Consider the following 249,152-nt stretch of genomic DNA (forward strand, 5'->3'; position numbering starts at 1 on the left):
ATGCACTGATGGTTTTCAGACCAGGGACTCGGTAACCACCTTGTTACAACCTGGAGATTCACACTTGTGAGCAGCTTTGTCAAGCAAGAAGAAGGACTTGGGGTGGGGTTTTACAGGCTTTATGGGAGGTGTCAGGCTGCATTCAGCACATAGCATTTAGACTTAGGTTTGTCAAGCATGAGTCCCGAGGAGATGTGGGCACGTTATTGATGATTAGCAATCATTATTTGGTGACATTTTTCTGTTGGGTAGGAGGAGCAGTTAAGCAGTGTGTCCTAGAGTTAGGAGTAAGAGCCTTGGGGACTTGGAGAGGGCTACAGTGAACAGTTTATAGTCCTTCAGTGTCCTTTACAGTGCTCGGAATAGTGACTGGGAGAATTTGGACACAGGCACATCATGAAGCAGGTTCATGAAGATGGACATGACCTTGGAAACAAATCACTGCATGTGGTGGTGGAGGCCTCTGTCACAACTGAGGTGAAACTGAAGACCTGTGTGTGTTGCTGTGTGGTGCTGCTGTCCCTGTGAAAATCTTCCTAATAGGGAGGCTGTTTGCAGAGAGGTGGTGTGCACTGGGGATAGTGGAGCTGGAGGCCCTGGTGGCGATGCAGACGTCAGGTGTGTATAGTTCATGATTGGGATACAGCAGATGGAGTGCCTGCTGGAGGGGCCCAAAGAGATGCCATTGGACAGGTGCAGCTTAGAGGAATCACTCTCATCAAGGGCCTGAGAGCTGTGTACCTTTGTGAAAGTCCCTCCACCTCTCTAACTTGCAGGCTCCTCCTTTCACAAACTGCAGTAATAATAATTACTAGGTGTCACTAGGTAGATTGGGTAGATAAATGGGGTCATTCACAGGAAAGCCATCAATGTTGGTTCCCAGTAAAATATACTCTTGTCCCTCAGCATGGGGTGTAGGGTATGAGTACGACTCTTGGGTGGAGCATCACAGGGTATCAGGATGGGCAAGGTGTTCTTTAAATGAGTCCCCAAAGACTGAAAGATTGAGTTCAACATTAAGTAAAGACGGCTGAGGACTTATAGCCAAGAAGTAGAGTGAAGGAGTCAGTGGATGGAAAATTACCAACAGAAAACAGGGTAACGGGTGTTCTTGCTAAACCGACTTAATAAGAATCTTGCTATTCAGATCAGATATAAAGGGTAGGAAATGGGTGTTTGATCAGATATCAATGGGGGAGTTATTCTTACTAAACTGGCTTTTCAGGTTTGATAAAACTGGGCTAAACAGGCTTGTCCTCCAAACAATATAGGTTCATTTCTCATCTGGTTGTTTTTGTTCATTATGGACCAGCTGAGAGGAAATCAAGGTGGCAGTGTAGGAGGGCATGGAGCTCACGTTCCCCCACGAACACATCAAAAATACATTTACTTTGGAACAATCCTCACTGTAAACTGGCAGAAGGACTCCTGTTCAACCAAGGCTGTAAGAAACATATACATGTAATTGGGCAGGAAGGGAAGAAAAGCAATGTGGTCAGGAGTTGTGGGACTCAGAGAGGAAGGGCGATCACTTGGGCAGTGAGCTCCCTGGGGAGTGAGTGGCTTGAAGTACAGACTAGGTGTTCCAGTCCTCGTGTCTATGTTGTGGAGACAAGCCTTCTTGACGGGGTGGAGGACCACTGGGACAGACAGAAAGGCTGGAGGAGCCTGGACTTTGCTTGGGAGGAGTGAGCAAGCAAATGCCTGTCCCTGCGGCCAGGCAGAGAGAGGTATGCATCAGCAGATTTTTGCAGGTTTCTTGTGACCAGGATCTTAGCACACCCAAGTCAGAGTGGAGCAAATGCTCTGGCCTCACTAACTCCATGCCAGAGCACGGGACTGCATGTGTGGCCGCCAAGACCTGGGAAAAGAGTCGACGTTTGGAAGCAGAGGCAACCTGGTCCCAGTGCAGAGTCAGAGTGGGGCTTTGGTAGCCATTCTTGGCACTTACTCCCCAGGTATATCAGAAGCAGCCCAGTCTTCTGATGGCAGCTGGCTGGCCACAGCTCACCCACCCCACCATACATGCACAGAAACCACAGGGGCCTGCCTCCTCCCTATGGAGTGGTGCTGCAACACAGAGGGAGTGAGGGAGAGTGGAGATACTGATCAGCTGTGAGAGAGCAAGAGATCTTGTTTCCAATGCAGGGCAGAGATAGGCCTCTAGCAGCTGTTGAGTTCACCATGATCACCTCATCATGGTCCCCAGTCCAGTTAACCCTGTCCAAGCCAAGAAAATGCTCCAGCCCACTGCATGCCACAGTGCAGCACTGGATCTGGGGCAGCCACAACTGGGGAAAAGACCCTAGGTTGCATCTGAGCATAGCCACAGAGGCCTACACAGGCAGCATACCAGACCCCTGTATGCACGAAAATCCCACTTGCTTCAACACTCCCTTCCTGTGGCTAAAGTCCCAGTGTGGGGAGAAGGAAGGATACACAATTAATGGGAACAGAGCCAGCCCCAGCCCGACCCTCATGGCTTCTGGTCCTGCAACTTGAGATCAGGTCTCGCACCCGGTGCTGGCTGTAGTCCCTCAATCTCCAGTCTCAGCCCTTACTGTGGTGATAGCTGCCATCACGCTCTGAGGAAAGACGTGACTTGCACCCACATCAAATCCAGCCGTCCCACCAAAAGCATTGGGTATACCCACTCTGCATAGTCATAGTCCCTCAGAAGGACACCCCTTCAAGACCCCAAAGGGAAACGGTATCACCTAAGTTTATAGAGGTAGAGAAAGTTAAATAAAATGAAAATTGCTAATGAAATACTCTCAATTGAGAGAAAGAGAAAACCCCTGAAAGAATAAACAATGAAACAGAAATAACTGTTACAATGTAAATAATTCAAAACACTGGTAATAAAAATATTAACTGAACTAGGAAAAATAATTGAGCTAAACACTGGATATTTTAACAGAGAACTAGAAAACAAAAGGAGACCCAATGAAAAATAAATACTTCAAGGGAGTTCTCTGGTGGCCTAGTTGTTAGTATTCTGGGCTTTCACTGCTGTGGCCCGGGATCAATCCCTGTTTGGGGAACTGAGATCCAACAAGCTGCGTGGAGTGGCTAAAAAAAAATGTTCAATGGCTCAGATAAAAAGCACGCTAGCAGGAATGAACAGCAGAGGAAGAGAGACAGAGAATGCATAAGTGGTCTGGAAGATAGAATAATGGAAATCACAGAATCAGGAAAGCAGGCAGAAAAACTATGTTTTTTAAATGAAAGGAATGTACAAGATCTCTAGGATAACGTTGTGTTCCAATATTCGAATTATAGGGGTTCCAGAAGGAAAAGAGAGGGAGCATGGGAACAAAAATATTTTTCAAGACATTATGGCTGAAAATTTCCTTTACCTGAAGAAGGAAACTGGTATTAAGGTACAGGAAGTATTGATACACAGGATCCCAAACAAGATGAACCCAGACCCACACCAAGACATATCATAAGAAAATGGCAAAAGTTGAAGATAGAGTTCTCAATGCATCAAGAGAAAAAGAAAGAGTCATAAACTAGGGAATCCTAATAATGCTATCAGCTGGTTTCTCTGCAGACATTTTGCAGGCCAGAAGGGAATGGCAGGATATATTCAAAGTGCTGAAAGGGAGAAAGCTGCAACCTAGGATACTCTACCCAGCAAGATTATCATTTAGAAAAGAAGGAGAGATAAAGAACTTCCCAGATCAGCAAAACCCAAAAGAATTAATCAATACTAATCCTACCATAATAGAAATGTTGAAGAGTCTTCTCTAAATGGAAAATAAATAATAATCTTCAGGAAAGGGAAAATCCCACTAGGGAAGGCAAATATATAGTAAAGAATGAAGATCGTTTAAATAAGCTGGTAAGTAGATTTTTAAAAAATGTAGACGGAAGTAGAACTACACACAACAGGATAAGCACAAAGATGTAAAATATGACATCAAAAACACAACTACAGTAATTATTGTGATTTTTTTGTGGGGGCCCTGTAACATGACTTGTGGGATCTCAGTTCCCTGAACAGGGATGGAACACTGCCACGGCAATGAAAGCGCTGAATCCTAACTACAAGACGAGCAGGGATCTCTCCAGAAATCAACTACAATAAGAAAAACGGGAAAAGAACAAATATGTGGAGTCTAAATAACATGCTACTAAACAAATGGGTCAGTGAAGAGATCAAATGGGAAAGCAGCAAATATCTTAAGACAAATGTAAACTGAAGCACAACACTCCAAAATTTATGGGATGAAGCAAAAGCAATTCTAGGAGGGAAGTCTATAGCAATGCAGGCCTCAAGGAACAAGAGACAACTCAAATAAATAGCCTAACCTACTATCTATGAGAATTAGAAAAAGAAGAAAGACAAAGGTTCCCTTCCCCCTTAAGAAGACTGGAGCCCCTAAACTACTACCTATGAGAATTAGAAAAAGAACAACAAACCTTCCCCGCTCCCTTAAGAAGATAGGAGTCCCTTTCCCGCCCTAGAAGTCATTTTCCAGTGCTTCCGTGGTGCAGCTTGGCTTTTTCCCGGCGATTCAGGTGCGGGGTGACATTCCCTGAGTCCTTGGCACTACATTACCCAGAAGAATTTGCGCTAAGGCAGCGACGTTCATCCAATGAAAATCCAGGAAGGGGGCATTTCCGGGAGGGCGAACCTCCGGGAGAAGAACTTCCGGCGTCCTCGTGGCGCCCATTTTGATCGTGGAGCTAGTCGGAAGGTCGGAGTGTGCGGTGATGGGAGCGAGGTGACGGGCCAAGAAGACGCAGGAGGAGGCTTTGTACACACTGCAAAGGGACGGCCTGAGTGTTGGGGACACCGCCGCCTGCGGGGTGCATCGATACAAAGTCCGACAGGACCCCTCGACTGTCGCCACTCCTCTCCTCTCAGGAGCTCCGATGGCGGCGGCTGCGCTGACGGACCCGGCTCAGGTAAATGCTGCGGGCTCCGGGTTCTCCCCTGCCCGTTTACCCACCCAAATACGAAACTCCTGAGTGAGAGGCGTCTGGTCCAGGAGAGTGAGGCCTGCAGGGGTGGTGTCCCTATTTCTGACCACCGTTGTAATGTGGTCTGAGTGAGGCTTGGAGATACAACTGAAGCAGGAATATTCGGGAACCCGGAGTCCATCTTGTTTCTGCGAGGAACGCAGTTTGAGGCCAGGCTGCACCTGGAGTGGTAGATGAGTGGTTGTGTTTCTCTTCTTAGGGCCCTGGGAGCGGTGGAGAGTTTTGAATAAAGGAAGGGCACAATCTGAGCTAGGCTTTTAAAAATAATCCAAAGTGTTCAACGGAAAGCAGAGTGTAGGGGAATGATGAGGACACTGAGGCAGAGGGAAGTTGTGGCTTTTTTCACGGTCACAACTGGTAAGTAGGAGCAATGAGGATGGAGGCACAGAGGAGAGGTTAGTGATTCAGCCAGAGTTTACCTGGCTCTTGTATTGGGCACAGGTCCAGGGAAAGTGTGAGCCCCTGAAGCACTGCTTACGTCACTTTCTCCATCGCCTTCCTTTTCCCACAGATTCCATGGGCTGGAGAAGCACTTTGGGCAAATGGCGGTTGTCCCAGTCCCTCACTTGTTCTCACCCCCCACGCACACATTCTGTGTATTTGAAGTGTCTTAGGGTTCTTCACCTGCCATTCTCCCAGCACTTTGGTTTGGAGACCCTAGAGAACCCCATGCTTGGTTTTCTGAGTGCAGGCCAGCTTTTGTGGAGGGGGTTCTAGTTTCCCACCACTGATGAAATGAGGTGTGGAAGGTTACTCCTGGAACAGGTACCAGTATGTGGCAGTGATTTTTTTTTTTTTTTCTTTTTGCGGTACGCGGGCCTCTCACTGTTGTGGCCTCTCCCATTGCGGAGCAACAGGCTCCGGACGCGCAGGCTCAGCGGCCATGGCTTACGGGCGCAGCCGCTCGGGGGCATGTGGGATCTTCCCGGACCGGGGCACGAACCCGTGTCCCCTGCATCGGCAGGCGGACTCTCAACCACTGCGCCACCAGGGAAGCCCGGCAGTGTTTTTTTAATGTTATTTTTGGCCCCACCACACGGCATGCGGGATCCTTAGTTCTCCCACCAGGGATTGAACCTGTGCCCCCTGAAGTGGAAACTCGTAGCCTTAACCACTGGACCACGAGGGAAGTCCCTGTGGCAGTGTTTTGAGGTGAGGCTGAGCTTGTTTAGGTAAGTGCAGGTCTCCTTTTTTCTGATGGAAATAAACAGGGAAGAACTGGAGTTAGACTTGAAATGACTGCCTGTGTATTCTGGAGGCAATGGGAGTTTCAGATCAAAGGAGAGAGGTTCTCTTCCCCAGGTCTTGAGAGGCTCCATCTGGTTGGGCGGTAGGGGAAATGTGTGGGATGATGGACTGTGGATTTTCAGGAATGAGACTGTTCATGGTTATATTTGTCCCTGTTATACCAGGGCAGTGTGACCTTTGAGGATGTGGCCGTGTACTTCTCCTGCGAGGAATGGTGTCTTCTTGATGAGGTTCAGATACACCTGTACCTTGATGTCATGCTGGAGAACTTTGCCCTTGTCTGCATGCTGGGTAAGGCCCTCACACCCATCTCAATCCTCTGAGATAGGCTCTGCCTTTCTCCTTTTCCCCAAGGGTAGTTCTGTCCTTCTCACATCTGGACCATGGGCACTGCTTTCTTCTTAAAGTTATGTGCTGCAGTTACAATGGCTAGGCAGAGTTCATCCCTACTCCTTAGTGCCATGAAACTTGTAGCCCCAAAGTCTTGCAGGTGACCATTCAGGTTCATCAGTGTTGCAGTCCGCTTTAGAGATCCCTCCTTGCTTGCCCTCTCCTGGGCTAAGTGAGTGTACGGATCCATACTACCCAAAGTTTGCTCCATTTCTGCACCCGACAGTATTTATTTATTTATCTGTCTGTCTATCTATCTATCTATTTATTTATGGTTACATTGGGTCTTCATTGCATGTGGGCTTTCTCTAGTTGAGCCGAGTGAGAGCTACTCTTCTTTGTGGTGCATGGGCTTCTCATTGCAGTGGCTTCTCATCGCAGAGCATGGGTTCTAGGCCTGTGAGCTTCAGTAGTTGTAGCGTGCAGGCTCTATAGCACAGGATCAGTAGTTGCGGTGCATGGGCTTAGTTGCTCCACGGCATGTGGGATCTTCCCGGTGCAGGGATCGAACCCATGTTCCCTGCATTGGCAGGCAGGTTCTTAACCACTGCACCACAGGGAAGTCCTTAAAATATTAAATAAGGAACTACAGTATGATCCAGCAATTTCACCTCTGTGTGTTTATCCAAAGGGTGTGAAATCATATCAAAAAGATATCTGGGGACTTCCATGGTGGCACAGTGGTTAAGAATCCACCTGCCAATGCAGGGGACACAGGTTCGAGCCCTGGTCTGGGAAGATCCCACATGCTGTGGAGCAACTAAGCCCGTGTGTCACAACTACTGAGCCTGTGCTCTAGAGCCCGTGCTCTGCAACAAGAGAAGCCACTGCAATGAGAAGCCCATGCACCACAACAAAGAGTAGCCCCTGCTCGTCACAACCAGAGAAAGCCCACGTGCAGCAACAAAGACCCAAAGCAGCCAAAAATAAATTTATTTAAAAAAAACAACAAGATATCTGTACTCCCTGTTTTTTGCAGCATTATTTACACTATCCGAGACATGAAAAGAACCTAAGTGTCCATTGATGGATGAATGGGTAACAAATGTGCTGTATGTGGAACACTATTCAATATTGTTCAACCATTAAAAAAGAAAGAAATCCTACCATCTTTAATAACATGGATGGACCTTGAGGGCATTATGCTAAGTGAAATAAGTCTTAGTTCAGGGAAAGACAAATACAGTTGTTTGCCAGTTTCCAGAGAAGTTTTGCATTTGTGGATTCATTCAACTACTGATCACGTGGTTCTGTGTTTATTTAATTAAACATAACCATGTGTAAGTGGACCCATGCAGTTCTTACCCATGTTGTTCAAGAGTCAGTTGTACTCCATAATTACACATACATGGGGAATATTTTCCTTTTTGCTGCGACGAGTCTTAGTTGCGGCATGCAGGATCTTCATCGAGGCATGTGGGACCTTTCATTGGGATGCTCAGGCTCTTCATTGTGGTGCGAGCTTCTCTCTAGTTGTGGTGTGCAGGTTTTTCTCTTCTCTAGATGTGGTGCGCAGGCTCCAGGGTTTGTGGGGTCTATAGTTGTGGCACGCAGTCTCTAGTTGAGGCGCATGAGCTCAGTAGTTGTGGCGTGTGTGCTTAGTTTTCCCGCAGAATGTCAGATCTTAGTTTCCCGACCAGGGAATTGAACCTGCATCTCCTGCATTGGAAGGTGCATTCTTTACCACTGGACAACTGGGGAAGTCCCTGGAATCTTTAAAGAAAAAAAAAAAAACACACACACACACCCCAAACTCAGAGACAGCACAGAAATTAGTGGTTGCCGGAGTAGGGGATGGGTGAACAGGGTTAGATGAAATGCGTGAATGGTGTCAGAAGCTACAGACTTCTAGTTGTAACGTGAATAAGTCCTGGGGATGTAATGCATAGCTTAGTGATTATAGTTAATTATACTGTATGCTGTATTTCAAATTTGCCAAGAGAGTAAATCCTAAAAGTTCTCATCAGAGGAAAAAAATTGTATTGTGGTGTTAACTAAACTTATTGTAATCATTGCACAACATATACACAAATCAAATTATGTTGTACAGCTTAAACAAATACAATGTTTCACATCAATTATATGTCAGTGAAACTTTTAAAATTCTACAGTGCTCTTCCTTTCTCTGAAACCCAAATTTCTGATCTTTATTATTTTCCATCTCTCTAAAGAACTTTTTAAAAATGAATTCCCATGATTTTTGTGCATCTAAGAACATGTTTATTTCACCATCACTGTTGAAGAGTAATTTTATTGCATTCTGAATTCTAGGCTGACATTGGCCACCCCCCAACCCCACCCCCACCAAGCTTTAAATGTTTCACTCCTTTCTCTTGTTTGCATGATTTCTGAAAATTCAGATGTTATTCTTTTTGTTGCTTCCCCATGACTAAAGTGTTTATTCCTCTGGTTTCTTTTGGGATTTTTTTTTCTTCTGTATTTGAATGTGATATGCTTAGGTGTAGTTTTGTTGTTGTTGTTTTTTAAAATAAATTTATTTATTTATTTACTTATGGCTGTGTTGGGTCTTCATTTCTGTGTGCAGGCTCCCTCTAGTTGCGGTGAGCGGGGGCTACTCTTCATTGCGGTGTGCGGGCTTCTCATTGTCATGGCTTCTCTTGTGGAGCGTGGGCTGTAGGTTCACAGGCTTCAGTAGTTGTGACATGTGGGTTCAGTAGTTGTGGCTTGTGGGCTCTAGAGTGCAGGCTCAGTAGTTGTGGTACACAGGCTTAGTTGCTCCACAGCATGTGGGATCTTCCTGGACCAGGGCTTGAACCTGTGTCCCCTGCATAGGCAGGTGGGTTCTTAATCACTGTGCCACTAGGGAAGCCCCAGCTTAGGTGTAGTTTTTTGGCATTAAACCTGCTTGATGTTCTCTGAGCTTCCTGGATCTGTGGGTTGGTGTCTGACATTAATTTGGTGGAAATTCTCCATGATTATTGCTTCAAATATTTTTTCTATTCCTTATTCCTTTTTTCTTTTGATGTTTCTATATATGTATGTTAAAGCATTTGCAGATGTTATACAGTTTTTAGATATTCTTTTTTTTTAGTCCTTTTTCTCTTTGTTTTTCAGTTTTAGAAGTTTCTACTGCAGGAACCTCAAGCTGAGAGATTCTTTCCTGAGTTGTGTCCAGTCTTAATAAGCCCATCCTATTCATTCTTCATTCCTCTTCTCTTCTTTTTGATCTCTAGCATTTCCTTTTGGTTCTTTATTAGAATTTTCATCTCTGCTTTCATTGCCTTTCTTGTCTTGTATGCTGTCTGCTTTATCCATTAGCAGGCATTAATTAGCGTATTAATCATAATTGTTTTACATTACCAATTTGATCATTCCAACGGCCCTGTGATATCCCTCCCTCCCTCCCTCCCTCCTTTCTTCCTCTCCTCCCCTCCCCTCCCTTCCCTTCCCAGCATGCAAGATCTTAGTTCCATTACCAGGGATCGAACCAGTGCCCCCTACAGTGGAACTGTGGAGACTTAACCACTGGATCCCTAGAGAAGTCCCTCCCTGTGATATCTGATTCTAGTTTTGAAGCTTCCTTTGCCTTTTCAAAATTTGTTTTTAGGCCTTTTAGTTGGTCCTGTAATTTTTTTCTTTGTAACTGGCATGATGTATTCCCTAAAAGGAACCATTGTAGATAGACCTTTATTGGTGTGTTGGTAAGATGTGGAGAGCGGAAGCATGCATGTTGCTGTTAGCATTCATATTATATTTAATTTTCAATCTTTTAATGAGCCTGTGTGTCTGGATCCTGAACTTCACAACTTCTTTTCAATTTAATTTTCCCTCCCTTAGTTGGGACAGGATGGGTATTGGGGGCTGTAGTTGGGTATTTCCTCTTTCCCAGGTAAGTTAGGCTCTGATAAAATGACAGTAGGTTTGGCTCTGGCTAAGTAGTTTCTACTGAGGGCAGACTTTGTTAAAAACAGAATGTTCTGGCTATTTTGTTTTTCTAATCTTCATTTCTCTTTTCAGAAGGCTTTGTTTAGTTTGTTTTGTAGTTCCTCAAGTTGTAAAGGTACGTTGTTGATTGATGATATTTCTTTGTTTATATGTAAGCATTTATAGATGTAAATTTTCTCCTTAGTACTGCTTTTGTGGCATCTTATAAGTTTTAGTATGTTATATTATTGTTTTCTTTAGTCTCTTAAGTATTTTCTAGTTTCCTGTGTGAGTTTTTTTTCATGGACCTATTGGTTGTTTCAAAGCATGTTGTTTAATTTCCAGAAATTTGTGGATATTTGTTTTCCATATGTGATTGATCTCTATCTTCAATCTGTTTCAGTTGGAGAGGACAGTTTGTATGATCTTTATCTAATTTAAACTATTGTTCCTCTCTATTGCTGAGAGCAGAGCATTGAAGTGTCCCCATACTATAGTAGAACTGTTTCTCTTTTCAGTTCTGTCAGGTTTTGCTTTATATCTTTTGATTGTCTATTATGAGGTGTGTAAATATATATACTTATTTTAATTTTTTTATTTATGTTTGGCTGCGTTGGGTCTTTTTTTTGTGTTTTTTTTTTGCGGTATGCAGGCCTCTCACTGTTGTGGCCTCTCCCATTGTGGAGCACAGGCTCCAGACATGCAGGCTTAGCGGCCATGGTTCATGGGCCCAGCTGCTCCACAGCATGTGGAATCTTCCCGGACCGGGGCATGTACCCATGTCCCCTGCATCGGCAGGTGGACTCTCAACCATTGTGCCACCAGGGAAGCCCTTTTAAAAAATTTATTTATTTTATGTATTTATTTTTGGCTGTGTTGGGTCTTCATTGCGGCATGCAGGCTTTTCATTGTAGTGGCTTATCATTGCAGAGCACAGGCTCTAGACGTGTGGGCTTGAGTAGTTATGGCACGTGGGCTCAGTAGTTGTGATACATGCACTTAGTTGCTCCACGGCATGTGGGATCTTCCCAGACAAGGGATTGAACCTATGTCCCCTACATTGGCAGGCAGATTCCCAACCACTGCACCACCAGGGAAGTCCCTAGACTTCTTTATTGTTTGATATGAATAATAGCCACCCCTGTGTTCTTTTGGTTACTATTTGCATGAAATATCTTTTTCTAACCTTTCATTTTCAATTTAATTGACTTTTGTCAACAGCATACAGTTGGATCATTTTAAAAAATCTGTCAGTCTGTCTTTTGCTTTGAGTGTTTAATCCATTTACATTTAGAGCAATTACTGATAAGAGGTATTTTTTGTCATTTTGCTCTTTGTTTTCTGTATGCCTTAGAGCTTGTTGTTCCTTAATTTTTGATATTTTCTCTTTTTGTATTAAATTTGTTTAGTGATATGTTTTAATTGTCTTTTCATTTCCTTTGTGTACATTATATGATTATTTGTAGTTACCATGGGGATTACATTTTATATCCTAAACCTACCAGCATACTAATTTTAATTTACACCAGCTTACCATCAATAACATTACAAAAACATTTCTGCTTCTGTAGTGCTCTGTCCCCACTATTTTCTAGTATTGATTTTACAAAATTACATACTTGTATGTGGTGTGTTTAAGCTGAGACTATGGTTTCTTTAAATGCATTATTCTCTGCAATCAGGTAGAAAACGAAAAAGTGCTGTTATAAACTTACAATCACAGTAGCTTTTATAATTTTCTATGAACTTACCTTTATCAGAGACCATCATTTCTTCAAATAACTTTGAATTACCGTTTAGTGTTTTTTTCATTTCCACCTGAAAGAATTCATTTAGCATTTGCTGCAAGACAAGTCTAGTGTTAAAGAACTTCTTTAGCTTTTGTTTACATTGGAATATGTTAATTTTCCTTAGTTTTTGAAGGATGTTTCCCTGATGTAGGGTTATTGGTTGACACGTTATTTTCCTTCAACAATTTAAATATATCAACCCACTGCTTTCTGGCCAGATTTCTGATTAGAAATGTGCTGATAACCTTCTTGGGGATCCCTTGTCTGGAATGAGTCACTTCTCTCGCTGATTTCAAGATTCTTTGTCTCTGCATTTCAACAGTTTTATTATAATGTGCTGCAGTATGGCTCTCACAGTCTATTCTGCTTGGAGTTTATTTAGATTTGGGGATGTTCCTATTCATATCAATCCATAAGTGTGCTATGTTTTTCTGTTCTGAATCCCTCTAGTGTTTTGTTTTCTTTTCACTTCAGCAATTGTACTTTTCAGTTCCCAAATTTCCTTTTTTGCAATACTTATACTTTCTTTCTCTTTATTGTTATTCCTACTTTGTTCAGGCAACACTTTTTTTCTGTACACCTGTTTCTTTTTAGGAATTGTACTTTGCAGTTTCCAAATTTCCATTTTTACAATACTTATACTTTCTATCTCTTTACTGTTATTCCTACTTTGTTCAGGCAACACTTTTTTTTCTGTACACTTGGTTTTTTTTTTTTTTTTTTTAGTTATTTGAACATCCTTTAGTCAGTTTTTAAGTCTTTCTAGTTAGTTCGCCATCTATTTTTTGTGTACCTGTTTATAAGTTACAGTTGCGGTTGATTTGTTATTTTCCTTTGCATCATACGTTCCTGTTTCTTCGTATGTCTTGTGAGTTTTTGTCATTGAAAACTGAGCATTTGTGTCTTATAATATTGTAATGCTGGAGATCCTGTATTCACTTTAACAAGTGTTTGCTGGTATGGGCTTCTCTTTGTTTTTGATGTTTTCAGGTGATTCTTTCCTGGACATCAACATGAGCTGTAAACTTAAGGGGTTTTCACTGTGCATTTCTTGGGGGTGCACTATGACTTTTGAAGTTCCTCTATATAAGTGGCTGATTTTGAATGTCTTAGTCCTTAAATATCTCACTCTCCAAAAGTGAAAAACCAGAAAAATGAAGAGTGGGAAAAGAGACACTGGCCCTTAAAATCAGGTGGGGTGACGGATTCATAACACCTTGTACTCCATCCACTGTTGTTCAGGTTGGGAGTGGATTCCTAACACCTATTACTCCATCCAGTGTTTTTCAGGTAGGGAGATGGATTCCTAACCCATCCCCTGTTTTACAGGTGGGGAGAAAAACACCTAACATTTTGTTTACATTTTGTTTCCTAGCATTTTGTACTCCATCCACTGTACATCCTTCCCTCTGGCTCCACTGACATTTCTGTTTGTAGTATTTAAATATCATTCCTTTGTCTGTTGTGTGCTTAGTTCCTCTGGGTTCGTATTTGCCACTCACCCATCCTGACATTCCATTAGGCCTTGTGTCATATGTGTCCCATGTAGTTGTTCAACTGGGGATGGAGAGTCCTTGGGGCTTCATGGGATGGACATGACTCTGGTCTCAGCAAAAAGAGCTCACAGGTAGTCTGGCCAAGATGAATGGCAGCTGGCAGAGGGCTTGATATCAGGTCTGTGTTTTAAGTCATATCAGGAACATACCTTGTGTGATTAGTGTTTTAGCCCCATTGCCAGTGGCCCCAAATCACTTCTTTTGTCTTTTCTCCATTCTTGGTACTCTGCCAACTTGTCATTTCTACGACTACTCATTTTTATTCTGACTGCAGCCTGGGATTTATTCCCTACCACCTCTCTAAGCCACTTCTCTCATGTAGTCTTCACATTGTTTTCTCTATAGTACTTTATGACATTGTGCAGGTATATTTGAGTGGCATTAGGCAGGTATACTTTAATGTTCCATGAATACCAGCTACTGTTTCAGTAAGATTTTCTGGTGCATGGGCTTATACTTGTGCACAGTATCACAGATCAGCAGCAGATGTGGTCCTAGTGAAAGCCGTTGACAGAAGAGTGAACTGTAGAACATGCCTTTCACCCTTGGACCACATCCAGTCCTTGTGTCCTGTGCTTGGTGAGGCTGCATCAATTCTGTGACCTTAAGTCCCAATAATGCAGAACAGCTGCATCCTCAATTTGACCCCAACTCCATTTACTGAACACAGTCCCATGGATTGGTTCTTTCATGTGTCAGACATACAGTTGTGATGGTGTCACCCCCATCCAACATCAACATGAATTTCACCATCACGTCTTTGTTTTCAGGTTCTTGGCGTGGAGTCGATGAAGAGACACCTTCTGAAGAGAACATATGTGTGGAGGGAGTATCACAGATTAGGACCCCCAGGGCAGGTTCATCTCCTGAGAAGGCCCAGCCCTGTAAGATGTGCGTCCCAGTCTTGAGAGACATTTTGCACTTGGCTGAAGAGCAGGGAGCAAATAGGGGCCAGAAAGCATACACATGTGGGGCATGTGGGAAACAGTTCTATTTCACTGCAAACCTTCAACAGCACCGGAAGCAGCACATTAGAGAGAAACCCTTCCGATGTGATGTGAGGAGACTTGCATTTCTGAAGAGCTTCACAGTCTACGCATCAGGGAATCTCTCTGTGTACAGTGAAATTGGGAAGAAATTAGCAGCCAACATGGGACTTCAGCAACAGGCCACTAATATCAGGAAGGAACAAAACAACAGTCATGAGTGTGAAGCTGTTTTTCACAGTGGAACAATTCATCGGAGCTGGGGAGAAGGCAGAAAATCCTCCAGCCACACAGATATGTATGAGAGAGTCATCACTAGTGAAGCGTTTTGTGAGTGCAGCAAATGTGGGAAAGCCTGCACCCAAAGTTGTAATCTTATGCAGCACCAGAGAGTTCACACTGGAGAAAAGCCTTATGAGTGCAGCGAATGTGGAAAATCCTTTAGCCGAAGCCACCACCTCAGTGTGCATAGGAAGATCCACACCGGAGAGAAGCCTTATGCATGCAAGAAATGTGCTAAATCTTTTCTCCAAAGGTCCAGCTTCATTCAACATCTGAGAGTTCACACTGGAGAAAAGCATTATGAATGCAGTGAATGTGGAAAATCTTTTAGCAAAAAGTCCAATTTCCTTCAACATAAGAGAGTTCATACTGGAGAAAGGCCTTATGAGTGCAGTGAATGTGGGAAATCCTTTATCCATAGATGTCAACTTTTTATACACCAGAGAGTTCACACAGGAGAAAGGCCTTATGAGTGCAGTGAATGTGGGAAATCCTTTATTCATAGATGTCAACTTCTTATACACCAGAGAGTTCACACAGGAGAAAGGCCTTATGAGTGCAATGAATGTGGGAAATCTTTTACAGTTAGGTCTGTCCTGCAAAATCATCAGAGAATTCATACTGGAGAGAGGCCTTATGAGTGCAGCCAATGTGAGAAATCCTTTATCCATAGATGTCAACTTCTTATACACCAGAGAGTTCACACAGGAGAAAGACCTTATGAGTGCAGTGAATGTGGGAAATCTTTTACAGCTAGGTCTGCCCTCCAAAATCATCAGAGAATTCATACTGGAGAGAGGCCTTATGAGTGCAGCCAATGTGGGAAATCCTTTATCCATAGATGTCAACTTCTTATACACCAGAGAGTTCACACAGGGGAAAGGCCTTATGAGTGCAGCCAATGTGGGAAATCTTTTACAGCTAGGTCTGGCCTCCAAAATCATCAGAGAATTCATACTGGAGAAAGACCTTATGAATGCAGCCAATGTGGGAAATCCTTTATTCATAGATGTCAACTTCTTATACACCAGAGAGTTCACACTGGAGAAAGGCCTTATGAGTGCAATGAATGCGGGAAATCTTTTACAGCTAGGTCTGCCCTCCAAAATCATCAGAGAGTTCACACAGGAGAAAGGCCTTACGAGTGCAGTGAATGTGGAAAATCCTTTATTCATAGATGTCACCTTCTTATACACCAGAGAGTTCACACAGGAGAAAGGCCTTATGAGTGCAGTGAATGTGGGAAATCCTTTATTCATAGATGTCAACTTCTTATACACCAGAGAGTTCACACAGGAGAAAGGCCTTATGAGTGCAGCCAATGTGGGAAATCTTTTACAGCTAGGTCTGGCCTCCAAAATCATCAGAGAATTCATACTGGAGAAAGGCCTTATGAGTGCAGCCAATGTGGAAAATCCTTTATCCATAGATGTCAACTTCTTATACACCAGAGAGTTCACACAGGAGAAAGGCCTTATGTGTGCAGTGAATGTGGGAAATCTTTTATTCATAGATGTCAACTTCTTATACACCAGAGAGTTCACACAGGAGAAAGGCCTTATGTGTGCAGTGAATGTGGGAAGTCCTTTATTCATAGATGTCAACTTCTTATACACCAGAGAGTTCACACAGGAGAAAGGCCTTATGAGTGCAGCCAATGTGGGAAATCGTTTACTGCTAGGTCTGGCCTCCGAAATCATCAGAGAGTTCATACTGGAGAAAGACCTTATGAGTGCAGTGAATGTGGGAAATTGTTTATTGTTATTTCTGGCCTTATTAAACATCAGAGAGTTCACACAGGAGAAAGGCCTTATGAGTGTAATGAATGTGGGAAATCTTTCACTGCGAGAGCTGGCCTCCAAAATCATCAGAGAATTCACACGGGAGAAAGGCCTTATGAGTGTAAGGAATGTGGGAAATCTTTTACTGCGAGATCTGGCCTCCAAAATCATCAGAGAGTTCACACAGGAGAAAGGCCTTATGAGTGTATGGAATGTAGGAAATCTTTTACTTCTAGGTCTGGCCTCCGAAATCATCAGAGTGTTCATACTGGAGAAAGGCCTTATGAGTGCAGTGAATGTGGAAAATCTTTTAGCCAAAGACAAATCCTCAGTACCCATAGGAAAATCCATACTGGAGAAAGGCCTCATGAGTGCAAAGAATGTGGTAAATCTTTTATCCAAAAGTGCAGCTTAATTCATCATCAGAGAGTTCACCGTGGAGAAAACGCCCTATGAATGCAGCTGATAAGGATGCCACTGGGGTTTGGAGGAGTTTGACATGGTAACAGAATGGGAGGAACAGGTGCAGTCATCGTGCAACAGATGGACAATTTCTAGAGCAGAAACTCAGGGTGAGAGAAGGGGTGTGATCTGCTTGTGAACTCCCAGCAATGGACAGGGATTTAGGATACAGTGCTAGGTTGACTGGTTCAGGCCATGAGGAGTCTGGTCACAGCACTCCTCTTTCACTCCCTACCCTGCTTTGGGGACTCAAAGAACACTTTGTCCATTCGGACACCCTCTTGTCACCCCCACACAGACACAAAGAGGCCTGCTTAGGACACCCCCTCCTCCCCACATGTGACTTGACAGGACTGTCGTTTCACTGGGAACAAATATTGATGGCTTTCCTATGAATGATCCAACTTATGTACCCAATAATGATCTGGTCCTGCTAACTCCATACCACAGGTTTTCAGTGGATGTGGGGCAGCCAAATTCGAGGAACAGACTCTACCTTGGGATGTGGATGTGACCCAGTCCCAGGAGAGAGAAGACTAATCAATATAGAATGCCACATTAACAGAAGGAAGGATGAAAAATAACATGATCATCTCAGTAGACAGAGAAGAAGCATTTGACAAAATTCAGCATCCATTCATGATGAAAACCCATACAGGTGGGTATAGAGGGAACATATCTCAATAAAGGCCATTTATGACAAACCCACAGCAAACATCATACTGGTGGAAAGCTGAAAGGCTTTTTCCTAAATTCAGGAAGAAGAGAAGGATGCCCACTCCCAAAACTTCTATCTCACATAGTATTGGAAGTCCTAGCCCCAGCAATCAGACAAGCAAAAGCATCCAAATTGGAAGGTAAGAGGTAAAACAGTATTTTCAGATAACATGATACTTTATATAGAAAACCCTAGTGTCCACCTCAAAACTTTTAGAACTAATTAAAGAATTCAGTAAAGCTATAGGATATAGTACAAATATACAGACATCTGTTGCATTTCTATACACTAATAATGAACTATCAGAAAAAGTAAAAAAATAAAATTGCTTCAGATTGCATCAGAAAGAATAAAATATCTAGTAGCAAATTAACTGAGGGCTTGAAAGACATATATTCAATAAACTATAAAACATTGATGAAGATTGAAGATAAAGAAGTGGAAAGATATCCTGTGCTCTTGCATTGGAAGAATTAAGATTGTTACAATGACAATACTATGCAAAGCAATCGTGAAATGGACAGAAGACATAATGGAGTTAGAAAAACTATCCGAAGTGATGCAAATGAAGAACACACGTGTATTGTCATATGTGTTCAGTGTCTCAAGAAATATAGCAGCAATCTTGTGAGTAAGGCATATTCTAGTAAATGGGATATATTCATGTCCAAGACATAAAAAGGAGTCAGTTCTTATGGAAGCAATATTGTAGTTGATGGAAACTGCACCTAGGTAATTAGATTTCATGGAATATTAGAATGAGATGTTCCTATAAAAGGGAGAAAAAGAGCAAGTTACAGTTGAGGAAAAACGGGGGTTTGGGATGGGTTGAAAGAGTAAATAGAGTGTCCAGAGTAGGACTTTAGTGAAGGTGGACAGTTGTGGAAATACTGTGTTAAGGACAGCTTGCTTTCCTCTTTTCCAATTTTTACATGTTCATTTTCTTTACTGTATTAGAGAGGACCTCTGGCATATTAGGGAATACCAGTGTAAGGCAGTGAACTGCCATCCTACTGATCTCAAGCATCCTATTTTTGTCCTTTATATCTAGTCTTTTCAGTCCAGAACCATATAAAGTCGCACAAATTACATTTATTTCTCACCTCTCTTTAATGTCCATTCTGACACAATCTCTCTGATTTCCTTCAAGTTGTTTTCCCTTGGTATCTTTTATACAATACATGACAATTTGTAAAATTTCCCTCACTTGGTATACAGTAAGATATCCTTATAAATAGATTCAGATTATGTGGTTTATTGTTTTTATTGTTGCTGTTTTGCTCCCATCCAAGATAATACAAAAGTGCTGCCTTGTCCTTTTCAGTGTACCATATCAGGAAACAAGATGTCTGTTTTCCCAGTATTGGCAGTGTTTCCTTTGATCACTTCTTTATGGTGATATGCTTTGGATTTTATTCCTATTACTCTGGGAGGCTGAAGAAGGGGTGTAGCAAGACACTGTGATCATCTATTTGTTTCTAAATCTCTCTGGCTTCTGTGTGGAGAGTGAACTTAGGAGGGAAGAACTGATGTAGGAGAGAGGACAGAATCCTTTGTGTAGTTGGGAGCCCTTTGATGATGGACCAGCCCAGGATGGTGGCATTGGAGATGGTGAGGACAGGATGACCTGGGACACATTAGGAGGCAGAGTTGGCAGGAGGTGTGCATAATTGAGATGATGGGGTGAGTCCCAGAGAATGATTTTTTTCCCTTCAGTCCTCAAGAGCGAGCCATTGCATTTGTGGGCCCGAGAGGCTTACCTTGTTTTCTTAGATTTCTGAATCAGCTGTCAGCTATGTTGAGTAACTGCAGCCACAGTTTCCAATACCTGGGACATAAAATAGGCAGGACTGCTCCCTGACAGTTATTTGGGTAGATGAGTTTTGTGTGGTCTTGCTTTCCTTGGGCCTGCCAGGGTTAGATGAGGCTGGATAGGAAGACTTGTGTGGTGGTGGTGTCTATCTGTAATATCTGTAGCTGTATGTGTTTGAGCCTGCCAGGGAACATTAGCTATTCTTTGAATAGAAATTCAAAACTTGCCCTCGAACTTCACTTGATGAAAATTAAATCCCTTGTTAAGGAAGTTTAGGGTCATCCAAAAGTACTGACAGCTACTTTGAATATTTATTTCAAGCCATTTAATGTAATTGTTGATATATTTGGGTTGAAATATATCCTTTTATTTTGTGTATTTCTTACCTTGCCCTTTGTTCTTTATCTTGGCCTTTAAAAAATTTTTAACCCTCTATTTATTAGTTATTTGTAATTCAATTTTCTTTACTTCTAGCTTTGAAAATGTATACCTTTATTCTATTTATTGTTTAAGCCCCAAATCACTTATTTAACACATTAGAGCATAAAGTTATAAATACATTTTTTTCTTCATTCTGTGTATTATAAGGGGTTTAAAACATTAATTTTTCCCATAGGAATATATGTTTTTCAAGGTATGCATAGGGATTCTGTCATTCTAAATCTGTAAGGAAATATTACTCATGCTTTACACAATTGGTGACATGTATGTCAATCAACACATGCATTTCTCTCTTCAGTTATCATTCCTTTTGTCATCACTGATCTTTCAACTGGAATTACAATCCATTGTTCATTGTCCTTGAATAGAACTTTTTTTTGAATAGAACTTTTAATGTTCATTTTTCCAGGTTAATTGTGCATTAATTTTCTCATTTCAAATCGTTTTGTTTCATCCACTCTTGAAGGACATATTTGCTGTACATAGAAATCTTGGTTGGCAATTTTCTCTTCAGTGGTGGGGGGAGGTCATATTGACCTTTCTACTTCTGTGGTTTTCTTAATCTTCTTGAGCTACAGAAGATATTCTGTATGCTAAGGTGTGCTATTTTGATGTACTTTACTCTGAACCTATCAAGATCAAAAGGAAATAGGGAATGACTCCCCTTCCCTGCCCCACCTCCTTAGTAGCACAGCAGGCCCCCCTATGGGTTTATTCTTACAGGAAATGCAGAAACACAACCAGTTCCCTTGTAAGGGGTTCTAACCTTCTGCGCTCTAGTCCAAGTGATTTTCATCTGTCCCATTCTGTAATTGTTGATTGTTGGTCTCCAGCAGCTATTTACCTTCATGGATTTCACCACTTCTGGGGGTTGCTTTTCCAGACACCCTGAATTGGGAAGACGCTGGGGGTTCTGGGGTTACTGAGTTCATGCCAGTTTTTGCTGGGGTTTCTCAGAAGGACTCAGGCCCAGGAGTGCAGGGTGGAGGGTCCTATGGGCGCCCCACAAGGGCTGGTTCACTCGTGTCTCTTCCTGCTCCCGTGTACCAGAGGGAACACTTTGAGGCCTTTTCCTCTGCGGACCCATGTGCACCAAGTCCAGGGGCGCCACGTGTGATCTGAGGTGACCTATCAGAGGAGTCAGTGATAAATGAAGAGAGCTATGTGGTCTTCAGGGTGGGAGATAGGGGAACCAGACTCCCAGATGAGGGCAGGGTGACCTGGGGACACGGGGAAAACCTGGAGATGATGGCACCGCACAAAGGTGGGACATACGAAAGATCCCTGGGCTAGGACTCCTCCCTGGTCCCATAGGCTGTGTCCCCCATGCTCCCTCAGGGTTAGCCCAAGACACAAAATCCAGAATGTTTGTCCAAAGGCTGAGTCCTTCTTTTTCATTACTGTGGCCTGGCTCCCTCACACATGTGCACCCCTGAGTGGTGGTGACCAATCCCCCTCCTCCTGGCTGAATCCTACTTCAGGGCCCAGAGGCCACGTGCGCTTTGATGAGGAAGAAATAAAAGAAGATTTGTGGCCCCTGGGCCCACACTCGAGGGTCTTGGTCCACTCCAGGATGCCCCTGCCCTAAGAGGTCCCGATGCGGGGTTTCAGCCTCGGAGCCATCACTTCCACACTCCCACCTGGACAGCCTTAAGACAGTCTCCCAGGACAGGAAGCATCCTTGACACTGGCCTCAAGACACCCGCCCCCCACCACCAACAATCCCCACTCAGTCAGCCACAGGAACTGATCTTTTTCCTGAGGCTGAGGAGGTAGAAATGCGGCCTGACCAGCAGAGATGGACCCCTGGGTATCTGCATACAGTTTCTATGCCTTGAAGGAGGGACCCTGCAGGAAATGAGGGGCCTTTGGTTGCTCAGAGCCAGACTCTGGTGTATACAGACAAGAGACAATAATGCAGGCCCTGGAGGAAGGGGGCCGTTTTTAAGTAGACAAGTGATCGTCCTAAAGTGCTGTCAGGTGCAAGATGTATTGCTAAATGAGTGAGAAACACCAGTGTTTTAATGGATATTGGATCTAAGTCATCCAAAGCAAGGTCCTGGAGAGACACCCCATCTTGGTAGGCAGGCAGCGAGCAGGATGTTTCAGCAGTTTTAGCTTCTGGAAAAGGAGGTTACCAGCTTTAGCGGGAATTGACATCGTGCTGGCTCATTGGTTATCACGGAAAGCAGCAGAGGAGCATGCTCCTCACATCCCCTCTGATAACACTATCAAAGTGGAGAGCCTCTGATCTAAAGATTAATCACTAGCTGAGGCCTGGGCAGGTACCCAGGTGTTTGCTGATTAGGCTTTATGTTTAAGATGGAAGGTCAGCCATGTGAGTAGGGTGCAGGTGAATCAGACTGCTGGACCAGGGGATGTACAGAGCAAGAGGACAGCCATGGTGGGTGGCCTGATCCATCTCTTGCTGAGCTGTGCACAGTCATTGACTATGCAGACAGGAGAGCCATTTCTGACGTGACCAGAACCAGCGCTCTTCCTCTTGTCCAGATGCTTCAGGGCTGCCCAATATCTCCTTTTCCATATTCCTGGTCAGGGTCCTGTCTTATTTTTCTCTTGTCCCTTGCCAAAGTTTACAAGATGACTAACGCTTCAGACCGCATGTGTTTCAAGAGCAATAGGATAATGTTTATTTGCTTCCTGTTACCAGTGGATGTCAACTTGTGTTGGTTTCGTGGAGTCTGAGATAACATCCAAACACTTCAGCAATCAGTAGCATTATAGAGCCTTAAATGCTCAACACTCACCGGAAAGTTTCCCCACCCCCGTAAGAAGAATGGAGCCCCCTACCCCCCACCCCCCGCCCTCATAAGAAGAATGGAGCCCCCTCCCTCCACCCCGCACCCCACCCCCGCCCTAGAAGTCGTTTCCTAGCGCTCCTCGGGGGCTGCTTGGCTGTTTTCAAAGTGATTCAGGTGTGGGGCCCCGTGCTTCCTTGAGGCCTTTGCACTACATTATCCAGGATAACTTGTTTTAAGGCAGCAACGTTGATCCAATGAAAATCCAGAAAGGGTGCATTTCCGGGAGAGGGCCGTCTTCCTGGCGGACATTTTGATTGCTGTGGAGTCTGAGGAGCTCGTCAGAAAGTCGAGGTGTGTGGTGTTGGGGGTCAGTTGATGGGGCAAGAAGGCATAGAAGGAGGTCTTGTGCGCACTGTACAGGGGCGGGTCTCGGGGCCGGGGAGACGGCGGTCTGCGTGCAGTATCCACGCCGAGTCCGACCTGGTCACTGGGCTGTGGGCCCCTCCTCTTGGGGACTCGGTGGCGGCGGCCGTGCTGAGGGACCCGGCTAAGGTAAACGCTGAGTGCTCCGGGTTCTCCCCTGCCCGTTTCTCCACCCAAATACGAACGGCCGGCGTGAGAGACGCCTGTTTACGTCTGGTTCAAGACAGTGAGGCTTTCAGGTGTCGTGTCCCTATTTCTGGCCACCAGTGTAATGTGGTCTGGGTGAGCCTTGTAGACGCAACTAAAGGAGGAGCATTCGGAACTTGGAGTCCATCCTGTTTCTGGGAGGAAAAAAGTTTGAGACCAGGCTGCACCTGGAGTGGTAGGTGAGAGTTGTATCTTTCTCTTTGGGACCATGGAGCGGTGGAGAGTTGGTTTTTTATAAATGAATGAATGAATTCATTCGTTTACTCATTCATTTATTTATTTATTCATTGATTGATTGATTGCTGCGTTGGGTCTTCGTTGCTGCGCGGAGGCCTTCTCTAGTTGCGGCGAGCCGGGGCTACTCTTCCTTGCGGTGCGTGGGCTTCTCATTGCGGTGGCTTCTCTTGTTGAGGAGCCACGGGCTCTAGGCACGTGGGCTTCAGTAGTTGTGGCTCGTGGGCTCTAGAGCACAGGCTCAGTGGTTGTGGCGCACGGGTTTCGTTGCTCCGCGACATGTGGGATCTTCCCGGACCAGGGATTGAAGGGTATCCCCTGCATTGGCAGGCGGGTTCTCAACCGCTGCACCACGAGAGAAGTCCCTATGGAAATTTTTGAGCATAGGAAGGACATGATTTGAGTTAGGGTTTTAAAAATACTCCAAAGCCTGCTCAATGGAAGAACATAATGTAGGGGGGTGATGAGGACAGTGAGGCAGAGGGAAGTTGTGGCTTTTCCAAGGTCCCAACTGGTAAGCGGTATCACTGTGGACTGAGGCACAGAGGAGAGGTTTGCTAGTCAGCCTGAGGTTATCTCGTTCTGGTACCGCCAGGGGGCCAGGGAAGGCCTGTGCCCCTGGAGCACAGCCCTGGTCACTTTTCCTCCATCGCTTGCCTTTCCCCACAGATTCCAAGGGCCAGAGAAGCACCTTCGTTAAATAGAGGTTGTCGCAGCCCCTCACATGTTGTGACCCCACGCACACATTCTCTGTATTTGAGAAGGGTCTTGGGGTTCTTCGCTAGTCATTCTCCCAGCCCTTTGGTTTGGGAACCCAGGAGAACCCCATGTTCAGGGTCCTGAGGGGAGGCCAGTTTCTATGGAGGGGGTCCCATTCCCCACCTTAAATGGAAGGAGTTGTGTAAGGTTAATCCTGGATTCGATACCAGTTGTGGAAGTGCGTCAAGATGAGGCTGAGTTGGTTTAGGTAAGTGCAGGTCTCCTTTTTTTTTCTAGTGGAAATAACACAGAAGAGCAGGTTTTCTGCTTTAAATGTCTGCCTGTATATTTTGGAGGCAATGGGAGCTTCAGATTAGAGGAGGGAGGTTTTCCTCTCAAGGTCCCAAGAGTCTCCATCTGGTCGGACAGTAGGGGAAATGTGTGGGAAGATGGATTGTGGGTTTTCAGGAGTGAGACTGTTCATGGTTTTATTTGTCCCTGTTTACCAGGGCAGTGTGACCTTTGAGGATGTGGCCGTGTACTTCTCCTGGGAGGAATGATGTCTTTTTAACGAGGTTCAGATACACCTGTACCTTGACGTCATGCTGGAGAACTTTGCACTTGTCAGCGTGCTGGGCAAGGCTCTCACACCCACCTCCTTCCTCTGACCTAGGCTCTGCTTTTGTTTTTTTACCTAAGGACAGCTCTGTTTCTCACATCTGGACCCTGGGCACACCTTGTTAAATTCCTTGGTTATGTGCTGTGGTTACTACAGCTAGGTTAGTGCCTCCCTACTCCTTAGTGCCTGGACACCTGTAGCCCCAAAGTCTTGCAGGTCATGCTTCAGGGTCAGTAGTGTTGCAGTCAGCCTGGTAGCTCTCTCCTTGCTTGCCCTCTCTGACCAGGCGAATGTCAAAATCCATGGTACCGAAGTTTTACTTCATTCCTGAACCGGACATTTATTTGTGCCTGACTGTACAACTGTCACTGACTCGGTCACTTCTGAAACAGACCATGAACATTTTTCCAAGTTTCCAATTTCTCTGTATTCACACCAGCATATGTTATTTTGTTTTTTTCATAATAGCCATCCTAATGGATGTGAACTTGTATATCTTTTTCATTTCGATTGCATTTCCATAGTGGTGTGCTTATTGGTGTGTTTATTGGTATATCTTTAGAATAATTCAGGTCCTTTTTCCTTTTTTTTTTTTTTTTTTGTGGTACGCGGGCCTCTCTCCCGTTGCGGAGCACAGGCTCCGGACGCGCAGGCTCAGCGGCCATGGCTTACGGGCCCAGCCGCTCCGCTGCATGTGGGATCTTCCCGGACTGGGGCACGAACCCGTGTCCCCTGCATCGGCAGGCGGACTCTCAACCACTGCTCCACCAGGGAAGCCCCCTTTTTCCATTTTTTAATCAAGTTGGTTCTTTGGCTGTTGTTGAGTTCAAGGCATTATCCATATATTCTGGATATTAATCCCTTGTTGTATACCTGATTTTGAACTATTTTCTCTCATTCTGTGGTTGCTTTTTTACTGTGTTCATAGTGTCCTTTGATGTACAAAAGTTTATCTCTTTTTCCGTTCCCCCCCCAGCTTTATTGAGGTATAATTGATACATAATGTTGTGTAACTTAAAGATATCCAACAAAAATTGTTCATTTTTATTAGGTGCAGTTTTTGTATTTTTTCTTTTGTCGCTTGTGCCTTTGTTGTCATAGTCAGGAAATCATAACTGAATCGAACATTTTGAAGCTTTTCCCCTTTGCTTTTTCTATGAATTTTACAGTTTTAGCTCTTATATTTGATATATATATATTTAAAATTTATCATTTATTCATTTGGTTGCACTGGGTCTTATTTATGGCAGCTGGGCTCCTTACTTGTGGCTTGAGGGCTCCTTAGTTGCAGCTCACAAACTTTTAGTTGTGGCACGCATGTGGGATCTAGTTCCTCGACCAGGGATTGAACCCAGGCCCCCTGCATTGGGAGTGCGGAGTGTTAACCACTGCACCACCAGAGAAGTCCCAAGACTTCTGATATATTTTGAGTGAATTTTTCTATGTGATATTAGGTGAGTTCCCAACTTCATTCTTGTGTATGTGGGTATCCAGTTTTCCCAGCACCATTTATTGAAAAGGCTGCCCTTATTGAATACTAATGGTCGTTTGGTCAAAAGTTATTTGATCATAAATATGAGGGTTTACTTTTAGGCTACTCCCTGTTCTATTCCATTGCTGTGTATATATGTATTTATGCCAGTAGCATAGTATTTTGCTTACTGTAGCTTTGTAGTAACGTTTGAAATCAGGTGGTGTGAGTCCTTCAACTTTGTTCTTTTTCATAATTGCTTTGGCTATATGGAATCCCTTGAGAGTCCATTTGAATTTTTGGAAGAGTTTTTCTATTTTTTGAATATGTCATTGGGAATTTAGTAGGTATTGTATTGACTCAGGAATCCCCCAAGCAAGTGTTAAAATTGATGCGTCTATACTGACACATTATTATCACTCAAAATTTGAAGTTTACATTAGAGTTGACTCTTGGTATTGTACATTCTATGGGCTTTGATAAATGTTTAATGATTCTCATTCCCCATTATAGAGTGGTTTCAATGGTTTTCAGTGTTTCAATCCTTTGTGCTCCACCTGTTCATCCTTTCTTCCCCTGTACTCCTTGGTAAGAACTGATTTTTTTTTTAACTGTCTCTATATGTTTTCCCTTTTCTAGAGTGTCATATAATTAGAGTCATACATTATGCAGCCTTTTCATCTTGGTTTCCTTCACTTAGTAACATGCATTTAAGTTTTCTGTTTTTCTTTTCTTTTTAACCCCCGCCACGTGCCTTACAGGATTTTAGTTCCAGAACCCGGGCCATGGCAGTGAAGGTGCCGAGTGCTAACCTCTGGATCGTGAAGGAACTCCCTTGCATGTCTTTTCATGACTTGATAGCTCATTTCATTTCAGCTCTAAATAATGTTCCCGGTATCTTGATATATCTTGATTGTCCATTTGTCTGCTGAAGGAATTCTTGACTACTTCTAAGTTTTGGCAGTTATGAATACAGCTACTGTGAATATCTGTGTGAAGGTTTTTGTGTAGATGTAAGTTTTCAACTCCTTTTTTATAATACGAAGGAGTAGAATTTCTATATGATGTGTAAGAGTTTAGTTTTGTAGAAAACTGCCAAACTCTCTTTCAAAGTGGGCTGTACCATTAAGCATTTCAATGGGCAATGAATGAAATTCCTGTTCCTCCACACCCTGGGCAGCATTTGTGTCAGTGTTTGGATTTGGGCCATTCTTTTTTTTTTTAATAAATCTATTTCATTTATTTTATTTTTGGCTGCATTGGGTCTTTGTTGCTGCACGCAGGATTTCTCTAGTTGTGGTGAGTGGGGGCTACTCTTTGTTGCAGTGCATGGGCTTCTCATTGTGGTGGCTTCTCTTGTTATGGTGCAAAGGCTCTAGGCGGACGGGCCTCAGTAGTTGTGACACGTGGGCCCAGTAGTTGTGGCTCACGGGCTTAGTTGCTCTGAGGCATGTGGAATCTTCCCAGACTGGGGCTCAAACCCGTTTCCCCTGCATTGGCAGGCAGATTCTTAACCCCTGTGTCACCAGGGAAGCCCAACTTGGGCCATTCTTATAGGTATGTAATGGTATCTCTTGAGTTTAATTTGCATTTCTTTGCCTCTTTGTATACGCTGAATTGTCATAGGTACATTTTCTTTTAATGAGGCTTGTCTATTAAGGTGTTTGGCTCATTCTGTATTTGAGTTTTTGTTTACTTGCTGAGTTTTAGTTTTTTTGTATTTAATATTTACATCTATGATCCATTTTGAGATAATTTTTTTGTGAAGGGTGTAAGGTTTCTGTTTAGATTTTTTCTTTTTTTGAATATATGATGTTCAGTTGTTCCAGTACTGTTTTTTTTTTTTTTTAACATCTTTATTGGGGTATAATTGCTTTACAATGGTGTGTTAGTTTCTGCTTTATAACAAAGTGAATCAGTCATACATATACATATGTTCCCATATCTCTTCCCTCTTGCATCTCCCTCAGTACTGTTTATTAAAAAGACTTCCTTTTTCTCCATTGTATTTCCTTTGTTCATCTGTTAAAGTATATTTAACAGATGAGTATATTTCAAATATTTGAGTATATTTCTATGGGTATATTTCTGGATTCTCAATACTGTTCATTGATCAGTTTTTCTATGCCTTCAACAATAGCAAACAGGCTTGAGTACTGTACATACGAAGTCTGGAAGTTGAGCAGTGTCAGTCTGCAAGCTTTGTTCTTCTGCAGTATCCTGTTGGCTATATTCGGACTTTTGCCTCTCTATATGAACTTTAGGATTTGTGTATTTATATCCACAAAATAACTCACTGGGATTTTGATTTTGATTGCATTGAATCTATAGATGAGTTTCATAAGAACTGACATCTTGAGAATAGTGAGTCTTCCTATTTTAGAATGTCAAATATTTTTCCATTTATTTAGTCCTTTGAATTTGTTCATCAGAGTTTTATAGTTTCCCTCACGTAGATCTTGTACATGTCTTGGTAGAGTTATAACTAAATATTTCTTTCCTTTCTCTCTCTCTCTCTGTCTCTCTCTCTCTCTCTTTTTCTTTTTTAGTGCTATTGTACATGATAATGTGTTTTTAATTTCAAACTCACTTGTTCATTTCTGGTTTATAGGAAAGTGATTGACTTTTGTATATTAACCTTGTGTCCTGAAACCTTGGTATAATTGCTTTTTGGTTCCATGATTTTGTTTGTTTGGTCTATTTTTCAGGATTTTTACATAGCTGATCATATCATCTGAGAATGAAGACAGTTTTATTCCTTCCTTCCCAAGCAATATATCTTCTCTATAACCTTGTCATCTCATTGCATTAGTTATGACTTCCAAAATAAAGGCAAAAAGGAGTGGTAAGAGGGAACATTTTTGCCTTGTTTTTCATCTTAGTAAGAAAGCCTGTTGGTGTTCACTAGTAAGTATGATGATAGTTATAGGATTTTATTTGGATTAACAAGTTGAAGTTTTCCTCTTTTTAGTTAACTAGATGTTGGAGATTTTTATCATGAATGGTTATGGGATATTGTCAGATCCTTTTTCTCTATCTATTGATGAGATCATGTGCTGTTTTTTAACCTGTCGAGGACGTGGATGATATTAATTTTCAAATGTGAAGCCCCGCTTGTATACCTTGCATCAGTCCCACTTGGTCATGGTGTATGATTCTTTCTGTATAGTTTTTCCATAAATTTCCTAATATTTTGTGAGGATTGTTGCATCTGTGTTCATGAGAGGTATTGGTTTACAGTTTTCTTGTAATGTCTTTGGTTTGGTATTAAGAGAATAATACTGGGCTCTTAGAATGATTTAGGAAGTATTCCCTCTGTTTCTGTCTTCTAAAAGAGATTGTAGGGAATTGTATAATATCTTCCTTAAATGTTCATCAGAATTGACCAGTGAACCAATTTGAGCCAGTTGCATTCTGTTTTGGAAGGTTATTATTTATTGATTCAATTTCTTAAATACATTTAGACCTATTCAGATTTTCTATTTTTTCCTGTGTGGGTTTTGGTAGACTGCATCTTTCAGGCAATTGATCCATTTCATCTAATTATCAAATTTATGGTTTTGTTTGTTGTCATATATTTTATTGTTGTCCTCTTAATGTCCATGGTATCTGTAGTGATGTTTCTTCTTTCATTTTGATGTTAGTAATTTGTGTTCTCTCTCCTCATTTCCTTCAGTAGCAATAATAGAATGTTTTTGATTTTATTGGTCATTTTAAAGAACCAGCTTTTCTTGGCTTTGTTGATTTCTCTCTGTTGGTTTTAATTATTTCTTTCTTTCTTCCTCTGGATTTAATTTTCTCCTAGTTTTGTAAGGTGGAAGCACAGGTGATTGATTTAAAATTTTTCTTTTTTGTTAATATAAGCATTCAATGCTATAAATTTTCCTATAAACACTGCTTTCATTTCATCCACGTATTTTGAAAAGTGGTATGTTTATTTCTTTCAAAATACTTAAAAATTTATCTTGAGATTTCTTCTTTGATCCATGTATTATTTGTAAGTGTATTCTTTAATTTCTCAGCATTTTGGAATTTTTCCAACTATCTTTCTGTTACTGGTTTCTAGTGTAATTCTGTTGTGGTCTGAGAGCAGATGTATGATTTCTGTTCTTTTTTACAATACTTATTTATTTATTTTTATTTTTGACTGCATTGGGTCTTAGTTGCTGCACACGTAATTCTCTCCAGTTGTGGTGTGCGAGTTTTCTCTCTCTAGTTGTGGTGCGTGAGCTCCAGGACACACGGGCTCTGTAGTTTGCGGCCCTCAAGCTCTCTAGTTGAGGGTGTCGGCTCAGTAGTTGCAGCTCATGGGCCCAGTTACCTTGCGGCATGTGGGATCTTAGTACCCCGACCATGGATCGAACCCACGTCCTTTGCATTGGAAGGCAGATTCTAAACCACAGGACCACCAGGGAAGTCTCAATGATTTCTGTTCTTAAGTTAAATTTGTTAAGGTGTGTCTTTTGGCCCCAGATGTGGTCTATCTGGTGAATGTTCTATGTCAGCTTGAGAAGACTGTCTCTTCTGCTGTTGTTGGATGGAGTAGCCTAGTAGTCTGTAGGTATCATTTTATCCAGTGCATTGATGATGGTGTTCCTGAGTTCAACAAATCCTTATGAATTTTCAGTTTGCTGGATCTGTTCATTTCTGGTAGAGGGATGATAAATGAAGTCTCCAACTATTATAACAGATTCATCTCTTTCTACTTGTAGTTCTGCTTTGCATCATATTTTGACATTCTGGTTTTAGGTACAGATATGTTAAGGATTGTTGTGGATTCTGGTGAATTGACGTCTTTATCCCTGATAACTTTGCTTCCTTTAAATCTGCTCTGAGATTAATATAGTTACTACCACTTTTTTTTTTTTTTTTTTTTTTGGTGGTACACGGGTCTCTCACTGTTGTGGCCTCTCCCGTTGTGGAGCACAGACTCCGGACGTGCAGGCTCAGCGGCCATGACTCATGGGCCCAGCCGCTCCGCGGCATGTGGGATCCTCCTGGACCGGGGCACGAACCCGTGTCCCCTGCATCGGCAGGAGGACTCTCAACAACTGTGCCACCAGGGAAACCCCTATTATTTGTTTTAGTAGTACATAAACCTACCTGTGTTGTATAAAAATTTATAATGGAGTGCACTGTTGCTATTGTTGTTTTGAACAAACTGGTATCTGTTAGATCTGTGTAGACATTTTTGTAAAGACGACATGCAAATTGTGAAGATACTTGAAAAGATGCTGACTATCACTAATTTTCAGGGAAGTGCACGTCAAAACCACAATAAGATACCACCTCACACCTGTTTTAATGTCTGTTATCAGAAAGAGAAGAAATAAGTGTTGGTGAATATGTGAAGAATAGTGACCCCTTTTGCACTGTTCTTGGGAATGTACATTGTTGCAACCACTATGGAAAAGAGTATGGAGAATCTTTAAAAAATTAAAGAAGGAACTACATTATGATCTAGCAATTCCACCTCTGTGTACTTCTCCAAAGGGAGTAAAATCATTATGTCAGAAAGATATCTGGACTCTGTGTTTACTGCAACATTATTTATAATATCCAGGACATGGAAACAAGCTAAGTGTCCATTGGCGGATGAATGGCTACCCAAAATGTGGTTTGTATGGAATACTATTCAATATTTTCAACCATAAAAAAGAAGGAAATCCTGCCGTTTGCAACAGCATGGATGGAGCTTCAGCAAATTATGCTAAGTGAAATAAGTCAGACAGGGAAAGACAAATACTGTTGTCCCTCCGTTTCTGCTGAGGGTTTGTTCCAGGAGCCGCTGAATATACTGAAATCTGCGGATTCTAAAGTCCCATAGTCAGGCCTCTGATTCTGAAGTTTTGCATTTTCAGATTCATCCAGCTACAGATCATTTACTGCTGTGTGTATTTATTGAAAAATGTGAGTGGACCCTCACAGTTCTAACCCATTTTGTTCAAGGTTCAACTGTACTACATGATTACACTTAAATGTGGAATCTTTAAAACAAACAAACAAAAAGCCAAACTCAGATACAGACAACAGATTAGTGGTTGCCATAGTGGGGGAAGAGGAGGGGGTGGATAAAATGGGTGTAGTGTGTCAGAAGTGAGAGACTTCTATTTATAATAAGATGAATAAGTCCTGGTGATTTAAGCACAGCATAGTGACTCTAGTTAGCAATACTGTGTTGTATATTTGAAGTTCGATAAGAGAGTAGACCTTAAAAATTCTCATCAGAAAAATTGTAACTATGTTCACTAATTGTAGTAATCATTGCACAATGTATACACATGTCAAACTCCTTATACAGCTTAAACAAATACAGTGTTCCATGTCAATTGTATGAAAATGAAATTCTTTAAATTCTCTGATGTTCTCCCATTCTCTATGAAACCCAAATTTCAGATCTATATCTTTTTTCATCTCTGTGTAAAACTTCTTTTTATAAATTCCCACTTTTTTTGTGTCACAGGAAGTCTTTATTTGAACATAAGTTTTGAAGGGTAATTTTGCTGGATACTGAATTCTAGGTTGGTAATGTGTGTGTGTCATCTTCACTCCACCCCTGCATTTCAAATGTTTCACTCAATTCCCTTATTGTCTGGGTGAGTTCTGAGGAGAATTCAAATGTAATTCTTTTTTTGCTCTTCTGTGGTTAAGGGGTTTATTCCTCTGGCTCTTTCAGGATTTTTTTCTGCATTTGAATGTGATATGCCAAGGTGTAGGGGTTTTTTTGTTTAGTTTATTGGTTTTTGTTTTTTTGTTTTTTTTGCATTAAACCTGCTTGTTGTTTTCTGAGCTTCCTGGATCTGTGGGTTAGTGTCTGACATTAATTTGATACAAATTCTCTACCATTATTTCTTCAAATATTTCTTCTGTTCTTTTGTCTCTCATTGTGATGTTTCCGTGTGTGTGTGTGTGTGTATTTTTAAAAAATTTTTATTTATGTGGCTGTGCTGGGTCTTAGTTGCTAGGTGCGGGATCTTTAGTTGGGGTATGTGGGATCTAGTTCCCTGAATAGAGCTCTAACTGAGGCCCCTGTTTTGGGAGCACAGAATCTTATCCACTGAACCACAAGGGAGGTCTCTCCATATGTATATGTTAAACCTTTTGTAGTTGTCCCACAGTTCTTGGATATTGTGTTTAATTTTTTTTTTTTTTTTTAGTCCTTTCTCTTTTTTATTTTTTCCCAAAGTTGGAAGTTTCTCCTAAAAGAACATCAAGGTCAGAGATTCTTTCCTCAGCTGTGTCTTATCTTTCTTTATCCATTCACATATAATCTGTAAGCATCTATGGGTTTAAAGTGGGTTTCTTGGAGACAAAATATAATTGAGTCATGTTTTTAGATCTACTCTGGTAATCTTTCTTTGAACTGGTGCACTGAGACTATTGATGTTTAATTTATTGATATAGTGGAATAAGTATCTAATGTATTTGTTACCATTTCCTATTCATTGTCTTTGTTCCTGTTTTAATCTTCCACTCTTCTTTTTATGATTCTAATCGAGCATTTTGTATGATTTCATTCTCTCTGCTTTGTTAGCATATCAGTTGTACTTCTTATTTTTTTTTTTTATGTAGTTGCCCTGGCATTTACAATATGTTTTTACAGCTAATCAAAGTCCACTTTCGAATAACACTGTATGGCTTGACAGGTAATTTGAGTATCTTCTAATTTTAAAAAATCCTCATTACTTTCCTCCATTGTATCATTGTTGTCATTCATTTCACTTTTACAGAAAAATACATACTGTGTGTGTGTATAAAAACGCACAATGGAGTACACTGTTGCTAGTGTTATTTTGAACAGTGTTATCTGTTAGATTTGAATAGGCTTTTTCCATAGAAGACATGCAAAAGGCAAACAGATACATGAAAAGATGCTCAATATAACTAATGGTTGGAGAAATGCAAATTAGAACCACAATGAGCTACCACCTCACACCTGTTATCATGTCTGTTATGAAAAAGACAAGAAATAAGTGTTGGTGAGGATGTGGAAAAAAGGGACCCTTTGTACACTGTTGGTGGGAATGTACATTGTTGCAGGCACTATGGAAAAGAGCATGGAGAATCCTTACAAAATTAAATAAGGAACTACAATATGGTCTGGCAGTTCCACCAGTGTGTGTTTATCCAAGGGGGCTGAAGTCATAATCTCAAAAAGATATTTGTACCCCATGTTTATTGCTGCATTATTTACAATATCCAAGAGGTGGAAACAACCTAAGTGTCCACTGATGGATGAATGGATAACAAACATGTATATATGGAATACAATTCAATATTATTCAACCGTAAAATAAGGAAATCTTATCATTTGCAACAACATGGTTGGACTTTGAGGGCATTCTGCTAAGTGAAATAAGTCAGACAGGGGGAGACAAAGTTGTCCCTCCATTTCTGCAGAGTATTGATTCCAGGAGTCTCTGCACATCCTGAAATTTGTGGATGCTGAAGTCCCATAGTCATCCCTCTGATTCTGAAGTTTCACATTTGTGAATTCAACCACAGATCATGTAATGCTGTGTATTTATTGAAAAGTATCCATATGTGAGTGGACCCATGCAGTTCTAACCCATGTTGTTCAAGGGTCAGCTATACTACCTGATTACACTTACATGTGGAGTCTTTAAAAGCAAACAAAACAAAACAAAATACCCCACCAAACTCAGATACAAATAACAGATTAGTTGTGGCCAGAGCTGAGAAAGTAGATTGGATGAAATAGTTGAAGGGTGCCTTGGATGAAATAGGTGAAGGGTGCCAGAAGCTACAGAGTTTTATTTATAAGATGAATAAGTTATAAGGTTATAAGTTTATATATGGATAAGTTATAGTATGAATAAATCTTTTGCAGTTGTTCCAGAGTTTTTGGGTATTCTGTTTTTTTGTTTTTGTTTCTGTTTAATGGAAGTATACTTGATTTACAGTGTTGTGTTAAGTTCTGCTGTACATCAAAGTGATTCATTTATACATACATTATTATTTATGTATTATTTACACCATGGTTTATTATAGGATATTAATTATAAATCCCTGTGCTTATACAGTTGACCTTGTTGTCTATCCATTCTATATATAATTGTTTGCATCTGCTAGTCCCAAACTCCCACTCCTACTCCCCCACAACTCTCCCCCTCCCCATTGGCAACCACATGTCTGTTCTCTGTGTCTGTGAGTCTGTTTCTGTTTTGTAGATAAGTTCATATGTGTCATATTTTAGATTCCACATATAGGTGATATCACATGGTATTCGTCTTTCTCTTTTTGACTTCAACTAGAGTATGATAATCTCTAGTTTCACCTATGTGGCTGCAAATGGGATTATTATTTTTTTTAATGGCTGAGTAGTATTCCATTGTATATATGTACCAGATCGTCTTTATCCATTCATCTCTTGGTGGACATTTAGGCTGTTTCTTTGTCTTGGATATTGTGAATAGTGCTGCTATGAACATAGAGGTGCATGTATCTTATTTTTTTAAATCTTTAAAATTTTTATTGGTTGATGTTTAATTCTGATGTCAGGTGACTAATTTAGTCGATTATCTTTTTTTTGAATTTTATTTTTTTTTATACATATATATACTAATATGTATAAAATGGATAACTAATAAGAACCTGCATGTATCTTTTTGAATTATAGTTTTTTCTGGATATATGCCCCAGAGTGGGATTGCTGGATCATATGGCAACACTATGTTTAGCTTTTTGAGGAACATCCATACTGTTTTCCATAGTGGCTGCACCAGCTCACATTCCCACCAACAGTACAGGAAGTTTCCCTTTTCTGCACATCCTCTCCAGCATATTATTTGTAGACCTTTTTTTTTTTTTTTTTTTTTTTTGCGATACACGGGCCTCTCACTGTTGTGGTCTCTCCCATTGCGGAGCACAGGCTCCAGACGCACAGGCTCAGTGGCCATGGCTCACGGGCCCAGCCGCTCCGCAGCATGTGGGATCTTCCTGGACTGGGGCACGAGCCCGTGTCCCCTGCATCAGCAGGTGGACTCTCAACCACTGCGCCACCAGGGCAGCCCCCCATGTAGACTTTAATGATGGCCATTCTGTGCTGTTGTGAGGTGGTACCTCATTGTAGTTTTGATTTGCATTTCTTTTTCTTTCCTTCCTTCCCTCCCTCCCTCTTTCTTTCTGTTTCCTTTTTTTTCTTTCTCTTTTTCTTCCTTTCTTCCTCCCTTTCTTCCTTCTTTTAGTCCTTTTTCCCTTTGTTTTCCAGTTTTGAAAGTTTCTACTACGAGAACATCAAGCTCAGAGATCTTTCCTCAGCTCTGTCCAGTCTATGAATAAGCCCATCACAGTCATTCTTCATTTCTGTTCTGGTGTTTTTGATCTCTGGCATTTCTTTTTGGTTCTTTCTTAGAATCTCCATCTCTCTGCTTACATTGCCCTTCTGGTCTTGTATGCTGTCTGCTTTATCCACTAGCAGATATTAATTAGGATGTTAATTGTGATTCTTATATATTCCCAATATGATCATTCCAACATCACTGTGTTATCTAATTCTGGTTCTGAAGCTTTCTTTGTCTCTTCAAACTTTGTTTTTTGGTGCACTGCAAATGTTCAGTAGAATCCAGGGTTGCAAAATAGTTACCTCAGTTATATTGTGCCCGTACAATTGTTGTTTAGGTGAGGAGATGGATTCCTAACACTTGGTTCTCCATCTGCTGTACATCCTTCTCTCTGGCTGTACTGGAGGTTCTTTTTGGAACACTTAAATATCATTTCTTTGTCTGCTGTGTGATGAATTCCTCTGGGCCAGTGTTGGCCACTCACCTGTCCTTACTTTCCATTAGGACTTGCATCATTTGCATCCCATGTAGTTTTTCAGCTGGGGGTGAAGAGTGCTTGATGCTTCATGGGATGGACATGACTCTGGTCTCAGCTTAAAGAGTTAAGAGGTAGCCTGGATAAGATGAATGGCAGCTAGAAGAGGGCTTGACATCAAGTCTCTGTTCAAGTCATATGAGGAACGTTATCTTGTGTGACTAGTGTTTTAGTGCCATTGCCGGTGGCACCAAATCACTTCTCTACTCCTTCCTCCTTTCTTGACACTTTGCCAATTTGTTATTTCTATTACTCCCATTTTCAGTCTGATGCTAAGCTAGAATCTATTCCCTACCACCTCTCTAAACCACTTACCTCGTGTGATCATAATACTGTTTTCCCTATAGTACTTACAGACATTGTTATGTTCTCAAATACGCAGGTATCCTTTAATATTTCTTGGACACCAGCTATCTGTTCCAGTCAGATTTTCTGGGGGCTGGACATACACTTCTGCACAGTATTGCAGGTCACCAGGAGATGTGGGCCTGGTAAAAGCAACTGACAGAGGAGTGAATTGTAGAACTCCCTTTTTGTCTTGGGCCTCAGCCAGTCCTTGTGCTCTGTACTTGGTGAGAGCAGCTGCTTCCTCAGTGTGACCCCAACTTCATTTCCTGAACACGATCCCTTGGACTGTTTCCTTCACGTGTCAGACATACAGTTGTGACGGTGTCAGCACCACCAGTGGAGTCAACAAGAACTTCACCATCAATTCTTTGTTTTCAGGTTCTTGGTGTGGAGTCAAGAATGAATAGAACATATCTGAATAGAACATATCTGAGGATGGAGTGTTAACAGATGAGGACTCCCAGGGCAGGTTCATCTCCTGAGAAGGCCCAGCCCTGTAAGATGTGTGTCCCAGTCTTGAGAAACATTTTTCACTTTGCTGAAGAGCAAGTAATAAATAGGGGCCAGAAAGCATACACATGTGGGGCATGTGGGAAATAATTCTATTTCACTGCAAACCTTCAACAGCACCAGAGGCAGCACATTAGAGAGAAACCTTCTGATGTGATGTGGGGGGAACTTCGTTTTTGAAGAGCTGCACAGTCTATGCAACAGGGAATCTCTCTACCTACATGGAGATTGGGAAGGACTTCATAGCCAACATGGGATTTCAGCAAGAGGCCACTAATACCAGGAAGCAACAAAACAACATTAAGGAGTGTGAAGCTGTTTTTCCAGTGAAAAAGGTCATCACAGCTGGGGAAAAGGCAAGAAAGCCTCCAGCCAGACAGAAATACTTGTTGAGGATGAGAGAGTCCTCACTATTGAAGGGTTTTGTGAGTTCAGCAAATGTGGGACAGCCTGCACCCAAAGGACTAACCTTATTCAACACCAGAAATTTCACACTGGAGAAAAGCCTTATGTGTGCAGTGAATGTGGGAAATCTTTTATCTAAAGGTGCCTCTCATTCTACATCAGAGAGTTCACACTGGCAAAAAGGGCCGTATGAATGCAATGATTCAGGAAAATCTTTTATCTGCCAGTATGGTTTCCTTACACATCAAAGAGTTTACACTAGAAAAAGGCCTTATGAGTGCAGTGAATATGGGAAATTCCTTTAGTTGAAGCTATGACCTCAGTAACCATAGGAAAATCTACACTGGAGAAATGCCTGGTAAGTCCAAAGAACGTGGAGAATCTTTTAGCTGAAGTTCAACCTCATTTATCATCAGCATTCCCACTGAAGAAAGGCCTTATAAATGCAGCAAATATGGGAAATTGTTTAGCTGAAACTTCAGCCTCATGCAATGCCAGAGAGTTTACAGTAATGAGAGGCCATAGAAATGTCGTGAGTATGGGAAATCCTTCAAGCATAACTCGAGGTGCTTAGCTCATCAGAAAGTCCACACTTGGTAAAGGCCTATGAGTGTGCTGAGTTTGGGAAATCCAGCCTCATTCAACAATAGGAAGTTCATACTGGAGATAAGCCTTTTAAGTGCAAAGAATGTGAAAATCTTTTAGCCGGAAGTTCACCCTCATTCAGGACTGAAGAGTTCACAGTGGAGAAAGACCTTATGAGTATGTGGGAAATCTTTTATTTGAAGCTTCAGCTTCATCCAACACCAGTGTGTTTACACTAGGGAAAGGACTGAGATGTACAGGGATGCGCAATTTCTTTAATAGAATTACACTGGAAGAGAATCCCTGTGATGGGGATGTCTACTTGAATTGCCTCTCATATACCTGGAGGTGTGTCTACGGTGGGGAGATTCCTCATACATCCCAGGTATATGGGGAGCTGTAAGGATCTGAGTTGCACTTTCTAACGTGCCCGTGTCTCTTAGCAGATTTATATTGGTGCCAGTTTCTGTGGCTACAGCGATTTCACCTCTGCCACCTGGCATGTCTAAACAGTGTGCGTTCGTCCTCACCCCATCATGTTTAGGGAAGCCGATCTCTGCCCCCTCACCATTTGTTGGAGGAAAGCGTCAGTAGTCTTAGCTGTTCTGGGATCCTTATTCCCTTCTCTCTGATGATGTTAGGCGGGACCTGACCCAGATTTGGCCGAGATACCGCAATTTCAGTTCTGTTCGTGGCTTGCTGAGAAAGACTGCCTTTTCAGGTAAATGTTTCATGTGATACTTCCAGCCTCCAAGTCACCAACCTGAGAATTTTCTGTCTCACAGTGCCTTGGGGTTTGCAGTAAAATAGTGTTCAAGCTGCCTTTGATCTTTGTGTTTTATTCACTGTGTGAGGTGGTTTCAAAATAGAATTTGGCTCTGCCAGTGTTAAGGGATGAACAGCTTTTAGGGGAATTCCATACTTTTTCTCAGAGGTGAGATAATGATGGAAGAATATAGCTGTCTTTCCAGTTTTGGCCTAGATCCAAAAGCTGCTCTCTTGGGCCACATTTTTGCCCAAGGCTTCCTAGGAAGGACTGTAGGATTTTGTGTTTCTACTTCTGGGCTGGATGCCAGGATTATTTTGTGGGCTCAGAAAACATTTTGAGGAGGTGGGAAGATGTTGTGACTATCAGTGCTTCTGGGAGCAAAATGAATCGCTTTTCTTGTTCACATAATGCCCATTACTGCTGCTGGGAATCCCTACCCCAAATACTGCAAAGGAGGCATGTATCCTGATACCCAGAATTCAGTAGGCTAGTGTCACTGTAAAAGTACAGAGGTAAGGGGGGGCAATCATTGGTACAGAAACACTTGATTAATAGAGAGTGGAGACTGCAGCCACATAGATGGTATGTGTCACTTATAAAACTGTATCCACAAATGTTCCAGTGATCGTGACTGTAGGATCAACGTGCACAGAAGCTATTAGGACCTCTAGGCATGTTCATCTTTTTTATTTATTGTCAGAGAAGTTTTTGTGTATTCCTGTAGCTTCTGTGGGATGTTCACCTCAAGGCCATTGATGCACAAGGAAGAAAACAGGCTTAGATAAAAGGGAGATCACTTAACCCAGTCGTGTGGATTTGGGATGCAGCCATCATTCCTGGTGACTGAGATGGAAAAGAAATTCATTGCTCACCAATATTTGCTGCTACTGAGGCAAGTCTTCCCCTCTTTAGTTTATCAGGAATGAGAGTCAATACAGTGTTGCCCAACCTGATTTTATGAAGACAGTGGAGGTCTCAATGTTATTTTGAACGTTGTAAAGCTTTTGTCAATATAGGTGATGTGTAATGAACTGCAGTTGTTTAAAGTGTAAAATTATTTTAGACATACATATGAACCCATGAAATCATCATCGTGGTAATGAATATATCTGTCACCCCTAATTTACCTCATGTCCTTTGGAAACCTCTCCTTCCCACCCTCAGCCCTCTAGGCAACTATTAGTTTGCCTTTATTTATAATAGACTAATCTGTATTTCTAAAATTTTATTTGAATTAATTAATAAAATGTTTTCTTATTTTCTGAGTTCGTTCATTGTATATAATTATTTTGAGATTTCTTTAGTGATGCTTATGAGCAGTTCTTTCTTTTTTTTCCTGAGTAGTACCTTTTCTGTGGATAACCATTTGTTTATCCATTCACCAATTTATGGGTATTTGGGTTATTTCCAGCTTTTTGGCTATTGCAAATGATGCTGCTATGAACATTTGTGTTTAATTCTTTATATGTGTATATGTTTCACTTTTTTTGAGCCAATAACTCAAAGTATCCGGAGTCACAGGATAGATGAAGGCTTACTTGTGACTGCTAGACAGTGGTCTAAAATGGTTGTTCGATTTTGCATACCTATTAGGAATGTATGAAAGTTTCAGTTCTTCCCTATTGTTACCAGTACTTATTATGGTCAGTCTTTTGAAATTACCCTTTTAATAACTGTGCAATAGTTTTAATTTCATTTCCTTAAGGATTCATGATGTTGAGCATTTTTTCATGAAAAAAATTTTTCATTCTCACACCATGACCAATTTCAAAGTGTCAGTGTGGCATCACTGAACATGGAGTTGGATAAAGTTGCCAGTAGCCCACCATTATACTATTTTTAAACTTTATTTATTTAATTTTTCGCTGTGTTGCGTCTTCGTTGCTGCGCATGGGTTTTCTGTAGTTGCGGAGAGCAGGGGTTACTCTTTGTTGCCGTGCACAGGCTTCTCATTGTGGTGGCTTCTCTTGTTGCAGAGTACGGGCTCTAGGCACACGGGCTTCAGTAGTTGTGGCTCGTGGGCTCTAGAGCGCAGGCTTAGTAGTTGTGGCCCGCAGGCTTAGTTGCTCCGTGGTATGTGGGATCTTCCTGGACCAGAGCTCGAACCCGTATCCCATACATTGGCAGGCGGATTCTTAACCACTGCACCACCAGGGAAGTCCCTTGAATATTTGATTTTAAAACAATTTAGTGGAAGTGTAATTGACAACATATAAACTGCACATATTTAAAGTGTACATTTGATATTTGATACATACTTACACTCTGAAACCAAAAATTTCCTCCTGCCTTTAAAAATTCATCTTTATTAACATAAAATGATAATAAAAGGACATTCTACCATTTTTAATGACTATTTTCAAATAAATACAAAAAATGGAAAAAAAACTATGAAGCCTTGTTAATCCTTCCCCCAATACTCCATCTTTATTTATTATATCTTTATCTCTGGTTTTTAAACTTTATTTATTTATTTTATTTTTGGCTGTGTTGGATCTTCGTTGCTGCCCACGGGCTTTCTCTAGTTGCAGTGAGCGGGGGTTACTCTTCATTATGGTGCGTGGGCTTCTCATTGCGTTGGCTTCTCTTGTTGTGGAGCATGAGCTCTAGGTGCACGGGCTTCAGTAGTTGTGGTGTGTGGGCTCAGTAATTGTGGCTCACAGGCTCTAGAGCTCAGGCTCAATAGTTGTGGCACACAGGCTTAGTTGCTCTGCAGCATGTGGGATCTTCCCGGACCAGGGCTCGAATCCGTGTCCCCTGCATTGGCAGGCGGATTCTTTTTTTTTTTTTTTTTTTGCGGTACGCGAGGCTCTCACTGTTGTGGCCTCTCCCGTTGTGGAGCACAGGCTCCGGACGCGCAGGCTCAGCGGCCATGGCTCACGGGCCCAGCCGCTCCGCGGCATGTGGGATCTTCCCAGACCGGGGCGTGAACCCGTGTCCCCTGCATCGGCAGGCGGACTCCCAACCACTGCGCCACCAGGGAAGCCCGGCAGGCGGATTCTTAACCACTGCACCACCGGGGAAGCATCTTTATTTTTTACTAATGATTATTTCGTTATTTCATTAGTTCATTTTTCATTTGTCTCCATGCAGAGTGATTATTTTATTTTTTGTTGTTGGTTTTTTGTTTTTGTTTTGGCCTCACCAAGGGGCATTTGGGATCTTAGTTCCCTGCCCAGGGATTGAACCCCTGCCCCCTGCAGTGGAAGCGCAGAGTCTTAATCACTGGACTACCAGGGAAGTCCCTTATTTTTAATCCTAGACATCATGTGATTACCTCTTCATAGTGCATTTCTAAAATGTAAGGCATCTTTCATAACTTCAATAACATCCACAGAAAATTAAAAATATTTTCAAATACAACCCCCCAGGTGATATTTTGCATATATCCTATTTCCTGTAAATTTTGTTTAGTGGTTAAAGATGAAAGCTATAGCAATATGCACTGACCATTTGATCGGGATTTTACCTTCATTGAGGTTTACCAGAAGTGATAGTAGATTGTTATAATTGATAGGGAAGGATGCCAATATTTTTAAAGGTGTACATTCTTCTCAGTATTTGACATTTATTATCATTTCATTGATAAGCAAGAGATGTTATTTTATGTCATAATCCCAAAGTGTTTTCTGGTACTGGTTCGGTGTGAATTTAGTCTTGATTTGCTTGCACAGACATGGGCATCTTGATTATGATATTGGATGCACATTATGTCTGGGCATTCTTTATTTAAAAATACTTTTTTAACCATTAAAAAAAATTGAAGTGTAGTTAATTTACAATGTTATGTTAGGTTCTGGTATACAGCAAAGTGATTCAGTTATATATGTGTATGTGTGTGTTGTGTGTATTCTTTTTCAGATTCTTTTACATTATAGGCTTTTACAAGGTATTAAATATAGTTCCTGTACTGTACAGTAAGTTTTTTTTTTTTTTTAGATTCCACATATACGTGATATGATGTGATCATTGTTTTTCTGGTGGTTAAGACTTCACCTTCCAATGCAGAGTGTGCAGGTTTGATCCCTGGCTGGGGACCTAAGATCCACATGCCTCACGGCCAAAAAACCAAAACATAAAACAGAAAGAATACTGTAAGAAAGTTAAAAAAGACTTTAGAAATGGTCCACATTAAAAATATATATGATAATCTCTAGGTCCATCCATGTTGCTATATGGACTTTTTTCTTTTGGTTGCACTATGCAGCTTGCAGATCCTAGTTCCCTGACAAGGGATCAAACCCAGGCCATGGCAGTGAAAGCATGGAGTCCCAACCACCAGACTGCCAGGGAAGTCCCTGCATGGGCAGTCTTTACATGAGATTCCATAGGTACTGAATCTTTACTTGTTTGATGGCATTGGTTGGTAATATTTTGTTTAATCTCATTTGAAACAAGATTTCACCCATGGTAGTATGGAGACGTGTGGCCTATAGGCAGTATCATGGAGGCTGACTTTGGTGGAAGAGGAGTTATTAGTGGCAATAGAGATAGGAAGTGTACTGGTCTCAGTGTTGATATCTATCATTGTGGTTGGTGGGAGTGATCAAGCCAAATAGCCAACAACATGGTTCCCATTGATCCTAATCTGACGCTTGTGTGGTTCCCTGTGGTGTGCATGAAGAGAGTGTAGCTTACCATGGATTTGTTAGTCCACCAATGGATGTGTAGTCCACACAGGGTTGGAATTTCTCGAATAAGGAAGGGGTACAGCAACAGAGTAAGGATTAAAGTAGGGGGTCATCCGGAGACCAGTAGTAGGGCATTTGTTTGTCCCTTGAGTATCACCCAAATTGTGTCACTTGTTCTGGGGGAGATTAGTTCCACTTTTTTTTATATATAAATTTATTTATTTATTTATTTATTTTTGGCTGTGTTGGGTCGTCGTTTCTGTGCGAGGGATTTCTCTAGCTGTGGCAAGCAGGGGCCACTCTTCATCGCGGTACGCGGGCTTCTCACTGTCACGGCCTATCTTGCTGCGGAGCACAGGCTCCGGACGCGCAGGCTCAGTGGCCATGGCTCACGGGCCCAGCCGCTCCGCGGCATGTGGCATCTTCCTGGACCGGGGCACGAACCCGTGTCCCCTGCATCGGCAGACGGACTCTCAACCACTGCGCCACCAGGGAAGCCCTAGTTCCACTTCTTGATGTTGAAGTCAGGTCCGGGTTGTTCCACAATGCCTTTAGTGGAGCAAAGTACATGGTTGGCAGATTAGGTTGCCTCTTCAGAGAGTAGTGGTGGGGTTTTTTGGCTTGCACTGGATGATAAGTGAACACAGGATGAGGATGGTCCCAGAGCTAGTGTTGCACTTAAGGTCCACACTGGGATCCAGGGAGAAGCGACTGGGCTCTGGATTCTCTATGAGGGAAACGTGAAAGTACGAGGTGGATGTTCCCTTGCTGGGGGTAGCAATATCAGGGCTCTCGTGTCCGGGGAAACTGGAAACTGCATTTTATGGCATGGGTGTGTGTATCAGCAAAGGTCCCCATGGCTCAATTGGTGGTCTCCTCATTTCCCATGCATTTAAATATAGTATAATTATGTGATAGGTGTCTGGATTTAATGTAGTGACAATTATGGACAGTATTCTTGACCAACTGGGGGATTGTCTTCCAAGTTCTCTCAGCAGCCCTGTTTTAAATGCCCATTATATCATTCTGTGATACCAGCTACTGTACAATGATAGGGTAACTGAAGAACACAGGAGTATTTTTTTATTCAGGTGTAATAGACATATAGAAGTGTATTAGTTTCAGGTGTAACATAATGATTTGATATTTGTATATGTTTATTTCAAAATGATCACCACACTAAGTCTAGTTAATATCTGTCACCATACATAGTTACAAAATTCTTTTTCTGTGATAACTTTTCAAAATTCTCTTAGAAACTTTCAAATATTCAATACAGTATTAACTACAGTAACCATGCTGTACGTTATATCCCCGTGACTTATTTATAAGTGGAAATTTGTGCATTTTGATCCGTTTTACCCACCCTCCACCTCCTGCCAGTGGCAATCACCGATCTATTCTCTGTATCTCTGAGTTTGGTTCTTATTTTTGATGTTTTTGTTTCTTTAGATTCTGCATATAAGTGAGATTATATGATATTTTTCTTTCTCTATCTGACTTATTTCACTTATCATAATACTCTCAAGGTCCATTTGTGTTGCCCGAAATGGCAAGATTTCCTTCTTTTTTGATGGCTGAATAATATTCTGTTGTGTATGTGTCTCTGTGTTTGTGTATGTATCACATTAAAAAAAAACATTTATTTACTTAGTTGTTTATTTGGCTGCATTGGGTCTTAGTTGCGGCACGCGGGATCTTCGTTGCGGCCCACGGGCTTCTCTCTAGTTTTGGTACAGGGGATCTAGAGTGCTCGGGCTTTGCCGTGCACGGGCTTTATTGCCCCACGGCATGTGGGATCTTACTTCCCTGACCAGGTATTGCACCTGCATCCCTGCATTGGAAGCATGGAGTCTTAACCACTGGACCACAGGTAAGTCCCATGTATCACATTTTCTTTATCCATTCATCCACCAGTGGACACTTAGGCTTTTTCCATGTCTTGGCTACTGTAAGTAATGCTGCACTGAACATGGAGGTTCATATATCTTTTTTCATTTTTTTCCCCAAATAAATACCCAGAAATGGAATTGCTAGATCGTATGGTAGTTCTATTAATTTTTAGGCGGAACTCCATATTGTTTTCCAATTTACATTCCCACCAACAGTGCACAAGTGTTCCCTTTATCCACATTCTCACCAACGCTTATTTGTTTTATTGATAATGGGCATTCTAAGAGGTGTTAGGTGATAAATCATTGTGGCTTTTATTTGCATTTTCCTGATGATTAGTTGTGTCGAGTATCTTTTCATGTTCCTCTTGGCCATTTTTATGTCTTCTTTGTAAAAATGTCTATTCAGATCCTCTGTCCATTTTTTAATTGGATTGTTTGACTTTTTTACAAATAGTTGTTATATGAGTTCTTTATATATTTTATTCTTTTTTATGCAATTGTAAATGGGATTGTTAGATTAAATTTTCTCTTTCTGATAGTGTATAGAAATGCAACTGTTTTTTGCATATTGATTTTGTATACTGCAAGTTTACTGAACTTGTTTATTAGTTCCAACAGGCTTTTTGGTGTTTAGTCTTTAGGGTTTTCTATGTATATAATATGTCGTCTGCAAATAGTGACAGTTTTACTTCTTCCTTTACCATTTTGATGCCTTTATTTCTTTGTCTTGCCTACCTGTACTGGCTGGGACTCTCAGTACTATGTTGAATAAAAGTTGTGAGAGTAGGCATTCTTGTCTTGTTCCTGCTCTTGGAGGAAAAGCTTTCAGCAATGCTTTTTTAATAACCAGTGTTGTGTTTTCCTTGTGGTGACGCGGTAGCCTATATCTAACTGTATAACTCGTGGAAGTTCTCAAAGGGTATAAAAGCTGTTTTGTTATCTCCTCAGTAATATTATCAGAGGTTAGTACCTTGCATGGGTAGGCCAGGAGGAGACCAAAATAGGAATCTCCAATTGTTAAGGCATGTTCAATGGCTACTTGTGCTGTAGGAAGAGTACCCATGAAGTCTTTTTGCAGCGTTTGGTGTCCTGTCCACTCTGTGAATTTATCCTCCCATATAGTGGGCCTAGTGTCTAGTTTTCTGGTATGTTACAGTCTCTAATGGCTTTATGTAAATCATACTCTGTGGATCAATTCCTGTATTAACAGTCTATTTCCATAATCCCTATAATGCCCCATTGCTCTGATCTCGCATGTGCTCATAGATAGAAGAAACATGGTGGTTTGTCCTGAAATTCTGTGGCTCTCCTCTACCAAAAGGCTTACCTGCTTTGGTGGTTTATTTAGTTTGCCAGCTTTAGCCTTGTATTGTGCCTCCTGCATGTCTTGGTCTGTGTGAGCTGACATGTGTTGCACCAGGATTAGCAGAGGGGGAGCCACTGTGGTGATTTCTCCCACCCCATTTCGCCTTGTATTTTCCTGCCCTAATTTTGCCAAAGTCTCAAACAAATAGTCCACTATCCACTGACTAGGAGTCAGTAAAAATATGAATGTTAGGGAAATTTTATCCAGAGCATGTGGTACCAGTAGGAGAATTACATGCACTCTGCTTATTCGACACTGTGGTCTATTCCCCACGTGGAAATCGGAGTGAGTGAATAGTGGGAATAGACTGCATTGTATGAATTCCTTACACCCTGTGCTTGCTCCATTGATAAAGGAAGACCATTGCCTTTCTTATTTTGAGAGCACTAATGTTCATCCTCTGGTCCCCACTGAAAAAGAGGTAGAGTCATTACTGGAGGTTTTGGCAAGTTACTGTCTGGTGGAGGGTATGTTGCTACTTCCTCTTTGAGTGCCTCATGCAGCAGGGCCTGTTTTAGCTTGGTATATACATTTTAGTTTTTATTTTATTTTATTTTAATTTATCTATGGATGTCTGTATGGCTAAGTTGGGTCTTCATTGCTACACATGGGCTTTCTCTAGTTGCGTTGAGCGGGGGCTTCTCTTGTTGCGGAGCACAGGCTCTAGGCGCCCGGGCTTCAGTAGTTGTAGCATGCAGACTCAGTAATTGTGACTCGCGGGCTCTAGAGTGCAGGCTCAGTAGTTGTGGTGCACGGGCTTAGTTGCTCTAGGTATGTGGCATCTTCCCGGACCAGGGCTCAAACCCGTGTCCCCTGCATTGGCAGGAGGATTCTTAACCACTGCGCCACCAAGTAAGTTCCCCCAAAACATTTTTTTTAAGTTACTTAAAGTCTTACTATGTTCTATGGATAGGCCACATACATATTACATAATGAGCCTTATATGTTTTATCATAAATATGCCTTTGAATTTTAGGACTTTTTAAATTACATTTTAAGTGAAGTGAGCTTTCAGTTCTTATTAAAAGTAAAAACTATAACACATGATCAACCCATATACAACAAGTTTTCATCTCTGAACCTCCAAGCTTGTATTGTTTATGCATCTCTATATCACTCATCTTATATGGGTTTGGGGTTCATTCTAATACGGATTTTTAAAGCAAGTTAATACATATACATGTGTGTATTCATATTCATTCAGAATCCTAAGAAAATTGTAGCATACTATGCATTCTCTTTCCCATCTCCTCTTCTCCTCCGGAGATAACGTCATACACATGTCTAGAGAGGTTCTTCATTCAGTTTTACAAATGTTGATATTCTGTTGTGTGAATGGTGCATTATTTATTTAAACATCTTCTTTTAGTTGTATGTTTGTTTCCAACATGGGATTCTAATTACTAGGCTTTGAATCCATAAACACATATTAATGCCCATTTAAAATGAGAAGGTGGGGGACTTCCCTGGTGGTTCAGTGGTTAAGAATCCACCTGTCAATGCAGGGGACACAGGTTCGAGCCCTGGTCCGGGAAGTTCTCACGTGCCAGGGAGCAACTAAGCCTGTGCTCCACAACTACTGAGGCTGCACTCTAGAGCCCGCCAGCCACAACTACTGAGCCCACATGCTGCAACTACTAAAGCTCATGTGCCTACAGCCCATGCTCAGGAACAAGAGAAGCCACCAGAATGAGAAGCCCGTACACCGCAATGAAGAGTAGACCCCACTCGCCGCAACTAGAGAAAGCCCGCAGGCAACAACTAAGACCCAATGCAGCCAAAAATAAAAATAAACAGATATTTTTTTAAAAGATGGAGTTGGGTGGAGCCTGTGGATACCGGAACCCGGATGTGCGGTTGCCTGGAAACTACAAGTTTTCCGCTTGAATATATTCGCCCCTGCTTTATGGGCTTATGTCTGCCCATATTAACTACATTCCCACCTTCCCTTGTAAGATTACATTATGTATGGAAATGAAATGAGCCTTAAGGCTTAAAATTGCCTCCTTGGAATTCTCAATGGGAGGACAGAGACAATATGAAGATTTGAGAGCTGCTGCTGAACATACATAAAATTTTTATGTAGGTGCTCCTACAATTTGCTGATTTGCCATAGTAAAAGCACATTATGTGAAAGACAGGATGTAAACATGAACATTTTAACGGGGGTTAGTTGTGTCTGGTGGGGCAAGGAGAGTGCCAGTTACACTATTCACTTGTATTTAAATGTCTTCACGCGGTAGTGTTGTTCTGTGTTTGAAATGAAATTAACTATGATCACCTCTGCATGGACAGAGCAGAGGAATGTCTCACATTATTTACTGGATGTGAACTTTTGAAGACAGGGATCTCACCTCCGTCACTCCCTGCTCTTTCCTCTGCAGGGCTGACAAGTATAGAGCCCACAGGAACAGATTTCAGTTTCTTGCATTTCAGACTGCAATTTCAAATTGCACAGTCAGGGTTCACACTTCCCCAAATTTATCAAAAGAAAAATGTTTTAAAGGTTTAGATCATTTGAATCAGGATCTCAGCATTGTTACCTACATTGCATTTACCTATTTTGTCTTTTAGGCCTCTTTTAATTTTTCTCTCTCTTTCTTACTTTTTTTTTTGTTTTCTTTTTTGAAGAAGAAAATGGATCATTTGTTTAGGATCATTTCCACCAGTATATTAGCTAATTGCAACTTTTTTTGTGGGGGGGGGCCACACAGCCCGGTTTGTGGGATCTTAATTTCCCAACCAGGGATCAACCCGAGTCCATGGCAGTGAAAGCCCAAGTCTTAACCATTGGACCACGAGGGAATTCCGTAACTACTGCTTTTTGATGTTGCCTAACGCATTCTCTCAAATTGCCAACAAATGCAGAATTAACTCTAGAGGATAATCTAAATCAGGTTCAGCTTTTTGTCAATTGATACTTCAGAGGTAGTGCAGTGTCTTTTTCATTGCCTACAACTGGGTGCCATTATGACATGTACATAGCTCTTTCTGTGATGTGACGATTGATCAGTCCATGTGCTTCCCCAATACCAGTTTCCCACCAACCTGTTTGCTGGTTTCAGTTGTTACTGATGATCATTCTGTAGGTCTATTATTAGAGGAAGCAAAATGTTGATATCTTATTTCTAGTTGTGAATTTTCACTTAGAATTCTGTAAAGAAGACCTTTTCCCTATTCTCTATTTGGTTACCCTAAAGTAGTCTGTACTGGAAAAGCAGGAGAAATGATTCTTATTTTCCCTTTATTTTTCAGATTCCAGAATAACTAGTCAATTCCTTAAACAATGTAGCTTTCTATCAATTAGGAGAATGTGGATATTAAAATACTTGCTGTGTTTAAATCTTGTTCAGGTGCTTTTCTTTGATGTTTATTGGAGAATGGGATTCTATTCAAGTTGAATCTTGGGGCATCCTCATCCTAAAGTGACCCCAGTTCTCTGATAGTTTCCTTGTGTCCTGGTTTGAATAGATGTTCTTTTTTTTTTTTGCGGTACGCGGGCCTCTCACTGTTGTGGCCTCTCCCGTTGCGGAGCACAGGTTCCGGACGCGCAGGCTCAGCGGCCATGGCTCACGGGCTCAGCCGCTCCGCGGCATGTGGGATCCTCCAGGACCGGGGCACGAATACGTGTCTCCTGTATCCGCAGGCGGACTCTCAACCACTGCACTACAAGGGAAGCCCTAGATGTTCTATCTTGAACATTTCCTGCTTCAGATCTGGAATTGGCAATTTTTAAAAATACACTATATTCTTTGAGTGAGAAATTGCATTTGAATAACACACCTGAGTAATTGGGATGGTAATTACTCCAGAGAGGACCATCATATGTAGATGTGTTTAATGGAAAGAGGTAAAATAAATATACATGGCTTAAATCAAATACAGATCAAGTTAATATTTATTCTTCTAAGCAAATTTAAAGTTATACAGTGTTTACTTTAATTCTTTTCAATTTCTTTTTTCCCCTTTTGATCAAAGCCCCAGTTTCCACTGTGTACTGTACTTACTTATTAATACCAAAATATTAATATCAATATTTTATGTAAAATAAAATTACACATAAAATGTTAAGATCTTTATAGGTATTTTCAATGCATGTATTTCAGTAGAAATATACAATCAAAATTTATATTTTAAAATATACTTGAAATATTACAATTTTGTATGGATAAACTACAGATTTATTATATGGTCAATTTTATATGTTTTGTCATAATTTTGTCATTGAATTTGATTGTTTTAATTTCATTTTGGTATATTTTTTGATAATTATATATAAAATATTTTTGTCCAAAATTCAAAACTATAACTTAGGTAAATTTGCATATGTCTAGATTCTATTCCTGTTCCTCCATACTGTTTTGTCTCTGCCCCATCACTCTTTTAAGATTCTAGTTAATTCTTAAATATTTTAAAATATTAAAATATGTATTTAAAATGCAGTCGTATATATGTGCATGTGTGTTTATTTACATTTATATTCTTATTCCTTCATAATCATAAGAATAATTGTAGAATACTGTACACTCTACCTGAGGAAGTAAATTTTTTTTTAATAAATTTATTTATTTTATTTATTTATTTTTGGCTGTGTTGAGTCTTCGTTGCTTTGCGCAGGCTTTCTCTAGTTGCGGTGAGCAGGGCTGCTCTTTGTTGCAGTGTGCGGGCTTCTCACTGCAGTGGCTTCTCTTGTTGCAGAGCATGGGCTCTAAGCACACGGGCTTCAGTAGTTGTGGCACACGGGCTCAGTAGTTGTGACTCAAGGGCTCTAGAGCGCAGGCTCAGTAGCTGTGGCACACGGGCTTAGTTGCTCTGCGGCATGTGGGATCTTCCTGGACCAGGGCTTGAACCCGTCTCCCCTGCATTGGCAGGAAGATTCTTTACCACTGCGCCACCAGGGAAGTCCCAGAAGTAAAATTTATACTTTAAGACAGGACAAGAAAAATTACACATAAAATTCTCTTTGTGTTTTTTTGAGCCTCCTCCGTCCCTCCCTAATGTGCAGTGTGCATCTGCATTACACATTAACCAGAGCTCCTCAAGGTGGAAGTGCCTGCTCAATCGTAATGATCAATTTTTTCCTTTCTTCTGCAGTGTTACTTCTTAAAATGGTGTTCATTCCCAGCTCTCTAGGGGGTCATGGTGACTTGCTGTTTGCTTTGTATGTGCTTACCTGGACTTTGTATCCTTGGTGGACTTTATGTAAAATATATGTCATTTTGATGTACAATCCTTTCTCTCAAAAATGTATATGACTGTGCCTTCAACTTCTAACAGGCAGAGCAGTTCTCAGACCTTTCTGAGAATCTGCTTTCCAGCTTATAATCTTCAGTTTGGCTTGAATAAAATTCTCTTTTTTTCTTTTTAACTTGATAGTTAATTGAATTTTTTGGATATAACTCACCTCCATTTTTTCCCTTAAGAATATATCCTGGGGATTTCTCTGGCGGTCCAGTGACTCTGCGCCTCCACTGCAGGGGTCACAGGTTTAATCTCTAGTCAGGGAACTAAGATCCTGCATGCTGCGTGGCCAAAAAAAAAAAAAGAAAACAAAAGATATTTCCTGAAGGTAACATCACGCATGGGCATGGTAAGGAGGACCTTCATTCAAATTATGCCTGTAGAGAAAGATAGTATGTGAATGGTGCATGATTTATTCAAACAACAGCCTTTATGTAAAAAAAAATCAATTTAGATGAATTTCATAAGGATTCCAGTTGATTTTTCATATAGATTCCAACTGATTTTTTAAAATTAATTAATTTTATTTTTGGCTGCATTGAGTCTTCGTTGTTGCATGTGGGTTTTCTCTAGTTGTGTTGAGCGGGGGCTCCTCTTCATTGTGGTGCATGGGCTTCTCTTTGTGGTGGCTTCTCTTGTTGCAGAGCACAGGCTCTAGGCATGTGGGCTTCAGTAGTTGTGGCACACGGGCTCAGTAGTTGTGGCTCACAGGCTCTAGGGCACAGGCTCAGTAGTTGTGGTGCATGGGTTTAGTTGCTCCATGGCATGAGGGATCTTCCTGGACCAGGGCTCAAACCTGTGTCCCCTGCTTTGGCAGGCGGATTCTCAACCACTGTGCCACCAGGGAAGCCCCCAACTGATTTTTTACAGTTGCATTATCAATTAAATGGAGGAATGATATCCTACACAACAATTCACATGTAGCTGGGGCAATTGGACATTCATAGGAAAAAAAAAAACAACCGACCTCAACCTAAGCCTCAAACAATATACAAAAATTAACTCAAAATAAATCACAGGTTTAAATCTAAATTGTAAAACAATTTAAAGAAATTTAAAAGAAAACATTTAAATTCCTAAAAATAAAATAATAATAAAGTAATTAAAAAAATTTTTTTAAAGAAAACATAAAAAAATCTTTCTCACCTACGACTAAGCAGAGATCTTAGACATGGCAACTGAAGTAAAATCTATGGGAAAAAAAAAGTTAAACTTCCTCAAATTTAAAAACTTTTTCTCTATTGAAGAACTGTGAAGAGGGTGAAAAGGCAAGCTACAGAGTAGGAGAAAATATTTGCAAACAGAATACTCAGCAAGAGCCTTGTTCTTAGAATATATAAAGAGCTCTTAAAATTCAACAGCAGTCCAACAGGAAAATAAACAAAAGACAGAACCTGAAGAAGAGTAACAGATGACAAATAAGCACATAAAATGATATTCAATATTATAGGCATTAGGGAATGCAAATTAAAACCAGAATCAGATACATATATCAGAATGGCTAAAATGAGAAAAAATAGTGATGACGCTAAATGCTGGTGAACATGAGAAAGTGAAAGTTTTATACCTTTCTTGTGAGAATATAAAATGATGCAGCCACTGTGGAAATAGTTTGGAAGTTTTTTACAATAGTAAAAATGCACTGCCCCTATGACGCAGCAATTGCATTCCTAAGTATTTGTCCCAGAGAAGTGAAAACATAATAATACAAAATCTGCACACTGTACAAATGGCAGCTTTATTTGTGATAGTCCCAAACTGGCAATAACTCAGTTATCCTTCACCAAGAGAATAGTTAAATGAATAATGATATAGCCATAGCATGGAATACTACACAGCAGTAACATGGGATGACTGTTGATACATGCAATGACTTGGCACAGATCATAAGTCCATTACACTGAATTTAAAAAACCAAGCTTAAAAGGTCACAAACTATAAAATTCCATTTGTATAACATGTATAACACAACCAAATTATAGAGGTGGAAAACAGATTTGTGGTGGCCTGGGACTGGGAATGTGGGGGTGGCAGCGGGGGGAATAGGTAAGGTGAGGCTATAATTGTAGCACAAAGGAAACTTGTGGTGACAGGAAAGTTCTGCATCTTGAATTTGGTGGTATTGCATAGAACTATACACAGGTACACATACACACAAGTACGTATAAAACTGGTGTAATCTGAAAAAAACCTGGTTATTTTGCAGGTTTTTTGCAACATCCTTGATATTTTGTTTTTGTTTTTGTTTTTTTGTTTTTTTTTTTTTTGCGGTACGGGCCTCTCACTGTTGTGGTCTCTCCCGTTGCGGAGCACAGGATCCAGACGCGCAGGCTCAGCGGCCAAGGTTCACAGGCCCAGCCGCTCCGCGACATGTGGGATCTTCCCGGACCAGGGCACAAACCCGTGTCCCCTGCATTGACAGGCGGACTCTCAACCACTGCGCCACCAGGGAAGCCCCATCCTTGATATTTTAGTACATCTTTGTAAACTGTTACCATTGCAGAAAACAGCACAAAAGTACATGGGACATCCCTGTACATTTTTTTTTTTTTTGCAATTTCATATGAACCTACAATTATTTAAAATTTAAAAATAAAAATCATATGTGTGTGTGTATATGTACATATATGTGGATATACACACATACACATACAGGATGATGGAGAAGCAAATGTGATGTATCCAAATAACATATTGTCACTTGGCAATGAAAAGAGATGAACTCAGGAGTTCCCTGGTGGTCCAGTTGTTAGGACTCCACACTTTCCCTGCCGAGGGCCCAGGTTCAGTCCCTGGTTGGGGAACTAAGATCCCGCAAGTGGCATGGTGCGGTCAAATAAATAAATAAAATGTTTAAAAAAAGAGAGAGAGAGAGATGGACCCATGATTTACATTGATATGGATGGATTTCAAAACTGCTGAGAGAAAGGAGCCTTACCAACAAGAGTACATACAAAATAATTCCATTTATATAGAGTTCTGTAATAAGTAACCTAATATTTGGTGGAAAAATAAATTCAAACCATTGTTTTCTTTAGGACTGGGGGTGAGGGCTGACTGGGAAGGAGCATGAGAGGACTCCCTAGGTGATGGTAATGTTCTATATAACTCGGTAAATATCCATTTACAATTAGAGGATTTCACTGTATCTATATTTTATATCAAAAGGATGGACTGTTAGGAATTCCCTGGCAGTCCAGTGGTTAAGAGTCTGGGCTTCCGCTACTGGGGGCCTGGGTTCGATCCCTGGTTGGGGAACTAAGATCCTGCAAGCCGCACAGCAAAGCCAAAATAAATAAATAAATAAACTAAACAAATATTGAACTCCGTGATTAGCATGCTGAATTATTTAAGGGAAGTGTACAGATGTGCGTAATTTACTTTGAATGTATAAAAAAATAAGATGGATTTATGGGTGGATAGAGCCAGGTGCTAAGTTTACAGTTAGCTGTCCCTTATGAAATTTATTCTATTTTGCTGTTTATTTGAAACCTTCACAATAAAATAAGGGAAAAAATCAATTGCAGATGGATTGCATATAGATTACAGAGGGATTTATCTTTAAATGGAAAAAACACTCAATGGATATAATTCATATGAACAAAACCTCTTTGAATTTCTCAATTACATTTAAGGGTTTAAAAAGTGTTCTGAGATCAAAAGTTTTGAGAACTTCTAGCCTAGAAAAATATTTGTTTATATGCATTATAATACGTAGACAAAAACATGTATAGTATCATTGTTGTACCTGTCCCAAACTGGAAGCAACCCAAAGGCTCAGCAGCGGGAGAATGGCTAGATAATTTATGACAATAGAATTCTTAACAGCAGTGAAAATGAGTAAGACAGAGAACATGCAGTGACGTGGATGAGTCTTACAGAGATTTATTGTGTGAAAGAAGTTAGACCAAACAGATTCCATAAGATATGATTGCATTTATACAAAGGTATAATACAGGAAATTTTCGACTATATGTCGAAGAACTATACACTACAGGGAACACTATCAGGAAAAACCATTAAATGATGTCCTAAAAAATAGATGATTGGGGCCTCTCTTGTGTCTCTGGAAGCCACTTAAGAGGCAGATAGGGTTGAGGGACATCCCCTCCCGCCACTCTGAGAAAATAGAAGAGTTTACTGGAAGTATTTCAATCCAAAAGCTGCCATTGTGTGAGGGATCCTTTCTGAGAAAATAACTAAAAGTCTGGCTGAAGCAACTTGATGAAGAATCAAGTTTGTTGGTCTACCTTTGTGCCCAGTGAAAATCATGTTGTATATTATGGACAATTGTGCAAATCTGAATCTCTCTTTAATGCAGGGGAGAAAGAGTTCATGCATTTTACTGTTGTCCATTCCATACGTAACTAAACATAAATTTAAGTTCATTAGTTTTAAATATTATTTGTCAGGCTTAATCGAATTTCCGTTTTGCTTCACAGTCTATAAACTCCCAGGGTCATCGCAGCATGTGTAACAGCAGCATCTCCTACAGTGCCATACCTTACTGAGGATTCTCAAAAAAGTGATTCTGAGAGTTGTGACCCCTATACCATGAGGAAGAGCTTTGATTACACCCTGAAAACCTGGTACTGTGTCTTGGAATCTAACAGGATAAAAAAGAGCAAACTATAGGGCACCTCACTAATCTCCAAATACCAGGTAAGTTTTGTGTGATTTTCCAAATTGACAGGAACTACATCTGAGAGGGTTTTTTTAAAAAATATATTTATTTATTTGGTTGCATTGGGTCTTAGTTGTGGCAGGTGGGCTCCTTAGTTGTGGCATGTGCACTTATAGTTGTGGCATGCATGGGGGATCTAGATCCCTGACCAGGGATTGAAACTGGGCCCCCTGCATTGGGAGTGTGGAGTCGTACCCACTGTGCCACCAGGGAAGTCCCTTTTTTTTTTAATGTGGACCATTTTTAAAGTCGTTACTGAATTTGTTACAATATTGCTTCTGTTTTGGTTTTTTGGCCCCGAGGCATGTGGGATCCTAGCTCCCTGACCAGGAATCTAACCCACAGACCACTCAGGATGTCCCCATCTGAGAGTTTTTAAGATCTCTTTTGAGCAGATCTTGTTGCTGCTAGAAAATATAAAATGAACAAGGAAAGGATATAGAAGTAAGGAGTAGCAAGGACTGAGTAAGAAGGGGGTCTGAGCAAAGTCAGTATTTACTGTTACTTTGAGGTGGTTTCGCCTGGGAGGGGATCCCATCAAGGTAGGGTAGGAATCGTTTCCTCTAGGGGTGCGTCATGTTCCCATGTAAACTGAGATTAATCAGAGCGGGATCAAGCCCTAGACCACAATTTTCACTTTATAGTTATGAATTGGAGTAGAAAATGACCCAATGTTTGCAGTCAGCAAATGTCATCTGGCAACCTTGGTTTACGAACTGGAAAGCATTTGGATTGGTTTGACATGAAAAGTACTCACCCCTCTCCCAAACCTAAGTCCTGTGAGATTTGAAGTAATGGGAGAATTAAGGATTCTTCTTTGTCTACTGTGTATTCACAGGCAAAAAGAATATTAGAGATAAACAACCAGGACCTACTGTATAGCACAGGAAACTATATACTCAATATTTTGTAATAACCTATAAGAAAAAGGAATTTAAAAAAAAGATACATATTAACATGTATGTGTAACTGAATCACTTTGCTACACACCTGAAACTAACACAACACTGTAAATCAACTATTCTTCAATTTTTAAAAAAAGAATATTAGGGAATATATGAATTTCTATTAAAAAAATGGAAAAGGTAAACCCAAAATAGTGTGAGCAAGCTTTATAGTGGAAAAATTTGGTGCACAATTGTATATACATGTGTGTGTATATACATTCTCAAGAAATGAAATATATTGCCTCTGCATTCAATCTGATACAATAGGATGTTTTGTTTGAAATACAAAGAGGAATTCCAGCCTCACACAGTTAATTGTGAATATCCCATGAAGTCTTTGGAAGACTCCCCTATATATCCACAGGAGAATAAAACTGAGTAAAGAAACTTAAAAAGAAAAATGAAATGTAATTCCAGTGGTAATATAGAAAAGCCAAAAAAAAAAAAAAATAGTGCCATAAAATCCCTGAGTATCTTACGTAAAATAAAATCTTAAATTGAAATACTTTTTTAAAAAATTTTTTGGTGGGGGAGGCCCACACTGCATGGGCATGTGGGATCTTAGTTCCCTGACAAGGGATACTATCTCTGTTTTTATTTATTTAGGCTGCGTTGGGTCTTCGTTGCTGCGTGCAGGCTTTCTCTAGGTGCGGTGGGGCAGGGGGGCGTGCTATTCTTTGTTGCGGTGCGCGGACTTCTCATTACAGTGGCTTCTCTTTTTGCGGAGCATGGGCCCTAGGCACATGGGCTTCAGTAGTTGTGGCTGGCAGGCTTAGTTGTTCCGTGGCATGTGGGATCTTCCCAGACCAGGGCTCAAACCTGTGTCCCCTGCAATGGCAGGCAGATTCTTATCCACTGTGCCACCAGGGAAGTTTTATACTATTTCTAAATATCCTCAGCCATTTCTGAAGGACGTGGTAAAACTACGTTCACGGTCTTTGTATAACTATTTACCTATAGGTCCCGATTTGGCTAAATCTAATAGGGCAGTTTCTGTTTTTTGTTGTTGTTTTTTTATAATTCCATTTTTAATACATTACCTTAATCAAAACTGCCTCAGGGGCTTCCCTAGTGGAGCAGTGGTTGAGAATCTGCCTGCCAATGCAGGGGACATGGGTTCGAGCCCTGGTCTGGGAAGATCCCACATGCTGCAGAGCAACTAGGCCCATGAGCCACAACTACTGAGCCTGTGCGTCTGGAGCCTGTGCTCCGCGATAGTGAGAGGCCCATGCACGGTGATGAAGAGTGGCCCCCGCTTGCTGCAACTAGAGAAATCCCTGGCATAGAAACGAAGACCCAACACAGCCAAAAATTAATTAATTAAAAAGAAAAACAACAAAAAAAAAACTGCCTTGGAGATGGGACTTCCCTGCCAGTCCAGTGATTAGGACTGTGCTTCCATTCTGGGGGCATGGGTTCGATCCCTGGTTGGGGAACTAAGATCCCACAAACTGAGCAGTGCTACCTCAGAGAACTGGCACTTGGTAGACATTTGCATGTGAATAAAGAAGGAAAAGGGTAATTTAGTGCCCTGTAGAGGACATATTACACCCCATGAAGAAAAAAGCGATCTTCGCAAAGCGTAACTTAGAGACACGCGTGTCATGGGTGATGAGCACGAAGGGGCTGAGAGTCGGGAAACATAAAGCCACGAACACACATGTGTTCACCAGCCATTGGGCTGGATTCACACTTAAGACTACACAGAAAGTCAAAATGGAAGAAAGAGAATAAAGTAAAACAAAGAAGCTCACCAAGATCGGGATGGTGCCTGTGGCTCTGGCCTTGTGGGATGGTCTCAGGGAGAGGCTGTTGCTGTGAATGTGTTAGACTTGCTGCTTGTGTCTGTGCAGGACAAGGATCGTGGAGCCACTAGCCCAGACCATGAGACACAAAAACACAGTCAATGAAAAATATTATCCTTGCCAGAAGTGAGCTTGTAAGTTTGTCTGGAGTAGGCTCAGAACAGTATTCATATACTTTTCCCAAACTTACATTTTTGGTGTTGCTTAGGCCATGCACCTTTATAGCAACATCATATTTACTAGGAGATTCAGGATCCAGCAAGAGGAACAGCAGAAGCCAGTGTACTTTGGGATTCTAATTTTCACCTCCATCCACTTAGAGCTACTGGGACAAAGTTGTTTTTTTTTGTTTGTTTTGTTTTTGCGGTACTCGGGCCTCTCACTGTTGTGGCCTCTTCCGTTGTGGAGCACAGGCTCTTGACGCACAGGATCAGCGGCCATGGCTCACAGGCCTAGCCGCTCCACGGCATGTGGGATCTTCCTGGACCGGGGCACGAACCCGTGTCCCCTGCATCTGCTGGCGGACTCTCAACCACTGCGCCACCAGGGAAGCCCTGTTTTTTTTTAATATATCTTTATTGGAGTATATTTGCTTCACAATACTGTGTTAGTTTCTGTTGTACAACAAAGTGAATCAGCCATATGTATACATATACCCCCATATCCCCTCCCTCTTGAGCCTCCCTCCCATCCTCCCTATCCCACCCCTCTCGGTCATCGCAAAGCACCGAACTGATCTCCCTATGCTATGCTGCTGCTTCCCACTAGCTATCTGTTTTACGTTTGGTAGTGTATATATGTCGATGCTACTCTCACTTCACCCCAGCTTCCCCCTCCCCTCAGGAAGCCACCAAGGAGGCAGGTAGTGCTGAGGGAAACCCCTCTGGCTACTCTGTGAAAATAGAACACAAGTTTATATCCAGCAACAACCAGGAAATATTTCAGTCCAAACACTGTCATTTCATGAGGGATCCCTTTGGAGAAAAGAACTAAGCAGTTGGCTAGGACAAGTTAGTTGAGGATTTGTTCTGTGGGTCTGAGACTTCATCCAGTGATCAAAGTGAAAGTATAAAAGCAAAGAAGTGAGGAGTTACCCAGGATCCCAACTTTCATCTGAGTGAGGAAGATAATCACCCAGTCTAGGTTAGTAGAAACCATCACATCAGTACCTGAGGGATAATGTTTAATTGTAGTCAGAAGAATCTGAAAAAGAAAAGAAAGACTATATTAAATCTTATTCCCAAAAGTGTTCAATGTTTAATCTGACATTAAAAGCAAACTGAGGGCTTCCCTGGTGGCTCAGTGATTAAGAATCCACCTGCCAATGCAGGGGACACGGGTTCGATCACTGGTCCGGGAAGATCCTTCATGACGTGGAGCAACTAAGCCCGTGCACCACAACTACTAAGCCTGCGCTCTAGAGCCTGCAAGCCACAACTACTGAAGCCCACGCACTTAGAGCCTGTGCTCCACACAAGAGAAGCCATCACAGTGAGAAGCCCACGTATGACAATGAAGAGTAGCCCCTGCTCACTGCAACTAGAAAGAAAGCCTGTGCACAGCAATGAAGACCTGGTGCCACCAATAAATAAAATTTAAAACAAAAAAACCTGAGAATGTCTTTATGAAAGCAAAGGTTTTTTAAATTATTATTGAAGTACTTTATGTAAAAGCACAGTTCTGAAAACAATGTAAAAGTAGGGTACCAGCAGACATACTCTGCCATATACACAGACTGTAAAACTTTGCAGCTGTAACAAATTAATCTGGAAATTATCTACACTACTATGGAGTTATCATCAAAATGTATTTTAATTGCAATAAAAATCAGGGTGCAGGGAACTTCCCTGGTTGCGCAGTGGTCAAAAATCCGCCTGCCAATGCAGGGGACACAGGTTCGATCCCTGGTCCGGGAAGATCCCACATGCTGTGGAGCAGCTAATCCCATGTACCACAACTACTGAGCCTGTGCTCTAGAGCCCATGAGCCACAACTCCTGAGCCCACGTGCCACAACTACTGAAGCCCGTGTGCCTAGAGCCCGTGCTCTGCAACGAGAAGCCACCGCAATGAGAAGCCCATGCACCGCAACGAAGAGTAGCCGCTGCTCCATGCAACTAGAGAAAGCCCATGCACAACGAAGACCCAACGCAGCCAAAAATTAAATAATAAATTAATATTTTATTTATTTATTTATTTGTGGTACGTGAGCCTCTCACTGCTGTGGCCTCTCCCGTTGCGGAGCACAGGCTCTGGACGCGCAGGCTCAGCGGCCGTGGCTCACAGGCCCAGCTGCTCCGCGGCATGTGGGATCTTCCTGGACTGGGGCACGAACCCATGTCCCCTGCATCGGTAGGTGGACTCTCAACCACTGCGCCACCAGGGAAGCCCCAATAAATTTTTTAAAATGCTGTGGAAGGGGCTAGGTGGAAGCACAGAAACCATGTAGAAGATTCTGAGTGTGAGATGATGGTGGTTGTGACTCGGAGGGAGCAGGGTGGATGATGAAAAGTAGTCAAACCCTGGTAGCTTTGGAAGGTGAAGGCAATGGGACTCCTATGTGATAGACGTGAGGAGAGAAACAGAGGCTTCGAGGATGAGTCTGAGAATTTTTTCCTGGACAACTGGAATATGAGGTGCTCTTGAGAGAAATAGGGGAGGTTGAAGTTGGAGTAGGTTTTTATTACTTTTTAAATTTTTTATTATTATTTCTTTTTGCCCACACCATGTGGCTTGCAGGATCATAGTTCCCTGACCAGGGATCAAACCGCTGCCCTCGGCAGTGGAAGTGCAGTCTTAACCACTGGACTGCCAGCGAAGCCCCTGGAGTAGGTTTTTAGGGAAATAGAAACTTTGGATACATTTTTGTATGGTACATGTGATGTATATAGAATTAGTACTTTAAGTCTATTGAATTTGTTACAATATGATTCTGTTTTATGTTTTGGTTTTTTGGCCCCGAGGCATGTGGGATCTTAACTCCCCAACCAGGGATTGAACTTGCACCCCCTGCATTGGAAGGCCAAGTATTAACCACTGGACTGGCAGGGAAGTCCCAGTACTTTATTTTGTTTAACAGGTAAAGAATTATGTTAGGGGGAAAATTAGTGTTGGCTTCCCAAAGTGCATTTTCTATATTAAAAAATAAAGTCAAGGGCTTCCCTGGTGGCGCAGTGGTTGAGAGTCCACCTACCGATGCAGGGGACATGGGTTTGTGCCCTGGTATGAGACGATCCCTCATGCCGCGGAGCGGCTAGGCCCGTGAGCCATCGCCGCTGAGCCTGCACGTCCAGAGCCTGTGCTCTGCAATGGGAGAGGCCACAAGAGTAAGACACCCACGTACCGCAAAATAAATAAATAAATAAATAAAGTCAAGATTTGGAAAAATAAAAGAAGGAGCTTGGTTATGAACCTATTCAGTCTCAGGTACCTGCCAGACATCTAAGGATAATGTCCAGTAGGAGTTAGGTACAAATCTGAAATTTGGGAGAAGTAACTTGGCTGAATACATCCATTTGAGAACTGTTAGATGGTATATCAGTCATAAGACAGGGTGAGATCCCACAGAAATGAAATAAGAGTTCAGGATAGGAAAACAGGGAGTACAGAAAAGTCTCTTGAAAAACTGTCACACAAAAGTAAGAGACATGAAAGAAGCAAGGAGCATATTTGGCCAAGGAGTAGGCAGACTATTGTTTATAGAAAAGACAGTATTTACAATGCAGTTTGTAAAAGAAAAAAACAGAGCATCAGTGGTTCAAATCAAAGGAGATCTGATCAAGCACAGGGTCAGATCCAGATTGGTCATTTTCTCCAGGAAGTTCTATCCCTTGTGCTTTTCCCACGTGAAGCTGTTTTGGTACATGCAGGTATTGTATTACCATGTTTTCACAGTAAATTGCATCTTTAATCACCTGAAAGATGATCATTTCTATCTCAAATTATGACAGGGTTTTGAATTTCCTAATATTTTGTTAAGGATGTTTTTCATCTATGTACATGTGGGTGTTGGTCTGCAGTTTGCTGTTAACAGTACTGCCTGATTTTGGTATGAAGTTAAAGATAATCTCACAAAACTAGCTGAGAAGACTTCCATCTGAAAAAAAATAATAATTTGAGTGGAATTGGAATTATTTCTTTCTTAAATGTCTAGAAGAAGTCATTAGTCATCTTGGCATGAAATCATAGTAGGAAATTTTTAAACTACCAATTCAATATCTATAATAGAGGGCATTTCAGATTACTCATTTCTTCTTCAGTGAACCTGAGTAGTTGGAGTATTTCAAGAAATTTTTTTCTCAATTTCTGGTTTTTGTAGAGTTGTTGGAAATTGTTTAAAATATCACATATAGGGACTTCCCTGGTGGCACAGTGGTTAAGACTCCATGCCCCCAAGGTAGGGGGCCTGGGTTTGATCCCTGGTCAGGGAACTAGATCCCACATGTATGTCACAACTAAGAGTCTGCATGCTGCAACTAAGGAGCCTGCCTGCCACAACTAAGACCTGGTGCAACAAAATAAATAAATATCACATATAATCCTTTTAATGTCTTTAGTGCCATCCCACCTTTCATTCTTCGTATTGGTAATTTTTTTTTTCTGATCAATCTACCTAGAGATCTATCAATTCTCTTGATCTGAAGGACAGTTTTGGAGTTCGCTGATTTTTCTGTTTCCTATTTTATTAATTTCTGCTCTTTATCCTTTCTTTCCTTTTGCCTACTTTGGTTTTTAAATTTTTTATTTTTTTTTAAATCAAAGGGCACGGTTTATTTATTTATTTGTTTATCTATCTATGGATGGCTGCATTGGGTCTTCGTTGCTGTGCATGGGCTTTCTCTAGTTGGAGTGAGTGGGGTCTACTCTTCATTGCAGTGTGTGGGCTTCTCATTGTCCTGGATTCTCTTGTGGAGCACAGGCTCTAAGTGCACAGGCTTCAGTAGTTGTGGCACCTGGACTCAGCAGTTGTGGCTTGCAGGCTCTAGAGCTCAGGCTCAGTAGTTGTGGCACATGGGCTTAGAGCACATGAGCCACAACTTGAGACCACGTGCCACAAATACTGAAGCCCACGCACCTAGAGCCCATGCTCCACAACAAGAGAAGCCATCGCAGTAAGAAGACTGCACACTGCAATGAAGAGTAGCCCCCCACTCACTTGAACTAGAGAAAGCCCGCATGCAGCAATGAAGACCCAAGGCAGCCAAAAATAAATTTAAAAAAAAAAAAAGGTCTTAAAAAAAAATTTGCTGAGAATTTCCCAAATCATCAAGTCTTGGGTCTTTTCTGTTTTTCACGTCTTCCCTATATTTACTTTTCCCTATCACATTTTACTATAATCAGTAAGAAGAAATGAGGCCACAACTTTCAACACTTTTTAGAAATGTCCTCAGCTAAATGTCCATAAAAAGACTTGCACATGAATATTTGCAGCAGCTTTATTTTTATATTTAGAATCTGTGGGGGGGGGACTCCAAATATCATTTAAGATATATTGATATGGTGTGGTATATCCATATAGAACATTACTCAGCAATAAAGAGAATGAGCTATAGATGATTCTCAAAATAATCATGTTGCAAGACAGCAGACAGAAGTAAACTTTTAAGGTTCCGCTTAAAATTCTAGAAAAGGCAAATTTATCTATACTGAAAGTCAATCAATTGTTGCTTAGGGGTGGTAGGTAAAGTATTAGGAAAGGCACTGAGAAAGGGTGATGGATATATCCAATATCATGACTAGACGATTTCAAATGTGTATACATATATTAAGGCTTACCAAACTGTACAGTGTGTGCAGTATACTGCATGTTGACTACAGTTCTATTCTCATTCCCAGGGTTCCTGCCCATGCAGCATCAGCTGAAGAGCCCAAGGAGGCACAGAAATTGAGGAAAACTACATTCTTTGCTCTGCCACTGACCCTGGTCATAAGAATGAGACAGCCCCAGAGAGCATGACAATCTCCATACATGATCTCATCCAGCAATAGTGACTTGAATGTTTATGGATGTGTTTTTAGCATGGACACACCCATTCTCGTTTGCAGCAGTCTCTCCAATCTCAATTATTCACACCCAGTGTTTCTGCATCGATTTTGTTTCCTTCCTGGACACAGTAAGTCTTACAGCCATTGACTCCTGTACCAGATTCAGGGCATATGGCACTTGGCAGGTCCTAAGGAACAGCTGCCCCTCAACAGTGCCAGGGAATGTGGCATATATGGTGAAAACAAGACACTGAAGCCATGCTGCTCCCAAACATGTTGTAGGTTGTTAACAATACCACCCTTCTCAAGGTGATGTCTGGACCCTCGAATAACTGAAATCTAGACAAAATCAGGCCCACAAAGCCCTGAATTCTCACCCAAGCTTTTGTCAGCAATGGAAATTAACACCAAGATTGGACTGAGAACTGTTCTCTGTCAACCTGTTCTATTTGAGGCACACAGTAGGGAGCCCACCACAAACAGTTTACCTCTTCAGTTTGGCAGAGTCTAACGGTTTCTAAACCACTCCAGACACTAAAAAGAACCTCAGAGATTAAAGGTGGCTTAAATAATAAGGTATTTATTACCACACAAACCAGCGCAACATGAGTCAAGTAGTTATCCAGCCTGGGTGACTTGGAGGTTGGAAAAATTCATCACAAGTATCACATGAGACCAACAATGTCCATGAATAAAGTAAACCTTTTCTGCTACCAGAGCACAGCTTAGATCATCTTGGCTAAAGGTGGATCATGTCCATACCTTTTCCGGTCAGAGGGAAACAAATGAGGACCACCATTTAATTCAGATTTCTTATAATTTCCTCCAGGGATTGAAGAGAGCATGAAGTTCTGCCTCCCCTAAAAATATTAGGGTAAGCTGGTTGAGTTGAGATGGTTTCAGCCACAGGCACTAACAAATTTGGCAAGGAACCTGAGCAGGTCTGAAAGTGCAACATAGCTTCTGAAAGCTTCCCCTGCACCTGGCATTCATAAAATACACCACAGTATTAATGTCCAGATATATGTGGTTTGACACATGATTGATGTCTCCCTCTCTAAAGGCAGACACAGAGCTCCTCGCCATGAGTTCTGTTGTGTTGGAAGCACTCCTACAGCCTTCCGGCAGTGTGAACTTTCTGGTGCCTAATGAGATGGGAGCTTAAGCTATACGATTTCCCACATTCATTGCATTCATATGGCCTTTCTCCAGTGTGAACTTTTTGGTGCCGAACAAGGTGGGAGGTTCTGATGAAATCTTTCCCACATTTGCTGCACACAAAAGGCCTTTCACCTGTGTGAACTCTCTGGTGTGCAATAAAGTCAGAGCTTCGACTAAAGAATTTCCCACATTCAGTGCACTCAAAAGGCCTTGCCTCAGTATGAATTCTCTGGTGTTTAATAAGGGTATATTTGTGGCCAAAGGATTTCCCACATTCACTGCAAACATAAGGATTTTCTCCAGTGTGGATACTCTCATGCTGAACAAGTGTGGATTTGTGTCTGAAGACTTTCCCACAATCGTGGCACTTATAAGGCCTTGCTCCATTGTGAACTCTCTGGTGTACAATTAGGTTGGAGTGATGGCTGAAGTATTTGCCACATTCGCCACACTTATAAGGCATTTCTCCAGTGTGAATTCTTTTGTGCTGAGTAAGGTTGTCCTTGCGGCTAAAGGCTTTTCCACATTCACTGCACTCATAAGGCCTTTCTCCTGTGTGGATTCTCTGGTGCTGGACAAGTGTGGCTTTGCGGCTGAACGCTTTCCCACATTCATTGCACTCATAAGGCTTTTCTCCAGTATGGATTCTCTGGTGCTGGACAAGTGTATCTTTGCGACTGAAAGCTTTCCCACATTCACTGCACTTGTAATGCATTTGTCTAATATGATAGGCCTCCCCACTCTCAGTGCTCCTTGTTTTCCTCTTACTGTGGGTGGCCTTTTGCTGGTGACTGCCCAAACTGGTCTGGAAGTTCTTCTGCTCCTCCTCACATGCAAAGGGCTTCTCTGACAGGTGAGGTTCTTCACAGGCCCTACAGTTCTTCACAAATGAGGTCTTGCCTTTGTCTCCTCTTAAGAGTTTCTCTACATTGTACAGCTTCTGGTGCTGGTCAAAGTTTACACTGAACCAGAATTGTCTCCCACATGCCCCACATGTGTAAGGTTTCAGTCCATGGTGTGTTTCTTGGTGTTCATCCAGGTGCAAAATATCTTTCAAGATTCGGCCACATAAGTCACAGGGGTGAGCCATCTGGGTCGATGAATCTGCCTTGAAAGTATGAACGTGTGACACTGCTACAGAAACACTCTGCTCAGAAGGTTCCTCTTCATTCTCCACTCCATGCCAACAACCTGAAAGCAGAAAAATGCTGCTGAACAGCATGCTGTCTTCAGTGGGAGTGGGTAATCCCATCACAAATGTGTATCTAGCATCTAGCATACCCAGGATTGAGTCCACAGGGTTGGTGGCAGGACAACAGCTTTGGGATTAGGTTAAAGAAAGAGCTGCTGTGCAGTACTGGACTCTGTGGGTCACAGAATGGGGAAGGTCTTACACCAGACACAGGATGGGGTGTAGCTGAGAGAGAAGAGGCAGGCAAGATCTCCAACTCACACCTTGCAAATGACTTTTAGAAGGGCCTTGACTGACTATTGGTGACAGGTGAGTACTATCCAGAAATGTTATGTCCAGGCCCAGAAAATGTGATTTAAAATGAGTAACTGGTATTCAAAAACTATTTAAGTACATGCTTATGTTTCATGACACATTAACACTGTCCAACAGACGAGAGCACCACAGAGGGAGCAGTAGAGAGCACTGATGAGTGGGGTGGGCAGCCCTGGGTCACAGATCAGAATAGAAGTGAAAAGTATGTAAAGAGTCCAGAATTGGGAGGAAAAGAGAAATAAGGTATGGCCTATAGCCTGGGCACCAAAGAGCAGTGGGCATAGGACAGGTTTCTGGTGCTATTTGCATCCATCCTTGAAGTTATATCCTGCCCAGGCTCCCACTCACCAGGGCCTGTCCATGTCTCTTTTGCTGTGGCTAGTCAGGACCTCTCAATCAGGCACTAATCTTTCCCCTGCTACAGTTCAGCAACCACAGAGGATCTAGAAGATACAAGTCACACAGGAAAGACAGGGCAAGCGAAGAGGAAAGCAATGGCCCAGGGTAGCCCGCCCAGGACAGATTAAATACAAAATGAAAACCTTAAAGGAACAATCTATGGGCCCCACAATCAGTGACCATAACTGTAATTCATGACAGAGATAGGCCCAAGGGAATGTCAATCAAAGAAAGGGGACATAATCTGGAGCAAAAAGGCATCATGAGTGTAGACAGAGCCATCCACCCAGGAAGAAGCCAGGCAGGATAGTATCCACTGGACTGACCATAAGACTCTTGACCTTCAAATCCTTCCTGGCAATTTTGGGGCAACAGAAGTCGGGAAGCATAGGGAGCATACCCAGCCAAGACCTGGCACCCAGAGGATGTATGTGAGGGAGTGCTCACGGTCCAGATATATAGGAAGGAAATCGCAACTTCTAGGGGAAAAACAGGAAGAGCAGAACATAACCCAGAAAACTGGGATATGCAGGGCCTTACCCAGGAAAACCATAAGAGCAAAGCATAGAAGGCACTGCATTGTGATATGAGAGTCTCTGAGCTTTATCAAGAGGTCCCCATTTCTCCCAGGAAAAATGCACAAACACACCCTCAAAAGTCACATGATCCTACATGAACAGCACAATAGCACAAGGGCAGCCTCTCTCCCCAGGATTCCCAGTGTATCCACCACAATTTCACATTCCTCCCCAGGTCCTCAAAGCAAAACAATACAGCAGGCCCTGGTGTAATTGATGCCACCTCTTTCCTCATTTTCCATTAATCATTTCACCCAGCCTAGAACAAAAAGCAAGTGGACAGATAGACACACTGTATAGTCTGGGCCTGGCAGGCAGGAACCAACCCTTCTTCAGCCAGCTAGCTCCCATGGGATCCAGAGATTATGCCTCTCATACACAAATTTGACCTCCACGTTCCCCTTAAATCCCTCAGTACCTGAGCCCCCAGGTCATGAATTCAGATTCCATCTCCATGGACACATCACTCTTTAGACCACACCTCCCTCGTTATCTAAGTAGGTTCCCAAAGTAGGTATCTCCCAGATGTAAACCTGCACATGGCATCCAGAGAATGCTTGGTTAATGCATCCAGGGTTACATCCATCACCAGTCAACAGCCTCCACTGCCATAGGTATTTTCAAACTCAGCTTTTAATTTCTTCCTTCCTTGATTAAACTTCAGCAATTCAGAAGCACATGCAGATTATGAGATAAAGCCAGACCTTTTCCACCTTGCTACTGCATGCTGGGGATACTATACCCTCATCCGTCACAGGCTTAACACTTACCACTAAACTCTCATTCAAAGCCCATACCCACTGGCCTTCTACCCCAAGCATAGTGACTCTGCAGCTGACCCAATTTAGCTCTGAACTAACCTACCAGCTCAACTAAAACTCCCCAGTCCCCACCAAAGGTCACCACAAAAACCTGAAAAGCACACGGAGAGGGGAAGAAGGACCAGCTTTGGTCTTTCATGTCATCTCTATTACTGCTTTACTTCAGAATTATCTCATATCTACTTTCTCCCTTTCAACAACTGCCAGATCCTATTTTCCCTGCTCACCATGGACACTAACCTCCCTTTTCTTGCCTCTAAGGTAACTCTTACTTCCACTCCACTGTGCCCACTTCCTTTCCAGACCCCCAAAGGCACAGCCACCATGACATAAAAGTTCTCTCTCTAAATCTGATACACAGCTCTACCCTAATCACATACTGGCTGTCACCTTGTGGATGTCTCCAACTTGAATCGCTCCTCTGAACTCCATACCCATGTGTCCACCTGTCCACTTGATACGTCAACTCAGATGTCTTTGGACCACTGCAGATTCAACATGATCAAAACCTAACTCTGGGGCTTCCCTGGTGGCGCAGTGGTTGAGAGTCTGCCTGCCGACGCAGGGGACACGGGTTCGTGCACCAGTCCAGGAGGATCCCACATGCCACAGAGCGGCTGGGCCCATGAGCCATGGCCGCTGAGCCTGCACGTCTGGAGGCTGTGCTCCTCAACGGGGGAGGACACAACAGTGCGAGGCCCGCATACCGCAAAAAATAAAAATAAATAAAAATAAAAACCTAACCCTGGATATTACCTCTGAAAGTTACTCTCACCACCAACTTCACTATTTCAATTGAGAACTTCTTCTTCCTTATGTCTTCTCAGGCAAAAAACTGTGGGGTCATCTCTGACCCTTTCCCATCTTTCTCTCACACTCCACATCAGAAAATCTGGTTGGTCCTACTTTAAAAATAAAAACAAACAAACAAACCCCACCAGAATCCAAGCACTTGTCTCTTACCCCTGTAGTCACCACTCTGGCCCAGCCATCATCAGCAGTCCTCTTTACTACCCCCATAGTCTTTTCTTCACTGTGCAGCCAGAGAAACCCTGACCAGAATAAGATCACTCCCTTCTCTGGTCCAAACTTTCCATGGGTCCCACCACTTTCAGAACAGAAGCCCAGCTCCACAGGCTGCCATTTCAGAGCTGAAACCTGTCCCCTGCTCTCTGATCACTAGACATAATGGAGAATTAAAGTTCCCCAAACAAGACCAGTTCAGTCTCAAGTGATGTATTTGCATATGCTGGTTCCCATGGGCACTGTTCCATACTTCTTCCCATTACTTGCTGAAAATGGAAACCCTTCCATATAATTCCAGAATAGCTTGCAGGGCACAAGGCCTCTGGTGACACCAGGATCCCCAAACCCAATGGCAGGCAGAAGGGTAGGTTAAGATTCCCAAGACACCATTATCTGCCATAATGGGTTGCCAAGATCATGGTTGACTGAGCACCTGTACACTTTGCACTCACTTATCCAGGGATCTTAATCACTTCTGCCACCACAGCAATCTGGCAGGAAGAGGGAGCTGGGAGTGGCAGGTTACCACAGTGGGATCTCAAAGACAACTGTTCCTCTCATCCCTACCTTGCCCTTTGGTGAGGATGATTTCAGATTGTCTAACTTAAGATACTCAGACCTTAGTGTTGCCTCCTACCAGCTATGTAACCATGATCCAAGATTTCTCTGTGTTCTCACGTACAAAGCAGGGATAATGGTGGTATCCACCTAACAGGTCTGTCTGTATCAGATGTATTAGGCGTCAAGTACCTTTGAATTCACTTTTACCGTCCACATTCTTAACAGTTTTGCAAATGTTTTTGGCTTGAATGAAGTACATAATAGGTTCTTGTAAGTTTTGGGTTTGTTTTTAAGTCTTTAATAAAACTTGATATTTAAGACTTTTCGTTGTAATCACATACTTAGAGACAAGTTTTTCAATCATTTAAGCAGTGGTATAAATTTATCATACCTAAACATTTTTAATTTTTAACTGCCTGCTAACGTATACTTGCCAGGTATACACTAGATCCTTTCACCAAACCAGCCTACCTGGTATATATTCCTCTGAAGGTGAGCATGCTGGTGGCCCTTCATTAGAGGTGTCCATCATCTCTCCTCACCTGATAAGTCAGGGAACTGATGTAACAGTGCCCTGGATTGGGGTGGGGCTGCTCCACTAGCCTGGCTGACTTTTCCTCGGCTCCACAGAAGGGCATGCTGAGTCCACAGAGTGACAAATTTATAGCACCTTACACCTTGCTCTCCATCTCAGGTCAGGTTCCTAATACCCTACAGCCCTCTCTCCTGCTGACACCACCCATAACCCTTTCATATTCCAGGACCTCTCCTTTCTGGAGGAAATCTCAGGGACGTCCATCCCTTTTCCCAGTACTCATTCACCTCAGGGACCACATAAAATAACAACCTTAACATTCTCCCCCTAAACCTCATCTCCAGGCTTTGATAAGACCTCACTCCTCAGAGGTCTCCAGCCCAGCTTGTTGTGCAGAACTCCAGACCAGCATATCCAAATGCCTATGTAACGCCAATACTGTGAAACACTATGGATTTACCATGTCCTAAGTCCAACTCCTGTTCCCCCTGAAAGGTGCTTCCCTCGTCCAACTTACCCATTTCCATTCTTTCAGATGTTCAGGGAAAAACAAAACAAAACTTGGGTGGTCCTTCACATCCCTTTTTCACTCACAGCCGTATCTAACACACCAGAAAATTCTGTTGGTTCTATCTTTAAAATCTCTCCAGAATTTAATGATTTATCCAGTCCCAATCCCTTCCCTGCCACTGTTCTGGTACAGTCACCACCACAACGTTCCTGGAGTTTGTGGCCTCCTCACCGGTCTCCCTGCCTCCATCCTCATCATCTCCACCCCACCCTAGTTTGTTTTCCCCTGAGCTTTGGGAATATTTTTAAAAATCCCTGATCACGTCATGTTCTTCCACGGCTCCCAACGTCCTCCTAATGAAAGCACTCGCCTCACCCTGACGTTCCAGGCATTACTACTCACACTCTCTGCTTCCTTAAGATGTGAACACCCCAGTTTCCCGAAAGTTCCCGACTCAGTGACAACCCCAAATCTTTGCTTCTGCTAGTGGCTCGGCGGGGTACCACTCTTAAACGTCTCACCACACTGGCTATTAGAAATGGCGGCTTGGGCTTCCCTGGTGACGCAGTGGTTAAGAGTCCGCCTGCCGACGCAAGGGACACAGGTTCGTGCCCCGGTCCGGGAAGATCCCACAGGCCGCGGAGCGGCTAGGCCCGTGAACCATGGCCACTGAGCCTGCGCGTCCGAAGCCTGTGCTCCGCAACAGGAGAGGCCACAACAGTGAGAGGCCCGCGTACCGCAAAAAGAAAAAGAAAAAAAAGAAATGGCGGCTCCATCTGCAAACGCCCTGGAGTCTGGACCAGAAGAGCCTCAATAGGCACCACTCGGGGTCCTACGATTCGAAGGTGGGGGGCGGGACGCGTCAAGATCCGGGAAACGCAGCACCCACCTAAGCCGGTCCGTCCCCAAGGCCGCCGCCATCACAGTCTGGACCACATAGATTCGGGAGGGATCCCAGGTCGGAAACCGGGCATAGCCGTCGCTCGGCCAGGCGGCGGAATTCTCGCGAGCGCTGCCACCACCGAGCCACTCTGCATCGAGGACAGGGTAGCCTCTCGCACCTTCTCACTTTCCGTCACCTCTGAATCGAACCACAGCTCCCGATGTTATGCTCTGATGGGTCGACCAAGAGCCAACAAAATGTCCGCCGCGAAGATACCGGAAGTCCCTCCCAGAAAACTTCCGCACGTATGGAAATTCCCTTAATAGTGCCGCCGCTGCGCGGCGCACGGGCTCCTGGGTAATGTAGTTCCCGCTGAGCCATCGGCCGCAGCGACTCGTTGACGCCCTCGCGTGGAACCGCAAGGGACGCTGGGGCCTTGCGGCTCCGAGGACGGGGCGGAGCTTCACTCTTCTTAAGATGCCATCGCCCAGTTTCCGTGTAGTGTACACTGCAAGGATCGAAGAAATGTTTAGAAATGTTCTCTCAGATATTCCCCAAAGCTATAAAACCTAATGGACACACCACTTCAAATGTCACTTTGAGTCAACTCATATTTCCTTGTTTTTAAAATACTTACAGATGGAAGAGAGAAGCAAAGATGCAAATATGAAAAAATAAGTAAATTATACGATATGCTGTATGATGATAGGTGCCTTTTGGGAAAAAAGCTGGATTTCGGGGAAGAGCAGGGAATGAGACGGTGTAATATTAAATAGAGTAGTAATGAGAAACCTCATGGATACTTCAGGCAAGACTTGAAAAATGATTAATTAAATCATGTGGCATTTTTGTGCATATCCAAGAACTGTATCAGCCAGTGTCATGTCCTAAGCAAAGCTAGGTGCTGATGCCCATGGAATTAGGTGAGTGAGGAAGGGAGTTTTAAAAAGGAGGTCAGGGACTTCCCTGATGGCACAGTGGTTAAGAATCATCCTGCCAATTAAGGGGACACAAGTTCGAGCCCTGGTCTAGGAAGATCCCGCATGCCATGGAGCAACTAAGCCCGAGTGCCACAACTACTGAGCCTGCGCTCTAGAGCCTGTGAGCCACAACTACAGAAGCCCACGTGCCTAGAGCCCATGTTCTGCAACAAGAGAAGCTACCACAATGAGAAGGCTGCCAAAATAAATAAGTAAATTTATAGGAAAAAAGAAAAAAGAGGTCAGAGGGACTTCCATGTTGGTCCAGTGAGTAAGACTCCACGCTACCAATACAGGGGGCCTGGGTTCCATCCCTGGCTGGGGAACTAGATCCCACACATGTGCCACAACTAAAGATCCCACATGCTGCAAGTAAGACCTAGTGCAGCCTAAATACATAATTTTTTTTCTTTCTTTTTTTTTTTGCGGTACGCAGGCCTCTCACTGTTGTGGCCTCTCCCGTTGCAGAGCACAGGCTCTGGACGCTCAGGCTCAGCAGCCGTGCTCACGGGCCTAGCCACTCCACGGCATGTGGGATCTTCCTGGACCGGGCACGAACCCATGTTCCCTGCATCAGCAGGTGGACTCTCAACCACTGCACCAGCAGGGAAGCCCTAAATAAATATCCTTTTTTAATTCAAAAAAAAGGCGGTCGAGAGGAACATGGGCTAAAGGCCTGTGAAGTGCCTCAGGGTCTTGCAAAACTTTTGAATTTTCTTTAAGTAAAAGGAGGAGTCTTTCCAGGATTTTAATCAAAGATGGACACTACCTGACTCATAGTGTTGAAGGGTCATGTTGGCTGGAGAGTTGAGAATAGACTGCAAAAAAACAAGCTTAGGATACAGAAAATCAGTTAGATGACCACTGCAAAAATCCAGCTAGAGGATGGTGCTAATCAGGCTGGGGGCAGACATGGTGATGAAAAGTGGTGAGACTCAAGATATATTTTGAAAGTGGACCCAATCAGATTTCCTATGGGGCTGGTTCTGTGGTATGAGAAAAAGAAGGAGTCAAGGATGATCCCTAGAATTTTTAGTCTCAGCAACTGGAAGGATGGGGTTGGCATCGACTGAAAATGGGAAAGCTGTGACCAGAGCAGAATTAAAAGAAAGCTCACACACTGAAAACACCAAATGCTGGTGTTTTTGAATGAACTCTCATTCATTGCTGGGTGGAATGCAAGTGGCACAGCCAATTTGCAAGACAGTCTCGCAGTGTCTTAAAAAACTAAACATAGACTTACCATACAATCCAGAAATTTTGTTCCTTGGTATTTACCCAAAGGAATTGAAAACGTTTGTCCACACAAAAACCTGCACATCATGGATGGTTTTAGCAAGTTAATTCATAACTGCCAATGTTCCATCTTGGAAGCAAGCAAGATGTCCAGGAGGTGAATGGATAAATAAACTGTGGTATCTACAGACAAGGAAATACTATTCAGCTCTAAAAAGAAATGAGCTATCAAGCCACGACAAGACATGGAGGAAACTTAAATGCATATTACTAAGGCAAAGAAGCCAATCTGAAAAGGCTACGTACTGTATGATTTCAACTCTGACATTCTGGACAAGGCAAACCTATGGAGACAGTAAAAATATCAGTGGTTACCAGGCCTTAGGCAAGAGGGAGGGATAAAAAGGTGGAGAATTTCTAGGGCAGTGAAACTCATCTGAATGGAACTCTAATAGTGGATTCAAGTGTAAGCCCTGACAGTTGTTTTATTTTCTTTTTTGTAACGCAAATGCCTGACAGTAAACTTTGTTTGCCAAGGCATCAAAGAGGCATCCACTTCAAAGATGTCTATCTGTAATAAACAACATTGTCAGCCAGGTGATTAGATAAACAGTCAGGCTGCCTTTCCCACTGTGGCTCCTTTGCTTTAGGAGCTGTTGGTTGATTTCAGTAACTGACAATTTGGGCTACTTGTTTTTTTCTCTTACTGTGCTTTAAACTCCTACTCTTATGTTTTTAATTCCCCAATAAAGAGTGAGCCCATGAAACCCTACACCCCCACTCTCGACCACAATAAAAGCAGAACCCCAGGCCCATGAACTCTCTCTCTCACCTCGACCTTGCTATGTGGATCCAGATGTTGTATGTAATTTCCAGGTTTGTAAATAATAAACCTATATGGACTTCCCTGGCAGTCAATTGGTTAAGACTCCACGCTTACACTGCAGGGGGTGCAGGTTCGATCCCCGATCAGGGAACTAAGATCCCACATGCTGCACAGCCAAATAATATCAATAAATAAATAAATGTAGTAAAAAAAACTGTTTTAAAATAATAATAAACCTGTATTTTTTTCAGTTTCCTGGATATTGCTGAAGGGCATCTTGCAATCACAATGAGAACCACAAGAGCCAGTCCAACCACAACATTCCTCACTGACAGACTGAGACCAGCTCAGAACAATGGATACATGCCACTATACATTTATCCAAACACATAAAATATACACCAAGCGTGAACCCTAATGAAAACCATGGTCATTGGGTGAAAATGTGTAATTTTAGGTTCATCAATTGTAACAAATATATCATTCTAGTGGGGGGTATTGATAATGGGGAAGGTTATGCATATATGGGCGCATGGGATATACGGGAAATTGCTGTACATTCTTGTCAATTTTGCTGTCAACCTAAAACTGCTCTAAATAAATAAAGTTTAAAAAAATTTTTAAAATGAAAGCTGAGAAGTTTGAAGATGTTGAGTGTGTTATGTCTACCAGATGTCCAGGAATAGGTTACAAAGTAGATCATTAGACAATCACTGGATTTTTGGATGGAAACATACATTTGGAAGTTTTGAGCTTAAAATGATATTTACAACCATGCCATTGCATAAGATTACTAATAGAATGTGTATAGGTTGTGTAAAAGTCCCCTAATATGATTGTGTTACTGTCGATTTCCCCTTTTATGGCTGTTAGTATTTGCCTTATGTATTGAGGTGCTCCTATGTTGGGTGCAAAAATATTTACAATTGTTATATCTTCTTCTTGGATTGATCCCTTGATCATTATGTCGTGGCCTTCTTTGTCTCTTGTAATAGTCTTCAAAGTCGATTTTGTCTGATATGAGAATTGCTACTCCAGGTTTCTTCTGATTTCCACTTGCATGGAATATCTTTTTCCATCCCCTCACTTTCAGTCTGTATGTGTCCCTAGGTCTGAAGTGGGTCTCATGTAGACAGCATATATACGGGTCTTGTTTTTGTATCCATTCAGCCAGTCTGTGTCTTTTGGTGGCAGCATTTAATCCATTTACATTTAAGGTAATTATCGGTATTTATGTTCCTATTCCCATTTTCTTAATTGTTTTGGGTTCGTTATTGTATGTCTTTTCCTTATCTTGTGTTTCTTGCCTAAAGAAGTTCCTTTAGCATTTGTTGTAAAGTTGGTTTGGTGGTGCTGAACTCTCTCAGCTTTTGCTTGTCTGTAAAGGTTTTAATTTCTCCATCAAATCTGAATGAGATCCTTGCTGGGTAAAGTAATATTGGTTGTAGGTTTTTCTCCTTCATCACTTTAAATATGTCCTGCCAGTCCCTTCTGGCTTGCAGAGTTTCTGCTGAAAGATCAGCTCTTAACCTTATGGGGATTCCCTTGTGTGCTATTTGTTGTTTTTCCCTTGCTGCTTTTAATATGTTTTCTTTGTATTTAATTTTTGATAGTTTGATTAATATGTGTCTTGGCATGTTTCTCTTTGGATTTATCCTGTATGGGGCTCTCTGTGCTTCCTGGACTTGACTAACTATTTCCTTTCCCATATTAGGGAAGTTTTCAACTATAATCTCTTCAAATATTTTCTCAGTCCCTTTCTTTTTCTCTTCTTCTTCTGGGACTCCTATAATTCGAATGTTGGTGCATTTAATGTTGTCCCAGGGGTCTCTGAGACTGTCCTCAGTTCTTTTCATTCTTTTTTCTTTATTCTGCTCTGCAGTAGTTATTTCCACTATTTTATCTTCCAGGTCACTTATCCGTTCTTCTGCCTCACTTATTCTGCTTATTGATCCCTTCTAGAGTATTTTTAATTTCATTTATTGTGTTTTTCATCATTGCTTGTTTCCTCTTTAGTTCTTCTAGGTCCTTGTTAAATGTTTCTTGCATTTTCTCTATTCTATTTCCAAGATTTTGGATCATCTTTACTATCATTATTCTGAATTCTTTGTCAGGTAGACTACCTATTCCTCTTCATTTGTTAGGTCTGGTGGGTTTTTACCTTGCTCCTTCATCTGCTGTGTGTTTTTCTTTCTTTCCATTTTGCTTATCTTACTGTTTGGGGTCTCCTTTTTGCAGGCTGCAGGTTCGTAGTTCCCATTGTTTTTGGTGTGTCCCCAGTGGCTAAAGTTGGTTCAGTGGGTTGTGTAGGTTTCCTGGTGGAGGGGACTGGTGCATGTGTTCTGGTGGATGAGGCTGGATCTTGTCTTTCTGGTGGGCAGGTCCACTTCTGGTGGTGTGTTTTGGTGTGTCTGTGACCTTATTATGATTTTAGGCAGCCTCTCTGCTAATGGATGGGGCTGTGTTCCTGTCTTGCTAGTTATCTGGCATAGGGTGTACAACACTGTAGCTTGCTGGTCGTTGAGTGAAGCTGGGTGTTGGTGTTGAGATGGAGATCTCTGGGAGATTTTTGCCATTTGATATTATGTGGGGCTGGGAGGTCTCTTGTGGACCAGTGTCCTGAAGTTGACTCTCCCACCTCAGTGGCACAGCCCTGATGCCTGGCTGGAGGACCAAGAGACTGTCCTCCACATGGCTCAGAATAAAAGGGAGAAAAAATAGAAAGAAAGAAAGAAGATAAAATAAAATAAGATAAAATAAAGTTATTAAAATAAAAATAATTATTAAGAAAACATTTTTAAAAAGTAAAAAAACAAACAAAAAAAGTAAAAAAACAAAGAAAAAACATGGACGGACAGAACCCTAGGACAAATGGTGAAAGCAAATCTATAGAGACAAAATCTCACACAGAAGCATACACATACACACTCACAAAAAGAGGAAAAGGGGAGAAAATAATCTATCTTTCTCCCAAAGTCCACCTCCTCAATTTGGGATGATTCATTGTCTATTCAGGTATTCCACAGATGCAGGGTACATCAAGTTGATTGTGGAGATTTAACCCACTGCTTCTGAGGCTGTTGAGAGAAATTTCCCTTTCTCTTCTTTGTTCGCATAGCTCCCGGGGTTCAGTTTTGGATTTGGCCCTGTCTCTGCATGTAGGTCTCCTGAGGGCATCTGTTCTTATCTCAGACAGGACGGGGTTAAAGGAGCCGCTGATTCGGGGGCTCTGGCTCACTCAGGCCGGGGGTAGGAGGGGTACGGAGTGCGGGGTGAGCCTGCAGCGACAAGAGGCTGGCATGATGGTGCACCAGCCTGAGGCACGCCATGTGTTCTCCTGGGAAAGTTGTCCCTGGATCACGGGGCCCTGGCAGTGGCGGGCTGCACAGGCTCTGGGGACTGGAGGTAGGGAAAGTGACCTGTGCTCGTACACAGGCTTCTTGGTGGCCGCAGCAGCAGCCTTAGCATCTCACGCCCGTCTCTGGTGTCCATAATGATAGCTGTGGCTCATGCCCATCTCTGGAGCTCCTTTAAGCAGCGCTCTTAATCCCCTCTCCTCGCGCACCAGGAAACAAAGAGGCAAGAAAATGTCTCGTCTCTTCAGCAGCTCCAGACTTTTCCCGGACTCCCTCCCAGCTAGCCGTGGTGCACTAACCCCTTTAGGCTGTGTTCACACCACCAACCCCAGTCTTCTCCCTGGGATCTAAGCTCCGAAGCCTGAGCCTCAGCTCCCAGCCCCAGCCTGTACCGGTGGGTGAGCAGACAAGCCTCTCGGGCTGGTGAGTGCTGGTCAGCACCAATACTCTGTGCAGGAATCTCTCCATTTTGCCCTCCGCACCCCTGTTGCTGCATTCTCCTCCGTGACTCTGATGCTTCCCCCCTCTGCCACCTGCAGTCTCCACCCGCGAAGGGGCTTCTAGTGTGTGGAAACCTTTCCTCCTTTGCAGCTCCCTCCCACTGGTGCAGGTCCCATCCCTATTCTTTTGTCTCTGTTTTTTCTTTTTTCTTTTGCCCTACCCAGGTACTTGGGGGAGTTTCTTCCCTTTTGCGAGGTCTAAGGTCTCCTGCCAGCGTTCAGTCAGTGTTCTATAGGAGCAGTTCCATGTGTAGATGTATTTATGATGTATCTGTGGGGAGGAAGGTGATCTCCACGTCCTACTCTTCCGCCATCTTCTCCTGTCTCTGTATAGGTTGTGAAGAGAGAAATAACTGCTTATTGAGCTCCTGTTTATTACAATATTAAGGGAATGCATTTAAGAAAAACAAATCCAGAGACTTCCCTGGTGGTCCAGTAATTAGGATTCCTTCTGGGCTTTCATGCTATGGCCCGTGTTCAATCCCTAGTCGGGGAACTGAGATTCTGCAAGCTGCACAACAAGCCAAAAAAAAACTTTTTTTAATTAAAAAATTAAAAAACCAGGGCTTCCCTGGTGGTGCAGTGCTTGGGAGTCCACCTGCCAATGCAGGGGACACGGGTTCGTGCCCCAGTCCAGGAGGATCCCACGTGCCATGGAGCGGCTGTGCCCATGAGCCCTGGCCACTGAGCCTGCGCATCTGGAGCCTGTGCTCCATGTCGGGAGAGGCCACAACAGTGAGAGGCCCACGTACCGCAAAATAAATAGATAAATAAATAAAACAAATCCAGTATATTAAGAATACAAAGGAAAAAAAAATGGTGTCAAAAGCTCCTGAAAGGAACTTTAAGGAAAATCTTAAATTCATTAATGATGATGGAGTTATGAAGATAAAAACTCTCATTAGAACGATTAGAGAACTACATAGGAGTTGCGGTAATAGAAACAAAAAGAGAGAGAAAATGCTCATAAAAGTTTAGCCATAAAGCATGAGGAAGAGAAATGGTAAAACAGAAAATGTACTAGATCATAGAGTGAAGGGTAGCTATTTTATGAAGTACACAAATTTTATTGATGCTATTTGTAAAACAGATTAAAAGACTGAAGATTAATGATGGGTGGTTTATCATCAATAGATTTACAAAACCAAGAACAAAACCCCTCAGAAGCTAAGTCATGGGAAAATCATCCTTAGATGGCATTAATGGAGGGATTGACTCTAAATTCAGGGGAGGCATCACTACCTTCTCAACATAAGGGAGCCCATAAGATATTTGTTTTAGATTTGGGAGGCAGAGGGTATTGTCAAATAAAATCAAATAATGATTTTCTTTTCTCTGTATAAAGGCAGAATGTTAATATAGAAGTAATCCTGGGGGAACTTTATATGAAGTAACAAATAGTTTTGAGATTGTTGAGGTTTTCGGTGAATATATTAAGCTAGGAACACCAAGCTGGACAGGCAAGTAGCAGAAGTGGGGAAGGTGCTGCTGGAATAGGGGACAACTGGAGCATTCAGGTTAAGTCCTTGACCAGGATTTGGAATCTTTTAAATGAGAGATCAGTAATGATAGCTCTTTAAGCAGATGGACTAAACATTTATAGATAATTAGTAGGACAATTCACGCTAGAAGAGGTCCTAGGTTATCTGGACATTCCCCAACTAAGTGATGTGAAGTTTGCAGGTGGTGGCAGTTAGTAAGGCTAATAAGTAATTGAAATACAGAGTCTTTTTAGCCAACAGGAGCAATGGAATGTTAGAGCAGTGATTGTTGAGTTCAGGAATTATGTAGCTTTGAAGAGCAGAGAATGTGTTTGTGAACCTGATGATGGATCTGGCCTTCCACTGTATCTGCATCTTATGCTCCCTGCAGTAAGTGGCTAGCATGTGCAACTGGGCCAAGGGTTATTGGGGTAGGGTACAAGTACACTTCCCTAACTGCTGGGATCTAGTGGTTGTGCTGTAAGGACAGTTCTCATTAGAACCATAAATAGGAATTATATGTTCCACTATAAATGGTCTATGACACACCATGAAGATGCTACTGAGTTCATAATAAGAATTCAAGTGGGGTGAGTCTACAAAGCAAAACTAAGATTTTAAGAAGCCCTTAGCATTCTGGATGTCAGATCAAAGAGTGCAGATTTAAGGTAAAAAAACAAAAATAGGGACTTCCTTTGTGGTCCAGTGGGTAAGACTCCGTGCTCCCAATGCAAGGGACCCAGGTTCAATCCCTGGTCAAGGAACTAGATCCTGCATGCATGCTGCAACTAAGAGGTCTGCCTACTGCAACTAAGATCCTGCATGCCACAACTGGGACCTGGCACAGACAAAATTAATTAATTAATTAAAAAATAAATATTATAAAACAAAAACAAGATTAAAAAAATATTTTAGAACTACAGTTCAGCTCTGCAATATGTGTTCCCTTCAAACAAAAGGCAACTTATAGGCATACCTCATTTTATTGTGCTTTGCAGACACCGAGTTTTTTTTTTACAGATTGAAGGTTTGTCACAACTCTGCATCAAGCAAGTCTATTGGTGCTGTTTTTTTCCAACAGCATTTGCTCACTTTATGGCTATGTCACATTTTGGTAATTCTTGCAACAATTCAAACATTTTCATCATTATTATATTTGTTATGATCTTTCTCAGTGGTCTCTGATGTTACTATTGCAAAAAATTGTGACTCACTGAAGGCTCAGGTGATGGTTAGCATTTTTTATTTAGAAATAAAGTACCTTTTAAATAAAGTATGTCCATTGTTCTTTCAGACATCATGCTATTGCACACTTAATAGACTACAGTATAAACGTAACTTTTATAAGCACTGGGAGACCAAAAAATTCATGTGACCTCCTTTACTGCAATATTTGCTTTACTGCAGTGGTCTGGAACCGAATCCACAACATCTGAGGTACGCCTATAGTGAGGCTCTTTGTAAGAGATGGTGGCTGAGCAAATGGAACATGGAGACTGCAGCAAAGGTTCTCTGGGCTGATAAAAGTGTAGGTGGAAATTGTGCAATGAGGAAGTCATCATCTATGGTCTTAATAAAATTTCCATGCAGAGATGATCCTAAAATTTAACTCCAAGTTTAATGGTAAATATTGATATGAAGATTTTTAAAACTGGTTTTAATATTTAAGAATCTCACAATAATTTCAGAGCCAAAGAAAGATTAATCAGCACTTTGTATTTTCTGAATTCACTTTAGATTATCAGGCTTCAATAATGTCATGTTGCATAATCTAAGTGCTACTGATTTCTCACTATACCTGGGAACAATTATCACATCCTAGATACTGCAGTTCCAAAAATATTGTAGTTTGTAACAGCTGTGCTCTCTTGAGGGTGGTCTTTGGGCCTACAAAAAAACCCTGACATCCAAGGTACTTATTAGGACCACAGATGCCAGCAGTCTTTCCCAGAATGCCTTGTACATTGTATGGCTTTTTCTGACACCAAATATGTCATTCCATCACCAATTCTCCAATTCTCCAACACCAACTGGGTATCCTACAATTCAATTCAATTCTGACACTAACTACTTGGAGTTAGTGCAGACCCCACCCATTAAGGACTCAGTCCCATAAGACTGCCAACCACAAAATGGGTCCCAAGGCTACCCCCACTTCTGCCAAGTCGACCTCAAATCTGGTTTGATAATTTGCTAGAATGACTTATAGAACTCAGGAAAATGCTATACTTACAATTAGTTTATTATGAAGGACACAAGTCAACAGCCAGATAAATTGAGGTCCAAAAGAACCCCAAGCACAGGAGCCTCTAACCCAGTGGAATCAGGGTATACCCCCCTTCCTGGTTGGATGTGTTTACCAACATGGAAATTCCCCAAACCCTACTGTTTAGGGATTTTTTACTAAGGTATCACTACATAGGCACGGTTGACTAAATCACTGGCCATTGTGACTGAACTCAATCTCCAGCTCCTTCCCCCCCCAGATGTCGGGGGTGGGGCTTAAAAGTTCTAACCCTCTAATATCTGGTGACCAGCCCCCATGCTGAAGATCTGTACAGGTCTCCACCTTGAGTCATTTCATTATCACACAAAAAAACTCTTATTACTCAGGAAATTCCAAGGGTTTTAGAAGATCTCTGCCAGGAACTGGGGACAAACATCAAATATTTACTTTTTTATTTTACCAGACAGGAATACAGCTTAGACAAAAACTGCAGTAAGACAGACTTTCGTACACCATACTGTTCCCTGAGACCCTCATGAAACCTGTCCACCTGTTCACACTAGCAAAGCCAAATTCTATTTTCATTTTGTTTTTCAAATTCTGTTTTCAACTACCCCACATAGTGAATAAAACTGTTAAGATTAAAGGTGACTTAAACAATAAGATTTTTATTATTGTACAAATCAGAGCAATATGCAGCAGATCGTTCCCAGGTTGGCGACTTGGAGGACAGAAAATGCTTCAAAAGTTTCACCCCTAAGACCAACAATGCCGTGAAGAAGGAAAACTTTACAAGCCACCAGCAGTTCCCGGACTGGGTCCTTTGGTCCCAAACTGGGTCAGGTCCATGCCATAACTAGTTAGAGAGAAGGGAATGGGAACTCCCTAGGGGTTTCAACTACGATTTCCTCTAGAGAATGGGAGAGAGTACAAACATCTGTCTTCTCTGAGCATGCTGTGGTGACTGATGCACACTATGAGGACCTGCCAGATGGTAGAGGCGAGTTGACTTCTGCCACAGAATCTGGCAGTGACTTAATTATGGCAAGGTTCCTGAGCAGGTAAAATATGAAATACCGCTCCTGAAAATTTCTCACATACCTGGAACTCATGGCAGATTGCTCCTCATAGAGGCTCTCTAGTGCTATCACACTGAGCAAAGAGACAGCAAATTCCCTGAAGTTCAAAGGCCATTATCTTATGTAGATTTCCTTATCCAGAAGGTATTTTTTCCACATTAGCTGAATTCCTAAAACTTAGAACTGAGTTGTGAGATTTTGGTGTTGAATCAGAGCAGACTGGTAACTGAAGGCTTTCTCATGCTGGCTGTACTCTTGAGGCCTTTAACTAGTGTGAAGTTTATGGTGCTGAATGAGGCTGTAGTTTTGGCTAAAAGATTTTCCACATTCACTGCATTCATAAGGTCTTTCTCCAGTGTGAATTCTCTGATGTAGAATGAGGCTGAAGCTTTGGCTAAAGGATTTCCCACATTCCCTGCACTCATAAGGCCTTGCTCCTGTATGAACTCTTCGATGTTGAATGAGGCTGGAGCTTTGGCTAAAGGATTTCCCACATTCACTGCACTCATATGGCCTTTCTCCCGTGTGAATTCTGCGGTGCTGAATGAGGCTGGAGCTTTGGCTAAAAGATTTCTCACATTCACCACATTCATAAGGCCTTGCTCCTGTGTGAATTCTCTGATGCTGAACAAGACTGGAACTTTGTCTAAAGAGTCTGCCACATTCAGTACACTCATAAGGCTTTGCTCCAGTGTGAATTCTCTGGTGCCGAACAAGTTTGGATTTGCAGCTAAAAGCTTTCCCACATTCGGCACACTCATAAGGCCTTTCTCCAGTGTGAATATGCTGGTGCTGAACAAGTTTATATTTGAACCTGAAGGCCTTCCCACATTCACTGCATTTAAAAGGCCTTTCTCCAGTATGAAGCGTCTTGTGCTGAAGAAATGTGTGCTTGTAAGTGAAGGTTTTCCCACATTCACTGCACTCATACAGTCCTCCAGAGTGAATTCTTTGGTGCTGAACAAGTGTACGTTTGCAGTGGAAGGCTTTCCCACATTCACCACACTTGTAAGGACTTTTTCCACAGTGAAAGGCCTCCTCACAGCCAGTACTGCTGTGTATTTTCAGTACTGCTTTGGGAGTGGCCTGGTACTGGAAAAGGCCCACAGTGTCCTTTCCACCCTTCCCACAGGTGAAAGGCTTCCCTGACAAATAGATTCCATAGCTCTTCACAAAGGAGGTCCTGTTCATACCCTTGCTGCAGGGTTTTTCCCCACTGTGCTCCTTCTGGTGTTGGTCAAGATCTGCCCTGAAACAGAATTGTTCCCCACATGCTACACATGTACACGATTTCTGCCCAGTATATGTTCCTTGATGCTCAGCCAGGTACAAAACGTCCTTCATGACAGGAACACACATCTCACAGAGATGAGCTTTCTGGGTTGACGGATCTGGCTTTAGAGTCCTGATTTGTGACATTCTTTCCTGAGAAACTCTCTGTCCTGAAGGAGCCTTGTCATTCTCTATGCCACACAAACAACCTGAAAACAGAAAAATGCTAATGAAGTACGTGGGGACTTCACTTTGGGGACTGGTGGCAGCCGCATCACAAATATGTGTCTGACACACCAAAGAATGAATACGTGAGGTGGTTTTCAGGATGACAGAGTTGGAGTCAGGACGCGGAAGAGGCTGTTTTGCAGTACTGGGACTCTAAAAGTTTACAGAAGTAGGGAAGCCTCACAAGATGAAAAACTTTTAAGAATGTGATGCAGCAGAGTGAGAAGAGGCAGGCAATTTTAAACTCACTCCTCACACCTTGAGCAGTGCTTTAGCTGCTGCTAACATGTGAGTGTTGTACAGAAATTTTTGTCCAGGGATAGAAAAATCCATTTGAAAATGACTAACTGGTTTTCAAGGACTATCAAGGATATGTGCACACCACCTGTTACATGTGAGCCAACACTGGAGAACACTGCAGATGCAGCAGTAGAGAAGAATAGGTAACAGGTGGAGGAAGGAAAGTTGGGTATAGCCAGGGGCCAGAAGTCAGAGTTAAAGTGACAAGCTGGCCAAGTATAAAGAACGGGGAAGAAGAGATGGAAATGAGGTGTGGCACACAGCAGTGGCACCAAAACACTAGTTTGAACAGGTTCCTGGTATGATGTGAACACAACCCTGATGTCATGTCCTTGCCAGGTCCCCTCTAGCCCATCGTGCCACAGTGGGCCATTCTATGAAGCACCCAGGACTCTCCCCTGCAACCCACATTAACTACATGGGACTTAGAAAATTCAAGTCCTAAGGGACAGACAGGACAGGCAAGTGGCCAGTTCCAGCCCAAAGAAACATCACATAACAGAGCACAGAAAAGAAAAATAAATGTTACAAAAAGAACCTCAGATGAGGGTATCACAAACACAGCTCATGGTGCACCTAACTAGTGCCTATGCCCAGTGACGTACAATTCTTGGCACAGGCAGGCATGAAAGAACAGTCAGAAGAAGGGAGCAAAACCTAGGAACCATGGATCTGGAAAGTCACCCAACTAGGGAGGAGGTAAGCAAGATGGACCCATTTGGCTTCCTACTAGGCTTCAGAAAAGCAGGTATTAGGTCTCCAAGGAGAGAAAAGGGCAGTGCAAACAACCCAGCCCTAGCAACAGCAGCACCTTCCAAAGGAACTAGGAAAGGAAGTAGTCCCCATGGTTTGGATGCAGGAAGGACAGAGCAGCCCCTAAGGAAAAGCAGAAAGGCAAAGTCTAGCCCAGGTCATAGGGGTGGGTGTGCAGGCCTTACCCAGTGAGGATATAAGTGTAAAGATCTCCAGCATCACATCATGGTACAGGTGTCTCTGAGCCTTATCAAGGAGACTCCATTCCTCCCAGGAGAAGTACACAGCCACATCCTCCAAAGTCACACTGCCCTGTCATGATGGGGACAGATGAAACCACTGGTCCTCTCTCCTGAGAACCCACAATCCATCCTGCACACATCCAGCCCATGCCCAAGTTTCTTCCAGGCTCCCTACTTCAGATGAGACACCAGAACCTGATGCCATTGGTACTGCTCTCTCCTCATGGTTCCACTAATCACTGTGCCCAGCCCTCAGCAACTACAGACAGGTAGGCAGAGAGATGCCATCAGAGAGATGCTCAGGGACAGAACTGCATGGCTCCATCTCTTCCTGCTGGGCAATTTCCAGGGGGTCTTCCATATCATGCCTCACAATAAAATGTGGAGTCACCCATCACCCTTAAGTCCCCTGTACCAGGGCCCAGGTCCATCAATTCATGCTCCCTCTCTCCACATGTACCTCTCTCACGTCTCCAGACCCGACGGTTGCATCCTCGCAGCCACTGCCAACTCTCTGTCCCACACTATAGTCATCTTCCTGGACTCACCCCAGAGAACCTGGCAAATTCAAACAGAATCCAATTCTACCCAAGACCTCTGATGGATCCCAACACAATTTGAAGGCCTTTCTGCCTGTTTCTAATTCTAGCTTCAACATTAGTCATACAGAACCATATGTGTATTTCAGATACCCATAACCCTCTCCTACTTCTAGGTTGTACTCATTCCCTCAGCAGCCACAATCCTCTTCTCTCTACCTAACCCTCATTAAAATCCCAGCCACAACGCTACCCACACTAAGCATAGTGATTCTCACAGATAACCACATTTGCCCTTATGTTATATACATTATCTACTGAAACATCCCACCAAAACTCACCACAAAATTCTAGCAAATGCATCTTATCTCTGTTAGTTCTCTGCCTCTGCATCTGTCGGTCTACTCTTCCTTTGGAAGTCTTGGACACCTGCCAACACCTCCGGCCCCACACATACTCGCTTCACGGCTATTTCTCTCCCACATCTGTGTTTATGATGTCCATAACCCCCAACAAGGTGCCCAAGCAATAGATCAATTCTTGGAACTCATACACTTCTTTCTGACCTGCTAGTAACATTATCACCATGGCCTGAATTCCACCTTCTAAATACAATCCATAGTTCCACACTGGTGCAGACACTAGCCACCACTTTCAGATGTCTCCATCCCGAACCACACCCCAGATTTCCAGACCTCTGTTCTGCCCACCTGATGTCACTACTCCTTTGTTTTCTGAGAAATCTCATAATTTTAACACAGCCAAAAACAAAATTCCTGATATCCCCAATGAAAATCACTCTTACTACTGATTATCTCATCTCAGTTAATGAAGCTTCCAGTCTTTCAGCTGCTAAGACCAAAACTTTATTGCCATCACTGACTCTTACCGTTCTCTCTCCCACCCTCAAAATCAGAAAATCTGGGCAGTCCTTCTTAAATAATGGATCCAGAATCCAACCACTTCTTCCAACTCCACAGCCACTACTCTGGTCCATGAACACGCACTAGGACTTCTGCAGTACCCTCCTCCCTGGTCATCCTTCCTCCTCCCAAAGTCTGTTTTCCACTCTGTAACCAGATGGAGCCTGTTTAGACCTAAGTAAGATCATCTCCCTCCTCTTTTCCAAATCTCCCATTACCTCCACAACAGATGCCCAACTTCTCAGACAGCCACATTACAAGACTGACTCCTGTACCCTTGCTCTCTGTTGCTAAAAGAAAGGAGACATGCTGTGCCCTGTTCCCAGTTTGTGGACACACTACCAAACATTTGAACATGCTGGTACTTGTTTCTGGGATAACCTTCTACACCATTTTTCACAGATGACCAGAAAGCAACTCTTCCATGAAACCCTTGGCCTGGACTAGAATGTGTCTAGAGGATTTCTCCCAGATCCCCAAACCCAAGGGCTGGGGAAATGGCAGGTAAAGAGTCCCACGACACCACAATCTCAAGTTCATACGAGTGAGATCCAAGCCAGTGAGGGCCTGGGACACCCTCCACTTCCCTGTGTAGGTTCCCTAAGTGCTTCCTCAGTCATGGGGACCTGTGGGCAGAAGCAAGCCATAAAGGTGTATTCCAAGGGGCTCAAAACTCCCTGTACCCCTCGCCAGCCCTGGAGGCCAGATGACCTTGGGCTAAAAGACTAAACTCTCTGCTTCAGACCTCAGTGCTGCCTCCTCCCAGTTCTATGTTGGACAAGGACTCAACCTCCCTGTGACTCACTACCCTCATCACCCCCATTCCAATCTGTTCTCCCTCAGAGTAACTCTTGGAAAGCTTTTAAAACCCTAAATCAGACTATATCCCTCTTCTCTTCACAACCCACCATGGCTACCACGGTCCTCAGAACGGAGGTACAAACTCCTCAGCTTGACAGTGCAGGTGCGAGTCCACCTCACACTCTCCACTCCATGCAAATACAAGACAGTTCCAGGTTTCCCGAATCCTCCCTCCTCAGTCCCACCTCCAAGCCTTTGCACCTGCCGATCCCCCCGCCTGTCACGCTCTCCCACGCACCATCACACTGTCAGAAACAGAGCCCATCCACGACCGCCTCACCGTCCTGGACAGAGCGGCCTGAGCTGCGGGCACGTGGGCAGGGGATCTAGTGTCTGGTGGGGTGAGAGGGTGAGGACCCGGAGGACGAGCGTTTACCTGAGGCGGGTCCCTTAGCGCCGCCACCGCATTCGGACTCTGTGGGTGGAGCTGGGCCGGTAGCGGCGGGAGAACAGAGGGGACCCAGCCACGGCCGGCCTTATCCAGGGTCTGACGCGGGACACCTCGGGCGGTGTCGCCGAACTTCAGACCCGCCTCTGTGCAACGGGGACACCTCCACTCGGAACTCCTTAGTTCAGTCATCTCAGCCCCCACGGAGCGCTCTGGAACTAGAAAAATCCAGAGCGATTAAAATGGCCGCCACGAGGAGGCGGCCGGAAGTCCCTCCCCGATGAGAAGCGCATGCGCAGGAATGTCTTTACCCTGGGTTTTCATTGGCTTAGACATACTGCCTCTCGACGCACTGTCCTCTAGGAAATGTAGTTCTCAGAGGTCTAGCTAGGGTTCCAGTTGGTGGTCCCACCCCCACAAATCCAGAAGCACTGCGAGGGGTCTAACTAGGCTGGAGAGGAGACTTTCGTTACTTCTTAGAGTGACTGTAGGGAGACTTATGGGGAGTGTTGTCTGCAAGTAATCACTAAAAGTTTTCAGAAACACTATTTCAGACCCCATTAAGCATGTTCCCAGACGGTAAAAGTAATATTATAAGTGCTCCCAAAGTCTACAGATACATACTGGGCATATAACCTGAGAAAACCATAATTCAAAAAGAATCATGTGGGCTTCCCTGGTGGCGCAGTGGTTGAGAGTCCGCCTGACGATGCAGGGGACACGGGTTCGTGCCCCGGTCCAGGAAGATCCCACATGCTGCAGAGCGGCTAGGCCCGTGAGCCATGGCCTCAGAGCCTGTGCGTTCGGAGCCTGTGCTCCGCAACGGGAGAGGCCACAGAGTGAGAGGCCCGCGTACGGCTAAAAAAAAAAAAAAAAAAAAAAGAATCATGTACCACAATGTTCATTGCAGCTCTATTTACAATAGCCAGGACATGGAAGCAACCTAAATGTCCATCGACAGATGAATGGATAAAGAAGATGTGGCATATATATACAATGGAATATTACTCAGCCATAAAAAGAAATGAAAACTGAGTTATTTGTAGTGAGGTGGATGGACCTAGAGTCTGTCACACAGAATGAAGTAAGTCAGAAAGAGAAAAATAAATACCATATGCTAACACATATATATGGAATCTAAAAAAAAAAAAAAAAAACTTCTGAAGAACCTAGGGGCAGGACAGGAATAAAGACGCAGATGTAGAGAATGAACTTGAGGACAAGGGGAGGCGGAAGGGTAAGATGGGATGAAGTGAGAGAGTGCATGGACTTATATATAATACCAAATGCAAAATAGATAGCTAGTGGGAAGCAGCTGCATAGCACAGAGGGATCAGCTCTGTGCTTTGTGTGACCACCACCTAGAGGGGTGGGATGGGGGGGTGGGAGGGAGACGCAAGAGGGAGAAGATAATGGGGATATATGTATAGCTGATTCACTTTGTTATAAAGCAGAAACTAACACACCATTGTCAAGCAATTATACTCCAATGAAGAGTCTACAGATACAAATGGACAAACAATTCCATAAAGTCATTTGGACATAAAATATGTACATTGTTAGTGCCAACTAAAGAATGCTGCTAGCCATCTGGATCTATAAGGATTGAGTCATTAGCCACTGCAGTCACTGATCCCCAGCACACGCTGAAGAAAGATCAGGGCAGAGATAAGGAATGAGGCACTCTGTGCTCTGGGAAAACTGGCAGAACAGGCTTTCAGAAAGTTACATTTTTTGAGGAGAAATTTTTTATGAACCTGGATTCTTGCATCTTCCCATACTTAGAAAAACACCAAAACCATTAACTAAAATTCCTCGTGACTAGAGGCATGTGAGATCTTAGTTCCCTGACCAGGGATGGAACCTGCACCTCCTGCACTGGAAGTGCAGAGTCTTAACAACTGGGCTGCCAGGGAAGTCCCCTGACCTCCCTTTTCTCTTCAGAACAGTTTCTCAGAGCTATCTGAGAGGCTGTCTCCTGGGCTGTAGTTCTCAGTAAGATACTGAATAAACTTGATTCACAGCTTTTATTTATTGTTCTTTACATGCACGTAACCAATGCAGGGGATACAGGTTCGAGCCCTGCTCTGGGAAGATCCCACATGCTGCGGAGCAACTGAGCCCCTGCGCCACAACTACTGAAGCCCATGCACCTTAGAACCCGTGCTCCACAACGAGAAACCACTGCAATCAGAAGCCCACACACCGCAACAAAAGGTAGCCCCTGCTCTCTGAAACTAGAGAAAGCCTGTGTGCAGGAACGAAGACCCAACGCAGCCTCAATAAATAAATGTCTTTAAAAATAAAATAAAAATAAATAATAATAATAAAAGAAAGGAAGAAATGCAATACATGTCCTGCATCCAATTTGTGCCTTAAGAGAGGCAGTCCATGGGCATTGCCGGGGTGAAGATTTTAGTGTAAGGGGTGAAGTCAACTCCAACTTTGAGGTCTTGGGTTGGGACAACGTCATTTGAACTGTTATCATCTGAGGTGATGTCATCTCCAGCAACAAGCTCCTGGGTCAGGATGATGTTGTCTGGGATGTTGGATGGGACTGTCCATTCTAAGAGGGTACCTGCTTGAGTTGATGTGGACCTCAGCATTTGCCATGTTTAGTTGAAACAATGGCTTCCTTGGAGGGTTGGAGCTTCTTGAAAATTGATAAAAGTACTCAGACCAGAAGCAGAAAAATCAAGTCACAAGAATGGTGTGTAGCTGCACTTGACAGGTTTTTGGTTTATTTGTGGAGGAAGTTTAGGTTTAAATTATAACTCCGAAGTGAAAAAGGAATGTCCTGGCAAGGCCTCATATTGTGGCGTTAATACAGGTTGAGACGTGTGATTTTGATTTAACTGTGAGACAAGAGATTCCTAGAGGTTCTTGCTATTTTTACCAAGGGGACAATTTTTAAGTAATGACCCAACAGTTTATAATAAATGTGGAGATGTGGCCATTGTGAGCCAGGTCATCCCATGCTAAGATTCTTGCCTGAAGTTTGCCCAAGGGTGTTGTCCCTTGGGTCCTGTGCTTTATCAGGGATGTCCTGGCTAAAGGATGGAAAGAAGCAACATTTCACTGAGCTCCACCATGTCTGATGGTTGGCAGTGCTGTTCATCTTCCACTGCAGTTCACTCAGTTAATCCCAAGGGGCTCTCCAGGTAGGCAAGGGGCCTGAATGGAGGTGACCTTCCAGCACCATGGAATCTGGCATGTAACTAAAGACAGAGGATGCCACCACTCCTACAGGTGGAATATGCCAGAGGTTCCAGGTTTGTTTCCAGGCTATTTTAATCTACGGAGGCCTCAGTAGCTGTGCTGAGCTTGGACTGTGTTGTTTCCATGACTCAAAGTATGGTGGGCAGCTGAATACAGAGAGTCACAGGCTCAGGGTCTGTGAGAGCCTCTATTTCCAGAAGACACAGGAGGTAGACAGTCATCGGTGTTTCTTTTTTTTTTTTTTTTTTGCGGTATGCGGGCCTCTCACTGTTGTGGCCTCTCCCATTGCAGTGCACAGGCTCCGGACGCGCAGGCTCAGCGGCCATGGCTCACGGGTCTAGCCACTCCGTGACATGTGGGATCTTCCTGGACAGGGGCACGAGCCCGTGTTCCCTGTATCGGCAGGCGGACTGTCAACCACTTCACCACCAGGGAAGCCCCATTGGTGGTTTTAATGGCAGACAGCATGGGCAGAGAAGGCCAGCTTCTTGTATCAGAAGCCCTTGGTCAACTTACAGCCATCATGTGTCCAGACTCCAGCAGGTTTAAGGAGAAACGGCCAAATCCTCTATGGTAGAGTTTCTGAGGGCACTATCAGGAATGCCTGCTGATTTTAATTTGGAAGTAAAATTTGTAATGACGAATATGTTGGAGTAGCCAGAAAAAGGTGTATTGTATCCCTCTTAAGATAGAAACAAACTGCAGTAGAGGCTATTGAAACAGGCACTGAAGAGAACATGTCAGCCAAATCTATAGAGCAAAAAATATTCACCCGTTATTGATTGAACAGAATCAGTAAATTTTACTGGGTATTGGATATGGAACCTTGATGAACAGGACCATAGCATTAAGGTTGTAGTAATCTATCAAGTGGTGCTCATTTTTTTCAGATTTAAGAACAAGCAAAATTGGACTGTAAATGGAGAAGCAGTGGGATATAATCACCATTTTATTACACATAAGTTTTAATCCTTGAAGGTCCTGTTTTGACTTACATGGGGTCACATTTATCAAGCCAATTTGTAAATGTCAAAGTCTTGATTTTAATCCATTTCTATTGTGCCAAAGCATCTATGCCCAATATGGAATATCTGAAATAAATGGGTACTGTGACTATGGGAGACTGAGGCAAGGTTATGTCAGGGAGGGAGAAATTTCCCCCTCTACTCCTCTTGAGTTCCTGTGGCTGGACTAATAATAAAATTGACACAAGGGACTTCCCTGGCCGTCTAATGCTTAAGACTCTGTGCTTCCACTGCAAGGGGCATGGGTTAGATCCCTGGTCCAGGAACTAAGATCCCAAATGCCGTGCAGTGTGGTCAAAAAAAAAAAAAAAAACAAAACCTGACACAAGACAGATTAACAGGACAAAAAGGAACACTTTAAATCATGTGCACTGAGGTCTCATAGGAACATGTCTCTTCCGTCAGTGTTTTTGTTCTAATCCCAAGTGTGAAATGTGAAACAAAATGGAGTCACTTATGTCAAGGCTTTTAAAATGGTGCTGGGGGACTTCTCTAGTGGCTCAGTGGTTAAGAATCCACCTGCCAATGCAAGGGACACGGGTTCGATCCCTGGACCAGGAAGATCCCACACGCCATGAAGCCACTAAGCCCGTGCACCACAGCTACTGAGCCTGCAAGCCACAACTACTGAAGCCCACACACCTAGAGCCTGTGCTCCGCAACAAGACAAGCCACCTCAATGAGAAGCCCGTGCACCACAACGAAGAGTAGCCCCCCCTTGCCGCAACTAGAGAAAGCCTTTGCACAGAAACGAAGACCCAACAAGCCAAAAATAAATAAATATATTTACATATATATTTAAAAATGGTTGATGATAAATTTGATGTTATGTATTTTTTACTACAATACAAAGAAAATAATCTTTAAAAAATACAGATAAGTCTTTAAAAGTAGAGAAACTAGGACTTCCCTGGTGGTGCAGTGGTTAAGAATCCGCCTGCCAATGCAGGGGACACGGGTTCGAGCCCTGGTCCAGGAGGATCCCACATGCTGCGGAGCAACTAAGCGCATGTGCCATAACTACTGAGCCTGTGCTCTAGAGCCTGTGAGCCACAACTACTGAGCCTGGGTGCCTAGAGCTCATGCTCCACAACAAGAGAAGCCACTGCAATGAGAAGCCCAAGCACCACAATGAAGAGTAGCCCCCACTCGCTGCAACTAGAGAAAGCCCGCGCACAGCAACGAAGACCCAATGCAGCCAAATATAAAAATTAATTTAAAAAAAAAAGTACTTGTAACGTCCAGCAAAACCCATCAAAAACATTAATTAATTAATTAATTAAGTAATTTTAAAAAGTGGAGAAACTATCCCAGCTGCAGGGATAAAGTTGCAGACATCAGAGTCAGAGATATGGCAGTATGATAAGGGCGTTTGATGGTTTTGAGATAACAGCTTTGTGCTAGGACGGGAGAGGAACCGTAGGAGCTAAGGACAGTACACGTCTGACAGCCAGTAACCTTAGTCCTGACTCAGCAAGATGGAAAGGTCAGAGCTGTCAGTCACAAAAAAACCTCTTTGAAGAAACTGGGACTTCACAGATACCCTCAACATAAGCAGAGAGCATCTAGGGAGCTGAGAGTCCACAGTCCTACAACCACATAGAATTGAACTCTGCCAACAACCCAACCAAGCAAGAATCTGGTTCCCCAGAGCCTCCAGAAAGGAACACAACCTGCCAGCATGCAGGAATACCTGGAGCCCCAGGGACTGGGGGAGAGCTCTTCCTCTGGGTGACTGCATTAGTGTCCAGATGACTCCTTTCCACACTTGCATGGATGCTACCCCTGCAGTTACTGTCCTGGCATCAAACATCAATTTGATTCTTCTGATTCCGATTAAACATTATCCCTAAGTTATTGATGTGATGGTTTCTACTAACCTGGACTGGGTGATTATCCTCCTCACTCAGATGAAAGTTGGGATCCTGGGAAACTCCTCACTTCTTTGTTTTTTTACTTTCACTTTGCTCACTGGAAGAAGTCTCACACCCAGAGACCAAATCCTCAACCACCTTGTCCTAGCCAACTGCTTAGTTCTTTTCTCCAAAGGGATCCCTCATGAAATGACAGTGTTTGGACTGAAATATTTCCTGGTCGTTGCTGGATATAAACTTGTGTTCTATTTTCATAGAGTAGCCAGAGGGGTTTCCCTCAGCATTACCCGCCTCCTTGGTGGCTTCCAAACCTTAAAGCTTTGCCCCAGTAGCACTAATTGGATGGAGCTCAAAATTAGAATCTCAAACTACATTGGCTTCTGCTGTTCCTTTTGCTGGATCCTGACTCTCCTAGTAAATACACATATTGCTATAAAGGTGCATGGCCCAAGCAATGCCAAAAGTTTAAGTTTGGGGCTTCCCTGGTGGCGCTGTGGTTGAGAGTCCTCCTGCTGATGCAGGGGATACGGGTTCGTGCCCTGGTCCGGGAAGATCCCACAAGCCGCCAAGCGGCTGGGCCCGTGAGCCATGGCCATTGAGCCTGTGTGTTCGGAGCCTGTGCTCTGCAACAGGAGAGGCCACAACAGTGAGAGGCCCACATACTGCAAAAAAAAAAAAAATATATATATATATATATACATATATATATGTATATATATATATATATATATATATATATATATATGTATGTATGTAAGTTTGAAAAAAGTATATAAATACTGTTCTGGGCCCACTCCCGACAGACGTACAAGCTCTTAGCTTTTGACATGCCTTCCTCATTAAGCTTAATCATTTCTAGCTTCTGATTTAAAGTGAAAGACATGAAGTGATTCTAACCTTTCACTGGAACACTGGAGGTTATTGTAGGGTTATTAGTTGGCCTAATTTCAATATTGTTGTGTCTCAGGGAATAGGGAGGCCAAGGAGAGAGAGAAAGACAGGGTAATGGCCAATCAATGGAGCAGTCAGAACGCACATTTATCGATTAAGTTCACCATCTTACAGGCGTACAGCTCATGGTGCTCCAAAACAATTACAATAGTAACATCACAAAAACAAAAAACAAAGTAACAAAAAAAACCAGCTGGGAATTCTCTGGCAGTCCAGGGGTTAGTACTCTGTGCTTTCACTGCCGAGGGCCCGGGTTCAATGCCTGGCCAGAGAACTAAGATGTCACAAGCTGCATGGCACAGACAAAAAAAATTTAAAAAGTAACATCAAAGATAACTAATCACAGATCTCATAAGAAGTATAATAATAATGAAAAAGTTTGAAAACTTGTGAGAATTACATGTGACACAAAGAAACAAAATGAGGAAATGCTGTTTGAAAAATGGTGCTGATAGATTTGCTCAGTGCAGTTTTGCCACTAAACTTCAATTTATTAAAAACAAATACAGTATCTGTGAAGCACAATAAAACAAGATACATCTGTAGTCTGCCTTAAAAAACAAATATATTTTTGAGAAAATTGATAAAATTCAGCACTGATAAATATTTATCACATTTTAAAATATTTTTATTTTGTGTGAGAAAGTTATTGTCATTATGGAAATACTCTTACATTTTAGAAAAGCATTCTCAAGAAACTATGCATTAAACGACACAATCTCTGGGTTTTAAGTAAAAGAACCCACTAATGTGCATGAGAGATGAAAAGCGAATGACTATAAATAATGACAGAAGATTGGGAATCCATAAGACAGTCTTTTCTACTTTTGTATATATTTGAAAATAGCAATTACAAACAGTAGACTATATCCTGTATCAGAAATCTTATAAGTTGAAAAGCACAAATTTAAAAAGGGTGTAAGGAAATTTTATGCATCAAACCATCAAAATTGACATTTTTAATATATACATAAATCAATTATATATCAATTAAACTCTTTTAAGTTACAAATATTGAAACATCATCACTCTCTAATCATTTCTCTGTTTAGAATGATGTGATACTGCCAACTCTTCCCAACTCTATTCAGTGACATCAGGTTGGTAGTTTGAAATTGTTCATGGTATTTATACCAAAGAAACTGGCAAACACTACAAACCAAGGCTTGATTTATAGTATTACTGAATGCAGTATATTGAATGTCTACACTTAGAAAAGTGATGGAGAATATGTTAATAATGCTGATGAAACTTAAATGTTTGGTATAGGTGTCCATACACTGTGCATTCCATCAAAAAAAAAAAGTAAAAAATAACAAAATATTCTTCCAGTATTCAACAACGATTCCATGCAGCAAAGAAGTCACTCACATCATTGAAGAATAAGTAAAATACCAACATGTCTTTGTTGTTTGTCTTATTGTAACTAAAAAGCAAATAGCCAAATTCACAAAATAGAAAATAGGACAAAGAAAAGAATAGACATCTTACTAAAGAAGATATACAGTAAACACATGAAATAATGCTAAACGTTGTAAATCCTTAGGGAAATGCAATTAAAACCAGTGGATTACCTTATTTTACACTTATTTTAAAAGGGTAAAATTAAAAAGTAACCTTACCAGGTATTGACAATGGTGTGAAGGAATTGGAAGTCTCACACACTGCTGGTGGGAATCCAAAAAAACACAAACATTTTAGATTACAGTTTGGCAATTTCTTAAAAAGTTATACTATTCACCTACCCCATGACTGAGGTACTGCACTGAGTTATTAATACAAGAAAAATGAAACATATCCATATAAGTAATTGTAAACTAATGTTCATATCAGCTTTTATTTATAAAAGCTAAACACTGGAAATAACTGAAATACCCATAAACAGATGAATGTATGAACATAGTCAATTATACATGGAAGAGAAAGCTTCCATTTCTAAGCATTCTTCGAAATAAGAATGTTCATGTCAGTACAATGAATTATTCTCAAAGTAATTATGTAGCATCAATGAAGCCAGAAAAAAAAAGTAAACACTTTATGATCAATCATAACATTCTAGAAAATGCAATCTATTGTAAAGGAATGTAAATAAATGGTTGTCTGTATGGCCAGGGAGAGCAAGGAGACTAGAAAAGGGCATGAGGAAAATATGCTGGTGACAGAGAGCTCATTATCATGATAATAATAATGGTTTCACAAGTGTATACATGTGAAAACTTATCAAATTGTACACTTTAAATATGTACAACATTTCTATGCCCATTATACCATCATGCAGGTTTAAAAAGTGGTTCATAATAAAAATCTAAATATACCACTCTTCAGAAAATTACTCCACTACCTCATTCCTCATGCCTTGAGGGGCAGCCTCTCCTCAGGGACAGGAAATACTGGCAAACAGTGAAGGCCATTTCCGGCTGAGTCAAGAGGACTGCTGGTTGGGTCACAAAAACCACATGCCTGGACCACAGTATCTCACCATCCTTCTTCTGTTGCCTGTATAGCAATGGCCTTGAGGTCAACAGCTCAGAAAGGCTAGAGGAATCCCCCAAAACCCTTATTTTGTCTGCCAATGACTTCACAACATAAACATACCTGGAGGTCCTGAGATTTCTGGACACACTCATCCTGCAGTCATTGTCAGTAGAACATTTGTGGATGTACCTTTAGAAGTGGTATGTTCCACGTAGCTTGCTGCAGTCTCCTCCACTCCCTAGTAACCAGTGTTTCTGTACCAATTGTGGTCTTCCCTGCCCCTGCAGCCTTACAACTATGGACACTAGCCTGTGGAATTCCAGGTATCAGGGTATATATGGTTGCTTTGGAGGAGAACTGGGGTTAAGATTTCCCTCAGTAGTGCTGGCCATTGTGTGTTATCCCCTGTGGGCAAGAAAAAAAAGAATCCATGTTGTCTCCAGAAGCACTAGAATGCACAGAACTCTCGTATCCAGGCAAAAAATTATAACAAAGTATTCTTTCCTAGGAGGCCTTGGCAGCAATGCAAACTAGGCCAAAATGAAAGCCTTATATTTGGCCATCATACCATGTCCTCTGAGGCACCCAAAGTTTGGATCTCCACAAAAGTCATTTATCCCTCAAGTTGACGGTCCTATTGTGCTTTCAAACTATTCCACACAGTGAAGAGCATTTCCAAAATTAAGGTGCTTAAACAAAAAGGTCTTTACTATTACACAAACCAGAGCAACGTGCAACAGGCAATTTCTGGTTGGGTGACTTGGAAGCTGGAAATATTCATCACAACTACCCGAGACCAACTGTGTCCCTGAAAAAGCTAGTTCTTCTCTGCAAGCTGCCAGCAGAACTCAGATAGCGTTCTCAGGGCCAACACAGGTCAGGTCCATGCCCTAATCTGTCAGAGAAAAGGGAATGAAGACTCCATAAGGGCTCAGGATATTCACGATTTCCTCCAACAAATGGGACAGCACAGAGGCCAGTTGCTCTGAGCATACTAGGCTTGTGACTGATGCCAACTGTGAGGGCCTGCCAGATGCTAGAGGTGAGATAGTTTCTGCCACAGAAACTGGCAGTGACCTTGGGCAGGTTACACATGCTTCCAACACATCCGTGAAATTTATGGTGAATCAATCCCTAGTCTGTGGATATCTCAACATGAGATTCGATTCATGCAGATGGTTCCTCACAGAGGCTTTCCTCCAACACAATGATGCTAAGTAAGAAAGAAGCACATTCATTGCATGTGCAAGAATTTTTCCAGTGTGAACTCTTTGGTGTTGACCGACGTTAAATTTGCAGGTAAAGGATTTCCTATACTCATTGCACATGAGCTCTCCTGTGTCGAAGGAGACCAGAGCTCTGAGTAAAGGATCTCCCACATTCACTGCAATCAAAAGGTCTTGCTCCAGTGTGCACCGTCTGGTGTCGAATGAGGTGGGTTTTGCGGCTAAAGGATTTCCCACATTCACTGCACTCATAAGGTCTTTCTCCTGTGTGAACTCTCTGGTGCTGAATGAGGACAGATTTCTGGCTAAAGGCTTTCCCACATCCACTGCACTCATAAGGCTTTTCTCCAGTGTGAACTCTTTGGTGTTGAATGAGGACAGATTTCTCACTAAAAGATTTTCCGCATTCGCTGCACTCATAAGGCCTAACTCCAGTGTGAGCTCTCCAGTGTCGAACGAGGTGGGTTTTACAGTTAAAGGCTTTCCCACATTCACTGCACTCATAAGGCCTTGCTCTAGTGTGAGCTCTCTTGTGTCGAAGGAGGCCAGAACTTTGGCTAAACGATTTTCCACATTGATCACATTTATAAGGCCTTTCATTAGTGTGAACTCTCTGGTGTTTAATGAGGATGGATTTCTGGATAAAAGATTTCCTACATTCACTGCACTCATAAGGCTTTTCTCCAGTATGAACTCTTTGGTGTTGAATGAGGTCAGATTTCTGGCTAAAAGACCTCCCACATTCACTGCACTCATAAGGCTTTGCTCCTGTGTGAACCCTCCAGTGTCGAATGAGGTGGGTTTTACGGCTAAAGAATTTCCCACATTCACTGCACTCATAAGGCCTTTCTCCAACGTGAATTTGCTGGTGCTGAACAAATCTGTATTTGCATTTGCTACACTCATCAAGACCTTCTCCAGCGCAGACTCTCTGGTGGTGAAGTATATGAGTGTTGCCAAAAACTTCCCTGCATTCAATCCACTTGTTATGACTTTTTCCATTGTTTAAGGCCTCCCCAGACTCAATGCTGCTGTGTGGCTTCTCACTGTTGGGAGTGGCCTGGTGCTGATGAAGGCCCAAGGTAGCTAGGAAGTCTTTTCTATCCTCCCCACAGGGGAAGGGCTTCCCTGACACATGGAGTCTGCAGCTTGTCACAATTGAGGACCTGTCCACATCCATTTTAAGGTTTTTCTCTCCATTGTCATGCTCCTGATACTGGTGAAGGCTTGCATTCAACCAGAAGCTGCTGGACCCCCCACCAGAGTATGGTTTCTGCCCAAGATATGCTGCCTGGAGCTCAGTCAGCTGCAAAATGTCTTTCAAGACTGAGACACACTTCTCACAGGGATGAGTCTTCTGGTTTGATGGAACTGACTGAGAAGTCCTGACCTGTGACTCTCCTCCAGAAACACTCTGCTCAGAAGGGATCTCCTCATCCTCTGCTCCACACTGACAATCTGAAAGCAGAGGAATGCTAATAAAGTGCTAATGAATCCATGGGAATGTTTTCAGGATGAGGCACTAATTTGAAGGGAGGGCTGCTCTGCAGTACTGGGCCTCTAAAGTTCACAGAAGGGGGGTAACTTTCCAGGACAAAGGGCACAAATACAGGGTGTAAAACAGGGAGGGGAGGCAGTATCACTTACTCCTTCCTCTGCCAACAGCCTTCAGCTAGATCTTGTCAGCTGGGAACATGTCCATACTATGCAGAAGGATGACTGTGTCCAGGCCCAGGGAAATACAATTGGAACTGTGTAGCTGGTGTTCAAGGACTATTTAAGAATGTGTGCACACCTCACAACACTTTACAGGCATATGTCATTATCATGGCACTTTGCTGTATTGCCCTTTGCAGATACTGCATTCTGGTTTTTTTCTTTACAAATTGAAGGTTTGTGGCAACCTTACATCCAGCAAGTCTATCGGTGCCATTTTACTGACAGCATTTGCTCACTTTGTATCTCTGTGTCACATTCTGATAATTCTCACAATCTTTTAAACTTTTCCATTATTATTATATTTGTTACGGTGATCTGTGATCAGTGATCTTTGATGTTACTACTATGACTCACTGAAGGTTCAGACAATGGTTAGGATTTTTTAGCAAAAAAGTACTTTCAAATTAAGGTAAGTATATTGATTCTTAGGCATAATTCTACTGCACTTAATACACTAAAGTATAATATAAATATAACTTCTATATGCAGTGGGAAACAAAAAAATTCACGTGACTCACTGTATTGCAGTGGTCTGGAACTGAACCCACATCTCCAAGGTGTCTGGATAAGTGTAAGTCACTGTGGGAGAAACTACAGATGGTGCAGTGGAGAGGGACATGATGCATACAGCTCTGAAAGGTGGGGACAGTCAGAAACTGGAAATGACAAATCAGAAAAGTGTCAAGTATGAAGAAGAAAGTGTAGAAATAATTTGCCTCAAGTGGCACTTGCACCAAAACACTGGTGGACACAGGGTAGGTTCCCGGTATGACTAAACACAGCCTCATTTTCATGCCCTCCCCTCGCCCCCCCTCCAGTTGCCAGTCACCAGGACCAGGTCTCCTCTGAGACCAACTTACCATGTTCACCCTGTAAAGCAATCAGAGCTCTCCCCACACACCCCCTGTTCTGTAACTACATGAGACTGGAACGAAACAAGTCCTTAGGGAAAGACAGGACATGTGAGTGGTCAGCACTGACTCAGAGCAACTCAGGAAACAGCAGACCCCAGGAAAGGAAAGACTATTACAACAAAATCCCAAAACAGGGTCTTTCAAGAAAAGCTTATATATAAATAGTGCCAATGACAATACTGCAATCCTGATATAGGCAGTCACAAGGAAGTCTTAAAATTAAGTTCTCATCACAAGGAAAAAAAATGTGTAACTCTATATGGTGATAGATGTTAACTAGACTTACTATTGTGAGCATTTTGCAATATATACAAATACCAAATCATTATGTAATACACCTGAAACTAATATGTCCTATGCCAATTACATCTCAAAAAAAAGAGGAAAGGGGAAGAATCTGGGACACAAGGTACCATAGATCTGGACACAGTCATCTAGCCAAGGAGAGGACAAGAAATGTGAGCTCTATTAGGCTGACTGCCAGACTGACTCCCAGACACTTCCCTGCATTCCTCGGGGTATCAGACGTTGGGGCTGCTTGAGGAGTACAGTGCTTGGGGCAGTGTACACAGCTCAGCACTGACACCCACAGCACATATGCCAGGTAAGTGGGGAAGTTAGCAGAGACAATGGTCTAGCCATGGAATGGAGAGAGCTGCCTCTTGGATGGGGGAAAGACAGAGGACAGTTGAGGACACTGGGAGGAATATGAAGGCCTTACCCAGGGATGTTGTAAGTTCAAAGTTCTCCAGCATCACATCATGGTACAGGAACCTCTGTGCCTCATCAAGGAGCCCCCACTCCTCCTGGGAGAAGTAAATGGCCACGTCTTCAAAGGTCACACAGGCCTGCCATGATGGGTACAGTTTGTTCCATGATCAGCTTCTCTCACAGGACCCCAAGTTCTTCCACCCACCCACTCATACCCTGCTCACTGCCCCCCGCCACTTCCTCATCTCAGAGGAGATACCAGGCCCTGGTGTCATTGATGTGAACACTCTTCTCTTGGTCCCTTTGATTACCCTGTCCACCCACAGCACCAGGCAGGTGGACAGACAGATGATATCTATGCTCTGGGCCTGGCACACAGGGAAGGACTACCTCTTACAAGGCAATTCTCCTAGGATGTCCCAGATCATGCCTCCGAGACATAACCAAGGGTGTGGGCTCACATTTTAACCTTATGTCCTCAGTGCCAGGGCCCTCAGGCCATCAGCTCACACTCCCTTTCCACATCACTCTTTGTACAACGTCTCTCTCAGTCACCACCTCTTTCTTGCCCTGCAACACAGGCATCTGCCTCTCCTTCCTACGTGTCATGGAACACATGGCATATAGAGTGCTCAGCAAATTCAAGCAGGATCCAACTACCCAGACCTCCATTTGTCCCCACTGCCATTGGCAGTCCTGCCTGACTCTGCTCCTTGCTTCAACCTCAGCCACCCAGAACCACTTGTGCATCTCATACAGTCATGTCCCTCTTCCACATGAGCTACACTTGATGTGCTCTCCCGTCACAGACTTCCTCTCCTTTCCTAACCATCCTTCAAAATAGAGTCCCAGACACTTTCCACCCCAGGTCCAGTGACTCTCCCAGATGACCACTTGTGCCCCTTAAACTAAGCCACCAACCTGACTAAAACCCCCCAGAAACAGAAGGTCACAGCAAAACCCTGGTGAACCCATAGAGCAGTGAATAAGCAGTAGACCTGGCCTCACTGTCAATCTTGCCTCAACTGCTCCTTTGCCATCATTTCTGTCTCATGTGCACTCATCCCTCAGAAATCTAAATCACCTAGTAGCTCATCCTCTTTCCCACACTGTTCCCATGACCACTTATCTCCTTCACCTATGTTTGTGATGACTATCATCCTCCACCTTGGTGCCCAAGGACAAGGCCCAGCCCTCAGACCCCACTCTCCCCTTCCTGGGCTATTATTAACACTATCATGACCAAGACTATCACCACTAAATGTGACCCACAGTGTTATGGACTGAATGTATGCATCCCCCCAAAATTTGTTATGTTGAAGCCTTAACCCCAAATGTGATGGTAGTTGGAGGCATGGCCTTTGGGAAGTAATCAGGTTTAGATTAGGTTGTAAGAAGGAACCCTTATAAGAGGAAGACAGGCATCTCTTGCTCTGTCCACCTCCTTGTACCAAGAAAAGTCTACGTGAGGATACAGGGAGAAGGGAACCATCTGCAAGATGGGAACAGAGTCCCCCACCAGGAATCCAACCTGCCAATACCTTGATTTTGGATTCCCAGCTTCTAGAACTGTGAGAAATAAAAAGTATTCTATTCTAGCCGTCTAAGCCAAGACACACAGCTCCACCCTGGTCCACATACTATCCACCACCTTCTTCAGGTGTCTGTCCTGAAACTCTCCCCAGAGACCTAGAGCTGTGTGTCCAGCTGCCCACTTAATACCTCTACTGATTTGTTCTCTGAAACATCTCATACACTTAACATGACCAAAACAAAACCCCTAATACTGATTGAAAATTAATCCTGGGGCTTCCCTGGTGGCGCAGTGCTTAAGAATCTGCCTGTCGATGCAGGGGTTAGGGGTTTGATCCCTGGTCCGGGAAAATCCCACTTGTCACAGAGCAACAAAACCTGTGCACCACAACTACTGAGCCCGCGCACCACAACTGCTGAAGCCCGTGCACTCTAGGGCCCACGAGCTGCAACTACTGAAGCCCGTGTCCCTAGAGCCCATGCTCTGCAACAAGAGAAACCACCACGATAAGAAGCCCGCACACCGCAACGAAGAGTAGCCCCCATTTGCCACAACTAGAGAAAACCCAGGCACAGCAACGAAGAGCCAACGCAGTCAAAAAAAAAAAAAAAAAAGAAAATTAATCCTACTACCAAATTCCAGATCCCAACTGATGGAGCTTCCATCCCTCTGGCTGCTACACCCCAAAACCTTACAGTCATCCCTGACTTCTACTCTCACAAAATCAGAAAATCTGAGCAGATCTAATGAAAAAACTGAATTCAGAATTTTAATCATGTCTACCACCGCCAAGGTCACCACACTGGTCCACATCATCAAGGCTCTCCTGGACTGGTTACAGTAGCGTCTTCCCTGGTTTTCCTACCACCTTCCTCACCCCCCGCCCCATTCGGTTCTCCATTCTGCAGTCACAGGAAGCCTGATAAGAGCTGGGTCAGATCATCTCCCTCCTCCGCTCCAAACCTCCCATTGTTCCCATCACCTGCAGAATAGACACTCAACTTCTCAGAGGGCCATTCCAGGCCTGACTCCTGCCCCCTTGCTCTCTGTTCCCATGAGAAACAAAGGAGACTTGAGATTCCCTTGAACTAGCTCAGTCTCCCTTGCAAGCACCTGCACATTCTGGTACCTATACGCGAGGCAACCAGTCTAACACTCTGAAGAGCTTCTGGAAAACTTCTGAAAGCCTAAATCAGGAGAGTCCTTTTCTGTTAACAAATGTCAATGCTCCCGGCCTCCTGAAAATGGCAGCCTGGCATTTCAAGCGCGACTCTGCCTCACCTTCTCTGTTCCCTGAACACACAAGGCAGATCTCGGAGTTCCCGAATCCTCCCGGCTCAACCCGACCTCCAAGCCTTTGCACCTGCCGGTCCCTCCTCCTGTGACCCTCTGCAACGCGCCGTCACACCGTCTGTCAGAAACAGGGCCCCACCCACGGCCGCCTCACCGTCCTGAATACCGGGGTCTGGGCTGCGGGCACGTGAGCCGGCGCCCCACACTCGAGGCTTTAGTGTCTTGTGGGGTGAGGGCAGTGAGGGCCGGAGGACGAGCGTTTACCTGAGGCGGGTTCCTCAGCGCCGCCGCCGCCATCGGACTGTGGACGGGGTGGGGAACGGCGGGAGAGGAGGGGGGACGCGGGCACAGTGGACCCTACCCCAGGCCTGGCGCGGACAGCGTCTCCTCTCCGACCTTCTCGGTATCGACTCGCCGCTGTGGAACCTGAGACGGAGCGAACATACCCCAAGCACCTACAAAACGACCGCCACGAGGAGAATGCCGGAAGTCCTACCCCTACGCGGTGCTCTCACAGGGAAGTGCCCTCCTCCTGAGCTTTAATTGGCTAATCGTCGAAGGCCCCCGGCGCAGCGTCCTCTGGGAAATGTAGTTCCAACAACTCTGGGACCGAGCGTGGAGCGCTGCTTACCTGGACCTCCCGGTAAAGTGGCCCGGTTAGAGCACCTGTGCAAAGATACCAGAACCCTGAGATAAAAGTTTGGGACATAGGCTTTTCTGTTTCAATCATCTTTAAGACTGTGGAGGCCCGCTTGGAACAGGACTTCTGAAAGGACAAATATGCCTGGAAGGCTGTGGTCCAAGGCCATTTTGCTGGCTATAAGCTCAGTCTCCGGAACCAGAGGGAGCACATAGCACTTAAAATTGAAGGGGTCTGGGACTTCCCTGGTGTTCTTAAAATTGAAGGGGTCTGGGACTTCCCTGGTGTTCTTAAAATTGAAGGGGTCTGGGACTTCCCTGGTGGCGCAGTGGTTGAGGGTCCGCCTGCCGGTGCGGTGGACACAGATTCGGTCCCTGGTCTGGGAGGATCCCACGTGCCGCGGAGGGGCTGGGCCCGTGCGCTGCAACTACTCAGCGTGCATGCCACGACTGCTGAAGCCCGTGCTCCTGGAGCCTGTGCTCCGCAGCAGGAGGGACCACCACAATGAGAAGCCAGAGCACCACAATGAAGAGTAGCCCCCGCTCACAGCAACTAGAGAAAGCCCGCGCGCAGCAACGAAGACCCAATGCAGCCAAAATTAAATAAATAAATTTATATTAAAAAAAATTGAAGGGGTCTATGCTCGAAATGAAAGAGAATTCTAAATATCTAGGCAAGAGACGTGCTTACGTGTACAAAGCAAAGAAAACAAAGTAACTCCTGGTGGAAAACCGAACAAAACCAGAGTAACCTGGGGAAAGGTAGCTTGTGTTCACGGAGACAGTGGCATGGTTCGTGCCGAATTCCCAAACAACCTTGCTGCCAAGGCCGTGGACACAGAATCTGTGTGATGCCATACACCTCAAGGATTTAAACTTATTGAAAAATGAATACATTAAAGTGTGGAAAAAAACAAAATGAAACAAATATTGAGGGGACACAAAATCTGATCTCTTTGATGAGAAGTGATTATCATTCTTACTGTTATAGCAGGGATTGCGTGGGCATGAGGAGTTGAGATTATTCCAGAAAAAGTTGTGAAATGAAAATCACTGAAAGCCACTAATGATTATGTACTTATTTAAAGATAATGGCTGGATAGCTCTGGGAAAATATCAGTAGAGGATTAGAAAACAAAAGTTAAGATCTCAAAGAAAACTGAACAGGACACACTGGAGTCTGAGAAGAGACAGTTATCTGAGCAGTGGCTATGCTGAAACTTTGGCCACTCAGGATTTTGTTTTAGAAATGTGATTATTTTTTCATTCGTGAAAATATTAATACTTTGAAGTATAGCTTAAAAGGACTTTCAAAGTAGGCTTAACAGTAAAAAGCAAAAATGGATGTGGAATCTAGGGTGTCATGTTTAATAAATTTTATTTTATTTTATTTATTTATTTTTCGGTCTTCATTACTGTGTGCGGACTTTCTCTAGTTGCCCAGAGCAAGGGCTACTCTTCATTGCGGTGCGCTGTCTTCTCATTGCGATGGCTTCTCTTGTTGTGGAGCACAGGCTCTAGGTGTGCAGGCTTCAGTAGTTGTGGCTCGCAGGCTCTAGAGTGCAGGCTCAGTAGTTGTGGAGCATGGGCTTAGTTGCTCCATAGCATGTGGGATCTTCCCGGACCAGTGATCAAACCCGTGTCTCCTGCATTGGCAGGCGGATTCTTAACCAGTGCCAGTTGACAAAACTGTCAACTGAGAATTCTATACCTGGCAAAACTCCCTTTAAAAAATGAGGGATGGACTTCCCTGGTGGCGCAGTCATTAAGAATCCGTCTGCCAATGCAGGAGACATGAGTTCGAGACCTGATCTGGGAAGATCCCACCTGCCGCAGAGCAACTAAGCCCATGTACCACAACTACCAAGCCGGCACGCCACGACTACTGAGCCTGCGCTCTAAAGCCTGTGAGCCACAACTACTGAGCCCGCTTGCCTAGAGCCCATACTCCGCAACAAGCTAAGCCACCACAATGAGAATCCCACACACGGCAACGTAGAGTAGCCCCTGCTCGCTACAACTAGAGAAAGCCCATGCACAGCAATAAAGACCCAATGCAACCAAAAATAAATAAATAAATAAACAAACAAACAAATTTATTTACTTAAAAAAAGAGCATATATGTATTTTAAAAAGAAAAAAAGGAGAGGGCTTCCCTGGGCATAGTCTTCACTTTTCCCAGTTGTCCACATGCCACAACTACTGAAGCCTGCGAACCTACAGCCCATGCTCTAGAACAAGAGAAGCCACCAGAATGAGAACCCCGGGCACCGCAATGAAGGGTAGCCCCCACTCGCCGCAACTAGAGAAAGCCGCGTGCAGCAACGAAGACCCAACGCAGCCAAAAATAAATATAAATTAAGTTTTTTTAAAATGAGGGAGAAATAAAGACATTACCAGATAAACAAAAGCTGAAGGGAGCTCATTATGTTAGACCTGCGCGGTCTCCTAGGAGTTTCGACTCGCCCAGGAAACAACAAGAGTCGGAAGCCGATGCAAAACGCAAGAGGTTTATTGAAGGCCGGTGCACCGGGGTTCCTTGGTCCTCACGTAGGAGGTCGAAGAAGGAACCCTTTTGGGCGTGAATATGTCAGTTTTATAGGTTCCCACTTCCTCGTATATAAATTATAGATTTGGTTGTGTTCTCCTGCTGATTGGTCCCGGCTTAGGCTCGGACCAGAGAGGGAACTTGTCCCCAGCTGCCTGATTGGTCTTTGACAGACACCTTTTTTACATTTTGTTATCTCCCTCCTTCTCCCCAGCTGCCTGATTGGTCTTTGACAGACACCTTTTTTACATTTTGTTATCTCCCTCCTTCTCGGAAGGGGGCTGGACATCCTGGAAATTCACCCATTGTCTAAGAAGCCCCTATTGTCTGGAGAGTTCTTAATCATTAGCTGGAACAATGTCCCTCGAGTCCCACATTCCCCCCTTTTTCTTGTGACTATTGATTCCAATCATGGAATCTCAACCTTCTGTTCGTAAACTTTGGTACTGTTGTCTTAACATTAGAACTTGTACAGTACTGATACGTTCTCTAATAAATGCTATCAAGCGATTTAGAACACATGGTCCAAAAGTTAAAATCAACAATAAAACAATAAGAGGTCCCAACAGAGTAGAGATTAAGGTGGTAAACCAGGGGGACTTATCAAACCATGATTGAAACCATCCTTTTTCGTTTTCTCTCTCCCTTTGCCTTTTATCTAAGCGTTCCCTTAGTTTATCCATGGTTTTGGTAATGGTTCCTGAATGATCAATATAAAAGCAACATTCTTCTTTTAGAGCGGTGCATAATCCCCCTTCTTTAAGAAACAGCAAATCTAGGCCTCTTCTATTCTGCAAAACCATTTCTGAAAGTGAGGTGAGTGATTCCTTTAGTTGAGTTATGGAACTTTCTAATGCTCGAAGGTCGATGTCTACAGCCTGTCTTAAACTTGCATAATACTGGGGTTGTTGTATGAGGGCTGTGGTTCCTGTTCCTATCCCGGCAGATATTCCTAGTCCTAGAAGGACAGCCAATGTGAGGGTTACAGGTTCTCTTTTGTTTTTTCTACATATTCATCTAAAAAGGATGAGTCTGAATGGTAGATAAGTCTAGGGACTAATTGCACTAACACACAAAAGTCAGCTGAAGTATTAAGAACCTCTAAAGAGACACAAGGGGTGAGCCCCGTGTTACATGCCCACCATCCATCTTGAGGAGGTACAAGATATCCTGAGCCTGAAGGGAGGCTTAAATCATGACAAAGGTGTCTATGGGACTGGGGAGGTGTTCCTATACAAGTACCATTTCCAGAAACCGAGGACAGGGTTAATTTACTGGTCCCTTCTTGCTTCCATCGACATTGGTCGGAGGAGGTAGAATTAGTATAGTTGGAGCTATATCCTATAGCATCATAATAAGGGGGAGGGGCAGCATAGCAAAGCCAACATGATTTTGTAACCTCTGGGTTTGTAGCATTGAGAACCGTAAAGGCTGCCTGCACCAAAGAAAGCATCCTATCCTGAGGAGTCCCAGGCTTAACTGTGGGTTCTTTGGATCCAGAGATTTCATTAGTCTCATTCTTTGTTGATGTAGCTGAAGGGGCTGGGGGAAGCAAAGGGGGGCCAAGTACGGGATTTGGGCCTATTGATATAGGAGCAGAAGTCTCAATCTTTAGCTTAAGGGTCATTAATATTCTTAAATCATATCCCCTCATGTAAAATCTAACGCCCCAAGAATGACCATTTATCCATTTTTTATCTCTTTTTCCGGGATTACTAAAGGAAATTTTAAGGGGATGACAACATCCTGAACATTTACTCCGGTGTCCGGTATCCTCATTATGAGAATAATTAGCCATTACAGTAATAAAATCCCAAGTTGAGGTGGGTTTCCAATTAGTATCCCCGGTAATTTCACATCCCCAGCTTTTGTAATAAAAGATTTCAGTTCCACCACATTTATAATTCAGAGATCGAGGGCGGTGGAACCCGGGGCATACGTAGAAAGTGAGGATACCAAGCATCATTCTTTTGCCCGCATTTTTGCAACCCGGCCCAAACCAATCGGTTTCCGAAACTTTGGAAGGGGCAGTGTTCATATCATGAGAATCTTCTGTACCCCAATAAGGTGCTCCTATTGCCAATTTACAAACATCAGGAAAAAGATCTGGCCACCAGGTCCAGGGGGGTGCAGTATGACTAATGGACCAGGTTACATCTCCAGTCTGAGAAATTACCTGCCAAGTTAAACGTTGGGGGAGGTGAGGGCTAAAATCACTTACAGTCAGTAAAGGTAGTAAAACCAAAATTATAAGTCTTAGGTTCGTAGAAGCTTGAGTTTGAGCGGGTTGTCAGTCCTTTGGGCCCGCCATCCTGATGATGTCGTCGTTGGTGCAGTCTTCACATGTGAAGCATGGATCCAGGCAGTGATGCCGTCCACTTTTATGGCCGTTGGGGTGGTGAGGAGGACGGTGTATGGTCCTTTCCATCGAGGTTCCAACGTCTGGGTTCGATGCCGACGGACGTATACGGAGTCTCCGACTTGGAAAGGATGAGTTTCTCCCGGTGTTCCCAGTTGGTAGGCCTCGGCGAGTTGGGACCATATTTCTTTCTGGACCAATTGGAGTCCCAGTAGCCTAGCATATAAGTCAGTGTTATTTTGACAATCAGGTTTTATTTCTTTTCCTAAAGTGAGGAGGGGAGGCGGGGCACCATATAATATTTCAAAAGGAGTAAGATGGTATCGGGAAGGTGTATTTCTAACCCGGAATAGGGCCAAAGGAAGGAGCACCGTCCAATCGGTACTGCCAGTCTCCAAGGACAATTTAGTTAGGGTCTCTTTTAGAGTCCTATTCATTCTTTCTACCTGACCTGAACTTTGGGGTCTATAGGCACAATGTAATTTCCAATCAGTCCCCAAATATCTGGCCACATCCTGACTTACCTGGGCGACGAAGGCTGGACCATTATCAGACCCTATTACCTTTGGTGCTCCAAATCGAGGAAAAATTTCTTCTAAAATCTTCTTGGCTACTACAGCAGCTGTTTCTTTCTTTGTTGGGAAAACCTCTATTCATCCTGAAAAAGTGTCTACAAAAACTAAAAGGTATTTATTACCGTACCTTCCAGGACGCACTTCGGTAAAGTCCACCTCCCAGTAAGTTCCTGGGCAGTCCCCCCTGAGTCTCTTTCCAGTTTCAAGTTTCCCTTTGTGAGTATTTACCTGTTGACATGGGACGCATTCCTGCACAATTTGTCCAGCTAATTTTGTCATTCCAGGGGTTTCGTACCCGGCTTTTTGTAACAAGGCTACCATCTTTTTAGTCCCCAAATGTGTCCATCTGTGCATCTGTTGTAACATGGATTCTGCTTGCTGAGGGGACAAAGTTCTTTTTGTTGTGGCTGGGATGATTTCTTCATCGCGGCCTGGTTTTTCAGGAACTTTATCTGACAGTCCTAGAATGACTTCTCCCGATGCTATTTCTCGGGGCACTTGGTCAGCCATATTATTTTCCCTAATTATTGGGGTATTTCCTTTTTGATGTCCAGGGCAGTGGATGATACTGACTTTAGTAGGAAGCATGAGTGCAGTCAACAAAGCCATGATTTCGTCTTTGTTTTCAATTTCTTTGCCACCTGAAGTTAGTAGCCCTCTCTGTTGGTAAATGGCACCGTGGATATGAGCGGTAGCAAACGCATATCTACTGTCTGTGTAGATGTTTACTTTTTTATTCTCTGCCATCTCTAATGCCCTCGTCAGGGCAATTAATTCAGCTCGTTGGGCTGAGGTCCCTTGTGGTAGCGCCGCTGCCCATATGACTTGTTTTCCGTCTACCATGGCTGCCCCAGTTCGACGCTTACCTTCCTCCAGGAAATTGCTCCCATCCGTGAACCAGGTGAAATCAGCATCAGGGAGGGGCAGGTCCATCAGATCTGGCCTACTGCCGTGTGCTGCGGCCAGTACTTCCTGACAATCATGTATGATGGTGGAGCCTTCCAAGTCAGGATCAGGTAGCAAGGTGGCTGGATTGAGTCCTGTGGCTGGAGCAAACTTGATGCGATCTGAGTTTAGCAACAGGGTTTGGTAATGGGTCATCCTGGCATTAGTTAGCCACCTATCCGGTGGTTGACGGACTACATTTTCCAGGGCATGAGGAGCTGTTATCGTTAGATTTTGTCCTAAAGTTAGTTTGTTAGCATCTTTGACTAGAACGGCCATTGCAGCGATTATCTTTAAACAGGTGGGCCATCCTGATGCCATAGGGTCCAATTTTTTTGACAAATAAGCAACTGGGCGATTCCAGGGACCCAATTTCTGAGTCAATACTCCTTTTGCAATGCCCTTATTTTCGGCCACATATAAATGAAAAGGTTTGGTTACATCTGGCAGTCCTAGGGCTGGAGCTGAAAGTAAAGCTCGTTTGATTTGGTCAAAAGCCCGTTGTTCCTTATCGCCCCAAACGAAAGGAGTGCTGTTTTTGGTTAGGGGGTACAATGGGGCCGCCAGCTCAGCAAACCCTGGAATCCATAGTCTACAGAATCTGGCCGTCCCCAAAAATTCTCTAACCTGCCTGGCGCTTTTGGGAGCCGGAATTTGGGCCATCGTATCCTTTCTGCTCTCTGTGAGCCATCTTTGTCCCCCTTTTAATAGATACCCCAGGTAACTGACCTGTTGTTGGCATATTTGTGCTTTCTTGGCTGAGGCTCTATATCCCAGGGTTCCAAGTTCCATTAACAGTTTTTCAGTACCCTTGATACAATCTTCTTGGGTCTCAGCAGCTAATAAAATATCATCAACGTATTGGAGTAATGTTACCTGGGGATTTGATTCTCTATATAATGCCAAATCCTGATGGAGGGCTTCATCAAAGATGGTCGGGGAGTTCTTAAATCCCTGAGGTAGCCGTGTCCATGTCAGCTGACCAGACATTCCCGATGTTGGATCTTTCCATTCGAAGGCAAAGTAGGGTTGGCTCAGGGGAGAGAGTCTTAAACAGAAAAAAGCATCTTTAAGGTCCAAAACAGTATACCATGTATATTGAGGTGGAAGAGTGCTCAGGAGGTTGTAAGGGTTTGGAACTGTGGGGTGGAGGTCTGCCACCCGTTTGTTTACCTCTCGTAGATCCTGCACCGGCCGATAATCATTTGTTCCTGGTTTCTTTATTGGCAGGAGAAGGGTGTTCCATGCTGATTGACATCTTATTAAGATGCCCAAGTCTAGTAGCCTCTGTATATGGGGACGGATACCATCTTTGGCTTCTCTACTCATGGGGTATTGACGGACCGTTATTGGGGTGGCAGTTGCCTTGAGTTCCACTAGCACCGGGGGCCGATTTTTGGCCATCCCCATACTGGCAGTTTCTGCCCAGGCTTGAGGGAACCGAGTTACCCAATCTGTAACATTAACTCGTGAGGATGAAGGCTGCTCGTATAATTTATATTCATCTTCTAATTTCATAGTCAATATTTGAAGTAACCTTCCTTTATTATCAGTTATGGTGGGACCTTCTGGCTGAAAGTGGATTTGAGCCCCTACTTTGGAGAGTAAATCTCTTCTCAGCAAAGGATAGGGGCATTCCGGAATAATAAAAAATGAATGGGTTATTCGTCCAATCCCAAGATCTACTGTCCTTCGTGTGGTCCATGAATATTGTTTATTCCCAGTGGCTCCTTGTACCCATGACCTTTTAGCTGAGATAGGACCTTTTGAGTGGAGAAGGACAGAGTGCTGGGCTCCGGTATCCACCAAAAATTGAACAGGTTCCCCCTCCACTTTAAGAGTTACCCGGGGCTCGGGGAGAGGGTTCGAGCCCTGACTTTTCTAGTCTTCTTCCAATGTTAAGATTTTGTTTCTGGTTGGCCTTCCTCCACTCTTTTTCTTAGGGCATTCTTTCGCCCAATGTCCTTTTTCTTTACAGTAGGCACATTGTTCCTTGTCTAATGGCCACCTTCTGTCTGCCGTTCACCCTTTCTGCCTATTCCTATCCCTTATATTTCTTCCTCCAACCACAGTGGCCAGTATCTTACTTAAATTCCTCTCCTGTCTCTTATCCCGTCTTATTTCACGGGCTTCCTGCTCTTTCTGCTTTCTTTTTTCCTTCTCTTCCTCTGTTTCTCTTTTGTTATATACTTTATCTGCCTCTTTTATTAACTCCTGAAGTGAAAATCCCTGCAAGCCATCTAGCCTCTGTAATTTCTTCTTAATATCAGGGGCCACTTGATCTATGAAAGCCATTGCTATAGTAGCCCTATGCTCCTCCGAAGTCGGATCATAAGGGGTAAAGCGTCTAAAGGCTTCCATTAAACGTTCCAGGAACTCAGTTGGAGATTCCTGGGGCCCCTGAGTGACTTCCCTTACCTTAGACAAATTAGTGAGCCGTCTGGCCGCTCCATGGAGACCCGCCACCAGAGCCTGGCGATACATTTTCAGGCGCTCCCTACCTTCCGGGGCATTGAAATCCCAGTTTGGCCTGACGAGTGGGAAACCAGCATCAATCTCGTTAGGCAGCTGGGTAGGTTGCCCATTGGCGCCTAATACATTTTTTTTCTGGCTTCTAAAAGAACCCGTTGCCTCTCCTCAGTCGTTAGGAGAGGCTGAAGCAGCTGCTGACAATCATCCCATGTGGGCTGGTGGGAGAAAACAAGAGATTCTATTAAAGCGGTAAGGGCCTGTGGATTTTTGGAAAAAGTTGGGTTATGCATTTTCCAATTATAAAGATCTGCAGAGGAAAAGGGCCAATATTGGAGAGGTTTATTCCCTTGGCCGTCGGGGGGGCCATACTCTCTAAGAGGTAGGGCAGTGGAGTCCGGGGAGATAGCCCTCCGGCTCCTAGTGCCCGCTGAGGGACCCCTTTCTTCTTCCATCATGGATGGTTCCTTTGGTGCCGAGGGCAGTGGAGCTGGGGGTCCTCTAGGTGGTAGGGGATTTGGGGCCGGAGGATAAGGGGGTGGGGAATCCAAAAGAAGCAAATCGGACTGTGGGTCAGGATAAATCACCTTCGGTGGATCCAGGGCGTCGGGTAGCTTCTCCGTGTTGGGGTTTTTCTTTAAGGCTAATATCTCCGATGCTGCTGATGTGTGCGCGGACGTACCTGTTGAGGAAACAAAGGGCCGGACCCACGGAGGTGGGGAGAGAATTAAATCTTCCCAGACCAAGACATATGGTACTTGGTCTGGGTGTCCGTGGGGATCTATATTAAATATTTTAGACTTCAGCAGCTTAATCTTGTCTAATAAAAAGGATCCTTCGGGGGGCCATCCTATCTGAAATGTTGGCCATTCAGAGGCACACAAAGTCTGCCACTTTCCTTTCTTCACCTCTACCGAAAAATTATGGGCTCTGGCCCGAACTTCGGTCCAATGGCTTAGGGTAAGGGAAAGAGGAGTCGTCACAGTTTGTCCCATTGTCGTCCGTCAGAGAAGAAGAATAGACCACAATACAGAAACAGTTAAAACTCCATGAAACACATATACGCATGGGCCACCGCGAGCTCGCTTCAAAACCGAAACTTCTTCAGATGGCAGTTATCACCAAGGGAACTGCCGAAACCGAGTGAAGGGGAGACAGAGTTTGCCTCTCCTTCCAGATTAGCCACCAGGGCGTCCCCTAGGGCTCATGGACGCCGGCTATTAGCACGTCTGCCTAGCCAGAGGTCCGATACAGATTCCATAATAAGCCGATTCTTACGGCTTTCCTCCGATAATGGCCCACAAAGAACAAGGGACAAACAGACAATCAAGCTCGAGCTTACCTGGTACCTCCAACTCCCGATGTTCTTGTGGTCCGGGGCGAGTGGAATCCCGGAAGAGCCCCCAAATGTTAGACCTGCGCGGTCTCCTAGGAGTTTCGACTCGCCCAGGAAACAACAAGAGTCGGAAGCCGATGCAAAACGCAAGAGGTTTATTGAAGGCCGGTGCACCGGGGTTCCTTGGTCCTCACGTAGGAGGTCGAAGAAGGAACCCTTTTGGGCGCGAATATGTCAGTTTTATAGGTTCCCACTTCCCCGTATGTAAATTATAGATTTGGTTGTGTTCTCCTGCTGATTGGTCCCGGCTTAGGCTCGGACCAGAGAGGGAACTTGTCCCCAGCTGCCTGATTGGTCTTTGACAGACACCTTTTTTACATTTTGTTATCTCCCTCCTTCTCCCCAGCTGCCTGATTGGTCTTTGACAGACACCTTTTTTACATTTTGTTATCTCCCTCCTTCTCGGAAGGGGGCCGGACATCCTGGAAATTCACCCATTGTCTAAGAAGCCCCTATTGTCTGGAGAGTTCTTAATCATTAGCTGGAACAATGTCCCTCGAGTCCCACAATTACCACTGGACAGGTAGGGATTTTTATGTTTTGTGCCCGACTATATCCCCAGTTTTAACACATACCTGCATTTGATGGTAACACATGACATATATGTCAAGTTTAAATATATATTCCAGGTGGAGAGGGTGAGGGCTTAATGGGAGGTAACAGCAGTGCAGAGAGGAGAATCAGAATAAATCGCAGAAGAATGTAGGGAGTAGAAACCTCAAGACTGCTTCAGCACCCTGCCTAAATGATGAACCTATTAACATCCTTTAAAATTAAACAGAGGGGCTCTTTCCCATCTTGCAAGATGGCAGGTGAAAAGGCTGAGAAGCCAGATACTAAGGAGAAAAAACCTGAAGCCAAGAAGGCTGAGACTGGTGACAAGGTTCAAAAGGTGAAGCAGGTTAAGAAGGGGAAAGCCCACTGCAACCGAAACCCTGTCCTGGTCAGAGGAATTGGCAGATATTCCTGATCGGCTATGTATTCCAGAAAGGCCTTGTACAAGAGGAAGTATTCAGCATCTAAATCCAAGGTTGAAAAGAAAAAGAAGGTGAAGGTCCTTGCTACTGTCACAAAACCAGTTGGTGGTGACAAGAATGGTGTTATCCAGGTGGTTAAACTTCGCAAAATGCCTGGGTATTATCCTACTGAAGATGTGCCTTGAAAGCTGTTGAGTCACGGCAAAAAACCCTTCAGTAAGCATGTGAGAAAACTGCGCCAGCATCACTCCTGGGACCATCCTGGTTATCCTCACTGGGCACCACAGAGGCAAGAGGGTCATTTTTCTGAAGCAGCTGATCTGTGGCTTCCTACTTGTGACTGGGCCTCTGTCCCTCAATCGAGATACTCTGCGAAGAACACACCAGAAATTTGTCATTGCCACTTCCACCAAAATTGATATCAGTGGTGTGAAAATCCCAGAACATCTCACTGACGCTTACTTCAAGAAGAAGCTGCATAAGCCCAGGCACCAGGAAGGTGAGATCTTCAACACAGAGAGAGAGAAATACGAGATTACAGAGCAGCGCAAGGTTGATCAAAAAGATGTGGACTCACAAATTCTGCGAAGAATCAAAGCTGTTCCTCAGCTCCAGGGCTACCTCCTCTCTGTGTTTGCTCTCACAAACAGAATTTATCCTCACAAAGCAGTGTTCTAAACTTCTTACAAAGAACCTAATTAAATAACTCAGTCCATTTCCTTTGTGTCTTTTCTCTCTCTCTTTTTTTTTAAATCTGCCTGAAGGTATGGTATGACTCAGCCAATTTGATGGGATGTTAGCCTCTACTAAGAGGAGTGGGATTGGAGGGGAGTGCTATCAGCTGCAGTGGAATTCCCTCTTTGGATCAACATTCTTAGCTTCCTAAGTGTCTTCTCAGTTTTTCACAAAGCACCTACAAATACAAAGTAGTGGCATTTCCCCAACCATCACTGAACAAGTCCGTACTAACTGTACATGGATAAGAAACAACTGTGGGCTCTTCAGGCCACAAACTTCCCTCCCTTTCCATGAATTAACATCCATTTCTGCCCAATTCAGTCTTTCTCCATAGTCATTACTATTAGTTTCTTGTGTATCTAGTTTCTTAAAGCATACACAACAAATTAGTATAATTACCTTTCCCCGTTTTTAACCAAAAACCCCATGTGCAGTACATGCTGTTATACAGATAACAAATGAATTTGATTATTCCATAGGAAGTGTCCATCTTTACTGATGCATAGTATAGTAGTGCATTCTATGGATATTTGGGTTTCCATTATTTGTAATTATACAGGTTTCCCCTGCTATCCAAAAGTGGAGTATGCCTCTGAAACCTTCTGTAAGCCAAAATAGCAAAAATTGAAGAAATTGCCTTATGACACATCTTGCTAACAGAGGCATAAAATGGGATAAAACACAAATGCTCACAGACAATTCAAAGTGATGGCTCTGGATGCTGAGATGCCAGAGTGTAGTAGTTCCCAGGGAAAGAGCTTGGCAGTGCCACTCCCACTGCCCAGACATGCTGCCGTCTCTAGTGGCTCTCTGCAAAACAAACTGCTGTTTTCCCCCTCTGCCTTTTTTCATAAATGTGAAAATCTCAATTTTTTTCCAGTTAACAAAGACAGGTACGAATGAAGTTCTTTCGGTTAAAGCAAACTTTCAGAAAGTACTGGGTACCGGAGTGCGATGTAGTAACTTGAAGTGTGCATACAGATGAGCAAGTACCAGGTAAGAATTAGCTTTTTGCTGAGTCAAAGGATTTAGGCAGTTTTGGTAGATGGTGCCAAACTGCTTTCCATGGAGGTTGTACCAATTTATGCTCATGTATAAGAGTGCCCGTTATCCTACAGGCTCCCTAAAATGATGGGTCATTAGACTTGGATTTTTGGCAATAGATAGGTGAAAAATGACTGATGGGTTTTTAAAGTTGGTTTTATTGATAATTTACATTTGGTAAAATTGATTTTTTTGTGTGCAGTGCTGTGGTATCTATACAGTTTGGGAAGCACCACCATCACCCAAGTTCCTTCATGTTTTTTCAAAAGTCAGTTTCCACTCCTAGTAACCACTGATCAAATTTTAGTTTTCCTAGTTTTGTCTTTTCCAGAACATCAGGTAATATGTTTTCTGGCATAATATCTGTGACATTTGTTCACATTTTAATGGTTCAGTAGTTCTTTTTATTGTCAGTCAGCATTCTATTGTATCAATGTATCACTGTTTATTCTAAAATATACCCATTGAAAGATATTTGGTTTGTTTATAATTATTGGAGATTATGAATAAAGCCACTATAAACATTCACATACAAAAAAAAAATTAAACAGAGGGGACTTCCCTGGTGGTCCAGTGGGTAAGGCTCTGCACTCGCAATACAGGGGGCCCGGTGTTCAATCCCTGGTCAGGGAACTAGATCCCGCACACTGCAACTAAGATTTCACATGCTGCAACTAAGAAGTCCACATTCCACAACAAAGACAGCACGTGCCACAACCAAGATCCAGAGCAGCCAAAATAAATAAACTAATTAATTAATTAAATACTAAAATTAAACAGAAAAGAGAGATGACTAGTAGAATAGTAATACCAAAAAATTATATTGATGAAGCGAAATATAGTAAGAGCTATAAGGAAAGAAACAGAACTACTGCTAAGAGAAATTAGGAAATAAATTTGTTAAAAAGTTTGACCATCTTAGAGTAGGAATAAACAGTTTGTATTAGAGACAAGAAAGGCTTTTAAATCCAAAATTTGCCCTCCTTACTGACCACAGCTGACCCTTAAGAACTGCAGTCATTCAATAACAAATAAAGGCTCTTAACATTCCTCTGATTAAAAAGATTCTACAGGGGTGTAACTGGAGTTAATTAAGAAAATGCCGGACTTCCCTGGTGACGCAGTGGTTAAGAATCTGCCTGCCAACACAGGGGACACGGGTTCGAGCCCTGGTCGGGGAAGATTCCACATGCTGTGGAGCAACTAAGCCCGTGTGCTACAACTACAGAGCCTGCGCTCTAGAGCCCACCTGCCTAGCGCCCGTGCTCCACAACAAGAGAGATCACAGCAATGAGAAGCCCATGCACCACAACGAAGAGTAGCCCCTGCTCGCTGCAACTAGAGAAAGCCTGTGCACAGCAACGAAGACCCAATGCAGCCATAAATAAATAAATTTATTTTAAAAAAATGCCTCTCTCCAAGAAAGGGATATGAAGATACTCAGCACAGTGTTTGTGGTCTGAATATTGGTTGAACCAAACTGTTTAATGTCTTGTAAGTGGTACACTAAGAACCAAGAAGTATCTGAGATCTTTATACTGAATGGAGGTGAGATATTATTGGAATTAAGATATTAAGTACATATAAAACATGCTTCTATTTCACAGTAACATTTATATCTGGGAATTCTTCACATCCCTGATCATTCCTGCCATTTGAAACTTGCAAACATTCAGTCATGTTTTTCTTATGTGACTCTTTCAGTTCACAAAATGGGAAAGGACGATCATCTCTTTCAGTGATGAGAGAAATTTAGAGAAAAATTCCTATCAACTTCCACTAGCAAATTGCACCTGGAAAATAATTTTTAATAGTGTATGTAAACAATGGCTATAGAGACGCTAAAACAATGCTCAGTAGCTGTGAGTTCAACACACTCTTTACTGATCTTCAGTGCATGTGGAGTGAAGGCTTTAGAATGGATGTGAGGATCAGTCAGTTTGGTCAGAAATGAAAGAGGAATTCAGACAGGCTATCAGAGAGAATGTGGAGAAGAAAATCAGGCAGCCATAAAGCAAGTAGACAAGGGTGACATATGTCTCTGGTTCCCTCTATTTTCTCACATCTCTGGGGGCTAGAAGCCTGAGATCAAGATGTCAGCAGGGTTGGTTCCTTCTGAGAGCTGTTTCATGACTTTCCCAAAACTTCTGATGATTTGCTTACAATCTCTAATGATTCCTGTTACACAGAAGCATCAACCCAATCTCTGCCTTCATCTTCACCTGGCATTCTCTTCTAAGGACTGTATCCAAATTTTCTGTTCTTATATGGATTCCAGTTATATTGAATTAAGGGCTTACACTACTGCATTCTGACCTCATCCTAACTTAATTCTGGTATGTGTAACAGACGAATGCCACAGACATAATAACGTTCAAAACAAGGAAAACACAAAAGAGAAAATTTTGTAGGTCACCATTTACTTCCACTCAATTATAGTCAAAAAAAAATCCATGGTGATAGTGTAAATAGTGGTTACCATTGTAGGAGGAGCTATTGACAAGGATGGGCCACCAGGAACCTACCGAAGTGTTGGAAATATTCTAAATTTTGATCTGAGTGAAGAATATTTTGGTCTATACCTGTGTAAAAATTTAAGTGAACCCATAAGATTTGTGTGCATCATTGTACATTTTAGTTAAAAAATGAAATAAAGAATAAGTGGAAGGAATTTTCTGGCACTCCAGTGGTTAAGACTCCGCACTTCCACTGCAGGGGGCACGGGTTCAATCCCTGGTCAGGGAATGAAAATCCTGCATGTGATACAGCCAAAAAACAAAGAGTAAATGGGATTTAAAAAAGGAACAACACACTTCCCTTTCAAGAACTACTCAACTTCTTCTAATAGCTTGATTTTATGAGTAAAGTCAAGAATTTTTTTTTTTTTTTTTTTTTTTTTTTTTTGCTGTACGCGGGCCTCTCACTGTCGTGGCCTCTCCCGTTGTGGAGCACAAGCTCCGGACGCGCAGGCTCAGCAGCCATGTCTCATGGGCCCAGCCGCTCCGCGGCACGCGGGACCCTCCCGGACCGGGGCACGAACTCCCATCCCCTGCATCGGCAGGCGGACTCTCAACCACTGCGTCACCAGGGAATCCCTGAAGAATATTTTTGTTGGCTTTATTTTTCATCCAATTGGAGCATAGTTTTTGTTGAGTAGAGATGACTAAGATACAGAAGATCCAGGAAATAAATGAAGTAAATTCACAGAGAAAACATGAGAAAGTATGATGCATACCCTGTTATAGCAATTGGCCATGGCCTGATGCAAGAATTCTACTGTGGAGGACAAGAAGGGAAAGAGAAGTTCCGAAACAGATATAAGTGAATCTTTAAAATTGATGACCAAGGAATAGAAGTGTATAGACTTTATTTCCATAAGTTGCTGAGATCAGGCAGGATGATCACAATGCTAATGACAGCAGGGATAAAAACCACTAATTCACCCACAGCATCAGGCTGTGTTCTGTACTCTTCTCTTAAACATTTTATCCTAATAACATTTTTGCACAGTAGATGCCATATTACCCCATTTTAACAAGAAGGAAACTGATGTACAGAGTTCATTAACTTGCCCAGGGTCACACTGCTCAAAAGTAGCAGAGCTGGGATTTGACACCATGTGGAATGGCTCCAGAGATGTGTTCCTGGGTGCTACACTAAGGAGGAAACAACTCATAGCAGCTGTGTGGGGCCAACAGCCATGGAGGAAGGTAGACATGAGGTAAGGGGGAAGTGTGAGTGGTAGGATTTAATGGTCACAGTGGTCGGGGAGAGGATGATTTGCTGATGATTTTGGTCCAAAGAGGACATCTCGCAGACATCAACTATCATCTACTCTCACCCACATTTCATAAAAGAAAGGACTTTCGTTTTTGGTTTTTTGGCTGCGTTGGGTCTTCGCTGCTGCGCGTGGGCTTTCTCTAGTTGCAGCGAGTGGGGGCTACTCTTCGTTGCAGTGCGTGGGCTTCTCATTGCGGTGGCTTCTCTTATTGCAGAGCACAGGCTCTAGGCGCACGGGCTTCAGCAGTTGCAGCACGCGCGCTCAGTAGTTGTGGCTCGCGGGTTCTAGAACACAGGCTCAGTAGTTGCTGTGCACGGGTTTAGTTGCCCCGCAGCATGTGGGATCTTCACAGATCAGGGATCAAACCCGTGTCCCCTGCATTGGTAGGCGGATTCTTAACAACTGCACCACCAGGGAAGTCCCTATATTTAATTTTTTGATGTCTCTTCCTAAAATTTCACAAATCTTTGCCTTTGGGCAAAAAAATAAATGCTATTTCATATTTTTATTTCATTAGTTATACCCAAATTTTCTCCTTTCAATCTTAAGTGGTGTTTTCCAAATTATAATATTAAAAAATTTAATTATAAAACTATAAATTTCATTGTGAAAATTTTAACAAATCTATAGGTGTATAATTTTTTGGGTGTGTGGTACGCGGCTTCTCACCGCTGCGGCCTCTCCCGTTGCAGAGCACAGGCTCCGGAAGTGCAGGCCAGCAGCCATGGCCCACGGCCCGGCCACTCCGCGACATGTGGGATCCTCCCGGACCGGGGCACGAACCCGTGTCCCCTGCATCAGCAGGCGGACTCCCAACCACTGCGCCACCAGAGAAGCCCTAGGTGTATAAATTTAAGGTGAATCTTCACTCTGACACCCCCTACCCTGCTCCGTTCCACCGTCTCACCTCAGATAGGTAACCCTGCTTCACCTAGTGAAGTATCCTTTTGGAGAATTTACATTCAGTCACTAAGATTTCTCTTAAATCACATCTGCTGCTTTATGGCTGAGTGAATTCATCTTCTTCGTCTCTTACACAACATACTAATCAATGTCTAAGGGATATGAATGGACATGAGTAATAAGATATGTTCTTCTCCTACTCACCCACCCCACCCCCAGCTAGATCATTTTATCACTAGTGTTGTAGTTTGTTTACCGAGGCATGTCCTCACACTTAAATACAAATTGTTCTCTTTATTTCAGTTACTGAAATATGATTGATATATATTTTACAAAGCATTTAATTTACTGAATCCTAAAGTGCACAATCATTTTGGAAACAAGATTAGAAAAATATATCATATAAAATTGTATGTATTCATCATGCTAAATGATTTTCAAAACTATTTAAATTTTTGGTTGTTTTGTAACCTTTTATATGTTCTGTCAGATGCAGCTACAAAACGGAACGTGAGAGAGGCCCAGGAAAACAAATTTTATTATAGTCACAAGCCCTAGAGACACAGGCACTCATGGCAAGAGGAGAACACATGGGGAGAGGTCACCAAGGGAGTGGGCTCAATCAAGTAGGTGGGGAGGAGGGAAAGAGAAGGAGGGGGAGGAATCTGTGGGCTAGTGTCTTTATTGAGTTCCAGAGGGGACAAAGGGTGAAGGAGGATTTCACTGGAAGGTTTGAATGTTCCTTGGTCACAGTCAGGGGAGGGCAAAAAGAGGAATTTGTGGCAGGGGCCAGCCTCCACACTGGTGCAGCTGGTCACTCTAGTGGGATGTTTATGCCCAGTCTGTGAGGGTGTTGAGGCAGCAGGAAAACCTGAATTTTTACAGTTTACAATGTAGCAAGCCAATTTTTAAAAATATCTAAAATTTAAATCATCTGACTATTGGTTGTTTTGTTTTGTTTTGTTTTGGCTGCATTGGGTCTTCGTTGCTTCATGCGGGTTTTCTCCAGTTGCGGCGAGCGGGGGCCACTCTTCGCTGCGGTGCGTGGGCCTCTCATTGCTGTGGCCTCCCTTATTGCAGAGCACGGGCTCTAGGCACGGGGGCCTGAGCAGTTGTGGCTCTCAGGCTCTAGAGCACAGGCTCAGTAGTTGTGGTGCACAGGATTAGTCGCTCCGTGGCATGTGGGATCTTCCCGGGCCAGGGCTCGAATCTGTGTCCCCCGCATTGGCAGGCAGACTCCTAACCACTGTGCCACCAGGGAAGCCCTGACTATTGTTTTTGATACAAAAGACAGATGATATAATTTTTGTTTTTTCTTTTCTATTTTTTTTTTTTTGGCCACACTGCCCGGTATGCAGGATCTTAGTTCCCTGACCAGGGATTGAACCTGTGTCCCCTGCAGTGGAAGTGTGGTGTCCTAACCACTAGACCGCCAGGAAATTCCCAACATAATTCTTTATTATAGGAAACTGACCTTAATGTCAGTTTCCAATGTATATATGAAACATTCAATGTCCTTTTCAATGCAACTTGGCTTTTTCTGGTGTTTATGAGAAAATCATATTTTATAATGTGTGATTTTTTTTCTAAGAATTACTTATTCATATACATTTCCCCCCAAAAAAGCACTGAGATTATAATCACCTCTTATTGTTCTGTATATTTACATGTTTTCATTGAGTTTTACTTTTTTATTTGTTTTAGGAATCTTTCAGCAATAGGTATGATAAAAGTGAAAAAAGTTCTAATTTTTATAAATACAAATGTGCTAAAGATGTTTTAAGTCCACAGGTTTGGTACATGCTTACTAATACTTTGCCCAGGCAAAATTATGAAGATATATTGCAGCATTTTTACCTAAGAGATTGACTGTTCCTTATGTTTAGATCTAGTGTCTATTTATTTTCTCTAAGATTAAAGTTGGAAATATAGCTCTAATGTCTTAATTAAATCTCCAAATATTTTAATAGCATATATTAAATAAGTCATTTCTCCAAACTAATTCATCAACTTTTATCATGTATAAACTTCTCTAGACTTATCATATAAATAACTGCAAACACAGATAATTAGCAAGCTCCTTGTTCTATTCTATTTTTTGGCTTTTGCCAGTAGCATCCTATAGTTATTATTATACTTTATACATAGTAAGGCAAGTTCATTTTGTTAAACTGATTTTTTTTTACAAAATTTGTGTTATTTTATTTATTTATTTATTTAAAATTAATTGATTTATTTTTATTTATTTATTTTGGCTGTGTTGGGTCTTCCTTGCTGCTCGTGGGCTTTCTCTAATTGCGGCAAGCGGGGGCTACTCTTCATTGCAGTGCGCGGGCTTCTCATTGCAGTGGTTTCTCTTGCTGCAGAGCATGGGCTCTAGGAGCGTGGGCTTCAGTAGTTGCAGCATGTGGGCTCAGTAGTTGTGGCACACGGTCCTTAGAGCACAGGCTCAGGAGTTGTGGCGCACGGGCTGAGTTGCTCCACGGCATGTAGGATCTTCCCGGACAAGGGCTCGAACCCATGTCTCCTGCATTGGCAGGCGGATTCTTAACCACTGCGCCACCAGGGAAGCCCCAGCATTAACTTTTGTAGTTATTTTTATATAATTTATAGACATTTCATTTATATGCGTCAATTTTTTGGAGTTACTGCTGTACCAAAATTGTGCAGGAGCAGCTTCTTCAGGTGGAATCCTGTGACATCGGTGCTCAATTTCCTTGCTTCTCTTACATGGCAAATAGTTTCAGGATTATCTTGGAAAGCTGGTGTCCTAAATGTAATTAAGGTATTTTTTCCTCTCCTCAAGACACTCTGTTTACTTATACTGGGTCTTATATTGAGTCCATAAACTGGGTACTAGAATTAGGCATTTTTGTAGGGTTGTCCAAATTTTCCAGAATTTTTTTTCAATGGAAAGGGAAACGAAATACATATCAGTTTAAAATCTAATACTATACTAGTTAGTATTGTTTTTATCAAATGTGGATTTTAAGTTTTATTAAAATTCTTTGGTTTTATATTTGCATTTATTTTGTCTCACATAAAAACTCTTTCCCATTTATTTTAAAATGTTTTATTCCAAAATACTCTACCAATGCATTATAGTAAAATATATAAACAATACATAAGGTTTCTTTGTAGGTAGTTTTTATATATTTATTTATTCATTTATTTATTTATGGTTGTGTTGGGTCTTCGTTGCCGTGTGCAGGCTTCTCATTGTGGTGGCTTCTCTCATTGTGGACACGGTCTCTAGGCACATGGGCTTCAGTAGTTGCTGCACATAGGCTCAATAGTTGTGGCTCACGGGCTTAGTTGCTCCACAGCATGTGGGATCTTTCCGGACCAGGGATCGACCCCGTGTCCCCTGCATTGGCAGGCGGATTCTCAACAACTGAGCCACCAGGGAAGCCCTGTAGGTAGTTTTGCCTCATATTTTCCCCTTAGGGATATACAGTCAAAATTCTGTATTTGCAATTCACTTGAAGTATTTCATTTACACATGGAGACCAACAACTGGATATTCAATCACTGTTTTTAACCTGTGTATTTAGTGGTTTTAAAACGTTTACTTTGCTTTAATATAATTTAATAATTATGCGAAACACGTACACTTGTACAAATAAAACACTCTAACAAGTTTTTTCCTTAAAAGTCTAGCTTTAAATTCTGCCCGATCCTATACAAATATGTGTTCTATGCCTGTATTTTCATTCCTTCATATAATTGGAAAAACTCCAGCACACTCTGCACACAGTTTTGTAGCTGGCTTTTCAATGCATAATGCATCCAGGTCATAACTGTAGATCAGAGTGTAGAGATTCTCTTCACTCCGTTTACAAATGTAGAAAACTCTGTTGCACAGATGGACCATAATGCATTCACCCAGATCCCATAAATAGGCATTACATGTTTCCAAGTAGAACCAGAATCTTCAGGAGTAACCCCTGCACCCATAAACACATACTTAATGCTCATTTAAATTGAGAAAGTCTGTGTTACACTTAGCACTGGAAGTTACTGGGCATGGTGGTGATGGTAACATATTTCTTTTTGTTGGTTGAATTGCGAATTCCTCTGGCTCCAACTAAAATCAATGTCCCATAGATACTGATGTGATGGCTTCTTCAAAGTGGGAAATGGGAATTATCTTAGTCACTCAGATGGGAGTGGGAATCCTCGGGAACTCATTCCTCCTTTGTCTTTATAACTTCACTTTGCTCACTGGACACAAGGTCAGACCCACAGATTTGATTCTCAATCAACCAGTCCTAGCCAACTCCTTGGTGTTTTTCTCTAGAGGGATCCCTCATACAATGACAGCTTTTGGATCAAAATATTTCCTGAGTGAGGCTGGATGTAAATTTCTCTTCTATTTTCAAAGGGTGACCAGAGGGATTTGTCTTAGCACTACTTCCATCCTCAGTGGCTTCCAAAGCATTAGGCTTTGCCCCAATTTCTCTAAGTGGATGGAGCTCAGAATGAGATCACCAAAGTGCATTGCCTTCTGTTGCTTCCTTTGCTGGATCTTGCATTTTTTGGTAAATATCCTTATTCCTTTTCAAATGACTAATCCAAAGCACAGTGAAAACTTTAGTACTAATATAAAAGTAAATTATGGATACTGTTCCTCACTGAATCCAGACCGGATTATAAGTTTTGTAGTTACAGCCATATTCTTCACAATAGACTTCATATGTTCAGGCCTCATGGTCTGGACTAGTGGCTCCATGGTCTTTTACCTGTACAGGCACATGTATCAAGTCCAACACATTCATAGCAACAGCCATTCTTCTAGATATGCTGCTGAGGCCAGAGCCACATATACCATCTTAATCCTTGTGAGCTCCTTTTTCTCCTTTTACTCACTGTCTTCTCTTTTGTCTATTTGGATGAGTTCATTTGTTATTCCAGACCAGTGGCTGGTGGATACCTCTATATTTTTGTCTTTATGTTTCCCAACATTCAGCCCCTTTCTGCTGATTTGCAGTGATACTCGTGTCACTCGTAAGGCAGTTTTTTTTTTTAATCTTCTAGGCAAGGAAAACACTTTGGCCTCTCCTTTTGCGGAGCACAGGCTCCGGACGCACAGGCTCAGCGGCCATGGCTCACGGGCCCAGCCGCTCTGCGGCATGTGGGATCTTCCCGGACCGGGGCACGAACCCGTGTCCCCTGCATCCGCAGGCGGACTCTCAACCACTGCGCCACGAGGGAAGCCTGGAAAACACTTTTTGCTAATTTGGTTGTGACCACTTTATTCTATTCTCTAGAGAAATTCAATTTTTTTCCTCATCTATTAATATTTGGTTGACTAATAATTTTCATATTCTTGATAGGAAAGTATATTCTATACAGATGGGAACAATTAGGTCCTAAAATTCATATTCCTATAAGAGATCTAATATTGTAGGTGAATATTTATACAATTAAACTAGCTGTTTTAGCTACATCAAAAAAAATTTCATGAAATTCTGAAATAGTCCAACAGAAAATTTTTTAATTTGGGAATTTGGACAAAAATCTGTCACTTTGCAGTTTTTGGTTTTTTTTACTTTGCAGTTTCTTGGTGTGTGTATATATACTAGTAAATTATAACAAGAAATTTGTGGGCTTCCCTGGTGGCGCAGTGGTTAAGAATCCGCCTGCCAATGCAGGGGACATGGGATCGAGTCCTGGTCCGGGAAGATCCTACATGCCGCAGAGCAACTAAGCCTGTGCGCCAGAACTACTGAGCCTGCACTCTAGAGCCTGAGAGCCACAACTACTGAGCCCACGTGCCACAACTACTGAAGCCCGCATGCCTAGAACTCATGCTCTGCAACAAGAGAAGCCACCGCAACGGAGAGTAGCCCCCGTTCACCGCAACTAGAGAAAGCCCGCGCCCAGCAACGAATACCCAACACAGCCAAAAATAAATAAATTTATTTTTACAAATTTGCCATTTCAATAATTTTCAAGTATACAATTCAGTGGCATTAAATATGGGCCCGAAAGTGCCTTCGGTTTTTTAAGTAAAAATAAAAGACACATTTTTCGTTTTCACCAAGAACTTTATTGAACAACGTATTCACCCTTTTGTTCCACTACCTTCTGCCATTTTTCAGGCAACTTCATAATTCTATCTTCTCAAAACTTTTAATCTTTTTGAGCAAAGACCTGTTCCAGGTGCCTTTTACAGTCTTCCAAGGAACTGAAATTTTTTCCATTAAGAGAATTTTGTAAAGACCGAAATAAATGGAAACGCGAAGGTGCAATGTCTGTTGAATACAGCGGACGAATCAGAACTTTCCAGCCAAGCTGTAACAGTTTTTTCCTGGTCATCAAAGAAACATGCAGTCTTGTGGTACCCTGATGGAAGATTATGCGTTTCCTGTTGGCTAATTCTGGGCGCTTTTCATCGAGTGCTGCTTTCAGTTTGTCTAATTTGGAGCAGTACTTGTTGGAATTAATCGTTTGGTTTTCCGGAAGGAGCTCATAATAGAGGACTCCCTTCCAATCCCTCCATATACACAACATCACCTTCTTTGGATGAAGACCAGCCTTTGGTGTGATTGGTGGTAGTTCATTTCACTTGCTCCATGATCTCTTCCATTCCACATTATTGTACAGTATCACTTTTCATCGCCCGTCACAATTTGTTTTAAAAATGGAACATTTTCATTATGCTTCAGTAGAGAATCACATGTGGAAATATGGTCAAGAAGGTTTTTTTGCTTAACTTATGTGGAACCCAAACATCAAAGCGATGAACATAACCCAGCTGGTGCAAATTATTTTCAACGCTTGATTTGGATATTTTGAGTATGTTGGCTATCTCCTGTGTGGTATAACGTTGATTGTTCTCAGTTAATGTCTTAATTGATCGCTATCAACTTCAACTTGTCTACATGACCGTGGAGCATTGTCCAGCAAGAAATCTCCAGCATGAAATTTTGCAAACCACTTTTTTTTTTTTAAAGAGGATGTTGGGGGTAGGAGTTTATTAATTAATTAATTTACTTTTTTTTTTTGCTGTGTTGCGTCTTCGTTTCTGCGCGAGGGCTTTCTCTAGTTGTGGCAAGTGGGGGCCACTCTTCATCGCGGTGCGTGGACCCCTCACTATCGCGGCTTCTCCTGTTGCGGAGCACAGTCTCCAGACACGCAGGCTCAGTAGTTGTGGCTCACAGGCCCAGTTGCTCCGCGGCATGTGGGATCCTCCCAGACCAGGGCTCGAACCCGTGTCCCCCGCACTAGCAGGCAAACTCTCAACTACTGCGCCACCAGGGAAGCCCCTGCAAACCACTTTTGACATGTTCAATCAGTCACAGCACCTTCTCCATACACTGCACAAATCTTTTTCTGCATTTCAGTTGTGTTTTTACCTTTCTTGAAATAATAAAGTATAATATACCAAAAGGTTGCCTTTTTTCTTCCATGTTCAATATTCAAATGGCTACACAAAAATTCACCAATTTCGATAAGTCTTTTTTAAAATGCATACTGATATGACAGCTGTCACATAAGATCTAACAACATTGTTTTGAATGAAGTTAAAGACAACTAAGTGCTACTATAGCCATCTTACAGAAAAAAAAAACGAAATTTTTAGCCCACCGATTATTTTCAATATTTTGCTTCTACCACCCCTAGCTTAAAAAAAAAAAATCAAACCAAATGGAAAATGTGTATCCATTGAGAAATAATCCCCCATTCCCCTCTCCATCCAGCCCCTGGAAACCTCTAATCTACTTTCAGTCTGTACAAGCTTTTCTATTCTAGATATTCCTTACAAGTGGAATTGTACAATATTTTTCCTTTCATGTCTGGCTTTAATTGTTTGGCATGTTTTGAAGGTTCATCATATTGTGGCATGTATCAGAACTTTATTCCTTTTCATGACTGAATAATATTCTAATGTATGAATGTACCACATTTAAAAATCTATTCATGTGTTAATGGACACTTCAGTTGTTACCACCTTTTGGCTATCGTGAATAATGTTGCTATGAAAATTGTTGCACACGAATGTGTTTGTGTCCCTGCTTTCAATTCTTTCAGGTTTCCCAAGGAGTGGAATTGCTGAGTCCAGTGGCATTTCTGTATTAAGTTTTTGAGGAGCTGCTAAACCGGTTTTCATATTATTAAACTGTTTTTCACATTGCAGCATTTTACATTCCCATCAGCAATGTCCGAGTGTTCCAATTTCTCCACAGTCTCATCCATACTTGTTATTTCCCCTTTTCTCCCCATAGTCATCCTGGTAGATGTAGACTGGTATCTCACGGTTTTGATTAGAATTTCCCACGTGTATAATGATGTTGACATTTTACTGAAAAACAGGAGTATTTTACTCCTGTTTTTATTGATCCTTTATTTTACAGTAATTTACTCCTGTTTTTCATGATCCTTTTCCTCCATTTTCCCCTCTCTTCTGGCCTCCCATCAGTGAACAAACATGGACTGATACCTACTTTCTTAACGGGAAAACTCCCTTTCGCCCACCACTTCCTTAAAGCTTTATCTGTTCCATTTTCTGAGGCTCCCTGGCTCCTCTTCCCCCGTGCCCATCCCAGTCGCGCTTGCAGCCCACATGTAAAATTCCTTTCCTCATAGTGCCTCTTCTATTCCCCAAATAAGTCAGGGAAAGCCATCTTTCTTTCTGTGAGTAAACTGCGCATAGCAAAACTGATTGCAACAGGATGTAGACATATCCTATTAGGAACAGATGTAGTATATAATATGACTTGAGCCTGTCATTTTGGGATTTTCCTCCCCTCTTATTCAGCTCAAAAAATAATTTCCCTAACTCCAGTAAGTCTCTTTCTAGAAGGGGCTCCTACTCAAATCATATTTCTCCCAGCCTTTAAATTATTTGGAAGTTTCATGCTGTACTATGTGGATTTCCATGCAGTCAAAGCTCAGGGCAGAGGAGGAGGATTGAATTCCTGTGTGGACCTGACCGAAAATGGTATGTGAGCAATGAAGATGCCTGAGAAATCTGCATGGGTCACCAAGGTGTCTGGAAGAAAGCTAAACTGTGCCTGTTCAGCGTGAGACTTCACAGGGATGCACAGAGAACTGCGGCTAGGGCTGAGAACCGGCCGGAGATTGCACAGGCTGCACAGCGCCGGTGATATTAGAATCCTGACCGACCAGAGTGGGGATACCTCCCTGAACAACTTAGGTGGTCAGTGGAGACCCCAGAAAGGCTTCACCTAGGAGTAACAGGGTGCCCTAATATATATGCTCCTACCCTGGTCAGGCAACATTGCAGCAGCTGGTGGAGGGGCAAAGAGGGAATGAGAGCAGCAACGATCCCCTAGCTGCCTGCATTTAGGCTTTGACGGTGTCCTACCTCCCCATAGGGGTTTCCTAGTCTAGGAATTCTCTTCAAGTAATTTACAACCCTCTCTTTTAATAACGGGATGAGTTATGCTTCAGCAGAATCGCGCATTGAATTGTGTCGCTTTTCCAGACACCCCGACTCTGGGAAGACGTGCAGGTGTGGGCGGTGGGGAAACCACTGCCAGCCTACCCCATCTGCAGCAGGGCCTCCCTCAGAAGGACCCTGGCCCAAGCGCAGGCTGGTCTAGGGTCCTCCCTGTGCTCCACGCTGGGGGGGTGGTGGTTCTGTGACAATCTCTCCCTTCTCCCGTGTTCCAAGGGAACGCCGTTAGTTCTTTTCCTCCAGGAACAGATGTACTTCAAGGCAGCGAAGCCATGTGTGATCTGAGGTCGCATCTTGGAGAGGACAATGAGACCTAGGCACAGTGGGTGTGGCAGGAGGGACAGGCTGCAACTCCGGACCCTACAGTGCCCGCTGGTTGCGGGCTCACAGTGACTCAGGCAGAGAGGAGGGGGGCGCGGGAGCCGGAGGAGACATCCAGGGAGAGTGGGCACCTCCTCTCTGCCTGAGTCACTGAGCCCGCTGGCTGCGGGCTCACAGTGACTCAGGCAGAGAGGAGGGGGGTGCGGGAGCCGGAGGAGACATCCAGGGAGAGTGGGCACCTCCGTGGACGTCTTTAATGGCACTCCCCTTGGGGTTGAGTCTACATTCCTGGCCGCAGAGTCTGCGGTCCCCCATTTTCACCTAAGGGCCGAATCCCAACTTTCACACGCAGCCGCCAGGGGGCGCCGGCCGGTCCAGGAGAGATGCGGGCTACGAGTTGCCCTAGGGCCTTTCCCCGGGGGAGAGCAGGGAGCTGCAGGGACGCTCAAAGGGCCTCCAGACCCCGCGGAGGTTCCCGGGTTCACCAGAGTCCTACTGGGAAGGGTAAACCTGGAGCCCCCAGACGGTCTCCCTCGGCCCCTCTGGGATTCAGGCGCGAGGTCTCTACTGCTGGTCCCAGGATGAAGGTCCTCACCCCTCCCCCTACAGAGGTCAAGCGCACACCCCGGTCGCCAGCGACAAGTCCGCGCTGCTCTCCGGAAGCCGAGTCCCCGCCTGACGCCCTCGAGGCAGAGTCTCAAATTTTCGCCTACAAAGTCAACTCCCGACCTTTCCAGGCGACACCCCAGGAGGCGCAGCCAAACCTGCCAACCCTGATCTGGTCAGATCACAAGCCCGTTTTGCGGTCAGGGGTCAGAGAGGGGTGGGAGCGGCTCTCACACAAGGGAGGGAACTCAGGACTTTTCGCAAAGGGTGCTGACTGTGTCTTCCCCCAATCCCCGCGCCGGGGGAGACCTCCCATGTAGCCCGCGACAACCCGGGTCAGCGTAGGGGTTCCCATGTGGGGTCGAAGCGTCGCCGACCCCTCATCCGGACACTTTCCGGGCAACCTCCGTACAGGCCCACAGGGTAGACCGCCGCCCGGGCCATAGAGCCCTAACACGGCCTCCGGGACTCCGCGATCTCGGTGTGGGCTCCCTCCTCTGTGGCTGGTGGGGCCATGGGAACTACGCTACCCACAATGCCGGAGGCCGAGGGCCAAGACTAGCAGCCAATGAACGCCCGAAAGCAGGGCGTTTTCTCGTTCGGACCAGAGGATGTGGGTGGGACTTCTGGCGCCGCTGTTGTGGCAGTCACTATGGCTGCTCCAGTGTCCAACAGCGATACGGGTACTTTAGGAGAGCGGAGTCAGGATCGGGGTGACCAGAGCGAGGAGGCTTTAGAGGAGAGGTTGTCCGCACTGCACAGCGGCGAGTCTGCAGAGCCGCGGCGGTAGATGACGATTGTACACGAGTTCCGTCTCTGTCGCCCACCACCTAAGACCCCGCTCCTCCCAGACTCCGATGGCGGCGGCCGCGCCGAGGGACCCGCCTCAGGTAAACGCTCGTCCTACTGGCCCTGACCGCCCTCACCCCACCAGACACTAAAGACCCAAGTGCGGGGCGCCTGCTCATGTCTATGCAGTATAGATCCCTGTGTCCAGAAGAGTGAGTATCTCATGGGTGGAGTCCCCATATCTAAAAAACAGTGTGATGAGATGTTGGGAGAGTGTTACAGGCAGAGGGACCGGTTTATGTAAAGTTGTGGAGGGGCGATTGAGCCAGAATCATTCCCACTTGGGATGGCAAGTTGAGGAGTTTTAATCTCAGGACGGTATGGAGGGTTGTGAATAGAAGAGGCACATGGTGTGAGTTAGGCTTTTCAAATTTTCCAGAAGTTGCTCAGAGTAAGAACAGACTGGAAAGGGGATGAAAACACTGAGCCACAGGGCGGTTGGGTTTTTATCCAAGATCATACAGTTGTAAGAGCACGAAGAACAGAGACTCAGAGATAATGCAGTCATCCCAGGTCACCTTGCTCCAGGGCTGGACAGGGGTACAGGGAGACCTGAGGCTACTGAGCCTGCCATGATTACATCTCTCTAATGACCTCCCTCTTCCTACAGACTCCCATGACTACAGAAGTGCTTATGGACTGTACAAAGGTGAGTGGAGGATATTCCAGGCCTTCAATGGTCCTGACCCACCCTTTGTCTCTGGGATTGTGTCCTGGGATTTTTCCAGTCCATGGACCTAGAGACCCTGAAGAAACCCCAAGCCCACATTTGGTTGTCTCTGGGAGGCACAATTTGGGACTCCAGGGGAATTACCTGACAAGAGGACATATGCCCTAATGCCAGGCTCAGAGTTTAGATGGTGTCTCCCTGCCCACGTGCTTGTTGTTGGTGTGGGCAGACACAGTGATCTTGATACCATGAGAAGAGAGCAGGTATCTGAGGCTCCAGGGCCTGATATTTTCTCTAAGGTGGGAACACTGGAAGGAGGATGAGCAGGGGATGGATGTCTGGGTGAAGGAACTTGGGTCCTAGAAGAGAAGTTGATCATGGAATTATCTGTCCTCATCCTGGCAGGGCTGTGTGACCTTTGAGGACGTGGCCATTTACTTCTCACAGGAGGAGTGGGGGCTCCTTGATGAGGCTCAGAGACGCCTGTACCACAAGGTGATGCTGGAGAACTTTTTACTTACAGCCTCAATGGGTAAGGCCCTCACCCAAGGGTCCTGGTCGCTATCTTACCTTCTGTCCCCCAGAGGCAGCTCTGCCCTTTCCACAGACAGACCATGGGCTCTGCTAACTTCCCCACTTTCTTGGCATATGTGTTGTGGGTACCAGTGCTGAGCTGTGTGCACTGCCCGCCCCAAGTAGTTCTAAATCCTGTTGCACCAAGCTTGCAGGGAAGGATCTCGGATTTAGGAGTCTTGCAGTCAGCCTAAAACAAAGCATCTCACCTTGTTTGCCCTCACTCTGGCAGAATGAATGTGTCCAGATCCATGACACGTGGTTTCCCGAGTTCTGATTGAGTCGGTAATTTTAATAATATTTATAATTAGTATTTAACAATATGTATATATGATATATAATTTTTACTGATGTTAGATATGGGGTCCTGATGGATGGGACCACAATATTATAGTAATCCACCATGAGGCACCTTTAATTTTTCCAGATTTAAGGACAGACATAATTGGGCTTTAGAATGGAAAAACAGTGGGGATAATCACCCCTTCATTTATTAGATTTTCTATAGTAAGTTTTAATCCTTGAAGGCCCTGTTTTAACATACATTGGGCTATATTACCTATTTTAACTGGGTGGCCTGTGAGGTACCATTTTATTAAGCCAATTTGTGTCAAAGACTTATGTTAATTTAAAATTATTATTCAGCATGTTAGAGCAGCTGTGCCCAATATGGGATAGTTTTGGGTGCTATGACATTGGAAAATTTAAGAAAGGCTACAGTTCAAGTGAGACATACCTATTTTTCTCTGTTTTGTATTTAGTTACATTCCTAAGAGTATACAGTTATGGTGTGTAAAAATAGTGTAATCCTGGGACTTCCCTGACTGTCCTGTGGTTAAGACTCTGTCCTTCCACTGCAGGGGGTGTGGGTTTGATCCCTGGTCGGGGAATTAAGATCCTGCATGCTGTGTGGCCAAAAAAGTAGTGGAATCCTCACATATAATTTGAGCCCCACTAATAATTACGTTTACGAAGTTTGACCATTGGTCCCTTTTAGTAAATGTTAAAAGTTATTTATTTATTTATATTTAAACCATTATACTTAAACCATTGTACTAAGGAATGATTGACATTTAAAAAGGTGTACACATTTCCTGGATACAACTCAATAATTTGGGAATAAGTATACATCCTTGAAACCATCACCACCATCAAGACCATAAACATACATATCCACTGCCTCCCACCCCTTTATTATTATTATCATCATTATTAATTGGTGTGTGTGTGTGTGTGTGTGTGTGTGGTAAGAACACTTAGGTTGCTTCCATATCTTAACTATTGTACATAATGCTGCAATGAACAGAGGGGTGCATATATCTTTTCAAATTAGTGTTTTTGTTTTGTTCAGATAAGTACCCAGAAGTGGAATTGCTGGATTGTATGGTAGTTCTATTTTTAATTTTTTGAGGAGTCCCCATATTGTTTTCCATAGTGGCTGCAACAATTTACATTCCCACCAATAGTGCATAAGCGTTCCCTTTTCTCCACAGCCTCACCAGCACTTGTTATTTGTTGTCTTGGTAACAGCCATTCTGAGAGGTGTGAGGTGATACCTCATGTGGTTTGATTTGCATTTCCTTGATGGTTAGTGATGTTGAACATTGTTTCATGTGTCTGTTGGCCATCTGTATGTCTTCTTTGGAAAAAAGTCCATTCACATCCTCTGCTCATTTTTTAATTGGGCTGTTTGTTTGTTTTCTTTGATATTGAGTTTACATGTAAGTTTTTTGGGGTTTTTTTACATGTAAGTTTTTAATCCATTTTGAGTTGTTTTTGTGTATGGTGTAAGGTAAGGGTCCAATTTCATTCTTTTGCATGTAGATATCCAGTTTTCCCAGCACCACTTATTGAACAGGCTACCCTTTTCTAGTTTGTATTCTTGGCCCCCTTCGCAAACATTAGTTGACCATATATGCAGAGGGTTATTTCTGTGCTCTCTATTCTGTTCCATTGTTCTATGTGTCTGCTTTTATGCCAGTACTATACTATTTTGATTACTGTAGCTTTGTAATATATATAATTTGAAATAAAGAAGTGTGACGGGGCTTCCCTTGTGGCGCAGTTGTTGAGAGTCCGCCTGCCAATGCAGGGGACATGGGTTCATGCCCCGGCCCGGGAAGATCTCACATGCCACGGAGCGGCTGGGCCCGTGAGCCATGGCTGCTGAGCCTGTGCGTCCGGAGCCTGTACGCCACAACAGTGAGAGACCCGTGTACAGCAAAAAAAAAAAGAAAAAGAAGTGTGATGCCTCTAGGTTTGTTCTTCTTGCTTAAGAATGCCTTGGCTATTCAGGGTCTTTTGTGGTTCCATATGAATTTTAGGATTTTTTTTTCTACTTCAGTGAAAAATGCCATTGGCATTTTGAAAAGGGTTGCATTGAGTCTGTAGATAGCTTTGGGTAGTATATTTAAGAATATTAATTTTTCCAATCCATGAAGAGAAGACCTCTTGCCATTTAGTTCTGTCTTTAATATTTTTTATCAATGTTTTATAGTTTTCAGTGTAAAGATCCTTTCACCTCCATGTTTAAATCTCTTCCTAAGGGTGTTTTTTGTTTTGTCTTTTTATCATCATAAAAGGAATTGGTTCTTAGTTTCTTTTTTTTTTTTCTTTTTTTTTTTTTGCGGTACACGGGCCTCTCACTGTTGTGGCCTCTCCCATTGCGGAGCACAGGCTCCGGACGCGCAGGCTCAGCAGCTATCTGATTTTTATCCTTCTTTCTATTAATGTGGTATATCACATTTATTGTGTTTGCTGAAATGTCTTTGCATCCCAAAGGTAAATCCCAGTTGAACATGCTGTATGATACTTTTTTAAAAAAAATTAATTAATTTATTTATTTATTTTTGGCTGTGTAGTGTCTTTGTTGCTTTGCATTGGCTTTCTCTAGTTGCGGTGAGCAGGGGCTACTCTTCGTTGTAGTGCATGGGCTTCTCATTGTTGTGGTTTCTCTTGTTGTGGAGCACGGGCTCTAGGCACGCAGGCTTCAGTAGTTGTGGCACATGGGCTCAGTAGTTGTGGCTTGTGGTCTCTACAGCTCAGGCTCAGTAGTTGTGACACACGGGCTTAGTTGCTTTGTGGCATGTGGGATCTTCCCGGGCCAGGGCTCTAACCCATGTCCCTTGCATTGGCAGGCAGATTCTTAACCACTGCATCACCAGGAAAGCCCTGTATGATACTTTTAATGTGCTGTTGAATTTGGTTTACTGTATTTTGCTGAGGATTTTTGCATCTATGTTCATCAGGGATATTGGCCTTTGATTTTCTTGTGTTGTAGTGTTCTTATCTGACTTTGGTGTAAGGGTGATACTGGCTTTGTAAAATGAGTTTTGTTGTGTTCCCTCCTCTTCAGTTTTTTTGAGGATTAGTATTAAATGTTTCATAGAATTTACCAGTGAAACCATCAAACACTGGGATTTTCTTTTGGGGGAGGTTTATTATTACTGATCCAATATCCTTACTCATTATTGGTCTTCTCTGATTTTCTATTTCTTCAAAATTAAATCTTGGTAGGTTGTATATTTCTAGGAATGTATCCATTTCTTCTAGGTTATCCAATTTGTTGGTGTATAATTATTCATAGTAGTGTCTTATGATCCTCGTATTTCTGTGGGATCAATGGTAATGTTTCCTCTTTCATTTATAATTTTATTTATTTGAGTCCTCTCTTTTTTTCTTAGTCTAAGAGGTTTGTCAATTTTATCTTTTTCAAAAAATCTTAGTTTTGATCTTTTCTATTGTTTTTCTAGTCTCTATTTTGTTTATTTCCACTTTTATCTTTACTGTTTCCCTCCTTCTGATAACATTGTGCTTAGTTTGTTCTTTTTCTAGTCTTTGAAGTGTGAAGATAGTGTGTTTACAATCTTTCTTTTTTTCTTAGTGTAGATATGTATCTGCTATAAAACCTTCCCCTTTTAGAACTGCTTTTGCTGGGTCCCGTAAGTTTTGGTATTTTGTGTTTCCATTTTCATTTGTCTCAATATATTTTTTGATTTCCCTTTTGATTTCATCTTTAATTCATTGGTTGTTCAAGAGTGTGTTATTTAATTTCCACATATTTGTGAATCTTCCCATTCTCCTCCTGTCATTATTTTCTATGTTTATCTTATTTTGGTCAGAAAAGATATTTGATATGATTTCAGTTTTCTTAAATTGGTTAAGACTTGTTTTGTAGCCTACCATATGATCTATCCTGGAGAATTTTCCCTGCACTCTTGAGTAGTGTGTGTTCTGTATTTGATGAAATGTTCTATATATGTCTGTTAGATACATTTGGTTTATAGTGTTCAAGTCCACTGTTTCCCTGGCCGTGAAGGTTTTTTGTTTTTTGGGGGTTTTTTTTTGGCGGTACGCGGGCCTCTCACTGTCGTGGCCTCTCCCATTGCAGAGCACAGGCTCTAGATGCGCAGGCTCAGCGGCCATGGCTCACGGGCCCAGCTGCTCTGTGGCATGGGGGATCTTCCCGGACTGGGGCACGAACCCGTGTCCCCCGCATTGGCAGGCAGACTCTCAACCACTGCGCCACTAGTGAAGCCCATGAAGGTTTTTTAAGATGTCAAAACATCATATTATACAGAAAGCTTATAAAAGAACATGATTAATACTCTCCCATCATAATCAGCATGATTCACAAATATTTCTCTTTTTTCAGTTTGTTTGCATGGAACAGAGAAGAAAGAGACACGTTCTGGGCAAAATGTTTCCCTAGAAGTTTTGTCACAGGTCAGGACTCCAAAGGTAGGTCTAATCAGCCAGAAGGCTCATCCCGGTGAGAAATGTGTCCCAATCCTGAAAGACATTTTGCACTTGGCTTACCTACCTGGGCAGAAACCATACTTGACTGGGGCATGTGCAAACCTACGACAGCTTCAGAAGCATTTCAGTGCAAATAAAAGTGACATGGATAGGGCATCATTTGTAAAGAGTTGCATATTCCATGTGTCAGGGCATCCCTTCACCTGTAGGAAGGTTGGAAAGGACTTCCCAGCTACTTTGGGTCTTCTCCAGCACCAGATCACTCCCACTTGTGAGAAACTCAACAAAATCACCAAGTGTGGGGAGGCCTTTCATGGTAGGAAAAGTCATTACAAGTTGTGTGAATGTGGGAAAGCTTCCAGCTACAAACAGAGTCTTGTTTACCACCCAAGTGTCCCTACTAGGAAAAGGGTTTATGAGTCTAGCAAATATGGGAAAGCCTTGCACTGTAAGTACTCACTTGTTCAGCTCCAGAGAGTCCACACTGGAGAAAGGCCTTACGAGTGCAGTGAATGTGGAAAATCGTTTAGGCAAAGAGCCACCCTCATTATATACCAGAGAGTTCACACTGGAGAAAGGCCTTATAAATGTGGCGAGTGTGGAAAATCCTTTAGTCAGTGCTCCAATCTTATTGAACACTACAGAATTCACAGTGGAGAAAGGCCTTATGGGTGTGAGGAATGTGGAAAAGCCTTTGGGTGCAAATCCAATCTTGTTCGGCACCAGAGAACCCACACTGGAGAAAAGCCTTATGAGTGCAGTGAATGTGGGAAATTCTTTAGACAAAGCTTCACGCTTGTTCAACACCGGAGAATTCACACCACAGCAAGGCCTTTTGTGTGTGTCCAGTGTGGGAAATCCTTTAGCCAAAGAGCCACTCTCATTAGACACCAGAGAGTTCACACTAGTGAAAGGCCTTATGAGTGTGGGGCATGTGGGAAAGCCTTTGGATCCAAATCCAAACTCGATTGGCACAACAGAAGTCACACTGGAGAAAGGCCTTATGAGTGTGGTGAATGTGGGAAGTCTTTCAGACAAAGCTACAGCCTCGTTGAACACCAGCGAATTCATAGTAAAACAAGACCCTTTGAGTGTGGCCAGTGTGGGAAGTCCTTTAGCAGAAGAGCCATCTTCACTAAACACCAGAGAATTCACACTGGAGAAAGGCCTTATAAATGTGGCGAGTGTGGGAAATCCTTTAGTAGAAGCACCAGCCTTATTCAGCACTACAGTATTCACACTGGGGCAAGGCCTTATGAGTGTGGGCAGTGTGGAAAATCCTTCAGGCAAAAGTCTGTCCTTATTCAACACCAGGTAGTTCACACTGGAGAAAGGCCTTATGAATGTGGCGAATGTTGGAAATGCTTTAGCCAGCGCTCCAGCCTCAATCTCCACCGAAAATTTCACACCAGGGAGAGGCCCCATGAACACAGGAAGTATGGGAAATATTTTACTCCAAACAGCTAACATTGTTTAGTACCAGGAAGTCCACACTCTGAGAAAGGCCTTAGACCTCAAGGAATTGCTGTCTCCTCATTCATTATAATAGCACTAGACAGCTTCTGTGAGGGAGCCGTCTGCCTTGAAATTGAACCTCATACCTCCCACTTTCCAGAGGGGTGATATTCCCAATGAGTTCCAGGGACCTGTGAAGCTTACAGGAGCTACAGTCCATGTTCTAAACTCCCCAGGGCCCTTGTCAGAGTTACATCTCTGACATTTTCTCTGGTAGAACCCACCTCACCTCTCCTGCCTTGCACAGTATTTCATTGGTCACCCTGATGTGCTAACACACAAGGCAGATGTCTGTGCTCTCTCCTTTTCCCTGGAGGAAATCTTGAGTAGTCTGTGCCCTTACATTTTCCTATTTCCAGTTGATTAAGTATGAGTCTGACCCTTCATCAAAATTGTTGGTTTCACATGACATTTGTGGTTGATATTCCTGCCTCAAAGTCACCAACTGGTAATTGCCTTGCCCCCTCCCCCCACCATTGCTCTGGTTTGTGCAGCAATAAAGGTCTTATTGTTTAATCTACCTTTAATCTTGGGGGTTGTATTCACTGTGGGGGGTGGGTGGAAAACAGAATTGGCCTGTTTGTATGAAGGGATGGGTCCTCAGCCTCTTGTGCCTCAGCAGGGACAGTATAATGACAGGAGAATAGTTTTCATTCCAGTTTTAGTCTAATTTGCATTGCTCCCCAAGACCTCCTAGGAACTAAAATAATGCTTTGTGGTCCTAATTTGGGACCTGGCAGTCTACATATTGTATGACCACAGGTTACCTTGAGGAGGGGTCACTTATTTTGGCAAGCTCCAGGGCCTTTGGGACTGCCATGACTTTGTCTCATATTCCCAGAGGGTGTCCTATAATGCCCAGTACTGTTGAGGGGAAGCTTTTCACCGGGTTCTACAAAGGAACCAAGTGTCCTGATGTTCATAATTCTGTGGACTGGTATCCCTCCTCACACTACAGGAGCTGGGTTTCAACCATACTTGGTAGTAAAATCCTGGGTGGGATTAATAGTCAGTGGAAGAGCATGCAACAAATTAAATGGAGTGTGCCTCTTCTAATGTGTGTCCATAAATCTTCCAGAGACTGTGGCTGTGAGGAATCACAGACCCTCCAAAGGCTGTGTACCTCCTATAGCTGAATTCATTTTCAGCAAACAATCTAAAGGTTTTGTGAATTCTCATTGTCTTTCTGGGCTGGTCAACTCAAGTCCATTGCTGTAAAGGCAGGGAAATGAGAACAGAGAATGGAGATCCTGTTGTCCAGGGATGTGTCTTTTGTGGTCTAGCCAGTGGTCCTGTTGTCCCAGACTGCAGCGGCCTCCATTGCTTGCCCATATTTCCAGCACTGATTCAGGGCTGCCCTTCCTGAGGAAAGAGAAAAAATAGAGTGGAGTCAATATTGAGTTGTTAAACTTTATGGTTTCCAGAAAGAGGGGGAGGTCCAGATTTTTTTTATTTTGAACCATTTGTTTTAGAAACTTTATTGAGGCATAATTGACATGCAGTAACCTATACATATTTAAGGTGTATAGTTTGAAAATTTTTGCCATATGTGTAAACCCATAAAACCATCAGAATCACGATAATGAACATAACCATGATTTACCTCATGCCCCTTTACAATCTCTTGTTGCCCTTCCCAAGCCTACAGGAGTCCAGTGATTTATTGCCTTCAACAATAAATTAGTTTGCATTGTCTAGAATTTTAGTTGAATTGAAGTATAAAAGTGTTTGCTCTTTTTTTTTGATATTTTTCATACTGCCTAATTATTTTGAAATTCATCAATGTTGCTTGTATGAATAGTTCATTTTTTTTACTGTTGAGTAGTATTCTTGTCTGTGGATATGCTACTATGTGTTTATCCATCCATCTGCTAATGGGCAGTTGGGTTGTTTCCAGTTTGGTGTTGTTAGAAATAAAGCTGCAATGAACATAGGCATACAGTTCTTTATATGAATATGTGTTTTAATTCTCTTGTGCCACTACTTCAGAGTATGTGAATGTTTCAATATTTAACAAACGGCCAAATTGTGATCTAAACTGGTTGGACACTTCTGTGTTCCCACCAACAGTATATGAGAGGTCCTATTCCTCCACATCCTGCCAATACTCGGTATTGTCAGTCTGTTTAATTTTAGCTGTTTTAACAGGGGTGTAATAGCATCTCACTGTGATTTTAATTGCAGTTCTCTGATGTTCATGATGTCCAGCATTTTTTTCCTGTTTATTTGCCACTTGTATATCTTCTTTAACGACTGTTACTACCAGTTGCTTATTTTGAAATGGATGTTGGCTGATGTTTCCTTTTCCATTAATAAATAAAAGACATATGTCTAACAAAGACAGGTGTTGGAACTTCACTCATTCCTCAGCAGTGATGTGTCATCTTTACTAAAAGGAAGTATTATTTTTGAATACTATCAGAATATTTTCTCAATTGTTTGTTGCTATTCTGGGAGTGTAACACTTCCAGAGTCTATATACTTTCAAGCGTTGTCTACCTTCCTAACATATTCTCCACCACTTTCGTAAGTCTAGACATTCAAATAAACAAGGCCCATTTTGTAGAGTTTTTGTCAGTTTTTCTGGTGTATCTATGCCCATCCTGGCCAATTTCAAGTTGCCAAAAGGATGGCACTAAACATGGATTTGGGAAGAGTGTGCAGTAGAACAATATTATAATGTATTTCCACCATGCTGATGGAGTGGTCACAAATAACCTCAGGAATATATATGAGTAAAACATAGTAAAATAATTTGGAAATCACAACTCTTTTTTTAAAATTAATTAAGTAAGTAATTGGTTTTATTTATTTATTTTTGGCTGCATTGGGTCTTTGTTGCTGCACGCAGGCTTTCTCTAGTTGTGGTGAGTTGGGGCTACTCTTTGTTGCAGTGTGCAGGCTTCTCATTGCAGTGGCTTCTCTTATTGCGGAGCACAGACTCTGAGTGCTTGGGCTTCAGTAGTTGTGGCATGTGGGCTTCAGTAGTTGTGGCTCACAGGCTCTAGAGCGTAGGCACAGTAGTTGTGACGCAGGGACTTTGTTGCTCCATGGCATGTGGGATCTTCCCAGACAAGGGCTCAAACCCATGTCCCCTGAATTGTCAGGTGGATTCTTAACCACTTCACCACCAGGGAAGCCTCAACCCCATGATTATTGATCAACTCATGGCCATTCTTGTTTCACCTGTCCTCACGCATATAACTGGGTTGTGCTACTTATAATCCCAACATCTTGTCATTCAATGCCTAATCTCCTCAGAATGTACTTCCAAAACGTAAGGACTCTTTCATAATCCTAATAACTTTCAGACAAAATTTTGAGTTGTCAAAGATATATTTTCAGGACTTTCCTGGTGGTGCAGTGTTTAAGAATTTGCCTGCTAATGCAGGGGACACGGGTTCTATCCCTGGTCTGGAAAGATCCCACATGTGGCAGAGCAACTAAACCCATGCACCACAACTACTGAGCCTGCGCTCTAGATCCCATGAGCCATAACTACTGAGCCCGTGTGCCACAACTACTGAAGACCACGTGCCTAGAGCCCATGCTCAGCAACAAGAGATGTCACCGTAATGAGAAGCCCGTGCTCTCTGCAACTAGAGAAAGCCAGCGCACAGCAACGAAGACCCAATGCAGCCAAAAATAAATAAATACATTTTAAAAAATATATATTTTTTCAGTGTTCAGTTTCTTTTTCAATTTTCCCAAAAATATGTTTGTTCTTTAAGGCAGTCAGATCCAAAATGGATCTATATGACTTTTAGTAGATGTATCTGGGAAGTCTCAATTCACTTACAGATATCATTTCATTTTTTAAAATTCTTGGGCCATTCATTTGTTGAAGTTGCTCTGTCGTTTGCCCATCAGAATTTGCCATGTTCTGGATTTGGGGTGTGCGTGTGTGTGTGTGTGTGTGTGTAAGTGTTCTCTGCCCTGGGCTGTGCTGTGCACGGTCCTTCCAGCGCCCCAAGTCCGCGCTGGAAAATCACCAGCTGGGGGCTCCCAGTCAGTCAGCCTAGCGCCCTGGAGGAACGAACCTCTCTCACCTCCCCAGCTCGGACTTGCGCTCCTCCAAGAAGCTCACCCCACCCGGTTCCCCGGAGCTGACGATCTTGTCCACAAAACGTGCCCCCTCCACGCGTCTCCGGAGCCCCAGCTCAGAACGAGGCTAACGATCTGCTCAGACATCCTTGCATGCAGCTTCCGAAAATTCTGCCGGAATTTGACAGTAACACTAATATCCTCACATAGGCCGAGAAAAATAATAATAAATGCGCCGTTTCCATTTAAAAAGTTTTACAAAACAAAACCCAGCATGGAAGTCGTTTATCCTAGTCTCTTATTTTGGACACCCCCGACTTTCTGCTTCCATACGCAGTGACAATCCTAGTATTGGTCGGGCCCGGGGGCTTGGGGCGAGGGGGTGAGGGTCTGCTTCCACCGTTCGCACTGAATTAGGACTAACATCGGAAATGGGGGTCGGGGCGCATTCCTTCCAGGACCGCGGCTTACCCCCTTGCAGTCATGGACCTGTTTCTTCTATACATGAGACCCAGAATTGTTCCGGCTCTCTCCCTACACTGGCAAAAAGGCGCCCCCACCAGACCCGGGGCACAAGGGTCCGCCTTGAACACGTGCGAGTGTCCCGGGAGCTCTGCGCGGCCCTGTCTGCCTCGCCCTGCATCTTCTGGCGGGCTGTACCCGGGAGCGGCTCCCGCCTGTTCCTCCCCCAAATTAGGTAATGCCCAAAGGAGGTCTACGTCAGCAGGCTTCACGGACGTTCCTTGCCTTCTTGGGGGAGGTCATCCCCGAATTCGCTCAATTTGGGGGCTTCACGGGACCCTAACACCCCATTACTTAAACGCTCGTATGATAAAGGAACACAGGCAGACGGGCGGCAGGGGCTGCGAGAGAAGCGAGGGCGGCCAAGAGGGCGCAGATGTGTCCAGGACCGCACGCCACCCCTCCGGCGCCGCGATGGTTTACCCCCGTGACGTAAGGTCTCATTCATAAACACTGTTATAAAGAGTGGAGGCGGGGAGGGAGACGCAACAGGGAAGACATATGGGAACATATGTTTATGTATGACTGATTCACTTTGTTATAAAGCAGAAACTAACACACCATTGTAAAGCAATTATACCCCAATAAAGATGTTAAAAAAAAAAAAAAAAAAGAGTGGAGGCGGTGCCGTGTGCTCCCCGCCTCTGGGCTGCTAGCTCCTCAGTCGGGGACTCAGCCGCCGGCCTGATGGGCAGGGACCGCACCCCGCCCCGGCCCCGCTCCAGCCGCACCCTACCACCACCCTGAATTCTTCCGGCTTCAACGCACGCCACGCTTCAACGCCCGCTACCGCCTGGCGTGCTACCACGTGGTGTCCTCCCGCTGCTGCATCGCTTTCCGGGCCGCGGACGGTTCCTCCTGCTGTCACTTCCTGGTCAAGTCCTCCGGCACTGGCTCTCCCGACCATGCGCAGGAAGGCTGGGCTCGCGGGACTCGCGGTTCGGCGTCCCTCCTTCGCCGGGGAGGGAGGCTGTCCCGGCCGGAGCATCCCGGTCCCGGGAGCCCTGGACTTGCTGGAAGCGCACGCACGCTTGTCCCAGTAAGAATGGTCCCTTTTCCGCGCCGGCTGTTTTGGAGCGCTCCGGCCCGCGCGCTGTGGCTTGTGTCCGGCGGGAGCCGAACAAACGCGTGCCAAGCAGAGACTTGCTCACAGGACCCCGGCTCCCCGGGGAGACGGCAGAAAGTGGGCGCCCTCCCTCCGCTGGCAGCCTGGAGCAGGCAGGAGGGGCGGGGAGGAGGGGAAGCGGGCGGGTGGTAAGGCAGTTCACCGATAAAAAGCGAGTTCACTCGGGAAACTCTTGAGGGGTTCCTGCGTCAGTACAGAAGTCGAGTACATTTATAAGAACCCCCTTTCGAGCCGGTGATGCTGAGGGAATAATGGGAACGCAGTCGCAGGATGGAGGAGAAAGGCAGTGCGCGGCAGAGTTCTTGGGAGGAAATGGGCGACCTTCCATCCAGGATGAAGGGACAGAATTCTTGGGAGGAAAGGGGGAGACCTTCCATCCAGGATGAGGGGACAGAATTCTTGGGAGGAAAGGGGTAGACCTTCCATCCAGGATGAGGGGCATATAAAAAGAAATGAGCAGTCCAGGACAGTTTCTTCTCCCTCTCACTCCACCTGTATCCAGAACCTGCTTGGTTCCCTCAGCTTTCCCCTCCTGTTTCCTTCTAGGACTTGTGCATAGACCTGGCCGGCTCCAGTGCCAACCTCATCCCAAGGGTGACTGCCATCCGGACCAGCCCAGACCTGCAGCGGCTGGTACGGCCCACTGAGGTGTTCTTGGCAGCCCCATCACACAAGATTCCCCCACCCATACGGAGTTCTTCTGGCCTGGATGGGGGTTATCCCATGAAGACCATGGCAGGAGGCAGAACTCAGGGCGTTGGCAGGAAGGGCAAGGTGGAACAGGTGAGGAGTCGGTGGTCACCTTCTCTCTGTAGGGAGGGCTGGGGTGGCAACATTGGAGGAGATGGGGAGCACGTGGATAGAATGAGGCCACTGATGGAATTCACTACACATCCTGAACTGGCAACCCTGGCTCAAAGCCCTTTCCATCCCAAGTCAGACTCTGATAGTTCCACCCCAAGAAATAGCCTAATAGTTTATTCTTTAGTAGGTTCCTATCATGCTTGTAGACTGGGCTCTCCTTTCACTTGCTGAGGATCTTGTAAAAAAGAAAAATTTTCGTATCTGTTTTAATACTTTCGTTTGGTATGTGTATTTTCTAAACAATGTCTTTTTATGGTCATATAGTTGATTTACAATGTTGCGTTAGTTTCTGGTGTACTGAATTGCTTTGCAGTACATCTATCAAAATATGAAAAAATATGTAAAATATATACATATATTTTACAAAATTATATATGTAAAACATATTCTTTCAGATTCTTTTCCATTGCAAGTTATTACAGGATAATGAATATGGTTCACTATGCTATACAGTAAATCCTATTGTTTATCTATTTATATATAGTGGTGTGTATCTGTTAATCCCATACTCTTAACTTATATACATCTTTATCCATTCATCTATAGATGGACACTTGGGTTGGTTCCATGCCCTTGTGATTGTATATAGTGCTGCTATGAACATAGCAGTGCACTATATTTTCCAATTAGAGTTTTCTCCAGATGTATGCCCAGGAGTGGGATTGTTGGATCATATGACAGCTCTTATTTTTAGTTTTTTAAGGAACCTCCATACTGTTCTCCACTGTGGCTGCACCAATTTAATTCCCACCAACAGTGTAGAAGGCTTCCGTTTTCTCCACACCCTCTCCAGCATGTTATTTGTAGACTTCTTGATGATGGCCATTCTGACCAGTGTGACGTGGTACTTCATTGTAGTTTTCATCTGCATTTCTCTAATAATTAGTGATGTTGAGCATCTTTTCATGTGCCTGTTGGCCACCTATGTACTGCCAGGGAATTCCCATTTTGTCCATTTCTCAATTGGGTTGTTTTTGTTGTTAATTTTATTTTTTTGTTTTTTGTTTTTTTTAATAAATTTTATTTTTGGCTGTGTTGGGTCTTTGTTGCTAAGCACAGGCTTTCTCTAGTTGTGGCGAGCAGAGGCTACTCTTCATTGTGGTGCACAGGCTTCTCATTGCACTGGCTTCTCTTTGTTTTGGAGCATGGGCTCTAGGTGCATGGGCTTCAGAAGTTGCAGCATGCAGGCCCTACAGCACAGGCTCAGTAGTTGTAGGGCATTCATATTTGATTTGATATTAATTTCTTCTGCTTTCTCTGGATTTCTCTTTTCTTTTCCTAGTTTCTGAAGGTGGAATCTGAGTTCCTTGATTTGACACGTTTTTTTCTATAAGTGTTAAATGTGGGATAAATTTTCCCTAAAGTACTGCTTAAGAAAACGCCAATAAGACTTCCCTCGTGGTCCAGTGGTTAAGAATCTGCCTGCCAATGCAGGGGACACAGGTTCAATCCCTGGTCCAGGAAGATCCCACATGTGGTGGAGCAACTAAGCACATGTGCCACAACTACTGAGCCCACACCCTGCAACTACTGAAACCCATGTGCTCTAGGACCCACGTGCCACAACTGAGCCCATATGCTGCAACTACCAAAGCCCTCATGCCTAAAGCCTGTGTGTGCTCTGCAACAAGAAAAGCCACCACAACAAAGAGTACCCCCTGCTCGCTGCAACTAGAGAAAAGGCCACACACAGCCACAAGACCCAGCGCAGCCAAAAATAAATTTAATAAATTAATTTTAAAAAGAAAGAGAAAAGAAATCGTCAATAAAAGGAATGCTCTGGTGGTCTGGTGGTTAAGAATCCGCCTTCCAATGCAAAGGACGCAGGTCCAATTCCTGGTCAGGGAACTAAGATCCCACATGCTGCAGGGCAACTAAGCCCATGCACCTCAACTACTGAGCCCACATGCTCTGGAGCCCATGGGCCACAACTAGAGAAGCCTGTGCAACTAAGAGCCCATGCACCGCAATGAAAATATCCTGCATGCTGCAGTGAATATCCTGCTTGCCACAACTAAGAGCCAATGTAGCCAAATAAATTAAAAACAAAAAAGAAAACCCCAATAAACTGTTCCCCACCTGGGCTGCTCCAACCCAGCCACCCTTCCAAGGCACGCACCAGGGAGTACTCTTGGTCTGGGCCTGCTCCAGAACAATAAGCAGCTGTCCTCCTTTTATTCTAACATGAATATTTTAATAATCAATCAAAGGTATAGTATTTCTAATAGCTCTTTTAAATAAATTTATTTATTTTTAATTTTGGCTGTGTTGGGTCTTCATTGCTGCAGGCAGGCTTCCTATAGTTGCAGCAAGTGGAAGTAACTCTTTGTTGTGGTGCTTGACCTGCTCATTGTGGTGGCTTCTCTTGTTGCAGAGCACGGGCTCTAGGCATGCAGGCTTCAGTAGTTGTGGCACATGGGCTCAGTAGTCGTGGCTCATGGGCTCTAGAGTGCAGGCTTAGTAGTTGTAGTACACGGGTTTAGTTGCTTCGCAGCATGTGGGATCTTCTCGGACCAGGGCAGGTGGATTCTAAGCCACTGCACCACCAGGGAAGTCCCTCTAATAACTCTTTGTAGATGTTTATAAGATCAAGAAGGATTGTTTCTATCCTTAGTTTAATATCTAACTGTAATAGCTATGAAAAATTCAGAAATTGAAAAAATTTTTTTAAAGTTTCCATTCACTATATCATTCTATGTAGAAAATACCTGGGGATGTTTAAGTCATACGAGACTTATAAACAGAAAACTAAAAAACATTGCTAACAAAAATTAATCTAAGATCTAAATAAAAGAAGCTATCATGTTTATGAATTGGGACACTCAGTATGCCTTTCTAAATTAAAGATTAAATGCAATTCCAGTCAAAATCCTAGTTGGTTTTTGGGATGTTCAAATTCACAAGTGGATTCTAAAATTCACATGGAAAGGCAAAGGACTAAGAATGGCCATAACAACTTTGAAAAAGAAAGTCCAAGGAGTACATGACCTTGATTTCAAGGCATATTAAAACAACAAATTATTCAACACATGAAAGGATTGACATAAATAAAGTAGATAAATGCAACAGAAGATAAAGTTCAGAAGTAAACATATACATATGATTGACCCTCAGTGAGGATACAAAAGCAATTCAGTGGAGAAGGTATTTAAGTCAGTATCACTGCAGCAACTGGGTATCCATATTTTAAAAAGAACTTCCAAAAATGAACTAAATATGAATCATTTACATCAATTAAAAAAACTAAACTTTAAAGTTTCAGAAGGAAACATAGAAAAACTTCTGTCTTTAAATTTGGGAAACATTTTTCATTTATTGATAGAACACCAAAAGCATAAGCAGTAAAAGAATAAATGCACAAGTAAGACTCCATTAAAGCTGAAAACTTTTTCTCTGGAAAAGCTACTGAAACGAGAAGACCAATTCTGGATGAAAATAATGTCAGATATTTCCATTAGAGAACCTTAATCAATAATCCATGAAGAAATGTCAAAACTCAGTAATTAAGATGACAAATCATATAAACAGAAATTTCAAAAAACTATGAATGAAATTATAACATGAAAAACCACTCAACATCATGTCAATAGGGAAATACTAGTTAAAATCACTAGATACCACTATACACCTCTTACATCACTGAAGTTAGAAAGCCTGACCATACCAAGTGTTGATAAGAATGTAAAGAACAGGAACTCACGTTCTGGTGCTTCTGGTAAGACTGTAACAGGATACTACCAGTCTACGAAAGTTTGGCTCCACGTAAGTTAAATTTTCACTTACTCTATGACACCTACTCTATATGCTGCTAGATATTAACTCAAGTGAAGGAAAGCTTAAGTCTGGAGGGCATTTCTCCAGTGTGAACTTTCTTGTTTTTTATGAGCCTGGAGCTGCCTGCAAAGAACTACACTCAAGGTTTTCCTCTAGTATGGATTCCCTGGTGGGCAATAAGACCTCTTCTATAGACAAAGGCTTCTCCACATTCACTGCACATATAAGGCCTTTCTCCAGTGTGGATTCTCTGGTGGACAACAAGACTTCTTCTGTAGACAAAGCCTTCCCCACATTTATTGCATGTGTGAGGCCTTTCTCCAGTGTGGATTCTCTGGTGCTCAAGAAGACTTGTTTTGTAACTGAAAGGCTTGCCACATTCATTGCAATTAAAAGGCTTTTCTCCAGTGTGGACAGTTTGGTGCCGAACAAGTGAATACTTGAGCTTGAAGGCTTTCCCACACTGATTACACTCATAGGGTTTTTCTCCAGTGTGGATTCTCTGGTGCTCAACAAGTTTAATTTTGACCTTGAAAGCTTTCCCACATTCACTGCACTCATAAGGCCTTTCTGCAGTGTGAACATTCTGGTGTTTACTGAGGGCAGAGCTGCTTGTAAAGAACTTCCCACATTTACATCCATAAGCCTTTTCTCCAGTATGACTTCTCTTATGCACAACAAGACTTCCTTTGTAGACATAGGCTTTCCCACATTCACTGCACATATAAGGCTTTTCTCCGGTGTGGATTCGCTGGTGATCAAGAAGCCTTTTTTTGAAGACGAATGACTTCCCACATTTGCTACACTCATAAGGCTTTTCTTTTCTCCTCTGATGCACAAGGAGATTTTTTCTGTAAAGGAAGGGCTTCCCACATTCACTGCTCTTATGAGAATTTTCTCCAGTGTGGACTTTTTGGTGCCTAACAAGTGTATCCTTTTGAAGGAAAGCTTTCCCACATTGATTACACTCATAGGGTCTTTCTCCAGTGTGGATTCTCTGGTGCTCAACAAGTTTATATTTGTGGGCAAACACTTTCCCACAATTAGGGCACTCATGAAGCCTTTTTCCTATGTGAACCTTCCTATGGTGAGTAAGACTGGAGGTGAGTCTAAAGAACTTCCCGCAGTCACTGCACTCATAAGGTTTTTCACCAGTGTGAACTCTCAGGTGCTCCATGAATTTATACTTCTTACTGAAGGCTTTGCCACATTCATTGCACTCATAATGCCCTTGCCCAGGGTGAGAGACCTCCCTGCTCTGCTTGCTTCTACCTGGGTGCTCTCCATCGTGGGATGGCTGGTGATGGGGAAAGCCCAAGCTTCTTAGGAATGCCTTCTCAACCTCTCCGCATGTGAACATATTGTTGGGTAAAAAGACTTTGCAGCTCGTCATAAGCAAGGCTCCATTTTCCTCGCTTCTGAGGTGTTTCTCTCCACTGGGCTGCTTCTGGTGATGTTGTAGGTGAGAAGTGAACATTTTCCCACAGGCCCCAGAAGAGGATGGTTTCAGCCCAGAATGCACTCCTTGGTGCTCAGTCAGGTACAAAACACATTTCTCTACCAGGGCACCCATATCCGAAGTAAGAGTCTTCAGGATAGATGGGTCTGGATTTGGATTCCTGTCTTGTGTCACTAGTTCTACAGAAACACATTGTTCAGAAGCAGCCTCCTCAGTACCTACTGCACACCAACACCCTGAAAGCACAAAAATGCTGATAAACTGTATGGAGACATTGGTGGTACAGGAGTCTACTACAAATTTGTGCATGACACATGTAGGTATAAGCCCATGGATTTGTTATTAAAACAAGGGAGGAAGGGTCAAGTGGTAGAAGGGGATACTGTGCAATACTAGGTCTCTGATGGTCGCAGAACAGGAAATGTCTCAAACCCGCAAGAACACAGGATACCAGGATGTCGTGCCATGCTGAGAGGAGAGGCTAGAACAACCCACTCCTCAGCCAATGGCTTTCAGCAGGACTTTCTGGTGGTGACAAGGGTCAGCTCTGTAGAATGCGTGTCTCAATCCAGGAAAATGCAATTACACCTGACTATCAGTGTTCAAAGGCAATATAAGTAAACATGTATCTCTCATGATACATTAACGATATGCATATACAATATATAAAATACATAAAATTGGAGAACAGTGCAGACAGGGGGAAAGGAGAGTTTTGGAGGACACTAAGGTGGAAAACAGGAGTCAGAAATCACAGTAGAAATGAAAAGTGGGCAAAGTGTCAAAATGGGGAGAAGTGGAAGAAAGAAATTAAGTATGAGCATGATGAGTCTTGACGCTGAAAGAGGAGAGAGCAAAGGACATTTCCCTGTAGGATTAGAACTCATCAATGATATCATGCCTTCCTACAGCTCCTGCTCACCAGGCTCAGGATGTAATTAACCCTCATCCTATGACTAGACAGGGGCCTACCTCGTCAGGCACCCAGGGTTGCCTCCAGCTTTCAGCTCAGGCTGGGTGACTATGAGCCCTACCAGATCAAACTCCTCAGAGGAAAATAGGGCCATTAGGAGAAAGACACTGGCCCAGAGTGAACCAACCAATGACAGATTTCAGGAAAAAAAATGTATCACTAGAAGAACCTTAAGGAGTCTTGCAAAAATAATCTAGGGTTGACCACAAATGCTGACCATGTAAGTGTCTGTAATTCCTGACACAGACAGTGCAAAAAAAGGATTAGAATGTGTGACACAGATCTTGCACACATCTGAACAGTCAACACACCTAGCAGTGGCAAAGCTAAGTGGCATCAGCTGGACAGGCTTCAAGCCTCTGAGACCAAAGGCTTCTGTGAAAGGCTTCAGAGCCTATGGTACAGGGCTGAACACACAGGGTGGGGGAATGCAGCTCAAGTGCCAGGAAATCGGGGAAGTAAGCAATGTCCAAGGTCCAGGCTGGGAAGGATGGAGTGAGCCATGCAAAAAGAAGGGCAGAGTCCCATACGGGGCAACGGTGTGGAACAGGGGTCCTTACCCAGGGAGGCTATAAGTGACAGGTTCTCCAGCATCACGTCACAGTACAGGAGTCTCTGAGCATCGTTAAGGAGACCCCACTCCTCCTGGGAGAAGGACACAGCCACATCCTCAAAGATCACATGGCCCTGTCATGAGGGGGACAAGTGAGTTCACAGCAGCCTCTGCAACCAGGACCCCAGATCATGGTCGTCTACCCCAGTGACCCAGCTCAGAGGACACACCAGGTCCTCATGTCACAGGAACCTGCTAGCATTACATCATTTAGTTAAAACAGAGAGGGAGACAAGCAGTCTCACAGATGCTTTGGGGCTGCCACACAGAACCCCAGCCACTCTCCTCAGAGTCGACTCTCCTGAGATCAAACAGACCACCCCACATACAATGACACTTGTCCTCAGCCCCCTGGAGTAAAGTGTGGGGATAAAGGCCCTGAGTCCATGCTCACACTCCCTCCATCTCCATTGCCCAGCCCTGCAGGTTCACAACTCCCTCACGTGCCCGACCGTGAGCCCCACGCAACCACCTCAGCCTCAGACCTTCGGCACCTCACTCTGTTCCCCATGTGCCACCCAGCATGCGGTGCTTCCCCAGGCCTCTGTGGGACCCGCTGCTACAGGTGGTCCCAGCACTGTTTTCCATACCCCCACAAGGCCTTGATCCCTGTTCCCACATCAGCACCCAGACATTGTGTGGGGTCAGATGCCCGGAGCCCTAGTCCTCCACAGTGTCCCACGACTGACCCCGCAGCACTCACCCCTTCCTCTCTCTGCTCCTCTCATTCCAAGCCCCGCCCCCCACCCCCCAGCCAAGCCCAAGACGCTGTTCCAGCTGCGCTCATCTGCCCTCAGCTGTTCTGTCGTCCATTCTCACACTCTTCAGGTTCCAACCACAGTCATCACAAAACTTTGAACCTGTGGAGGGGAAAAAATGCCCCAGGCCTTACCTCCCTGTCATCTGACCTCCATTCCTGCTTTGCTCTGAATCCATACCTTATCCACCCTTTCAAATCCTGTGCCACGACAAGGACTTCCCCTGAGGCCACTTGCACCCCCCCCACACTCATGGTCACTGCACTAACTCATCCATCTTAGTGATGACAGCCACCCCTGTCCCTGTGCCCAGGGAGATGAGCCAGTCTACGGAGAACACCCTCCCCACCCTACAACTTTCATGGCACCCACACATGACCTGAGGGCCTGGAATCTGACATGGTCCACATGCCATCCACCTGCTAAGGGGTATCTTCAATCCTGAACCCCACCTTCCCTGAACTCCAGGTGTGTTTCCAATGGCCCAGTTGACACCTCCTGTGAGACACCCCGACAATATCTCAGACTCAGCATGGGGACACAGAACTCTGGAGATTCCTTCTGTCCATTACTCCTACTTTTGACTTCCCGTCTCAGACATGGCGTCCCCACCGTCACTTAGAGGCAAACATCCTGGGGTCATGTCAGACTACTCTTTCTCATCCTGTACAGCAGAAAGTCAGGTGTACCACCAACGAGATTGAGAAACTCACTTCCTCTCCTGCTACAGAGCCATTGCCAGGATCCAGCCACAATCGACATTCAGTGGAAGACTGTGCCTTCCACTGGACCCCTGGCTCCTTCGTACCCCACCACCACCACCACCACCATCTTCCTCCTCTCTGCAGGCAGAGCAGCCTCTTCAGACCCAGCGTCAGATCACTTCCCTCCTCTGCGGCCAACATGGCATGGACCCGCCCCTTCAGGAGAGGCCCAGCTCCTCAGGCTCCCATCCCAGGAATGACTCATGACTTCAGTCTTTATCAGCCCAAGTCATGGGTCCTGCAGTTCCCTGAACACTCCCCTCTCAGTCTCATCTCCAGGCTGTGCCCAAGGACATGTCACCACTTGACCTTCTCCACTGGACACATGGGAACACCTCTGTACAACTTCTGCCTTGATTAATGATCCTGTGCCTGAGATGATGCCAGGGTCCAGACCTAAGGGCCCATAATCCCAGGACAACACTGTCTCCTATATCTGTGTGTGAGGACCAGGGGTAGGGAGGACATCTGAGTAGGTACAGGGGCTTCTTCCACTTACCTGTCCAGGGACCATAAATGCTGCTGCCACCATGGGAACCTGTGAAAAGAGGGAGTATCTGAGATAAAGGTGATTATGGTGAGGATGTAAAGGCTGAGCTGTTTCTTCCCTTCCTTTTCCTGGACATGAGTCATCTGAGGCTGACCTCTGACCTCAGATCCTCACTCTTCAGAGCTATAGCTTGACAACTCGATAGCCTTAGACAAAGACTCAATGTCCTTGGGACTTCCCTGGTGGTCCAGTGGAGAAGACTTAAATCTTCCACTGCAGGGAGCCCGGGTGCCATCCCTGGTTGGGGAACTAAGATCCCACATGCCGTGTGGTGTGGCAAAAAGAACCCACTCACCCTCTTTGAGTCTCAGTGTCTTCATGTAAATGGCAACACTTAGGATGTCTAACTCATAATGTGTACATACCAAATGCATTATTACCTCTCCCATGGTAAGATTCAGCTATTACAGAACACAGGATTAAGATTTCTATAAATGTTTTTGAAAATTAGGTTTTTCTTACATGTCTTTCAAGGCTTTCTGAGACAAAGTATCTTTTCTCAACCACCAATTATCTAATTTTATGACACCACCCTGGTGCCCTACAATTCATTCCTATTATTACACTACCTGAAATTAGTGATAGAATCCACTGGTTTAAGCCCATAAACTGCCCTCTTTTGAGAAGCCAGTTCCGATCCCTGGTCCCCAGGCTACCAGGACTTCTGTCCCACTTGGCTACAAATTCAGGGTTTCCCATAAACCCCTCCTCGGTTTTGATAATTTGCTGAAATGACCCATGAAGTTAGGAAAACACTTTTCTTACTTTTTCTGGTTTACTGTAATGTATACAATTTAGGAACAGTCAAATGGAAATGACGTCTACGTCAGGGTGGGGGAGGTAGAGGGCATCAGGGGTTTCCAGGTCCTTTCAGTACATGCCACCCTTCCAGCACTTCCACAATTTCAATGTGTTCACCAATCTGAAGGAACCTTGAACTTCATTGTTCAGCAGTTTTTATACCTAATCTCCAGGTCCCCTCAGATCCTTAGGAGTTGCCGGGTAGGTCTGGGAGTTGAAACGTCTAATCACTTGTTTTTTCTAGAGAGCACTCCCATCCTGAGGGTATCTGGAGAATCCACCCTATGTCACTTCATTATAATAAACTTCCACGTGATAAAAAGGGCTAGTTGTGAATAACAAAAACAGTCCTAATTCCCAGGCAATTCTAAGGGGTTCAGAGCTCTATGTGAAGAACTCAAGACAAAACCTAAACATATATATATTATTATAACACAGATATATATTCTCATTTTAAGCAGTTATTACTTGCTTACACAAGATTAACTTGCCAAATCTATACATTTTTAACCTTGTAGTTTCCTGGGAGAGCTGAGGCACGTGTGCCCTTGACTGGGCCTGGGCTGCTCCACCAGCATGGCTGACATTTTTCTGACTCCACAAGGAGTGGGCAGTCGGCTGAGTGTTCAGAACAGTGAATCTATACAATCTCACAACTCCTTCTCCATCTCCATCTCAGGCAAGGTTCCTTACTCCTTATACCCTTGCTTCCCCAGAAAGCCCTGGAACCACAGGACCCTCCCATCTTCAGGCAACCTCAGAAAGTCCCACCCAGTTTGCCCTGCCCTCCAACCCCAGGTCTCTCTACTTTGATCTGAGGTCTCCTTGCACAGAAATGTGAGAAGACTTTCCCTCCTAAATTTGAGTCCAGACATGGCCAGAGTCCAGGACTTAGGCTGTCACCACATGGACATTGCTGAGCTAGCGACCTCCTCCCCCAATTCCAGATTAGGGACTCCAGCAGCCCCTGTGTCACCAATTGGCCCCAACTGTTAACTCCTTACTTTTTTTTTTTTTTTTGGCTGCCCCACACAACTTGCAGGATCTTACTTAGTTCCCCCACCAGGGGTTGAACCCAGGGCCACAACAGTGAAAGCGCCAAGTGCTAATCACTGGACCACCAGGGAACTCCCTCCAAAATCCAATTTTAATCTCTCCCTGACATGTCTTCCAGATGCTCAGCCAAAAGAAAATCTTTATTGTCCTTTACTCTGTCCTTTTGCTTAGAACATTCATTGCCAATTATCTTGCAGATTTATTATGAACCTTATTAGTTGTATTCCTTTGTAAAAAATTAATAAACAGAAACCTCAGTTAGAGTTGGCACACCAGAAGGGGGAGCCCTTACTGACCTGAGACAATAACAGTATCCAAAAGGAAGAAGACGACTCTCTTCTCTCCTGGAAAGGACTCAGGCAACGAAAAGCCATGGACTCTGGTGACTATAGCCCTTCTAACTTCCCTCTTTAATCTCTATAAAAGTGTTAGTTCATCATGGCCGCACATCTCAATTGCAATTCCCTGATGATCCCGAAAAAAACTCATCTTTGCAGAAGAAATAGCTGGGAAACTATTTGTTTCAGGTCAATAACTTCCATAGGCACCACTCTGGTCCAGAAACCAACTTACTCTCTGGAGTGGAATGCACTAGGCTCTCCCAGGTCTCCCTGCCTCCACCCTCAGCTCCCCCTTCCCAGTCTGTTCTCCCCTGAGCAGCCTCTGAAATACTTTAAAACTAACTCAGTGTGTCTTCCTGATTTATTCACAATCCTCCATGACTTCCAAAATGCCGACTGTTGGCCCAGAAGGGCTCATATGACTCCTCCATAATGCCACGTCTCTGAAGAAGGGACTCCAACCCCAGGTTTCCAGAATGTTCCCGGCTCTTGTGACTCTCCAAGGATTTGCACGTGCCAAGCCCCCAGCCTTTAACACTCTCCATACGGCCTGTCAGAAATAGGGCCACCACACACGCACACCTAAAGTTCTGGAGACAGGGGCCTGAACCGCAGTGCCCTGAACAGGAGACCCTCATTTGAGGCTTGAGGATTCGGGTCAGGATCTGGGGGGCCCCAACAGTCACCTAGGTCGTGTAAGATCTGTTGGCCCGGGTGAAAGGAGGCCCGGGGGGTAAGAGAAAACATCGACCAGTATGAGGTAGGAGAGGCATTGGGACATAACGACCTCACCTGTTCTGGGAATCAACAAGAGACTCTAACTTCCTGCCCAGAAAACAATGGGGCTGATGGGAAGGGAAAATGGGCTTACGCCCCACAACAGACCAACCAACACCTGGCCCTGCTGTATCCTCACCAAATAAGGAATTACCCTGTATAGCAAACCACCCCCTCCCCTTGCAAGCCGCCTTCTGCTTTTACCCCAATAAAAATCCCTCTCATCCAGTACTGGGCGCGACTTCTCTGACCCCTTTCTCTCGGACCAGTGAACCTCGCCCGGGAGCGCTCCCTAATAAAGCTCACTTGAAGCTTTCCTCTGTTTCGCGGTGCCGTTTGTTAAGATCCGACCTTGCAGGTCGGGTCTTGTAGCCCGCTGGTTGCCGTAGGACCCGTTGAGCGCGGCGGGATAACGGTGGTAACGTGGCCCGAATATTCCGGAAGCAGGTTCCGCATCCCGCTCACTCCCGCGGAGTGTGGACGGCGTCCCCTCGAGCTTTTTCCAGTTTCCGTTACCTGGGCTGCACCTAGCGATCTAGAGCTTTGGGTCCTGCAAACGCAGCAAAGACCCCAAACCGCCGCCAACAGAAAGACACCGGAAGTTCCGTCCCCTCGTATTTCACAATCCCGGAAGAACCTCTGTTTGGGGCCTTCATTGGTGCGGAGAACAAGCCGATCCGCGCACAGTCTTCTAGGTAATGTAGTTCCCCTCAAGCCACCGAGTGCGGTGCGGACTAGACCCACCCCCAACCTGTTTGGGCATTAATGGGCCAAGTAGGTGCGGGAAGGACAAATTAGAAACGCGTCAAGGGATTTCCCTGGCGGTAAAGTGGGTAAGACTCCGGCCTTCCACTGCAGCGGGGGCGGGTTCGATCCTTAGTCAGGGAAATAAGATCCCCCAAGGTGCATGGCGCGGCCAGGAAAAAAATGTATTTACAGCACCTGAAACTAAGGGAACCTTGTAAATCGACTATATTTCAAATTAAAAAAAAAATTAAATAAAACACATAAAATTAGACCCAGCAAAACCTGTATCCATAACATTTATAAAATTCTGCTTTAGCTCGTATTTCTCAGCATAAAACTTTATATAGGATTAGAAAAAAATGCATTCCAGTTGTGAAAAGACTGAGACAAGCCACAGTCCTTATTTGTTGTTTTTGTTTCTTTATGAAAATCTTGGAAGAGTTTTCAAGTAAGAAAAATCAATTCAATAAGATTTTGGAATGAAAAAGGGAATTATATGCAAAAAAAATCTCGGTGTACTTCATTATTGTCTAAAATAATAACTACATAAAGTTAGATAACATTAGTCTATCGTTGATACTGTCCACCTCAGTAAACCTGAGAGGCAGTAATCAAGCACAACACATTTACTTGGGATCACAGAATTGCAATTCGGGACACGCATTCAAGTAGCAACCCAAAAGGTATTCTGCTAGGGAGTAAAATACAGGGGATTTTAAATGCAAAGAGAGTTTTGTATTACAGAATTTTAATTGGAATTGGAGGCAGAAGTTAGTCTTGGTTGAACAGGATTGTGTACTAAGACTATCACTAGAGGGAAGTAATAGTCCATTAGTGTGACAAGTTGCAAGTGTTATTGCAGAGTCCTTGGAATATTTGCAGGTTGGCTCAGATCAAAAGTTCATGGTTTCACCAGGTGGGGAGGTGCAGGATGTCCACTAATTAATAGCCTTCCAGCTCCACGTTAAAACCCCGTGACATCAGTGATTCCATTTTATTTCACATTCTACAACACTATTAATTTGTCATGCCTTGCAGGAGTTCTCAAAGCAAATACAAAAATTTTCACAGCATATGCACAAACTATATGATAATAGCAGGCTTCTTTTATTTAAAAAAAATTAAAATTGAAACAAGAAAAAAACGCTTTAAGAAGATATTGAGCTACCTATAATTTTAAAAGAGTTAATATATAAATAATAAATTCAATAAGTACTACTATTTTTTTAAGTACTACAAATTAAAAAGAGGAAGATTTAAAACCTGAGAAGGCAATATTCTTTTTTTTTTTGGCCCCACTGCCCGGCTTGCATGATCTTAGTTCCCCGCATAGGAATTGAACCCAGACCCACGGCCGAGTCCTAACCACTGGACCACCAGGGAGCTACTGAAGGCAACATTCTTTTTTTTTTAATTTATTTATTTTATTGATTTATTATATTTGGCTGCGCTGGGTCTTCGTTGCTGCGTGCAGGCTTTCTCTAGTTGCAGAGAGCGGGGGCTACTCTGTTGCGGTGCGCGGGCTTCTTGTTGCGGTGGCTTCCCTTGTTGCAGAGCACGGACTCTGGGCACATGGGCTTTAGTAGTTGCAGCATGTGGGCTCAGGAGTTGTGGCTCACAGACTTCAGTAGTTGTGGCTCTTGGGCAATAGGCACGCGGGGTCTGTAGTTGCAGCTCACAGGCTTAGTGGCACCACAGCATGTAGGATGTTCCCGGACCAGGGATCGAACCCGTGTCCCCTGTATTGGCAGGTAGATTCTTAACCACTGTACCACCAGGGAAGTCCCTAAATTTATTTATTTATTTATTTATTTATTTATTTATTTATTCGGTATGCGGGCCTCTCACTGTTGTGGCCTCTCCCGTTGCGGAGCACAGGCTCCGGACACGCAGGCTCAGCGGCCATGGCTCATGGGACCAGCCGCCCTGCAGCATGTGGGATCCTCCCGGACCGGGGCAGGAACCCGTGTCCCCTGCATCGGCAGGCGGACTCTCAACCACTGCGCCACCAGGGAAGCCCCCTAAATTTATTTTTAACATAAGCCCCACCATATAATTTTTCCGGCAAATTTGTTCAATATATTATCCTTTCCCCCTTACATGCCTTTGGCAACTTTACAGGAAATAAATTGACATTATTAGGGTTTGTAAATATCTATATTCTCTACGCTTTCCCATTGCTCTAAAGTTAGTGTAGATATACAGTAAATTCTTAAATAAGAAGAAAAATATTTTCATATTTCTTGTTTTCAAAACATCCTTCATTCTGCTCAGCCAGCTGGTAAGTGTCTGTGTCCAGCCCTAACTCAGATCCTAATTCTGTTCCGAATGCCCATCAACCTCCTTAATCCAAAGCGTCCACTTGAATGTCTTAAACACACCATGAACTCATCATGAATAACAGAAATTCATTTCCAATTTCAGTGAATAGTCTTGCCATCCAAACAAGTTTGAAATTCAGATTCATCCTTTGGCCTTAATACTCCACATACAATGTTAAGAAATTGTGACTGTATCACATAAGCCTGTTCTGATGTCTGGGTGTCTCTCTTTTGTGTTTGGTTTCCAATGTTATTAGCGTTTCTCTCCAGGTACCAAGTTTCCATGCATCTTTTATCTATTGTATTTTTACCTATTTTATCTATTGTATCAGCACGCACTGATGTCGTTGATTATTTTATAAGCTGTTGAAACATTTCACCTACTTCTGCTATTTCTGCATTTATTAGCTAGGAATCCTCTGTAAAGAAGAGTTTTTCCATAATCTTCCGTTCAGTTACCTCAAAATACAGTTTGTAAAGATCAGGGAGGCAAGAGCTGGATCCCTCAACTCTAGCAATTTTTCAGGATAATTATTTGGACAACTAACATCATGCTCAAATAATAATGAAATGTTTATCTCAGGGATAAGGTGCCCCTGTTGCACACATACTAAGACTGTGATCGTGGTAGGCACTCTCCTAGTAGGAAAAAACATTTAGTAAGTGGCTCTTCTTTTCAGATAAGTCTCTTATTTTATTTTATTATTTAAAAAAATATTTATTTATTTATTTAGGCTGTGCCCTGTCTTAGTTGCAGTGCGTGGGATCCTCGTTGTGGCATGTTTAGTTGTGGCATGCGGGATCTTTTTTAGTTGTGGCATGTGGGCTGTTAGTTGCAGCTTGCAGACTCTTAGTTGTGGCATGGGAACTCTTAGCTGTGGCATGCATGCGGGATCTAGTTCCCTGACCAGGGTTCGAACCCAGGCACCCTGCATTGGGAGCACGGAGTACCCACTGGACCACCAGGGAAGTCCATCTTATTTTATTTTATTATTTATTTGGCTGCGCTATGCAGCAAGCAGGATATTAGTTTCCCTCCCAGGGATCGAACCCATACCCCCCACATTGGGAGTGCTGAATCTTAAGCACTCGACTGCCAGGGAAGTCCCAGATAAGTCTCATATTTTAAAATTAATTTTATTTGTTTTAGTCCATTCGAACTGCTGTAAGAAAACATCATATACTGGGTGGCTTATAATCAACAGGCATTTATTTCTCACAGCTCTGGAGGCTGGAAGTCCAAACTCAAGTTTCCCATGGATTCAGTGTCTGGTGAGAGCCCACTTCCTGTTTCATAGAAAGCCTCCTTTTTCTTGCCATGTCTACCAGCCTACCCAGTAGGCTGTGCTTTGCGGGATGGCTGTGAGGGCCGGAATGATGGCGTCACAGAAAAGGGGCGTTACTGGCTCGCGTTGTCAGGGGCGGGACTTCCTGCGCCGGAGGAGCGGGGTTTTCTTTGTGGTGAGGCTAGTGTGTCACCACCCACTACGAGCTCTTCCCGGGACTTAGGGAAGGAGCGGGGAGGACAGCCTGGAGGGCCCACCTGTGCCTTTGTACGACCTGGGGGAGGGTCAGCTAAACCCGCTGGACCCGCCGGTCTCCGGCGCCCTCACGTGGCCCTACGCTCCCCGCGGTGCGATGGCAGCGCTGGTGACCCCGGCGCAGGTGAGTGGAAGGTGCGCCAGGCCACGCCCGCTCGGACCCCATCCAAGTGGCCGAGGCGCGGTGCTGTGCAGGATGGTGGTGTCCTGTGAGTCGTCACCTTGTCCTCCCCAGGGCATTGTTTGTCGGAGCCTCGGGATGGGGTCGCTTGTGCTCCGGGTGGGAATCCAGGTTAGGAGCTTCAGGCGGAGTGTCCCATTTCTGTCAGTCAGTGGGACGCTGTGTGGTAGGGAGAGATGTGGTTTCTCGAATCTCCCTGACCCCATACCGCTGGCGTGGAAGGACCCGCAGGGAGGAGTGCAGGCCGCACAGTCCGGAGACCTTTCTGTGTGTTGCGGCCCCGCCCCTTCCCGAGTCTAGGACCTTGAGCAGCTTTCCCTGTTGCCCTTGGTTTCTGTTTTCTCGGGCACAAAACAGGAATATTAAAGTTCCTCCAACTGGGTTTGAGGGAACTAGAAAAAGCACATGGGTGACGTGTATCCCCCCGCGTCCAGCACGGTGCAGGGAGCATCGCTCTGGTTCTCTTTCCACGGAGGTGCCTCTTGAGCCTTGTTGATGTTAGAGGCTCATTCCTGGGAGAATCTGACCCTTGGGTTCCCAGCTGTGTAACCTCTACAGAGATAAGGGCTGGGGTGGGGAAGAGGCAGGAGTAGCCTGCAGCAGCTTGGGGATTGCAGCCCTGCTAGGATAGAAAAGGTGTCAGGAGAGACAGGGCGCCCAGAAGGCCAAGGAATTTGTCTTTCAGTTTACAGCCAGTCGAACTGGCTTCCCACTGAATCTGTTTTCCTGTTTGAGGTTCAGTTACATATGGTAAGTGGTGATAGTGTGCAGGAGTGTGGTGTCCGTTTGGACATGAAAACACAACAGGTCCTGGGTAATTCCATAGCCGTGACCCTGAGTACCCTCATCATAGTCCTGATCGCTGTCAGGACTTGTCTTATTTGTTAACTTCCCATTCACTTGGCTCCTTCCTCACTTTATATCAGACTCACTCCAGTGTACTGTCCTGAAAGAGGCTTTTCGTGGTGCCCTGTCTAAAGCAGACTGTAACCTCTTGTCATCTCGCGCTATTTTCTTGACTTTGGAATCTTTGGGTCCCTGTGACATTGTCTTGCTCATTTATTTAGTTGCTTGTTTAGGATCTCTTCCCAGCCCCTGAGCATGAGCACCTGTTGCTGCTTAGGACATAGAACAACAGCCTGGGCTTATAAAAGGTACTCAACAAATGGTTCAGTGAATGAATGGGTCTCCCCCTCAGGTGTTTGCTTCACACTTATAATAAATACAGTCTTTCTCCCAACTATATGTGGCCCACAGTGCTCTCTCTACTTGATCTGCCCCTTGCTTACCCCCAAGGTTTTTTCCCTCCATTTTTCCCTCACTCACCGCACATGGCCAGGCAGTCCTGAACTTGTTAAACTCCTGCCCAGTTTCCAGCTTCAGCTTGCACTTCTCTTTGTCTGGGGCCCTGTTCCCAGATCTCTGCAGGGCTATCTCTCCCCACCCTTCCTGTGCATCAGTGTCACCTCTTAGGATAGTCTTTTCCTGGCTGTTTTATAATAATTCTGGCTAAGGTACCCCTGCCCCCACCTGCCAATCTTCTGGCAACTCTGTTCCTGCTTTTACTGGATGTTCAATTCCCACTTCTGCTCCTTAAATTTGAGGTTGTGGCTGATTTTCTAGAGCTGCCTGGGGCTCAGACCTCTGGCTGTGACACGGAGGTGATGATGACATTTACCTCATGGGCTGTGGGAGGATTAGTAAGAGTCACAAAATACATTGAACACGTAACTGTGCCAGGCAGTCCAGCATCTCACATGTAAACATTTTCTCTTTAGTTCTCCAAACGGCCTGGTGAAGTGGGACTGATTGTTCTATTGATGCAGAAATCGAGGCTTAGAGAAATGATGGGATGTCCTCCCTGTGGTCGCACTGGCAGGAAGTGTCAAATTCCAGAGTCTTGATTCACACCCTGGAAGTCTGGTTCCCGAGCAAGGAATCTTATTGTGTAAAGGCCTCAACTTGGGGCAGGTGCACTGTGAGGACCAGGGAGGCTTAAGTGCTATCACTTTACTGTTACCATTGTTGGAATTATCATCATGATCATTTTCCCAGAGCACTTACCATCTCTCCCCAGTCCTCATGGAACACCACTGTCTGTGTCACTGTGACACTGTCTGTGTCATCTCCAGTGACTTCCTTCATGGGAGGCTTTTCTCTCAGCCACAATTGCATTATGTTCCAAGCTTGCATCTGCTTCCCCCTTGAGCCCAACACAGAACTTGGCGATCCAGAGGCCTCGGTGATTCAAGCCTGGGTTTCTCTGCATCTTCACCAGCAACAGAGTGACAGGGTTGATCCCAGCCAAGTGCACAAGGCCAACACCACTACCTGTGTTTGACTCTCCAGGTGGTGGTGACCTTTAAGAATGTGGCTGTGACCAAGAGGAGTGGGGACAACTTGACCTGGACCAGAGGACTCTGTACCAGGAGGTGATGCTGGAGACCTGTGAGCTACTGTTCTCACTGGGTAAGTGCTCAGCTCTCACACCTGTGAGGGACCCCACCCACCTTGTTTCTGGGCTGATCAGGAAGGACACAGGAGTCACCTTTCCTCCTCCCCACAGGTCCTGCAGTTTTCTGGTCCCTTCTCCTGCCTGGTCTCGCTGTGTCTGTAGCAGTGATTGGTGGGATAGAAACAATGTCCTTCTGAACACCAGCCCCCATCCCAGTGCCCAGCACCCTTGGGCCTCAGTCTGAGGTCCCTGTTCCTGATTCCACAGGAGGGAAGCTGACTGGCCCAGCCTGCTGAGGTCAGGTGTCCCCACAGCCCAGTTAGCAGGGCTGTTCTCAGAAGAGAGGGTGAGTCAGGCAGACCCCTACATGGCATTTGTCATCAGTGCCACCCAGGGATCTTCCTAAACAGCACAATCTTTGTTCAAAGGTCCCTGGTGTCTACATGATCCTCACATGTTTCCTGTGACTTGGGCAGATTGCTATGTGAGAATACTTGGAGGGCCAGGGAAAGATTCCCCAGGAAGCTGTATAGGCTCTGAATCATCAAACAACAAATAGGACTATTTGTCCCATAGCCTGGATTGATGCGTCCAGGAATCAAGGGGTAGATATGTGAGTGGCACCACTGACAGTTATCCATAGAGAGGCACTAGGGAAAATTTTTGCTTCCTGTCTTCATGAAGCACTGATTGTGTAGAGGTCTTAGTTGCAAAGGGAAGAGTGCTTTCACTACTGCAGTAGAATGATTCCATTGTCCTGGAGAGTAACACTGCCAGTCTGCCACTTTGCACTACTCATGCTTCTGAATCAACAGGAAAAGTAAGAGTTACTGTGCTGGCTCTGGTGATTGAATGTGATTATCAGGTGCAAATTGGACTATACTTCCCACTGGTACTTGCACAAAGGAAGTGTGTGTCTGGAATGCAGAGATCCCTTAAGATGTCTTGTCATGATCTATGGTAAAGTCAATGGAAAACTATCCACAACCTACTTCAGGCAGGACAATTCATGGCCCAGACCCTTCAGGAAAGAATGCTTTGGTCACCCCACCAGGGAATAAAAAATAATCATTCGAGGGCTTCCCTAGTGGCGCAGTGGTTGAGAGTCCGCCTGCCGATGCAGGGGGCACGGGTTCGTGTCCCGGTCCGGGAGGATCCCACATGCCACGGAGCGGCTAGGCCTGTGAGCCATGGCCGCTGAGACTGCGCGTCCGGAGCCTGCGTGCCACAGCGGGAGAGGCCACAACAGTGAGATGCCCCCGTACCGCGAAAAAAAGACCATTCGAGGTGCTGCTGAGGACAAAAGGAGCATGGAATGGATTGTGGAAGAGCTACATATTAGTTAGCTCATGTGACCATTAACAGAAGTGAGGATAGTAATCAGTAATGTCATGAGTATTTCTTCCTAATTTTTTTTTTTTTTCGGTACGCGGGCCTCTCACTGTTTTGGCCTCTCCCGTTGCGGAGTACAGGCTCCGGACGTGCAGGCTCAGCGGCCATGGCCCACAGGCTCAGCCGCTCCACAGCATGTGGGATCCTCCAGGACCGGGGCACGAACCCGTGTCCCCTGCATCAGCAGGCGGACTCTCAACCACTGTGCCACCAGGGAAGCTCCAGCCAATATCTTTTTCTTCCTTCTTTCACGCCCTTGTCATTTAACAGATGATGTGTTGACTTCACATCACAGTATTTAAGTATTGTTAAATTTATATCATAGTATTTGGTTATAGGATATCAAGGAGGAGAGTGAATGTTACCCAGGGAATCTGTCTCCTTTCTGAAGAAAGAGTTATTGTATTTTTGGTTGTACACAGGATAGTTGTATCATGACCTTGTTGTTGTCTTTATTTGGAGATAAGGAGTGGTTTAAGTTTGTATGGTGCCAAGTTGACAAGAGGTGAACTTGTGATGATTAATTTTATATATCAACTTGACTCGGCTGTGATACCTGAATATTGTTCAAATACCAGTCTAGATTTCACTGTGAAGCTTTTTTTTTTAATGGAGTAAATACCTATATTTTTATTTGTAATTTTTAAATTTATAGACCAAACACATGTGCGAAAAGAATGGCCTCAATTTAATGGCATGTTGTCCCTTAAAAAAGTAGAAAAATAAGACAAAGCCAAATTAAACAAGACTTTGGTTCAATATTATACTGGAAATTTTAATAAAACTAGACTTCTATTCAATATTGAGATGGAGGTTATTGTCACAATAATGAGGCAATAAAAAGTAAAATTACTCACATTGCTAAGGAAAAAATAAAACTGATCTACGGAGAAAACTCTATGGGATCTCCAAACAAAGCATAACCCAGAATAAACATATACAATGGAATACTACTCAGCCATAAAAAAGAATGAAATTTTGCCATTTGCAACAACATGGATGGACTTGGAGGGTATTATGCTAAGGGAAATAAGTCAGATAAAGAAAGACAAATACTGTATAATATCACTTATATGTGGAATCTTAAAAATACAACAAACTAGTGAATATAACAAAAAAGAAGCTGACTCACAGGTACAGAGAACAAACTAGTGGTTACCTGTGAGGAAAGGGAAGTGGCGAGGGGCCATATAAGGGTAGGGGAATCAGAGGTACAAACTGTGATGTACAAAATAAGCTACAAGGATATATTGTACAACACAGGGAATATAGCCAATATTCTATAAGTATAAATGGAGTACAACCTTTAAAAATTGTGAATCACTATATTGTACTCCTCTAATTTATATAATATTGTACATCAGCTATACTTCAATAAAAAACAAAACATAACATTAACCAAAAGACCCTGCTAGAACGACTGAGTATCTGAAGCTTGAAGAATTCAAGATCCATATAAAAGAAACCATTCTATTTGCAATAGCAATAAACAGTTGAGAACTTCAGATCCCCCCTCCCCGCCCCAAATGTCTGTGTTGAAATGTACCAGGGACTTGTTTTAATCATGCACTGTGAGACCTGCAGACATGGAAGTTACTTTGAAGAAGGACACTTACACGGTTCCCTAGAAACAGGAAGCACAGCATGTCATACTGGGCCGCATATGCTGGACCTCCACCTTCTGCTCAGGAGGCAGGTCAAGAAGAGCATGGCTCACAGCCTTGAAAAATTCTGGCAGACTTTGGGCTTCAGGGGTCATCCCTAGTTGCCACCCAGAAGAGGAACTTCACCCAATCATGAGGCACCTTTATGGCATTGGAGGACTTCCAGTCACCAGAATTGGGATAAATGAATGTCTGTTCTTCATAAATCACCCAGTCTATGGTGTTCTGTTATAGCAGACCTATAAGACTAAGACAGACAGTTTGAAATGTTTCAGCGGCCTCTGTTTTGGAAGGGTGGACACTAGTTGTCCCGTACCTAGCTCTGGTATAGGTACCAGAGCTAGGTACGGTATAGGGCAGGGAGGATTATTGGTTTGGTATGTGAGTTTGATAAGGTTATGGTTGGGGGTGTGGGCTCCAGATTGGTCGGTTTGTGTATAACAAGCATGCTTATAGGGGAGGGATATTTTACCTGCAGGAATTAACTAGCTCTGAGAGGGATAGCCTTGCCAGGAATAAGGCCCCAAAGGCCAGAGTAGGAAAAATACAAAAAAATAAGAAAATATAGTCAATACAATTAAAATTTAGCATACCATCAGATGTAGAAAATACATGCAAGATGGGTAAACAGAATTTTAAAAATTTGAGAAAAAAAATTAAGACCCAAGTAAAAGGAGAGATATCTCACATTTACGGATTGTAACGCTCAATATTTCCTTCTAAATTGATCTATGTGTTAGTGAAATCCAAGTCAAAATCTCGGTAAGCTCTTTTTTTTTTTAATAGAAATTGCGAAGTGGATTCTACAATGAAAATGCAAGTACAAAGGACCAAGAATAGCCAAACAACCTGGAAACAAGAAAGTGCTAGCATAAATACAAATAGATAAATGTAAGGGAATAGGAGGTCTAGAAATAAACATACACACAACTGATCAGTTGTTTTTCAGTGAAGGGACAAAAGCAATTTGGTATAGAAAGAATGATTTGTTAGATCAGTGTGTGGTAGCAGTTGGGTATGCAATTGGGTATGCAAAGAGAACTTATAAAAATTAAATAACTATGGATCATAGACATATATAGAAAAACCTAAAACTGCGAGAGTTACAAAATACTGGGTTGGCCAAAAATATTGGCTCGGGTTTTTCGGTAGCATCTTACGGGAAAACCTGAACGAACTTTTTGGTCAACCCGATAAAACAGGAACGCAGGTTTTGACCTTGTGTGGAAGTCACAAGCCCTACGTCCTCTCCAGTATTGCATGTGCTGACTCTACACCAGTCACACCTTTTTTCTATCTACCTCCTCTCATCCAAAGCCCAACCCCACCTCTCCCACCACAGCCCAAGAGACTCCCAGCTGGCCTCACTTACTCTTGTCTTTTCCATTATGGTTTATTACAAGATATTGAATATAGTTCCCTGTGCTCTACAGTAGGACCTTGTTGTTTATCTGTATATAGTAGTTTGTATCTGTTTATCCTAAGCTCCTAACTTATCCCTTCCTCCACTCCCTTTCCCTTTTGGTAACCTTAAGCTTGTTTTCTGTATCTGTGAGTCTGTTTCTTTTTCTGTTTTTTTTTTCTTGTAGAATCTTTTATTTCAGTGATTAAAAGAACGCACTAAACGGAAACTATGCTGATTTACATTAGGCATGCACATCTACCTGAAACGGCTGTTAGTTTTTGAGTGGCCTAAATCTTTATAACTTATTTTTTCATTTAGGCACATCTTTCAATTTTTTTGGACCCCAATATACAGGGTAAGTTAACTTCTTCCTTATGGCAGTTTAGTATGAGAATTATGTTCACTGGCTAGATTCCTTTAACCAAAGGCATCTAGACTCTCAGGTTACCTGTACTAGCTCAAGACTGTAATTTATATAGATATTTAAGTGAATCACAGTGTAAGGGAGAGAGATAATCTAGAAAGGTGAAATGTACTGTATGAATATTCAATACATCTTTTTTTCCAGGACTGATAGTCAAACACTAGATAAGGAGGGCTACAGTCAAGTACCAAATTACTCTTTCCCCTGCTGCTGCCCTTTCTGAGAGACACAAAGACGTATGTCGATCTCTCTAGAAATCTGAAACGAATCCACACAAATAACAGATTATTACTTATGTGGCCCCACTATCAAATTATAGAGCAGTTCCCCTATTAAAATTGTAGGGAGCAGTTAATGGGACTATGAGAAAAGCTTCATCCCACATAGAGTAATATACATCTAGTAGAATTTTCCATTCATCTGTCATTTGTTTTCCCCAGATTAGCATTAAAAAACACAACCCCAAACACATTTGACCCTCAAACACCCCTCCCACAAAAAAATTGGTCTTTGTTCATTCTCAGATGACAGGATGTCCCAAGAGTGACAAAGTGGGAGCCGATCCCCCACCTTTTCTTCAACCATCCCATCAACTGCTCTTCTTTTCTTGAACTACCTTCCTTTTCCAAAGAGGTAATGCTGAAGTCAGTCAGAACAGCTTTCTGAGAAGACTGGCTTGGATTTCTGGGTCTGTTACAGTCGATTCAAGTTGAATTGGCTTGTATCAATGAAGCGCCCAATACAGTTCACAAAACAGGCCTCAGCCAGACTGTCCAACTTTGGCCCAGGCTTGTCTGTGCACTTTTCCCAACAAAGTTTCGTCATCTGGTGCACCAGCTGCCGGAAGCGCTGCTTCTGAGTCTCTACGTCCATGAAATGCTGCAGCTGCCAGTCAACCGAGCCCAAACCCACTGTGGAGGAAGATGAGGAGGAATCCATCCCAGCGCGGCCACGCGTGCTGAGACGAACTCCGCACCAACTCACCAACCTTCACGTCTGCTTCTGTTTTGTTTTGTTTGTTAAGATTTTTTAATATTTTATTTATTACCATTTATTTTTGGCTGCATTGGGTTTTCGTTGCTGTGCACGGGCTTTCTCTAGTTGTGGCGAGTGGGGCTACTCTTTGTTGGGGTGCGCGGGCTTCTCATTGTGGTGGCTTCTCGTTGCAGAGCACGGGCTCTAGGCGTGCAGGCTTCAGTAGCTGTGGTGTGCATGCTCAGTAGCTGTGGTTAGAGGGCTCTAGAGTGCGGGCTCAATAGTTGTGGTGCACGGGCTTTGTTGCTTCGTGGCATGTGGGATCTTCCCAGACCAGGACTCGAACTCATGTCATTGGCAGGCGGCTTCTTAACCATGGTGCTACCAGGAAGCCCCTGTTTCTGTTTTGTAATAAGTTCACTTGTATCATATTTTAGATTCCACGTATAAGGGATATCATATGGTATTTGTCTTTCTCTTTCTGGCTTACTTTGCCTAGTATGATAACCTCTAGGTCCATCCATGTAGCTGCAAATAGCATTATTTCATTCTTTTTTATGGCTGAGTAGTATTCCATTGTGTGTGTGTGTGTGTGTGTGTGTACACACACCACATCTTTATCCTTCCATCTGTTGGACATTTATGTAGTTTCCATGTCTTGACTATTGTAAATAGTGCTTCTGTGAACATAGGGGTGCATGTATCTTTTTGAATTAGTGTTTTCTCCAGATGTATGACCAGGAGGGGGATTGCTGGATCATAAGGTAACTCTATTTTCAGTTTTTTAAGGAACCTCCATACTGTTCTCCATAGTGGCTTTACCAGCTTACATACTCACCAACAGCATAGGAGGGTTTTCTTTTCACTACACCCTCTCCAGCATTTATTTGACTTTTTCATGGTGGTCATTCTGACCAGTGTGCGGTGATATCACATTATAGTTCTGATTTGCATTTCTCTACCAACTAGTGATGTTGAGCATCTTTTTATGTGCCTATTGGCCATCTGTATGTTCTTTGAAGAAAAGTCTATTTAGGTCTCTGTCCATTTTTTTGTTGGGTTATTTGTTTTTTGTTATTGAGTTGTATGAGCTGTTTATATATTTTGGAAATTAAGCCCTTGTCAATCACATTGTTTGCAAATATTTTCTCCCAGTCCGTAGGTTGTCTTTTCGTTTTGTTTGTGGTTTCCTTTGTTGTGCAAGAGCTTATAAGTTTGATTAGGTCCCATTTGTTTATTTTTGCTTTTATTTCTTTTGCCCTGACCTAACAAAACATTGTTATGGTTTATGTCAGAGAATGTTTTGCATATGTTCTCTTCTAAAAGTTTTATGGTATCATGTCTCATGTTTAAGTCTTTAAGCCATTTTGAGTTTATTTTTGTGTATGGTATGAGGGAGTGTTCTAACTTCATTGATTTACATGTGGCTGTCCAGCTTTCCCACCACCACTTCCTGAAGAGATTGTCTTTTTTCCATTGTATATTCTTGCCTCCGTTGTTGAAAATTAATTGACCATAGGTGTGTGGGTTTATTTCTGGGCTCTCTCTTCTGTTCCATTGATCCATGTGTCTGTTTTTATGCCAGTACCATGCTGTTTTGATGACTATAACTTTATAGTATTGTCTGTGGTGTGGGAGGGTTATGCTTCCAGCTTTTTTCTTTTTCCTCAGGATTGCTTTGGCAATATGGGTCTTTTATGGGTCCATATAAATTTTAGAATTTTCTTGTTCTAGTTCTGTGAAAAATGTCGTGGGTAATTTGATGGAGATTTCATTGAATCTGTAGATCGCTTTGGGTAGTATGGCCATTTTAACACTATTAATTCTTCTAACCCAAGATCATGGGATAGCTTTCCATTTCTTTGAATCATCTTCAGTTTCTTTTATCGGTGTTTTATAGCTCTCAGCATATAAGTCTTTTACCTCCTTGATCAGGTTTATTTCTAAGTATTTTAATTTTTTTTTAACCCCACATTTGTTTATTTATTTATTGTTGGCTGTGTTGGGTCTTTGTTTCTGTGTGAGGGCTTTCTCTAGTTGTGGCAAGTGGGGCCCACTCATCATCACGGTGCACGGGCCTCTCACTATTGCAGCCTCTCTTGTGGTGGAGCACAGGCTCCAGATGTGCAGGCTCAGTAGCTGTGGCTCACGGGCCTAGTTGCTCCGTGGCATGTGGGATCTTCCCAGACCAGGGCTCGAACCCGTGTCCCCTGCATTAGCAGGCAGATTCTCAACCACTGTGCTACCAGGGAAGCCCAAAGTATTTTAATTTTTTTAATGAAATTTTAAAAGGGATTGTTTTCTTACTTTCCCTTTCTGATATTTCATTGTTAGTGTAAAGAAGTGCAGCTGATTTCTGTGTGTTAATCTTGTATCCTGCTACCTTGCTGAATTCAGTTATCAGTTCTAGTAGTTTTTGTGTGGAGTCTTTAGGGTTTTCAATATATAGTATCATGTCATCTGCATATAATGAGAATTTTACATCTTTCCTTTCAATTTGGATACATTTTATTTCTTTTTCTTGTTTGATTGCTCTGGCTAGGACTTCCAATACTATGTTGAATAGAAGTGGTGAGGGTGGGCGTCCTTGTCTTGTTCCAGATTTTAGCAGGAAGGCTTTCAGCTTTTCACCATTGAGTATTATGTTGGCTGTGGGTTTGTCATAAGTAGCTTTTCTTTTTGGCTGCATTGGGTCTTTGTTGCTGCGCGCGGGCTTTCTCTAGTTTCAGTGAGTGGGGGTTACTCTTTGTTGCAGTGCATGGGCTTCTCATTGTGGTGGCTTCTCTTGTTACAGAGCATGGGCTCTAGGCACATGGACTTCAGTAGTTGTGGCACATGGGCTCAGTAGTTGTGGCTCGCGGGCTCTAGAGCACAGGTTCAGTAGTTATGGTGTACAGGCTTACTTGCTCCACGGCATGTGGGATCTTCCTGGACCAGGGTTTGAACCCGTGTCCCCTGCATTGGCAGGCAGATTCTTAAACACTGTGCCACCAGGGAAGTCTCATAAATAGCTTTTATTATGTTGAGATATGTTCCCTTTATACCCACTTTGGTGAGAGTTTTTATCATGAATGGATGTTGAATTTTATCAAATGCTTTTTCTGCATCTATTGAGATGGTCACGTGGTTTTTGTCTTTTCTTTTCTTGATGTAGTGTATTACATTGATTGATTTACATATGTTGAGCCATCCTTTGATCCTGGGACGAATCCAGCTTGATCCTGCTGTATGATCTTTTTTATGTGTTGTTGGATTTGGTTTGCTAATATTTTGTGGAGAATTTTTGCATCTATATTCGTCAAAGATATTGGCCTGTAATTTTCTTTTTTGGTGGTGTTTTTGTCAGGTTTTTGTATCAGGGTGGTGGTAGCTTCATAGAATGACTTTGGGAGTGTTCTGTCCTCTTCAGTCTTTTGGAAGACTTTGAGATGGATTGGTGTAAGTTCTTCTTTGTATGTTTGGTAGAAATTGACCTTATTTACTCTTTAGCTAATCTATCATCCAGTCTGACACTCTTTAGGTTTCACCAGGAGTTATCACAAAACTCTGAGCCTGTAGAGAGGAAAACAGCACCAGGTCTTATCTCAGTGTCATCTGATTCCATTTACTGCTTTGCCTCTCAATAAATCTCTTATTCATCTCCTTGGAATTTCATGTCACTCCTGGATCTTCATCTGAGGCCAGCTCCCGCACCACATGCACACGCACGCACACACACACACACCTCTCCCTCTTTCTCTCTCTCTCTCTCATGGTCACTGTACTTCCTAACCTGTCTTAGTGATGATGACAGCCTCCTCCCGCACCCCCTACACACACTCATGCAAACACACACACTCTGTCTCATGGTCGCTGTACTTCCTAACCTGTCTTAGTGATGATGACAGCCACCACCCCTGTCCAGGGGTCCAGGCAAGTGAGCCAGTCCATGCAGAATACCCTCCCTTCAGCCTTAATGGCATTGCCACATAACCTGTGGGGTGTTCCTCTTAAGTCTGACATAGTCCACGTGCCAATCTCCTGCTTAAGGGTATCTTTACATGAACCCCCTCCTTCCCTGAACTGCAGGTGTATATTTCACATGCCCACTAACACCTCCACTTAGAGATGCCTGCAATACCTCAGACTCAGCATGGTGACACCTAACTCCTGATAGTACTGCCGGTAATTACTCCTGCTATTGACTTTGCATCTTTCGCCTAAAGCCAAACTTCCTGGATTTATGTGAGACTTCTCTCACCCTTACAGCAGTGATCATTCCTACTAAAAAACTCAACCTAATACTACAAGCAACTTCTTAGAAAATAATTGGACATAAAGGTAAAAGTCTTTAGGACTTCCCTGGTAGTCCAGTGACTAAGACTCGGTGTTCTCAATGCAGGAGGCCCGGGTTCGATCCCTGGTCAGGGAAATAGATCCCACATGCAGCAACTAAGAGTTAGCATGCCACAGCTAAAGATCCCACACGCAGCAGCTAAAGATCCTGCACGCTGTAACGAAGATCCCGTGTGCCGCAACTAAGACCTGACACGGCCAAGTAAAATATAAATAAATAAATAAATATTTAACAAACAAAAAGGTAAAAGTCGTTATCTCATGCTGGGAATGAAGCTACAATAAAAATTTTATGGCAACAATACTAAAATGATTATGGTACCCTCCCAAATAATTCAAAATAGAAACAATATTCCGTTGGAAAATAAATTTTTAATTAATGCAAAAAATGTAATTTCCATGAGGGAGAGAAAGATTGCTATTTATCCAGTGATAGGGGCAGTGTCTGGCAATAGCAAGCACTCCATAAATAAAATGATGGGTACAGATTTCCTGATTTTTTTTTTTTTTTAGCCACGCCACATGGCTTGTGGGATCTTAGTTCCCCAAATAGGGATCAAGCCCGTGCCCCCTGCAGTGGAAGTGGGGAGTCTTAACCACTGGACCACCAGGGAATTCTCTTCCTGATTCTTTCTTGAATGCCCCATTCCCCTGTCCCTGTTTCCATCCCAGCAAATGCTTACCTGGTTTTGTGGGCAATCCAGCCATGATTGGCCGAAGCCAGGTCAGTATTTGTTAATTGGATTGCACAGAACTGAAGAGGGGGCGTACCCCATACCACAAGATCACCTGAGGCGGGGATGCAGTGCCTACATCAGCCCCATCTGGGCTGGAGCTGATCTCCATGGTTACAAATAGAGCACAACCTGTGTTCCTGTCCGTTTTAGTATTGTGGCCACAAAATTTTTATTATAGCTTCATTCCCAACGCTTTTGAACAAAAAAATTTGTTGGACTTTTACCTTTATATCCAAATATTTTGTAAGAAGTTGCTTGTAGTATTAGGTTTGTGGGAAAGAGAAGATCTGGGGTGTAATCTACCCGAGACCAAATTTCTCATTGTGCTGATCACTGTTTCTGAATCCTTCTCCCCTTGTTGTGTCCAGATATTTAGAATGAATAAGTTAGAAGGCAGTGGTGGTACAGTCATGTGCATTGATGTCTGGGCAATGGCTGTCTTTCTCACAGGGCTAAATTACAAGGGTAAGTTTGATCATCATGAATCACTGGGGTGGGGGGGCTGTTCATTATACACAGAGGCTGCACCCACTGAAAACAGCCTAAACATGTTGTTATTTTCTCATTCCCAAATTTGCCACTTCATACCCACAAATAAAAGACTTAGTCTGTTAGCCTTTACAAAGATTTAAAGAACATTATATAATTTCTAAGTACCCATACAATATAATAATATATATTCACCTTGCTTGGATGAGGGCATTCATTCATTCAGTAGATATTTATTGAACACCTAATATGGGCCAGGCATTGTGCTAGGTGCTCAGTGAATATTGATACATGAAAAAGAGACCAAAAGTGTATAGATCTTAAACAAGTGTAAGAAGGGGTTTCCCCAAAGTCCTTGAAGGATTTGACTTTGCTATACATGTCTTCCTGACTTCTGTCCTCTGCTCTGAGCACAACCCTTCACCACTAGACCCACTTCCACAAAAAAAAAGACTACTTCTGCATGTTGCCAATGGTTTGTGCATGACAATGGGCAGTATTTATGTAGGCAGCACAGACAGTAGCTTTTCACTTAATGTAGCAATAACACAATATTAATCAATGGGCACTGCCTTCCATAGCGATTGAACAAATGCTTGACGTGTGTCAGGTCTCTTAATCCAAAAGCCACAGAGAGAGTGCAAAATGGGGAAAATCTGCATCTGAGAAGGAACACTGCTAAGGAAAAATGAATTTGTTTTCAATTTGGTTTAAATCAGGTGTGGGATTCTACCCTCCTTTTGGATCCCCAAATAGGAGAATCTTAGCACATAGATAATCACAAACTGTGTGAGAGTTGAAATCCCTGCCCTGCTGGAAGGCGGCGCCAGGCTCACAGAGGCACACATCTGTCTCAAAGTCACCCTGCCCTTTGCAAATGGCAAAGATATCTTCACATGTTCCGAGTTCCCCTTATTTCAAGGCTACATCATGTGAACTCCATTTAAAACAATGTGATTTTGCACTCCTGTAATGGATACCATGAACACATTGAGATGTGAGAGTATGGGACAGGGTGGGGGAAACTTTCTACCAGTGTGCGGAAACTAGGGAACAGTTCTGAGGCTCAGGATAGGAGAAATAGGTACATGGCCCCAGTGGCTTAAACCTCAGTCCTGGAAGGATGTGCCCCCACCACCATTCATAGAAGTCCTAGCCACAGCAGCTAGGCAAGAAAAATAAAAGGCATCCAAATTGCGAAGTGAGGAAACATTGGAATCATAATGGAGTAATTATAGTTCAGGTGTACAAAACGGATTGGGAAGACTATTGAGGTTCTAGTCTCAGACACATCCCTGTACCACTGAGAACTTGAACTTTTTGTGAAGTACCAAACCCCAGGACACCTACAGCTATATTTAGAACAACACCTGCTGGGTGTAACTTTATGGTCTCAAGGTTCCCCTTTGTCAGTTCAAGAATTTCAGACCCCAACCAATCCTTGTTTAGCAAGCACTCTTCTTGCCATCTCTAAATAATTCCTTACAAACAACATATGTAACTAACTGCCCTTGCAGTTTTTTGCCTGTGTAAGCTTCCTGCATTTTGTAATCCAGAGGAACACAGTTCAGGTGCTTCTTGAACCTGTGTCTCCCAGGCTGTAGTCTAATAAACCACAAATAAATGCCTCTTTATTTCAATAAGGTCTCCATTTCTGAAATTTAGGTTAACATTGCTTGGTGTAGTTGGTATTACCCAGTGTGACCTCCAGCACTTCTTCAGACTTGGTGTTGGCATTCAGTACCTACATAGACCCATTGCGTTTAGCAATCTTTTCACTCACATAAAGACTGCAGAGAGTCCTCCTGAACCCAAAACTCTCATTTGGTCAAGGTTTAGATCATAAATAAAATTGGGTGTCTCTCAGTGTTGACTTTAGTCCTCCCTTTTGGGAGTGGAGTTTTTATGTTGGTTTTATTTTGTTTTGTTTTAATCTGTGCCACTTGGTAGGAGATTCGGGTTTCAGGTTTCTTTTGATTTTGATGAGTACTCAGAATAATGCCAAGTTCTCATTCAAAACAAAACAAAACCCTGTCAGCTTTGTGTTTAACACCTGTGGGCCCTCATCCTGTAACGACCTATCTAAATGGGTCCATTTAACAGGTTAAATGATTTTAAACTGCCTTGGCCAAAATGGGAAGCTTTTGAAATTCCCAAATTTGTCAATCTTCATGCATGCCTAGAAAGAAATACCAGAAACAGAAAAATTAATGGAAAACATTTTTTTAAATTTATTATTAAAAATAACAAGAATAAATTGCTGCACACAGGCTTTCTCTAGTTGCGATGAGCGGGGGCTACTCTTTGTTGCGGTGCACAGGCTTCTCATTGCGGTGGCTTCTCTTGTTGCAGAGCGTGGGCTTCAGTAGTTGCAGCACGCTGGCTCAGTAGCTGTGGCACATGGGCTTACTTGCTCCGTAGCATGTGGGGTCTTCCCGGACCAGGGATCAAACCCATGTCCCCTGCATTGGCAGGCAGATTCTTAACCACTGTGCCACAAGGGAGGTCTCAGAAAGAATGTTTTAATTGATATTTAGAGGCCTCTAAACATAATACAGAGGAAATTGCTTCCCTCCAAGCTGTAATTAAAAATTGACTCAGGCTGTTTCTAAACTTAAGAAATCATGAAATTCTTTACCCCACTCCCATTCCCCTCCCAATTCTGCACCTTCTCCTCCATTCCTTTACCCACCTCTTTCCAAACTCCCTTTTTATTTAACTTACCCCCTCTCTTCTCTTTCTCCACCAGACACCCTCCTCCTCCTCCTCCATCAGTTAACACTCCTGAGCCTAAACCCCACTCAACCCCCCTGTCCTGGCAGCCCCTATTAAAACGAAGTCCACCTGAACCTTTTATTGTCTTTGTCCCATGGAGTAAACGTGAACTTAGGGCTATAGCTAAAGAATTCTGTGATTCTTTTTGGACCTCATTTCCTTTGCCAAACAATTTAATCTTGTTATACAAACCTATGAACCAAGCTATTCTGATCCTTATCAACTTATACACATGCTGGTAGGGGAAGGCAGAGCAAAAGAATGGCTTAATAAGATGGATTGGAAAAAACCTATAGAAGACTTCCAAAAGAAAACAACTGAAGATCAAGATAGGGCCAAAGGCTTAGCCAAAACCCTTTACTGGTTATTCCAGAAGTTTCCCCAAATATTACTGATTGAAACATATCCAACTGTGTACTCAAAACCTAAGGAGTCTGTACTTGAATTCTTTGAAAGATTTCAAAAAACTTTCAAACAGTATTCAGGGATGGAAAATGTTAATACCAACTCATGAATGGTTTAGATTAAGAACTTGACACTTTAGTTAGAAGGCATCAGTGAAATTGGACAGCCATGGATGCCGTGATTTATGCAGTTTGGCACAGCAGCTGTCCAAGACCATACAAAAATAGCCAAGAAGAAGGCTACTCAAATAATGAGTTTACAGCTTCAGCAATTGACTGGCCAAAAAAGGCCAACACGCCTCCAGTCTTACAAAGAAAGATGCTCCAACACAGAAGACCTTCAAAGGTGCCTTTGCTATTATTGCAGAAAAAGCCTGGGAATTTTAAAAGAGCTTGCTATAAATTCAGAAAATCACTCAGAGAGAAAACAAAATCCTGCCAGCCCTTCTCCAAACAAAGGTCCTATGCAACTTCCTTTCTGTCTCACCTAGGGCTGCTCCAAGGAAATACCTGGGGTTTCTCCCTTTCTTCTCACTAACATTCTGGAGAAATTGAATTCACCATTGTTTGAGAGCAGACAGAGCTTTAATTCATACGGGGTACCACTCTTTCTCTTCTCAATCCCAGCACTTTGAAACATTCTCTTCTGTGGAGTACTAAAACAATTTCAATGGTGGGAGTTTCTAAGCACCCTATGACTGTTTTTAAATCTCAACCCACTCCATTCCAACTTGGCCCTGTCACAGAGACACATTCCTTTCTCCTTCTTCCTTCCACTCCTGTACACATCCTCAGAAGAGACCTCTTAGAGTTCCATAATGCACGTTTCCTTCTCACAAAAGGGGGAAATGTTTTACATCTGGAAGAACATTCCAATCAACAAGGCCCTAATGACACAAATTTAGGCCCTGCATGTGAAGTGCCATCATTTTTCTCACATCAGTCATAACCCCAAGAAAGAATGAACTTGTACAAACACTACGGTCTCAAATCTCTGTGGATAGAGGGAAAATTCATTCAGCAACCCCAATCAAAATAGATGTATACTCATCTTAACCCCTCCCCAACATCAAGTAATATCTCGTCAAACAGGAACCTATAAAAGGAATTCAACATATCATAAAAGACTATATTAAACAAGGTCTAGTGATTCCTTGCACCAGTCCTTGCAATACCCCCTTCCTCCCAGTTAGAAAACCTAATGGAAGAGGCATTTTGTTCAGTATTAAATAGCCATCAATAATATAGTCATATCCCGCCATTCAGTAGTCCTTAATTCCCATATCCCTTTATTTGCAGTTCCCACAGACAGCAAGGTTTTCACATGGCTGATTTATGTGGTACTTTCTTTGTTATGCCAGTGGATCCAGACAGCCAATCCTTGTTTGCCTTTACTTGGAATGATCAACAGTACACTTGGACAGTATTGCCCCAGGGATATACGGAGAGTCCTATTTACTTTTCTCAGACCTTAAAATCATACCTTGCAGATGTTACTTTCCCAAATGACTTCACTTTACTCCAATATGTGGATAACTAACTTCTTTGCTCTTCAGGCATGCAGGCTTCTCAAAAAGACAACCTCTAACTACTTGAGCCTGCATTATAGCAAAAGATCAAATTGTTAATATTTATACTGATAGCCAGTATGCTTTTTTTTTAAAAAAAAAAAACAAGAGACATCAGCCACCATGTCCCCTTTTTTTTAAAATTTTATTTATTTATTTATGTCTGTGTTGGGTCTTCGTTGCTGCGCAGGGGCTTTTTCTCTAGTTGTGGCAAGTGGGGGCTACTCTTTGTTTTGGTGCGCGGGCTTCTCATTGCAGTGGCTTCTCTTCTTGTGGAGCATGGGCTCTAGGCGCACAGGCTTCAGTAGTTGTGGCACACGGGCTCAGTAGTTGTGGCTCACTGGCTTAGTTGCTCCACGGCATGTGGGACCTTCCTGGACAAGGGCTCGCACAGGACAAACTATTAAGAATAGCCAATATGTATTGGACCTTCTGGAAGCTATTAAAATACTAAAACTTCTGGCCATTATAAATATCTCAGGTTAGTCAAGGCTTGGTTCAAAGGAAAGGAAATAATTTAGCCGATACTGTAGCAATGACTGCTGCTCTCTGACCCACTTCAAAAAAGCTTTAATTATTACCTAACCTTATGTTAGCTTACGGGATTTACTGGCAGAAACCTAAAACAATGTTTCTCCAGAGGAATAAGACAAATCTTATACCAGGGATGTAAATTTTGGGAAGATCATAATTTATGGTATGGGTCTAACAATACTCCAGGTTTGACTCATAGCCTCCAGGAACATATTATTGAACATACATGGGGGCCCAGATAAAATGATACGTGCAAAACAATGCTACTGAAAACCATCCCACAAAATAGCCACTGAAGTATATTTGAAGTGTAACATTTGTCCAAAACGTAATCCAGGTAAACCCATCCACTTCCCTAAAGATTGTTTTCCTTTGCCTTCAGGACCCTTTGATGTATGGTTAATGGAATTTATCCAACTGTCACCATCTCAGGGATATAAATATGTAGTTGTACTAGTATGCATGTTTTCTCACTGGATTGAAACATTTCCATGTTGCAGGGCTATAGCACTTTTGGTAGGCAAAATTCTTTTGGAAAAAATAATTTCTACATGGAGTATTTCACCTGAGCTTCATAGTAATCAAGGAACTCATTTTACAGGGCAAATTATTCAGTCAATCTGTAAAACTTGACCTTTTATTCCCCCCCCCCAGTATTTCCACTGCCTCTATCATTCACAGTCCTCCGGGCTAGTGGAACTTACATATAGAGCCATTAAGGCTCAATTGGCTAACAAGACATGGAAACAACCTAAATGTCCATCGACAGAAGAATGGATAAAAAAGGTGTACATATATACAGTGGAATACTAGTCAGCCATAAAAAAGAATGAAATAATGCCATTTGCAGCAACATGGATGGAACTAGAGATTATCATACTAAGTAAGTCAGAAAGAGAAAGACAAATACCATATGATATCACTTTTATGTGGAATCTAAAATATGACATAAATGAACTTATGTATAAAAACAGAAACAGACTCACAGACATAGAGAACAGACTTGTGGTTGCCAGGGGGGAGAAGGGGTTAGGGAGGGATGGATTGGGGGTTTGGGATTAGCAGATGCAAACTATTATACAATATATATTGAATAGAATGGATAAACAACAAGGTCCTACTGTGTAGCACAGGGAACTACATCCTGTGATAAACCATAATGGAAAACAATGTGAAAAAGAATATATATATATATATATATATATATATATATATATATATATATATATAAAACTGAATCACTTTGCTGTTCAGCAGAAATTAATACAACATTGTAAATCAAGTATATTTCAATAATAATAATTTTAAAAAGACTTAATTGGCTAAACTAGTTGAATCTTTTAATCTACCATGGCCGGAAGTCCTGCCCCTGGTATTGCTCAGCCTAAGGTCTACCCCCTTTGGTAAGCACCGACTTTCTTCCTTTGAAATAATTATGGGAAGAACAATGAAAATATATAATGCAGGGGCTTCCCTGGTGGTGCAGTGGTTGAGAGTCTGCCTGCTGATGCACGGGACACGGGTTTGTGCCCCGGTCTGGGAGGATCCCACATGCCGCAGAGCGGCTGGGCCCATGAGTCATGGCCGCTGAGCCTGCACGTCCGGAGCCTGTGCTCCGCAAGGGGAGAGGCCACAGCAGTGGGAGGCCCGCGTACCGCACAAAAAAAAAAAAAAAAAAAAATATATATATATATATATATATATATATATATATATATATATAATGCACTACATAAGCCCAATGTGGTTAAAGGAGACCTCTTAACATATTGCCAAGAATTAACTAAAAACATTAAAGCTTCATGCTTACTAGTACTAGAATCTTTTATAAGTGAGAAACCTTTAAAAAAAAAAAAGAGTTCCCAGGAGACAAAGACATTAAAGAAAATAATTTACAACCAGGTGATTATATTTATTGGAAAAGACACCTCCCTGGAGATGCTTTGAAACCTCAATGGAAAGAGGTTGTTAATCAGGTATTAACAGGTTGTTCACTAAGCCATGTGCAGCAAAACCTTTGGTGTTCAATCATGGAGTCACGTTTCTCATTTTTAAAAGGCTACCAATCCTGAGTGGACTTCCCAACCCATTGATGACCTTCGTCAGAACAAGAAAAACTTCCCTGGGTCAGAAGCAGATGACATCTGAGTAGACAGCTCATCGCAAGAGTCGAGACCAGGCCTGTAACCCCAACTTTGTTGATAGTTTGAGACTGTTTTTCTTTTTTTTAACTGAGGTACCTATATACTTGACTTTGTCACATTGAGGGTCAGTAAGCCTTTTTACCCCTTCCTCATGTTTTCTTTAATCCTGATAATCCTAATATTGGAATTATTCATCTGTCATAAAATCTTTACCTTGAGGAATGACAAATTGAAATTGTAATGGTGTAATCATACTCAGGCATACAAAATGGAGTTGAGCAGCCATTAAGGATCAGATCTCAGACACATCCCGGCATCACTGAGAATTTGAACTTTCTTTGAACTGTACTAAACCCAAGGACACCATCAGCCATATTTAGAACACTCAGAAGCTTCACCCTTCTGGTCTAAAATTTCCCTTTGTAACTGCAACCATTTTGAACCCCAACCAATCCTTGTTAACAAGCTGCCTTGTTTCTTGCTTGCTCCAATTATAATTCCTGACAGACAACTATGTAACTCACTATGGCTTGCAGTTTTTGCCTTCCATTTTAACCTTTCTCCATTTTGTAGTATAGTAGAATACAATTCACATGCTCCTTGACTCTGTGTGTCCTGGACTAAATACATTTTGGGGGGTGGGGGGCGGCTTGCAGGATCTTGGTTCCCTGACCAGGGATTGAACCCGCACCCTTGGCAGTGAAAGGGCAGAGTCCTAAACATTGGACTGCCAAGGAATTCCCTCCTGGACTACATTCTTAACAAATCCCAAATAAATGCCTTTTTATTTCAATCAGGTCTGTTTCTGAAATTTCAGTTTACAGAAGGAAGAAGTAAAACTCACTATTTGCAGATGGCATGACACTGTATATATAGAAACCCCAAAAACTCCACCAAAGAACTGTTAGAGCTAAGTGAATTGACTAAAATTGCAGAATACAAAATTAGTACACAGAAATCTGTTGTATTTCTGTACACTAATAATGAACTGTCATAGAAATGAAGAAAATAATCGCATTTACAGTTGCATCAAAAAGAATAAAATATCTAGTAATAAATTTAACCAAGGAAGTGAAAGACTTCTAGTTTAAAAACTATAAGACACTGAGGAAATAAATTGAAGATGACACAAACAAATGGGAAGATATACCATGCTCATGGATTGGAATAATCAATATCATGGAAATATACATACTACTCAAAGCAATCTACAGACTCAGTGCAATCCTTATCAAAATACCAATGACATTTTTCACCAGAACTAGAACAAATATTTCTAAAATTTGTATGGAACTACAAAAGACCCCAAATACCCAAAGCAGTCTTGAGACAGAAGAGCAAAGCTGGAGGTATCATGCACCCAGACTTGAAACCATACTACAAAGCTATCATAACCAAAACAGTATGGTCTTGTCACAAAATCAGACACATAGATCAATGGAACAGAGTAAAAAGTCCAGAAGTAAACCCACAGTCATATGGTCAATTTATCTATGACAAAGGAGGCAAGAGTGTACAATTGGGAAAGGACAGTTGCCTCAATAAATGGTGGTGGTAAAACTAGGTAGCTACACGTGAAAGAATAAAACTAGGGGGCTTCCCTGATGGTACAGTTGTTAAGAATCTGCCTGCCAATGCAGGGGACACAGGTCTGAGCCCTGGTCCAGGAAGATCCCACATGCCACGGAGCAACTAAGCCCGTGCACCACAACTACAGATTCTGCGCTCTAGAGCCTGTGAGCCACAACTACTGAGCCCACATGCCATAACTACTGAAGCCTGTGTGCCTAGAGCCTGTGCTCTGCAACAAGAGAAGTCACCACAGTGAAAAGCCTGTGCACTGCAACGAAGAGTAGCCCCCACTTGACGGAACTAAAGAAAGCCCACATGCAGAAATGAAGACCCAACACAGCCATAAATAAATAAATAAATAAATTTATTAAAAAAAAAGAATAAAACTAGACCACTTACACCACATATAAAAATAAACTCAAAATGGATTAAGGACTTAAATTTTTTTTTCTTTTTTTTTTTTGCGGTATGCAGGCCTCTCACTGTTGTGACCTCTCCCGTTGTGGAGCACAGGCTCCGTATGTGCAGGCTCAGTGACCATGGCTCACGGGCCCAGCCACTCCGCGGCATGCGGGATCCTCCCAGACCAGGGCACGAACCCGTGCCCCCTGCATCGACAGGCAGACTCTCAACCACTGCACCACCAGGGAAGCCCCAAGGACTTAAATTTAAGACCCCAAAACCATAAAACTCTTTAGAAGAAAACATAGGCAGTAACCTCTTTGACATCAGTCTTAGTAATATTTTTTTGGATGTGTCTCCTCAGGCAATGGCAACAGAAGCAAAAATAAATAAGTGGGATCACATTAAACTAAATAGCTTTTGCACAGCAAAGGAAACCACCAACAAAATGAAAAGGCAGCCTACTGAATGGGGGAAGATATTTTCAAATGATATATCCAATAAGGGGTTGATAATCCAAAATATATATAGAACTCATACAACACTATATTTAAAATAAAAAAATTTTTTAAACGGGCTAAGAAGCAGAATAGACATTTTTCCGAAGAAGACATACAGATGGCCAACAGGCACATGAAAATATGCTCAACTTCATTAATCATGACAGAAATGCAAATCAAAACCACAATGAGATACGACCTCACGCATGTCAGAATGGCTTATCAAAAAGAAACAACAGGGCTTCCCTGGTGGCGCAGTGGTTGGGAGTCCGCCTGCCGATGCAGGGGACACGGGTTTGTGCCCTGGTCCGGGAGGATCCCACATGCCGCGGAGTGGCTGGGCCCGTGAGCCATGGCCACTGGGCCTGCGCTCCAGAGCCTGTGCTCCGCAACGGGATAGGCCACAGCAGTGAGAGGCCCGTGTACCAGAAAAAAAAAAAAAAAGAAACAACAGGACTTCCTAGTGGTGCAGTTGTTAAGAATCTGCCTGCCAATGCAGGGGACATGGGTTCAAGCCCTGGTCTGGGAAGATCCCACATGCCATGGAGCAACTAAACCCATGCGCCTCAACTACTGAGCCTGTGCTCTAGAGCCTGTGAGCCACAACTACTGAAGCCCATGTGCCTAGAACCCATGCTCCACAACAAGAGAAGCCACTGCAATGAGAAGCCCACACACGGCAACAAAGAGTAGTCCCCACTCACCACAACTAGAGAAAGCCTGCATGCAGCAATAAAGACCCAACGCAGCCAAAAATAAATAAGTAAAATAAATTTTTTAAAAAGAAACAAGTGTTGACCAGTATGTGGAGAAAAGGGAACCCTCAAACACTGTTGATGGGGATGTAAATCGGCCCAGCCACTGTGGAAAACAGTATGGAGGTTCCTCAAAAAACTGAAAATAGAACTATCAATGGTTGAACAATTACACTTCAGCTTATTTGAAGAAAACAAAAACACTAATTTGAAAAGACATATGCACCCCTATGTTCATTGCAGCATTGTTTACAATAGCCAAGATATTGACAGGACCTAAGTTTATCAATAGATGAATGGATAAAGATGTGGTATGTATGTGTGTGTGTAGCTATGTATAACACACAAAATGCAATATCACTCAGCCATAAAAAATAAGAAATCGTGCCATTTGCAACAACATGGATGGACCTGGAGGGTGTTATGTTAAATGAAATAAGTCAGAGAAAGAAATACTATATGATTTTACCTCTATGTTGGATCTAAAAAACAAAAAAAAAATGAACAAACAAAACAGAAACAGACTCATAGATACAGAGAACAAACTCATGGTTACCAGAGGGAAGGGGGATGAATGGTTGGACAAAATAGGTGAAGCAGTTTACAAGGTAGAAAATTCCAGATATAAAATGAATGTCATGAGGATGTAATTTGCACATAGGAAATATAGTCAATAATATTGTAACCAGTGCTCAAACATAGTAACTGGTCTTACTGAGGTGATCATTTCATAATGCACAAAAATAATGAATCAATGTTATACACCTGAACCTAATATAAACGTAAAAAAATAATGAATGAATGCAACAAAAAAGAAACCTCTCACAAATTTTCTTCTGTTGAGTGTTTTTTTCTATTCAGCTCAAAATACTTTTTCCAGTGTGTTTTTTGTTTTATTTTGGTTTTGTTTTTTTAATTGCTGTGTGTGTGAGGAGAGAGAGATGGAGAGGAGAGGGAAATCAAACTAATACAGAAGGGATCTTCTTTTATCTTATATAATGCTTCTACAAAAGTGCTATTGCAAATGTCATGCCTCTTTGTCCCTTATAAAATACTTCCCCGCACATTGTGAACTGCTCTATGCACTTTTATTCATTGTTACATTGGTGTTTCTCTCTAGTGAAATAAGTCAAGAAAATAAATATATAACGTTTGGGAAGGAATAAAGACTTTATCACTAACCACCTTAATTATTTCCTCAAATTTCATCTACACCTGACTCCTACTATGGAGACCCAATTTACAATTGCAATGCTTCCCTACTCCCTATACTTTTCTTCACCTCTATGTGGCTCTTCTTTTCTCTTTCCCTAAGACCTATTATTACCATCTAAGATACTATGTAATTTAACAACTTAGCACATTGTTTGTTGTGTGTTTCCCTTAACCAGAATGCAATTTCCATGAGGATGCATTTTTTTTACTTATTATGTTCTGTGCACTCATATATATCTAGGAATGTGCCTGACAAGGTACGCAATGAATATATGTTGAAGCACTGAACAAACATGAAAACCGGAAGTTCCTGTTCATTTGTAACATTGTTTGCTATTTTTTCCAACACTGCTTATTCCTGTCTCACCCAATCAGTTTCAATACCTTCAAGGGTTCTCAGGAATGGAAAGAAGTCATATTTTGGATTCAAACGCTGAATTGACTAAGAAAGATGGATAGGATGTGCTCAGTTTTTTTCTTTCTTCTCTCAACTTTTAGATTTCAGTGTCTTCTGCTCCTTTTCCATTAGGATTTTTATTTCAAAAATAATTTCTTCCTTATCTGTTCTGCTCTCCTGTTAAGATATCTTTATTAATCACTTTTAGTAGCTTTCAGTGGTTGCATAGCTCACAAATGTTTTCCAGAAATGACCTCAAATCCCTTTGCAGACACTATTACTGCAATTACAGATGAAGTGATTAATCACCTTCCAGCAAAAAGATGAGATCATGGCATTTCAAAACATTTACCCAGGGTGCAGAATCCCCCCCTTTCCACACCTGCAGCCACTGTTCTCACAGCAAACAATTGGGTTAGTAGATTTCTTTTTTTTTTTCCTCCAGATAGGTTTCACATTCTCTTAAGGAATGTATTTCAGGAAATCTATGAAGATTATAGATTCATAGATTAAGAAATAATTAGGCGGGACTTCCCTTGATGGCACAGTGGTCGAGAATCCGCCTGTCAATGCAGGGGACATGGGTTTAATTCCTGGTCTGGGAAGATCCCACGTGCCGTGGAGCAACTAAGCCTCTGTGCCACAACTACTGAGCCTGCACTCTAGAGCCCTCAAGCCACAACTACTGAGCCCGCGTGCCTAGAGCCCATGCTCTGCAACAAGAGAAGCCACCACAATGAGTAGATCCCACATACCATGGAGCAACTAAGCCCATGCGCCACGACTATTGAGCCTGTGCTCTAGAGCCTATGAGCCACAACTACTGAAGCCTGCGTGCCTAGAGCCCGTGCTTGGCAACAAGAGAAGCCACCACAATGAGAAGCCTGTGCACCGCAACAAAGAGTAGCCCCTGCTCGCCAACTAGAGAAAGCCTATGCACAGCAACAAAGACCTGACACAGACAAAAATAAATAAATAAGCATTTTAAAAAATAATTAGGCTTTCTGAGGTTGAAATATTAAAAAATTTAGAGAGACAGATAGCAGACAAACAGACAAAAACAGGAAAGGAAAGACATTTGTTAAGGGAACCAGAGGCTATCACCACACTTGTCCACCTTCTTCAGGGCTGCTGGAGATTTTCGTTTCTCCTCCTGTTACCAACCCTTTATGAAAACATCTCTCACTTATCCCTAGTAAGCACACTGAACCTCACAGGTTTCACTCTAAAGATTTCTTCCTACAAGCATGTGATGAGCAGTAAGACAGGGAAGATGGGTTCCCAGATGCTGAGTTTGAGAATGATAGCTGCTGCTATGCATAAGTGCTTTTGGTGGTGTTCCTTTGTTTTGCAAAGGGGGCGAGGGGCATGTGTTGTTAGCCAAAGTCTAGTATGTTTCTAAATTTCTCTCAGTTGTAAAAGTTAACATTCATTCTCATTCAGAGAAAATAGTCTCTTTTATTTTGCATTTATAGAAACAAATTTTATGTGAAGAAAAACATGTTACCAAACCAGGTCCGTTTGCCCAATGTGCAGCAAGCCAAACACTGAGATGTGGAGGTTTGCAGCAGAGAAAGGGCTTATTTTTATTTGTACAAGGCAGCCAAGTGAGGAGATTGGAGAACAAATACCAAATACACATTTCAGGAGATGGAGAACTTGGGCCATTTATGGGTGAAGAGTGTAGTGTGGTCAGTGGTATAGGGAAGGTGATTGGAGGCAGGAAAAGGTAAAATAATCATCGTTCTGTGCAGGCACAATGGAGCTACATGCTTTCAGGGACACGTGCAAATTCAGGAGGAGTTGGTATGAAACGTTTGGGGGAATTTGGGGCTGTAAAGTTGAAGGTCATTTATCAGACAACCAAGTCTATTCTGTGCATACTTGGTTTGGCCACATTGGTTTCATCTATTTTCAGCCACTTTTGTTGTGTTACAAGCCAAGGTGTTTTCAACTAGCTGCTCCATTATCTCCTGTTCTGTCAGACAAGTTCAAGAATTTCTGTTAGTCACCAATTTCTGTTAACCCTATGGGGCACCGTTTCAGGATGGGTTTTTTAACCCTATAAGGAATAGTTTCAATACCCCATCTTTTTTTAAAAAAAAATTTTATTTATTTGTTTATACAGCAGGTTCTTATTAGTCATCAATTTTATACACATCAGTGTATACATGTCAATCTCAATCGCCCAGTTCATCACACCACCCCCACCCCCTGCCTTTTGATCATTACTCAGTCTTAAGGGAAGAGGGGCAATGACTACTCTGGCTACTTCCTGCAGAAGAGGCATAGGCCTGATATGGGCTTGAGGAATGAAACTGTTTCTTATTTGATTGCAAATACTCATGATTCCCTAGATGAGGCCAAGGCTTTTGTTCTGGGCCTTTATGTTCATATGGGTTGGGGTTTGGGGCTTAAACATATGAGACAAACAGCAAGTAGATTTCTGACAAGAAGGAATATAAATCCTAGCAAGCATAAAACAACACCACCTAGTTCACTAATCCCTATAATATAGACCTTATTCCTGATGGGATCCATGAGCATATATTTCCTAAGAGATTGGATCCAGGAAAATAGTCCTGGAAACAAGTTTGGACCCAGTACTTCTGGGATATTTGCTGTAGCCAGTAGTCTGTTGCCTGATTTTGTCTATATGAGTTTCCACTTCAGCTTAGGCATTAATGTATACATGACAAGAGGTATTAGCAATAGCACAAACTTCACCCTGTTCAGCTAGTATATAATCTGGAGCTATACAATTATCTAGGACTACTTTGGCTAATGAGTCAGCTTTTTCCCAGAGTACATCTGAAGTTTTTTTTAAATTCATAATCATAGTGAAGTTCAGGATGGCCAAAACACTCATGACAGGCACAACCAAGGGGTCAGCATGATTACATACAGAAAAAGGTTTTAGATGACTTAGCCAACATCTAGAAAGATTGCCTGTTTTTCCCAATGTTTGAGAAATCCTAATTATTCTTCCAAACCTGGAAGGATAAAATCACAGAGGAAATATAGCAAAAGAAAAGAACACTCATTCTGGTGATCTAGTGAGCTAATTATTTGTTGCTTTGCCTTGGGGCATTACCTTCTGAAGAATTTTACTTTGCCAAAGTCACCACTGTAGCCATTCCACTAGGAGCATAGATATCCCCACAAAGATTTAGAGTTCCTGAGTCATAAGTGTCAGGCATGCAGTTAGGTTAACAGTATATAAAGCCAGCAGACAATCCTATTGACTGAACAAGAGCTTTGGTACCATTCACCTTAATTTCCTTTTAAAAAATATTTTATTTATTTATTTTATTTACTTGGCTGTGTTTGGTCTTAGTTGCAGCACATGGGATCTTTCATTGTGGTGCGTGGGCTCAGCAGTTGCAGCACACGGGCTCTCTAGTTGTGGCGAACGGGCTTTAGAGTGCACGGGCTTAGTTGGCCCATGGCATGTGGGATCTTAGTTCCCCGACCAGGGATCGAACCCACGTCCCTTGCATTGGAAGGCAGATTCTTAACCACCGGACCACCAGGGAAGTCCCTCACCTTAATTTCTTTCTCGTAACTTCCTTCTGAAAGCAACTTAAGGTCTGTAGGGGTTCATTGCCCATTCAGAGAAGTCAGTATCGGGGATCTGGAACCAGCCAGGATTTGGATGATATTGGTCATGGTTTTCTTCAACAGCGTGGTTTCTGTTCCCTGTGTCGTTCCTTATGAGGTCTGGCCCAGCAAATATGGACTGGTCTTCTGGATGCTTAGTTTTCCAGTGTTTCAGTAGGACCCAGTCTCCAGGACGAGTTGCAGGGGAACATTTGTGGGAAATATTAACCTGCTGGAGGCAAACTTATATATAGTAGTTAGATTGGTGCCCATTAATTGTACAGACCTGAAAGTGTCTAGTTTCTTAATTCGAGTTCCTTCCAGATTTCCTAAACCATTTCTGGAACATAGAAAGTGTCTCCCATGCAATATTTAAGGCCCTTTCAGCCTTGCCAAAAAAGATTTCACTTTTTGCAGTACAGGGAAGAGGAGGTGCAGGGCTGACTGAAGGGCATTACCTGACTCCTCTGCTGAGGATGGAACCCCTGGACAGCAGCTGTAAGTCTGGCTGAGGATGGAACCCCTGGACAGCAGCTGTAAGTCTGGCTGAGGATGGAACCCCTGGACAACAGCTGTAAGTCTGAAAACCAAGACAGCACAGAAATTCTTGCTGTGGCCATGTACACCAGAATATGGAGATACTTGAGGGTAGTTAATTTCAAAGTTTGAAGTGACATATTTATGCTTAGGATAGAATATGCCCCATAAAATGTTACAGGGAAGACAGAGACTGACTAAACAGAAATGATGGGGACTATTTAAATAAATTATTACAGGGCCCAGTGTTTGTAATTACACATGTGCCAACGACAGAATGAAGGTCAAGGACCATATTTGTTACGGTATTTTTGTTTGTTTGTTTCTCAAACTTTTAACGTGTCAAACTGTAGTACCACATATATTAGGCTTCCATTTTATTTTTTGTTTTACTGAAGGTATTTCAAGGGTCTCAATAGGCCTTGTGATTTTGTTGGATTTTGCATAACTTGGTGGTTTTCAGGAACACATACAATGCATTGCTGTAGAACTGACTCTGTGAAGTTTTCTCCAGGATATATACATACATACATATATATATATACACACACACACACACACACATACATATATATATATAGAGAGAGAGACAGAGAGAGAGAGAGAAAATGTACAATATTATATGTTTCAGGTGTACAACATAGTGATTCACAATTTTTAAAGGTTATACTCCATTTATAGTTATTATAAAATATTGGCTATAGTCTCTCTTGTACAATATATCCTTGTAGTTAATTTATTTTATACATAGTAGTTTGTACCTCTTAATCCCCCATCCCTATTTTCCCCACCCTCTTCCTTCCAGTAACAATTAGTTTGTTCTCTTTATCTGTAAGACTGTTTTTTGTCTTATTCACTAGTTTATTTTTTATATTCTATATATGAGTGATATCATACAGTATTTGTCTTTCTCTGTCTTATTTCACTTAGCATAATGTTCTCCAAGTCCATGCATCTTGATGTAAATGGTAAATGTTCATTCATTTTTATGGCTGAGTAGTATTCCATTGTGTGTGTGTGTGTGTGTATACACACACACACACACACCCCACATCTTTACCCATTCATCTCTTGATGGACACTTAGATGGCTTCCATATCTTGGTAATTGTAAATAATGCTGCTATGAATATTGGGGTGCATGTATCTTTCTGAATTAGTGTTTTTGGTTTTTTTCAGATATATACCCAGGAGAAGAATTGCTGGATCATATGGTAGTTCTATGTTTAGTTTTTTTGAGAAACCATCATACTATTTCCCACAGTGGCTGCAACAATTTACATTCTCACCAACAGTGTCAAGAGTTCCCTTACCAGGATGTATTATTAAGTGAAAAACTATGGTCCAGAACAGTGTATAACAGTGAACATATACCATGTTTTTTGAGTCAAGTAGAAGAGTATAAATATAGGGACAGAGATTTAACAGATTGGAAGGACAGGAACAAAAGTGATGAAATTTCCTTGTGTTGTAGTTTTGAGTTTGTACAAATTTAAGTATTTCCCATAAAGTTTAAACAAACAATGCTCAATCAAAATGGAATTTTAAAATCCATAACATAAAAAGTAAAATGGAAGAAAAATTGAGAGAGATTTTGTGTTGTCTTGATGGTATATCCAGGATAAAGAAAGTGGCTTAACCCAGAGGGATATCAACTATAGCCCAATATAAAATAAAACTTAAAAAAAAAAGAGGGATAAAACCACAACCTGAGTACAACTAGAGGAATCTGAATAAGATCAGGTGATAGTATCAACGTCAATATAATTGTTGTGATATAATATAGTCTTACTATTGGGGAAACTGGGTAAAGTACACACAGGATCTCTCTGATTCCTTACCTTCCCTTTCCCTTCCTTTGTCCTCTCCTTTCTGTGCCACAAGGTGTGCAGGATCTCAGTTCCCCAACCCGGGATTGAACCTGGGTCACGGCAGTGAAAGCACCAAATCCTAACCACTAGACCACCAGGGAACTCCCTCTCTGCATTCTTACCCTTGCATGTGAATCACTGATTTTCACAATAAATACTTCAATTAAAAAATCCAAGGGAGGGAATTCCCTGGTGGTCCAGTGGTTATGGGGTGTTCTCTGAGATCTTATCAAATATTTCTATGAAGTTGTCACTTCTGTCTGGAGAGATCCTCACCAATTGTGAAGTGTTGCTTCCCTGGGATGCGGACTTTGTAAGGGAGGAGGAGTGTAGTGTATCAATATCATTATTCAGTTTAACTTTATACACCAGTGGGTTCATTCAAAATATTCATAGTAAACATTAGTTTTATAATACTATTTAAGGTTGAAGTAAAAAATATCACCAGTGTGATGAAAATAGGTTACAAAACTAGAAAATGAAGCAAAATAAGGGACAAAAGAAAGAACCAGAAATCTTGATAAGAATCACAAGATGAAGTTAAATAACAAAAACTTATGCCAGTAGAATTTCCCGTGGGAATTTGGGAGTGTGCATAAATCTGAGTCTAACAACCATGACATTGCTTAGGTTGTGGATAAGTCCACTCTTAATGACCTCCAGTGAGTCACAGGTAGTAATGATTGACAACTTCCCCTGATCATAGAGGTTCTGCAGAGACACAGGAAGGATCTAAATTAAATGCCCTGTTCTCATTGAGCACAGGGTGACTCCATTCTTCTAAGAGGATGTCTGGTCCAAATTTTTATTTTCTGTTTAAGAAAATTATCTTATAAATGGGACATGTCATTGAGATGAAATCACAATAAGGCAAAGATGATAGAGATAGATATATAGATGGTAGACATATAGGTGGATGATAGACATACAGATGACAGAAGAATGGATCCATTTTTATAGGTGAGGAATGGAAGCCAAGGCCCTGGGAGGGTAGAGAGTGTTGATTACTATGATAAAGAGAACATCCAAGTACTTGAGATGCAATGAACAGCATTTCACCAAGGATAAAAATTTAGAGACACATCATTCAAGTCTCCATGACACAACATGCCCCTCATCAGCAGATACAACAGACACTAGGCATCTACTCAGAGTAGGAGCTTATCTTCTTCATCTTATTACTCACAACCTACCTTATCATGAAGCCTCTACAGTGAACCCTGTTTATGATCAGTGTGTTTAGTGAGAAGCCAGTGAAACAAGTTTCAAAACAATGCAACTGAGGAGAGAGGGGAACTGTCAGGCACTCCTGATGCACGTTGATGAGGGGCAACATGCCTCTGGTTTCCTCAGCAAATGCCTTTCCTGTTTTTATGGCTTTGTTCTTATGTCTGTCTATATCTATAACCTATATAAGATTGTTCCTTTTTTATTGTCCTGACCTCAGGAAGTGAAATTTATTTTAGAAAGAGTTAATTTCCAGTTTTCTGACAAAAATGTTTTCTAAGAATCAGATACCTGAAGAGATACTTACCAAATGTGTATTTGCTCCCATAACAAGGATGCCATGGCAGCATCTGAGTGTGCAATGGGGACACGTAAGCCTGAGATAAAGGTTTAGAACCCCACGATGTCATCTGCTCCTTGGAAGTGATTACGTCACCTGTAAGTGCACTGACAGTGTCTGCATATGGAGAGGAGACAAACTCAGAAAAACATTTCAGACTGTGTAACTATCCAGAGCTATTAAAAGTACTTAGGTTTTCCCTGGTGGCGCAGTGGTTAAGAATCGGCCTGCCAATGCAGGGGACATGGGTTTGAGCCCTGGTCCGGGAAGATCCCACATGCCACGGAGCAACTAAGCCCATACGCTACAACTACTGAAGCCCACGCACCTAGAGCCCTTGCTCCACAACAAGAGAAGCCATCCCAAAGAGAAGCCTGCACACTGCAACGAAGAGTAGCTCTCACTAGCTATAACTAGAGAAAGCTCACGCACAGCAACGAAGACCCAAAGCAGCCAAAAAGAAATAAATAAACTAAAAAAAAAATAAAATAATAAAAGTGCTTAATGAGATAGATATCCATGAGGACTGGCAGAAATTGATGGTGGAAAACTTGTTTTTGAAATAATCAAAATCCCACTGGAATGTGAGGAAAAAAAAACACACACACACACCTGACATCTAATAAGTGAGAGAAGGAAACCACTAAAATGTCTACTGGGGATTTTTTAGTAGATTTAAAGGCTTTTCACAAAACATAATTTCTTCCTATAACTCAGAGCATTCATGGTAGTAAAACTGAAGGAAAAAGCAGGGTGAGGAGAGTTAGAAAGTACACCCACAGTTGTGCAAATGAATGTTAAATGTGCATTATCATTTTGTTCCATATTTTAAGATGTCAGTAGGTACCACATGGGGGACTTGCCCAGCGTTCTAGTGGTTAAGACTCTGCACTTCCATTTCAGGGGGCAAGGATTTGATCCCTGGTCCAGGAACTAAGACCCCACATGCCACGCAGTAAGGTCAAAAATAAAAAAGTACCATATGTGTTTCAGACATGTTTCTAGGAATACAGAATGTATCAGTGCACAACATGTAAATACATATTTTCCTACTGGAACTTACTCTGTATTTGATAGAAAAATAAAATAAGCAGTTCTTCTATGATATTAAGTTGCATAGCGTAATAGAAGGTGATGGGTCCTAAGGAAGTAAGAAGGTCAGTGAATGGGTGATGAAACAATTATGAGTTTATGATGGGTTGAGGCACTAAAATGAGTGTCCATATTTGGATTCATAGTGAAGATGAAAACTGAGGATATATTTTAGGTGTTTTCTTCCTTTCCAATTGCTACATATTCATTATTTTGCCGGGTTTTTTTTTTTCGTATTGAATGAAATTGGAACTCCAGGATGATACTGAATAAGAGAACAATGAGCAGCTGCCCTCCTTTTATTCTAGTGGCAAGTTTAATAATGGTTCAAAGGTATAGTATTTCTAATTACTCTTTGTAGATGTTGTAGGATTAAGAAGGCTCACTTCTATCCGTAGTTTGATATCTCTCTTAGTGTACTAGCACTGAACATTTCACAAAGAAAAATTTTTTAATTCTCATTCACATTATTATCAGATTTAGAAAATACATATGCAAGACCTATAAAAAGAAATCTAAAAACATTTCCATCCAAAATTAAATAAGATCTACATAAAAGGAGATGTATCATGTTTATGGATTGGGACACTCAGTATTTCTTTCTAAATTAAAGATTAGGAGAATTCCCTGGAGGTCCAGTGGTTAGGACTCAGCGCTTTCACTGCCCTGGCCTGGGTTCAATTGCTGATCAGGCAACTAAGATCCCATAAGCTGCATGGAACAACCAAAAAATAAAAATAAAAATAAATTGAAGACTAAATGCAAGCCCAGTGAAACTCCTAGTAGGATTTTTTGTGCTGTATAAGCTGAAAAGTGAATTCTAAACTTCATATGGAAAAGCAAAGAACGAAGAAAGGCTATAATGACTGAAAAAAAGAAAGTCAAAGGAGTATACAACCTTGATTTCAAGACATACTATAAAAACAAATTAGTTAATACATGAAAATACTGGCATAAATAAAGTAGATAAATGCAACAGAATAGAAATTCCAGAAATAAACATATACATAAATGATTGACCTTCAATGAAGATACTAAAGCAATTCAGGGGAAAAGGTATAATCTTTTAAATCAGTATCACTGCAGCAATTGGGTGTCTATATTTTAAAAAATAACTCCCACAATTAATTGAAAATGATTCCTTTGCATCAATAAAAACCCTAAACCATAAAAGTTACAGGAGGAAACGGGAAAAAGTATAAGAATGGACAAATTAGACTACACTAAAATTAAGAACTTTTTCTCTGGAAAAGTAATTGAAAAGACAAGACCAATTCTGGAAGAAAGCATTGCTAAGTATTTCCATTAGAGGACCGTATTCAATAATTCATGAAGAAATGTCAAAACTCAGTAATTAGAACAACAAATCAAATGAATAGAAATTTCAATAACAATATATGGCTGGAAATTAACACATGGAAGACCACTCAGCATCATGTCACTAGGGAAATGCAAATTAAAATCACTTGATACCACTATACACCTACGATGTCACAAAAATTAGAAACCCTGCACATACCAAGTGTTGGTAAGAATGGAAAGAATGGGAACTTGGGTTCTGGTGTTTCTGGCAAGACTGTAAAAGGATACTACCACTTTAAAAAGTTTGACTGGGGCTTCCCTGGTGGCGCAGTGTTGGGAGTCCGCCTGCCGATGCAGGGGACACAGGTTCGTGCCCCTGTACAGGAGGATCCCACATGCCACTTAGTGGCTGGGCCCGTGAGCCATGGCCACTGAGCCTGAGAATCCGGAGCCTGTGCTCCACAACGGGAGAGGCCACAACAGTGAGAGGGCCGTGTACCACACACACACAAAAAAGTTTGACCCCACATAAGTTAAACGTTCACCTACTCTACAACACAGGAGTTGTGGTGCTAGATATTAACTCAAGTGAAGGAACACATAAGTCCAGAAGACATTTCTCCAGTGTGAACTTTCCTCTTTTTTATGAGCTTGGAGCTACATACAAAGAACTACACTCATAAGGCCTTTCTCCAGTGTGGATTCTCTGGTGGACAATAAGACTTGTTCTGTAACTGTAAGGCTTCCCACATTCATTGCACTGAAAAGGCTTTACTCCAGTGTGGATTCTCTGGTGGACAACAAGACTTGTTTTGTTACTGTAGGGCTTCCCACATTCACTGCACTGAAAAGGCTTTGCTCTAGTGTGGACATTTCGGTGGCTAACAAGTGTATTCTTCAGCTTGAAGGCTTTCCCACATTCATTACACTCATAGGGTCTTTCTCCAGTGTGGATTCTCTGGTGCTCAGCAAGTCTGATTTTCCTCTTGAAAGCTTTCCCACATTCACTGCACTCATAACGCCTTTGTGCAGTGTGAACATTCTGGTGTTTATTGAGGGCAAAGCTGCTTATAAAGAAGTTCCCACATTTCTTACACCCATAAACTTTTTCTCCATTGTGAATTCTCTGGTGTACAATAAGACTTTTTTTGTTGACATAGGCTTTCCCACACTCACTGCACATATGAGGCCTTTCTCCAGTGTGGGTTCTCTGGTGGATAATAAGACTGGTTTTATAACTGAAGGACTTCCCACATTCGGTACACTTAAAAGGCTTTTCTCCAGTATGGATCCTCTGGTGCACAAGAAGTTTATTTCTGTAAAGGAAGAGCTTCCCACATTCACTGCATTTATGAGGTTTCTCTCCAGTGTGGACTTTTTGGTGCTGGACAAGTGAATCCTTGCGGGCATAGGCTTTCCCACATTCACTACACTCATAGGGTCTTTCTCCAGTGTGGACTCTTTGGTGCTGAACAAGTTTACATTTGTAGATGAAGACTTTCCCACATTTACCACAATCAAAAGGCTTTTCTCCTGTGTGAACTCTACGATGATGAGAAAGACCTCCCCTGAGTCTGAAGAATTTGCCGCACTCGCTGCACCCATAAGGTTTTTCTCCAGTGTGAACTCTCAGGTGCTCCGTGAATTTATACTTTTTACTGAAGGCTTTGCCACATTCGCTGCACTCGTAATGCCCTTGTCCAGGGTGAGAGACCTCCCTGCTCTCCCTGCTTCTTCCTGGATGCTGTCCATCGTGGGAGGGCTGGTGCTGGGGAAAGCCCAAGCTGCCTAAGAAAGCCTTCTCAATCTCTCCGCATGTGAACATATTGTCGGGTAAAAAGACTTTGCAGCTCGTCACAAGCAAGGCCCCATTCTCTTCCCTTCTGAGGTGTTTCTCTCCACTGGGCTGCTTCTGGTGCTGTTGTAGGTGAGAAGTGAACATTTTCCCACAAGCCCCAGAAGAGGATGGTTTCAGCCCAGGATGCACTCCTTGGTGCTCAGCCAGGTACAAAACATATTTCTCTACCAGGGCACCCATATCTGAAGTAAGAGTCTTCAGGATAGATAGGTCTGGATTTGGATTCCTTTCTTGTGTCACTTGTTTTACAGAAACACATTGTTCAGAAGTGGTCTCCTCAGTACCTAATGCACACCAACACCCTGAAAGCACAAAAATGCTGATAAACTGTATGGAGACATTGGTGGTACAGGAGTCCACTACAAATCTGTGCATGACACATGTAGGAATAAGCCCATGGGTTTGTTATTAAAACAAGGGAGGAAGGGTCAAGTGGTAGAAGGGGATACTCTACAATGCTAGGTCTCTGATGGTCGCAGAACAGGAAATGTCTCAAACCAGCAAGAACACAGGATACCAGGTAGTGGCGCCGTGCCAGGAGGAGAGGCTAGAACAACCCCTCCTAGGCAGATGGCTTTCAGCAGGACTTTCTGGTGGTGACAAGGGTCAGCTCTGTAGAATGCGTGTCTCAATCCAGGAAAATGCAATTACACCTGACTATCAGTGTTCAAAGACAATGTAAGTAAACATGTATCTCTCATGATACATTAACGATATGCATATACAATATAAAAAATACATAAAATTGGAGAACAGTGCAGACAGGGGGAAAGGAGAGTTTTGGAGGACACTAAGGTGGAAAACAGGAGTCAGAAATCACAGTAGAAATGAAAAGTGGGCAAAGTGTCAAAATGGGGAGAAGTGGAAGAAAGAAATTAAGTATGAGCATGATGAGTCTTGACGCTGAAAGAGGAGAGAGCAAAGGACATTTCCCTGTAGGATTAGAACTCATCAATGATATCATGCCTTCCTACAGCTCCTGCTCACCAGGCTCAGGATGCAATTAACCCTCATCCTATGACTAGACAGGGGCCTACCTCGTCAGGCACCCAGGGTTGCCTCCAGCTTTCAGCTCAGGCTGGGTGACTATGAGCCCTACCAGATCAAACTCCTCAGAGGAAAATAGGGCCATTAGGAGAAAGACACTGGCCCAGAGTGAACCAACCAATGACAGATTTCAGGGAAAAAAATGTATCACTAGAAGAACCTTAAGGAGTCTTGCAAAAATAATCTAGGGTTGACCACAAATGCTGACCATGTAAGTGTCTGTAATTCCTGACACAGACAGTGCAAAAAAAAGGGTTAGAATGTGTGACACGGATCTTGCACACATCTGAACAGTCAACACACCTAGCAGTGGCAAAGCTAAGTGGCATCAGCTGGACAGGCTTCAAGCCTCTGAGACCAAAGCCTTCTGTGAAAGGCTTCAGAGCCTATGGTACAGGGCTGAACACACACAGGGTGGGGGAATGCAGCTCAAGTGCCAGGAAATCGGGGAAGTAAGCAATGTCCAAGGTCCAGGCTGGGAAGGATGGAGTGAGCCATGCAAAAAGAAGGGCAGAGTCCCATACGGGGCAACGGTGTGGAACAGGGGTCCTTACCCAGGGAGGCTATAAGTGACAGGTTCTCCAGCATCACGTCACAGTACAGGAGTCTCTGAGCATCGTTAAGGAGACCCCACTCCTCCTGGGAGAAGGACACAGCCACATCCTCAAAGATCACATGGCCCTGTCATGAGGGGGACAAGTGAGTTCACAGCAGCCTCTGCAACCAGGATCCCCAGTTCATGGTCGTCCACCCCAGTGACCCAGCTCAGAGGACACACCAGGCCCTGATGCCACAGGAACCTGCTAGTGTTATGTCATTCAGTTAAAACAGAGAGGGAGACAAGCAGTCTCACAAGACGCTCTGAGGCTGCCACACAAACCCCCAGCCACTCTCCTCAGAGTCGACTCTCCTAAGATCACACCACACACAATGACACTTGTGCTCAGCCCCCTGGAGTAAAGCCTGGGGACAAGGGCCCTGAGTCCATGCTCACATTCCCTCCCTCTCCATTGCCCAGCCCTGCAGGGTCACAACTCCCTCACGTGCCCAACCGTGACCCACACGCCACACCACGCCACCAACTCGGCCCCAGGCCTTCGGCACCTCATCATGTTCCCCTCGTGCCACCCAGCACTCAGTGCTTCCCCAGGCCTCTGCAGGACCCACTGCTACAGGCAGTCCCAGTACTACTTTCTGTTTCCCCACATGGCCCTGATCCCTGTTCCCACATCAGCACCCAGACATCTTGCGGGGTCAGATGCCCGAGTCCTTGTCCTCCACAGTGTCCCACGTGCTGACCCTGCACCACTCACCCCTTCCTCTCTCTACTCCTCTCATTCCAAGCCCAGCCCCCCAGACACCCCCCCAGCCCAGCCCAAGACCCTGTCCCAGCTGCGCTCATCTGCCCTCAGCTGGTCTGTCGTCCAGTCTCACTCACTTCAGGCTCCAACCGCAGTCATCACAAGACTCTTTGCCTATGGAGGGGAAACAATGCCCCAGGCCTTACCTCCCTGTCATCTGACCTCCATTCCTGCTTTGCTCTGAATCCATACCTTATCCACCCCTTCGAATTCTGTACCATGACCAGGACCTCCCCTGAGGCCACTCCCACCTCCCACACACTCATGGTCACTGCACTGCCTCATCCATCTTAGTGATGACAGCCACCCCTGTCCTCGTGCCCAGGGAGGGCATGTCCCTCCCCACTCTACAACTTTCATGGCACCCACACATGACCTGAGGGCCTGTAATCTGACCTGGTCCACATGCCATCCACCTCTCAGGGGTATCTTCAATCTTGAACCCCATCCTTCCTGAACTCCAGGTGTGTGTTTCTAGTGGCCCACTTGACACCTCCCCGAGACACCCCGGCAATATCTCAGACTCAGCCTGGGGACAAGGAACTCTGGACAGTCCTTCTGTCCATTACTCCTACTTCTGACTTCCCGTCTCAGACATGGCATCCCCACCGTCACCTAGAGGCAAACATCCTGGGGTCATGTCAGACTACTCTCTCTCATCCTGTACAGCAGAAAATCAGCTCTACCACAAACGAGATTCAGAGACTCACCTCCTCTCCTGCTACAGAGCCATTGCCAGGATCCAGTCACAATCGACATTCAACAGGACTGTGCCCTCCACTTGGCCCCCGGCTCCACCCTCACCCCCAGTCTTCTTCCTCTCGGCAGGCAGAACAGCCTCTTCAGACCCAGCATCAGATCACTTCCCTCTTCTGAGGCCACGTGTCATGGACCCGCCCCCTCAGGAGAGGCCCAGCTCCTCAGGCTGCCATCACAGAAATGACTAATGACCTCAGTATTTATCAGCCCATGTCATGGGTTCGGCAGTTCCCTGAAGACTCCCCTCTCAATCTCATCTCCAAGCTGTGCCCAAGGACATGTCACCACTTGACCTTCTCCACTGGACACATGGGAACACCTCTGTACAACTTCTGGCTTTGATTAATGGTCCTGTGCCTGAGATGATGACAGGGCCCAGACCTAAGGGCCCATAATCCCAGGACAACACTGTCTCCTATATCTGTGTGTCAGGACTAGGGGTAGCGATGATGTCTGGGTAGGTACTGGGGCTTCTTCCACTTACCTGTCCAGGGACCATAAATGCTGCTGCCACCATGGGAACCTGTGAAAAGAGGGAGTATCTGAGATAAAGGTGATTATGGTGAGGATGTAAAGGCTGAGCTGTTTCTTCCCTTCCTTTTCCTGGACATGAGTCATCTGAGGCTGACCTCTGACCTCAGATCCTCACTCTTCAGAGCTATAGCTTGACAACTCGATAGCCTTAGACAAAGACTCAACATCCTTGGGACTTCCCTGGCGGTCCAGTGGTTAAGACTTCAAGCTTCCACTGCAGGGAGCCCGGGTGCCATCCCTGGTTGGGGAACTAAGATTCCACATGCCGTGTGGTGTGGCAAGAAAAAAAACACTCACCCTCTTTGAGTCTCAGTGTCTTCAAGTAAATGGCAACACTTAGGATGTCTAACTCATAATGTGTACATACCAAATGCATTATTACCTCTCCCATGGTAAGATTCAGCTATTACAGAACACAGGATTAAGATTTCTATAAATGTTTTTGAAAATGAGGTTTTTCTTACATGTCTTTCAAGGCTTTCTGAGACAAAGTATCTTTTTTCAGCCACCAATTATCTAATTTTATGACACCACCATGGTGCCCTATAATTCATTCCTATTATTACACTACCTGAACTTAGTGACAGAATCCACAGTTTAAGGCATCAAACCCATAAACTGCCCTCTTTTGAGAAGCCAGTTCCGACCCCTGGTTCCCAGGCTACCAGGACTTCTGTCCCACTTGGCTACAAATTCAGGGTTTCCCATGAACCCCTTCTCTGTTTTGATAATTTGCTGAAATGACCCATGAAGTTAGGAAAACACTTTTCTTACTTTTTCTGGTTTACTGTAATGTACAACTTTGGAACAGTCAAATGGAAGCGACGTCTAGGTCAGGGTTGGGGAGGATGGAGGGCAGCAGGGGGTTTCTAGGCCTTTTCAGTACATGCCACCCTCCCAGCACTTCCACAATTTCAATGTGTTCACCAATCTGAAGGAACCTTGAATTTCATTGTTCAGCAGTTTTTACACTTAATCTCCAGCTCCCCCCTGATCCTTGGGAGGTCCCATGTGGAGATGAAAGTTTAACCTTCTATTCACCTTATTTTCCAGGTGACCAGTCCAATCCTGATGTTATCTAGGGGACCCACCCTAAGTCAAACTCCTTTGTGATTAAAGAGGCTAGTTGTGAATAACAAAAAACAATCTTAAATCCAGGAAATTCCAAGGGGTTCAGAGCTCTAGGTGAAGAGCCCAAAATAAAACCTAAACATATGCATATTATTATAGCACAGATATATATTCTCATTTTAAGCAGTTATTACTTGTTTACACAAGATTAACTTGCTAAATCTATACTTTTTCTTTTTCTGTTTTTTTTTTTTTTTTGCGGTAAGCGGGCCTCTCTCTGTTGTGGTGGCCTCTCCCGTTGCCATGGCTCACGGGCCCAGCCGCTCTGCGGCATGTGGGATCTTCCCAGACCGGGGCACGAACCCGTGTCCCCTGCATTGGCAGGCGGACTCTCAACCACTGTGCCACCAGGGAAGCCCAAATCTCTACATTTTTAACCTTGTAGTTTCCTGGGAGAGCTGAGGCACGTGTGCCCTTGACTGGGCCTGAGCTGCTCCACCACCCTGGCTGACCGTTTTCTGGCTCCACAAGGAATAGACAGTCAGCTGCGTGTTCAGAGCAGTGAAGCTACACGTCACACCTTCTTCTCCATCTCCATCCCAGGTAAGGCTCCTTACTCCTTATACCCTTGCTTCCCCAGAAAGCCCTGGAACCATAGGACCCTCCCATCTTCAGGCAGCCTCAGAAAGTCCCACCCCCTCTGCCCTGCCCTCCAGCCCCAGGTCTCTCTACTTTCATCTGAGGTCCCCTTGCACAGAAAAGTGACAACTTTTCCCTCCTAAATTTGAGATCCTGTCTTGGCTAGGGTCCAGGACTTAGGCTGTTACCACATGGACATCAGTCCGCCAGTGTCCTCCTCCCTCAATTCCAGATTACAGATTCCAGCAGCTCCTATTTTTACCTCAACTTTGGGATCTCAGAAACAGCATGTCCCGAATCCAGTTTTTAATCTCTCCCTAAAACTGACTTCTCACATCAGTCTGGTCTCAAGTCTTCCCAGATGCTCTGCCAAAAGAAAACCTTTATTGTACTGTAATCTGTCCTTTAGCTCAGAGCCACATTCACAGCACCAGGAAATCTTACCAATTATCTTTAAGGTTTACTGGGAATCTTATTACTTAAATTCCTTTGTAAAAAAATTAATAAACAGAAACCTCAATTAAAATTGGCACACAGGAAGGTGGAGCCCTCACTGACCTGAGACAATAACAGTATCCAAAAGGCAGAAGAAAGGCTCTCTTCTTTCCTGGGAAGGACTTGGACAATGAAAAGCCATGGACTCTTTGGTGACTACAGCCCTTCTAACTTCCTTCTTTAATCTCTATAAAAGTCTTAGCTCACCTTGGTCGCACACCCCAATTGCAATTCCCTGATGATTCTGGAATAAAAACAAACAAAAAACCCCATCTTTGCAAGTGAAATAGCGTGCAGGCTGTTTGTTTCAGGTCAGCAACTTCCATAGGCACCACTCTGATCCAGAAGCCACCTTACTCTTTGGAGTGGAATGCACTAGGCTCTCCCAGGTCTCCCTGCCTTCACCCTCAGCTCCCCCTCCCCACTCTGTTCTCCCCTGAGCAGCCTTTGAAATACTTTAAAACTCAGAGGGTCGTCCTGATTTATTCACAACCCTCCATGGTTCCCAGAATGATGACTGTTGGCTCAGTTGACGCAGTCTGTTGACTCCTCCTTAAATGCCCTGTCCCTGCAGAAAGAACCTCCTACCCTGGGGGAGGAGGTCACTGGCGGACTGATGTCCATATGGTGACAGCCTAAGTCCTGGACTCCCGAATGCTCCCGGCTCTTGAGCACCTCCAATGCTTTGCACGGGCCAAGCTCACAGCGTTTAACACGCTCCACACTGTGTCACACATCCTATCAGAAATGGGACCACCACACACGCACACCTAAAGTTCTGGAAGCAGGGGACTGAACCCCAGTGCCCTGAGCAGGAGACCCTGCCTGGGGGCTTGAGGATTTGGGTCAGGATCGGGGGGGCGCGCGGGAGGGGGCGGAACAGTCACCTGGGCCGGGTCCTGCACCGCGTTGGTTGACATAGGACCCTGTGGGCGCGGTGGTGCCAGGAGACGCGCAGGATAATGGCGGAGACCTAGGCCGAAAATCCCGGAAGCGGGTTCCGCAACCCGCTCACTCCTGGGCAGTGTGGACGGCGCCCCCTCAGGCTCCTTCCAGTTTCTCTAAGCTCCGCTCCACCGAGTGACCTAGAGCCTCGGGTCCTGCAGACGGCAGCAAAAGCCGCCAAACGACCGCCATCAGAAAGACGCCGGAAGTCCCGCCCATGGTTAGTTCAAAATCCGGAAGAGCCTTAATTTGGTGCCTTCATTGGAGAGGAGAACAAGGCCGGTCCACGCAAGCTTCTGGGTAATGTAGTTCCCCTCGCTGCCGGTTTGTGATGTGAAAAGCCCCAGGGCATTAATGCACCTTGTCCTTGAGGGAAGTACAAATTAAAAACACATCAAAGTAGACCCAGCAAAGCCTTTATGTATAACCTTTCAACATAAAAGTTGATACAGGATTAGCAAAAAAGCATTCCAGTTGTGAAAAGGCTGAAAGTAGCCACAGTACTACTTGTTGTTGTTGTTTTTATAAAAATCTTGGAAGAATTTTCAAGTAAGAAAAATCAAGTCAATAATATTTTGGAATAAAAAATTAAAATGGGAATTATATGCAACTAAATACCCCTGAGTTCGTCATCATTGGCTAAGAGAATAAGTATATAAAATTAGATAATGAAGTCTGTCGTTGATACTGTGGACCTAAGTAAATCTGAGCAGCATTAATCAAGCATGACACATTTGTTTGGGATCAAAGATTTGCAATTGTGGACACACATTCAAGTGACAACCCAAAAGGTGTCCAGCTGGGGAATAAAAGTCAAGAGATTTTAAAGGCAAAGTGGGGTGCACGTTGGCCCAGATCAAAAGTTTATGCTTTCTGAAAAGAAACGAAACTGAGTTATTTGTAGTGAGGTGGATGGACCTAGAGTCTGTCATACAGGGTGAAGTAAGTCAGAAAGAGAAAAACAAATACCGTATGCTAACACATATGTATGGGATCTAAGAAAAAAAAATGGTTCTGAAGAACCTAGGGGCAGGACAGGAATAAGGACACAGACGTAGAGAATGGACTTGAGGACACGGGGAGGGGGTAGGGTAAGCTGGGACGAAGTGAGAGAGTGGCATGGACATATATACGCTAACAAAGGTAAAATAGATAGCTAGTGGGAAGCAACCACATAGCACAGGGAGATCAGCTTGGTGCTTTGTGACCACCTAGAGGGGTGGAATAGGGAGGGTGGGAGGGAGACGCAAGAGGGAGGGGACAGGGGGATATATGTATATGTATAGCTGATTCACTTTGTTACACAGCAGCAACTAACACAACAATGTAAAGCAATTATACTTCAATAAAGATGTTAGAAAAAAAAAAAACTTCATGGTTTCACATGATGGGAAAGTGCAGGAGGTTCACTAATTAATAGCCTCCCAGCTCCATGTTAAAATCCCTTGACATAAGTGACTCCTTTTTATTTCACATTTCACAGCACTATTAATTTGGCATGCCTTGCAGGACTTCTCAACCCATATGTAAAAATGATCACAGCATATACACAAACTATATCATAATAGCAGGTTTCTTTTATTTTAAAAAGTCATAAAAATTGAAATAAGAAGAAAACACATAAGATATTGAGCCACCTATACTTTTTAAGCATTAATATGTAAATAATAAGTAAATTCAATAAATACTACAAATTAATGAGAGAAATATTTAAAACCCGTGAAGGCAAAATTCTTGTATGCCACTTGAGATTAGAATTACCAGAAAGAAACTAAATTTTCTAAAAATAAAAGAACCGTATTTTCCAACAGGAAAAAATGCAAATACAAATGAACTCAGTCAGATTGATGAGACTCAGTAAGTCTGACGTTAGTAAGTAAATGTTGGTAACACTGAAGATATTAGTAAATATCATAATCTAGCATTGGCTATCTATTAAAATTATTTTGCAGTAGTGTTTAGTATTATACATTTACTTTAAAACCTGTGTCCCTTCATGCAAAAACTACTTTCTATTGATATATGCACTACATAAACCAGTATATCAATCAGGGAACATGTCAGATAGCTCTAAGTAGCATTGCTATACCTGCCAAAAACAAGAAGAAAGGAAGCAAAGAAATTAAAAATTCAAGAGTAGAATATAAAATTGAATTAAAAATATTTGGCGTTTCCCTGGTGACGCAGTGGTTGAGAGTCCGCCTGCCGATGCAGGGGATACGGGTTCGTGCCCCGGTCCAGGAAGATCCCACATGCCGCAGAGCGGCTGGGCCCGTGAGTCATGGCCGCTGGGCCTGCGCGTCCGGAGCCTGTGCTCCGCAACGGGAGAGGCCACAACAGTGAGAGGCCTGCGTACCGCAAAAAAAAAACAAAATAAAAAATCCCCACATATTTGGACCATAGAAATCTATCTTTTTTAAAAAAGGAAAAAAGTCTTGACATATGTGTTAAGGGAAAATTTCAGAGTCATTAATCTTGGAATCCAGTTGGCTTTTATGTACTTATTCACAAACTGGGAATCATCCAGTGTAGCAAACAGGAAGGAGCTCCAAAGAGCCATTCAGAATGCACAGATTACTTACACAAAATTCCTGTCCTTGAGGACAAGGAAATCATACTAGGCAATTGCTGATTGGTCATACCTGGGTTAACTTTTCTTATATGGGGTACAGGGAAGTTTTGGAGCTAGGGTGTGAAAAACTAAAGCTGAGCAGGCGTATTCTGATTGGGTGGCCTTAGGTTTCCACTTCTGACAGAGTCAAATACTTACAAAAAATAGAAATTGAGGTAGGTTCCAGCATGGGGACTTGAGATGTAGCATGAGCCACTCTATCTTGGGATTAGTTTAGATATTTTAGCACATGATGGGGGAAAAATAAAAGTAAAATCACAAATATTATATTGTGTTTTGGCTTTTATGAATAAAGCTGCTATTTTTGTGACTATTTCCACAGAAGTGTTTCTGAGTTATATGATTTAATTTTTCTTAAGGATATATCTGCAAGTGAAGTTACTGTGTATATCATATGATATGTATATATATACCATCTCAAAAGAGTACAGTTGTATTTTCTAAAGTTAATTACCGATTTCTATTTATTATTATTATTATTTTATTTATTTATTTATTTTTGGGGGGACTGCATTCGGTCTTCGTTGCTGTGCACGGGCTTTCTCTAGTTGCGGCGAGAGGGGGCTACTCTTTGTTGCAGTGGCTGGGTTTCTCATTGCGGTGGCTTCTCTTGTTCCGGAGCATGGGCTCTAGGCACGCAGCTTCAGTGGTTGTGGCACACGGGCTCAGCACTTGTGGCTCACAGGCTCTAGAGCGCAGGTTTAGTAGTTGTGGCACATGGGCTTAGTTGCTCCACGGCATGTGGGATCTTCCCGGACCAGGGCTCGAACCTGTGTCCCCTGTATTATCAGGCAGATTATTAACTACTGCGCCACCAGGGCAGCCCTATTATTTTTACTATTATTGGCCGCACGGCATGTAGGATCTAGGTTCCTGGACCAGGGATTGAACCCTCACCCCCTGCACTGGAAGCGTGGAGTCTTAACCACTGGGCCGCCAGGGAAGTCACCCAATTTCTATTCACTCAAGAAATATATGAGAGTAGTAACTGTTTCACATCTTTATCAATTTGGTATTATCTGTTCTTGAATTCTAGTCATTCAAATGAGTGTGTAGTAGTACCTCACTATGGCTTTAAATTGTGTTTACAATGGTGATTAATGACAAGGAGCATATTTTCATTTTCTTCTTTACCATTTATATTTCTTTGGTGATGTATACCTTCAAAACTTTTGCAAATACTTTAAATTGTGTTATTTTTTTATTATTGGTATAAGGACTATTTATAAATTGAGAATCAGTCATTTATCACATATATTTCTTGCAAATATATTTCCCCAGGTTGTGACTTGAGTTTTCACTTTCTTAACTGTCTCTTGAACAGCAAAGTTTTATTTTTGATTACGCTTCAAATAATCAATTTATTTTCTTTGGTTGATGATATTTCTGTCTTTTTAAATAGAGATCACCATCGTGCCAGGACTTGGCCCATTCTGGAGCAGTGCTGCATAGCTTTGTGGTTATACATTACAGACACCAGATGCAGCCAACCTGGTGTACAACTTTGTTCAGCTGCTCATCAGATCCCTGCCTTTCAGCAAGTACATTTATCTCCCTGAGAGTTGATTTCATCCTATGGAAAATGGTGCCTGTGAGGCACCTGCTTCATGGGGAGGCTGTGAGGAAAAGCCAAAATAGAAGCATTTAGGGCCAGGCCCACAGGAAGAGATGCCTAAAGCTTGCAGATGAAGATTCAAACCATGTTCCTGAAAAGGAGACCAAAGTATGCGTACACAAGGACAACCACGAGCTGACTGGATGTGTGCCACACTGAGGAGCTTCCCACAGACATCCAGAGGCAGGGAACTCCTGCCTCTGCATGTCTGTGGGAAGCTCCTCAGTGTGGCCTCGTTGGGGGCCTGGTTGTTTCTTGCTCACATCAAGGTCCAGTGTGGGTCAGAATGGAGATCTGGGGAGCACAATTGTTCAGGGACCCAGGTTCCTTCTCCTGTCACCATGTGGCTTTAAGTTTGTTCTGGCATCATCCTGTTTGCATAGGAGAAATGAGAGAGGAGGGCAGAAGTCATAACCACTTGCACACAGACATCCCTTCCACTCTCATGCCATTGACAGGAGGCCACACCTGGGTGCCAGGACTGGGACGTGTGGTTTGCTGTGTTCCTGAGGAGATAAGAAAATGAGCTTGGTTTACAATCCCATGGGATGCTGGGAACGTGAAGCTCACCTTGCTGGAGTCATTTTCTAATTAACCTAATTAAATGGATCTGAAATATTCTGTTCATCAGTCTACTACTATTTTTTTAAATCGAAGTGTAGTTAATTTACAATGTTGTATTAGTTTCAGATGTACAGCAAACTGATTCATTTATACATATATCTTTGGATTCTTTCCCATTATAGGTGATTACAGGATATTGAATATAGTTCCCTGTGCTATAGCTACTTTTTAAAAATTCTCACTTTGCTCTTGACAAATAGAATGATAATCATTTCTGTGGCTTTGTGTTGCTTGAGGATGTAATGACATAATGCACAGAAGTGCATAGAACAGTGCCTTCCTCATAGGAAGGGGATCAACAAAAATAAATTATTTTTATTATCCGTGTAATAATATGAATCATAAGGAATAATAGTGATGTACGTTTTCTTGTAGATTGTCTTCCCAACTCAGGAGAAAAGGAATATTTCTTCCCCTTGAAATTACTCTCTCTACTATACTCCGCATCCCATCCTTTCCCACATTCTTCATTCATTTTATTCATTCCCCCACCCTTTGTCCATCAGACTATCAGAGGCTTTTCCTTGCACTGTGTCTCCCTTGCCTTTGTGCCCTAGAAATACCAATATGATATTTGGCCTTGTCTCTCTCACATCTGACTATAAAGGAAGGAAGCTGGATCCATAAAATGAGTGGATTGGCTTCCCTACCATGTTGTGGCCTCTCCCCTCTTAGTCCTTCTTCATGCTGTTCAGCCAGCCAGTAAGTGTCCCTGTCCAGCCCTAACTCATATCCTGAGTCTGTTCTTTCTTTTTTCTTTTCTTTTTTAAAAAACTTTTTGTTGCATCGGGTCTTAGTTGTGGCACACGGGATCTTTCGTTGCAGCACGCGGCTCTCCAGTTGTGGCACGTGGCTCTCCAGTTGTGGCACGCAGGCTTAGTTGCCCCGCGGCATGTGGGATTTTAGTTCCCCAACCAGGGATCGAACCCATGTCCCCTGTATTGGAAGGCGGATTCTTAACCACTGGACCACAAGGGAAGTCCCAGATGAGTCTGTTATAATGCTCTCCCATCTCCTTTTCCAGGTTCCCTTGACTATCTCAAACCACCTTGAGCTCATCATGAATAACAGAATTTTCCCCCCAATTTCAGTGAACAGTCCTGTCATCCAAACAAGTTTGAAATCCAGATTCAGCCTTTGGTCATAATACTCCACACACAGTGCTGAGAAATTGTGACTGCATCACATAAGCCTGTTCAGATGTCTGGGTGTCTCTCTCTTGCAACGGGGTTCCAATATTATGAGTGTTTCTCTACAGGCATCATTTTGCCATGCATCTTTTATCCATTGTCTTCATGCGCTGATGATTCTGGGTAGTTGATTATTTTATAAGCTATTGAAACATTTGTACCTACTTCTATTGCTATTTCTGCATTTCTTAGCTAGAAATCCTGTATAAAGAAAACTTTTCCATAATTTTCTATTTGGCTACCTCAAAATACATTTTGTACAGAAAAGGGAGGAAAGAGCTAGATCTGTTCACTCCAGCAATTTTCAGGATAATTATTTGGAGCATTATCATCCTCCTCAAACAATAACAAATGTTTATCTCTCGGGGGTAAGATGCCACTTTTGCACACATTTTCAGACTGTGATTGTGGCAGCCAGTGTCCTAGTAAGAAATAGCATTTAGTTAAGTTGCTCTTCCTTTCCGATAAGTCTCATATTTTAAAATTAATTGTATTTGTCTCAGTCCATTTGAAACTGCTATAAGAAACCACCATAGACTGGGTGGCTTATAAACAGCAGACATTTATTTCCCACAGTTCTAGAAGCTGGAAATCCAAACTCAAGGTGCTGGCAGATCTGGTGAAAGCCCATTTCCTAGTCCATAGACAGCCTTCCTTCTTGCTATATCCTTCCATGACAGGAGGCGATGGGAAATATCTGGGGCCTCTCTTATAAGGACGCTAATTCCATTCATAAGAGTAGAGGCTTCATGAGCTAAACACTTCCCAAAGTGCCTCATTTCCTAATACCATCACGTTAGGTATTAGGTTTTGAACACATGAATTGAGGGAGACACAAACGTTGAGATCATAGCAGTATCTATTTCAGGAAATTGAGTTAGAAATATTTTATGGAAAAAATAGGGACTTCCTTGATGGCGCGTGGTTAAGAATCCACCTGCCAATGCAGGGGACTCGGGTTCGATCCCTGGTCCGGGAAGATCCCACATGCCTCGGAGCAACTAACCCAGTGCGCCACGACTACTGAGCCCATGCTCTAGAGCCCGTGAGCCACAACTACTGAAGCCTGTGCGCCTAGAGCCTGAGCTCCGCAACAAGAGAAACCCCTGCTCGCCACAACTGGAGAAAGCCCGTGCTCAGCAACAAAGCCCCAACGCCACCAAAAATAAATAAATAAAATTTAAAAATAATAAATAAATGGGAAAATAGCAGGGCTAGGGACTTCCATGGCTGTCCAGTGGTTAAGACTTTGTCTTCCAATGCAGGGGGTGCGGGTTCTATCCTTGGACAGGGAACTAAGATCCCACATGCCTCTGGACTATAAAATGCAAAACATAAAACAGAAGCAGCATTGTAAAAAATTGAGGGACTTCCCTGGCTGTCCAATGGTTAAGCAACAGAGCTTCCACTACAGGGGGCATGGGTTTGATCTCTGCTCAGGGAACAAAGATCCCACATGCCCTGTGGTGTGGCCAAAAAAACAAAAACAGAAACTAAGAAACATTGTAACGAATTCAATAAAAGACTTTAAAAAATGGTCCACATCCAAAAAATATATATATTTTTTAATATAGCTGTGTGTTTCCCTGGTGGTGCAGTGGTTAAGAATCCGCCTGCCAATGCAGGGGACACGAGTTCGAGCCCTGGTCTGGGAAGATCCCACATGCCGCAGAGCAGCTAAGACTGTGCGTCACAACTACTGAGCCTGCGCTCTAGATCCCGCGAGCCACAACTACTGAGCCCGCGTGCTTCAACTACTGAAGCCCGTGCGCCTAGAGCCCATGCTCCGCAACAAGAGAAGCCACTGCAATGAGAAGCCCGCGCACTGCAACTGAGTAACCCCTGATCACCGCAACTAGAGAAAGCCCGCGTGCAGCAACGAAGACCCAATACAGCCAAAAATAAATAAATAAATGTATTATATATATATATATATATTTATATATATATTAGCCGGGCTCGCTGGGGTTTCAACACAAACACTGAGGTGTACCCATGCAGGAATGAATTATTTTGTGTGGGAAGCAGGCAGAATGCCTCATCATCTACTTCCTTATGGGCCTCCTTACAGCTGTCATCCATTTCCCCTGTCATGATCCTTGCTGAAATCTTTTCTTTCTTATCCCTTTGTTACTGACGAGGGTTCTTGGCCTCCTTAATCAAAATTGATCAGAGGCCAGACAAGAAATTCAGACAAGACTTTGCTGGGTCTCATGCTGCAGCACTAGGGAGCAAAAAAGCAAGTAAGTTTCCCTTGCTTGGTCCCTGATATGGGGGTGAGCTGGTCCCTTAAATGGGATGAGGGTAAGAGGAGGGTTGAGGGTTGGAACGGAGGTATGGCTTAGGTGGTCTGCCCACGCCCTTGGTGGTGTTTTGTGCAGGGCTCATGCACAGTACCCTGCTTTTGCTTCCGACACCTCAGAAGTGGCAGTTGGGTTTTTGGTCTTTTGTATTTTGCTGTTCATAATTTGCCCTAAAGCACATGTACACAGTTATATTTAGTCCCTTGTAGTTTCTTTGTATCTGTTGCTTGAGGAGATGTTCATCCAGGTGCAAGCACTACAGCAAAGCGTCCCAGGTCCCAGGTCCCAGCCTGTCTCACCTGGAATGCATACACTGACGCCTACAAAATTATCTCTAAAGTTCTGATCTATAGGAAGTTGGAGAGTGATAAGATAATATATCTTGGTTGCCAACTATTGAAAGCAGGCATATTGTGACTTAGTGACACTGCAGTGTGTGCATCAAGGTTTTTCTTTGGGCTCCTGCTTGCTGAATAGAGTCTACAATATAATGTCTCCCCTTAAAGGGATTATGTTTTCAAAAAATAGAAGGGACAGAATAAATATGAAGATATTTGGATAATAACATACACTTAAATTTATAATTTATGTTAAAGCACTTTCACTTTTTGTAAAATAAATCTTCTGTATATGTTCCAAACATACTTTTTTTTTTTTTTTTTTTTTTTTGCGGTACGTGGGCCTCTCACTGTTGTGGCCTCTCCCGTTGCGGAGCATGGGCTCCGGACGCGCAGGCTCAACGGCCATAGCTTACGGGCCTAGCCGCTCTGCGGCATGTGGGATCTTCCCCGACCGGGGCATGAACCCGTGTCCCCTGCATCGGCAGGCGGACTCTCAACCACTGCGCCACCAGGGAAGCCTCCCCAAACATACTTTTGAAGATCTTCATGAATTTATTTAAACATTTATAGAAAGCAAAGTTTTTCTATTGTCCACCTGTTTAAGGGACACCCAACCTCTTCTTCTGCAACATCCTAGTAATGGCCATGTGTGAAGTCGGTTCTCTCTAGACCCTGAGCAAACACGCTGAAACGCACAGAACTGTGAAACTTCAGTCTGCATGTATTTGAACAGTAGCAAGATAAAGTTTATTAGTTCACATCTATGACTGTAGGTACTTTGTATCTGCGTGATATCATGATATCCTCGGAGCAGGCTCAACCAATCAGGAGGAGAGCCCAGACAGAGAGAGAGAGGCCCCCAAGACAAGGTCGGGCAGCGGGGGGCGGGGAGTACACAGGCAGATGTCATGAGGGAATTTCATTGGTGCCTTGTAATGTCACTAGGTCACAAGGGAGGACAAGGGGAGCTTGTATCAGGTGCCACAGCCTCATCACTCTGGTGTACTCAGTCATCTGGGCGGGGTGCTCACAGACTGTGACGATGGGAGGCAGCAGAATACGAAGTTTAAAAAGTTTACCATATAGTATGTCCACTTGCTCAGTTAGGTGCATCTTAAATGACAAGATAAAGGAAACACAACAGGGAAACTGGGTGTGTCCCCTTTAGAAACATCCAATGCCTCGCCTCCTTCGTTGGAGCCTCTGTAGGCCCTTTGCCAGCTCCAGTCTCCCGCCTCTGGGACACTGGCTCCAAGGAGCAGACTCCCATTCCCGAGCGGATGCTGGACAAGAACTACATTACCCTGAAGACTATGCTCCGCGGAATGGCTGTGAGCGCCGCTCTGATGACGTCACAGAAAACGGGCGTTAGTGGCTCGTGTTGTCAGGGGCGGGACTTCCTGTGTCGCCAGGGAGGCCGTTTGTTCGTGATGGGGCAGTTGTGTCTCTATCTTAGGTGACTTCTACCCGGGTCGTCGGGACGGAGCGGGGAGGACAGCCTGGAGGGCCCACCTGCGCCTTTGTACGACCTGGGGGAGGGTCAGCTAAGTCCGCTGGACCCGCCGGTCTCCGGCGCCCTCACGTGGTCCTACGCTCTCCGCGGTGCGATGGCGGCGCTGGTGACCCCGGCGCAGGTGAGTGGAAGGTGCGCCAGGCCACGCCCGCTCGGACCCCACCCACGTGGCCGAGGCGCGCTGCTGTGCAGGATGGTGGTGTCCTGTGAGTCGTCACCTTGTCCTCCCCAGGGCATTGTTTGTCGGAGCCTCGGGATGGGGTCGCTTGTGCTTCGGGTGGGAATCCAGGTTAGGGGCTTCACACGGAGGGTCCCATTTCTGTCAGTCAGTGAGTGGGACGCTGTGTGGTAGGGAGAGATGTAGCTTCTCGAATCCCCCTGACCCCATACCGGTGGCGTGGAAGGACCCGCAGGGAGGAGCGCAGGCCGCGCAGTCCGGAGACCTTTCTGTGTGTTGCGGCCCCGCCTCTTCCCGAGTCTAGGACTTTGAGCAGCTTTCCCTGCTGTTCTTGGTTATGTTTTGTTTTGTTTTTCTTGGCTGCGTGGTGAGGCATGCGGGATCCTAGTTCCCCGACCAGGGATGGAACCCGTGCTCCCTGCACTGGGAGCGCGGAGTCTTAACCACTGGACCGCCAGGGACGTCCCTGTCCTTGGCTTTTATGCTAAAGTTCCTCCAACTAGGTTGAGGGAACTAGAAAAACCACATAGGTGACGTGTATCCCCCCGAGTACAGCACGGTGCAGGGAGCATCACTCTGGATCTCTTTCCACGGAGGTGTCTCTTTAGCCTTTGTTGATCTTAGAGGCTCATCCCTGGGGGAATCTGACCCTTGGGTTCCCAGCTGTGTAACCTCTACAAAAATAAAGGCTGGGGTGAGGAAGAGGCAGGAGTAGCCTGCAGCAGCTTGGAGATTGCAGCCCTGCTAGGACAGAAAGGGTGTCAGGACAGGCAGGGCGCCCAGAAGGCCAAGGAATTTGTCTTTCAGTTTACAGCCAATGGAACTGGCTTCCCACTGAATCTGTTTTCCTATTTGAGGCTCAGTTACATATGGTAAGTGGTGATAGTGTGCAGGAGTGTGGTGTCCGTTTGGACATGAAAACACAACAGGTCCTGGGTAATTCCATAGCCGTGACCCTGAGTACCCTCATCATAGTCCTGATCGCTGTCAGGACTTGTCTTATTTGTTAACTTCCCATTCACTTGGCTCCTTCCTCACTTTATTTCAGACTCACTCCAGTGTGCTGTCCTGCAACAGGCTTTCCCTGGTGCCCTGTCGAAAGCAGACCGTGACCTCTGTCTTCTCACTCTACTTTCTTTCTTTTTTTCTTTCTTTTTACAATTTATTTGTTTTATTTTTAACTGTGTTGGGTCTTTGTTGCTGCATGCAGGCTCTCTAGTTGTGGCCAGCGGAGGCTACTCTTCCTTGGGTTGTGCTGGCTTCTCATTACGGTGGCTTCTCTTGTTGTGGAGCACAGGCTGTAGGTGTGCGGGCTTCAGTAGTTGTGGCTCACAGACTCAGTAGTTGTGGCACACGGCCTCTAGAGTGCAGGCTCAGTAGTTGTGGTGCATGGGCTTAGTTGCTCCGCGCGGCACTTGGGATCTTCCCGGACCAGGGCTCAAACCCCTGTCCCCTGCATTGGCAGGCGGATTCTTAACCACTGAACCACCAGGGAAACTCTATTTTCTTGACTTTGGAATCTTTGCGTCCCTCTGACATTGTCTTGCTCATTTGTATCGTTACTTGTTTAGCATCTCTTTCCAGCCCTGGACCATGAGCGCCTGTTGCTGCTCTCTGCCAAGACCTAGAACAGCCTGGGCTTGTAAAGGGCACTCAATAAATGGTTAAATGAATGAATGGGTCTGCCACTCAGGTGTTCCCATCACACTTATAATAAGTACAACCTCCTGCACTGTGGCCCACAGGCCTGTACTGGATCTGCCCCATGACTTCCTCCATGCTTCTTCCTCTCCCCTTCTTCTCTTACTCACCGCAGTCAGCCAGGAGGTCCTCAGCTTGCAAAATTCCTGCTCAATTTGCAGCTTTTCCCCTTGCATTTTCCTTCATCTGGGGCCCTGTTCCCAGATCTCTGCAGGGCTATCTCTCCCCACACTTCCTGTGCATCACTGTCACCTCTTAGGACAGTCTTTTCCTAGCTGTTTTAATTCTAGCTAAGGTACAACTTGCTCCCACCTGCCCATCTTCTGGCAACTCTGTGCCATCTTTTTCTGGCTGGATGTTCAATTCCCACTTCTGTTCCTTTATTTATATATATATATATATATATATATATATATATATATATATATATATATATATATATATAACAAAATTTTAATTATGTACTGAAAATAAATTACAGGAAAGAACTTTAAAATGCTACATAGGACAAAGTCACGATAAACATTCCCATTGAATTCCCTTGGGGGGTGGGGGGGTGAGATTGCAGTGCTCAAGAAGATAAATATCACAAATATATCAAAAACTTCAAATTGTGTCTGCATTCACACACTGACATGAGCCACAAACATTCCTTCACAGTGACTGTACTCATTAGCCTACCACAGAACTAGATTTTGTCATAATCTACAAAACTTTTAATACAAAATCGTGTTTATATATTTATAATTCATATACATGCCCTATCTGCGATTTTAGAAAATAAAAGCTGCACACTGTATAGATACTCTTAACTCAGAGCTGTAGGCAACATTTTTGGTTGGAATTTCTCCCCCAATAAAATTAATGGCATATTTTATGTACACGAAGGCTAAACTGCATAAAGACAGTTCAGTTTCCCAGATATGCATCTCCTTTTTGGACAGGTTTATAAATTTTCAAAGGCAAGACAAATGTACACCTCAGAGTCATTTTCTTAGCTACAAGAGTTATCATGTAATTTCTGTGAAGTTCCTGATATATGCATTTATGTAATACTGGTATTGAAGGCAGTAAAGCATATGTACTTTTAATGTCGTGGCTCAATAAAGGCTTCATTGTCATTGCAATCTGATTCTTGATACAGTGATTCATAACCTCTAAAAATTAAAATTTCAATGGGACACTGTGTTAAAGAGACTCTAAATAGATTTCTTAAAATATTTCCCTGAAATATCCTTTACATAAGACAGAGTTCACTAACATTAGATTAAGTAAAAAGGGAAAAAAAAGAATTAAACATGGCACAAGTGTGCATGAAAACTAATGCACAGTTAGTCTTCATGTCTTAGGAGCCATAAATAGAATGCTTAAAACCAACAACTTCAACTCTGTGGCAGCCATCTGTGAAGCCAGTTATACTAAACTACTGCTACAGTTGATTGTAAACTTTGGTTTATTTTTATTTGGGTTCTCATTGTACAGCTAGCATGAAAAGAAGAAAGAGTGGAGTCCATGAGGAGATGAACTGTCAGTCTTTAATCTGGCATGATGAGACAGCTGGACAGTCAGGCTTGCTTTGATAGAGTTTGTTACAGACTGCCTTATGTTTTCCTCTGTCGAATTATCACCCAGGGGCTTCAATACCTGTTCCCATAGTGTTTCAGCAATCTGATCAATCATTGTTCAAATTTCTGTGAACTCCCCAGAGTATGTAACATATGCCCAAGTACAAAGAGGCCTCAGTGCTAACCCCATGACAAGGTTACACAGACGGCTATAGAGTTTAGGTCAACGAAACCAGTCAGTCCTGAGATTATATACATAGCAAACATGACTGCAAACAGTGTGGCAGGCGTATGAGCAGCATAGAAGATATTTTTGCCATCATTGTGCTTTATAAAATTTGCATAGGTTTCTTTATAAAATTTGCATAGGTTTCTTCTATTTCAGCCTCAAGCTGGTCCTGATAATGACGGTAGAATTCACCTCCACCCATTTTTTTTACTGAACGAAACTGTTTAATCGCCACTTCCTTGAGATCCAGGTGTTTTCGTTTCCAGATCTGAAGGTGCAATGTAAGGCTTGTCCCCACCGCCTACCTGCTCCATACTTTCTCTCTTGCTCCTGCTACTGCAGCAAAATTATTAGCTTCAGCTGTTGCCTGAAGCATGGACTTTTTACATAAATTTTAATATAAGCCTTAAAGTATTCTACAAGATCTCTACAAATGACTTTCATCTCTTGTCTCTTTTGCTACCAAATTTTCTGGGGCAAGTAGCACTGGAACCAGATTTCAAAGTTCTCGTTTAAACTCTTCATCAATATCTTTCAATCTCCCATCAAAACTAGGATGGGCTTCCCTGGTGGTGCAGTGGTTGAGAGTCCGCCTGCCGATGCAGGGGACATGGGTTCGTGTCCCTGTCCAGGAAGATCCCACATGCCGCGGAGTGGCTAGGCCCGTGAACCATGGCCGCTGAGCCTGCGCGTCCGGAACCCGTGCTCCTCAACGGGAGAGGCCACAAAAAAACTAGGATTAGTTGCAACTTTAAGACTAGGATGTGGCAAAAGGAAGCAACCAAGATTTGAGAAACAATTGTGAATGTGCTTCCTTACATTCTGTAGCTCTTCAGGTTGATTTTGTTTTACCTGCAATCTCTTTTCAAGGAATTGTTTTCCACTTTCCAAACCATATGAATGTTCATAAGGATAACTCCAGTTTCGAATCAAAAACATTAATGTCTGAAATGATTTCTGGTAGATTTCTTTCATTGCAAGTCTGCCATATTCTGTAAATAATTGCAAGTGTTGAAGATCATCTTCTTGAATATTTTGAGACAAATTATATACCTGGAGAGAGCCAGTCATAGTGCTCAGAGCAAACACTGTTGCACAATCTCTGATAGTTGACTGGCTATCAAAGGCACCTTGGGTATCCATTAGCAGCACAGCCACTTTTGTTCATTCCAGACATACGCCTGTTTTTTCTCTTTTGCAACAAACTCGCCATGTAAAGCCAGTCAGTGCTTCATTGTTTCCACCAATCCAACTTTGAGAATCCTTGTTATACATACATCTAAGCATGAAGTCCAGTAAAAATGATTTCCCTTTACGAAAAGCTCCTGTCACGGATACCACTACTATGTGAAGATCTCTTATGTGCTCCTGTAGCAATATCTGCTCCAAAACTTCTTCATCAAGCTCAAAATTATGGTCATCTTCATGTGCAAGAACAATCTGTACTGGAAATGGTTTCTTCATAACCTCATCAGAGTTTACTAGGTCGTCATCTTCATAATTCTCACCTAGGAGGGTTGTGGACGAGACGTGGTTAACCCAGGTGTTTGGTTTGCTGGTTCGCCTCTGACGCCGCAGCCCCTCGTGCAACTGCTACCTCCGCACTGCTTCGCCACCGCCCCCACCCTTTTTTTTTTTTTTTTTTTTTGCCACACAACATCGCTTGTAGGATTTTAGTTCCCTGACCAACTATTGAGCTTAGGGCCTCAGCAGTGAAAGCGTGGAATCCTAACCACTGAACCACCAGGGAACTCCCCCACTTTTCCTTAAATTTGAGGTTGTGGTTGATTTTCTAGAGCTGCCTGAGCCTCAGGCCTCTGGCTGTGACATGGTGGTGACGATGGCATTTACCTTGTGGGCTGTGGATTAGTAAAAGTCACAAAATACACTGAACACTTAACTGGGCCAGGCACTCCACAGCATCTGGTGTGGGAACATTTTCTCTTTAGTTCTAAGAATTGGCATAGTGGGAGTGATTGTTGTATTGATGTGGAAATTGATGCTTGGAGAAATGATGGGATGTCGTCCTCCCCATGTTCACACTGCCAGCAAGTGTCAGATTTTTTTTATATATATAAATTTATTTATTTATTTGTGGCTGTGTTGGGTCTTTGTTGTTGCGCGCGGGCTTTCTCTAGTTGTGGCAAGCAGGAGCTACTCTTCATTGCGGTGCGTGGGCTTCTCATTGCGGTGGCTTCTCTTTGTTGCGGAGCACGGACCCTAGAGCACATGGGCTTCAGTTTTTGTGGCATGCGGGCTCAGTAATTGTGGCTCACGGGCTCTAGAGCACAGGCTCAGTAGTTGTGGCACTCGGGCTTAGTTGCTCCGTGGCATGTGGGATGTTACCTGACCAGGGCTCAAACCTGTGTCTCCTGCATTGGCAGGCAGATTCTTAACCAGTGCACCACCAGGGAAGTCCCGAGTGTCAGATTTAAGAGTCTTCATTCAAACCCCATAAATCTGGCTCCAGAGCGAGGGATCTCTAGTCACTTTACCGCAGCGTGTGAAGACCGCAGCCTGGGGCAGGTGCACCGTGAGGACCCGGGAGGCTTAGCACCTGTCACTTTGCTGTTACCATTGTTGGAATTATCATCATGAACATTTTCCCAGAGCACGTACCATCTGCCCCCTGTCCTCATGGAAAACCATTGTCTTTGTCATCTCTAGTGGCTTCCTTCACAGGAGACTTTTCTCTCAGCCACAGTTGCGTTATATCCAGAGACTGCTTCCACCTCCCCCTTGAGCCCAACACAGAACTCGGCGACCAGCAGGCCTCAGTGGTTCAGGCCTGGGTTTCTCTGCATCTTCACCGGCAACAGAGTGACAGTGTTGATCCTATCCAAGTGCAAAAGCCCAACACCACTACCTATTTGTCCAGGTGTTGGTGACCTTCAAGGATGTGGCCGTGACCTTTACCCGGGAGGAGTGGGGACAACTTGACCTGGATCAGAGGACCCTGTACCAAGAGGTGATGCTGGAGATCTGTGGGCTCCTGGTCTCACTGGGTAAGTGCTTAGCTCTCACACATGTGGGGAACCCCCCCCCCGCCTTGTTTCCAGGCTGATCAAAGTCACAGGAGTCACCTTTCCTCCTCCCCACAGGCCCTGCATTTTTCTGGTCGCTTCTCCTCCTGCCTGGTCTCCCTGTGTCTGTAGCAGTGATCAGTGGGATAGAAACAATGTCCTTATGAACACCAGCCCCATCCCAGTGCCCAGCACCCTCGGGCCTCAGTTTGAGGTCCTTGTTGCAGATTCCACAGGAGGGAAGCTGACTGACCCAGCCTGGTGATGTCAGGTATCACCACAGCCAGTTAGCAGGGCTGTTCTCAGATGAGTGGGTGAGTGAGGGAGACCCCTACATGGCATTTGTCATCAGTGCCACCCAGGGATCTTCCTAAACAGCACAATCTTGGTTCAAAGGCCCCTCATGTCTACATCATCATCACATGCTTTCTGAGGCCTGGGCCGTGATCCTCCCCTGGGCAGGAGATCATTTTAGAAGGTGCACAGGAATGTCATGGAATGCCACAGGTGGACACCCTGCAAAAGCCAGTCCTTTTACCTTCTCTGTCTGGCACGCTGATTGTTGTCAAGAGAAAGTCTCAGATCAGTGTGAGTGAGTATTCCATGGCCCCCTTTGTGGTTAATTTTTCTCTTCAACAGAGGGACCAGCCTCTAGCTCACAGCCCTGAGCCTTCTACGTGAACTTGCTAGGACCTTAATGCCATTATTTTGACTTCAGCGTTGTGGGATTTTTTGTTTTTTATTGGAGTATTCCCAGGGTCCCGTGGCTGTGTGTGAAAGTGGCATGACCCTGCATGGGGCTGGCTTCCACTGATGAAGTTTAAGGGAAGTGGTATTGTGTAGACAGACAGCACCACCCTCTATAGCAGTTGCAGCCCAGGAGTGATGTTTGTGCCATTGGATTCCCAGTCACAGATCAACATTTTCTTTACTTTGGGAGCCGCTACATTCATGGTCTTGTTCCTGCCATGAAGTCCCAGATAGGCTGGAAGGGTTTCATTCTTCTCATCAAAACACCTGCGTCCTGTTTTTTTCTCCATCCACAGGGCATCCAGTTCCCAAACCAGAGTTGATCCACTTGCTGGAACATGGGCAGGAGCTGTGGATGGGAAGGAGAGGCCTCCCACATAGCATGTGCCCAGGTAGGAGCCAATAGCTGTTGGGCAAGTGGGTTCACAGCAACCTTGAGAATGCATGGGGACCAGTGCCTCTGAGCTGCTATGTGAAACCCCCTTTGTGGGGTCTGGTGGTTTCTCTCACATCAAAGTATAGTGTGCATCAACTGGCCAGCTTGGGACCACACCATTATTTAGAGACCCAGGCACCTTCTTTTTTTTTTTTTTAATTTTTATTTTCTCTCTTTTTTTTTTTTATTGAAGTACAGTTGACTTACACTGTCGTGCTAATTTCTGCCATACAGCAAAATGACTCAGTTATACACATATATAATTCCTTTTTTATATCCTTTTCCATTATGGTTTATAACAGGATATTGAATATAGTTCCCTGCACTATACAGTAGGACCTTGTTGTTTATTCATCCTATATATAATAGTTTGCATTTGCTAATCCAAAACTCCCACTCCTTCCCTCCCCACCCACCCTCCTCCTTGACAAACGCAAGTCTGTTCTCTATGTCTGTGAGTCTGTTTCTCTTTCATAAGTAGGTTCATTTGTGTCATATTTTAGATTCCACATATAAGTGACATCATATGGTATTTGTCTTTCTCTTTCTGACTTACTTCACTTAGTATGATAATCTCTAGTTGCATCTAGAGATCCAGGCACCTTCTGACGTCAACGTATAGCTCTAAGGTTGGTCCAGCATAATCCAGCTGGTGGAGGGGAAACAACAAGGGATAGGGGCCAGGTCACACCCAGATGCACACATACTTTACTCTCCTGTATCTCACAGGCAAGGACTAGGCATTTGGCCACAGCTGGATGCTCAGGACTGGAGAGTGTGGTTTTGCTCTGGGCCGAAGGAGAAGAGCCAGTGGGCTTGGTTTGTATGACCTCTGTCTACTCTACTCACCCTGCTCTCAGGAAGTCAGAGCGAGGCTAGTGTGTATGTGAGTGGGTTGTTTGAAGGTATAATGAGATAATGCAGAAAACTGCTTAGTACAGTGCCTGGTCTATAGAGAGGGTCGACTAAGGTCAGTTCTTACCGTATCCATGTAATTGTATTAATCAAAGTGAATGGTGGTATCACGCATTTTTCCTGGACTTCTAGACTCAGAGGAAAAGGGGCCTTTCTTCCCCTTGAAGTTATGATCTATGCTATACTCTCTATGGAACTCTTTCCCACCTTCTCCATCCATTTATCCATCCTCCTGTTTGTCCACAAGACACTCAGAAGCAGCCCCTTGCACTGTACCTTCCTGCCCCTCTTGCCCTTAAGAACACCAAGCGGATGTTTGGGGTTTTCAGCCCCACATCTCTGCTGCTGACTGTAGCTTGAATAATCCACAGTGAGTCACGGTCTCTACTCTCTATCTGTCCTTCAGTCTTCTCAGCCCGCCTGTAAGTGTCTTTGGCCAACTCCACTACCGATGCTCTGTTCCACACGCCACCCCGCCCCCATTTCCTTATTCCCAGATCTCCACTTTCGTGTCTCAGAGACCTCTCAAGCTTGTCATGCCTTAGAAGACCCCTGGGATCCTGCCCACTCCTATCCCGTGCCTTGTTCTGAGAACGTCCTGCCATCTAAGCTGATTAGAAGATTAGCAACACCTCAGCCACCCTCTCTCTCCATCAAACCAACATCCATCCATCCCCAGGCCTGCCCATTTGAGATTATCCGTGTGTCCTGAGTCCATCACCAGCACCCTAATTCAAGCTCTCGTCATCTTTTTATATATATATAAATTTATTTATTTTATTTTATTTATTTTTGGCTGTATTGGGTCTTCACTGCTGCGCGCAGGCTTTCTCTAGTTGCAGCGAGCGGGGGCTACTCTTTGTTGCGGTGCGTGGGCTTCTCATTTGCTGTGGTGGAGCACGGGCTCTAGGTGCACGATCTTCAGTAGTTGCAGCACATGCGCTCGTGGGCTCTAGAGTGCAGACTCAGTAGTTGTGGCACACGGGCTTACTTGCTCTGCGGCATGTGGGATTTTCCGTGACCAGGGATCGAACCCATTTCCCCTGCTTTGGCAGGCGGATTCTTAACCACTGCGCCACCAGGGAAGTCCCTCTCGTCATCTTTTTTTTTTTTTAATAAATTTATTTATTTTATTTATTTATTTTTGGATCTGTTGGGTCTTCATTGCTGCACGTGAGCTTTTTCTAGTTGTGGCAAGCGGGGGCTACTCTTCGTTGCAGTGCGTGGGCTTCTCATTGCGGTGGCTTCTCTCGTGGAGCACAGGTTCTAGGCTCATGGGATTCAGTAGTTGAGGCACGCAGGCTCAGTAGTTGCGGCTCACGGGCTCTACAGCACAGGCTCAGTAGTTGTGGCGCATGGGGTTAGTTGCTCCGCGGCATGTGGGATCTTCCCAGACCACGGATCGAACCCGTGTCCCCTGCATTGGCAGGCGGATTCTTAACCACTGCGCCACCAGGGAAGCCCACAACTCTTGAAAGAGTTGTCTCATTTTGGAAATGATGGACAGTTGTCCTGTGGTGTATGTGGGGGATGGGTTCCAGTGCTCGCGCAGATACCAACATCCGTGGATGCTAAGGTCCCTTATGGTGGGCCGTCCCCCTCCATATGCACAGTTCCATATCTTCAGATTCAGTCAACTGCAGATTATGTAGTATTTTGATCCATGGTCGGTTGATTTCATGGATGCAGAACTCACAGATACAAAGGGCTGAAATCGTGTATAAGTGGACCTATGGGTTTTAGACCCGTGTTATTCAAGGATTGACTCTATATATTTGACTTCCATACCTTTTGTTTTTAAAATCTACTTAATTTTTTTATATCGGAATTATACAGTGATACATATCAATCCTTCAGGTTCAGCTTCACTTTTTCTTTTTTCAATTTTTAAAAAATTTTTATTGCAGTATAGTTGATTTAGAATGTTGTGTTAATTTCTGCTGTACAGCAAAGTGATTCAGTTATACATATGTATACATTCTTTTCCATTATGGTGTATCACAGGATATTGAATATAGTTCCCTGTGCTATAAAATGGGACCTTGTTTATCCATCCTATATGTAATTGTTTGCATCTGCTAATCCCAAACTCCCAATCCATCTCTCTCCACCAACCCCCTTGGCAACCACAAGACTGCTCTCTATACCTGTGAGTCTGTTTCTCTTTTGTAGGTAAGTTCATTTGTGTCATTGTGTCATTTTTTTTTAGATTCCACATATAAGTGATATTATATGGTATTTGTCTTTCTCTGAGTTACTTTGCTTAGCATGACAATCTCTAGATCCATCCACGTTGCTGCAAATGGCATTATTTCATTCTTTTTCATGGCTGAGTAACATTCCATTTTATGTATGTACCACATCTTCTTTATCCATTCCTCTGTCAATGGACATTTAGGGTATTTCCATGTCTTGGCTATTGTAAATAGTGCTGCTGTGAACATAGGGGTGCATATAGCTTTTTGAATTAGAGTTTTGTCTGGATATATGCCCAAGAGTGGGAAATCATCTTTACTTTTCACATATGTATAAACTGAGGTATCCTCCACCTCACCCAAAATTTAGACTATTTCCAGTTCTGTTGCAGGTTCCTGGTGCTTCATCCTTGTCAATAGCTTGTCCTACAGTGTTACCCAGTGTTTACACTCTATTACTGTGGATAGGTTTTCTTTTTCTTTTCCTTTTGGGTGAGGGGGCATGCCTCAAACAACAGAAATTTATTGTCTTAGTTCTAGATGCTGGGTGTCCATAGGTTTGGTTTCTACTGAGGCCACTCTCTTTGGCCTGTAGAATAAGATGGCTTGTTCTTGCTAATGGTATTGCTGTCATCCTAACTGCCCAGTACAACAATGAGAATAATAACATTAGACTTCTTCAGAGAATCAGACCCAAAAGGAGATAAATCAGAGTTTTATTCTATTGATTAGGCTTCATGTGATTGTGAGGGTTAAGTGATTTCAAAATCTTCGGGGCAGTCCAGTAAGCTGGAAGAGTAGATGCTTGCAGTCCTGGGTCTGGAGGCAGAATCCTTTCCCTCCCAGGGCATCTCAGCCTTTTCCCTTAAGGACATTGATTTTTTTTTTTTTAAGTTTATTTATTTATTTATTTTTCTGGCTGCGTTGGGTCTTCGTTGCTCCATGTGGGCTTTCTCTAGTTGTGGTGAGCGGGGGCTACTCTTCATTGCAGTGCATGGGATTCTCATTTTGGTGGCTTCTCTTGTTGTGCAGCACGGGCTCTATGTGCACGGGCTTCAGTAGTTGCATCACGTTGGCTCAGTAGTTGTGGCTCACGGGCTCTAGAACCCAGGCTCAGTAGTTGTGGCGCACAGGCTTAGTTGCACCGCAGCTTGTGGTATCCTCCCAGACCAGGGCTCGGACCTGTATTCCTTGAATTGGCAGGTGGATTCTTAACCCCTGCGCCACCAGGGAAGCCCCAAGGACATTGATTGATCGGATGAGGCCCACCCACATTAAGAAGAGTAACTTGCCTTTCTCAAAGTTTGATGATTCCAGTGTCAGTCATATCTAAAAAGTACCTCACAGCAACCTCCAGAATGGTGTTTGACCAAAGAGCTCAGCACAGTAGCCAAGCCAAGTTGACATATAAAATTAACCACCATACATACTCGCACTGCGTCAAGAAATGTGCTGAGAGCTTTACAGGCATTTTCTCATTTAACCCTCATGACACCTGGAGAAACTGAGAGTCCTCTAGTCTCTTAGGTGAGGAAATTATGACATAAAGAAGAAAGGAGGGGGTTTCCCTGGTGGCTCAGTGGTTAAGAATCTGTCTGCCAATGCAGGGGACACGGGTTTGAGCCCTGGTCCGGGAAGATCCCACATGCTGCAGAGCAACTACTGAGCCTGTGCTCTAGAGCCTGCATGCCACAACTACTGAAGCCCACACGCCTAGAGCCCATGCTCCGCAACAAGAGAAGCCACCGCAATGAGAAGCCCGCGCAACACAACGAAGAATAACCCCCGCTTGCCGCAACTAGAGAAAGACCACGTACAGCAACGAAGACCCAATGCAAGCAAAAATAAATAAATAAAATACATAAATTTAAAGGAAAATAAAAGAAGAAAGGAGGGACTTCCCTGACGGTCTAGTGGTTAGGGCTGTGCCCCTCCACTTCAGGGGGCACACGTTTGATCCCTCATCAGGGAACTAAGATCCCACAAGCCGCTCCTCAAACTGAGGCATTGTGACTCCAGAGCTCTCCCTGCTAACACCACTCTAATGTTTCTCAACAGAGCAGAAACTCGTCTTTCATACCGTTTGAGTTTGTGTGTCCCACTACCCCTTTTCTTCTGAGATTTTTATTCTCTTCTTCCTGTAACTGCCCCTTCAGGCTTGCCTTCCCCAGGATTCTGGTGCCACTTTCTTCTTGTAACTCTCTTTTTTTGCTGCGCTGTGTGGCTTGTGGGATCTTAGTTCCCTGACCAGGGATCAAACCCAGGACCCCTGTAGTGGAAGCATGGAGTCCTAACCACTGGACCACCAGTGAAGTACCTCTTTGTTTTTTTTTTAATTCAAACAGTATTTTCAGTGTTTTATTTATCAGCCACTTATATAGCACTTATTACATCCCAGGCCATTTTCTAGGCAATTTTTCCTTTTTTAATTGAAATATAGTTGATTTACAATGTTGTGTTTCAGGTGTATAGTAAAGTGATTCAGTTATACATATACATATATCCATTCATTTTCAGATCCTTTTGCCTTATAGGTTATTACAAGGTATTGAGTATAGTTCCTTGAGCTATACAGTAGGTGCTTATTGTTTATATATAGTAGTGTGTATCTGCTAAACCCAAACTCCTAATTTATCTTTCCCTCCCCCCAACCTTTCCCCTTTAGTAACCATGAGTTTGTTTTCTATGTCTGTGAGCCTGTTTCTGTTTTGTAAATAAGTTCATTTGTATAATTGTTTTTAGATTCCACATATAAGTGATATCCTATGATATTTGTCTTTCTCTGACTCACTTCACTTAGTATGATAATCTCCAGGTCCATCCAGGTTGCTGCAAATGGCATGATTTCCTTCTTGTTTATGGCTGATTGATAGTACCTTTTCTTCTTATAACTCTTAAGCACTCTCCAAAGGTGGATCTACCCACGCTTATTCCTTCCGTTTCTACCCAGTACCCCATCCTTCTTTCTTTCTGGCAACTCTGATGACTGCATTAGGACCCAGCTCATGGGACACCTCCCAGGGAAGATGACCTTTTCTTCCCAGTCTTGCTAGGTGCCACTTCCCTACACTCTCACAGAACCAAGACATCAATCCTTGAGGCAGATGCTCTCCAGACAGTATTATTGAAACTGTCCTCCCTCCCCTACTCCAGATCCTCTGTCTCCCGGTCCGGCCTCCTGCCAGATTTTCCCTTTAATGGTGTTAGGGTACAAGGGTCATAGAAAGTAACTGGAAATCTAGGATACACTGACGTTAAAACATAGCAGATATCAGAGGTGCTGATTTCATCCTCATTTGTTCACTGAAGTGTTGCTTCTGTTTCTTCTGTGTTGCATCACCGAAAGTCCCCCTTTGTGTATTGGATTCTTTCCAGATGACAGAGCAAAACGTCAGACCAGAGAGCTGGTTTTGTCTGAAGGAGTCTTGCTCCACGGAAGCCTGACTCTGGGATCTTCAAGGGACTGCAGGTCGAGGCAAGCCATGGATCCAGAAGGGCTTTTGGAAGTGCAGAAAGGTCAGCTGAGGCCAGAGACAGACGCCCACAAGGAAACCCATCCTGGGAAAACGAGCCTTGAAGATGATGGTTTGGAGGCGGATGATGGTGTGCACTCCAGGGCGTTCCAGGAGAGAGTCTCTCAGGGAGATGTTCTCTGTGAGCGTGACCCACAGGGACCAGGAAAAGGCCCCCTGATTCATAACCTCTACAAGTGCAAGCAGTGCGGGAAGAGTTTTAACAGGAAGTGGTACCTTGTTCGACATCAGCGGATTCACACTGGAATGAAGCCCTATGAATGCAATGCGTGTGGGAAAGCTTTCAGCCAGAGCTCAACCCTGACCCGGCACTACGTCATCCACACCGGGGAGACGCCATACAAATGTGCCGAGTGTGGGAAGGCCTTCAAACGCAGGTCATACCTCCTGCAGCACCAGCCGATCCACACTGGGGAGAAGCCCTATGAGTGCGGCCAGTGTCGAAAGTCCTTCACCCACCGCTCTACTTTTATTCGCCACAATAGGACCCACACTGGAGAAAAACCCTTTGAATGCAAAGAATGTGAGAAATCATTTAGCAACAGAGCACACCTCATCCAGCACTACATCATCCACACTGGAGAGAAGCCCTACGATTGCACAGAGTGTGGGAAGGCCTTCAGGTGCAGCTCAGAACTCCTACAGCACCAGCGGATTCACACGGGGGAGAAGCCCTACGAGTGTGCCCAGTGTGGGAAGGCCTTTCACCGGAGCACGTACCTCATCCAGCACTCTGTCATCCACACCGGGGAGACGCCATACAAGTGCGCCGAGTGTGGGAAGGCCTTCAAACGCAGGTCACATCTCCTGCAGCACCAGCGGGTTCATACTTGAGAAAAAGGCCTTCACCGCTGCTCCTTTTTTGTCTTTCATGAGGGGATCCATGCTGGAGGGAAGAACCCTTTGAGTGTAAAGAATTCTGGGAGGGTTTTTTTGTCTGCTTTTCAAATGCATACGTGGTCATGTGGGAGAAGACGCCTTGCGAATGCAGTGGAAATGTCAAAAGCCTTCGGCCCCTGCTCATCGTTCAGAGGATTCATTCTGTGGAGAAACTCAGCACATGAAGCTATGCCACCCGTGGGTCCGTCCACCTCTGTCAACATCAGAGAACATACCGGGGAAAGACGTTCTGAATGTAACCAGAAGGACACTCCTCAGCCAAAAGAAGACTCATCCTCGCCACCTGAGAATGTGTAATGAAGAGGAACCACTTAATTATTGCCATGAGAAAGCCTCCTGTGACATGTCACCACTAGTCACGTAGAGTCATATTGGAACTTGACGGAGCTTGGGCTCTCCCTGTGAGGAAGCGCAGAGGAGACAGACTCAGGGTTCGTTATGCACTTATAACAACATTCAGCCACAGGGCTCCCCCTTGGTTTGCAATTAAGCCATCTCAGCATTATGTTAAAAAGAAAACTAACAAGGGAATTCCCTGCAGAGTCCCAGTGGCTAGGACTCCGCGCTTTCACTGTCGGAGGACCTGGCTTTGATCCCTGTCGGGGAACTAAGATTCCGCAAGCCCCACGGTGTGACCAATAAAGAAAAAAGAAAAATAACAAAGAGGTGGAGGGGATAGAGACAAAGACTATAAACGGAAAAAACCAAATGCTTTTGTAAGCTCTTTCAGACTTTCCTGCCAAGCCTGTTGCAGTTTTTCATCAGTTCTGTTTTTTGGTGGGGCAATGTTTGAGGGAGCAAAGGACCCCGGCCCTTTGTTTTTATGTGTTCACTGCTGTCTTGTATCATGAAACTTGGATGTTGAGGGCAGCTCCACCAACATTTGTTGGAAGGCTTGGTTCCGAACATCTCTAGCCATTGGCATAATTCTTTGTGAGAAATATGAGGGCTTGAGTCATGAGCTACTTGAACTTGTAAGAAATTAGAATACCGAAAATAGCATCACACAATACTTGTATTTTATATCTAAGGAGAGAATGGTCCACATAGGGATCGCGACATTAAAATGTGCACCCCTAAAGACGTTGAATTTTTTTTTAATAGGTAAACTCCTGTTCATCTGGTTTTAAATGCCTGATACTATCTCTCACTCTTTCTTCTTCTTCTTCTTCTTCTTCTTCTTTTTTTAGTTTAAAAAGAAGTACGTTTATTAGTATATGCACACAGTTTGCAGAATAGAAACATTTAGAGTATTTAGGGAAATTCAGTCAAATTCAACAAACCTCAGTGAAAACATGTTGTATTTGTTTAATGGCAGACAGGTAATTACTTGAGTCTATTAACTGGCTGCATTTTCAGTCTTCAATAGGTTCTTTTTTTTTTTCTTTTAATTTTTTTTTTATTTTATCTTTGACCACATTGGGTCTTCATTGCTGTGTGTGGGCTTTTCTCTGGTTGCGGTGAGCAGGGGCTACTCTTCGTTGTGGTGCGCAGGCTCCTGATTGTGGTGGCTTTTCTTGTTGTGGAGCACAGACTCTAGGCACGCGGGCTCAGTAGTTGTGGCGCACGGGCTTAGTTGCTCCACAGCATGTGGGATCTTCCTGGACTAGGGCTCAAACCCATGTCCCCTGAGTTGGCAGGTGGATTCTTAACCACTGCACCACCAGGGAAACCCTCAATAGATTCTTTGAAAAGATGTTTAGCAAGGTGGAAGATAACTTGATCCATGTCACTTAGAGGCTTTATTTATCTATTTTTAAAAATATTATTGGAGTATAGTTGATTTATAATGTTGTACAGCAAAGGTGTACAGCAAAGTGATTCAGTTATACATATATACATATACTCATGTATATGAGTTATACATATACTCATTCTTTTTCAGATTATTTTCCCTTATATGTTATTACAAAATATTGAGTATAGTTCCCTGTTCTATACCGTAGGCAGTTGTTGGTTATCTGTTTTATATATAGTAGTGTGTATATGTCAATCCCAATCTCCCAATTTATCCTTCCCCCCCCCAATTCTCACTCTTGATTCCATTCTATGTGGGTTTTTTTCTTTTTCTTTTTTTTAATCATTCATTCATTCACTTCGATATTTATTGGATGCCAGAATCACTGTTCTGGGCACTTGAAAGGCATCACTGAACAAAACAGGTTGAAAAAAGAAACAATCTTGCCCTGCAGAGTTTACATAAGCAGCATAATAAACAATAAATTGTATAAAATACTAGAAGGTCATAAGTGTTACTGAAGGGAAAAAATGGAGCAGTGTAAGTTCAATGATACACACCAATCTGTGAGGGGATAAGAACACGTCATAATTTTAAATAGAATGGTTAAAGTGGGGCCTCTTCTCAAAGCTGACGTTTATGCAAAGACTTGGGAAGAGAAGAAGGTGCTAACTATGTGGGTATTTGGAGAAAGTTCTCCCCATGTAGAGGGAACATCCAGTTCAAGGGCTTTACAGCTGGGACATAACCTGGAATATTCGAGGCACATCAAGGAGGTGATGGAGCTGAATCAGTGATGAAGAGAGGGAATAGTAGGAGATTAATTCAGAAAGGAAATTGGGAGTCCAACTGCAGTCAAACGCTGCATAACACTGTTAGGGTCTTGGCTTTGACTCTGAATGAAATGGGGAGACATTGGAGGATTTGAAGCAGAGGAATGGCTTGATCTGCCATGTCTTTAAAGGGTCACACCGGCTGATGTATTGAAAGTGGTTTGTTGGAGGGTTTGTTTTCTTTATTGTCTCTGACAGCAAGGTGCTCATCCTGTGTGGCTGTGGCCTTCTGAGGTGAGTGCTATTTCTTTCCTCTTTCCACTGTTTCAGCTTCTCTAACCCTGTGGAAAGGACTGGACATTTCCAAGTCCCCTCTGCAGCTTTCTAGCGGTTGAATTATAGGTAAAACCAGTAAAATAAAACACACATCCAAGTTAAATTCATGGTAAAGGAGAAGGATCCTCCTTGTCCGATCTTATAAATGTTTGTGTGAAGCTGTTTTTTATGTTTTTACAGAGTAAAGTGCCAGGGATTTTAACAGGTGAGTCTAGATGTATACATGCATGTCTCGTGTTTGTATGGGTTTCACAGTTGCCACCATGGACTTACTCCCTTGTGCTGGCATTGGATATGAGTACTTGAAATTTGTCCTGAGATTTTTTTTCCTTTGAGGCTAGTTTTCAAGCTACACAAGATAATCAGTATTAACTGAAATAATGTGAAAAAATGTGCCATACAGGGGCTTCCCTGGTGGTTCAGTGGTTAAGAATCTGCCTGCCAATGCAGGGGACACGGGTTTAAGCCCTGGTCCAGGAGGATCCCACACGCTGCAGAGTGACTAAGCCCATGTGCCACAGCTACTGAGCCTGCGGTGTAGAGCCCGAGAGCCACAACTACTGAGCCCATGTGCCTAGAACCTGTGCTCCACAACAAGAGAAACCACCGCAATGAGAATCCTGCACACCGCAACAAAGAGTAGCCCCCGCTCGCCACAACTAGAGAAAGCCCACACGCAGCAACAAAGACCCAATGCAGCCAAAAAGAAATTAAAAAAAAAAAAATGTGCCGTACAGAAAAATATAAAATGATCATTTTTCTCACTCGGGGCCTTCTTCAGAGCCCTTTTTTTTTGGCTGCGCTGGGTGTTCATTGTGGTGCACGGGCTTCTCTAGTTGTGGCGTGTGGACTTAGTTGTCCCGCTGCATGTGGGCTCTTAGTTCCCCCACCAGGGATCAAACTTGTATTGGAAGGCAGATTCTTAGCCACTGGACCACCAGGAAAGTCCCTTCAGAGCCTTTTTTTTTGGCTGCGTTGGGTCTTCGTTGCTGCATGTGGGTTTTCTCTAATTGTGGCACATGGGCTCAGTAGTTGTGGCTCGTGGGCTCTAGAGCACAGGCTCAGTAGTTGTAGCACACAGGCTTAGCTGCTCCTTGGTGTGTGGGATCTTCCCAGACCAGGGCTCAAACCTGTGTCCCCTGCACTGGCAGGCGGATTCTTAACCACTGCACCACCAGGGAAGCCCGTCATTTGTTTTGAATCTCAAAATTTCCCAGATTTGAGTCCATGGGAGTTCCTTTATGCTGGTTTGTCCCATTTTCATGTCACCATCACATTTTGTGCACTTAGCTCTGATACAAAAGATATTACAGTTTCATCCTGCAAATTTCCTTTCTCTGCCAGGAATCAGTCTTTTCTCTAAGGAGATTTTCTTTTTGGTAGAGAAAGGTATTGAGAAATCAAGAACTGTGTCTTGGATGTGCTCAAGGACATAGGTGAACCGTTGCTTCCGGGCCTTCTTTGACTACACTGCATTTAGGTTCACAAACACTACCCATGCCATGGCAAGATACAAGCCATTAACTAAAGTTCAGGAAGTGTTTTAAACTTTTTCAATGTAAAGTTTATTTCAGGGGAATACACGAACATCAACTGTACAATTTGATGACTGATAAATGCATTTATACATGAAAAAACTTCCCAGTCTAGGTATAGAACAATTCTGTGATGCCGAAAAATGCCCACTTGCCTGATTCCGTGAGTCTCTGAGAGTCATTCACTTTCTGATTTTTTTCAATGTAGTTGTTTTGCCTATTCTTTCATTGGTATCTAAATTTAGCCCATACTGGGGAATTCCCTGACAGTCCAGTGGTTAGGACTGGGTGCTCTCACTGCCAAGGGCCTGGGTTCAATCCCTGGTCGGGGAACTAAGATCCCACAAGTTCTGCAGAGTGGAAAAAAAAATTTAGCCTGTACTAGTTTTATGAAATAGAAGTATTTTATTTGAAATGTTAAATATATTTATAAGTTTTAATTAAGGTTTTTATTGATACTTTTCCTGGGCTTTTTAATTAATTGCCCAGGCATAACAAAATTATACATACCATCTAGTCAGTTCATGTCTGTCCTTGTGTACACATAATTTGGTCTCCTTATTCAGGAACATGGTTTGCACCTTCATCTTACAGCGTTAGGCATCTCTTCCTGTGGGCCTTGCACTAAAGGATTCTATTTTGGGTTTTCCTCACAGCCTCCCCATGAAGCAGGTGCCTGAAAGGCATCATTTTCCATAAAAGGAAATCGAGGCTCAGGGAGATAAATGTACTTGCTGAAAGGCAGGGAACTGATGAGCAGCTGAACCAAGCTAGAGACACAGTTTGGCTGTACATGGGGTTTGTGCTGTATAACCACAAAACTATGCCACATGGCTCCAGAATGGGCCAAGGTCTGGCACGATGGTGACCATGATGATGATGGGGATGGTGATGACAATGACGTTGATGATGGCAGCTGGGATTGTAACCATCAACAGACCCATTCATTAGGGAGCACAAAGTGCTGCCCTATGCACTTTTCATACATTAACCAATAGACCCTCCTACAGCCCTGAGCAGCAGCTACAACATTATCCTATTTTACCAAGGAGGAAATTGACACACAAACAGCTCATTGACTAGCACAGGGTCACACAGGGCATAAGCAGTGAAGCTGGAATTTGACGCATCAGTCGGCCTCCAGAACTGGACTCTTGGGTGCTACACAAAGGAGGAAAGGACATGCAGCAGGAAGGGGAAAGTGGAGGTGAGGGGTCAGTGGGATAGGGAGAATTTAATGGGATAACAGAGGGAGCCTATGGGGGACGGTGATTTGGTGATTCCCAGATGTTAGCATTTCATGAATCACTAAAAAAATTTTTTTGACTAGAAAGCTCACACAGATTTGGTAAAAAAAGGACATTTCACACCCACATTTCAAAAAATAAAGGACTTTTACCTGGAAAGAAGGCAGAGGATAGCATCTCACAATGGAGGGGCATCTTCTAATGTAAGTTGAGCTTAATGAGAGACTTAATGCATTAGCAGTATTTTCGTGACTTTGAGAGCACAGGGGTGCCAGAATTAAACGTGTGGTAATCGACAGTGCCTGGAACAGGCCTGACATGTGGTCAGTGTCAGTGGACATTAGTGATAGCCATTGATACCAGTGCTTTCAATTTAAATGGATGTACTTTTTATTTAACTTAAGTAGATTTATTCCAGGAGGGAAACATGCATTACTCTGGTAAATTGGAAAACCAGTTTGATTGGCTACAAATGGAGACTTGCCCTCAAAACACAACAATGAAATTGAAATAATGAAATCAAGTCCCAGGGAGCTCATGCTGCCTCCTGAAGCCTGTGAGTATAAAATTGTTCTCTCATAAAAAAGGGAAATTATTCACAGTCAGAAAAGTATCAATAACAAAGCACGAATGGAGACTTCCTTTCGAAAATTTTAAGGCAGAAAAAAGGGAAAACGTTCGTCTTCTCAGGGTGTCCATCATGGCATGTGAAGAGGATAATTATAATCCAGGCAAACAATCAGAAATATAATACATGTTAGCAGGAAGAAAAAAAAATCCAATTGACCGTGCCTCCACTGCCGGGGGCCCGGTTCGATCCCTGGTCAGGGAGATAAGATCCCCAAACCACATGGTGCGGCCACAACAAACATACAAACAAAATCTAATTGAATAGTAACATAAAAGGATAAGTAGACGATGTTAAAATAGATTTTACAAATATCCTGCATTTGTTCTTGGAAGTCTGCAAAAGAAAGATCTTGATAAAGGTAATCCATGTACATCAGTCTGAGCAATCAACATTTTATTTTATTTTTTCATATTTATTTATTTTCATATTTATATATTTATTTAAGTCCCCCCCCCACAGTTCTTTATGTCAGAGGGAAAAAATGCAGTAGAAAAGATGACTTATGACTTGTTTTTGGTTAAGGGTAAGGATTATTTAAAAACCAAAAGGTGGGACTTCCCTGGTGGCACAGTGGTTAAGAATCCACCTGCCAATGCAGGGGACACAGGTTTGATCCCCGGGAAGATCCTACATGCCGTGTAGCAACTAAGCCTGTGTGCCACAACTACTGAGCCTGCACTCTAAGGCCCGGGAGCCACAACTACTCAGCCCTCGCACCTCCAGCCCGTGCTCCGCAACAAAAGAAGCCACTGCAATGAGAAGCCCGCGCGCCTCAAGGAAGAATAGCCCCTGCTCTCCACAGCTAGAAATAGCCTGCGCACAGCAACAAAGACCCAATGCGACCAAAAATAAATTAATTTATAAAAATAAACAAAAATAAATAAATAAAAACACAAAGGTCATCAACCAAAGAAAATAAATTAATTGAAGCTTAATCAAAATTAAAACTTTCCTTTTCAAGAGATAGTTAAGAAAGTAAGAACTCAAGTCACAACCTAGAGAAAGATATTTGTAAGAACTATCTCTGAAAAATGACTGTGATTCTCAATATGTAAATGGTCCTTATAACAATAACGAAAAATAACACAATTCAAAATATTCGCAAAACTTCTGAAGGCATGTGTCACCAAAGAAGTATAAATGGTAAATAAGAAAATGAAAATATGCTTCTCCTTATTACTCAGCATTGTAAACACATTTTAAAGCCACAGTGAGGGACTACTACACACTCATTGGAATGACTAAAATTCAAGCACTGACAATTTCAAGTTAATGAAGAGATGAAACAGCTACAACTCATATATTTCTTGAGGGAATACAAATTGATAAATAACTTTAGAAAATACTGTTGTACTCTCTTGTAATGCTATACATACACATATCATACGACACGGTAATCTCAATTGTAGGTATATCCTTAAGAAAAATTAAATCTTATGACTCAGGAATACTTCGGTGGAAATATTCACAGTAACAGCAGCTTTATTCGTAAAAGCCAAAAAACAATATAACGTTTGTGATTTTACTTTTTTTCCCCCGTCATGTGTTAAAATATCTAAACTAGTCCCAAGACAGAGTGGCTCATGCTAAGACCCAAATCTGAATGCTGAAACTTACTTCAATTTCTATTTTTTGCAGATATCTGGCTCTTTCAGGAGCGGAAATCTAAGGCCAGCCTATCAGAATATGCCTGATAAGCTTTAGTTTTTCACAATCTTGTTCCAAAACTTCCTTGTGCCCCACATAAAGAAAATTAACCTTTCTATGACGAATCAGCTATTGCCTAGTATGAATTCCTTGTTCTCAAGTATTTTTGTCTATGTAATCTGTGTATTCTGAATAGCTCTTCAGAGCTCCTCTCTATTTTCTAGACTGGATGCTTTCCAGTTCATGAGTCACTACGTAAAAGCAAACTATATCCCAAAATTAAAGTCTGTGAAATTTTCTCTTAAGATGTATTAAGTTTCTTTTTTTTCATAATTGTATAGGTTTGCATGGTCTGAATTTTTAAAACTTATTTATTTTTGGCTGCTTTGGGTCTTCATTGCTGCAAGTGGGCTTTTCTCTAGTTGCGGCGAGCAGGAGCTACTCTTCGTTATGGTGCTCAGGCTTCTCATTGTGGTGGCTTCTCTTGTTGTGGAGCACGGGCTCTAGGCACGGGGGCTTCAGTAATTGTGGCACACGGGCTCAGTAGTTGTGGCTCCCAGGCTCTAGAGCGCAGGCTCAGTAGTTGTGGCGCATGGGCTTAGTTGCTCCGTGGCATTGAATTTTTTTAATTCAATTTTACATTCAAATCTTGAAATCTTTCTCTGCTTCTTTTTTTTTTTTCATGCTTTTGGTAGGTATAGCAGTGCTACTTAGAGATATCTGACATGTTTTCTTATTGATACACTGGTTTACGTAGTGCATGTATCAATAGAAAGTATTTTTTGCACAAAGGGGCAGAGGTTTAAAGTAACTGCATAACGCTAAACACTTCTGCAAAGTAATTTTAATAGATATCCAATGGCAGTTTGTGATATTTACTAATTTCTTTAGTTTTACCAACATTTGGTAATGTCAGACTTCCTTAGGCTCATCAATCTGATTCGTTTCATTTTCATTTTCCTAATGGAAAATAAGACTACTTTTTAAAAAATGTTGTTTGCTTTCATAATTCTAATCTGAAGTGACATAGAAGAATTTTGCCTTCTCAGGTTTTAAATCTTTCATTTGTAGTAATTATCGAATTTATTTATTATTTATATATTAAATCTTTAATAATTTATATATGTCTTAATATCTTCCTAAGTGTTTTCTTGTCATTTCAATTTTTACGTTTTTTTAAAGAAGTCTGCTATTATCATATAGTTTGTGTACATGCTGTGATAATTTTTATATTTGCTTTGAGAAGTCCTGTAAGGCATGCCAAATTAATAGTGTTGTGAAATGTGAAATAAAAAGGAGTCACTTCTGTCAAGGGATTTTTAAAAAATTATATATATATATATTTATTTATTTATTTATGGCTGCATTGAGTCTTCTTTGCTGCGCGTGGGCTTTCTCTAGTTGCGGCGAGCGGGGGCTACTCTTCGTTGTGGTGCGCGGGCTTCTCATTGTGGTGGCTTCTCTTGTTGTGGAGCACAGGCTCTAAGTGCGCAGGCTTCAGTAGTTGTGGCACGTGGGCTTCAGTAGTTGTAGCTCGCGGGCTTCAGTAGTTGTAGCTCGCGGGCTCTAGAGCGCAGGCTCAGTAGTTGTGGCGCA

The 249,152-nt window shown here is 43.3% G+C and overlaps 7 protein-coding genes, 4 long non-coding RNA genes and 3 pseudogenes across 44 annotated transcripts; 9 read left to right on the forward strand and 5 right to left on the reverse strand.

The window, feature by feature from the left end:
• Window positions 1-4,333: 4,333 nt before the first annotated feature.
• LOC137215384 (zinc finger protein 814-like) lies at window positions 4,334-19,181 on the forward strand. Of its 3 annotated transcripts, none has more exons than XR_010939281.1 (3): window positions 4,334-4,917; window positions 14,632-18,030; window positions 18,131-19,181. XR_010939281.1 is itself a non-coding variant. In XM_067720619.1 (3 exons), the coding sequence occupies exons 1-3, from the start codon at window positions 4,885-4,887 to the stop codon at window positions 17,364-17,366; spliced, it is 2,895 nt and encodes a 964-aa protein (XP_067576720.1). In that variant the 5' UTR covers window positions 4,735-4,884; the 3' UTR covers window positions 17,367-19,181. The 3 variants fall into 3 exon arrangements, 2 of the variants coding, with proteins under 2 accessions (XP_067576719.1, XP_067576720.1); XM_067720619.1 differs by adding an exon at window positions 6,405-6,531 and having other exon boundaries at window positions 4,735-4,917; window positions 14,632-19,181; XM_067720618.1 differs by having other exon boundaries at window positions 14,632-19,181.
• A 4,062-nt stretch (window positions 19,182-23,243) lies between these two features.
• LOC137215389 (uncharacterized) lies at window positions 23,244-68,110 on the forward strand. The gene is made up of 3 exons (XR_010939282.1): window positions 23,244-23,457; window positions 57,791-58,010; window positions 66,619-68,110. It is a non-coding gene; the product is annotated as an uncharacterized lncRNA (long non-coding RNA).
• Window positions 42,044-69,019, reverse strand: ZNF134 (zinc finger protein 134). 6 transcript variants are annotated; one of them, XM_067720627.1, is made up of 5 exons: window positions 67,531-69,019; window positions 61,954-61,987; window positions 60,734-60,851; window positions 53,512-53,629; window positions 48,973-53,030 (listed from the first exon to the last, which is right to left on the reverse strand). In XM_067720627.1, the coding sequence occupies exon 1, from the start codon at window positions 69,017-69,019 to the stop codon at window positions 67,880-67,882; it is 1,140 nt and encodes a 379-aa protein (XP_067576728.1). In that variant the 3' UTR covers window positions 48,973-53,030; window positions 53,512-53,629; window positions 60,734-60,851; window positions 61,954-61,987; window positions 67,531-67,879. The 6 variants fall into 6 exon arrangements, with proteins under 6 accessions (XP_067576732.1, XP_067576728.1, XP_067576730.1 ...); XM_067720629.1 differs by having other exon boundaries at window positions 48,973-52,966; window positions 60,975-61,987; XM_067720628.1 differs by having other exon boundaries at window positions 48,973-52,993; window positions 60,975-61,987.
• A 16,989-nt stretch (window positions 69,020-86,008) lies between these two features.
• ZNF530 (zinc finger protein 530) lies at window positions 86,009-109,384 on the reverse strand. The gene is made up of 4 exons (XM_067720625.1): window positions 109,147-109,384; window positions 106,066-106,192; window positions 102,812-104,169; window positions 86,009-87,305 (listed from the first exon to the last, which is right to left on the reverse strand). Exons 1-4 carry the CDS (start codon window positions 109,177-109,179, stop codon window positions 86,700-86,702), a joined length of 2,124 nt encoding a protein of 707 aa, XP_067576726.1. The 5' UTR covers window positions 109,180-109,384; the 3' UTR covers window positions 86,009-86,699.
• A 278-nt stretch (window positions 109,385-109,662) lies between these two features.
• LOC137214573 (large ribosomal subunit protein eL33-like) lies at window positions 109,663-110,766 on the forward strand (annotated as a pseudogene).
• Window positions 110,767-120,606: 9,840 nt separating this feature from the next.
• On the forward strand, window positions 120,607-121,509 carry LOC137215723 (large ribosomal subunit protein eL6 pseudogene; annotated as a pseudogene).
• Window positions 121,510-137,400: 15,891 nt separating this feature from the next.
• LOC137214291 (zinc finger protein 416-like) lies at window positions 137,401-148,314 on the forward strand. 2 transcript variants are annotated; one of them, XM_067717785.1, is made up of 4 exons: window positions 137,401-137,785; window positions 139,070-139,108; window positions 139,535-139,661; window positions 144,357-148,314. In XM_067717785.1, exons 2-4 carry the CDS (start codon window positions 139,076-139,078, stop codon window positions 145,925-145,927), a joined length of 1,731 nt encoding a protein of 576 aa, XP_067573886.1. In that variant the 5' UTR covers window positions 137,401-137,785; window positions 139,070-139,075; the 3' UTR covers window positions 145,928-148,314. The 2 variants fall into 2 exon arrangements, with proteins under 2 accessions (XP_067573886.1, XP_067573885.1); XM_067717784.1 differs by lacking the exon at window positions 137,401-137,785 and adding an exon at window positions 137,848-138,500.
• Window positions 148,315-151,160: 2,846 nt separating this feature from the next.
• Window positions 151,161-156,679, forward strand: LOC137214303 (uncharacterized). Its single transcript, XR_010938848.1, has 2 exons — window positions 151,161-151,580; window positions 152,214-156,679. It is a non-coding gene; the product is annotated as an uncharacterized lncRNA (long non-coding RNA).
• On the reverse strand, window positions 155,812-165,004 carry LOC137214289 (zinc finger protein 549-like). Of its 3 annotated transcripts, XM_067717780.1 has the most exons (5): window positions 164,704-165,004; window positions 163,576-163,696; window positions 161,372-161,410; window positions 159,298-159,424; window positions 155,812-158,000 (listed from the first exon to the last, which is right to left on the reverse strand). In XM_067717780.1, exons 2-5 carry the CDS (start codon window positions 163,651-163,653, stop codon window positions 156,445-156,447), a joined length of 1,800 nt encoding a protein of 599 aa, XP_067573881.1. In that variant the 5' UTR covers window positions 163,654-163,696; window positions 164,704-165,004; the 3' UTR covers window positions 155,812-156,444. The 3 variants fall into 3 exon arrangements, with proteins under 3 accessions (XP_067573881.1, XP_067573882.1, XP_067573880.1); XM_067717781.1 differs by lacking the exon at window positions 163,576-163,696; XM_067717779.1 differs by having other exon boundaries at window positions 163,576-165,004.
• Window positions 165,005-168,888: 3,884 nt separating this feature from the next.
• LOC137214302 (uncharacterized) lies at window positions 168,889-191,281 on the forward strand. Its single transcript, XR_010938847.1, has 3 exons — window positions 168,889-169,130; window positions 171,537-171,656; window positions 190,403-191,281. It is a non-coding gene; the product is annotated as an uncharacterized lncRNA (long non-coding RNA).
• Window positions 173,765-214,088, reverse strand: LOC137214292 (zinc finger protein 549-like). Of its 22 annotated transcripts, none has more exons than XM_067717799.1 (6): window positions 213,269-213,942; window positions 210,807-210,845; window positions 208,757-208,883; window positions 202,871-203,020; window positions 199,388-199,509; window positions 198,913-199,158 (listed from the first exon to the last, which is right to left on the reverse strand). In XM_067717799.1, the coding sequence occupies exons 1-6, from the start codon at window positions 213,332-213,334 to the stop codon at window positions 198,913-198,915; spliced, it is 750 nt and encodes a 249-aa protein (XP_067573900.1). In that variant the 5' UTR covers window positions 213,335-213,942. The 22 variants fall into 22 exon arrangements, 21 of the variants coding, with proteins under 21 accessions (XP_067573908.1, XP_067573906.1, XP_067573904.1 ...); XM_067717798.1 differs by having other exon boundaries at window positions 198,913-199,161; XM_067717801.1 differs by having other exon boundaries at window positions 199,053-199,172.
• Window positions 199,153-201,128, forward strand: LOC137214304 (uncharacterized). The gene is made up of 2 exons (XR_010938849.1): window positions 199,153-199,503; window positions 200,645-201,128. It is a non-coding gene; the product is annotated as an uncharacterized lncRNA (long non-coding RNA).
• Window positions 214,089-224,109: 10,021 nt separating the features above from the next.
• ZNF550 (zinc finger protein 550) lies at window positions 224,110-240,730 on the forward strand. Of its 3 annotated transcripts, none has more exons than XM_067717827.1 (4): window positions 224,110-224,345; window positions 230,776-230,902; window positions 231,967-232,062; window positions 238,592-240,730. In XM_067717827.1, the coding sequence occupies exons 1-4, from the start codon at window positions 224,319-224,321 to the stop codon at window positions 239,581-239,583; spliced, it is 1,242 nt and encodes a 413-aa protein (XP_067573928.1). In that variant the 5' UTR covers window positions 224,110-224,318; the 3' UTR covers window positions 239,584-240,730. The 3 variants fall into 3 exon arrangements, with proteins under 3 accessions (XP_067573928.1, XP_067573931.1, XP_067573930.1); XM_067717829.1 differs by lacking the exon at window positions 224,110-224,345 and adding an exon at window positions 224,391-224,430; XM_067717830.1 differs by lacking the exon at window positions 230,776-230,902.
• Window positions 227,498-229,508, reverse strand: LOC137215393 (atlastin-2 pseudogene; annotated as a pseudogene).
• Window positions 240,731-249,152: the final 8,422 nt, after the last annotated feature.

This window comes from Pseudorca crassidens, chromosome 20, assembly GCF_039906515.1.
Source record: "Pseudorca crassidens isolate mPseCra1 chromosome 20, mPseCra1.hap1, whole genome shotgun sequence".
NCBI classification, from domain to species: Eukaryota; Metazoa; Chordata; class Mammalia; order Artiodactyla; family Delphinidae; genus Pseudorca; species Pseudorca crassidens.

Coding starts and splice junctions, on each gene's coding strand:
- LOC137215384 (XM_067720618.1), top strand. CDS start 4,605: ATGAAAATCCAGGAAGGGGGCATTTCCGGGAGGGCGAACCTCCGGGAG. Junction 4,918..14,631: donor CGCTGACGGACCCGGCTCAG/GTAAATGCTGCG, acceptor CTTTGTTTTCAG/GTTCTTGGCGTGGAGTCGAT.
- ZNF134 (XM_067720631.1), bottom strand. CDS start 69,019: ATGGCTCACCCCTGTGACTTATGTGGCCGAATCTTGAAAGATATTTTG.
- ZNF530 (XM_067720625.1), bottom strand. CDS start 109,179: ATGGCGGCGGCGGCGCTGAGGAACCCGCCTCAG. Junction 104,170..106,065: donor TGAACTTACAACATCCCTGG/GTAAGGCCTTCA, acceptor CTCTGCTTTCAG/ATTGTCAGTGTGGAGCAGAG. Junction 87,306..102,811: donor TTCGACACAGGAGAGCTCAT/GTGCAATGAGTA, acceptor CTTCAGCACAAG/ACGCTTCATACTGGAGAAAG.
- LOC137214291 (XM_067717784.1), top strand. CDS start 138,468: ATGGCGGCGGCCGCGCCGAGGGACCCGCCTCAG. Junction 138,501..139,069: donor CGCCGAGGGACCCGCCTCAG/GTAAACGCTCGT, acceptor CTCTTCCTACAG/ACTCCCATGACTACAGAAGT. Junction 139,109..139,534: donor TGCTTATGGACTGTACAAAG/GTGAGTGGAGGA, acceptor TCATCCTGGCAG/GGCTGTGTGACCTTTGAGGA.
- LOC137214289 (XM_067717780.1), bottom strand. CDS start 163,653: ATGGCTTTTCGTTGCCTGAGTCCTTTCCAGGAGAGAAGAGAGTCGTCT. Junction 161,411..163,575: donor GGATACTGTTATTGTCTCAG/GTCAGTAAGGGC, acceptor CTCTTTTCACAG/GTTCCCATGGTGGCAGCAGC. Junction 159,425..161,371: donor CATTTATGGTCCCTGGACAG/GTAAGTGGAAGA, acceptor CCCTCATGACAG/GGCCATGTGATCTTTGAGGA.
- LOC137214292 (XM_067717786.1), bottom strand. CDS start 213,334: ATGGGGTTTTTTGTTTGTTTTTATTCCAGAATCATCAGGGAATTGCAA. Junction 208,884..210,806: donor CATTTATGGTCCCTGGACAG/GTAAGTGGAAGA, acceptor CCCTCATGACAG/GGCCATGTGATCTTTGAGGA. Junction 207,458..208,756: donor GTCACTTATAGCCTCCCTGG/GTAAGGACCCCT, acceptor TTGTGCTTTCAG/GGTGTTGGTGTGCATTAGGT.
- ZNF550 (XM_067717827.1), top strand. CDS start 224,319: ATGGCGGCGCTGGTGACCCCGGCGCAG. Junction 224,346..230,775: donor CGCTGGTGACCCCGGCGCAG/GTGAGTGGAAGG, acceptor CTATTTGTCCAG/GTGTTGGTGACCTTCAAGGA. Junction 232,063..238,591: donor CCCACATAGCATGTGCCCAG/GTAGGAGCCAAT, acceptor GATTCTTTCCAG/ATGACAGAGCAAAACGTCAG.